A 288358-nucleotide genomic window follows, 5' to 3' on the forward strand; every position below is an offset into this window, starting at 1 on the left:
TTTATTTTAGAGATGGGGTCTTGCCATGTTACCAAGCCTGGAGACCAGTGAGTACACACAGGTATAAAAATGGTGCATTCCAGCCTTGAACTTTTAGGCTCAAGCAATCCTCCTACCTCTACCTCCCAAGTAGCTAGGACTACAGGCATGCATCACCATGCCCAGCATCTACATAGGTTATTAACTTATTTGACACCTACAACTCCACAAAGCAGACGGTATTTTCCACATTTTACAGATGAGGAAACTGAGTTTCAAAGAAGATAAGTGCAAGGGTGTTGCCTGTGGCTCAAAAGGAGTAGGGTGCTGACCCCATATGCTGGAGGTGGCGGGTTCAAACCCAGCCCCGGCCAAAAACTGCAAAAAAAAACAAAAAACAGATGAGTGCATCCCCCAAGGGCACACAGTGAGCACCACCACACCAGGGCATCGCCCTCTCCTCCCTCTGTACTCCAGAACCCAGACCCGGGCCTGGGGAGAACAGCAGAAGTGGCTGCCTAGCCAGAATGAAGAGCTCAGAAGTGAAGATGAGGGAGCTGGGAGCAGCAGAATAAGCCTCCCAGCCCACTGAGACCCCTCCCTTTGGTCTCTGAGGCTGGGGAGAGGCTGAGGTGTGGGGCTAGGCCTCCCTCTCCCACATCCATGGTGGACAAGAATCCTGAGGTTGCGTGGTGTCGTGCATCATTCATAGCCACCATCCTGAGCCTGGGGTTGCTCGGGGTCAGGCAGGAATTGTTCCCAAGGCCCATCTCTCAGGAATTTCCATAGCTGAGCCTGAGCACAAGCAGGCAGTTTTCTTCTCTGCCACTGAGAGTGGGGGCTTCCCAGTGAGAGGAACAGAGAACCCAGCTTGAGCTGCAGGCATGTGGACCGCTGACAGACACAGAACTCTGAGCTCTGCAACCTTGGGAAAGTTGATTTCCTTCTCTGGGCCTCACATTTTTTAATCTGCGAAATGGGAAAAATCGGCCCTACCTTGTTAAAAGTTTTAGAACTAATTCCACAAGAGCGTAAGTAGCCCATAGCTGGGCTTCATTACTGTTATTACCATATACTCTTTCAATGATTATGTCCCAGGCCCTGCTGGGGATATAGAGATGTTGGGACCCCTCAAATTTGCAGTCTTCTGCAGTGATAGAGACCCTTAGTAGTAAAAAAGATTTCTAATAAGTCAACATGTCCCTCTATAAAAACTGAAAGGGGATTATTTGGCTGGGCGTGGTGGTTCGTGCCCCTTAATTTTATCATTTGAAGATCACTTGAAGCCAGGAGTTTGAGACCAGACTGGGAAACATAGTGACAACCCATTTCTACAAAACATAGAAAAATTAGCTGGATGAGGTAGCACACGCTACTCAGGAGGCAGAGGTAGGAGGATCTCCTGAGCCCAGGAGTTTGAGGTTTAGTGAGCTATGAAGCCATAGCACTCTAGCCAGGTGACAGAGTGAAATCCTGTCTCCAAAAAAAACAATGTTCAAATTCGCAGATACCTAGACACCACCCAGATGGCCATTCCTCTGATCTGGTGAAATTTTGAAATTTGGCACAGCAGTTAAAACAAATGAACTACAAAATGGATCAATCTTGGCCGTGTACCACTACATGAAAAATTAAGCCCTAAAAGATTCATAACAGCTTGATACCCTTTTTTATATGGATTCCCTTTGTTGTGGGCTAAATTGTGTCCCCCAAAAAGATGTATTGAAATTGTAATCCCAGTGTCTGTAACTATGACCTTATTTAGAAATAGGGTCTTTGCAGATATAATTAGGTAAGTTTAGATGAGGGTGGATTAGAGTGAGTGCCAAATCCAGTGACTGGTGTCCCTATGGGAGGAGAGGATGGAGAAGGGAGAACACATGGGAAGAGAGAGGCAGAAACTGGAGCCAAGGAACACCGAGGATTGCTGGAATCCCAGAAGCCAGAAGTGCCGCAGACAGATCCTTCCTTGTACTATCCAGGGGGAGCCAGGCCCTGTCAACACTTTAGTTTCAGATTTCTGGCCTCCAGAACCGAGAAAGAATAAATTTTTGTTGTTTTAGCTGCCCAGTATGTATGTAGTAATTTGTTATACAACCCTGGGAAACTGAAATATTCTCATGCTCTTTTAATAAAGTTAATAGGAAGTAATTAAAACTTAAAATATACTTTTTAGAATATAAGTATAATAAAACCACACATAAAGGAAAGCAGGGTATAAAGACAGAATTTAAGATGATGGGGACCCTGGCATGATGGAATTGGGAGGTCCTCAAGGTTGGATGTAGGTCATTGTCAGGGCCCTAGTTTTTGTTTGGAGTGATGGATTATGACATTATTATCACATATGACATTAACATAGCTATGGCAGGCTGGGCATGGTGGCTCACACCTCTAATTCCAGCAGTCTGGGAGGCTGAGGTGGGTGGATTGCTTGAGCTCAAGAGTTCAAGACCAGCCTGAGCAAGAGTGAAACTCTGTCTCTAAAAATACCTGGGCATTGTGGCAGGTGCCTATAGTTCCAGCTACTTGGGAGGCTGAGGTAAGAGGATCACTTGAGTCCAAGAGTTCGAGATGCTGTGAGCTATGATGGCACAGCACTCTACCCAGGGCAACAGAGTGAGACTCTGTCTCAAAACAAACAAACAAATAATACCTATGAGAATTTTAGTGAAAGCAAGCCATGCAAGGACCAAAGAAGAGAATATAGCATGACCTGGGTTATGACCTGCCCATAATTCTGAAGTTCATAAAGAAATCGTGCAAAAAAAGAAAATGTTTCCTCCCTAGTGCCAGCTGCCTGCTTGCACATCCGGGAGCATCTTTGGCTCTAGGACTAGGCTGCACCCTCTCAGAGAGGCCCTCCCTATCTCTGCTTCACTGGTATACCCACACCTTTTACTTTATTCTTTTCCCCTTTTCCCACAGCATGTACACAGCCAGACATGCTGCACTTATTGTCTTCCCACAGGAAAATGAACCCCTCCCCTCCCAGTTTTGCCTACCTGGCTCACGGCTATTTTCCCAGCACTTAGTATGGTGTTTAGCACACAGTAGGTGCTCTATTAAGATAAGCAGAATGCCTACCACTCTGGAAAGCTGAGGCAGGTGGATTGCTTAAGCTCAGGAGTTCAAGATCAGCCTGCGCAAGAGCAAGACCCCATCTCTACTGAAAATAGAAAAACCAGCCGGGTGTTGTGGCAGGTACCTATAGTCCCAACTACTTGGGAGGCTGAGGCAAGAGGGCGTTAAAGCCTAAGACTTTGAGCTTGCTGTGAGCTATCTTGCCAAAACACTCTACCAAAGGTGACAAAGTGAGACTCTATCTAAAAAAAACGATGAGCAAAATGAATGAATAACTGGGCAAGTGAGTAGATGAATGAATGATCTAGGGCAGTGGCCCCCAACATTTTTGGCACCGGGGACTGGTTTCATGGAAAACAATTTTTCCACGGACCAGGGTGAGGGTGATGATTTGGGATGATTCAAATGCATTACATCTCCACCTCAGATCACCAGGCAGCGGGTCCTGGACGCAACCTCACCAGTGCGCTGTATAGCAGGATTCGTGCTCCATAAGAACCTAATGCTGTCACTGATCTGACAGGAGGCAGGGCTCAGGTGGTGATACAGGCAATGGGGAGTGGCTGTAAATACAGATGAAGTTTCATCTAGGTTGTGGGCTGCTCACTTCCAGCTGTGTGGACCAGTTCATAAAGGGTCATGAACTGGTATGGGTTGGGGACCACAGATGCAGGGGGTGAATGATTAATAGACTCCACTGCTCGAGGGGTGTGTGTGTGTTCCCCTCCCTTGGACCACCTCTCATCACAGAGACACCACAGGAAGACCTAGGTATTTGAGGATTTTTAAGAGCCAACCCAGGCCCTACTCAACCATGATGGTGGACTTTTCTAGCAAACATGCGGCCTGAGCAATGGCTGGGTCTCCTGGCTGTGGACTCTGCCCAGCCCAACAGGGAGAGGACTGTGAGGTGCCTGGATTGTGACTGCCCACCTGGCTCATCTCACTTCAGACACCCATCTGCCACCATCCCCATTTCTTCTGTCCCTCCTGTACCACCTCTATAGTTACTTCCTTTATATTTTGTTTTCAATTAACTTACTTTCCTAAAGAAATTGATGTAACAGGGATGAGTATGTCACTATTATAAATGGAAAATCAACACCTGTGCTATAACACACCAACACAACACATTGTTAAATTCTAGCTCAAGAAGAGAGTCCACTGCTGAAGATTTGAGCCTGAGGCCTGCCCCTTCTCCTGGTTATAAGGGGACTGAGAACCAGTAGGGAGACAAAAAGTCACATTAGCAGCAAGAGAGCCTTTCTTCCCTTGAACAAGAACTGCTGTGTGTTTCAGAGCTAGATGATGCCCTCTCTGTGCTCCACCTAACTTCACCCTTCAGGAAACTCCCTTCTGCCCAAACAATTTTCATTTTGTTTATAGGCCTAAACTCTTGCACGGCTTCCCAGGAGCAGGAGCCAGAGCCCACCAAGCCAGGTGGCTGTGGGCTAGGCAGGGAGGCCCAGCTGTAGGGAGTCTCCCCTAGGCTGGTCGAGGCCACTTCACTCCCACAACCTCCCTCCTTGTCCCAGCCCCACCAGCACGTGGGGGACTGGGAGCAGAGCAGGCCAGAGCGCTGGGTGAGCTCACCCCTCACCCTTAATTATCTTCCTGGCTAATGAGCATCTGAGAACCTCCATCCTACTCACAGGGAGGACCCCTGGGACTCTGAGCCAGATGTCACCACAGAGGAGGTATAGGGGCCCAGAGAGAGGAAATGAGCATAGGGGAGGGTAATGATACTTCCTGCTCCTTCTTTGTTGGGGAAAGAAAAGCAGGCTGGGGCAGGCAGTTAGAGTAGCAGTTAAGCCCAGGACTCTACCCAGTTTGGTCCTCATTGCTATTCAAAGTGCAGTCCACCTGAGAGCAGGTGAGAAGTGCAGGATCTTGGCCCAGACCTCCTGGGTCAGAATCTGCATTTCACATGCTCCTCGGGTGATTTCTGTGTACATGCAGCTCCTGGTACCTTGGTGTCCTTGAAGTGGGGATCAGCAGTACTGAGAACATGGCAACGGTTGAATGGGTGTTTGCTACTATTATTGTTATTATTATCATTCATTATTATTGTTACTATGGTGGACACAGTCTGGGCAAGACAATGGCTGGGTCCAGGTGGGCTACTGCCAGCCCCCCAATTCTCAGCACACTTGGAGACAGACTTCATGAGGCCCATTATGAAGACAGAGAGGCACAGTTGTCAAAGACCCAAATGAGGAAGGCTGAGGTCACCCCCTAAACCTGTCCGACGCTGTTTATGATGTTAGTAAGGAACAGGTGGGATTGCTTCCTCTGTACTCACTGCAACCCTGTGAGGTCAGTCTTAACTGACACAGATTGACTTGGGTCAGAAAACTGAAGCACAGAAAAGTCAGGCTGGATTTGAACCTGGCCAGCCTGTCAGCTTCTATCCCACACCATGTTCCCCTCACTATCCCCCCTCCCCAGGGTCTTCTATCAGAGTGTGCCTGCCTCCCTTGTCACCATGTTGCCAGACCTTACTCTGGAGTTCCAAGCTTGCCCCTCCCAGAGCCTCACCACTAATAAAGTCCTTGCCAACTTGAGGTTGGACGCAGAAGCCACTGGAACTGGCTTTGTGAGAGGAACCTGTTTCCTCCCACTCTGGGCTCCAGATGTGGCTGACAGGGCAGGAGCCCTCATAGCTGCTGGCCTGGAGCTGGGTTTCCCTGTCTTCCTATTTCCATTCTTTTTTTTTTTTTTTGAGACAGAATCTCACTTTGTTGCTCTCGGTAAAGTGTTGTGGCATCGTAGCTCATAGCAACCTCTAACTCTTGAGCTTAAGCAATTCTCTTGCTTCAGCCTCCCTGGTAGCGGGGACTACAGGCACCTCCCACAGTGCCCAGTTATTTTTAGAGATGGAGTCTTGCTTTTGCTCAGGCTGGTCTCAAACCTGTGAGCTCAGGCAATCCTCCCACTCTGGGAGGCTGAGATGGGTGGATTGCCTGAGCTCAACAGGCTTACAGGCATGAGCCACTGCTGCCGGCCCCCCATTTCCATTCTTGTTCAACTCTAGCTCACTCCTGGGCCTGGCCTCCTGGCTAGGGTGCCCTGCATAGTCCTGAAGATCTGCAGCTAGATCATCCAATATACATTTACGAAGCACCTATGTGCACCAGGCACTGTTCTACAGACATGGCAGTGAATGGAACAGACCTAGTTCTGAGAGAGACTGACCAAAATTTAGTCACATATTTTCAAAAATGTACAATTATATATATATATATAATTTTATTTTGTTTTGTTTTATTTTATTTCATTTGTTGAGACAGTGTCGCTTTATTGCCCAGGCTAGAATGCCATGACATCAGCCTAGCTCACAGCAACCTCAAACTCCTGGGTTCAAGCAATCCTCCTGCCTCAGTCTCCTAAGTAGCTGGGCTAAAGGCACCTGCCACCGTGCCTGGCTATTTTTCTATTTTTAGTAGAGACAAGGTCTTGCTCTTGCTCAAGATGGTCTTGAACTCCTGAGCTGAAAGGATCCTCCCACCTCCATCTCCTGGAGCATGAGGATTACAGGCATAAACCACTGAGCCCTGCCAAAAATGTACATACAATTTCACATTGAGCAGGAGAGAGAATAACAGGGAACTACTCTTGGGAGAGCCTAATCTAAGAGATGACAGTGATGGGAAACACCTCAGTGCAGCTTGGAAGAAGTAAAGAAAGCCCAGTGGGAGATTGGAGTGGAGAAAGCTAGGCCACCTTGTCCTTGAGTGCTGGCCCTCCGTCTTCTTCCACAAGGTTCTGCTTGAGGCTGGGTAAGCGGTCCCAGCTCAACTTGTCCCTCCATCTTCCCACATCCCCTGGACCACAGAGGCTTTGAAAGACCCATCCTCACCCTCCTCTTGTGGGCCCACGGCAGAGTGTTCTCCGGTCAGAAGGCCTTCTTGGGGTGCACTAACTGGTGGCTCTGGGTTCCCAGGCAGGCAGGCCTGGCCTCTAATCCTGGCTTCATTGCCAACAAGCTGTGGTACTTCAGCTCTCTGGAGCATTGGGTTCCCCATCTGTAAAACGGGATGCTTCTTCCAAGGCTGTTTTTGGAAGTTTTGGGCTGGGGCTGGGTTTGAACCCGCCACCTCCGGTATATGGGGCTGGTGACCTACTCCTTGGGCCGTTTTGATAAAATGTGTTGAGCTGTTGGTACAGGGCATGGTACCTGGTAGGATCCAAACCACAGGTTATTGTGTTAAAAATAGCCATGATTGTAAGTGGCCAAGGGGCTGCTGCAAATTCCGCGACGCCCCTGCCCGCAGCGGAATGAGAGCTGTGGCAGAGTAAGGACCTTATTTGTCTAGCTCTTGGCAGTTCACGCACAGACTAGAGTGGCAGGCACATGGTCGGTGTTCCAACATCATATTGAACGGGCGGATAAATGATAAACGAGAGAATTAGCGAACAAATGAATGACCAGCCCCCTGCCCAAGCAAGGTCTTGCAACTCAGTGGTAATGCTTCCCTCCGGCCCCTGCCCGGGATTACGCCCGCGGCTCTCCCTTTTGTGCAGTGGGCAACACTCTTTTCGTGTTGTGCACCTCAGTTTCCCCCTCTGTAAGCGGGCGGCAGTAGGCCGCCTATCGAGGTTGGCAGGAAGCGGGCGAGTGAGGACTGCAGCTAAAGGGCCCCACACCCACCAGCGCCCAATCAGCGCACGCCCACCCCGAAGCAGCCCCCCGCCCCTGCCCCGCCAGCTGCTCACACCCGCGCCCCGCCAGGGCCGCCCTCCCCGAGCGCACGTGACTCCGCCCCTGCCCGCCCCACCCCGCCGTCCCTGCGCGAGCTCCCATTGGTCACCCCGGGAGGACCCCCTCCCCCAGCTGGGGTGGAGCTGGAGGCGCCCCGCCCGCCGCAGAGCGGGGCTGCTGCGTCCCGACGGTGCGCGGCGGCCGGACCGGGCTGGCGGGCGGGCGGGGCCGGGCCCGCGCGGCTGCTGCGGAGCGACCGGGCCGGGCCGCGGGCCGCGCCATGGTGAGCGGGGCGGCGCGGGCGGGGTGCAGATTGGGCGCCTGGGCCAGGCGGGGGCGGCCCCGGACGCGTGGGGGCGCACGGGGAGCCGCCGTGTTGCGGACCCGGGGTTTCTGCGGCGGACGAGGGGCGGCCGGGGCTGGGGAGCGGCTGCAGGGGGAGGGTCTGTTCGGGGGCCGCGCTCGCGGGCGGGGGCTCTTTGTCTGCCGCGCTGCGGTGAGATCCGGACAAAAGAGACGGCGGGGGGCGGAGGCCGCGTTGCCGGGAGCAGCATCCTCTTCCCCCGCCGGCTCGTGAACCCTCACCCGCACGGCCCGGGGGTCCACGCTGGAGTCGGACTTCGGACACTGAGAGATTTTTCAGAATTCCGAGAGCGGCGGGGGTCATAAGAAAAGATCTGAGGATGGAGATCCGGGCGACCTCTGGTGCTCAGTTCAAAAGTAGAGAAACTGAGGCCCGGCTGGGGCGTTTGGTGCCAGTTTCCGCCTGCAGTGACTGCGCGGCTTTGCATTCCTGGGTCTGGTGGTCCTGCGTCCCACACCGCGCCCCTCTTCAGGCCCGACTTGAGTTGCCCCTCCAGCTGTCGTTCCCCGTCCAGCTGTCGCCCCCTGGGCTGCGCCCCTTCCTCTCTGGAGCCTCACTTTGCTCCTCCTCAGAGTGGGGGAGACAGCTGCGTCGCCTGGCAGGGTGGAGTGAGAGTGCGCGGGGAGCACGCCTGGCACCACGCCCGCACGCCGCCCGCGCTCGGCACGCGGGACCTGCAGGGGCACTTGGCATCCGCGAATCCCCAGAATGAAGCCCTCCTCTAGGTCGCTCAGCCTGCCCCAGCAGAGCCCACACTGGGGCCTACCAGTCCCCAGCCCCGCAGCACCAGGGGTGAGGACGTGAGGGTTTCAGGACTGTGACATTTTAAAGACACGGTTGAGATCCGAAATTAGGGATCCAGGTTGTCTGAGTTTGAATCCCTGCACATCTGCTTTTGAACTGTGTGACCTTGGGTGATTGACTTAACTTCTCTGAGCCACAGATCCTTTATCTGCCTAGTGGGAATAAGGTCGTTCTGAGGTAGAGAGAAGACGTCTGTGTGAGGCGTTGAGCTCAGCGCTGGGTGCATCATAACCACCAACAACTTTTTCGGGTGTCTACAGTTATCACTACCAACTGGGCTGACCCTGGAGCAGCCTGTGAAAATGGCCAGAGGGTAATTCACAGGGTAGGGGCATGAGCCTCAGACCTGGCCAGGGAAGGCCCTGACCGACCTTGGGCAGTCCCCAGTCAGAGCTCTGCAGGCACCAGCTTCCTTTTCTGTCATGGGGGAACCTAGGAGGTTCTGGGACCAGTCTCTTCTGGAGGATGGGGGCATAGGGGGTGGGGGTGGAGGATGAGATGGCACTGGCTGCAGAGCTGGGCACAGCCCCATAAATGCATACCTCCCAATGGTGTCCTGGCTGGCTCTTGGAGAGCGGGGCCTTGTGTGGCATATCCTTGTGTCTCAGTGCCGGCTCTGGGCCCAGCACAGAGCGGACATTCCATTGGGTCCTGGTGGTTCACCCTATAATCCTTTCGTCCAGTCAGAAGCCATGCTAAGAAATGTTTCTGGTTTGTGAACCTAGGGGGCACAGGCTGGTTTGTTGGCACAGTTGGCAGGTGGCTTTGTGGGGGAATACGGGCATGGCTTAAAGACCTGGGGGCAATGTTGCAAGCCCCTGGATGGGTGACTGTCCCCCTTGACCCAGAGCAGCCCACCTGGCCTCCCTTGAAGAGCCCCCAGAGATGGAAGCTGCCAGGCAGGGGTGACAAGCTGGTGCTCAGCTGTGCCCAGTTAAGTGAGAAGGAGGCAGAGTGTCTGAGGGGAAGGGGCCGTTTGTGGCATTGGGGCTGGGCGAGGTTCTGTGCTCTCCTGAGAGTTGGAGTCACTGCCCTTGTGGCACCCAGGAGGGTGTGGTTGATGATATGCAAACCTAGTGACCCTGTGGCTTTTCCATTTTCATGTTTCTTTTTACTTATTCCTCCCACATCCAGTGGGCGAGATCAGGAACTCAGTTCCCACTTTGCACACTGACAAACTGAGGCCACAAGGAGCAGCTTGCTTGGTTGCATGAAAACGGTCCACAACAGTGGTGCAGGGGCAGGAGGGGGCTCTGTTGCTGGCTGCAGCTCCTCTCCCTAGCTGGCGGGGTGGCCAGTGGAATGGGGTAAGGCTTAGTTGGGAGATCTGTGGAGAGGCAGGAGGACCTAGATCAGAAACTGGGGTTCTGGGAGGAAGAGTAGGACAGGAGGAGACCCCTGCCCTCAGCTCGCTGGTTTGGCTCAGGTTTGGACTGTCCTTTTGAACAGCACTGTTGGGGGTGGGGTTGACACCCAGCTCTGCACTTTTCGGGAGTTACTGGTCCCTCTGGGCCTTGGGAAACTGGGAGAAACAATACCAGTAATACCTGCAGCCTGGAGCAGGGGCAGTCTGGCTCACCTGGGCCTGTCCTTACTGTTTTCCAGGGGACTTGTCATAGCCTGTCTCTAGCTGACCTTTGAGCAGTGCTCAGGGTAGGATCCAAGGCCCAGGCTATCCTTGGCAGAGGGAGTTAGGGAGAGCGCATGGAGAACCAGGGAGTATGGGAGTTGCAGGTGGCAATGGACTTCAAATGCCAGGGCCCACAGATCACAGGTCCCAGCTTGTGATCTGGTCCCTAGGCCCACTGCTCTTGGAAGACCCCTCCCTTTGCACTGCTGGGCCCCCCACTCCTGGCTTCCATCTTGCTTCCTAGCTTTTCTATTTAAACTCTATGCCTCAGTTTCCTCACCTATAGGAGATGATCCTGGTGAGCAGAGGCAGCCACAAGTTGTTGGGAGGATTAAATGCTTGTTTGGGGTCAGTGGGAGCTGTTTTGACAAATGCTCTGAGGTGATCCAGGTTTCTGACATTCCAGGTTAGGCACCTGCCTAGCCCAAACTGTGGCCTTTCTATCCAGTCCCTGTCCTGGGCTTTGCTAGATCAGGGCAAGGGCTCGGCTGGCTTGCAGGAGACACCTTCACTCTGAGGGGTCTCTGGAAGGCCCAGGAGAGGTGCACCCAGCGGGTGGGATACAGTCATGTGCAGGGGGCCCACAGGGCATCTGCCTCAACGCTTTGAGTTTCCTCTGAGCTCTGCTTCTTGGCCAACTCCTTGCCTTTCCATTCCCCAGCAGGTGTGGAGACAGCTGTCCTTCCATAAGCTCAGGCCTGCCTGGAAGCCACCAGCCCATTGCTGTTTCTGCCCTGCACTCGGGCGGCTGGCTACCGAGAGTCTGTTGGGACAGGTGTGAGGACTTGTGCACGGGGTCCTGGGAGTGGCCTGGGGGATTGCTAGCTGCTCAGGTGGAGACTGCCACTTTGATTTCCGACTCTTCACTACGTCCCTGGGCTTGGAACGCTCAGCATTTACTGAGTGCCTCCTGTGTGCTGGTGCACGGCCAAGTGCAGGGCAGGCAGCGCCCTCCTCATACAGCCTTGGAGCCCACTGTGGGGTGCCAGATAGCAGCTCGGGTCATAGCCCCTGGCCAGAGAGAATTACAGGTAAAGGGGAAACAAAATGCAGTGGGGACAGGATGCGGGCCATGTAGGAGGGGCATCTGGAGTCATAGTGGTCCGGGAGGGCAGCCTACAAGAGGTGCCTTTCAGGTCCTGAATGGGAAGGAGCCAGTCTTGGGACAGTCAGGGGCAGAGGGTGACTAAGCCCCAGGTAGCAACAAAGGCTTGCAGGAGAGGCTGTGAAGGAGCTGGGGAGGCAGAGAATTTGGAGTCTCCTCCGGGGCTGGGAGGGTTCTGAGCAGGGAATGACATGGTCAGAATTTTTTAAAGTGCTCAGGAAATGCTTGCTGAGTGAATGAAAGAACAAACAAGCACACTCAGGGGAGGGCTGGGGGCCGCGGCTGAGCCTGACTGTGGCTTAGTCACTGGTCTGTATGCCCACAGTGGTGAGAGGCTCACACCTGGCTCTGCCCAGTCCTCCTGGCCTGGGGTGGGGGCAACAGACAAGGTTTTGAGGTCACCACTTCTCTCAGAGGGTCCCTTTGATCTGGGGCTGCCTGCGCCTGTTTCCTCATTAGTCCTGGGACCACTGGTTTCCCCTTGAACTTAAGAGTGTCTCGTGGGCTCCCCAGTTGGCTCTGGCCCTGGCCACATATAGGTCGCAGTGCCATTGTTTGATTCCCCACCTCCACCCCTCAACACACACACTTCCCCTTCCGAGTTGATACTGACCTGCCTTCCTGTCCAGAAGCCCTGGGAGGACAGGCGTCCAGCAGGCCCTGGGGACCAGAGGTCCAAGGTTGAGGGAGGTGGGGACAGGGGGAGGTAGGTGTCCTCCTACAGGAAGAGAACATGGAGGTTGGCACAAGTGGAGACAGGCTTACGCAGGCACAGCAGGCTCTCCAAGGGCCACAGCTAGGGGTCCCCTATCTCATTTGGAGGTCTGGAAGGACAACTGAGCTGGGTTGTGGGAGCTGGTGGTGGCAGGGTGTAGGCCGGGGTAGCTCAGGCACTCAGGCAGAGATGAGCAGGACAGGAGTGCACAGCCTGCTCTGGGTGGCCATGCCCCAGAAGCCAGGACTCACACTGTGACTAGTGCTCTGAAGGAAAGGAGCCTTCCCTGGACTTCCGGGTCAGGAAGCCTAGCCTGCTGGACTGGCCTCAACTGTGTCAGAGTTCCTTCCTCTGCCCCCACACTTGTGACATCTGGGGCTGTCCTGTGCATGATGGGATGTTCAGCAGCATCCCTGGCCCGCCGCCCCCGCTTCCCCCCCCACGGTAGTGCACACACACCCCAGTTATGACAACCAAAAATGGTTCCAGACATGGCCAAATGTCCCCAGAATAAGGGTAAACAGGCAGAACATTCTGGGCAGAGGGAAATGCCTAAGCAAAGGCCTGGTGATAGGAGTGTGCGGAGGTCAGTGTGGCTGGGGACCCATTTTATTGGGTCCTGTAGGTCACTATGAGGGTGAGAAGGGACCCTTGCTGCAGTGACCCACGAAGGTAGACAGCCCCACTGAGAGGGATGGCAGTGGCCTGGACCTTGGAGATGGTAAGAAGGCATCAAGTTCGAGGGGTGTCACCCCCACCTTGCCCAGGACCCCTGCAAGTCTGCAGTTTGCCTAGGGCCAGGTAGGTCCCTGGACAGACTCGGGGGGTTGACTAGCTGCCTTTGACCTACAAGCAAAAAACCCAGCCTCTGAGGAGACCCTCTAGTTCGGTAAGAATCATTTCTCATTAAGGCTGTCAGTGCTAAGAATGTAGCAGGTTCCATCCTGTTTGAAGGGAAACCTCCATTTTGTGCTGTCAACCTGTGCTGGTGTCAGTCTGTCGGTCTTATTAAAAAACAACAAAGGAAATAGCCGGGCATCGTGGCAGGCGCCTGTAGTCCCAGCTACTTGGGAGGCTGAGGCAAGAGAATCGCTTAAGCCCAGGAGTTGGAGGTGGCTGTGAGCTGTGTGAGGCCATGGCACTCTACCGAGGGCCATAAAGTGAGACTCTGTCTCTACAAAAAAAAAAAAAAAAGAAAAAAAAACAACAAAGGCCGGTGACGCCTGTGGCTCAGTGAGTAGGGCGTTGATCCCATATACCAGAAGTAGTGGGTTCAAACCCAGCCCTGGCCAAAAACTGCAAAACAAAACAAAACAAAAACAAAGGAGGCCAGCTGCAGTGGCTCACGCCTGTATTCCTAGCACTCTGGGAGGCTAAGGATTGCCTGCACTTACAGGTTCGAGACCAACCTGAGCAAGAGCAAGACCTCATCTCTAAAAATAGCCGGGCATTGTGGCAGGTGCCTGAGGCAAGAGAATCACTTGAGCCCAAGAGTTTGAGGTTGCTGTGAGCTGTGATGCCATAGCACTCTACTGAGGGCCACAAAGAGACTCAAACAAAGAGTCTCAAAAATAAAATAAAAAACAGGCAGCACCTGTGGCTCAAAGGATTAGGGCGCCGGCCCCATATGCTGGAGGTGGCAGGTTCAAACCCAGCCCCCAGCCAAAAACTGCAAATAAATAAATAAATAAATAAATAATGAAATTAAATAAAAAACAACAAAGGAATTCAGACATCTAGTTCTTACCAGTGCAGTCCTCATCCTTAGCCCCCTGGGTTTGAGTTATTCATTGTTTGCGCCTTTTATGGCGATGGAGAAGTAAAGAAGTGCAGGATCTAGGGATGCCAGGTGAGCCTGCCAGCTTCCGCACCTCGTATGAAACCAGCAGTAAAGTGGGTGGCCACTGGCCTTCGGGGAGTCACCTGGAGTAGGCCCTTGAGGCTTGAGAGGTACCTGGGACTTTCAGACATTGTGTGCACCCTGGCAGCTCTGTCCACAGGTGAGGATCCTCAGGCTTAACCTGGTGGAGGGGGGTGCCTGAGCTTATGGCTGAGAGGTGGTGGTCCTGTCTTCAGAGTTCTGGGCACCCTTAGCAGTGGCCATGCCCTGCCAGGACACTCCCCTTGGTCTTGCCTGCCTGCTCAGTTAGCATCCTGGCACCTGCTTCCTTATGTTCCGGACGTGGTGTGCAGCATTTGGAGTATTGACCTGTTTGCAGACTGGGTCCTGCCTTGGACGCTGTGGTATGCCCACTCTCCCATACTACCCTGAGGGCCTCCACCTTCCCAGATGCTTTTCCTTTTTGCTTGCTTGAGTGGCCTCTGAGCCACACAAGGGACTGTGCCACCCAGCTCCCCAGTGGGTGGTGTGTTGTATGCCAGGGGTCTTCCCAGGCCAGCTTCAGTGCTGTGAGGTAAAGGCTATTGTCTGCTGCACCCTCTCACAGGAGTCCTAGAAGGACTTGGCTGTTCTGTATATGCCACCTCTTCTAGACAGAGGCTGATGTCATTTCCCTGCTTTCAAGTCCCTCGTTATGAAGCCACTGTCTCTTTAAAGTCCCAAGTGGTTACCAAACACTGAGTGGTGCTAGGCTGCCAGAAGGTACACCCTAAACAGAAGAGCCAGAACAGTGTCCACCCCTCTGGTAGCCTCTGCCGCAGCTGTCACCATGTCTCATCTGCAGTGTCTCTCCCAACCCCCTGCCAGCACCTTGGGCTCCATGGCCAAGTGAGGTGACTTGCCAGCCTGGTAGTGAGAATTGGCCTGCTCTTCACCAGGATGAAGGCAGGATGGGCAGACTTAAGCATTATTAAAAACAGGCCCCGTGGAAGTGCCAGCCTGACGTTAGGAGCGTCAGGGTCTCCTACAGAGTCCCTAGTTGACTTCAGCTTGCTTTCTCTTTTAGGACTCTCGTGTTCTGCTTGAATTCCAGCCTCATTGAGCCAGCCATCCCCACGTGCTTCCTGCTGAGGAAGCCCCCTGCTTAGCACTGACCATGTCTATTATGGACCACAGCCCCACCACGGGTGTGGTCACGGTCATTGTCATCCTCATCGCCATTGCCGCCCTGGGGGCCTTGATTCTGGGCTGCTGGTGCTACCTGCGACTGCAGCGCATCAGCCAGTCAGAGGACGAAGAGAGCATCGTGGGGGATGGCGAGACCAAGGAGCCCTTCCTGCTGGTGCAGTACTCGGCCAGGGGACCGTGTGTGGAGAGGAAGGCCAAGCTGATGACTCCCAACGGCCTGGAAGTCCACGGCTGACCTAGGATGCAAGGCTCTGGGTCCTGTTTGCAGGCAGCGGAGAGACGCTGGGAGGCACAAGACCACACAGACCTGCTGCTGTCTGGGAGGAGGGGTTAATACTTGCTGGCATGGCCTCAGTGGGCTTCATCACCGCATGCATGGACTCCCAGGGGCTTACCCATCCAGAACTTCCCCCTGGCCTCTTGGTGGGGCTGCCCATTGCAGGCAATGGGCAAGCCTGCCCTTGCCGGGGCTCATGGCCCCATAGCGCTTTTGTTACTTGAATGTTTAGCTGAGCCTGTTTTTGATGGAGCTACTACTGTAATGCGTGAACTAACAAACCTGTGAACTGTAAATAGACCCCAGAAGCACGTGCTTAAGCCCTTTTGCTGATTTTTAAAACCATCATATAGCGCACACGGGACTGGTTTGATTACAGCTGTACTAATGGCAAGCTGATGGTCAAGGCCATGGAGGGTCCTAGACGTGCAAGGCCCACATTGTGTTCAGCAGGGGTCTCTGATGTGTAGCTATATGTATATCTGAAGGGGTGAGATGTCAGTTTGGAGTCTAGTGGTTTACCGGTAGGGTACTTGGGTGATTTCAGTTGGTTAGTAATGGATGGAAGAATACACCCCTTCCTCCTTTCTCCAGGTTAAGTAGCAGTTCCTGTTGATAAAGTAGAGTTACTGCAAGGACGCTACTGTACCTGCCTGGGAGCCAGTGAAGGACGAGTCTGGACACACATCCTGAGGGCTGCCAGGTGTCCCAGTAGCAGAGTGGTTTCTTGCCCTGTCTTAAGCATGTTGAGCACTCTCCCCCTTGGCGTGGGCTTGGCTGTTCCTTGCTCTGGTCCTCAGAAATGCCAAAGCCCACAGTGGTTTTCAGTCTGAAACCCAGTTGCCCCAAGAAAGAAAATGGGCTTTTTATTTCTGTGTTTAATATTTTCTTCACTGGAAGGGGAGGGGACTGTTGAGTTTTCTGGGTTTTTCCCCCTCTTCCCTTTTCACAAGTCAGCTTCCTTTCCTGATCACTACTCAACTGGATGTGTACTGGATTTCACTTTCCTTCACGGGTCTTGAGATTGTGTTGAGTCTCCAACCCGGCCTAAAGGCACCAAATGCCAGTGGTAGGTCATTTCTTGTATGCACAGTCACACAGGAGCTCCGGGACCACTCACTGCCAGCCTGTGCTTAGTACAGAGGCAGGGGGTGAATTTCCAATTCAGGACTTGATTCTTGAACAGATGATGAGTTGGTGGCTCTCATTCGAGCCAGCGCCTCAGTAGCCTGCATCTCCAAGGTATCATTTCAGTGAACTTACTTGGATTTTTAATCTCACCACTGTAATGACACTCTGAACTATGATTAAAACATGATTTGTGTCAGCATCCTTGGTAATGATGCAGAGGCCAGTCCTGGCTTAGCCAGTCCCAGCTCAACTGTGCAGTGCAGGCCCTTAACAGTTGAGCTCAAAGTTCCTCTGGCCTCACCCACACCTCCTCTAAAAAGCAAGGCATGTTGAACTAATCCACTTTCTAGAATCCCAAGGGGTAGCTGTAGGAAACACCTCTTTTTAACAGTATATACCTAAACTGGGGGTCAAACAGGTAATAGCTCAAAAGGCCATCTGGGCTGAGGGCAGTCATGACATCACAGGTAGGTTCCTGGGAAAGTCTTAGGAAGCAGGGGAGGAAACACTTTTGGCCACTAACAGGGTGGCCAAGTTCAAGAAGTGGCCATGGTCCAGATGGGCTGTCAGCAGAGGCCCTGCAGGCTGAGTGGGCAGGACACATTGCTGCATAGGAAGGGGCGTGGGGGGTGGGGTCCAGCCACTGGAGCCAGGCCCAGGAGAGAGAACAGAAGTCCCAAAGGTGCCAACTGGAAGATGAGGGAGGTTTGCTCTGTTGAGTCAGGAAAGGATGGGCTGTTCGATCCATCCCCCTTGCATTCAGAACCAAGCTTTCTACCTCTATTCTCACCGAAGCCAGCAGCATAAGCCTAGGCCGTTTCTCCTTCAGCTCCACACTTGAGTAACCCCAGAGCAGCTGAGATTTGCATTTTCAGTCTCCCAGCCTGACCCTGGAACTGACCAGCTTGACTGTCACACTCATCTCACCCTATGGTTAACTTGTCAGTGAAATTTTGGTTTTGAAATGATTAAATATCGCTTTCTCGTCAGTTTCACTCTTGGAGGCTTTCTTATCCTACTCCTGGATACCAGGGACATCCCTTGAGTTTGAATCTGGCACAGTGAAGTGTCACGGGCAAGGGTGAGAGGCCAGGTGGGGCAGTGGTGGGGGATGTTTGGGAGGAGAATGAAAATGCCTGTAGAATTAGTGAACAACCACATAATAGCTCTCACTGTTCTTATTTATCGTAGCTACTTTTTAAAATGTAGACACCAGAGCCGCATACTCAAATGGCTTAGTAAGTTATGACCTCTCTTTGAATTCTTTCTGAATAGCCCAACTGTTGCGCTTTCTGACTGATCAGAAATTAAGCTTTCATTCTTCATATCCTCACAGAAGTGACAGTAGGGGGAAGGAAGGGAGCTCTTGACACTGAGCCACTAAAATATGGACTAATTTTTTAGACAAATCCTCAAACAGACTGTGCTACTGTTTTTGTCTCAAAGCTACCAAGTTTGTGCAATAAATGGAAGGGATGTCATCCCTCTTCAATAAATGCTGAATGACATTCAAGTTGATTTTCTAAACCACTGAGAAAATCTTTATTTACAATAAATTTCAATAAAATTTGCATAAATATATTCCCAATGTACAGTTTTCACCTCTGATTTCTTCATGTCATTTTGAGAGTTAGTCTGTCCTGTTCTCGTTGCTCCTTTCGGACGTCAGCGTGGAGCTGATGTTGGAAGGTGAGGGGGAGCTGCTGGGTAACCGGGGGGTGCCTGAAGGCTCGGGATGCTCAGGGTGTGCCTTTCTTGGGGGAGGCAGGTCTTCAGCTCCCTCCTTGCCCTCCAGTTTCCTCTCCATGGTCGCTACCAGGATCTTGAGCCACGTGTTCTCAGCGAGGAGGTTTTCTGAGGCGTCAGCCAGTTCCTGCAGCTTGCGGGCCAGTGCCTCGAGCTCATGGGTCTTATGCTGGTACAGGGCCTGCAGTTGTGTGCTATGCTGCTGGAGCAGGCGGTGCTGCTCCGCGAGGGCCTGCTGCTGCCGCTGCAGCCGATGCTCGTCCCTGCGGGCGCTGGAAAGCTGGAGCTCCACCTGCCCTTGTGCTCGCTGCAGGCTGCTTATTTCTGCTCTCAGCTTCTGGATCTCTCTCTCCAAATGGGAGATGTGCCCCTGCTGTAGGACTGCCTCGCTCTGCAGACATTCTTTGGTAGGAGGGTCAGCCATGTTCCGGGGGGGAATAGGGTTTGAGTGATGCAGAATGAACCTCAGCAGGTTTGGAAGGGTGATGGGGAGGTCTTCGGGGTACTTGACACTAAGATCCTTTCTGGAGAGGAAGGGAAAGGATCAAACATGAGAATCATGCCCCATGCCTAGTCCAAAACCAGATCAGGCCATCTACTTCTTACCAAGGAAAGATACCCCGAAGATGGGTAGTGGCTGTGGCTCAATGAGTAGGGTGCCGGCCCCATATACTGAAGGTGGCGGGTTCAAACCCAGCCCCAGCCAAACTGCAACAAAAAATAGCTGGGTACACGGCGGTGCCTGTGGCTCAGTGAGTAGGGCACCAGCCCCATATGCCGAGGGTGGCGGGTTCAAACCCAGCCCTAGCCAAATTGCAACAAAAAAATAGCTGGGCGTGTGGCGGGCACCTGTAGTCCCAGCTGCTCAGGAGGCTGAGGCAAGAGAATCGCGTAAGCCCAAGAGTTAGAGGTTGCTGTGAGCCGTGTGACGCCACGGCACTCTACCCGAGGGCGGTACAGTGAGACTCTGTCTCTACAGAAAAAAAAAAAAACAGCTGGGTATTGTGGCAGGCGCCTGTGGTCCCAGCTACTTGGGAAACTGAGGCAGGAGGATCGCCTGAGCCCAAGAGCCGGTGGTTGCTGTGAGCTGTGTGACGCTACAGCACTCTACCAAAGGTAACAAAGTGAGACTCTGTCTCTGAAAAAAGAAAAAAAAAAAGATACCCAGAGGATTTTACTTATTCAAAGTCAGTAAGGAAAATGTTCCCTGGGCAAAAAATTTGCTACAAAGCAAGGATGTCCCACATGCTTATTCGTAATCAAAGTGGCTTATCATAAAAGCATGTCTGTCCCTGAGACCAGAGATCAGTCTCTGTATACAGCTCAAAGACAGAAGCTCCTAGCCCCAAGCCTGAAGCCAGTGACATAGGGCACTGAGGCCACTGGTCCACCTCTGGCCTGAAGCAGGGCTGTTACCTGTATTATTACTGTGCCCTTCCACAGTCCCTGGTGAAACAGGAATAACCTGAAACACACACAGCCTGTTTCTCTAGCAATCATTTCTTACTCATTATCCGAGGCAGAGGTTCTCTCAAACAAGGGCAACTGTAGCTCCCAGGGTACATTTGGCTTGGGCCTGGGGGAGGTGCTTCTGGCAAACAGACCAACCAAGGGACTCTGTTGAATTAAGGCTGCCCAACTGTGAGTACAGAATATGGAGGGAACCACAGAAAAGGTTTTCCTCCATAGCTTTGTTCCAGGGTCTGATTTAGAAAATCCCTTTATTTATTTAATTGAACTTGTTATTTAATTGCCTGATAGCCAACGTTTCTGTCATGGATCTATTTACTTGTGCATGCACAATCTGGCTCCAATAATCAAAACTACCAGCTTTATGCATTTATGCATGAGATGGGCCAATAGACCGTGAGTGGAACGGAAGCTGAGAGCCCAGCTGCCACAGCAGAGTCACAGGGCTCTGCTCACTGTCATGTGCTCTTAGATAAGCATAGATAAGCAACTTCTCTGTGCTTCTGAACTGTTTCCTCTATGAAATGGGGACACGGAAAGTGTCACCTAACCCATGGGATTGTTGTATAGGATTAAGTGAGTTAAGAGTGAGCCCAGTGAATGTTAGCTTTGTAAAAAAATTACATTGTTCTTAAGAAGCAAACAGGAAATTACTAATTAAAAGCTCTATACACAAAGACAGTGGCCAAATACCTAAAAATGACAAAAGGTGTTCTTTTAATGGGTAGCCTCTTCCCTATCAAATAAAAACCATAAGGAAGTTAATGTCAGATATGCCCCATTTTACATAGTGTTTATGGAAACCTCCAGGTAATAGCAAACATAAATAAGAACTTGGAACCTTGCAATTATTGAAAATAATTTGGAATTATTCAGCCATCCCCTCCACTTTAAAACATAGTTTTCTTAACACATAAGCTTTCTTTAAGTGGGGCTTCCCAGCCATTCAAGTAATAACAAAAAACACACTGTGGCCCAGTGAAGTGGGCATGTAAAACATCTGCAGAGGCTGATCTGCCACTGTGTTTTCCAGCACAAACCCGGTCTTCTAGGGCAAAGTCAAGGTGAATTATCCTCCCCGAAAGAGCTGCAAAGATACCTCAGCATGTATCTGAGGCATGTCTATAGGACAGACAATGCCATTTGTAAACATGCTATCTTAGAGGTCTTGAGCAATCTCTATGAATCTTCCTAACATGCTAAATTGCTACTATGCTTTTTAAAAATTTTTATTTTTATCTTTTTTGAGGCGGTCTGACTCTGTTGCCCAGGATGGAGTGCAGTGTCATCATCATAGCTCACTGCAATCTCATACTCCTAGGCTAAAGTAATCCTCCTGCCTCAGCTTCTCAAGTAACTGGGGTACAACAGGTATGCTACCACCATCCCAGGCTAAGTTTTTTAGAACCGGGGTCTCCCTCTTGCTCAGGCTGGTCTCAAACTCTTGAGCTCAAGTGACCCTCCTGCCTCTGCCACTCAGAGTGCTAGGATTACAGGCATGAGTCACAGCACCCAGCCACTTCCATGCTTTTTAAAAGTAGCAAGGACATGGAATGTCAACAACCTACTTCCAAAAAAGTAGTTAATTTTAAAGTGTGGTGGTAAAAGGTCCCACTGTTTATTTGCTCCCCTCTAATGCTGAGGGAGGTGTGGGGAATGTCTCTGAAGAAGTGTGGTTCTTCCCCTGGGACACATCAGAGTCTCTATGTAGAACATGGGCCTCCAGACCCCCTCATTCCCTGGCCCAGTAACAGGCCAGAGCACGTCACACACAGCAGATCTGTTCCAAGCACTGACGGGGAGGACTGGCCCTGAGATGTCCTTGCACAGCAAGGTTATGTCTCCCTTCAGGGCCCAGCCCTGCCTCCTGCCTCCAGCCAGAGGACAGGCTCTGTTTTTTCTCCATGATTTTTAGAAATTAGGGTATGTTCTTTGTAAACCATTTATTTACAAGGGACATAAAAAATATACAAGAAGCATCTCCAAAGCACTTGCAGTCCTCGCTCCTGTGAAGTAATCACTGTCAACACCTTGACATTTTCCCTGCCGAACACATTTTCAACTAGCACATGCACAAGTTTCTGTTTTTTCACAGTGCATACACACTAAAATAGCATAAGCAGGTGAACCGTGAAAAAGGTCTTATTACATGTTATCAAAGAACACTCTTTTTCACTTCCTCTTTGCAAGCTGTCAGCTCACATCATTTGCCCATTTACCTTCTGGCTAAACCACTCCCTCACTGTAGACCAGCTAATGATGAGGTTACTTCACTTCTGACTACCATTTATTTTTAGGAAATGAGAAAAATTCCATTCCAAAGCCACCAGGCTTTGGTTTACCAAGCTCTTTCAATTAAGATAGAACTGGACAGGCTCCTCATATTCAATATTTACATTCCTGACCTCTCCTATTCAAGGAAAATAGTAAGGGGCTACAGCAACTGCCCAACACAGGTCTGGAGAATGGACGCATCTCCATGTTACTACACCAGGCAGCTTTGAACGAAAGTGACTCAACCCAGACACAAGCCTCTAAAGACAAGCTCCTACCTGCCACCTTTCTTTGTGGGTCTCTCATTATTCAATTCATGCAAACGCATTTGCTAGGTGCTATAACTTTAATATTTTTCCAAGCTGTGTTTGGATTTCAAAAATTACATTTCATTAAACTACATGCCCAACTTCTGTCCTGCAGAGATGAAATTGCTAGTGTTACTGTCCATGATTCCTTGACTACATGGCAATTTAAACACTTCTTAGAAAGAAAAAGGCTCATCACGACTCAGCAGCAGTAGAATAGGGTGAGTCACATTCTGTTTTTAGTGCAGGACTTGACAAGACCCTACGAGGAGTATTCCAGCAAAAAATTATTTGAGATAAAAAGCAAAAACCAAGGAAACGATTTCACAGATATGAAGGTATTAGTCTCCTAGAGAAACATGACAAGCAGAGCAGTGGCTGTACAAAATCAGCAACAGAAAGGCAAGACATGAAAATAGTCAATGTCACACATCTGAGTCAGGGACCTCCCTAAATAAGCCTGCAAACACTTCCCTGCAGAGAGGATATTGCCAAAACCACATGACTGCATCCTCAGGAGGACTCAACCTTCTACGGACGGTAGGGAATCTGCAAAAAGGGAGCAAACATCCAGTTTATCAGGCTGTTAAGGGCCAAGAGTTAATCTCTTTTTCTACTAAAACAATGGCATCCACATTTGCTAACTGCAAAGTCTGTTCCCCCTTTGCTAACGTCCTTCAAGGTAGCTGAAATAACTGAGCTTGGAATACCAGTTAGGCAAATGTGAAAAGATCAAGTGCCAACCACACGGCACATGGCCAGAAGACACCACAGCAGAGCTCCCTGAATCCAAGCAAGGACAGGGCTGAGCCTGGGAAGGCTTGGGTCAGGCAGGGCTTCACAGACCCGCCGCTGTTTTGCCCCACACAGACATGAGACTCTTCTTGTCAATAGCTGCATATTTCATATGTTCATGCAGGCCATGAAAGCTACCAAATGCTGATGGCCACATTCATGCCTGTGTGAGAAACAGACTCTGAGAAGAGCAGATGTCTTTAAAACAATCCATACCTCCCATGACATTAGGATGTGTTCTTTGTAAACCCATGACCCATGTGTTCTTTGTCACATCCCATGACTAAAGCCCTTCTACCCTATGTCCCTAAGGGCACACTTTATTGAACATTTTTGTTATAACAAATGATTTACATCTTAAACTCATTTCATCTCTAGATCGCAACAAAAGAATCTCAGCTGCCCAAAATTGAAAACAATATAGCATTACCTGTTGCAGGGAAAAAACAAGACAGTAGGAAGACGGTCAACCATAAATTCCCAAGGAAGATCATTCTGAGACACGTCAATCCTGGCAAAAGGAAAGAACAAAATAAAATAAGATGTCAGGCCAAGAAACCCCAGCTTCAAAGAATCTTCTTCTGTCTACAACCCACACTGGGCCAGCCCCTTCTCCGTGAGTATACTGCCAACCAGGTATAAGCTGGACATTGATACTTCCAAGACATTCAGCTTTCCACTGAATGGGTAATATAATGTCTTGAAAGTAAAAAACGAACTTCCAAAAAATGCCTCACTGACACCTCACTAGTCACTCATCTAACAGGATTTCGCCAAGTATCTTAATGCCTGAATTACCTCTGAAAAAAAAACATACCTTCAGCTTCTCTGAAGATTCTAATTTGTACCCTTTTTTATATGTTGTAAATCTGGATGGAGGCCAAAAGAAGTGTATTTTCTTAGCAGATTTCAGGTTAATTTTCAAATACAGAAAATGACATCTGTACTAAAACGCCCAACCAATGCTCAATCTATATGGCACTTGCTAAATGCAACTGCTCCAAGGGACAGGCCCATTAGCAGCTGGCACTGGGCTGGGCACACAGCCAGGCCCCCACAACTTGGCTGAGCAGACTCAGGGCCACAACAGCATCCTCAAAGAAAGGGGCTGCAGTTAGGCACCGTGGCTCACGTCTGTAATCCTAGCACTCTGGGAGGCCAAGGCAGGTGAACCGCTTGAGCTCTCTAGTTCGAGACCAGCCTGAACAAAAGTTAGACTCAGTTTCTACTAAAAATAGAAAAACTGGGCGGTGCCTGTGGCTCAAGGAGTAGGGCGCTGGTCCCATATGCCGGAGGTGGCGGGTTCAAACCTAGCCCCGGCCAAAAACCAAAAATAAAATAAAATAAAATAAAAATCAAAAAACTGAGGCAAGAGGATTGCTTGAGCCCATGAGTTGGAAGTTGCTGTGAGCTATGACAGCATTGCACTCTACCCAGGGTGAGAGCTTCAGACTTTGTCTCAAAAAAAAAAAAGAAAGAAAAAAGAAAAGGGCTGCACTATCCTTATGGAAAGGCTGGTTGGCCAATATTCATGAATAGTGTGTACAAAAGATGGAAATGTTTTGAAACATTAACTTGACAGAAGTCTTCAGAAAGCATAAGGGCGGGGGGCAGGAATGAATGTCATGTATTTATCCAAAAGGACAAAATTCACTTTTTAAAGATGATATAACTGGCCAGGTATAGTGGCTCACGTCTGTAATCCTAACACTCTGGGAGGCCGAGATGGGTGGACAGCCTGAGCTCACAAATTCAAGACCAGCCTGAGCCAGAGCGAGACCCCCATCTCTAAAAATAGTCAGAAGTTGTGGCGAGCGCCTGTAGTTCCAGCTATTTGGGAGGCTGAGGCAAGAGGATAACTTATGCCCAAGAATTTGAGGTTACTATGAGCTGTGATGCCACAGCACTGTGACAAAGTAAGATACTGTCTCAAAAAAAAAAAAAAAAAATGATCTAACCAAATGAAAACTGTTTTACCACAACTTTACTAACAAAATGGCCCGCCTGCCTCTGCCCAGGTCAGCCTACCTAAAACATTAGATTTCTACTTTCTAAACAACTGGTACTGAATACCATATTTTATAATCACACTTTTTTCCTCCCGATTTTTATTTCAAAGGAAGGGCAAACTGTAAAATTAAAAGAAACATAATATAAAAATTCACTTGAAATTCCATTGGGCAACTTGGGGCCTTCTTTCTGCGATTCTCATTCAGGCTTTGTGTATAGGTGTACCCATTTTTGAGAGCAGCTACTATGTATTTCATTCTGTATGCTTTCCAATCAATTATATGTAAAGCCTTGTTTTAATGCGGTAATTAAAAATCCTATCAAATGCCCAGACAGGATTTACTTACTCCTCCCTCTGTAGGTGACCATAGATAATGCTATGATAACTAGCTCATGCTACTCTGGAATTCCTATTTCATTAATTCTCCAAAGTAAAATTAGCTGGGTCAAAATGTACAACCATTTTTGTTGATTTCTTGCAAATGTTGTTGAACTGCCTTCCAAAAGGGTTATGGCAATGAGCTCATTCCATTAGCTACCTCTGACTGTGTCAATTCCACTTTATTTTACCAATAAAATTCTGTCACTTAAAAGCACTTCTTAAATAAGAGTATTGACATTGTATTATTGTTTTAATTTACATTTATTAGGTTATAAGTTCCCCATTTGTTTATTTACTCTCTCTTCTTACATGAAAAACCTGCTCCCATCTCTTGTTCACACTGGAATCTCTCGTCTCTTCAACCATTTTAATTTTGCAGGGTCTGGAGTCTAAATGCCTGATTCTGAATCCTGGTCTCTCATTTATAGGTTGTGTGATTCGGGGCAAGTTACCTAATCTTTCTGTGTTCCAGGTTCCTTTTCAATAAAAAGGGAGTGATAACCATACTGGCTTCAGTGACTGTCCTAAGATTAGATTAAGTCAGATAACATGTACATGGAAAAATCTCTCAGCATTGTAACTCCTCAAATTTGGCTCTAAGTGTTACTTACAGTACATCTAACAGATGAAATAATATAAAATACATCAAGTGTTCCCATTTAAGTCTGTTTTCCTTATTTGCTTTCTTTGTACACACTTCCAGTGGAATCTGTTCATCTTTCTTTCATTATTTTTTCAACTGCTTCTACTTTGGAAAGTTGCCCTCTCTCAAAGCAACCAGCAAATCTAGTATTCTATCTTCTGCTGTTTTTCCTGTGATTTTTTTATCTTTTACATTTAACTCTAATTTATGTGGAGTTTGGGGGGGGGAGAGGGTTAAATCTAAACAATCCCTCTCAAACTACTTACTACTGCATCTAAAAACTGTATATGAGCCTTCTTTTCAAAGAAACATTTTAAAATTATTTTGTTTAATCAGGAGCCTATATATATAGTATCCATGAAATCATAAAACTCAAGCGTGTGGGTATTAACTAAACCTTCCTCTTAACTTCACAAATGAGCAGAAAAACAAGGGCTGGTGAAAGATTTGCTCCAGGTCCCAGAGCCAGTGGGCAACTTCTGGGGCAAACTTCTTGTGGTATTCCAGAGGCTGGCATCTCAGAAGGCCATCCTGGAGACCAGGTTAGTGCTGCTCCCACACACCCGTGCTCACCCACCCATGAATTCAATCAGAGCTAAACATCATCATGGAAGGAACATGCAGAATTCACTAGGGAAAGTTCAGTTTCAGCAAGGCTTTGCTCATGGCTCCATCCCAACTATTAAATCCAACCAAGAAGTTGGAGGAAAATGGGCAGATCCTCATATACCATATGGCTAAGCCACACACACACACACACACGCACACACACAGAGTGAGCATGGGCACACAGCCTAAAGTTCTACAGAACAGGCTTCCTTACCTTGCCACAGTGAATGTATCTGTGGGCAGGAGACGAGCTAGCTGGATGAAGACGTGGTTGAGGGATAGACAGAAGCCACACCACTGTGCATAGTAAAGCAGCAGAACGTCCTGTGGGAAGGCAGAGGGGCCATTACTAGCATCTGGGAAACAGGCTCCTCCTCACTTCTTTACTGTGCTTAAAATCCACCAGGCATTCAATAGAATGCCTATGCTGAAATTAGAACGTTTTCATCTTTAGATCTTTCCAATTTTGTGCTTTCTTAAGGACTTTCTGCAATTAGAAAACCACCATGTAATTCCCTCAAGTTCCACAATCAGACTGCCACATGCTTCACCTTCTATACAGCAAAAACAGCCGTTCACTCCAACAACTGCAGCTTTGGAAAATGATTTTAATAGGGATAGATGGCTTGATTTTTGCCTCTCTTGTGAAGCCATACCTGTTTTTGAAGGACTACTTCCCAAAAGGTATCAGTTGTTACTTCAGTGATTAAATGCTGAGAAGGAAACTGGGCAGACTCACTTCCAATGAGATGTCTTTTCAAGGGACTGTAGAGAATGCTGAAGTTTTGAATAAAAGACTCTAAAAATAAAGAGAAAATGAGATCAACTCTTCTCCAGGTACAAGGAAAGTAGCTAGCCTACTTTTAACTCCACCTTTTAGAAATTGCAATGACTTCCTGGGCTCACTTTTTTTTTTTTTTTTTTTTTTGAGACAGAGCCTCAAGCTGTCGTCCTGGGTAGAATGCCTGGGTGGAGTTGCAGCTCACTGCAACCTCCAACTCCTGGGCTCAAGAGATTCTCCTGCCTCTGCCTCCCAAGTAGCTGGGACTACAGGCACCCACCACAACGCCCGGCTATTTTTTGGTTGCAACCGTCATTGTTGTGGGCCAGGGCTGGATTCGAACCCGCCAGCTCAGGTGTATGTGGCTGGCGCCTTAGCCGCTTGAGCCACAGGCGCCCAGCCAATAGGCTCACATTTTTAACATTTTACCTGTAAGCAAAACCCTGAACAGGGGTGCCTGTAGCTCGGTGGTTAGAGCGCCGGCCACATGCTCTGGGGCTGGTGGGTTCGAACCTAGCCTGGGCCTGCTAAATAACAACAAAAAAAGATAGCTGGGTATTGTGGCAGGCACCTGTAGTCCCAGTTAATAGGGAGGCTGAGGCAAGAGAATCGCTTGAGCCCAAGAGTTTGAGGTTGCAGCGAGCTATGACACCACAGCACTCTACTGAGGGTGATAAAGTAAGATTCTGTCTCAATTGAAAAAAACAAAACAAAACAAAAAACCCCTGAACAAAGCTGCCAGAGTGGCACCAGGTGTAGCTCTGGTAGTATTAACTCAGTGAACAGTGATTAAGATAAGAAAATACCACGCAGGGTGTTAGATGCTCTAATGTTCCCGGACAAAGAATTATATTCTTTTCTGAAAAGACTGATCCACAAATAGATACCAAGTTAGACTACATAAATCATCAACAAGCTACAATCTTTTCAAGAGAACTGGAACTACAATACTAAAGTTGTATTAAGGTACAAAGTTAAGCACAACTACAAATGCAGTGCACAAGTAATAATGTGGAATGTGTTTAAATGCTCATTAATTTGAGGACAAGGAGCTATGGTTTTTTGTTTCCTTTATTAAACTTCTTCAAGTTTCTTTTTTAAAGGTTAAGGAAAATAATCTCAATTCTATGTAGTGAAGAAATACATCAATAAAATCTATAATTACTTAAAAACCTAACTTGAACCAAGAGTTCTACCCTCCCCACAAATGCTGCCATCTTCAGAGTCCTATGCCTCCTCTGCAGTAACTAATTTGAGTTTCGAGTTTCACTTCTTTTTCTAACTCTCTCCATTTTGAGGTCCTAATAGGCAATGAAATGTGCAGAATGGAGAAAGAAGTAAAGAATGTCATGTGAATACTAAAGAGAATTCATGATCAGCATCTAAATAACACTCAGTTGGCCACGTTTCTGAAACACAAAACCAAAATTATTTCCTAATCTGAATGAAGCCTAAATTCTGAAACTGCCCTTAGAGACAGCTGATTTATGTTAACGTTCTAAACCAACAAGGACACACAGTAGATTTTTTTTTTTTTATAAGGACCCCTAAAAATACTATCATCAACTACAGGACAAAGAACATTTGAGTTAGATATTTCTGAGTAGATACAGAAGATGGAAAGAAATCTGAAGGCTTCTTTCAATTGCCCTTAAATTAAAAGTGAATACATTATAAGGTCATCAAACACTTGAGTATTACTGAACAGAACAGAGGAAAATTCAATACACACTTACTTTAAAAATACATGCTAGTTTCGTTTTAAGAAAATCCAATACACCAAAGTAATTTTAGAAAACCTGAATTGGGGAATAGTATCAATAGATTATGCCTTTTATAAAATTACTGGTCACAGGATTCCTTTAAACACTGAGGGGCCCTCATGTTTATAATATATACTTTGATATAGGAAAATCAATATTTACATATGCCTTTCCACAAACATTCTAATGTAAGAAACAAGCTTCACCTGAATTTAAGAGGCTAGCTAAAAGGACCAGTATTCAGGAGCTCTGAGTTTACTTTTGATTTCATACATTGTAAAACTTGAAATAAGGGCAATGTCTGTGGCTCAGTGAGTAGGGCGCTGGCCCTATATACTGAGGGTGTCGGGTTCAAACCCGGCCCCAGCCAACCTGCAGTAAAAAAAAAAAAGCCAGGCATTGGGGCAGGTGCCTGTAGTCCCAGCTACTCGGGAGGCTGAGGCAAGAGAATCACCTAAGCCCAAGGGCTGGAGGTTGCTGTGAGATGTGACACTACAGCACTCTACCGAGGGCAACAAAGTGAGACACTGTCTCTACAAAAAAAAAAAAAAAAAAAAAAACTTGAAATAAAAAGTTTCCTTCCCTACAGAATTCCTCCTTTCACCATGTGGCAAATGCTGACCCTCCCTCCATTTCCGATGAAGCTGAACTAACGCAGCTTTTGAATTCTTACTTCCTTTGTGTGTACATCAGGGGTGTCAGCAAAGTCCTGGAAACAGGCCAGTGTGGGCCAGTTCACTGCTGCTGCTGAGTGCCTGGGGCAAGCTCTGGATGCTTCCTTCCCACCATGAAGCCTTACCCTCCCCTCCCCACGAAAAATGTTTTTGCTGTCTGCAACTCTACCCTTGTTTATTGCACCAGACAGACATTTATTACAATCTAGGCACTGGAAATTGCAGCAGCCTCCTCAATTGTTATAAAACAGCAGCAAAACAAATTAGAACTACTGGCCTCAATACTCACACACTTAACCCTGTGAAATCAAAGTGGAGGCAAGGTGGCCCAACTTTTTAACTGCTTGTTTAACTTCTTTTAGGATAAGGCTCCTGTTCATCAGCCCCTGGGGTGTCCTGTCAGAAAGGCTCCACCTCCTGCCCATCAAAGTAGCCAAGTCCCCACGGACTTCAACTGGCTATAACTTAGAAATGGGACATGATTGGGTACTTTTTCTTCCATTCTTGAGACACTTTACTAAGAAGAATATGTTCCAGCTCCATCCATGTAAACATGAAAGAGCGAAAGAAACCTATGCAATCGTTCACTTATTAAAAGTCTTTTGATTTACTCTGAAATTATCCATTATCATCAAAATGTTCTGTGGGGACTATGTACAAGGCACCATTTTCCCAGCTCCCAATTTCAATCCCATCATGGATGCCCAGATGCTAGGCGGTGCACTCCAAGGCTTTGACTGTGACAAACACGTGCTGATCGGCATTCTAATCCAGCGCTGCAATGCACAAAGGCTGCTGATTGCAGAGGCGTACCAGGGAATGGATGGCCAGAACACAAGGCCTACATTGAGAAGAACCTCTGTTTTGTTCTCTAATGTATCCCAGCACCTATCCCAGTACTCAGGCACACATAGTTGGTGCCATGGACTGAATTGTGTTCCCCTAAAACTTATATGTTTAAAGCCCTAACCCCCAATGTGACTGTATCTGGAGGTGCCCTTTAGGGAGGTAGTTACCATTAAGTGAGGTCACAACCGTAGGGACTGGTCTCCTCAGAAGAGGAAGAAACAGGAGGGATGTGCCACAGAGAGAAGACAACCATCTGCAAGGCAGGGAAAAGGACCTCACTAGAAAAACCTACCAGCACCTTGACTTTGGGCTTCCATCTTCCAGAACTATGAAAAAATAAATTGCCATTGCTTAAAAAAAAAAAAAAAAATAGAAATGGGACATGAATTACCAATCTAAGAAGTTGGATCTTATCCCAGCATGGTCTAAATGACAAACTTATCCAATTTGGAGTTAGGAAGTTTCTGTTCCATTCAAAAGAAAAAATTAGCCTCTTTTAAAAATTGTGACCAGGGCGGCGCCTGTGGCTCAAGGAGTAGGGCGCTGGTCCCATATGCCGGAGGTGGTGGGTTCAAACCTAGCCCTGGCCAAAAAAAAAAAAACTAAAAATTGTGACCAATTATGGTCTAAAGATTTAAAATGACCCCCACAACCAATTTTAATAAGACCTCTCAATAAAAGTCACCAATATCAAGTTAAACAAAACTTTTTATGCCTCAGGAAGTAAACTGCCTACAGTACCTAGGGTGAACTTCACAAGAGCTTGTTTTGGATCCAAGATATAGTGAGACTCTTCTTTCACATCAACAATTGTGGCAAATTCTTTCACCCGAGTGGAGCTCGGAGCACCCAGTCTTTCTGCATATAACCAAAATAAATTTGAATCCAAAAGGTAGATGTTCAGGGTCTTGTTGGTTCTGCAGCTCAAGCCTGTGAAGTCTGTGCTAGTTACATCCACTTCAGGAAAAAGATACCTGTTCTCCTCAATGTGAGGAACAGAGCTCAGGGCATCAACTTCACATTTCTTCTCCAGAGAAGAAAATGCAATGGTTGGGGCTCCAAAGACATCTTGTTCAGAATCGATGAAGCCCACCACACTCCTGTTTATGGTCCTGCAACATGCAGTGTAGTAGCTGAAAGGGCTATAGGAAGTTAAAAAATTGCTGCATTCTATGCTGTCAGATGTCCCATGATAAAAGGTCTGCTCCTTGAGGTAGAAAGAATCCAGAGCTGCTGCCATCTCAAAAAAGCTGCACTGTGGCATGCTGACCGAGCTTGGCTTTATGCCCCCTGCGGTCTGGTTGACACACAGTTCACAAACATTGTGGGTCCTGGAGAAGGAGTGCCACTGGGGCAGCACCACAGTGTTGCAGCAGGGGGACGCTGAGATCAGTGGCCGGTTTGGCAGCTGTGCCAGTGATTTTAGTGCCAGGGACTCCAGTGCTGGCACGTCCACTCGCCGAAGGTGCTGAAGGAGACGCTCCACCACCTGGTCTCCATGACAGTTGTTGTACTCCAAGGCCACTTCGGTGATCTGAAATACACAGCAGAGTTTGTGAGAGGACAGGAGAACATCCTAGTCTAAGTCCCAGACAGGAGTGGGCCAGGAATGTCTCAAAGAGGATGTGGTCACACCAAACCTATCAATAAAAGAGTCCTGGATTATTATTTAGAACATGCCACTCTATTAACAAGTAATGAATCTTTTTCAAAGCTGGAAGGGATCTTAGAGATGTCTTAGCCCACCACAGGAGAGGTGAAGCAGCTCACCCTGGGACACATGTCCAGTATGTCAAAGAACCAGGAAATCTCTCAACTACCAGTTGGATGCATTTTCCTTTCTATCTTTATATTACTCCATACTATCTACTTTCTCTTTGAATTTAAAAACTTGCCCAGCACCTAATGAATGGATCAAAATACTTTACAGCTGTATGTTTCCATATAAATTCACACCTCACAGAAGGCTACCAATTCAACCTGATTCAAACCATGCCCCCACCTGCTGCCCTTACCTCTTCTTCCTGCTGTACCACCCTCCCTCTCTGGCAAAATGGCACCATTAAACTACAAACTCAGTCAACACATCCCCAAAATCCTACCAGCTCTGACTCCAGCATGGCTCAGCAGCCTCTTCTTTCCATCCCCACAGCTGTAGACTCAATTCAGGTCCTCAATTGTCACAAACCTCTATCATTTTTTCTCCCACCTTCATGGAGCCTCCATACTGCCTGCTCTTATGATAGATAGTTCACCCCTTCTCTATGGCTTCACTCTCTGCAGGTTCAGTTAATCATGGTTAACTGCAATCAAAAAATACTATTAAAGGGAAAATTTCAGAAATAAAAATTTCTAAGTTTTAAGTTGCACAGCATTCTGAGTATCATAATGAGATCTCTCACCACCGCCCAGGGTTGAACTGTCCCTTTGTGCAAGTGTTACTCACGTTGGGGGCACTACTTGTTATTAGTCACTTAGTAACGGTCTTAATCGTCAGATCAGCTGTCTCAGCATTATAGTACCTGTGTTAAGTAACTCTTACTTTACAATAAGGACCCCAAAGCACAAGTAGTGACGCTAGCAATTAAGATATGGCAAAGTGCAATCTCTCAACTTTAGGAAAGGGAGCAGGGGGGAGGAATCCTATGCTGAAGTTGCTAAGATCTAAAAACAGGGGTATCCAACCTGAGGAGGACTGTTTTGCTTAGCTGCGGTGCCTAATATTATAAAAAGTATGCTCAGTTTTTTTTCTCATTAGCTGTGGTTAGTGTTTGTGTATTTAATGTGTGGCCCAAGACAACTCTTATTCTTCCAATATGCAGCAGAAAAGAAAAAAAGTTAGACACCTCTGAAATTAAGACAGAATCTTCTATCTGTAAAATTGTGAAGAAAGAAAAAGAAATTTGTGGGCTGGGCGAGTGGCTCACGCCTATAATCCTAGCACTCTAGGAGGCTGATGCAGGTGGATCACCTGAGCTCACGAGTTCGAGACCAGCCTGAGCCAAAGCAAGACCTCGTCTGTAGGAACAGCTGGGTGTTGTGGCGGGAGCCTGTAGTCCCAGCTACTTAGGAGGCTGAGATGAGAGAATCACTTGAGCCCAAGAGTTTGGGGTTGCTGTGAGCTATGATGCCAATTGCACTCTACAGAGGGCAATAAAGTGAGACTCTGTCTCCAAAAAAAAAAGGAAAAAAAAATTGTATGTAGTAAAACACAGCGTTCGGTACTACCCTGTTTTCCCGAAAATAAGACAGTGTCTTATATTAAGGTGTGCTCCCAAAGATGCGCTAGGTCTTATTTTCAGGGACATCTTATCTTTCCTGTGAGTAGGTCTTATTTTTGGAGGATGTCTTATTTTCAGGGAAACAGGGTATCTGTGGTTTCAGGGATTCAGTAGGGGTCTTGGGATGTATCCCCTGGATAAGGGAGGAATTACTGTATTTTTCAAAATACAACCCTAAACATGACACTCTTCAACCACATGATATTTGATGCTGCCCTATTATCAAAAGGATAAAACCTACATACAATCTGGCCCGTTTGCCTTGCTAGCCTCACATTACCCTCCGCAGACCAGACCAGGCCCTCTCAAGGCCACACCTTTACAGAGGCCTGGCCTGGGACACTGCCTCCATCTGTTCCCAAGGCCCAGCCCCAGGTGGCTGCTTCAATAAAGCTAACACCACTTCATCCTGGGAATAGCTAGTTTCTCACCTCCAGTATCTTTGAAGCCCTCCCCTAAGTCTTACAAGCTTCTGCTGAGATGTCCCTTTCCCACAAAACTGTGGATCCTCTTGAGCACCATTTATCCTTCTATCTGAAGCCCAGCATTGAGCCAGGCACATAATGAATGCTCAGTAGACACCTGACAAATGAACAGCGTCTCAGGGCAATGTACACACTCCTCTTTCTTGGTAACATGAACCACTTTACCCTTGGATCAGTATCAGCAATTTAGATTTATATTTTCTTCTAAGACTTATCCATCTCCAAACTGAGTATCTTTCGTTACCCATGTCCTACCCTAGTTTTGTGAGGAAAACAAGTTACAATCCAAATGCATTTATTTTTTAAATAGAATAGAAATGCATGTTTCTATTCTAAAATAGAATAGCACGTTAAGTCAAATTTCACCAAAGTTACTTCCAACGTGTTAAGTCAGTTAGGATTTTATTTTATTAAAGTGTGTGTATGAAAAACCATTACTTTTGTGTATTGCTGGCTTTTCTTTTTTGAGACAGAGTCTCACTATGTTGCCCTTGGTAGAGTGCTGTGGCATCACAGCTCACAGCAACCTCAAACTCTTGGGTTTAAGCAATTCTCTTGCCTCAGCCTCCCAAGTAGCTGGTACTATAGGCAACTATCATAACGCCTGGCTAATTTTTTGTTGCAGTTGTCATTGTTGTTTTAGCTGGCCCAGGCCAGGTTCGAACCTGCCAGCCTCAGGGTATGTGGCCAGCGCCCCGCCCACTGAGCTACGGGCATTGCCCCCATAAAACTATTTAATGAATGCATTTCTAATTTCTTAAAACACAAACTTAAAAAAAACTTTATAATGTATAATAATTATAAAGACTTACTTCAAAACATAGGTATTTGTACAGAAAAATTAAATGAATAGTGCTTGGCATAAGAAAGCCACTTTAGATAATAAGCCAGTGTTTTAAATATTGTTCCCCACACACAGAAACATCTGGGTCCTGTTTGAATGAGGCTCTGACAGCACAGGGCACTAATAAGGCCACGCCTCTATAATCCATGAAGAGCCCAGCTGCCCTCTGGCCCCATCTTGGTACTGCTTTATCTCCAAAGACACCAGAGTATACAACTACTTCTACCCCCACCCCTAAACCTCCATAAAACTTTGAGATTTACTATAGTTTACAAAAAGTCCTAGTAGGAGAGCATCAATTACATTAAGGAGAAAAAAATTCCAAGAAAAATCTTCTTTCCTCATCTCTTATTCTTAGTATCTTTCACTAACAAAGCAGCCATGTAAAGAAAAGTCATCCATTGTGGTGGCTCATGTCTAATCCTACAACTCTGGAAGGCCAAAGCAGGAGGATCCCTTGAGCTCGGGAGTTTAAGACCAGCCTGGGCAAGAGGCTGGTCATCTTCACTAAAAATTAAAAAATTAGCTTTGACCTCATGGTAGACACCTATAGTGTAAGCTACTTAGGAGGCTGAGGCAGGAGGATTGCTTAAGTCCAGGAATTTGAGGTTACTGTGAGCTAGGCTGACACCACTGCATGTAAGCCTAGGGCAACAAAGTAAGACTCTGTCTCCGAAAAAAAAAACAAAACACAAGAAGGGTATTTTTAATTGAAAAAATATTTTGTATATTGAGCAGCACCTGTGGCTCAAAGGGGTAGGGCATCGGCCCCATATGCCAGAGGTGGTGGGTTCAAACCCAGCCCCGGCCAAAAACAGCAAAAAAAAAAAAAAAATATATATATATATATATATATATGGTATATTGCAACGCTCTTGAAGAATGAGGCATAGTTTTCATGTTTCTTTCTTTTTTTTATAATAGGCGGTTTTGAAAATATAATGCAAGTATATCACATTGTGTATCCCTTGATGTCGTATTTAATTCCATGTGAACAGTTATGGAAAACCTGGCAAATAACTTTAAAAGTTTGCCCCTTCTTTTTCTTTAATCAGAAGAATGTTTAAGACTGAACACAATAACCATGCTTTTGCTTACCACATGCATACTCTGTGAATACCTCCAGGAAATGTTTTTTTGTTTTTTTTTTTTTTGAGACAGAGTCTCATGTTGTTGCCCTCGGCAGAGTGTCGTGGCGTCACACAGCTCACAGTAACCTCCAACTCCTGGGCTTAGGTGATTCTCTTGCCTCAGCCTCCGGAGTAGCTGAGACTACAGGCACCCACCACAATGCCTGGCTATTTTTTGATGCAGTTTGGCCAGGGTCGGGTTTGAACCTACCACCCTCGGTATATGGAGCCAGCGCCCTACCCACTGAGCCACAGGCGCTGCCCCCAAGAAATGTTTTTAAATTGGAAGATGAGTCACAAAGACTCTTTGCTGGCTGAGGTAAACATTTCCTTTGATTAACAAGCTATGCAATATACATTGCAATGTCTTATAACCTCTCTAGAACTTTCTAGAGACACCAGGGTGTCAGTGACCTGATACTATTGTCAGGGTCTGTGCTTTTCTTTGTGGGTGTAAGCTGCCCAGTCTGGGCCTATATGGTCACTTCTAAGGGATACCTACATGTATCCCACCACGATTTGCTTGGCATGTCCCCAACTTTATTACTCTCACTCTAAGATGACCTCTTCTCAACAATGTAAGCTTCTTCAACTTTCTGCCCAAAATTAGGCTGACCGTGGTAATGGAAAAATAAAGCTGCCTTTCTTTCATGGTCAATGAGCTAATGAGTTTACCACTGACACTGCAAAAGTGTGGCACTCATCCCTCCCACTTCCCCAAATGGCCAGGTGGCTTCTTCACTTCTGGTTACTGTGCCACTGTTTCTCTGACTGCAGACCCTACCATCTATCCTCACCACTACCCAGGTCTAGGTTCTCACTGTCTCACTTCTGGGGAACCCTGCTGCCAGGAATACTTTCATAAGGCTATCACACATCCCTGGTCACATCTCCTCATTGACAATGAGACACTGAGGACTATGATTAATCTTCAAACCCAGAGAGAAGCACCTGGGCCTTACCCTCCAAATGTTTCTTCAGAATCTTCTCTCACCTGCCCTTCCCGTGCACCATGAAACCTTTCCTAATACCTAAGCCTACTGCAACTCCCCGGCCTTCGTGCCTTTGCTTGGGCTGTTCCTTCCCTAAAGTTTCTCTCAACTCAAAACCCTGGCTACCCTCTGAAAGTCCATCTCAAACATTCTTCCCTCCCAAAGCCTCTTCTAACTCTTCTGCCCAGCACCCAGAGTTCTTCCTTATTCCTTCTCTAAGTTAGGACATGAGTGCGCATTCAGAATACCCCTCAGCGGGAACAATAACTTCAACAAAAAGACTCTGGAATGGTAAAGTGAGCCGCTTGGCTGGGTAAAAAGTCCTCTTGTCTGTCCCTTCAGGCAGATGACCAGGCTAACACTGAGGGCTCAGAGAGAGACAGTGTCTGCTTAGGCTGCCCAGGGGTATACTGGCTAAAATTGGTTTTGGCCAATTAGAGGATCCTTCAGGGAGAGAAAAAAATAAAAGCCTCAGTAAATGCAATTTAGCAGTCCCAGGCTCTTTCTTTTTTTTTTTTTTTTTGGTTTTTGGCCAGGGCTGGGTTTGAACCCACCACCTCCGGCATATGGGACTGGCGCCCTACTCCTTGAGCCACAGGCGCCGCCCAGTCCCAGGCTCTTTCTGCTTATTGTTATTCTCTAAGTGCCTCCAAATGACCCAGGTATAAAATGAACCCACAGCCTGAGAGTGAGCGCGACAAAGGCAGGAGAAGCGGCAGCAGGGAGGGGCAGGCTGCTGACAGCACTGTCCCTGAAAACTGCCCTGGCTTCTGCATGATAGAAAGGTTTAGAAAAACGAAGTGTCCAAACATTGCCACTGCTGTGCCAACAGTGACTAGGGCCAGAAATATGGCCAAAGCCCCTGTGACAGTGGCATCCCCAAGCCACAATAACCTGCCTATGTTCCTGCCGACTCTCTGCCCCACTTCCCAAACAGAAAGCTCACAATTAGTCTCCTCAGAAAGAGGGACGGTTGGTCATTTTGGTTTCCCTGTCTCCTACTCACCCCAGACATGAGCAGCTGTCAGTGCATGTGGCCAAAGACTGCAGCAGCCCCTAGCCACGGCATGGGCTCTCCTCCCTAACCATTTAGAGGAGAAAAGGGTGATGGCACAGAATCCCAGCTGCCACTCCCAGCAGCCGCTCAGCTGCTAGAGCAGGTGACTGACTGTGGAAGAGAGTCCAGGTGAAGGAAGCTCTCCTGCTCCTTATGAGAACCTTCAACATTACAACTCTTACCTCATTTATTAAAGGATGACTTTCAGCTAAGGGATTAAAAGGTATGAACAAAAAAAGTGCTGGTCCCTTCTTCAGTTCATTATTCATCAGGAGACTCTTGCCTCCATGTGGCCGCAGCCATCGAAAAAGCATCTCCCGGTTTTCTAAGGCCCATTTATAGATGTTCTCAGCTGTGTAGTTCATGACCTCCCTAGGAAAGACCTGTGAAGGACAAATGCAGAGAGGATAAAGAAAGCTGAGTGAGGCAGGTCCAGTTCCTGGTGCATCACCACTGTCTTCCAGAGACCCAGTCAGCCCCACTCCTCTCAGGGGACAACAATGAGGCCGAGAGCAGGGACCACCCCGTCCCACACTTCTTCACACAGAGCATTTCCCATAAGTGGCTAAAGAACAAAGAGTGGATTCAGGAGGTAACTTCGATATCACATGATTATCTTTTTGCTTTTATTTATTTATTTAGAGACAGAGTCACACTTTGTCACCCCTAGTAGAGTGCTATGGCATCATAGCTCACAGCAACTTCAAACTCTTGGGCTCAAGTGATTCTCTTGCCTCAGCCTCCCAAGAAGCTGGGACTATAGGTGTCCGCCACAACACCCGGCTATTTTTAGAGATGGAGTTTCACTCTAGCTCTGGCTGGTCTCGAACTTGTGAGCTCAGGTGATCTGCCCATCTCAGCCTCCCAGAGTGCTGGGATTACAGACATGAGCCCCTCTTTTTGCTTAAAGACAGACTCACCTATCAACAGATAATTCTCCCTGCCTGCTTATAGCAGTAACCACCTCTATTGACCCTATCCAAGGAGAGCTATTAAACATTACCGGGCATTTTTAAAAGGGCCAAGGCATATATGTAAAAGGGTCATTTAGATTTCTTGGTCCCTCAAATGCTGCCCCACCAGGATGGAAACAGAGCTCCTGTGAGGCAGAGGCAGTGTCTGCTTTGTTCACTATGTCCCCAGTGACTACACAAACACCTGGCATAGAGTAGGGGTTCAACACATATTAGAGTAACTCAACAAATAACCTACTAAACTTGTCCAAAGCCACAGACCACACTTTCTATATATGGATGAAGGAAAGCTATTGTTTTGTTTTTGTATAACCAATGTATGTAAACATAAAATGATTTTTTTTAAATTCTAATGACTTAAACCACTAGTTTCAAATAGAACTTCCAAAAAAGATGCTTTGGAGGGTTTCACAAAATATTTTATATCCTCCAAAATGGAGATTTAAATCGCCTCATAATGAAGATGTCTACTATTTGTTTTTTTAAATATCAGTAACAATATCAATAATAGTTCATTTCATAAAAGGAATTCTACTGCTAAACCAACCCAACCAAATCAACCAACCTTAGAAACTATCATATCAAAGTAGTAGATCTGAAGTATTTTTCAGTGTCATCTCATTGTCCTACATTTTCTTCTCCATCTACTTTTAACTTCTTCCTCAGTACCCTCTACTATAAATAAGTATGATAGGCTGTATAACATGCTAAAAAGGGATGTAGGAAAATAATAAGATAGCAAGAGAAGATGATATCAAAAGCAGCTGAGAGGCACAAAGAGAATGGGTGGGTGGTAGAGAAACAATCACAATAGTGATTCTCAAAGTGGGACAATGGGAATTTGAAAAATATACTTAAACATCCATAATAAACATTTCTATTTGGAAAACACAAAAATACATTTGATTTTTGAAATATAAATTGCAAGAAGGAACAACATCTGGGCTACCCGAGATATGCAGAAGCTAGGGAGATTGGCAAGTGAGGGGCACGCCTGCAGCGGGCCTCACATCACCTCTGAGGGCACAGAACTTACACCTATACCAAGGGGAACATAGGTTTTAAAAAGCTGGGTACACTGGGTGCAGGGACACTGATCTGTATAGATGGAGCCTGTAAGAGAGACAAGTTTCTCTGTCAAGAGACAGAGAAAACTTAAGAAAAATAAACTTTCAGTGGTGTGACTGAGGAACAGCAATGAATAGAGAGAGCAGAAGCACAGGATTGCACAAGACACAGGTCAGAGCTCAGAAATAGCTGGGATGAGGTCATCATTCCACCAAAAAGCAAATGAAATCAGGGAACAAAAGTGACAATGGAGAACTGAGGCTCTCTGGGGTGAGAAGCCATCAACTTCTCACTGTAACTTGACAAGAACTTCAAAAATCCATTATATCAGTTAAGGAAAAAACCATGTCAAATATTATTCTTCATAAAAGAAACAAATGAATGGACATCACCCAATGGAAGCTTAATCTCTGAGAAAGGCCCAGAAGAACAATTCTCCGACAGAGTAACTCTGCAATTTCACCCAAGAAAGAAACTAAGAAGGCCATACCAAAACCTAAGAATATAAACAAAGAATTTCTAGATGTTAAATTCAAGAGCCCTCTAAGGCATGGGTTCATAATCTGGGACACGGGCTCTAGAGGGGGGTTGTAGGAACTGTCAATTCACATATAAAATCATGTACACTTTCCTAGAGAGAGAGTCCATAGATTTTATCCAATTCTCAAAGGAGTCTGTGACCTAAACAAGGTTAAGAACCACTGCACTAATAGAAATGTGATATCAAAATACTTACAAGTGATGTGTTGAAATGTCTATGTAAATACACACTTCCAGAGTGTACTAAGGATACCAGTTTCGCAAGATGTTTATTTGTGATAACCCCAAATCGTATTGTTCCTAGGTAATCTGAAACAGAAAATTTTCCTTTATTAAAGAATAGGCCTATGCCTTAACACAACCACAAAACCCAATGAGCAAGTCTTGCTGCACAAATCCCCTGGAGGAAAGCCCCTTTTCTAACCTAGGCTAGCTAGGGAAGGAAGATGAGCTGAAGAAACCCTCCTCCTAAAACAGAACTCAGCCAGTTAAATCCAAGCCTACTCCTGCGAGTCACACCTCTGACGTCTCTGATGATCACTTGCACTGAGGAGTTCACTGTGCTCCTATGTGATGACCTGAACTGTTCCCTTTGCTCATAGGCCCACCTCAGAGCAAAGCCACACGCTATTTTCCCTGTCTGTACACTTCCCATGGCCAACTCCTCATATTTCATTTCAGCTCCCACCTTCTCTGAGAAGTCTTCCCTGTTTACCCAACTAACAGCAAAGACAAGGGGACAGAGTCTGCAAGGGGAATTTGGGGCTACCACTCAGGTACTCGCTTCACCATTATCCTATTTTTATTTAATTATAATACTTAATGACATCTAAATACTCTTATTCACTTATTTAATTTTCTTTGATCCAACTTCCTCTCCAGAATGTAATTTATGTGCTATCAGAGGCCTTGTTTATTGCCAGTCCCCAGTACCTGCTGCAGTGCTTGGAGTGTATAGTAAGAGATCAGTAAATATTTGTTAAATGAACAAGCCTAGCACATACAAAGAACTCATACAAATAAACAAGAAAAAGAAAATGGGTAAAAATCAGTAAACCACAGAAAAGGAAATACATATAGCTAATATTTACAAATAAATACACTGAATCTCACTCTTTCAGAGGAAAACAAATTAAAACAAAATACCACCTTTTAATTGCTCAGAATTTAAGACACAGGAAAGATCAAGTATGGACAACCAGCAGAAAATGAACTTTGATTCAACACAGGGAGACAGGTAAGATGGCCAACCACTGGAGAGAGCAGTATGCAGTATGATCCCGGTGAGGAGTGAGCACGGCCAGCAACTGAGGTTCCACGGACGTGCACGGAGAGCCAAGAACTCTGCCCATGTTAAAAACAACAAGGCAGGGCTATCTACACAGCACAAACAGAAACTGAAGAAGATAAAGTACATATTTGATGGGTTTTTTTTTATTTCATAAAAACTTTTCTGGGTGGCGCCTGTGGCTCAGTGAGCAGGGCGCCGGCCCCATATACGGAGGGTGGCGGGTTCAAACCCAGCCCCGGCTGAACTGCAACCAAAAAATAGCGGGGCATTGTGGCAGGTGCCTGTAGTCCCAGCTGCTCGGGAGGCTGAGGCAGGAGAATCACGGAAGCCCAAGAGCTAGAGGTTGCTGTGAGTCCTGTGATGTCATGGCACTCTACTGAAGGTGGTAAAGTGAGACTCTGTCTCTATCAAAAAAAAAACAAAAAACTTTTCTTTCTATAGGTGCATAAATGTTTAGAAATATATAAAGAATCTGAAAGAAAAATAAAAGTAGTTTGGCTTTGAAGTACATAACATAAAGTACATAAGATAGCATAGGAAAAGGCATATTCTTTCCTATCCCCCTTCCACTTCATTAGCAAAAGCTAAATAAAACATCAGTTAAACCTTAAGTTATATACTGCCATGGTCAACAATCTTTACCACAAATCTAATGAGTTTAAAATGGCACAAAACAAATAAACCAAAAAATATAGGCAAATTAGCCAGAAATTAAAGAGATTGGTTGTGTAAGGGGGTGGGTGGGAAAAGGGAGAAGGGAAAAGGGAGGAGGCCTGGCACTCTCAGGATAGACTTTTTTGTATCTGATTTTTATAGCCATAGTAAAGTTGCACACGCCCCTCACATACTCCAAAACTAAACAAATAACTAGAATCAACTAATATGTGGGGAACCCAACGTGGAATACAAACACTAACAAATAAACCTTGGCCAGAGGGCGGCGCCTGTGGCTCAAGGAGTAGGGCGCCGGTCCCATATGCTGGAGGTGGTGGGTTCAAACCCAGCCCCGGCCAAAAAATAAAAAATAAAAAAAAATAAAAAAAAAAAAAAACCTTGGCCAGACACAGTGGCTCACACCTGTATCTCAGCACTTTGGGAAGCCAAGGTGGGAGAATCCCTTGTGGCTATGAGCTCAAAACCGGCCTGGGTAACATATCTCTAAAAAAAAAAAAAAATTAATTAGCCAAGTGTGCACCTGTAAGGGTCTGAGGTTGCAGGGAGCTATGATGCCATTACATCTTGGCCTGAGTGACAGAGTGAGGCTCTGTCTTGAAAAAGTAAAAAAAAAAAATCCTAATTACTATAATGAATAATACCATACTAACAGGGGTGGAAAGAAAGAACTAACCTAAGGCTGAGTGCGGTGGCTCATGCCTGTAATCCCAGCACTCTGGGAGGCCAAGGTGGGTGGACTGCCTGAGCTCACAGGTTCAAGACCAACCTGAACAAGAGCAAGATCTCATCTCTAAAAATAACTGGGCATTGTGGCGGGTGCCTGTGGTCCCAGCTACTTGGGAAGGTGAGGCAAGAGAATCGCTTGAGCCCTAGAGTTTGAGGTTGCTGTGAGCTATGATACCACAGCACTCTACTGGGGGAAACAAAGTGAAACTGTCTTAAAAAAAAAAAAGAAAGAAAGAACTAACCTAAGTAACCAGAAAACAGTATCTTGAGTAGATGTTGTAAAGCTAAAGGCCAAAAGAACTGGATACAGTGAGTAAAGGTGTTTCTCAAAACTGGCAATTCTGGAATTACTAATTTGAGCCAGGATTCTCACTATTAGAGTAAGAAGCTATGTATTAAGAAGGAAAGGCTAAAATAATCTCTGTGGTGTAGACTGGAATATATATAAACTTAGACCTCTCAATACACACATGCGATACTATGCTTATACTTGAGTATAAAGACAGGGTGGCCATAAAGTTCATTGTCTTTGCACTGCCCAACATTTACTAGTTTTATCCGATGAAAAGACCTAGTAGTAATGAGACCTTAATACCAAAGAGCATAGTCAGCACCCAGATCTTGGTTTCTAAATGCCATTTTCTGGTAAAAGTTAGGATTCTCAGACTAAAGGTTGAATCCAGATGTGGGGCAAGAAAAGTACAAGATAAGCCTGAAATATTTTGGTGTGTCAGAAGAAAAGAAGTGCCCATAAAAGGAAGGGAGCCTGTCCAAAGGAAATAGAAGCCAATCCAAGGTGCTCCTAATAGCCAAAGCTGGAACAACGTGAGCTAAATCAACTATCATAGTACACAGAACAAAATAAATACCTGTGACTCCACAGTGGTATTAACAAGTGAGAATAGTCAGCTCTTCTTTATAGAAGAATTCCATTAATAATCAAGAAAAAATGAGGGAAATAAAAAACAACAATTTGAACACCAGAGATAATTGTTGCAGCCAAGATCCACTCCAACAATTGGACACTAAAATTAGTGAGCAAAAGCTTTTTTGTTGTTTTTTGTTTTTGAGACAAACTCTCACTTTATCACCCTTGGTAGAGTACTGAGGCGTCACAGCAACCTTAAACTCTTGGGCTTAAGCGATTCTCTTGCCTCAGCTTCCCAAGTAGCTGGGACTATAGGCGCCCACCATAACACCCAGCTATTTTTTTTTAGAGATAAGGTCTTGCTCTGGCTCAGGCTGGTCTCAAACTCATGAGCTCAGGTAATCTACCCCCTCAGCCTCCCAGAGTGCTAGGATTGGAGGCATGAGCCACTGCATCCAGCCAGTGAACAAAAATTTTGAAGAAATACTTACACAGTCTCAAAGTATCTTCCCCCAAGGTGTTTATTAATTCCAAAGAAAAAGACTGTAACTTCTCCGTGGACAGACCCAGCAGATACTACCTTAATCAAGTGATCAAGATTAACATCACTAATAGGAGACACAGTATATTATATGAATCCCTTGGTAAGAAGCACTAAGAAGGACATATTTCCATAGCATTCTTGCCAAAAATGCATAACCTCACTTCAGTCACAAGGAAACAAATTACCACTTTGGTAGGCAGAGTTAGGAGGATCGCTTGAGGCCAGGAGTTTGAGACTAGCCTCAGCAACATACCCAGACTATAAAAAAAAATTTAAAAATTAAAAAATTAGCCATGCACAGCCTATAGTCCAGCTACTAGGAAAGCTGAGGCAGAAGGACCGCCTGGGTGCCACTGTACTCTAGCCTAGCTTTTCTTTTGTTCTCAAATTACCTGCCTTCACCCAACTTCCTCCATTGTTAACATCTTACATAAAAACACTTGTGGTGGTGGTTTTGTCAAAACTAAGAAATTAACATTGGTGCAGTCCTATTAACTGAACTGCATACCTTACTGGAATCGCACTAGTGTTTCTTTCTTTTCTGAGAGCTGAGCTTGGATCCCACATCTTATTTATGGTAGTTTTTTCTCCTTTGTTTCCTCTAATCTATGACAATCCATTTGTCTGTCTTTGTCCTTCATGACTGTGACACTTTAAAAAATACTGCTTAGAAAAAAACACCACAAGTGTTTTTATGTAAGATGTTAACAATGGAGGAAGTTGGGTGAAGGCAGGTAATTTGAGAACTCTCTGTTCTATTTTTACAACTTTTCTGTAAGTATAAAATTAGTTCAGGATTTTTAAAATTCTGTTTAAACGGCTTAATGTGTATGTTCAGATCCCAAAGCTGTCTAAAGAAAAAGCATGACCTAAGAGAGGATATGAATTGGTAAGACATAAACAACACTCTCCAGAAGGAGAACTGAATCTCGGTGGACAGCCACAGTTAAAAAGAGACTAAGAGAAGGAAAAGCAGCCAGTCAGGAAATTCATTTGACAGTCTGCCAAAGCCTCCATCATGATTTATTAGAGCAGAGGAATAAGAAGTGACAGTCTGACCTAAAAATTAAAAGGGGCCACTCAAAAACCTGTTTAACTACATTAATGAGAATAGACAGTCTGCTTGCACAGAACAGATTCTAACATGCTCAAGCATATTGTAATTTCAAAACTTTTTCCCACATGGAGAAATTTATAAAAATCACACTTCTATTTAAAACCTAGCATATGGTGGAAATCTTGCTAGAAGCAGCAGCTTAAATTTGCAATCTCATTTGAACAAAGAATACTTGGATTAGCAAAGGAAGTTTATAACGTAAGGATAACACAAGAAAACAGCACTTCTCATCTTCACATCCAGAGAATTCTCTGTTAAGCAGGGCTCCAGGGAATTTCTACAGTAAGTCTTTGTCATTTGTAAAATGAATGTAGTTTCAACATTTTAATTAAGAACTCTGAATATGAACCATTAAAAATAAACTGAAACTCACAGTCCTCTCTTTCTCACCAAAAAAGGTTCAACAATAGCAGGATCTCATTCAATTAATTAAAAAAAAAATTATCGGTATACTCCATTAGCCTGGTAATTGGCCACTTTAAGTCTCCATTAACCATCCAGTGACAACTGGTGTCAAAGATCACTGCAAGATGTAATGAGATCTAGAGGGAACATCTGGATAAAAGAATTAGTTACTAAACCATTTCTGCAGCTGCTCATGCAGGTAGGGCCACAACAGCCCATGTCCCGTAGCCAAACACTCCTTGGGGAAGGCGCCTGCTTGTTTGCTGCTTGCTGCAAAAGGTGGTAGCTGTGTATCCCTCAGCTACAGGCAGTGCACAGAGCCTTCACTCACCTAGGCCCATCCGGCACATCCCTCGTTGGACACAGGGCTAGAGAAACCAGCACTACCATGCTGACATCCCCCCATCTGCTGTGCTTTTAGTAAGAACTGGTCTTGCTTTGATCCATTAAATCCATTAAATCTTTTCTGTTTTCAGCACTTAGACAGGTTTACTCCAGACCTTCTCCTGTGAGGGTGGGGTTCTTTGCCCCTAGCAGAATACTCCACCCTTGCTTCCCACACCCTCCTGGGTATAGCTTCAGTTGCCCTTCTTGTGCCTTCTCTGCACCATCACCATTCACCTAATGGCAATCACCACCGGTGCATCAAGAGTAGAAGGACCTGAAGTTTGTTTCCATACGAATTCACCTAGCTCACACCCCTCTCTAGTTTGTATCAAGGTGATCCACCTTCAGATAATGTTTTAATATCAGGCTACAGCTGATCTTGAGCAACACAAGTTTGAACTGTGATGGTCCAGTTATACATGAATTTTCAACCCAAAGCGGATAAAATATAGTAGTCACTGGATGTGAAACTTGCCTATATTGAGGGGAAGGTGTTTGACTTTTTATATTCATGGGTTCTACAGAGCCAACTGCAGGATTTGAGTATGTGCAGATTTTGGTATACGCAGCAACAGCACAAGGTGCTGAAACTAAGCCTCCACATACACATACCAAAGGATGACTGCAGTTTATTTTGCTTAGTATCATTTGCCTTAAATTGAATTTTAAATATTAAAACTTCAGTTTATTATTACAGTAAAGCAAACACGTTTTAAGATACTAACCATGTCAGTGTAGCAACGTTAACATTCTCAAATATTCCAGAAAGAATAAGAATAGTTTATTTTTGTTATGAAACAAAATAGGGCTAGATATGGTGGCTCATGCCTATAATCCTAGCGCTCTAGGAGGCCAAAGCAGGAGGATCCCTTGAGCTTAGGAGTTCCAGACCAGCCTGAGTAAGAGCAAGACCAAGACTGTGTCTTTACTAAAAATAGAAAAAAAAACTAGCCCACAGTCCAGCTACCTGGGATGCTGAGGCAGGAGGACCACTTGAACTCAGGAGTTTGAGGTTGCTGTGAGCTATGATGATGCCAGAGTACTCTAGCCTGAGCAACAGACTGAGACTCTGTCTAAAAAAAAAAAAAAAAAAAAAGAAAAGAAAAAAAATGAATTTAAAGTTTAATTTATGCTTTAAATAAACAATAAAGGATCTTGCCAGAAGGAAAAGGTCCATGGCTCACATTCACCAACACTGAAACAGTAACTCTAGGCCCACCAGGACCACACTCAGAAACATTAATTCTAGGATATGCCTCCAAGAGATTCAGTATCTTACTAAACCAAACCCTTACTCCAGGACACTTAGATCTAAGTTCTACAATGAAGCAACGTGCAGAGCTGTACTGTTCAGGACGACAGCTGTCAGCCACAGTGGCTATTACGCACTTGAAATATAAACAATGATTAAGTGACTTTATTAAATTTTGATTAATTTAAATTTTAAAGTGATAACTCAGTTATTGAAAAAATTTTCAATACATTTAAAACAACTTTGGTATGTAAACCACTCTTTCATCTACCCACTGAATGGAATCTAAATAAAGACTGAGTATTTCCAATGAGAATTTGGCATCTGAATTGAGATGTGCTATTAAGTTTACCGTGTAAAAGTATAAAATGTTTTTCAAAGACTTGGTTAAAAAAAAGGAATCAAAATATCTCAAAAACGTTTATACAGATTAAATGTTGAAATGATAATCTGGATATACCGATTTAAATATTAGCTTAGTTTCACCTGTTTCTTTTTAATTCTTAAAGAAGCCACTAGAAAATTTTAAATTAACTATGTGGTTTGTATTATTTCCAAAGAATTGTGCCAGGGTAGTAATGATGAAAAAGCAAGATTCATTTCTCTCAGGAGAAAATTAAACTGAGACAATAAATCCAGCAGCCAATAAAAATTAATAATGGGCAATTATCTGGCAAGGATACATGAGACAATGATTCTTAAATTTTGTTCATGAAAATCCCTCCAGCAGCAGAAAATGATTATTTTTAAGAACATAGTTCCTCTCTCCTTCAAGAAGAAAAAGACAGGGCTCTACACCTTGTACCTCTATCCAGACTAAGCTTTTTTTTTTTTTCTTTTTGAGACAGTCTCACTATGCTGCCTTTGGTAGAGTGCTGGGGTGTCACAGCTCATGGCGACCTCAAACTCTTGGGCTTAAGCAATTCTCTTGCCTCAGCCTCCCAAATAGCTGGGACTACAGGTGCCTGCCACAGCGCCCAGCCATTTTTTTTGTTATAGTTGTCATTGTTGCTTACATGGCCCGGGCTGGGCTCAAACCTGGCAGCCTTGGTGTATGTGGCTGGCGCCTCAACCACTGTGCTACGAGTGCCGAGCACAGACTAAGCTTTTGAAACTAACTTTCTCTCAGGCCTATAGTAAACAGCACTTGATGTACTACAAAGTAAGGTACCCAAGAATACACTGAAAGAACAGACAGAAACGCCGGATCTGAACAACATGTAATTCTTTACCTCGGGGCTGGCCATCTGCTATCCAGGAGATTTCTATATGATGTAATAATCTCTCAGGGATCATGAAACAAAATGGAATGTCAGGCGAAGAAAAATGTTCATAAAGATAATGCTAACAAATACAAACAATATACTTCAAAATAAAATACCACTGGATTAAATCACATGTTATTTAATCAACATGGCTAAGAAATCATTTACTCCATGGGATAATTTCTGTCATTTCTTTACCATGAAAATATAGACATTCAAAGGCAAACCTGTATCCTGGTATCTTCCATCTGCTCAGAAACGATCCTTATTTTAATCTATACCCTCTGTCATTTGGGGCGGGGGTGGGGATGGGGGGAGAACAGAATCTCACTCTGTTGCCCTGAGTAGAGTGCTGTGGAGTCATAGCTCACAACCACCTCAAACTTTTGGCCTCAAGTGATCCTCTTGTGTCAGCCCCCCAAGTAGCTGGGAGTAGCTGGGACTATGGGCAACTACCACAACGCTCGGCTAGTTTTTCTACTTTTAGTAGAGACAGGGTTTCATTCTTGCTCAGGCTGGTCTTGAACTCCTGAGCTCAAGTGATCCATCTGCCTTGGCCTCCAACAGAGTGCTAGATTACAGGGGCAAGCCACCATGCCCAGTCTATATCCTCCGTCATTTTTATTAACTTCTGCTATCCCACTCTTCTTTCTAAGGTTTTGGATAAGTCAGAAAGAGGAGAACAATAGGATTGCATATTAAAAGATCAAAAACAATCTTTCTAATGCTATATAACACTGACATGGTGACTCACTTTTCAAATGCTTCATAACCAGTTACTGGACGATAACTTCATACATTTCCAATGATAAACACAGCCAGAAAGAAAAAGAAAGAAAGAAAAGAGAGAAAAAAAAGAAATAAAGAAAGAGAAAAGGAAAACAGAGGGTGGTGCCTGTGGCTCAGTGAGTAGGGCGCCGGCCCTATATACGAGGGTGGTGGGTTTGAACCCAGCCCCGGCCAAACTGCAACAAAAAAAATAGCTGGGCGTTGTGGCAGGCGCCTGCAGTCCCAGCTACTCGGGAGGCTAAGGCAAGAGAATCGCCTAAGCCCAAGAGCTGGAGGTTGCTTTGAGCTGTGACACCACGGCACTCTACCAAGGGTGACAAAGTGAGACTCTGACTCAAAAAAAAACAAAACAAACCAAACACACACACACACAAAACCTTCAAAGAAATGTACCAGATTACAGAATGCTACAGAAATTCAATGTATAAACTATTGCTACGACATGCATTTCCCCCCCTAGAAGTATGACTCTGAGATTTATATATTTTCAAAATTCTTAATATAAAGCACAAAGCAATCTTCTGGTGCTTGTCAAGATACTGCCAAACTCTAAACATGTAACTTCTTAACTGTGATTTTTTTTCTTTCTTATGAGCTAAGTAGGAGGGAAAGAGAAACATAGTTCCAAATACATTATTTTAGGAGAAAATAAACTGTAGAGCTAAATATGAACTGTCACATATACTTAACCTGACAGTAAAATAAACACCCTCATACCAGCTGTTCTCATTTAATAAATACCAAAGCACAATATTAAAATGATCAATTTCAAAACTTCTGTATGCATTTCAATTAAATTCCCCTTTTTTTTTTTTTTTTTTGTAGAGACAAAGTCTCACTTTATGGCCCTCAGTTCGGCTGGGGCTGGGTTTGAACCCGCCACCCTTAGGTATCTGGGGCCGGTGCCTTACCAACTGAGCCACAGGCGCCACCCTAAATTCCATTTTTTTTAAAAAACATAAGGGAAGGAAGAACTTTGCAAACATATTTGCTTAGAAATTCTCCTTCACCCCCTCTCAGACCACTATTATGGTCTAGCACAGAGATCTAGATGAGGTCTGTTACACGTTGTTCTTTCTCCATCCCCCCACCTCAAATGACACTTTAAAAATGTAAAAACCATTATTCCAGGCCTACAAAATCAGGCCAAGGGGCACTGCATTTTTAGCAGAAGTGGCGAAACTCCCTTATTTTACAGAAGGGGAACCTGAAAGCTGTGAGAAGAGGTGGCCAAGCCATGGTCACACCAGGATACCAGCCATTAAAATGACTTATCAGGAGTCTTTGGTCCCTGCCTGTGTGGTAACTTCCTGTTAGAAGGATGCCACTAAAGACATCCAAGGGAAAATTAGAAATCAAGCTAAACTGCTAAATGGACACCCACCTATTAGTGCACTAGGAGTTCTAAGGGGAGCCTGTGGTATGAAAACCTCCATGATATCCACAGAGTGCCAGGCACCATGCTAGATACGCAATAGTTATCAACCCACCGCAATTCTGCTAGGCCTTGAAAAATCAGGAAGGCGCCCATTAAATAGAAAAAGGCATTGCATTTAAGGCGGTATCATGGGCAAGGCCAGAAGGAGAGAATCATCACACTGTACCACCTGCCTCAGCCCAATAGAGCACAGGGGCCACGAACAGAGTGGGTAAGAGACAGTGAGCTCTGCCCCAGGATCTGGGTTTCTATCTCAGCTCTTGCATTGATGGGTGTGTGACTGTGTTAGCTTCCTGTTGCTGCTGTTAACAAATTATGGCAGACTCAGTAGCTTAAAACAACACAAACATATTTTAAAGTTCTAGAGGGCAGAATGAGTCTCATTGGGCTAAAATCAATACTGCCCTTAACAACACAGCATGTTCCTTCTGGAGGCTCTAGGGAGAGAATCAATTTTTTGGCCTTTTCCAGCTCCAGATGTCACCCACATTCTTGGTTTATTGGCCCTTCCTCCATCTTCAAAGCCAGCAATGGCCAAACAAGTCCTCCTTACATTGCATCATTCTGTTATTCTACCTCTAATTCCACCTCTAAGAATCCTTCTGATTATATAGGTCCACCTCCATAACCCAGGATAACATCAAGGTCAATTGATTAGCAACATAATTCCTTTTACAAGCTTAATTTCTCTTTGCCATGTACATACACACAGGTTCTAGCAACTAGGAAGTGTATAACATAGTTAAAAATATATATAGGGCAGCGCCTCTGGCTCAAAGGAGCAGGGCACCAACTCCATATGCTGGAGGTGGCGGGTTCAAACCCAGCCCTGGGCAAAAACTGCAAAAACTTAAAAAAAAAAAAAAAAGTATATATATATATATATGTATATGTATATATACACACACACATACATGCAGAAGCCAGGCCCAGTGGCTCACACCTGTAATCCTAGAGGCCTAGGAGAGTGTTTTGCTTGAGCTCCATAATTTGAGACCAGCCTGAGCAAGAGAAAGACCCCATCTTTCCTAAAAATAGAAAAATTAGCTGGGCATTATATTGGCACCTATAGTCCCAGCTACTCAGGAGGCTGAGGCAGGGGATCTCTTGAACACAGGAGTTTAAGGTTATAGTGAGCTATGATGATGCCACTGCACTCCAACTCCTAGGTAATGACAGAGTGGACCCTGTCTCTTAAAAAAATAAAAAAGAAAAAGAAAAAAATCTGGAGAAGGGCACTTTTTAATGTGTCCTCAGTTCCACAAGCAAATCAGCAGTATCACATGCCACCTGGTGGAGTAGAAGGGTCCTACACCAGAATCGGAAGTTCTAATAAATTCCTCTAAAAAATTCTTTTAAAACAGTATTTCTAAAAGGGAGTTCCTCAGAAACAAAAGCCACAAGGTCTCCTCATCAACTACATTTAGGAATTCTCAAAGGTGATATCAGGGAGTGGAAACATTATCTTTATTTAATATTTTAGCTCATTTTCAAGGTGACATTTCAACTGCGTGAATTTCAACTCAATTCATTAGTATTCGAGTGTCATGAGACAGAAGCCAGTGGAGAGAAAAAGCAAGAAATGAACCAGGCAGGGGCGATTCCTACACAGTGGTCTCTAGGGAGGGGCCAGGCACCAGAAGAAGAGGTAGTGGTGGGAAGGGATGCAATATGACCTTTAAAATCCCACAGCTAAAGTCCTTCCCAAGTGTCCCTTATTGGTCATTCATTCACACTTTTAGCTTTCTGCTAGGGCAGGATATTAGAGCTACCAGAGAAAAGAAGACAAAACTCCGGCCTCAAGGCACTCAGTAAATAGTATCTGAACAATCAGCTCCTCGTCCATTCCACACTGAGAAAATCATGTAATACTAATAGAAGCAGGTCCAGGGTGCCACAGAAAAGGGGAGAGAAAGACTGGGCTTGCTGGCCAGTCAAGTGACATAATTTTCTGTGTAAATGCTTTCACTAAAATTGACATAAATACTTATTTGAGGTGCTTTCAGCCAGGTGGCTTAGTTTATAACTAAAGTACTATAGACTTCAGACTATTACTTTACTCACGCACAAAGTATTTCACACATGATTTGGCCTTACAAAATAAACATTTATCTTTATCTCCACCCTCCTCAAATTTACTGATAAACACAGAAAAGTTAAATATTTTGTTTCAAGTTTATGGAACCAGTCAGGAGCAGATAAATGATAAGAACCAGAGGGGTAGGGAACCTGCAAGCCTTGGGGCCACATGTGGCCTTCTGGTCCTTGAGTTGTGCCTTTTGACTAAATCAAAACTTTACAGAACAAATCCTTTTATAATTTTTTTTTTTTTTGAGACTCACTTTATTGCCCTTGGTAGAGGGCCGTGGTGTCATAGCTCACAGCAACCTCCAACTCCTGGGCTTAGGTGATTCTCTCACCTCAGCCTGCTGAGTAGCTGGGACTACAGGCACCCACCATAACGCCTGGCTATTCTTTGTTGCAGTTTGGCCAGGGCCAGGTTCAAACCTGCCACCCTTGGTATATGGGGCCAGCGCCCTACTCACTGAGCCACAGGTGCCACCCAGAACAAATTCTTTTAATAAAGGGATTTGTTCTGTAAAGTTTGGATTCAAGTGAGGGGCCGCACTCAGGGGCCTGGGATTCTTGCTGGCTCCCAGCCTCTGCTTTTCCCCCCAGACTAGACGATATTCCTGTTGTAGGTTGGACGAAAAACAAGATCAAAATTTGCTGCAAATTTTCTCTTTTAAAAGAGTCACTGAATCACAGCAAAAGATAACATTTTATCAGAACACATTTTTAAAGCAAATAATGAAATAATCATAAGATTACAAAAAAGTCAAGTAAGCAACTTCAGAATATGACCCCTTTATCAAATTTTCTTCAGGTAAAAAATATATACCCTGTCTGCCATCATCAAATGTGAAAAGGTTCCAAAAGGAATAGGCTTGGCAGTCTAGAAAGAGGAAGCACAAAAGACCGGGATTCCTCCAGGTTCTTGAAACATACACAAAGACTGCCAGCCCACAGTTAATCATCCAGCACTTTGAAATGATTAAACATTAATGAGAAATATGTAAACCTTACTATAAAAAATTAAAAGTAAGGTTTGAATAAATGAATAACCACACTGTGAATCTAGAAAGGGAAGCTAAATGTTATAAGCATGTCAATTATCTCAAGTCAATTTGCACATTAATATAACTCCAACCAAAATCCAAAGTCGCAGATGAATATAAAATAACATTCTACAAAACATGAGACCTAGAGGAAACAGAGTCCAGACTTCACCAGACAATAACAACTTAGAAAGCAAGACATTAAATTATATTATTCACACAAAAATAGAAAGCTAAATCAAAAGAAAATAGAGTAAACCCAACTTCAAGCTGAAAAGGAAGGAAGCATCATTCTGTGAATAGTGCTAACTGATCAACCAGTGAGATGGGGGAAAATCGATTGTGCTCTGCATTTTAAACCCAGGTAAAGCCAGGTAGCATTACATATCAAATAATGTTTAAATTAAAAAAGAAGAAGAGGCTCAGCACCTGTAGCTCAGCGGCTAGGGCGCCAGCCACATACACCAGAGGAGCTGGCACCTCCAAATCCAACCTGGGCCTGCCAAACAACAATGACAACTACAACCAAATAAAAAAAAAAAAAAAAGTTGTGGCGGGCACCTGTAGTCCCAGCTACTTGGGAGGCTGAGGCAAGAGAATTGCTTAAGCCTAAGAGTTTGAGGTTGCTGTGAGCTGTGATGCTACGGCACTCTACCGAGGGCTACAAAGTGAGACTCTTGTCTCAAAAAAAAAAAAGAGAAAGTAAACTTTTATGATTAGTCATCAGATATTTAGAAAAAAACAATCAATAACAAGAACCAGAGATTTAACTACACAAAAATATAAAATGGTTACACAGAAATATAACAAAGGGTTCTTGCCTGTACCACCTAACAGGTGGGTTTACTTAAAATGACAGATTTTATGGCTGATAGAGCAAGAGGTAAAGAACACAGATAACTGAGATAAAAGGAAACAGTTACAGCAAAAAAAGAAAACAATTAATGGTGAGGTTATAAGTCAATTTCCTCTAATTTTCTTTAATATAATGTGCAAAAATATCAAATGTTACACAAATAGCATTAAGGGAATCATAAAGCACCAAAAAAACAGATCTTAGATCTCAACCTCCTCATGGCAGGAATGAGCTCTGCTTTTAGCACACCCCATGGCACCTAGTCACAATGTTTCATGCATGGCATACTCTCAAAAATTATTTGTAGACTGGCAGCCAGCTAGCTTCAAGAAATAAACGCAAAATTCAGAAAGTATCCTGGCTATTTCTAACACAATTTATTACATTTTCTTTTTTCTTTTTTTTTAATTGCAGTTTTTGGCCGGGGCCGGGTTTGAACCTGCCACCTCCAGTATATGGGGCCAGCACCCTACTCTTTGGACCACAGGCACCACCCTCTAACACAATTTTTAAAAAAAATTCATTAAAGCAGGGCAGCGCCTGTGGTTAAGTGTGTAAGGGTGCTGGTCCATATACCGAAGGTGACGGGTTCGAACTGGGCCCCAGCCAAACTGCAACAAAAAAAATAGCTGGGTGTTGTGGCGGGTGCCTGTAGTCCTGGCTACTCAGGAGGCTGAAGCGAGAGAATCACCTAAGTCCAGGAGTTGGAGGTTGCTGTGAGCTGTGATACCATGGCATTCTACCGAGGGCAATAAAGTGAGACTCTTGTCTCTTAAAAAAAAAAAAAAAATCATTAAAGCAATAGAAAGATGTGCATTTTGTAAATGCTTGCAACTTGTTGAACTAGAGCATCTGCTTTCTTCCACAATAGTCTAAACACTTCTTCAGTTTGGCTCTCCATAACCAAATGTTAAGTGTTTCTCAGGCCTTGATTTGTGGATACAATCTAAACATGACATTGACCTAGAATTTATGTTTGAAACTGAAAAAAAAAAGAAACTGTACATGTGTTTCTCTTACCACACAGCTGTTTTTAATAATAAGGAAAATACCACTTGACTTCAGGGTAACAGAAAAGCAGGGGGAACCCAGATGCTCAAGGCAAGATTTATTTTAGGTAATCCTTCACAGAGTATGCATTATGGAAAATCATTTCCAAATGTGTCTTTTTCTTCTAAAAATGGTTCATTAAGCTTAAGTGGGAACTGAGCCATAAAAAAATGAGGTAAAAAAGGATTAATCAGAAGTAAGCTCAGTTCCTACAAACTTGCATATGCAACAGCATTTTATAAGATCCAACAGAATCGGGTTGTGCCTGTGGCTCAGTCAGTAGGGCGCCAGCCCCATATACCGAGGGTAGTGGGTTCAAACCCGGCCCTGGCCAAGCTGCAACAAAAAAATAGCCGGGCGTTGTGGTGGGTACCTGTAGTCCCAGCTAGTCAGGAGGCTGAGGCAAGAGAATCGCCTAAGCCCAAGAGCTGGAGGTTGCTGTGAGCTGTGATGCCACTGCACTCTACCAAGGGCGACAAAATGAGACTCTGTCTCTTAAAAAAAAAAAAAAAAAAAGATCCAACAGAATCACAGAATATGGATGAAATGTAGAGAAGGTCAATCAGACATTTAATATGAGAAAAACCTCCATATAATCATTTGTCAAAATTAATTATTTGACCAAGAGGCTCATTTTGTACCTTAAAGTAATTTTTAGCCATTTATCCCTTTGACCCTATTTTATCCCTATCTTTGTTTTGTTTTTTTTAAGACAAAGTCTTGTCTTGTCTCCCAGCTAGAGTACAGTGGCACTGCAATCTCAAAACCCCTAGGCTCAAGTGATCCTCCTGCCTCAGCCTCCCAAACAGATGGGACTATAAGCACAGGATACCACACCCAGCTAATTTTTTTATCTTTTGTAGATACGATGTCTCACTCTTGCTCAAGCTGGCCTTGAACTTCTGGCCTCAACCAATCCTCCAGCCTCGACCTCCCAGGATGCTAGGATTACAGGCATAAGCCACTATACCCCATCTCTAGAAGTGATATTTGGGCTGGCCCTTGACAGGTGAATGGGGAGTTTGAAAGGTGGAAAGCTGGGCCCTGCAAGTGGGAGCACAATCCAGGCAGAATGACCAGCATGTGCCCAAGCCACAGTGTCAGGAAGAAGGGATGAGACTGCTTAAGTATCCACTGGTCCAGCCCAGGTGTAGGTCAGGCATAGACCAGAGTGGTAACAAAGAAGATGGAGGCAAATGAACAGATAAAAATGTATCCAACAGAGAACAGACAAGCCTTGGAAGTCATAACTGAATAGAGAGCACAGAACAATACAAAAAATGATAGAATACAATATTTAATTTTAAAAGGACTTAAAATAATAAACGATTTAAATGAGTGAAAAGGTATGGTTTTGAGAAAAATGAATCTGGCAGTAGGCTTATATGTGATACAACTTTTATACTTACAAAAATACTTCTCAAAGGAAATGTACTCTAAAGTACAGTACATCCAGCTGACAAAGTTGAAAGCACAGACAAAAACTTGTAAACTGTACACAGAAAGGATAATATAATAAATTTTAAAGTGAAAAATACATAATTACAGACAATATATGACCGAACCATCTTTTTTTCTCTCCCTGGCACCTTGATCTTTGACAAGATATACATACTATATACATAATATATAGACATACAACGTAGAACCTCTGTAAAATGACCACCCGAGGGACTGTAACAAACTAGTCAACATACAAAGATGGTCATGATAAGAAACTAGGCCGACTGTACTGATACAAACATGTGGTACATGTCCAGTCTATGAAAATTAGATCAACTTAAGGTGGTCATTGTAGGAGGTGGTCAACTATCTAAGTTCCACTGTGTGTGTTTTTTCTTTTTTTCTGAGACAGAGTTTCAATTTGTCACCCTGAATAGAGTGCAGTGGTGTCATCACAGTTCACAGCATCCTCAAACTCCTGGGCTCAAGCAATCCTCCTGCCTCAGCCTCCCAAGTAGGTGGGACAATAGGCATGACCATACCTGGCTAATCTTTTTTTATTTTTGATCAAGATAAGCTGGTCTCAAATTCCTGACCTCAAGCAATCAATCCTCCCACTTTGGCCTCCCAGAGTACTAGAATTACAGGCGCAAGCTACCATGCCCAGCCCAAGCTATATTTTTAAAAAGCTAAACATTTAAGAGAAAATATTTGAAATAGTATATAGTACTTTCTGTACTATAAAGTAAATTAATGTAATTACTTATTAAAAATACATTGAGAAAAGGAATCAAGCAAATCAGAAATTATATACAAAAAGTATCAATCCATTTCTGCTGAAGTACCAATAGCATGACAACATGGATCACTGTTACCTTTCTTTAATGAGTGTAATGCTGAGGTGAAGAAGGTCAAATAACCGGGAGGCTGGGGTGAGCCGCTGAACTCAAAGTACCCAAGTACTCCAGGCTGCAGGAATAAAAGTAGGTAACTGAGGCACTGTTAGCCACAGGGTAGTGGAGGATATTTTGAAATAAGACATGACATTATTATGTGACAATTATTGCATTTTGTTGAATTTCATTTTTTTAAAAGCCTAACCACATGAAAGGTTGCAGGCTGGGGCTGAACTTCCCTCAACTTAGACAACAAACAGGATAAGGAATGGAGCTGCAACAGCTTTGACATATCTGATTGCACAGCAGATATTCAGGAGCATTCAATGCTGTTAACTTCTTCTCTCCCCCTAAGTAGGTCTTTCCTCTATCGACAACACAATATTCCCAGGCCCCTGGCTCAAAATCTCACTATCAAGTTTCCAGGCATTCATTCACTTTTGTTCAACTTCAGGCAAGCTGTGTCAATAATTTCTTTGTAACCTTTCTCAAGTTTCTCCTTCAATAGCTTCCTCTCACTCACTTCAAACATACCTTCATACTTTTCTGAAAGTCAGTTTACATCTGATTGGCTTTACCTGTGGCTTTACCTCCCTCCCACCCCAAACCTGGCACCTGGCTGGTCAGGTCAGTCTCCAGAGGACCCGCAGTCTGCCCTCTGGCTCCTCCATTCCCACAAACTCATTTCCGCCTGCTCGTTTTTCTTTCTATAAGCTTAGCATTGAATGCCTCTTCATTCTGCCACACCATACTGGTTATATTCTGCCTTCCTGCTCACAATTTCTTCCTTTTTTGAAGGCCCTATGGCACCATTCCATCTGGTTTTGTTCTGTAATAATCATATCTGTCTCAAAAGCCAAACTGTAAGACCTGTGAAGAAAGAGGGCTGGGCTCAGAAGACCCAATCTCCAGTCCAGGCTCTAGTGGCTGAATGATGCTGCTGGGTGAAACCTTCAACATGCAGCCTCAGTTTCCTTATGTGGCAAACAGGGATAATTCTTCATAGGTTACTGTGAAGAACCAACCCGATAAACTATAAAGCATTAGGCAAATGGAAGAATCCTTTATTCTGACCCTACAGCGTTTGGTACTATGTTCTTAATGAGTAACTAAAAGCCTATCTGATCACTGGGACGAAACGGGATCCAAATGTTAAGGCTGACATTTCATTTGTTGGTGAAGTTTAAAATCAGTATGTTAGACAAAAGAGGAAACTTGTGATTTGTAGGGGAACATGTTATCTTCCAATCTAGAGATGACTTGCTTATTACCCAACCCACATTCCTAAAGGAGAACTATATACTATTTGAGTTCTTTAAAGTTTCAAACTAGGCCAGGTGCAGTGGCTCAAGCCTATAATCCTAGCACTCTGGGAGGCAGAGGCAAGTAGACTGCCTGAGCTCACAGGTCCGAGATCAGCCTGAGCAAGAGCAAGACCCCATCTCTAAAAACAGCCAGGCGTTGTGGTGGGCACCTGTGCTCCCAGCTACTCGGGAGGATGAGGCAGTTAGCTATGACACCACGGCATTCTACCCAGGGCAATAAAGTGACACTCTGTCTAAAAAAAAAAAAGGTTTCAAACCATGCTGCAATTGTGTAATAAGCTTTCATACTAAGAACAAATTAAGAAAAAATAGGCTAGGCACCTGTAGTTCAGTGGCTAGGGCGTTGGCCACATATACCAGGGCTGGCGGGTTCGAACCTGGCCCAGGGCCTGCCAAATAACAATGACAACCACAACCAAAAAATAGCCAGACATTTTGGCAGACACCTGTAATCCCAGCTACTTAGGAGGCTGAGGCAAGAGAATCGCTTGAGTCCAAGAGTTTGAGGTTGCTGTGAGTTATGATGCCACAGCACTCTACCAAGGGCTACGAAGTGAGACTCTGTCTCAAAAAAAAAAAAAAAAAAAGAATGGTGTAAATGAAAGAAAATAAACTCATTTAAGGTTCTTTAAATTCTGACCAATCTCCCAAACCAAATAGAATAAATTCATTCTGACTACTAATAAATGTTCTATGGCCTAAGATTAAATGAGATGAATTTTAGCCCTCTTCCTATATCACATTCTCTTAAGTAGTTTCATGGAAGAGTATATTTGGCCCATAAACCTGCATGTAATTATGTATGTATATACACATACACATACTTGTACACACTCTAATGGACGTAAAATAAATAGCAATTCTGAATCTCCAAGGGAGATTCAAATTAAACCTTTAAATATGGATAAAAGCTGGACCATTTGCAAGCATCCTTTGTGAATATTTCTACAGTATATACATCTGATCTGGTCACTGACATTGCCATTGCAATTTCTATATAGCTTGGATAAAGGAAACTACCTTCAGAAGAACTGGTACTGAAATTTTCAAATAGTTTTATAAAAAAATTCAGGAATAATATAGTGCAAAACAACATTATAAGCAAAACTGCTTTCACCTGTCATTGCTAAAAAAGGTAAGATTCAACTACATGAGATGATTAAATGTTGTATAAGTTGTTAAATACTAGCTATAAGGATATTTTAAGTGCTATTTGAAAAATACTCATAGTACAGGCGGCGCCTATGGCTCAAAGGAGTAGGGTGCCGGCCCCATATGCCAGAGGTGGTGGGTTCAAACCCAGCCCCGGCCAAAAACTGCAAAAAAACAAAACAAAAAAACAAACAAACAAAATACTCACAATACTGTGACTCTATATTAAATTTGGAAAAATTGGCATATTTGCGATAATATCCTAAAATTAATACTTCAAAATAATAAAAAGGAAATAAAGTGAAGTGACGATTATCTATTTATTTCTACTGCAAATTATCATTTATTTAAATGTCACCAAACCAGCTCTAGTTATGTTTTAAAGTGAAACAAATTTTGCAACGATTTCACCCAAATGTCAATGTCTTCCCAACAGAAGGTATCATTATTTATGAAAATTATTACAAATTAGCTACATGTATTTGAGTTTCCTCCATTGTTCTTGCTTAACATCTGAATGAAGAGGAGTTTAGGGAACAAAACACACACATACACGCATACACAGACTGTTCTAGGTTTAGGTCCCTATTTATTCAGAGGCAAATAAACCCATAAATTGGTTCAAAGCACACAGCTCTAAGCCTGTTTAACTATACTTAGTGCCTTCAGTGGCCTGCTTTAGATGAGCTGGCCCAGCACACAAGCCAGCCTGACACTGTGTACCTAGAGTCAGGTTTCAAGCCCTGTTGGTACACAGGTAGTCCCTCCTCACTCTGTAGCTTGCCAATGTGCAAAGATCATCCGACCCCAGGTTATGGCAGCAGTGTTACCATTAGTTGATTTCCAGATCCTTGAACAACTAACTACCAGGTGAATGGTCACTGGAGCAACTGCCAGTGTTCCTCCTTCCTTCACTTAACCAACCAAAGGTTCCACTAGGACGCAGGATGGTGGCCAGATGGCTATCAAGTCATCTCCTGTCCCTCCCCTCCCTTCCCCTCACTAATCCTGTTCTTCCTTCAAGATATTTATAGTTATTTCCTGCCTCCTGGGACGCTTTTTCCAATCTCCTCCAAGATGGGTCACAGAGCCTTTACCTTCTTTAGGTCTTTGCTCAAATTTCATTTCCTCAGAGAGGTCAGCTCTGTCTTCTACAATAGCTATGGCCTCCCCTCCAACTCTATCCTATCACCCTTCATTATTTTCTTTATAGTACTTACTACCTGAAATTATACTGTATACTTAATAGTTCCCTAGGGTTGTTCTAACAAATTACTATAAATTGAGTGGCTTAAAACAAAAGAAGTAAGTTCTCGGGCGGCGCCTGTGGCTTAGTCGGTAAGGCGCGGGCCCCATATACCAAGGGTGGCAGGTTCAAACCCAGCCCCGGCCAAACTGCAACCAAAAAAATATCCGGGCATTGTGGCGGGTGCCTGTAGTCCCAGCTACTCGGGAGGCTGAGGCAAGAGAATCGCTTAAGCCCAGGAGTTGGAGGTTGCTGTGGCTGTTTGAGGCCATGGCACTCTACCGAGGGCCATAAAGTGAGACTCTGTCTCTACCAAAAAAAAAAAAAAAAAAAGAAATAAGTTCTCTCTCACAGTTCTGGTGGCTAGAAGTCCAAAATAAGATGTCAACAGAGCCCTGGTCTCCCTGAAGGCTACAGGGAAGAATCCTTTCTTGTCTCTTTCTACTTTCTGATGGCTCCAGGCATTCGTTGGTTTCAGGCTGCATCACTTCAACCTTTCCCTCTGTCTTCACATGGCTGTGTCTATGGCCTCTCCTCTTCTGATCAAGACCCCAGCCACTCGTGTTAGGACTCACCCTAAATCCAGGATGATTTTACCTCAAGACCCTTAACTAATTTATATCTACAAAGACCTATTTCCAAATAAGGTCCTGAAGTTCCACTCAGATTGGAGTATACTATTCAATCCACTATACCTCATTTGTTTTCCAGTTTGTTGTCTAACTCCACAAATCAGAGACTCTCTTGCTCATCAATAAGTTCTCCAGTTCAGAGAGTGCCTGGCACAGAGCAGGTACACAGTGAACATTTGTGAAAGAATGAATGGAGATTAAAAAGATGAGTAAGACAAAGCTCCTCAATCAAGTTACAATTTAACAAAAATAAGATACAATGAATGCCAGATTTTACTTTGACCCGTTTATGTATTTTTAATTCCACTTCATCATGCACAGTGTATTTAATGCCTGTTATGAGGAATTAAAACAGGCTATTTATAGAAGGTCAGCAAATCCTTATCATCATAAAATATTTCTTTTCTAAGTGGGCACCATTTTTACGTAGTATAAATTTCAGTAGATGGAGCACACACACCCCTAGTGGCCCTGAGAATAGTTACCTTGGTGTGTTTCTGCTCAATGGCATTTGAAATAATGTTTCTGTATTAATGTTAACTCACACCTTGAAATGTAAAACTATTCACAGTGCTATAGAACTATGAACTGATATAAATGGTACCTACCTGCTCAAAAGAGTAGAATTTTACTTACAAAGTAATAATACCAGACGTCAGGCATTCTAGATTTTTCTCCAAAATGCTGAGGTTTTCTGTCACCTCTGGCAATCTATTTAACCATCCTCTTCTGCTCAAAGAAGATTTCTAAGCCTTTCCCCATCCCCCTTAAAATTAAAACAATTTGGTACCAACCTGCAAACGATGAATGAATATATATATACTAAAAAAATGATCTTAAAAGGATAAATTATAAGGCCGGGCATGGTAGTTCACATCTATAATCCTAACACTGTGGGAGGCCAAGGTAGGAGGATTCCTTGCGCTCAGGAGTTCAAAACTGGCCTGAGCAAGAGCAAGATCCCATCTCTACTAAAAATAGAAAAAAATCAGCTGGTGGCTTGGTGCCTGTAGCACAGTGTTTTCAGCACCAGCCACATACACTGAGGGTGGCAGGTTCGATCCCAACCCAGGGCAGCTAAACAACAATGACAACTACAACAAAAAAATAGCCAGGTATTGTGGCAGGTGCCTGTAGTCCCAGCTACTTGGAAGGCTGAGGCAAGAGAATCACTTAAGCCCAAGTGTTTGAGGTTGCTGTGAGCTGTGACACCACAGCACTCTACGCAGGGTGACACAGTGAGACTGTCTCAAAAAAAAAAAAGAAAAAGAAAAAGAAAAGATTATCTGGTTGTTGTGGAGAGCACCTGTAGTCCCAGCTACTCGGAAGGCTAAGGCAGGAGGATCATTTGAACCTAGGAGTTTGAGGTTGCTGTTAACTAGGCATGATGCCATGGAACTCTGGCTTGGGCAACAGAGTGAGACTCTATCTTAAATAAATAAATAAATAAATAAATTTTTAAAGGATAAATTATAAAAATTCACAAAAAGTTTTGGGAAACAGTTTGGCTGCAGATATAAGAAAAGAGTTCTAAACTATAATACTACTGCATTTGATGAATAAATTATAAGGTACAATCAAATGATGTCAAGACAACAAACTCAAAAGAAATAAGAATTTCTTATTCAACTCAAAATAAAAAAGAATTACTGATGTAGAAGTTACGAATACCTAAGACAAATGATGCTTAAACTAATACTGAAATTAGAAGAGCCATAAAACTAGTGACTGAAAATTAAATCACCTTACTCAATCCTATTCCCTTTCCCATCAACTTGATACTCACCAACATAAAAATGACACTGGCTGCTAGTTGACTATACTGCCCACAGTAATAAACTACATTTTCCTGTCAGTATCTTAAGAAAACAGGAAGAAACCTCAGGAAGTGGGATTTTACAACTGGAGTAATGGTAGAAAGTAGAATTTTTTTTTCCTGAGAGAGAGTCTCAGATTGTTGCCCTCAGTAGAAGTGCCATGGCATCATAGCTCACAGCAACATCAAACTCTTGGGCTCAAGTGATCAATCATCTTGTCTCCGCCTCCCAAGTAGCTGGGACTACAGGCACCAGTCACAATGCTGGCTAGTTTTTAGAGACAAGGTCTCACTCTTGCTAAGCGGGTCTCGAACTCCTGACTTCAAGTAATCTGCCCATCTCAGCCTCCCAGAGTGCTAGGATTATAGGCCTGAGCCACCTCACCCAGCCAGAAAGTAAAATTTTTTTTTTTTTGGTAGAGATAGAGTCTCACTTTATCGCCCTCGGTAGAGTGCTATGGCGTCTCAGCTCATAGCAACCTCCAACTCCAGGGCTTAGGCAATTCTCTTGCCTCAGTCTCCCGAGTAACTGGACTACAGGCACCTGCCACAATGCCCGGCTGTTTTTTTGTTGTGGTTTGGCCGGGGCTGGGTTTGAACCCACCACCCTCGGTATATGGGGCCGGCCCCTTACTCACTGAGCCACAGGAAAGTAGAATTTTTAACATGGTTTGCAATAAAATGACTTAAGAGCTCTCAATCGCCCTTTGTAGGATCCCTGGAAGATTCATTTCATTTAGCTACTTTCATTGTTTATAAGCATTTTAGTGCTTATCTGGGAAGACAATGGTATGTGATTATCATTAACATTCCCACTTCTGCAGAATAAATGGTGGTAATGACCCAATTAATAATATGAAATGGAGATGGGATTTTTTTTTTTTTTGGCAGTTTTTGGCTGGGGCTGGGTTTGAACCCACCACCTCCGGCATATGGGGCCAGCGCCCTACTCCTTTGAGCTACAGGCGCAGCCCGGAGATGGAATTTTTTTAAAATAGGAAATGACAAAACTCTGCTCTCTTAACAGTAATTAAAGAGCCATGGCCCCATCCTTTAATAGTATTTATTCTCACATCCATTCATAAAAGTTACAGCCAAATTAAGAAGCCAACACCTTTAAATTTTTTCTATCATGAAAGAAAAAATTTTTTTAATTACACAAAAGGCTTGTTGCCCGTAGCACAATGGTCTGTAACAAGAAAATACCCAGGCATTGTGGCGGGCACCTGTACTCCCAGCTACTTGGGAGGCTGAGGCAAGAGAATCACTTAAGCCCAAGAGTTGGAAGTTGCTGTGAGCTCTGATGCCACAGCACTCTACCCAGGGCAACATAGTGAGACTGTCTCAAAAATAAAAAATAAAAAAAATTTTTTTTTTTGAGACAGTCTCCTTTGCCACTCTGGGTAGAGTGCCATAGCATCATTGCTCACAGCAACCTCAAACTCTTAGGCTCAAGCAATTCTCTTGTCACAGCCTCCTGAGTAGCTGGGACTACAGGCATCCACCACAACACCCGTCTAATAGAGACGGGGCCTTGCTTTGGGTCAGGCTGGTCTTGAACTCATGAGCTCAGGCAATCCACCAGCCCCATCCTCCCAGAGTGCTGGGATTACAGGTGTGAGCCACTGCAACCAGCCTAAACAATCAAAAATTTAACTTCTAGATATATACTAATGTTTCAACTTGGGGAGCTTAAACATTTCTTTGAGGAAGGATCACAGTAGACAAGAAAAAGGTTTGGGGAGCCAGATGACCTGGGGTAGTCACAGCTCCACTTAGGTAAATCACAACCTCTCTGTACCTTCACTTCTTAATATGTTTGAAGAAGCTACAATTTCCAACATGGCTGTTGAGAACGTGAAATCTGAAGAGCACTTCCCAAATGCAGTTTACTCATTATTTCCTTGCTGATCATAACTAAAGTATTTTAGAATTTATGAAGTTAAATACTTTTAATTTTCACTTTTTAATGTCTTTTAGAGATGTTTCAGTAAGTTAAAGGCAAAACTGTTCTTCTAAAATTATTTCTGGGCTCAATGTCATATTTTTACAAGCACAAAACTTTAGTTAATGATTAGCTATCTGATTATGGTAGATTTGAGATATTTAAGTCAAATAAAGTATTTTCTACTGGTTAAGAACTTCTACTTCTGGGCGGCGCCTGTGGCTCAGTCGGTAAGGCGCCGGCCCCATATACCGAGTGTGGTGGGTTCAAACCCTGCCCCGGCTGAACTGCAACCAAAAAATAGCCGGGCGTTGTGGCAGGCGCCTGTAGTCCCAGCTACTCGGGAGGCTGAGGCAAGAGAATCGCTTAAGCCCAGGAGTTGGAAGTTGCTGTGAGCTGTATGATGCCATGGCACTCTACCAAGGGCCATAAAGTGAAACTGTCTCTACGAAAAAAAAAATAAAAAAATAAAAAAAAAAAGAACTTCTACTTCTAGGGCAGCACCTGTGGCTCAAGGAGTGGGGCACTGGCCCCATATACCAGAGGTGGCGAGTTCAAACCCAGCCCTGGCCAAAAAAAAAAAAAAAACCTTCTACTTTTCCAGGTAATTCAGTATCAAATTACCTGAAATAGGCTTTTGAAAGAATTCAACTGTGGGACTTATAAAAATTCAACCAAGATACAATTACAGCTTTCCTTTTTATAATAATAAAATAAGCGCATGAATAAAGTTTAGTATATATATAATAGAAGTTTATGTCAATAGAGAAATTGCTTATTTCTGGATATTGTCACTTCCCAAGTAATGAATGCAAACTATGGTTTTATGATAATCCAAACTACTTACAAATATCTGGATTAGAGACATATTTATAATCAATATGGTTTAATATTACCAAGCACCCTCCTACCAGATGTCACAAATCCATCTATAGACATAACTCAGGCAAAAAATCCATCTGTCATTAAGACAAACCTCAGAAATGTCACAAAACATTAAGTAATTACTTTGAACTAATTTTGATACAACTTAAATATACCTGAAAATAAAATTCCTTATTTATAAAAAATATAAGGTAGTAGATATGGCTACTGACCAAAACAAGTATCTTTCATATGATTTCTTTAAATTAGCAAGGTCTTTCACACATGTATTTAAAACACTTAGGGGGTTTTTGAGTAAAAGTTGAGTACCAGGGAGAGCTCTACTGATGACAATCTAACCATCCTTCACTCAGTCCTGCACTGATGACATTCCAGAATTCTTTAGTCAAAGCACTGTTCAATTTTCATCCTCTCTCCACCGCCACCATTAAAAGTAGATAAGCTACTGCTATTAGACTGTAGCTTTCTGAGTGCCCCATGAAAGTAGTACATGTGTTTTGGTCAACACATGTACTGTATCATTTTAAGGCCTTAATTGGGGAAACTGAATCATTTAGAGCAAGGGTTCTTAACTGGGGCAATTTTGCCCCCTAAGAGACATTTGGCAATTGTCTAGAGATATTTTTGGTTGTCATAACTAATATGGAAGGGAGGGGTATATTGCGGGTGGAGGGATACTATTATCCTGCAAACTACAGGACACCCACAATACAGAATTATCTGACCCTTCCAAGATAGCAATGGTGCCAAGGTTTAAAAATCTAATTTAGTGGAATATTCAAAAGCAGACTGTGAGGCCAGGTGCAGCGGCTCAACCTGTAATCCTAGCACTCTGGGAGGCCACGGAGGGAAGATCACTTTAGCTCAGGAGTTTAAGACCAGCCTGAGCAAGAGCGAGACCCCATCTCTAAAAATAGCCAGACATTGTGGCTATTCATTTCCTATAGTCCCAGCTACTCGGGAGGCTGAGACAAGAGGATTGCTTGAGCCCAAGACTTTGAGGTTGCTGTGAGCTGTGACAGTACAGCACTCTACAGAGAGTGACAAAAGTAAGACTCTTTCTCAAAAAAAAAGAAAAGAAAACTATGCTTTTAAATGGAATCTCCAAAAATTCCTTTAACTTTTTTAAAAATTATTTTTTATTAAATCATAACTCTACATTGATGCATTTATGGGGTTCAGGGTAATGCTTTGATATACAATGTGAAATGTTTATGTTGAACTAAGTAACACATCCATCAAAATCCTTTAACTTTTCTATTCATTCAACTGTCAAAACCATGACAGTAGTTTCATTCCAATGAAATTTTGGAATTTTGTCTCTGTATTATCTGACAGAGTGCACATGAAACTGACACAGCTTCTAAGCTGTACAATGTGGTATATGTTTCACAAGATAAATGGTTATACAAGTGCTATCTAGCCTTCACGTCCTAATTCTTTCACAATTAAAGTTATTATCTCTTGCCAACTAGACAATTTCATCTCAGTAAGGAGAAGATGACACTAACACAGTAAAAGCCATCCACAGCTTCTGGGAGAAAATCATTTCAAAGGCTGATAGAAGGGACCTAGGGGTCCTATCCTGGTGGCACTCTTGTTTCCCATTTTAAAGACAGTTTAATCACTGTCATACATCACTCTAATTAAGTAGGCTGCCAAAAACCAACTAAGAGTAATATCATTAATATCAGTCTAATGCAGTGGTTCTCAACCTTCCTAATGCTGCAACCCTTTAATACAGTTCCTGATGTCATTGCTACTTCATAACTGTAATTTTTGCTACTGTTACGAATCGTAATGTAAATATCTAATATTAGGCGACCCCTGTGAAACGGTTGTTCGACCCCCTAAGGGATCACAACCCACAGGTTGAGAACCGCTGGTCTAATGGGAACACCATGTCAATACCTGAAGCATAATCTAAAAATACTGCTGAAAAGCAGATAGAATACAAAGGCTAGAGACAAGGAATCACCCTGCTACTCAGTCATAAATGTGCACTTGTCTCTCCTACAAATACAACTAGAAAGAACACTAGAAACATAAAAGAAATAAATAAGAAAAGACAGAAAGATGCTCAAGGGCATTGCTTCAAACAAATAATGTCACAACCAAAAACTTATGAATCTTCTTCTGTAAGCCTCTTTTCAATATATATACTTCACTGAAGCCAAAGGATGAATAGGGATTTTATCTGAGCCAACTCCCTTCAGAGATGAGAAATCTGAGCGAAACTCAGAAATCAGAGATTTGCTAACGTCAGTGCTAAAACTAGGCTTCTAGAATCCTGGTTGTTTCCTCTTCCCTTATCACATGACCTCTGCTAACCACTGAAGCAGAAAAATTGGGTCAGACCTTTCCAGATACAAATCTCTGATAGAGATGAAAATTGTAACAAAAATATCTCTCAGTCCTCTTATTTGACTAAATGGTCTTGATTTTTCCATATTTTTTTGAAACATAAACACATGCAGTACAGTATCTGCTTATGTGCCATAGCTCCTCTCCCATTTCTCTTTCCTTTTTAGAAAAGACTGAGTGAAAATTTAAAGAATTTAAACAAAGGCTGGGCGTGGTGGCTTACACCTATAGTCCCAGCACTGTGGGAGGCAGAGGCGGGTGGATTTCCTGAGCTCAGAGGTTCAAGACCAGTATGAGCAGGAGTGAGCCAAAGTAAAACCCCCATCTCTACCAAAAAAAAAAAACGGGCGTTGTGGCTGGCGCCTGTAATCGCAGCTACTTGGGAGGCAAAGGGCAAGAGAATCGCTAAAGGAAGAACGGGAAAAAAAAGAAAAAAAAAAAAAAAACATTTCGAACTAAGAAGAATGAAAGCCAGCTGAAATTGAAAGCAAAAATTAAAAAAAAAAAAAAGGAAAAACAGTTCAGGTACAATGGCTCATGGCTATAATCCTAGCACTCTGGTAGGCTGAGGCAGGTAGATCACTTGAGCTCAGGAGTTTAAGACCAGCCTAAACAAGAGTGAAACCTTATTTCTACTAAAAATAGAAAAACTAGCCAGGTGTTGTGGCAGGCACTTGTAGTTCCAGCTACTCAGGAGGCTGAGGCCAGGGAAACACATGAGCCCAAGAGTTTGAGGATGCTGTGAGCTAGGGTACTATGGTACTCTACCTAAGGCACAGAAAGAGACTGTTTAAAAAAAAATATATATATATATAAAACACACATATATATAAAGAATAAAAAAAGAATATCAATAAAAACTGGGCACAGTATTTTACAAAAGTCCCAACATAACTGAATGAAGGCCTCTTGGCCCTTAAAGGTCATTTTTATCATCTTAATTAAAAAACATAGTACAGGGCGGTGCCTGTGGCTCAAGGAGTAGGGCGCCGGTCCCATATGCCAGAGGTGGCAGGTTCAAACCTAGCCCTGGCCAAAATAAAAAAAAAAAAAAAAAACATAGTACAGCACATATATTTGCTTTATAACAGTAGAGAATTCCAGCAGGTATTATGCATATTATAAATTCTCTCAATAGTGCTAAATATCCAGGATTTTTTCCATCATGTCATTTTTACTGATTTTACAGGTTTCCATTTATTGGGACTACATCCCAGGCATTTTCAATGCCTTGTCTCCTTTATTCTGTTTTACAGATGAGAAAACACAGCCTTAAAGAAGTTAAGTGGCAGCATCTATGACTCAGTGGGTAGGGTGCCGGCCCCATATACTGAGGGTGGCGGGTTCGAACCCAGCCCCGGGCAGCTAAAATTGCAATGACAACTACAACAACAACAAAAAAAAAAGCTGGACATTGGCATGGCTGAGGCAAGAGAATCGCTTAAGCGCAAGAGTTGGAAGTTGCTGTGAACTGTGACAGCACAGTACTCTACTGAGAACAATAAAGTGAGACTCTGTCTCAAAAAAAAAAAAAAGAAGTTAAGTAACTGGCTCAAGGCCACACAGCTCAGTGACAGAGCTGAGCTTCAACTTATGTCTGACTCCAAATTCTTCACCATCTTGCTGAGCTACCTCTAGTAACTCTGCCTGTCTCTGCTGCAAATCTATGTGAATATTCACTTACCACAACATTACTGTACCTAAAGAGTTAAAGAACTGTGAAGAAAACCCTGGCCTGGTCCCTAATGCCCAGCAGATGAGTAACTCACCCCAAATAACAGACCAAGTTAGTACTGCCAAAGTGACCATGCTCAGGTGCCCTGCCTCTCAGTATAGCTCTCACCCATCAGCCTGCCCAAGCAAAATGAGAGATACATTTTGTTATCCACATAAGATAAAGGAGTTTTTACTCTGGCACATCTAAGATGTTTAAGCTGAATAATTAGATATTAACACTGCTGCTTGAGGAATCTGCTAATAGTTAACACACAAACCGGGTTCTAACGTGATTTTTAAAAGCTTTAACTGGTCAAAAATTTATATCCGATCTATTTAAAATACACAGTGCAAAAGGTATAATTCAACCAGTTACAACTCTAAATTATCAGTTAAATTCAGTTAATGAGGTCAAAGTTTATATGCTTTTTAATCTCATATTTGTGATCTTGATTTTTGCGTACTTAGGTATCAAGTACTTGACACCCAAGTATGGGTATCATACTTCTTGTACCCAAGTATAATTTTACACTTGCCCCAATGAATTTTTTGTGAAACTATTTTTACAACTTTTTGAGATTACATACTTTAATTATCCCAAAAGTGGTCTTTCAATAATAAACTGTCCTGAATATGCATTAAAGATTCTATAAAAAAGGTTATCAAGGATTAAAGCTGGCAATGGGAAAAGAGAAGAGAAGCCATGTTGGGAAAGCTGACAAACTTTCTGTGACTAAGACCTTGAGATAGGCCCTCATTAAAATGGAAAGGAACATATCTGCACTTTTAAAAAAAGCAAAGCTAAAACTACAACTGAGAAGAAAAACCAGGCAGGCCACTCAGTACAATGCTACAAAGTTTCAAATAACATCCTTAGAAATTTGCAGCTGCACATAACTTGCAAATTAATTCTCATGCACACTAAGTTAATTGAGTTAATTGTGAAGCAAGCTAAAAGTTTACTGAAAATTTCCAAACAAAAAATAAGACAAGATTTTGCAAGTATTCTATTCCCTTAAAATTCACTTGGCCAAACTATTCAGTAGCTCACAAAGCATTTAACTGAAGCTTATCTATAATGTGACCTTTTCATTGCTGCAATTCAGGCAGTATTAAAAAAAAAAAACTTGTAATGAAGACAATCTAATATAACCACAGTGAAAGGCCTTGGGTACGGAGGAGATATGAAAGATAGGTACCTCGTAGTTTGAGAGAAAATCTAGTAATTCTGATTGAGATGGGATGTAGAGAAGTGGTTTCATCACCCGGCGGACAAACTTCTCAATGTAAACAGCACTCATGGGGCCTTTGTATTCGATTGGTCCAAAACTAATACCAAAAAAATAAAAATTAAAAAAATAAAAATAATATACCATGCATTAAACCTGTAATGTATAACTAAAACCATCAACACCACAAAATGAAGCTGTCTTGCTTTCGGATCCAACTGGGTCATAGGTAAATAGCCTGCTTTGCTCAGGAGGTGACTGGAGGGCTACTTAAGAATAAGCATTTTAGGTCAGGGGAAGTATAAGCAGCTCTTGACCTTCTACAAGCTTAATTCAACTACAATGTGAATTTCCAAAGAACAGTCATTCTAGTCTTTGAAAAAAATTCCCACAACACTTCTTTTTAAAAAAATGAATAAAGGTAGCCCTAGACTGACTATGTGAAGCATTCTGGGATTTTAACTACACAATTCACTGTAGATGGGCACACTTTCTTTTTACATGTCACTCTGAAATAAAGAACGAGTTGAGTAGTTGGCCCTTGGGGTACCAAAAAGCAGTTATTAAGTATCCCCATAGGCACTTAAACACAAAGGATCACTAAAGGAACCTTAGGCCATTTTAAAGTTTTATTTCAAAAACAAAAAGTATAAAATAGTGAAGATAATGAAGTCAGTGACCCAGTGACCCATATAAATGATCTTCCTTCCTTTCCCTGCCACCTGTATTTGGGGATGCAGAGGATTTGATTGAGTACTGCTAAATAATACCACCACCATTCAATTTTATCCTCCTAAACTAAATCAGAATTCTCACGTGGCTCTCTTCGATCTCACGTGATATATAGTCATTGCCCAAATACAATTCTATGGTAGGTGGCAGAGTAGAGGATATGATGAAAACCAACACCTCCACAACCAATCTTATCTCTAAACAGAAACTGGCATTAAACTTACTGTTAATAGTGACAATAGAGCACGGTAAAAAATTATACTAAATGCTATGATCACAATCCTATAAAACAACAGTTACAGAAACACACACACATGAGATAAACACAATTCTTCAGTGATACCCCAGGGAATGATATCAAAGAAATTTTAGCATGAAAAAATTATGAAATTTATCAATTTAAGACTTACTACAGGCTCGGTCCCTATAGCACAGTGGTTACAGCACCGATCACATGCACCGAGGCTGGCAGGTTCGCACCCTGCCAAGGCCTACTAAACAATGACAACTGCAACAACAAAAAAAAACAGCCGGGCATTGTGGCAGGCACCTGTACTCCCAGCTACTTGGGAAGGCTGAGGCAAGAGAATCACTTAAGGCCAAGAGTTTGAGGTTGCTGTGAGCTATGATGCCAGAGCACTCTACTGAGGGTGACACAGTAAGACTCTGTCTCAAAAAAAAAGACTTACTACAAATCAGTTCAGTTTTAAAATTACCTACCATTACCACTATAAACCCCATCAACCACCAACAACTTTTAATTTAAAGAAAGAAATCAAAGTATTAACTTACTTTGCTCAGTAAAAAGAAATCAGCCAATCTGGAAGCCTCATCTACTCAAGTGAATAGCCTTTGCTATATCCTAGCAATTGTGTAAAAAGCTAAAAGAGCAAAGGTGAGGGGCATTTCAAGGTGAATACCCACCTCAAATTCCTCATCTGTAATTGACAGAGTTGGACCTACTTCATGTGTTTTCAATCTTTCTACTAAAGGTAAGAAAACAAATAAGGTATGACAATGATGTGGACCTACATATCCCAAATGACGTTTATACTCCATTCAAGGGAACTTTTCTGATTTTAATGTCATATCAAGCTAAGTCCATCTCTGAGCAGCTTGCAAGGACTATACCCAGCATTAGGCATCTGTGAACCTTTCCAAAGCCAAAAACAAATTTAGGGACCTCAATAGGGCAAGCTTATCACCCCATTACAGAGAACAGTTTTTAAGTAACTTCAAGTATAACACTTTACTTATACTTACCTTCAAAAAGAAAAAAAAGGCTTGGCGTCCATAGCACAGTGGTTACAGCACCAGCCACATACACTGAGGGCGGCAGGTTCGAACCTGGCCATGGGCCAGCTCAACAACAATGACAACTGCAACAAAAAATAGCCAGGCACAGTGGCAGGCACCTATAGTCCCAGCTACTTGGGAGGATGAAGCAAGAGAATCACTTAAGCCTAAGAGTTTGAGGTTGCTGTAAAGCTGTGATACCCCAGCATTCTACCCAGGACGATAGCTTGAGACTGTCTCAACAACAACAAAATAAATAAATAAATAAGAAAAAAAAAAAAAAACTCTGGGGAAGTTACTCTGAGAACATATTCTTGTATTCTTAAAAATCTGCACTTTCATTTTAAAGTAGGGGATGAACCCCCAAATTACGGCCAAAAATTGAAGGGTAAACTTGTTGCCATAAATATTAAAATTACAAACATGGGCTGGGCGCCCATAGCTCAGTGGTTAGGGTGCTGGCCACATGCTCCGGGGCTGGTGGGTTTGAACCCAGCCGGGGCCTGCTAAATAAATAAACAAATAAATAGCAGGGCATTTGGCAGGCGCCTGTAGTCCCAGCTACTAGGGAGGCTAAGGCAAAAGAACTGTCTGAGTCCAAGAGTTTGAAGTTGCTGTGAGCTATGATACCATAGCACTCTACCAAGGGTGACAAAGTGAGACTCTGTCTCAATAAAAAATAAAAAGTTGCTGTAGTCCCAGCTGCTCGGGAGGCTGAGGCAAGAGAATCACATAAGCCCAAGAGCTGGAGGTTGCTGTGAGCCGTGTGACGCCACGGCACTCTACTGAGGGCAGTAAAGTGAGACTCTGTCTCTACAAAAAAATAAATAAATAAATAAAATAAAATAAAATAAAAAGTTGCAAACATCAAATATCCTGAGAAAAATCTGGGGGTGAAGATGAGGTAGGAAAGTGTCTTTTTGCCCAAATACTACCTAATAGTTCATGGGAAGTAATTCCATGTGCCACAAAAAACAGTTCATGTCAGAGCACAGGAAGTATGATGTAATGTGACAGATAACCCACAAATGACAGTTTGTTATTTGCTGTAAACCCCCATTGAAAAATGCCCAGGAAGTTTAGAGGGGTAAAAAGTAAAGCCTAATAAGTAAAATTCTTACTAATCAAATCTCCTTCACTCATTTTACCTTCAACAAACTTGAGCCAGTCACATACAGGTTCAAAATACTATCTCCTATCTCCAAAACCTTTCAAGTCCCATTTTTAGACATTACTTTTCACTCACAACAGAGTCTGGGAAGTACTCCAAAATCAAATACCAATATTTCCACAGCATAATGAAGAAAGAGGCACCATAAGTAGGATACAGACCATAGGATAAGTAGGATAAAGGCCTATGGTCTGTATCCTACTTATCACTTTAGGCCTTGTTACTTCAGGCCAGATGACTACATCTGGGAAATACGAAATTTTTTTAGTGTTTCAGTCCTCTTTGTGACTTTGGAATTATGGATGTGGGACAGTGGGGCTGTAGTAATTTTCTTCCCTGTGGAAAAGATGGTAAGCTATCCTCTTTACTAAACTATGCTGCCACTTAACACGATAAGAAATTTTGTGTCTTCCTATACCACAAAACAATTCTGGAATATGTGAAATGTATACCCATACAATACAGTAATTGGTACTTTTAAAAATAAAGCTGTAGCCAGGCGTGATGGCTCACAGCTGTTAATTCTAGCACTTGGGAGGCTGAGGCGGGTGGACTGCCAGAGCTCACGGGTTTGAGGTTAGCCTGAGCAAGAGCGAGAGCCCATCTCTAAAAATAGCCGGGTGTTATGGTGGGTGCTGTAGTCCCAGCTACTCAGGAGGCTGAAGCAAGAGAATTGGTGAGCCCAAAAGTTTGAGGTTACTATGAGCTATGACACCATGGCACTATAATGAGGGCGACAAAATTAACACTGTCTCAGAAAAAAATAAAAATAAAGGCCAGGTGCAGTGGCTCACGCCTATAATCCTAGCACTCTGGGGAAGCTGAGGCGGGTGGTTTGCTTGAGCTCACAAGTTCAAGACCAGCTGGAACAAAAAAGTGAGACCCCGTCTCTACTAAAAATAGAAAAACTGAGGCAAGAGGATCACTTGAGCCTGAGTTGGAGGTTGCTGTGAGTTATGATGCCATAGCACTCCACCCAGGACAACAGCTTGAGACTCTGTCTCAAAAGAAATAAAAAATAAAAGATAAAAAATAAAAACAATGCTGTAGAATATGTATTGACATGAAAAAATGCTCACAAAGGTGAGAAAAAGCAGTTTAGAAAATGCTATCATTGCTTGATACCATTTTCAACTTTAAAAAAGGGGGTAGACATGTACATTTATAGGGTATAAATCAAAACAAAGATTATATATGGTTGATAAAACTATCAAGATCCTGTTTTAAAAAATGTTTTTGCTTATCCGTACTTTGTCAATTTTCTATAGTGAATATCTAATACTTTTACATAGGAAAAAAAGACAAAATTCATTTATAAATTGACAAACCCCAACTTGAATTAGAAACACTGCTTAAAAAGTTCTTACCTCCGATGATATAGATATATTACAGGAAAATAAAAGAAGTGTTTCTGTTTTCTGCACTTCCCCTGGTTCCACCAACAGTTAATTGCCACAAACAACACCTGCAGAGTCAAAACAGGTTTCAGATGACTATGAATAACTGAAAATTACAAAGATTTAAAAAATGAAATAATAAAAATGGAACTATTTCTCTCTCACAGAAACAGAAAGTATAAAAAAAACTATTTTCGGCTTTCAAAGAAGGTCATCATTTACCACTAAACCAAAAAAGAAAGATATACTCTCATCTACAATGTCCAGCTAAGACTTGAAGTGTGGCCCAAAAGAAAATTATTCACTCTGTATTTTTAACTAATTGTCAATGAGCTTTTTCAAAGCATGAACAGACACTAAAATTTAGAAGGATATGTCTTGTGGTAGTCAAACTAAGCATCTGAAAAAGAAAATGTTACTCCAAGTAAAACATCACAAATGTCAAAGGACTATTTTCAACTATTTCAAAAACTAAAAAAGATAACTGATAATTATCCTCTACAAGGTGGCACTGAATAGTAGAAATATGGATAAAATGCATACTTACAGACAGGTGCTGAAGTATTTAGAGAGAAATGTCCCTTTGTCTGCAATTTGCTTTGATATGCACCAAAAATTAGATAGATTAGAGCAGAATTTCTCAACTCTGGCACTATTGCCTTTTTGGACTGAACAATCATGAGGGAGTGTGGTTATGTCTGTTTTCGTTATGAGGGGGTATCCTACAAACAAGATGTAGAATAGAGATGGGTGTTTAACAGCTTTCCAAACTTTTATCCACTAGACACGAGTAGCACCCCCCTCTCAAGTACAGACAACCAAAAATGTCTCTACAAGTGGTCAGGTGGGGGGAGAAATTGCCTCCATTTCAGAAGCCCAGGATTAGAGGGATGATTAGATAGATGAACACATAAATTAAGCACAAGAATATATGAATAGAACTTAGGTGGAAGGTAAACATAAAATTCTTTCACCTTTGCTATACATTTGAAGATTTTCATAATAAATTATTGAAAAAATATGAAGGCAAACTACAAATGAAAGTTCACTTTTTGATGCTTTACACCTATATTAAAACTAGTAATACTGCTTAAAACTTAATGGCAATTTCTGTAGAGCTCCTTTTAGAGCAGCGGTTCTGAACCTTCCTAATGCCTCCTAATGCCATGACCCTTTAATACAGTTCCTCATGTTGTGGTGATCTCCAACCATAAAATTATTTTTGTTAGTACCTCATAACTGTAATTTTGCTACTGTTATGAATCGTAATGTAAATATCTGATATGCAGGATGTATTTTCATTGTTACAAAGGGGTCGCGACCCCACAGGTTGAGAGCCACTGTTGTAGTCTATTTATGAGACAAAAAAAGCAACATCGGGTGGTGCCTGTAGCTCAAAGGAGCCGGCCCCGTATGCCGGAGGTGGTGGGTTCAAACCCAGCCCTGGCCAAAGACTGCAAAAAAAAAAAAAGGCAACATCTTCACTTAAGGTTGACATCTCATTTCTTACTCAAAATTAGGGCACAATCTACCATGTTTACTGATTTTACTAAGCATAGGGCTCAAAAGATTTTTGCCTATTTCTAAAAATAAACGTACTCATTTTCTCTACTGAGTACATGGAACAATAAGCTCTTAGTTTGAAATGAGCTAAAAAAATTTTTAGCAATTTTAGAAAAACAGTGGACCACACTATACCCGTATTGCTTGTTACTATATTAATTTTAACAAACTGTTTCATCTCTCTAAGCCTGAGTTCTTGCTTGAGAAAAGCAGGGCTGACAGAATCAACCTGCAGACTTGTGAGAACTAACACAGAACCTGGCATGCCATATTATTATTATTGTTGTTGTTATTGTTATTACAGTGTCATCACTACTTGGGTTGACAGTTAAGATAACTAATTTATACAATCAATTCCCCTCTTGTTCCCCACATGGGAGATGTGCTCTTGTTCTCTAAATTCAGAAAGCTCAGGGAATGACTGAAAAACTGGTAATTTCTTTTATGCTCACAGGCTGCTTGCCTTCAAGTAAAATTCTTGTTTTCTCCCTGCCAGCTTGGTTATTACTATCAACTTTTGGGGTGGGAAGGTATAAAGGGAAGACAGGGAATAGATAAGTTTCATGGATTCACAGCTGAAACAGAAAATGTACTTCCCCCCCAATTCACCTCAAAGAATCAATGTTATAAACTGGAAAGCTACACTATACATTTAAATAGTATTTGGTATCACTTTCAGGGATATAGTAGTTTAAAAGGATTGGCTGGGCAGAAAGCCTAGCTATCATTTATAACATTGTTTCTAAGAAACACTAACCCAGAATTCTAAATGAAGTTCTGAAACACAGCTGCCTGCACAAGTTACCTTAGATCAGTGGTTCTGAGCAGGAGCCTTTTAAGAAATCTGTGGGATGTTTTTTGCTTGTTGCAATGATTGAGGAAGCTACAGGGCATGTACAGGGCAGGGGTCCTGGTAGATGTTTCACAAGGCTCAAACCTGCTTTGCACAGGAAAGGGTCATTCATACCATCCCAGAGTATTCTGAAATGCCTGCCAAACACTGATGGTAGGAGAAAACCGTCTTACTATCCAAGCCCAGAACCAAAGTCCATTTTACATGAAAATCTAGTGGCAGTGTGTTCACTCGATTTCTCAGGAATGTAATTTCTATGTAAACCAAGAGCAAAAAATTCTTTGTATGGTCCAAAATTTTACCAAGAGTTGTTTACCATTTAGAAAATCAATCAATGAGAGCAATGTCCCTGTGATACATGAGTCACCAACACATCATGCCTTTATCAGTCTCCATTTGTAATATCCCATTCATGGTGGTTTTACATAAAGGTACAGGGACCTGTTCTGTACATGCAGTTATGTACTATATACTAAAATATATATCCCTTAACTATAAATTATATGTATAGGAAAGTTTTATCATCTAAGAATTATACTGCAGGACAGAGAAAAGGACATCAAATAATACCTATTTTTTAAAGAGCAATTAGGATCCACTAGGCTGGAGACCACTGCCGTAAGAGATGACTTATTTGCCTATCTATCCCTCTTACCTAGCCCAAAGGTGGCATTCATTAAATATCTGTTGAATATAGTTCTGGTCCATGTATTAAAAAGGTCAGCCTTACTATACTGTAATCATTATCATACATATATTTCTCCTACATAAAATACCTGACTAGCAAATATGAAATGGAGACACAGGAACTAGAATTTTCAGTCCCCTCACCTCCTTCAACATTGAAACCAAATTACATAGTATACAGATACAAACACTGGCCTACATCCCAAGATGCAGAATCTGCTGCCACTCCTGCGTCTGTGACCATCACAAGTGGAAATAATCCTGTTTCTTTATCGAAGGCCATGTAATTTACAAAGTACTCCTAGAGTTTTCCTTGCCAAAATGTACCAATTGAGCAAGGCATCCCTATAGGGACTTCGATAGTCTCTACAGGATTGACAGTCACTTGATTCTCAGGTTGAATATCAGCATTACCTGGTCTGAAAGCCGATTTGCTGCTTGTTCAATTTCTGCTCTGGCAGCGATGGACTGTCCACACCATGGGGCATAGAAGAATAGCAGGACCACCTCTGAATCCTGACGAATGTTCTCTGCATAGTCCAGCTGCCCTTGGAAGAGGTCAAGGACTGGAGACCTCAAGGAGAAAAAGCTGACAGGTGGCTTTGCTGGTATTATCACATCTTTTGCTCGACTAAAATAAGAGCAAACACAAACAAGATTGCTTAGTTTATTCTCTTCTAACAACAGCTTCATGTTGAAGGAGAATGAAGCTTAAAAGAAAAGTCTTCTTTTAAGTAAGAAAATGGAGTCCCCAAATCCTGAAGTAAAAATACTCTGTGCCGAGGCGACATCTGGCTGAGCAAACACAGGACACGAATTATACGCTGGAAATGATTCTCTCCAAAATCCTGTCCACCAGTAGGGTCTGGGAAGGCAGTAAAGAACAGAGGACAATGTCTGAATAGTCCACATTCTTGCCTCTCACACCCCAAAGACTTCATCCTCATCTGCAGCCTGGCTCTTCACAGGAACCACTGATCTCTAGGGCTTTAGAGCCATCAACACATAAACTCAAAATTATAGGGAGGGTATATACATGCCAACATTAGTAAGATACACAATCAACTCAACCTTGAGAAAACATTAAGTTTATTAGCTGCAGTTGGCCTGTACCTACCCAGGGCACTAGGGGGACAGAGTGGGGGAGGGGGGTAACAATTAAACAATAACATACATTTCTCCAGATAGAAATCAGAGTTTTATAGGTAATAAAGAGTAACAAAGCAACAGCCTTTTTAATTAATAAGCCTTCTGGATACTTAAGTTTCCTAGAAAAGAGAGGCCAGAAGGAAGGGGAAAAAAAAACCCTCTGAAGTTCTGAGGTCAGAAGTCACAAAGGTGCCACTACTCTCCCCATCAAGACATAATGGGCCTGGCTGAGGCCACATCCCATCAAGTTAAAAGGACCAAGTAGGCTGGATGTAGTGGCTCATGCCTGTAATCTTAGCATTCTGGGAGTCTAAGACAGGAGATCCCTTGAACTAAGGAATTCGAGAGCAGCCTGAGCAAGAGAAAGATCCCTGTCTACCAAAAATAGAAAAATCAGCCAGGCATTGTGGCAGCACCTCTAGTCTCAGCTGGAGGTTGAGACAGGAGGATTACTTGAACCCAGGAGTTTGAGGTTGCTGTGACCAGGCTGATACCACAGCATTCTGGGCAACAGAGTAAGACTGTGTTTCAATAACAAAAGAAAACAAAGGGACCAAGTAAACATCTTGAGCTGTTCACTAACAAGGCACAAAACTTTTATAGCAGTTTTGCTAAGAAACAAAAAAATACAAAAATGGAAACCTAAAAAACTACTAGATTAACTCAAAAGAAGGCAGGAAAGGACCAAGAGAGGAACAAACCCCAGAAAACAAAATGGAAAACAAGTAGCAAGAAGGCAGACTTAAACCCAAACATATCAATAATTGCATTAAATATAAAAGGACTAGGCCAGGTGTGGTGGCTCATGCCTGTAATCCTAGTACTCTAGGAGGCCAAGGCAAGAGAATCACTTGAAAAAAAAAAAAGAGAGAGAGAGAGAATGGTTTAGGCCCAAGAGTTTGAAGTTGCGGTGAGCTGTGACACCACAGCGCTCTACTGAGGGTGACAAAGTAAGACTCTGTCTCAAAAACAAATAAATAAATATAAAAGGACTAAACAACACAATTAAAAGGAAGAGACTGCCAGACAGGATAAAGCAAGACCCAACTACATGCTATCTAAAAGAGATACACTTCTGTAATCCCAGCACTTGGGAGACTGAGTCAGGTAGATTGCCTGAGCTCTCCTGAGAGAGACTCTGTCTCTAAAAAATAGCCAGGTGCTGTGGCTGGGGCCTGTAGTCCCAGCTACCTAGGAGGCTGAGGCAAGAGAATCACTTAAGCCCAAGAGTTGGAGGTTGCTGTCAGCTGTAACACCATGGCACTCTACCCAGGGCGACAGCTTGAGCCTCTGTCTCAAAAAAAAACAAGGCCAAACAAAAATCAAACATAACCAGGGAATCTGGTCTCTATTTCTATTTTACAAGTTTCTATTCAACTCTGATTTGCTTTATGTAGAAGAAACTGTAACTAGATCAAAGATTTCCTGCACCCTTGAAGTCTAAGCCTGGCATACAAAAAAAGTGGCTACAAGTAAGAAAGAGCTTTTGTTGCTGGGTACCCTGGCAAGCATCTATATATCCCAGCTATCTGGAAGGCAGGGGTAGGTGAACGGCTTGAGACCAAGAGTTCAAAGCTACTGTGTGCTGGGCGGCGCCTGTGGCTCAGTCAGTAAGACGCCGGCCCCATATACCGAGGGTGGCGGGTTCAAACCCGGCCCCGGCTTAACTGCAACCAAAAAATAGCCGGGCGTTGTGGCGGGCGCCTGTAGTCCCGGCTACTCGGGAGGCTGAGGCAAGAGAATCGCTTAAGCCCAGGAGTTGGAGGTTGCTGTGAGCTGTGCGAGGCCACGGCACTCTACCGAGGGCCATAAAGTGAGACTCTGTCTCTACAAACAAACAAACAAAAAAAAAAGCTACTGTGTGCTATAATGATGCTTGTGAATAGCTAGACCCCCATCTTCTTAAAAAATAAATAAATGAAAATTTTAAAAGGCAAGGCCAGGCCAGGCCCAGAGGCTCACCCCTATAATACCCACGGTGGAAGACCAAGGTAGAAGACTTTGGAAGATCAAGGTGGAAGGAATGCTTGAGACCATGAATTCAGACCAGCCTGGGCAACATTTAGAGACTCCATCCCTTCAAAAATTCATCAGGCATGGTACCATGCACCTATAGCTCTAGCTACCTGGGAGGCTGAGACAAAAAGGTCACTTGAGCCCAAGAGTTTGATGTTATAATGAGTTATGATTGCACCACTGCACTCCAGCCTGGGCAAGAGAGCCTATCTCTAAAAAATAAGGGCCTGTTGCAATCTCCATTTTTATATGAAATTCACACCCTACACCACTTCCTTCCAAAGAGGATCTGGAGCAACTTTGAAATATACGTATGTACATATACATATGTATCTGTACACACATAATTTTCTTCCTCCAAATCAGAGTAAAAGAAAAGCAAGCAGGATGAAGTCACGGAGCTATAACGCACAAACATGCAGGTAGGTAGAGATTAAATGCACGATTATTAACTTTGGCTCAATCTCAAAACAATCCTTTCTATACTATCTGTTTTGAATTCAGCTAAGCAACAGATCTGCAGGTATTAATAAAAATTGAATTTTAAAAAATCCCATTCAGGGTGGCGCCTGTGGCTCAGTGAGTAGGGCGCCGGCCCCATATGCTGAGGGTGGCGGGTTCGGACCCAGCCACGGCCAAACTGCAACAAAAAATAGCCGGGGGTTGTGGCGGGCACCTGTAGTCCCAGCTGCTTGGGAGGCTGAGGCAAGAGAATCGCATAAGCCCAAGAGTTAGAGGTTGCTGTGAGCCGTGTGATGCCACGGCACTCTACCCGAGGGTGGTACAGTGAGACTCTGTCTCTACCAAAAAAAAAAAAAAAAAAATCCCATTCACATTAAGCCTTAAGCCTATATTCACATTAAAGCAAAGACCTTAAAGTAAAATAGGAAGAGACAGAAAGGTTAGAGTAAGTTGTACAGTGATAAAATAGTATTATGATGGAGGTACCCGTTGCTCAGTGAGTAGGGCGCCAGCCACATACAACCAGGCTGGCAGGTTCGAACTTGGCTGGGGCCAGCTAAACAAAAATAACAACTGCAACAACAAAAAAATAGCCGGGCATTGTGGTGGGTGCCTGTAGTCCCAGCTACTCGGGAGGCTGAGGCGCTTAAGCCCAAGAGTTTGAGATTGCTGTGAGCTGTGATGCCACAGCACTCTACTGAGGGCGACATAGTGAGACTATCTCAAAAAAAAAAAAATAGTATTATGACACCATTCAATCAAAGATGGCTCTCAGGAAATTAATCTGTGTCTATTAAAGACTGTTAAATTTACCAATGACACAGAAGGGAGGTGAACAAGCAGCCGTTCACCATCCCACTCTCCTTGTCTAAAGCCAGTAAGGATCTTGTTTTGAGGCTCTAGCAAATGGATTTACTTCCTGAAATCTCAAAGGACTTTGATATCTATTAAGTCATGTATTACTTCTACAGACAAACAAACTGACGTAGAAAAAAAAAGCCACAAAAGGGGGAACATCTCTTCATAATCTGAACCCAACCCAAATGCCACCTTGCAACATTCTACCTTGTAAAATATTTTCTGTATTTTCCTTGTGAGAGACAATAATAAAGAGCAAGGTTAAAAGTCTATTTTCTGACAATAAAAGATTCAAATTCCAGCTCAGCCACTTAATAAGTGGGTGGGATTTGAAGAAAGTTTTGTAACTTGACCAAGGCTCAACTCCTTCGTGTGTAAATTGGGAAAGATAACTGTATCTAGACTTCACTGGGGATTGTGAGATTTAAATGAAATCCATACTAGGTTCTCAATTGTGTGTTAAATGAATAAATCCATTCACATAAACAGTAGTTCCTAAGAAGGCAATTTTGTCCCTCAGAGAACACCTGGCAATGCCTAAGATATTTTTGGTTGCTGTATCTGGGAGAATGTGCTGCCAGCATCAAGTGGGTAGAGGCCTGGGACACTGCTTAACACACCACAATGCAAATGACGGCTCCCACAAAAAAAGGTCTGGGCCCCCCCCCCCCAAAAAAAAAAAAAAAAACTTGCCGGCAGTACAGTACCTAACACATGGCAAAAGTGCAATCAGAATTATATTTTTTTCTCCTTCCACTAAAACCCCCAACCCTTTGACACCTCTCTGACAACAGAGACCACATGTTGAGCTGAAAAAAACAAAAAATGTTTTGAGTTGAAGTCTTCTTCTTGGCTATCATGCCAAAGAGAATGTCACAGACACCACAATAGCAATAGCAACATATACTTTCTAAATTGAAGTCCCAAAAGATAATACTCTGGATTTCAGAGTCCAGAAATACACCTGAAATATAAATCAACTTTTCTATCTATGTACATTCCTGAAAAGAAGCACGTTAGTTTTTATTTTTCCTGCTCACTATGCTCCAGCCTACCGGAGTCTTTTTTCCCAATTTCAGGGAAAAGATTCAGCGTGTCTAGCCTCAGGACCTTTGCACTTGCTGTTCCCTCTACCTGGGACACACTTCCCCCAAATAGTCCCAGTGCTGGCCCCTTCTCCTCCTTGCATGAGTTTCGAACGTCACTCTCTTAGGAAGGTCTTTCTGTCCCACCCTCATCTTTCTTTCCCTGCACAGCGCGATTACTCCAGCGCTTCCTGTCTGTCCCACCCACTGGAATATCCACTCAAGGTAGCAAGGACTTTTGTCTTCATCGTTCTTCTGGACCGAGTGCTCAACAACACATAGTAAGTGCGCATATATAACTGTCGGATCAACAAGTGAATTCCCAGACGTCTGGACTCTCCAAAGGTTGTGGATCACTACACGGGAAGTGTAAGGGAAATACAAGAGGTGCGAAGTGAGGGTCTTACAGCCTGGGCAGAAGCGACAGGTACACACACCCCGAAAGAGTCCTACTGCCCACCTTCTCCGGTGCAAAAACGGGACGAAAGGGCGCCTGGCAGCACCCGGAAACATCCTCACACAGTCGCCGAACCGGCCGGCAAGAGGGAGGCCATGACCGCAGGCTCGGAGAGGGTCAGCCGTTCCGGGAAAGGTCAGCCCGGGCTTCCCCCTGAGAAGGCCGCTACAACCCCCGACCCTGAAGGTCCCGAGCCCGCACGCGCCGCCCGCCAGGCGGAGGAAGCGCCGAGTCGGAGAGCGGGGGTCCGGGCCGTCTCACCTGCAGGTGAACTTGAGGGCGAGGAGCAGCGCGCAGCCGAGCGCCACGGCCCCGCAGAGCAGCTCGGGCCGCCGGCGCGCCATGAGGGAGGCGCCGCGCAGCCCACGGCGGAGCCGGCCCGCCGAGGACTCTCCGACCCGGGCCGGGGTGAGGGAGTGTGAACCCGCGGGGCCGCCGCCGCCGCCCCCACCCTCGTCCTCGGCGTCGTCGCTGCTGCTGCTGCCGCCGCCGCGGCCTCCGCATTCCGACATTACATGCTCCCCGTCGCCGGCTTTATACTGCCGCCGCCGCCGCCTCGGGCCCAAGGGCCCGGCCCGGCCCGGCGATCCCCAATCCCGCAGCTCGCCTAGCCCGCTAACCCGGACCCTCCACGTCAGCCGTGCCGCCGCCGCGGCACCCTCCCACGCTCACGCGGCCCCGCCCCTGTCCACAGAGTTTGCGCGAACACTGACAACGCCCCTCCGGCCACGCCCCGCACCCACAGAGTCTGCGCATACGCCTCCTTGCTCGAAGCTCCGCTTTCTTCCTACAGGCCCCGCCCCCATCCACGGAGTCTGCCCTGCATCTCCCGCGGGGACTTGTAGAAGCTTGGAGCTTGGAGCCTGACAGCCCCTGGGTTTTAGCAGCAGTGCCAATAGCAGCAATCCTGTCCAGTACTCTCACTCCAATCCCCGGAGGATGTAGGTGCCATTTTTTAACATCGCTGCTTAATGAAAGGAAAAAAACACGTACAGAGGTGAGAAATGATGGTCAACGACCCAGGAATGGAGGCGGGAGAAGTTGCTAAAGCTCCCTGCGCCGCCTCGGCTTACCCATTTGTAAGATGGGAGCAATAGCAGCACCGGTCTCACAGGGTTGTTTTGATGATTGATGAAGTGATTGATGGCAAGTGCCAAACCCATAGTAAGTGCTCAATAAATCTTAGTTACTGCTGACTCCCACTGTGGACGACTTGCATCAATTGGATGCTGTGCCCAAACTCTGTCTCCCTGCCTTCACCACAGCCCTAGGTGGAAGGACTGTACTCGTGTGCTCACTTTACAGATGGGGAAACCTGAGGCTTGGAAAAGGCACCTGACCGGTTCATAAAGCTAAAACGCTGAAATTTGGGCTTACTGCGCTGTCTAGGTGGCTCTTTTTATGGGTACAAGTCAAAGTTCTAAAACTCACTGTTTAGGAAATAAATAAAGAAGACTAGTCAAGTTTGAGAATCTCAGGCTCCTGGGGGACTATAGGTAAGTTGTTTGTTCTCTCCAGACACAGTTGTTTGAGTGCTGGTCCCACTACACATGCATAGCCTCCTGGAAACTCCACCCCAAGGAGTCTGGTAATGAGTGTTTTTCTCTAACTCTGAATGTCAGGTCTTTTCTAAGTAAATTTTGTTATCAAAAACAAAAAAAGAGGGTGGCAACTGTGGCTCAGTGAGTAGGGCGCCGGCCCTGTATACCGAGGGTAATGGGTTCAAACCCAGCCCCAGCCGAACTGCAACGAAAAAATAGCTGGGTGTTGTGGCGGGCGCCTGTAGTCCCAGCTGCTCGGGAGGCTGAGGCGGGAGAATCACCTAAGCCCAGGAGTTGGAGGTTGCTGTGAGTCCTGTGACATCATGGCACTCTACCGAGGGCGGTAAAGTGAAACTCTGTCTCTACAGAAAAAAGAAAAAGATGAAGTTGGTGAGGAATGAAATGTGATTCGAGAGTGACAGGAGGGAATTGTGTCCATGAGAGAAACGTATGTCAGGACGTGAGTGAATGTACATATGGCACAGCCGCAGAGGCCTCAGCTAAGATTTGGCCTGCAATGTCAGGAACTATGTACTAGTCCAATAGATTTGAGAGAGCTAAGGTAGTATGATGTTATGTAAAACACACACGCACAGCCCAGCTGAGAGCCAGAAGCTAAGGTGAGAAGGCCGCACCTTTGCCACTAGTCAGCTGTGTGACACCAGTGCAAAGCCCAGCACTCCCTGTCTGGTTCTTTTTCCAGATGTCACATGGGATTGTCAATGGCCATGTTACTAGGTGGGCCAGACACCACCCAGGCCCAGCATCAAAGTCTGTATACACCTGCTGTTCCAATATTCTTTTCTATATCTCACATCTTTTTGGTTCTTTCTGCCTTCTATGTTGTAGTAAGTGGACACTCTCTAGTATGCCATTAATTCCTTTAACGACTTTTAACTTTTTAAAAGTTACACCCTTAGTATTGCTCTAAGGATTATAATATACATTTTTTCAGAGTCTGCTTCAGATTTATACTAACTTAATCCCAATAAGATACAGACCCTGCTGCTGCAAAATAGTTTGTCCCTCATTCCTCCTTTGTGTTATTACTCTTTTTTACTATGTTGCAAACCCCACTGTACAGTGTTATTCTTATGCAATCTTTATTTAAAAGCTAAGAAGAGAAAAATATTTATAGAGGTTATTTATTTATTTTTTTGCAGTTCGTGGCCAGGGCCGGGTTTGAACCTGCCACCTCTAGTATATGGGGCCGGCGCTCTACTCCTTTGAGCCACAGGTGCTGCCCTTATAGAGGTTTTTTAAACATTAATTTTCTTTTTCTTTTTTTTTTTTTGTAGAGACAGAGTCTCACTTTATGGCCCTGGGTAGAGTGCCATGGCATCACACAGCTCACAGCAACCTCCAACTCCTGGGCTTAGGTGATTCTCTTGCCTCAGTCTCCCGAGTAGCTGGGACTACAGGCGCCCTCCACAACGCCCAGCTATTTTTTTGGTTGCAATTCAGCCAGGGCCGGGTTTGAACCCGCCACCCTCAGTATATGGGGCTGGCGCCTTACCGACTGAGCCACAGGTGCCGCCCTAAAAATTAATTTTCTAATTTACCAGTTTTTAGTTCTTTTGATTTCTTTGTATAGATTTGGGTTACAGGCTGGGCACAGTGGCTCACACCTGTAATCCTAGCACTCTGGGAGGCCGAGGTGGGTGGATCACTTGAGGTCACAAGTTCAAGACTAGCCTGAGCAACAGCAAGACACTGTCTCTATGGGCGGCGCCTGTGGCTCAGTGAGCAGGGCGCCAGCCCCATATACCGGGGGTGGTGGGTTCAAACCCGGCCCTGGCCAAACTGCAACAAAAAAATAGCCGGGCGTTGTGGCGGGCGCCTGTAGTCCCAGCTACTTGGGAGGCTGAGGCAAGAGAATCGCCTAAGCCCAGGAGTTGGAGGTTGCTGTGAGCTGTGTGAGGCTACAGCACTCTACCAAGGGCCATAAATTGAAACTCTGTCTCTAAAAAAAAAAAAAAAAAAAGACACTGTCTCTACTAAAAAAAAAAAAAATGAAAAAAAATGGGGCGGTGCCTGTAGTTCAGTGGGTAGGGCGCCGGCCACATACACCAAGGCTGGTGTGTTCAAACCCAGCCTGAGCCAGCTAAAACAACAATGTCGACTACAACAACAAAATAGCTGGGTGTTGTGGCAGCCACCTGTAGTCCCAGCTACTTGGGAGGCTGAGGCAAGAGAATCACTTAAGCCCAAGAGTTTGAGGTTGCTGTGAGCTGTGATGCCATGGCATTCTACCAAGGGTGAAAAAGTGAGACTATGTCTCAAAAAAAAAAAAAAAAGTAGGTTTGAATTACCTGGTATATCACTAACAAAAACAAATACAGTCAGTCACCAGTCCTTATTCACTATAGGTTGTTCCATAAGACACATGGTGTTTACACAGGTCTTTATATGGTTCAAAGTACTTTTGCTGTTTGTGGTTCAGTTCATAAGCTCCACAGTTCCTTGTGAGTGAACGCAGAGTGTTATCTTACTGACCAGGAAACCACTGTGGATTAATAATAGGGTGGTACCTCCTTTCCTCTTCTCTTCCTGGGCAACTGGGCTGCTGCTTTGGCACCGGCCCATTCTTCAGAAACAATATACAGGGTTGGGCGGCACCTGTGACTCAAGGAGTAGGGTGCCGGCCCCATATACCGGAGGTGGCGGGTTCAAACCCAGCCCTGGCCAAAAAAAAGAGAAAAAAAAAACCCACACCAATATGCAGGCTGTCCACAAAGTCCGTGTGCAGTTTAAAATACATGCAATTTAAAGTTGCACACAAACTTCGTGGACACCATGTAGTTTCAGAATACACCAGACTACTCTTCATAGGTTAGGTTGCCCTACTTTGGCCACATAAACCAGTATCTTCACTTTCCATGGACCAGGCTGCAAGCAGAAGGTGAATGGCAGGGTGAGTGAGCAAAGCTTAATCTGTCTGTACAGCCACTCTTCATCGCTGGCATCCCATCTGAGATCTACCTCCTGTAAGATCCCCCCCCCCACTGCACCATCCCACCCCAGTCTGTGGAAAAACTGTCTTCCACGAAATTGATCCCTGGTGCCAAAAAGGTTGGGAACCGCTGGGCTATATCATCTAGGTTTATATACAAACACTCCATTGTGTTTGCACACGGACAAAATTCTCTTACAACACATTTCTCAGAACATATCCTCATCATTAAGTGATGCATGACTGTATCTCTCCCCTAGATGTTAATCCTTTCTTAGAACCAGAGAAAAATATGCTCATTAATTTTTAAAGCTTCCAACCCTTCCCTTATAAAACAGGGTATGCCTAACATGCAGGAAGGAAGGCCAGGCCTTCTGCCTGGGTACTCTAGCAGAGCAATGAAGGTGTCTGTGTTTCTTGAGACTTTGTATCATATCCCCAGAGTGGGCTTTCTAAAAATTGCCATTCATCCCCTTGCAACAAATACCCACAAGAAGCCTGTATTCCAGTCTTCTCAGGCCAGCTAAAGACTGTATGGAACTTACTGCTCAGGGAATGTGTTTTCATTTCCTTCAGCTTCCCAACTGATGCAGATCCCTGGAACTAAGTCAGAACATCGAGGACTCTATGCAAGCAATCCTCACGGGGCAGGCAGCACCAGGCGGGGTGAGAGTGATGGAGAGGGCCAGGCACCTGCAGGTAGCGGCCTGCCTGTCCAGGGTACCTCGTTCCTGAGAGCACTACACAGAGAGGGAGGAGTCCCTGTGGGCAAGGGTGCACCTGCACCTCCACACACCGCATCAAGGCAGACACGGCAACTGCCTACAGCCAACGGAACCCTGAGGACACAAAAACTTACACAGCAATGTTAATATTCACAATCACCAAAACATGGAGACCCAAATGTCCATCAACTGATGAATGGATAAACAAAATGTGCTCTATCCATTCAATGCAGTATTATTCAGCCATAAACAACAGATGAATCTTGGAAAATTATGTTAAATAAATCAGTTATAGAAGGCCATGTGTTGCATGATTCCATTTATAAGAAATATCTAGCACAGATGAATCCTTGGTGTCATAAAGCAGAGTAATGAATGGCTGCCTACAGCTTGAGAGACAGGGGGAATGGATAGATTTGGGGAGTAATGTGGGGTTTTTTAGGTAATGAAAATATTCTAAAATTGTGGTGATTGTAGCACAACATTGTGAATATAGCAAAAATGACTGAATTGTACGCTTAAAAAATCATTAAGTTTATATAATACTTTCATAAATGTTAAAAGCCATGTGGAGACAATGTATTTAAGCAGACACATCAATTATTACTGTTTCCTCTACTAATAATATGGGATTGGAGTTTTGCTCTTTTACATTTTTTTCCTTCTCCCCCCCATACCACCTGCCTCTCCTCCAAAACTGCCAGGGTGAACCATGCCTTATAGGAATGGGGTGCACTCTCACCATAGAAAAATTAACATTGATTTCCTAATGCTGAGACCAAGGTTGTAGCAGAGTCTTAGCTGCAAACCAGACCCTGAAACTGGCAGATTTAGCAGAAATGGAAATTACCATAAGGATGGCTCTGAGCATGGAGAATTGCTGAGAATGTGGAAAGCTAAGTCACAGAACATGCAGGGGGAGTTTCCAGAGAAAAAATCTTAACCGTCCATATGATCTTAAGGGGTAAGTTATATAGCCTAAATTCCAAAGGTTAAAACAACTAACTTTAAAATCTTTAACCAGAAATGACTTTTTAACATCTACTATTCTCCCTGGAAAAAAAATAAAAGGAGTTTGGGAGAAATCCAGAGAAGAAAAAATGTTACCAGACTAGGGAGACTCAGAAAAATATTAAGTTTTCCATCCCATCTTACAGAAAACATTAACTAAACATAACCCCTAACACATTATTTGGTAGTGAAAATGCTCTCCTGATATACCTGTTCAGTCAGTAACAAGTTCCACTGCCTTCCTACACATGGAAGGAACCAGCAGCTGGCTTCCCAATATCTTCAGGGAGTCACAGCAGATCCCTTGTCACTGCAGCCTCTGGTTGTGCTCAATGCTCTGCTTCCCTCATACTTGCAGCTGTGCCCTCTTCATACGCAGGACAAAGACTCACACACAGAGCAAAGACCCTTTTCTGTTTCCCAGTGTCCCCACATTCGTGGTTGTCACAAGGAAGTAACTTTGCTTTGTAGTGTACAGGGTTGATACAGCCCCAGTAGTCCCTACCAGGGATCCTCAAACTTTTTAAACAGGGGGCCAGTTCACTGTCCCTCAGACCATTAGAGGGCCGGACTACAGTTAAAAAAAAACAAAACTATGAACAAATTCCTATGCACACTGCACATATCTTATTCTGAAGTAAAAAAACAGAACGGGAACAAATGCAATCGCACCGCCTCATGTGGCCCGTGGGCCGCAGTTTGAGGACCCCTGCAAGCCTTCCCTTACCCCAACAAGGACTCAACACCAGCCATACTGATGAAGTGGCTGCCACCACCTGGACTACAATTCTTTAGCCCTTCTCCCTAGCTCACTGACTGGTTGGTTGCAGCCTCTGAAGGCTGGTGAGGGTTGCAGAGGATAGCTTACCCACTTCATCTCTGCTAGCCCACCCTGACCATGCCTTCAGTGGTCTCCTTCAGCAACCTGAATGTCTCTATCAAGGGTGTGTGCTCAACATTTGTTGGAATCTGGAAGTCTAACCAGATGACCACCTTTCTCCCTGATGATCTAACGCCTTTGACTGAAACATAGATGAACCCCTAGAAGAGTTACCATGTCAAATGATAAGAGAAGCCTCTTACTCAGCTTAAGTTCAGAGGAGAGGCGGATAAAGTTAAAGTTGCTTTTGTAAGAAAAAAAAAACAAGGGTGGCGCCTGTGGCTCAGTGAGTAGGGCGCCGGCCCCATATACCGAGGGTGGCGGGTTCAAACCCAGCCCGGCCAAACTGCAACCAAAAATAGCCGGACATTGTGGTGGGCGCCTGTAGTCCCAGCTACTCGGGAGGCTGAGGCAAGAGAATCGCTTAAGCCCAGGAGTTGGAGGTTGCTGTGAGCTGTGTGAGGCCACGGCACTCTACCGAGGGCCATAAAGTGAGACTCTGTCTCTACAAAAAAAAAAAAAAAACAAGGGTGGCGCCTGTGGCTCAGTGAGTAGAGCGCCGGCCCCATATACCAAGGGTGGCAGGTTCAAACCCAGCCCCGGCTGAACTGTAACCAAAAAAATAGCTGGGCGTTGTGGTGGGTGCCTGTAGTCCCAGCTACTCAGGAGGCTGAGGCAGGAGAATCGCTGAAGCCCAAGAGCTAGAGGTTGCTGTGAGTCCTGTGACGTCATGGCACTCTACTGAAGGTGGTAAAGTGAGACTCTGTCTCTACAAAAAAAAAAAAAAGAAAAGTTGCTTTTGTGTCCTTTCAATTTGTATTCTGTCATTCATTACTTAAACAGCTTAAAAAAAAAAACAACTTGTGGAGTGGCGCCTGTGGTTCAGTGGGTAGGCACCAGCCCCATATACTGAGGGTGGCACGTTCAAACCCGGCACTGGCCAAACTGCAACAAAAAATGGTCGGGCATTGTGGCAGGTGCCTGTAGTCCCAGCTACTCGGGAGGCTGAGGCAAGCGGATTGCCTAAGCCCAAGAGCTGGAGGTTGCTGTGAGCTGTGACACCACAGCACTCTACCAAGGGTAACAAAGTGAGACTCTGTCGCAAAATAAAAAAAAAATTTTTTAAAGAAAAAGAAAAAAAAACTTGTGTTGGCACCCGTAGCACAGTGGTTATGGCACCAGCCACATACACTGAAGCTGGCAGGTTCGAACCCAGCCTAAGCCAGCTAAAAAACAACAATGACAACTGCAATAACAAAAAAAATAGCCGGGTGTTGTGGCAGGTGCCTATAGTCCCAGCTACTTGGGAGACTGAGGCAAGAGAATCGCTTAGCCCAAGAGTTTGAGGTTGCTGTGAGCTGTGATGCCATGGCATTTTACCAAGGGCAATATAGTGAGAATCTGTCTCAAAAAAACAAACAAAAAACAAAAACTCTCAACTTTTGATTTTTGTACCCAGTTTCATTCTTTGTCGGGAAAGGATCACACTAAAAAGGGGAAGACATCTATATATAAACTCTTTATTACAGGCAATATTGGTCCATACACTACACAATACCGACAATACAAGTTTAATCTTTCAAAATCATCATTTAAACAGCAAAAGACCAAGAAATAAAATTTGAGTCAATTGATCATTTTTCAAAATATTCTCAATACACATTAATCTCAGTTCCCTTATTATAGTGAAACATACAAATACAGAAAAATATCCCATTTAACATATACTAGCGTTAAATGGTTATTTGGCTTAAAATCTGGGTTAAGAAAATCCTTTTAGCAACCTACATACAGATAAGTGGCAAACTTTATTATATTAAACAAATTCATTCCACTAAAACATGTAAAGAATTTCATCCGTCGTGTATTCTGATCCTAGTGCAAGTGTTTATATTCTTTTACCGTCATGGTTCTTATATGAAGGACCCACTCAAAGAGCTGTCCTAGATATAATCTTATCCTCTTCCCAACACACTTCATCCAAAAGTCTGTTCAACAGATGGCAACCGGGTAGCAGTCACTTCGCCATTTGATTGCCAATGGTTCCGTGAGCGCACGGCCAGCCCTGTGAAACAGCCCATTTTCCTACCTACTGTGGGTTGCTGCTCAGGAAGAACAATATACGCCAATACAAGCAGAAAGTCTGCAGCTCCTCTGCTATGTGCCTTAGAACACTTTCAATTTCTCTGGTCAATGCTTTGATTAGGTAACATACATAAAAGCCAGCATATTAGTTTAAATCTTTAAACAAAAAACTATATTTTCCAAAGTCATTATCATTTGGGGCGATTAAGTGGTCTTTTCGGGCTTTGTTGAGCTTCATCTTTAGGGCATCTCTTCTTTCTTCCCATTCATGAAGTTCAGCGTTTCCATGTGCGAATTTGCAGCTGTTTCCTTCTGTGCAGGTACCACTCATATACCTGTAAGGACAAGCCATCTGGTGAGTGTTCACAGGTTGTTTATAAAAAAAAAAAAAATCATGTCATCATTTTGAAAATGCATACTTCACTAGCTTTATGAATTGCATACAATTTTCAGTGAGGCATCTCAATGTTTTATAGCTGTGGCATCCACAATAGAGAAATCAGTACTTTAAACCACTTAAATGTATTCAATGAAAAGTACTAACAGGAGACTTAAAAAGAGTACAGTCATTCCTGATGCAGAAAAATCTCAGAGGTAGCTTTAAGTAGAAAAATGTCTTCAAACTATAAACTCAGACTTTACCTTACAAACACAATGTAACCTAATCATATGCAACTTCATAATTAACCTAAAATTAAAAACAAAAAAACTTGTAACAGTTTTAAGGATCACCTGGATCTAAACTTGGCAATTAAATATAAACACCAATTTAACAAAACGAGCAATTCAAAATTATCTAGTTTTTTCACTTAAAAGCTTTCTAAGAAAACTTAAACAAAGGAGTGATCCTATTATGTTAACATTTTCCTTTGACCTAAGTTCTAGATTTACCCTTTATTTTTTTTAAAGCAACAGCATTTTTATTTATTTATTTATTTATTTATTTATTTATTTTTTTTGTGGAGACAGAGTCTCACTGTACCGCCCTTGGGTAGAGTGCCGTGGCGTCACACGGCTCACAGCAACCTCCAGCTCTTGGGCTTACGCGATTCTCTTGCCTCAGCCTCCCAAGCAGCTGGGACTACAGGCGCCCGCCACAACACCCGGCTATTTTTTGGTTGCAGTTTGGCCGGAACCAGGTTTGAACCCGCCACCCTCGGCATATGGGGCCGGCGCCCTACTCACTGAGCCACAGGCGCCGCCCTATTTATTTATTTATTTTTGCAGTTTTTGGCTGGGGCTGGGTTTGAACCCGCCACCTCTGGCATATGGGATCAGCACCCTACTCCTTTGAGCCATAGGCGCCGCCCCTCTAGATTTACTCTTAAAACATAAAAGATACTTTATAGCGGGTGGATGTCTACTTTGAGCCAAGGCTGTGGCCAAGGGCCAGCAGTGAACTCAGAAACCAGGGGGCAAATTTGAATGAAAATACTTCTCTATTTAATTATCTTAAGACGCTTCTCACTAGTCTTGGCAGACTATTAAATCTCTTCATATAACCACAGAAGAGTGAAGAAATGTTCAATGAGTAGTTGAATACTTTGAAACAAAACCCAAGTATCCTTTCAGGGTCTGTCAGGGCACAGCAGCTTTAGAACTTGACCACCAGATACTCTCCATCCACTGACATCATGTTCAGGAAAGTCGAGACTAGCAATCCACAGGTGGAGAATTTTTAAAAAGCTACATACCTATCACAAATACTGAAACACCCTGTAGGGAAGCGGTGCTGCCAGCAGTACTGGTCGTCCTCAGTGTGGAAAACCTTCTCTTTGTGCTTCTCTGAGGAGATGTGACCCTGCCACTGCTTCTCACTGTTGCAGTTCTTCCCACACATCCAGCAGTGAAAGTCCACCTAATGTGCAGCAAGGACACATATCTCATCAGTCACCTGGTGTGAGACCCAGACTCTATTCTCAAGGAGCCCAGGCCGGTCGGGGAGGCCGGTCACGTGGGAAGGCAAGGCAGCGCACAGCGCACCAGAAGCGGAGGAGAGGGGTGACACATTTTGACAAGTGTCCCAGAAGTATCTGGCATGGAGGTAACAAAGGCTCCTTGCAAACAAGTTTGTCGAGAGGACAAGAGGCAGGTTCCAACAAGGATTCTGGGAATAATTAACATCATAAGGAAAAGCAGAAAGGATATGAAAGACCAGGGTGCACCAACTCCAAAGGAATTAGCTGCACGTCCATTCAAATGCACGGGAACCGATCGCTACTATAGGCCAGGCTTGTGGCAGGCAACAGGGAAGTAAAAAAGCTGCCCCTACAAGGGACAGACCTACACAAAAGGAACTCTTACAGTGGAATTTAAGTGCCTTGATAGATACTTTATGTGTTTAGATAGTATTTCCCAAATGTCCTAGACAACAATTGTCTGCACCACTTAATAAAAATGGATTCTTTCCAGCACTTTGGGAGGCCCAGGTGAGAGCATCATTTGAGGCCAGGAGGTTGAGACCAGCCTGGGAAATATAGCAAGACCTCATGAAAGGAAAGGAAAGGGGAAGGAGAAAGAAAAGGAAATGGAAAAGGAAAGGAAGATTAGGCAGACATGGGCTCGTTCCCTGTAGCACACACGCCGAGGCTGGCGGGTTTGAGTCAGGCCAGGGCCAGCTAAACAACAATGACAACTGCAACAAGAAAATAGCCGGCTGTTGTGGTGTGATGCCATGGCACCTACCGAGGGCTACATAGTGAGACTCTGTCTCAGGAAAAAAGATTAGCCAGACATGGTAGAAGGTGCTAGTAGTCCCAGCCACTTGGAAGGCTGAGGGAGGAGGATCACTTGAGCCCAAGAATTTGAGACTGCAGTAAGCAATGACTGTGCCACCGCACACTCCAGCCTGGGCAGGAGAATGAGATCCTGTCTCTTAAAAAAAAAGATTCTGACTCATTTCATCTGAGATATAAACAAAGAATCTTTATCATTAAACACCCCAGATGAATCTCATGATCCAGTATGTCAGAGTGACCCTGCCCTGGGAACACCAAGGAGCACTTAAGTAAATGTAGCAATGGGATCAGAGCTGAGCCTTGACAAAGGTGGGCATTTACAGGCAGAGACACAAGGTGAGACCAGGTTATGCACGGGCCCGTCAATGGGCGATGGATCCAGATCCAACTGAACCAACGTGGAGAGTTGCCAAAAACAGAACAAGAAACAAGTAGCAGAATAACACATTCACTTATGTAAATCTTGAAAAGCATACCAGGCACACACACTGGTTCTGGTCCCTCTGGGAAGGGGAACAAATGGGCTTCCAACTTTATCTGTAACAGTTTATTTTACACAAGCAAATATAGTAAATTGTTAACATCAGTTAATGTGGAAAGTAGGTAGCTCAGGATATTCATGTTACCCTCTTTACTTTTTTGAAAACAAAAAAAATATATATTTTTTTTTTTATTTTTTTTTTGAGACAGAGTCTCAAGCTCTCACCCTCGGTAGAGTGCTGTAGCATCACAGTTCACAGCAACCTCCAACTCCTGGGCTTAAGAGGTTCTCTTGCCTCAGCCTCCCAAGTAGCTGGGACTTACAGGCACCTGCCACAAGGCCAGCTATTCTTTGGTTGTAGTTGTCATTGTTGTTTGACAGGCCCAGGCTGGATTTGAACCCACCAGCTCTAGTGTATGTGGCCGGTGCCTTAGCTGCTTGAGCTATAGGCATCAAGCCTACTTTTTTGAAAATTTTAAAAGAAAACTGAAACAGCCTGGCATGGTGGCTCACGCCTGTAATCCTAGCACTCTGGGAGGCTGAGGCAAGCAGATTGCTTGAGCTGAGGAGTTTAAGACAAATCTAAGCAAAAGCAAGACCCCCATCTCTAAAAATAGCTGGGCACTATAGCAGGTGCCTGTAGTCTCAGCTACTTGGGAGGCTGAGGAAAGAGAATTCCTTGAGCTAAAGAGTTTGAAATTGCTGTGAGCTTTAATGCCATGGCACTCTACCTAAGACTCTTGTCTCCAAAAGAAAAAAAAAAAAAGGGCCAGGTGCAGTGACTCATGCCTATTATCCTAGAACTCTGGAAGGCCGAGGCAGGTAGATTGCCTGAGCTCACGGATTTTAGGAGCTTATTGTTTGTTGAAAGAATGAGTAGGATAAAAGTTACTAAGAGTTTTTCTCCTGGCCCGGTGCTATGGCTTAACACCTATGATCCTAGCACTCTGGTAGGCCGAGGCAGGTGGATTGCCTAAGCTCATGGGGTTGAGACCAGCCTGAGTAAGAGTGAGACCTCATCTCTAAAAAATCACTGGGCATTGTGGCTGGTGCCGGTAGTTCCAGGTCCTTGGGAGGTTGAGGCAAGAGAATCGCTTGAGTCCCGGTGTCTGAGGTTGCTGTGAGCTATGACACCACAGTGCTGTACTTAGGGTAACAAAGTGAGACTCTGTCTCAAAACAACAATAACAACAACAAAACCTGAAACAGTTAACTGACCCTTGACATTTAATGTATTCTAGAACCACTAGGGTTAAGTGGGAGGCCACAGAAGATGCTCAGGAAACATGAGCTGTCCACTTTCCTGGTCTTTAGTACCTGCTATCTGGCCTTTCCCTCTGTGGTTCTGGAATACATTAGCATGAAGAAGCTTAAGCAAATGGTAGGAGAGTAGGGGAGGGAAGATGAAGACACCAGAGAACAGAGAAGGGCAGAGGGAGTGATGGAGCTGGGTTCTGGAGTAGGAGGGAAAGAAAAGAAGCTCCATCACTAGCTCAGAAAGGTGAGAGACAGTGACCAACGGTACTTACAGTAACTTCAGCATAATCTGTTGGCATGTGAATTTGTTTTCCATTTTCCTTGTTTGATTGACTGGCTACATCATCACTTTTTTCATTTTTTTGACTCTTTAACCAGAGTTCATAAAATTGCTCCATATCTTGTACTAAAGAAAAATAAATTACTTTCAACAATAGCAACTAAATGCCATTTAAATATATATAACATCATGCACATTTTTTGTATCAGTCAGCGTATGCTTTCAAAAGACTGAAGGAGACTGATTATATTAGACACAGAGATATCTAGTCCAAGCAGCAGATAAATTCATGCTTTTAAGAACCAATTTCAGGACTGTTAGATCACAAACATTAGTTTTCAAGATCATCTCCTCCCTCATCTGCAAGACATTTTGGGGGTGTTTAAAACTCAGAAAACATAAAGATATTGCCAAAAAAGCCTCATCACTGCTGCATCGCACCCTGCGTTCCACACCCGCTGTCAGAGTCAGAACCACAAAGGCTACTTACGTGGCTGGGGGGTTTGGAGCTGATATGCTCCTCACTGCCACTGACAAGAGATGAGAACACACTACTACTGGACCAAGATTCTGACCTGATGGGAGTCCATCAGTCAAGCCACAGCCCAGAGGACTGATATGCTGGGGCACAACTGACAACAACACAACTGCAACCAGGTCCTGGGCAGTGGCTGCCAGTTGCTTCCTATGGTAAGAACAGGTGTATTCTGCATTACTGACAGGTGCTGAAGCCAGGGCTTCTCAACTTCAACACGGCTGACGTTCCAACTGGATAATTCTTTGCTGTTGGGGGCTGTCCTGTGCATTGTAAAATGTCTTTTTTTTCACCCTGGTAGAGTGCCATGGCATCATAGCTCACAGAAACCTCAAACTCTCGGGCTTAAGAGATCTTCAGCCTCCTGAGTAGCTGGGATCACAGGCACCTGCCACAATGCTCACTAGTTTTTCTATTTTTAGTAGAGATGGAGTCTCGGTCTTACTCTTGCTCAGGCTGGTCCAGAACTCCTGAGCTTAAGCAATCCACCCACCTCAGCCTCCCAGAGTGCTAGGATTACAGGTATGAGCCACCACATCTGGCCTGCATTATAGAATGTTAAGCAACATCCCTAGCCTCTATAACACTAGATGCCATGCCCTCTAAGTCTCAAGTTATTAAAAACAAAAACAAAACAAAATAAACAAAACACCACTAGATGCCAGTAGCACATTTCCCAGTTATGACAATGAAAATTTTCTAGACATTGCCAACTCACCCTGGGGGTGTGAGGGTACATGGCAAAATTTGTACCCAATCAAGAATCACTATCCTAAAAACTCTGATAATGAGAATCTGGTCAAAAGTTGGCTTTAGTAAGACCTGACTGTATGCCTTACTTCAAGCAAGAGAGCTATAGGGAGTCCCACACAAGTCACTGACTTTCGATGTGGTTGAGACATGGCAGGTTGACAGCCTGAAATGCGGTTGGTTCTTATAATCCAAAGATCATAGAGACCTATTTACTTAAGATGAAAGAACAATGATCCTTGTAGTAAAATATTCTATGGTCAAAGACTCCCACAATAAACTTGAAATTTGACCAAGATAAACATTCTCTCCTTGAGCCTCTGAATTGGGGCCTGTTCTATTAGTGAGGGCTCCTTGACAAAACCCCCAATTCTAACCTAGTTAATTCAGAAAACAATTATTTACAATAAGAGCAGACGATCTGACTTAAACAATCATGAAGAGCATTTTTCAAGAACACATTTATTACATTTAAGGGTGCAGACCTATATATTCTTATCCAAACCTGATTTAACCAGAAGATGAGATGTCAGATTCTACTCCGCTGAGGCTGCAGTCACATTTTTCAGCCATCATTACCAATAGAAACACTAATGAAACGGGCACAACTGTCTAGAATGCAAACTGCTTTCTGTGCTCTCAGGAGGCGGCATATTATACAGAGAAAAGGAACTTTCAGGAAACTAGCATTCATAGATGTTAAGGACACAGCTGACAGATCAACTTACTCCCATTTTCCTTCATGTAAGTCCACACTTCTCGTTCCTCCGGACTATGAGCAAACGAACAGTTCCCAACATATTGACATTTTTTCCCAGAAGCAATATGGTTGCACAGCTATATACAAATTAAAAAAATAATTTAAGACAGAGTACATAGAGTAAAACTGCCTAATTTTTATACTTATGTAAAATAAGCACTATTATCCATGCTAATGCTTAATAAATAAATTTTAAAATAAGATTATGGAGATTCTATTCAAATTAACTATATGCCCAAAATATACAAGATAACATTGATAGTAAGATAATTTCCAAAAGAAAGGGAAGCATGGAGCATTTTCGTACGAGAAGATCTCTGCAAACTTACTCATTCAGAACACTTCATTTCCACAATGCAAATCTCTAGCCCTCTTGGTCTGACAGCTTACTCTCCCCTCCATAATACTCATGCTGGCTCCATGTCAGCACTTGAGGAGCAGCAGAGAAACTGCAGGCTACTTTAAAGGTCACTTAACAGTGCCAGAAACATTTCAGAAATTTAATGTAATTATACTGGAAGCCCTAATTCTCAGCCCTAATTCACTACATATGCATTTTCTGAAGACAATTACTGCACTAACCAGGCCATGAAGTTACACAGTGTTCAAATAACACCTATTCTGATTCTTTGTATTTTATTTAATAAAGTAAACACAGTGGTGTTGGTAAGAGGATAAAGTGACAGTCATCAGCAGATGCAGAATTCCCTGAGAGTCACGATCAGTGAGAAGCGAGGAAACCTCTACCCTGAGAGCTCACTCTTGAACGCCACCATCTAGTGGTTTCACAGAACATAAATCCTACTATAACTAATTATTAGCTTATTATCGTTTGTATTTCAACAGGTGCTGGTCCTATATTACCTGGCTTATGTAACATTAAATGCTTTAGCAACTATTTTTGCTAGAACTCTAAAAACAGCTCTTAAAACAGCATATTTCCTCCCTCGTACCAATGTTAGCCACCTCACCCTTAAGATCTGCATAAAGTCAATAGCTAATAAACAGTCTTGTGACTGACTTATCAAATTTTCTCCAGTCAAACCCAGTAAGTACTTAGTCACATCACTAGGGAAACATTTACCATAGTCTTTCAAAGGTCAATGATAAGAAGCAGGGAGAAGAAAAAGGAGGAGGCTGGGCCCTGTGGGTTTTACATAACACCCTCACGTGCCAGTATTCCCAGTTATAGATGAGCAAACTGAGGCTGAGTAACTTGACAAGGACCCTTCTGGCAGACTTTGAAACCCACTGTCTTTGATTCACACACAAACTGTCTACACACATACACAGAGTATAATTTCTTCTTTTAGAAAAAGAGCTCCTGGTGGCGCCTGTGGCTCAGTGAGTAGGGCGCCGGCCCCATATGCCGAGGGTGGCGGGTTCAAACCCGGCCCCAGCCAAACTGCAACAAAAAAATAGCCAGGCGTTGTGGCGGGCGCCTGTGGTCCCAGCTACTCAGGAGGCTGAGGCAAGAGAATCGCGTAGGCCCAAGAGTTAGAGGTTGCTGTGAGCTGTGTGATGCCATGGCACTCTACCGAGGGCCATAAAGTGAGACTCTGTCTCTACAAAAAAAAAAAAAGAAAAAGAGCTCCTTAGGAATACCTAGTATGGCAGGAAAAAAAAAGAGAAAATAAGCTACTGTAACATTGCACAGTAGTATACCATGGTCAAGATTAAAGAATAATCAATAGTCCTGGGCACTGCCACAGCTGTCCTGATTTTAACAAGTATTTGAGATATAACTGTATCTATCTAAATCTCTATTATCTTTTAAACCACAAGATAACATGGTTCCAATCTTTGTCCTCTCCTACACAACCCAGGTATCCCTGTCTAATACCACTTTGGATAAAACACAAATATCCCACAACCTTGCAAAGATTGACCTTGTTGCTTGTTTGACTTTTATAATAAAACTATAAGGTATTCTGGGTGATAAAAATGCACCTATCTCTTCTTCAACTCTTCTTGGCAATTCAGAGAGGGAGGCTTCATTTACCAGGGAACTCTACAATCCATCTGCCCTGTTTCTGTGAGAAAAAGGTTCTCTTCATGTTTCCTCCATGAGGTAGAATGTTTACTACTTGTCAATGCCCCAAGTGTCCTTAGCTATTAATTCATATAATGGAATACCTCTAGACTCTCCAGACACTCTCTCTTGTGAAGAGGAAAAGTCCAGAGACAACCCAAATGGTTTGTTCAATCATCTCTGAGATCACATAAGGCACCACAGCGTTCTAATAGCATGAATGAAATACTACCCTAACTTTAAGTTGGTCTGGTATTTTCATTCTAATGGTTCTTTGAGAAACATGTTCCTCTAACATTGAACATTCCTTTGGGTTACTTTCACAAAGTCCTATAAACTTGGGTATCTTTGGCTAGTGCCCCTTGCAAGGTAAGATAAGAACAAACTCATCATCAGCATTAATAATAATACAGAGGCCTTGGGTTTGACATTAAACCTGAGGAGTCAAAATTAAATCAAGTTCTTTTTCACTTCCTCCCCAAGATAATTCATCTAAAAAATAAGTTAAATGATGCCACAACTTTATCTCAATTATGTTATCTATTTTCTGTTTCCAAGTAACTCATAAAATTCCATCAATATGAAAACTGCTAAAGAACTACACACATGCTAAAGGAGAAAGAAAACAAAAGAGGAACCATTTAAACCATATTATTACTGATGAGCATTATCTAAAGAGTTTGAGTTTCAATGTGAATTACTACTATTTTCTAATGACTTGAAATGCCTAATTTTAAAAAATGGCTTAAAAATTACGTATGTACATCAAACTGTAAAGGCATTTGTTTCTTTGTGGGGAGAGGACGGATGTTCATCCACTTCTTACGTTCAATAGACATCACTCTCATCGCACGACGATCTTTGGTCCACCTAAGAAAAATGGAGTTCAGAAAAAACAAAGACACACTCGCAAAAGACATAAGGGACAGGCACAAAGTTTCTACCTGAAAGACCACAGAACTTTTTTTTCAACCTATCTAAAAGAAATGTGTTATGATTCTATAATTGCACCTCCTGTTGATATGTACAAACATTCTCTATGAAGCCTAAACAAAGAACTGGTAAAATACAGGAAAAACCCTACTTTTGAATTCTTAGCTTCTAAATCCTAAAAATCTTTTCTCTTTGGTTGTGTAATTTACTCCTTAATTATCTATTTCTTTCTGCTCTCTTTAAAGCCTTAATCTTTTTTCTCATATGAAAGACTTTACACCTATGAAACAGAAAATTACAAAATAGGCACTGTTTTTATACACACAATACTTACGAATGCCTTGCCTTTGCACTACAATATTTTCTATTTTTATCTGGTTCAATGACTTGACCATTTCTCAGACACTGGGCACACACAAATTTTATCTTCAGATTAAGAGATCCAGGCATTATTTGATTGCCAAGTACCTTAAATGATTAAAAGATCAATTTCAATTTTAAGAGAAATTCAGTTTTCTGAAAACAGAATACTAAATCACCATGGATTTTTTTTTTTTTTTTTACAACAGTATATAACTTTCATTTTTGTCTGGCTTGACCATCACATACATAATAAATCTCCAATTCTCCCCGCAAATGCAAGAGAATATGATAAGAACAGATGCCAGATTTTCATTTAAGAAAGTAAAGCTTTGGAACCAATGACTGGAATTGTTTGATTTTTTATGGGGGGATTAGAGGGAGAGTGGTGACTAAACAAAACATGCTATATGGGAAACAAAACTACAAATATCATCTACTTCCCTTACTCTAAAAATCCCCAAAGCCCAAATAAATATGCCCAAAGCTAACTAAAAAACAGTGTCCTACACTCTTGGCAGGTATTGTGGGATCTCTAATTTTTTTTATGATGATCAACTAAAATGCTATTTTTTTCAAAAGTACTCAACTGAATGACAATTCTCTAACAGATTGTGACTGTAAATTGCATCTGCCAACTATCAACATCTATTAGGTAATTCCAGAAAGTATACCAAGCATGGAAAGTGAAAATACACAAAAGAAATACCTGTGCTCCAGGTACATTTGCTTCCAAATTTTGCCAATATCGTTTTGATTCTTGAGCAATAGCATCATGTGAGATACCTGGGAAATGTACAAACCTTTCTGTAAATTCTATATATAATAACAACAGTCAGGGAGGGGAAGGGAGAGGGGAGGATTGGTGGAGGGAAGGTGATGGGTGGGATCACACCTACGGTGCATCTTACAAGAGTACACATGAAACTTAGTAAATGTAGAATATAAATGTCTTAACACAATAACTAAGAAAATGCCAGGAGGGCTATGTTAATCAGTGTGATGAAAGTACGTCAAATGGTCTATAAAACCAGTGTATGGTGCCCCATGATTGCATTAATGATTTAATAAAAATAAATAAATAACAACAGTCCACCAATCTGGTCACAGGCAGAGTAGGAGAACTCTTAGTCCCCAACTACTCTCACATAGCCTAACCCATTGCCAAGGATGAGTATCCCATCACTCTTCAAAGAGCACCTCACAGGCCGGATGTGGTGGCTCACGCATGTAATCCAACCACTCTGGGAGGCTGAGACCAGCCTGAGCAAGAGTGAGACTGTCTCTACTAAAAATGAAAAACTGGCTCAGCGCCCATAGCATAGTGGTTGTGGCACCTGCCACATACACTGAGGCTGGTGGGTTCAAGCCCGGCCCGGCCCGGGCCAGCTAAGCAACAGTGACAACTGCAACAAAAAAACAGCTGGGCGTTGTGGACTGCAACAAAAAAACAGCTGGGTGTTGTGGCGGGCGCCTGAGTCCCAGCTACTTAGGAGGCTAAGGCAAGGGAATTGCTTAAGCCTGAGAGTTTGAGGTTGTTGTGAGCTGTGATGCTACAGCACTCTACTGAGGGCGACATACAGAGACTCTGTCCCAAAAAAAAAAAAAAAAAAAAAAAACTGAGGCAAGAGGATCACTTGAGCCCAAGAGTTTGAGGTTGCTGTGAACTATGATGCCAAGGCACTCTGCCCAGGACAACAAAGTGAGACTGTCTGAAAAAACAAAAACAAAAACAAAGAGCACCTCACAAAGGTATATCAATTCTCCACGATGAAGGTTGAACATAGTATGGTTAATCTTTCCATTGCCGCCAAAAAAACCCTCTTAAGGCAGCGCCTGTGGCTCAAGAAGTAGGGTGCCAGCCCCATATACTGGAGGTGGTGGGTTCAAACCTGGCCCTGGTCAAAAACTGCAGGAAAAAAAAATCTCTTGATTAAAACCCCCTTTTCGGTCCAGCATCTGGACATCTATCTCCTCCTGGCAACAAGCAAATGTGCAGTGGCATACGTTCTACAAATACAGCTCCTTCTGCCTTCTGGGGAATCTTTCTTCCCTACAAATCCATACATGTATGAACTTGTGTCAACAATTAATTACATAAGACCACACTCAAAATAAGTACCTCTAAAATCAAAGGTGACTACACAATTTAAAGTTCAGGACAAAAATCAAGTTTCCATAATACACTTTCATCCAACCAACTGGTCTTGAGGAGACACACTTCTCGATCACACATAATCCCACCTGTTTCATTTTGCATTATCCAGACTTTCAGTTCCACAAGACTATGGGCATAGAAGCACTCATCTTCCCTTAAACAGCCGTACCGAACCTCGTGTCGACATAAATCCAGCTGACACTGACCATGAAAAGAACGTATTTTGGAGTATTTTACTGTTGTCTCTCGCAAAATGTGGACAAGGCACCTAAGATGAAAACAGTGACATCTTAATATTATTCTGTCATAAGAGTTTTAAAAACAAAACAAAACACATATGTATGTATACATAAGCTCACATATTAATGCCAACTTCTGGACTGAGATTACATTTTAGATCTTTATCAGAAAAAACAAATCACTGTATGCAACTGTTGAATTAAAGAAGGCAGTATAATAATATTTTAAGCCATAAAATACCTAAACTCATGAGAGGCTATAAATCAGTTAATGCTTTTCTGTTTTAAATAATCAATCTATTTTTACTTTTACTGTAAAAAAGAGAGATTTTATTTAGGAAGAACAAGCAAGTTTAGAGCACTTCTAGAGTCGGAAGTATAAGGAAAAGATGAGAGACCTTAAATAATCAATTTAAAAATTCATTATTTAATTCCCAGCAAAATCTACCAAAATACATTTTTAAATAGTCATTGTTCTTCAAAATGACAAAAAAGGAAGAGGGGGGAATGCCTGGGCAGATACTGTTACTGGTTATTTGAATCTTAGAAAAGAATCTATTTTGTCACTACAAAAATTAGAAACTACCGACATACTTATTGTCTTCAAATTCATGCTTTGTAACCGGATGAGAACAAGCAGTAGAATTATCTTTATTTCTTTTACTTATCATTCTAGGCTTATGATCAAAACATTTCTGGAACAGAGAGAGAAGGATTATCAAAAAAAACCTACAAAATTTAAAATTTTGTACCCAGAATATTGCCTTAGTTTCAATATTATAAACTTATACATTACATAATCTTTTTTTTTTTTTGAAGAGACAGAGTCTCACTTTGTTGCCCCGGGGTTGAGTGCCATGGCATTAGCCTAACTCATAGCACCCACAAACTCCAGGGCTTTAAGCGATCTTCCTGCCTCAGCCTCCCAAGTAGCTGGGACTACAAGCATTGACAACAATGTCTGGCTAATTTTTCTATTTTTAGTATAGACCGTTCACGCTCTTGTTCAGGCTAGTCTCAAACTCCTGAGCTCAAGGGATTCATTCACCTCAGCCTCCCAGAGTGGTAGGATTACAGGTATGAGCCACTGCACCCAGCCTACATTACAAACTTATACCAATTAATGGTATTAAATTAATTCAACTTAATAAGAAATCTTTTGGAAGGAGTATTTGGTGTTTTTGTTTTTCCTGAGATAGGGTCTCACTCTGTCACCTAGGCTGGAGTGCAGTGGTACAATCACAGCTCACTGCAACCTCCAACTCCGAAGTTCGAGTGATCCTCCTGGCTCAGCCTCCTGAGAAGCTGAGACTACAGGCACATGTCACCAAACCTGGCCAATTTAATTTTTTTTTTTTTTTGAGACAGAGTCTCACTATGTCACTCTAGGTAGAGTGCCGTGGCATCACAGCTCACAGCAACCTCAAACTCTTGGGCTTAAGTGACTCTCTTGCCTCAACCTCCCAAGTAGCTGGGCCTACAAGCACCCACCACAATGCCCAGCTATTTTTTGATTGTAGTTGTCGTTGTTTGACAGGTCCGGGCTGGGTTCAAAACTGCCAGCTCTGGTGTATGTGGCTGGTACCCTATCCACTGAGCTACAGGTGCCGAGCCTGGCCAATTTAATTTCTAATTTTTTTTGTAGAGATGGGTTCTCATTGTGTTCCTTGGGCTGGTCTCGAACTCCTAGCTTCAAGTGATCCTTTCTGGCCTCCCTAAGTGCCGGGATTACAGGTATGAGACATGGTACCCAGCCTATTACACGAAGTCCTTTTTTATTTTTTTTGAGACAGTCTCACTCTGTCACCCTGGATAGAGTGACATGGCATTAAAGCTCACAGCAACCTCAAACTACTCTTGGGCTCAAGAGATCTTGCTTCAGTTTTTCTGCGTTTAGTAGAGATGGGGTCTCGCTCTTGTGCAGGCTGGTCTTGAACTCCTGAGCTCAGGCGATCCACCCGCCTCAGCCTCCCAGAGTGCTGGGATTACAGGCGTGAACCACCTCACCTGGCATAAAGTCTTTTTTTTTTGAGACAGAGTCTCATTTTGTCACCTTCAGTAGAGTGCTATGGTGTCGTAGCTCACAGCAACCTCAAACTCTTTGGCTTAAGCGATAGTCTTGCCTCAGCCTCCCAAGTAGCTGGGACCATAGGAGCCTACCACAACGCCTGGCTACTTTTAGAGAGATGGGGTCTTGCTCAGGTTGGTCTCAAACCTGTGAGCTCAGGCAATCTGCCCACCTTGAATGAAGCCTTACTCTTTCTGATAACGAGAAGGAGTAGCTTCCATATACTGAATGAAAGCTTTATCACATGGCAGGATGTGTACTAATACTCTATGCTACTAGATTTGCAAATCAGAAACTATCACCAATTTTACAGTACAATGTAAGTTTTGGAGAAAGCACCTCACAAAGGAATATAAATTCTCCAAGATGCTCCTGGAGAAGTTTGAACACGGTAAGGTTGATCTTTCCATTGCCACCAAAAAAAGCCTCACGACTGAAGGCTCCTTTCCGCTCCAACGTCCAGACATCTATCTCCTCTTGGCAATAAGCAAACGTGCAGTGGCCTGAATATCTACATTCCTCCTCGGCAGCAACATCTAAAAAGATAAGAAATGAAAAGACATTTTTAAAACATGGCAATTGCTTTTTAAAGCTAATGAAAATGAATCACATCAAGGGTATCATTTGAATTCTTAAAACAGTTCATGAACAGTTTCAAACAATGATACACATATTACTACCCACAGATGATATCAACTCTACCAAAAAACAGCACCAGAACCCTAATTATTTTTATTCCAGATTTCGAAAAAAGCCTTAAATAATCTCATATATTTCAGCTAAGTTTAGATTTTTTTTTTTTTTTTTTGAGACAGAGTCTCATTTACTAACCCTCGGTAGAGTGCCATGGTGTCACAGCTCACCACAGCTCACAGCAATCTCCAAATCCTTAGGCTTAGGTGATTCTCTTGCCTCAGCCTCCCGAGGAGCTGGCATTACAGGTGCCTGCCACAACGCCTGGCTATTTTTTTTTTTTGCAGTTTTTGGCCGGGGCTGGGTTTGAACCCGCCACCTCCGGCATATGGGGCATACAGTTTTCTAAAACTAGGACAGTTTTATTTTTTTTTTGAGACAGACTCTCACTTTGTCGCTATCAGTAGAGTGCCATGGTGTCGTAGCTCACAGCAACCTCAAACTTAAGTGATTTTCTTGCCTCAGCCTCCCAAGTAGCTGGGACTACAGGTGCCTGCCACAATGCCCGGCTATTTTTAGAGATGAGTTCTCGCTCTGGTTCAGGCTAGTCTCGAATCCGTGAGCTCAGGCAATCCACTTGCCTCAGCCTCCCAGAGGGCTAGTATTACATATGTGAGCCACCGTGCCCAGCTGGGACCGTTTTTAAAAACTTGGCTAAAGCTCTGCCTCCACAGAAAACTTTTTTTTTTGAGACAGAGTGCTAGGGCTCCTGAAGTCCCAGCTACTTGGGAGGCTGAGCCAAGAGAATCGCTTAAGCCCAAGAGTTTGAGCTCACAGCAACCTCAAACTCTTAGGCTTAAGCGATTCTCTTGGCTCAGCCTCCCAAGTAGCTGAGACCACAGGTGCCTCCCACCAACACCTGGCTATTTTTTGGTTGTAGTTGTCATTGTTGTTTAGCAGGCCCAGGCTGGGGTCAAACCCCCCAGCCTTGGTGTGTGTGGCTGGTGCCCTAACCACTGAGCTACAGGCGCTGAGCCTCCACAGACAACTTTAAAGTATACACAAGAAGTTAAAAACAATAAAGATAATATTAAAAATATTAAGATCTTAATCCAAGGAACTTGCTATTAGTTCCATCTAAACCAGTGATTTTCAGTAGGTGTGCCATGGCACATTGGAGTGATGTGAAAAGATCTTAGGTGTACTGCAAAAATTTTTGAAGCTCATTAATTATTTTCAAAAGAAATTCAAAGCACAGTATGTACATTCTTTTTTTCACTTGTTTTTTTTCCCCCTCAGATAGAGTCTGACTCTTCACCCAGGTGTGCCATGGCGTCATGATAGCTCACAGCAACCTGAAACTCTTGGGCTCAAGTGATCCTCTTGCCTCAGTTTTTCTATTTCTAGTAGAGACAATGTCTCATCCTTGCTCAGGCTGGTCTCCATCTCCTGGACTCAAGCAATCCGCTGTCCTTGGCTTCCCAAAGTGCTAAGATTACAGGCAGGAGCCACCGTGCCTGACCTACTCTCTCTTTTTTTGGTCAACATAATTAAGTGTGCCACAAAAGTTTATCTACAGGCTCAAGTGTACCATGGGATAAAAAAGTTTGAACAACATTTTTCATAACAGTCCATACTATAAACATTATATAAGTATAGCAAATACAGACATGCACCACATAATGACACTTTGGTCAACTCTAGATCACATATACAACACTGGTCCTATAAAATTATACCACTTACTATACCTATTCCATGTTTTTTTTTTTTAGACAGAGTCTCACTTTGTCATCCCTTGGTAGTGTACTGTGATGTCATAGCTCACAGGAACTTCAAATTCTTGGGCTCAAGCAATACTCTTGCCTCAGCCTCCTGAGCAACTGGAACTACAGGCGCCCACCACAATGCCTGGCTATTTTTTAGAGACAGGGTCTTGCTCTTGCTCAGGCTGGTCTTGAACTTGTGGGCTAAAGCAATCAGCCCACCTCGGCCTTCCAGTGTGCTAGGAGTACAGGCGTGAGCCAACATGCCTGGCCCCCTTTTCCACATTTAAATATGCTAAGACACACAAATACTGACTACTGTGTTACAGTTACCCAGTGTATATTCAGTGTAGTAATATACCGTATGGAGGTTTGTAGCCTAGGACCAAAAGGCTGTAGAGATAGGTGTGTGGTAGGCTATGCCACTCAGGTTTGCGTAAGTATTCTAAGACGTCTGCACAATGAAATCCCCTAATGACACATTTCTCGGAATGTTATCCTTGTGAAGTGATGCATGACTATAGTTTATCACTTACATAATTACACCAATTAAGTAATTAGAGTATATACCTTTACATATATAATATGGTCCTTCATAATTTGTTTTTGTTGGTCTAGGGCGTATTTTTTTCCATGATTTATCTTCAATATTCTTTATCCTACCAATTAAAATATCTTTCTTACACTTATGATCCATATTAACATGGTAAGTAAAATCCATTAACTTAGGTCCTAAAAAAGATGTAAAGAAAATTGCTCAAATGTACCAAAAATACCACTTCATTTTATAGGCAAATTTACAAGCAGACATGAGAAGATGAACACTGATTATTAAATTCCCACAAAAATCCCATATTCACAACCTGAAAATATAAACAGGCTGATTAAATAAATTTTTGTCTTTTTTGCTGTTTGTCAGACAACACAAAGTTCTAGTCCACATTACTCCTGCCAAAACATATCCTATGTAACTAGGGAAACAATTTGGATAGAAATTCTGATGGCTTATAAAAGTAAAACAACATTGTTAAACATAAAACTAAGAAAAAAAAATTGAGTCCAGATCAGAATAAATTATGTTTAAATCACTTGATTTAGGAGTAAAGATATGAAAAAAAAAACTTAAAAAAAAGTAATTGTTAAATACATTATCTCATACATGTATACTGGTCTCATAATGCTTTCCTCTAGTTCTTTATCTATTTGAAAATTATCAAGTTCTTAAACATACATTTAGAACGTAAACAGTTTCATAAAAATTTCAATAACCTGCCAAAATCAAGTAAACATTGTATTCCACATGATTCTATTATTAAAATTGTATCAAATAAGAGCAAAGACTTATCATTAAATTCCAAAGGCTCCACACCAGTAACAGTCAACTGTTCAGGAAGCATTCAAAATAGAGATTAAAGAATTGCAACAGCTTGTGTTGTTTACACGTATTCACAAATATCTGAGAACTCTCAGGTTATAAATTAGTTTAATACTCTTTGCCTATGCTTTTGGTTCTGACCTGCTTTTACTTTCTTTTTAAGTTTTTGATTACACCGTATGGTAAGACTGACCTGATTTTACAAAACAGATCTGGCAAGCTTGTCTCAATTCATGAGTTCCCTCGAGGGGATGTCTTGGAGTCACTGATGAAGACGGTTTGGTAATTGCACTTCCAAAAAAATTTCCCAAGTCATTTCTAGGCTGACTTGAAATTCCCAGGAAATTCTCAGAAGCAAACAAACTACCTGGTCCATTCATCTGCAAGAAGAATAAGAAAAAAGAAAAAAAAACCAGCCGACAAATATTGCACTATCACTAAAGAAGGGAACTGAATTCATCTGAAAAATAAGATAATCTTTATAGAATGGGACAAGTACTATTCCATCTTAATGCTCTTCTATATTAAAAACTATATCTACAGTTTCCTTTTTATGGGTCTCTAGGCCCCCCTCCACTGTTTCTGATCCTCAATGAGTTGTGATAAGTAATAAGTTCTGCTTCAATATGTACACATATTTTACATAACCTGATCTTACATAGCCTTGATTTGTTTACGCTATACTAAATAAAGCCTCTTACACTGTCTGCAGTAGTGATTAATTTGCTTTGACAGATCCAGTCTTAAACACAGAGCATTTATTACTGGATGTTCTAGAAAAGTCTTACTACAACACGAGTTCTCACAGCACACACAAAATTTAAGGGAGACTGTCATGTTCATTCAAATAACTCAGTCACTTAAGTAAAAAGATCTATTTTCAATTTAAGAGATGTATTTACAAAAGAGGAAATGGCACTTACAAGTAAAAGGGAAGAATTACTGTTGTTAAGCGCTGTTCCCTCTCTAGAAGTTGAGGTGGACAGATCTAAAATAATAAAAAAACTTCAACAGACCTTTTCATTCTAATCATGTAATAAGAACATTAGGGCTTAGTAGTTGCCTAGCTATGGCTTCCCACACTATTTTCCCAACCCAATTCCTAAGAAGCTTTTTTGCTCATTAATGACACTCAAAAGGGCTCCGGAGTTTTTTCTTTCCTTTAAATAAGGGTATACCCTCAATGAAACCAATATAAATAAAAAGCTAGTTTCAGAGAAATAGGCTAAGGCAGGGCCTGTCAGATGGGACTGCTAGAAAGACAAAGTTTGAGGTTGCACTGAGCTATGATGACGCCACTGCACTCTAGCCTGGCAACGGAGTGAGAATCTGTCTCAAAAAAAAAAAAAAAAAAGGAAAACCAAAAAAAGCCCCAAAAACTTAAGAAAATATTCGTATTCAAAATAAGAGCCTTTCCTTTTGAAAATACGAAGCAGAGACTAACCATAACTTTAAAAATTACTTTCTTTTTCTTAGCCTACCACTCAATTATTTCCTCTCTGGCTTTCTGTCTCAATCATACTTTAATTTCTTCAGTTGTAAATCTTTAAATTATTATCAATTATTTAAGATTTTGGTCCTTCTAACAAAGTAACAACACTGACAAAAATATGAAGATTTCTCTCATTATATTTAAAGTATTTACTAACCTAAGATTACAGAAACAAGAATCAAACCAAAAACTCAGCAATCCCCTGTAACATTAAGTCATCAGCCACAGTTTGCTGAGCTCTAAAGATGAAAACTAAAACAGATTTAACTGCTATCATTTTGAACATACATCTTAAATTATTGTTTGTTTAGTTCAGATTCTAAAGACTGGCCTTTCTTTAAGATGGGATACACCTTTATTGGAGAACACATTAAAGAGTCATCTCACCCCTGAAACAATAAATACCCAGGTTAACATGCTACCCTATATAAAAACCAATGCCACATACATTTCCATTCTTATGCCTTTGCTTCTTGATCTCCAGAAAGACATACTTAAAGAAAGACATACTTAAGTCAAAGTGAATTCAAAACTGAAGGCTCTGTCTTTTTATTTTCAGCTATAATGAAAATAATTCAAGTATCTACCACCTAGAGTCAGTTAAAACTATCAAATAAAATTCATTTCTTATAAAATTGATTGCAATTATTTACAATTTAGGCTCAATTCTTACCTTGTTTGGATTCACTGATTGAAAACGAATTTAAGGAAGAACAAAAATCTTCTAAGGATGAAGTCAAAGGTGGATAAAATTCTGAAAAGGAGGGTGGAGGAGCATACCTCGCACCAATGTGCAAGGTTCCTAACAGAGACGCCGAGAAGGGTATGCTGGGAGAGACACTGGCCGTCTGAAGGGGTCCTCTGACTAACGCTGATGGCTGGAGAAGAAAAAAGATGTGATTAAAATTCACGTAACTCTGTCATGAGTTTGGCTGAACTACTTCCCATGTCAGCGTACAACAATTATTACACTGGGTGATAATGTAACATACAAATGTTTAAATCAAAATCAAGATCCTTAGAAGAATTTTAGCTATGGAGCTTACTTCTTTTCAAGCCCCATATTTAGAAAGGATGAAGGTAAGATGTCTAACACTGTTTTAATCCAAAATGTTACATTTATGGTCCAACTGAAAAATTTCGTATGCTTCCCTACCCTTACCTATGAAGCTCATAAGAATTCACATCATTACAGAGGAATTGTGGGGCTGTGTAGGAGGAAATGTTATCCAGAGATGGGAGCTGGAGAAGCCCATGAGGACTGAGACCATCTCTCTGGACGGGTAAACCCTCACACAGGAACAAGCGAAACGCTCCCCTCCGCCACGCCCATGAAAGCTACAGCTCGCTGAGAGCTTCCATGTGGCATACACTGCAAGTAACATTTACTATCTATCTGATTCTTACAAGTTTCTCAGATACATCCTACTCGTCACACAGGTGAGGAGATAGTGTACCAGGAAGTGAAGTCATCTGCCCAAGACCACAGAGCTGGTAAGAATCAAACCCAGCTCTGTCATCCTTTTGCATATAAAGGGGAACCTCTGTAAGTCGATTACCTAAAGGACTGTAACAAAGTGGCCAACATTAGGAACTAGGCCTATGGTACCGATACATAACCGCCGTGCCTGTCTGGCCTCCGTAAATCAGACTAAGGAGGTGGTCAGCCATGGACATTCTACTGTACTTCCTGCTCATTCAACTCCACACTGACATCACCTGTTTCACTGGACCTGGAAACCAGTTCTGAACTTCTGCCTCTCGTCATTATCCTGCTATGGCTGCTACCGTTTTATGATAGGGGTCAGTAAACATTTTCTATAAAGGGCTAGATATTAAGTATTTTAGACTTTGCAGGCTACATGGTCCCTGCTGCAACTACTCAACTCCGCCATTGCAGTGTAAAACCACAGACAACATATAAAATGTTGTCCAATAAGACTTTATTTATGAATCTTTTTTTTTTTTTTGGAGACAGAGTCTCACTATCATGGCTTTGGTAGAGTGTCGTAGTGTCATTGCTCACAGCAACCTCCAACTCTTGGGCTTAAGTGATTCTCTTGCCTCAGCCTCCCGAGTAGCTGGGACTACAGGTGCCTGCCATAACGCCCGGCTATTTCTTTGTTGTAGTTGCCACTGTTGTTTGGCGGGCCCAAGCTGGGTTGGAACCTGCCAGCCCCAGTATATGTGGCTGGCATCCTAGCCGCTGAGCTATAGGTGCTGAGCCTATTTATGAATCCTTTATGAATTCATATAATTTTCATATGTCATAAAATGTTATTCTCCTTTTTGTTCTTTTTCCAACCATTTAAAAATGTAAAAAAAAAAAAAACAGGCTGGGTGTGGTGGCTCACGCCCATAATCAAGCACTCTGGGAAACCAAGGCCAGTAGATTTCTTGAGCTCAGGAGTTCAAGTCCAGCCTGAGCAAGAATGAGACCCTGTCGCCACTAAAAATAGAAAAACTAGCCGGGCATAGTGGCGCATGCCTGTAGTCCCAGCTACTAGGGCGGCTGAGGCAAGAGGATTGCTCAAGCCCAAGAGTTTGAGGTTACTATGAGCTATGATACCACATCAGTTTAGCCTGGATGACAAAGTGAGACTCTGTGCCAAAAAAGAAAAAACAACTCTTAGTTTGCCGGCCATACAAAAACAGGTGGAGGGCCAGATATGGCCTGTAGGCTATAGAGTTTGCTGACCTCTGCTTAATGGTTACTATATGGTTACTAGAGAATTATCCTTAAGCAATGAGAAATCCTTGACCCATAAAATGCACTCTTTTTTTACATATCAAATACTTACTCTTTATCTGAATATTTACCCTTTCTATAATTTGTGATTCTAATAAATTGAAAAAAATTACTAAATAGCTTTTTTTTCCTTTTTTTAATTTCAAAAATGATCAAATCAACCAGTTACTACCAAAAAAGGACAAAAGTAATTCTCAAGGTAAGAAACCCAAAACTCGGCCTATAGAAATACTGAAAGTATTTATCAGGTTATATGACAATTAAAAAAAAAATTACCTCTGCCTTCAAGAGAAAAGAATAATATTGAAACTCACCATAACAGTTTCATTAGTTTCGGGGGCAGAATCAAGGAGGTCATCTATTTCATCTCCAAGGACCATATCACCATCATCTAAAAAAGCTTCTGGCATAGTAAAAGGGCTCTTTCTTCCATTCGCCAACACTGCAGACGGCAGAGCACTTTCTTCCACTTGCAGTGGCAAAATAGAAGTTAGGGGCATAATAGGAACTGAGGCCAGCTCACTTCCAATTTCATGAGAAAAACTTGATGCAGGTAAAGAGACAACAGGAACTGCTTCTCGCCTTGGAGTTAATAAATCTGCAACAGGGATGGAACTGTACTCACTCTCTCATTGTACTCATATAATACTAACATTAACAGCCAAGAATAGAGAAAATAAAGATGTCAGTGTTAATATGGAAGCAATTCTAAAACTAAATGAATAAGTAGACAGATACCATAGTAAAACAACTACAAATAAAAGATTAAAAGCAATTCTAAAAATAATCTATTTTACCCAGGAATAGATCTATTCACTTGTGAAAATTTATCCTTCTATCACAAAATGCCTGCACCCCTTCTAGGCACAGGTATTAGACAGCAATAAGACTGTGGTAGGTGCTCATGATTGCTTCCTGACATCTAAATATTATTAATCACTTACTGGCACATCCAAAAGTAGAAAAGTGATTTGCAAACTCATTCTCTCACTTTAATATAAATATAACCACACAACAATTTTAGTTGACAACACTTTATTACATATAAAGTCTAAAGCTGGCATTTCTCAAATTAGGATGATATGGGAAAACATACCTGGCTCAATATCTTCCACAGAATAATTCAAAGCCTAGAAATTAAACCAAAGAATGAATCATAATATTTTCAGGATTCTAAACCATAAAGCAATCTGTAAGCAATGCAGGTTTTCAGAGAAATGTGACTTCCTTCCTATTAAGATTCAAGAATTGAGTGGGATACACAAACCTTTATAAAATGTGGAGTTAGATGAGGGGCTGGTCTAGCAGTGCCACCACTTATCTCGTATGGACCAGCATTTTTCAAAGGACATTCAGCAGAACATCTAGCCACCACTCATTACCCAACTCACAATGGCTATTAGTATCCAAATAGCCCCAAGATTTGCCTTAAAAAAATTTTTTTAGGCCAGGTGCCGTGTCTTACGCATGTAATCCTAGCACTCTGGGAGGTCTAGGTGGGTGGATTGCGCGAGCTCAGGAGTTAGAGACCAGCCTGAGCTAAAGCAAGACCCATCTCTAAAAATAGCTGGGCGCTGACTTGCCACCAGTAGTTCAGCAGTTAGGGCCCCACCACATACACTGGGGCTGAAGGGTTTAAACCCGGCCCAGGCCTGCTAAACAATGACAACTACAACCAAAAAATAGGCAGGGGTTGGGATGGGTGCCTATAGACCCAGCTACTTGGGAGGCGGAGGCAAAAGCAGCACTTAAGTCAAGAGTTTGAGGTTGCTGTGAGCTGTGACGCCACAGCACTCTACCCAGGGCGACGTAATGAGACTCTGTCTAAACAACAACAAAAAAAAGCCAGGCGTTGTGGTGGGCACTTTTAGTCCCAGCTACTTGGGAGCCTGAGTAGAGTGGATGGCTGGAGGCCCAGAGTTTGAGGTGGTTGTGAGCTATGACGCCATGGCACTCTTAGAGCACTCGCTCAAAGTGAGACTCTTTGAGACAGAGTCCCAGCTATTTTTAGAGATGGGTCTTGCTCTAGCTCAGGCTGGTCTTGAACTCCTGAGCTCAGGCAATCCACCCACCTCGGCCTCTCAGAGTGCTAGAATTATAGGTATGAGCAGCCTCACCCAGCCTCCCTTATAACTTTTTGTTAATTTTTTTTATATTTTGTTTATCCCAAATGACTCTCCAAACTAACATTTGGCCCGAAACCACTCTTTTTTTTTTTTTTTTCTCCATTTAATTGGTTTATTTGCTATTAATAAACTGGCAACACAAGGAGGAGCAAGGGCAAGCCCCCAGCCAGGCTCCTGGGCGAAACCACTCTTTTTAAAATGAAACCTAACATCTGTTAATATCTTCTAAAATGCTCTACTGGACTTTAGGAAAAGCTAGTTAAGATTAAAATATACTACTTAGGTTGCTGGTTTTCTTTTTTAAAGTGACAAGAAGCTATGGCCAATTATGTATTTTAGTTTCAAAAATAGACATACATTAAAATTATTAAAAGCAGATTGCTAACATCTCTATCCTTTCTTTTAATTATAATGTTTACAAAAAAAAAACTTACCTTGGTAGCTCCATCCCCAGGAACTGATTTTAATGAGAGCTGAAATAAAATAAAGACATTTAAAAGCAGAACTGAATGCCACCCTGTCCCTGACAGTGGGTATGGCGAGCCAGCCACCTCTCTGTATAAACAAAAATATTTTTAAAAGTAAATAAATGAAGTAAGAATAAAAACAGAACTGATTCCAAGTTACAAAACAAAATGAAAATACCTTATGGAGAGAACACCAGCTTACCTCGGCTCTAACATATGCTTTTCTTATTTTAAATCCTAATTTCTGAGCTAGTTCTTGAGTTAGTTTTATTACATGTTCATCCTGAAAAAACAAGTAGGTATGATTAATGGAGGACTACTAACTGTGAAGAATAGGTGTTTCTTCTACAGTAATGTTTACTGTCAAAGACTTGTTTTATTAGCATTTATACCTCACTTGTTAGGTTGGCCAAACTAACTCCATCTTGAAAAGCTATTCTGCGAGACTCTGTTACAGGTGGACATAACTCAGATAACAGAGGCATGCTGCAGGCTCATTCTTACACTGGCCCAATTACAGACCCACCCGAGAGAAATATGCTGACACTCTGATAAGAAGAACTTGCCAGGAGAGTCCCAATAATAAGATACCATCTTTGATGTCCTGATGAGAAGCTATATAAGATCAGCTTTCCTCCCTAAACCTCCTTGACCCCCTAACATCCTTTAGACCTTAGCTGACTTATACCCAAGTATCAAAATAAACAATCCCGCCTTTGTTACACTTCGGTCTTGAGTGTTCTGATCTGCTCATTTTTCAGTTTTCACCTATCACCACTGAAGTAGGTTGAAGGGTGGATGAAAAATTTAACTCTTTAAATGCCATTTCCCTACATGGGAACAATAAATGATTACGAAGTAAACAAACAAATTAAAATATAAATTCCATACCTGTGGTACTGCTAAGGAGCACTTTGCTACAGCATCATAAGCCTCTTTATATCTTCCTAAATTACTTAAAGCCCTAGATTTCCGATACAGAGCTTTGCAGTTACTGGCATTTAAGCTGAGGACTGTATTGCAGTCTTCTAAAACTTTATCGTGGAAACCCTGGTGTGTAAGATCAAAGAATAAAATTAGCAATCAAATAACTCACTTTTTCCACTGATGACTTCTTCTAAATGAAAACAAACTAAACTAAGATCTGATCCTATTACCCTCCTTTTAAACTCTAAGTTATGATATTTAGGCCAGGCGTGGTGGCTTACACCTGTAATCCTAGCCCTCTGGGAGGCCAAGACAGGTGGACTGCCTGAGCTCAGGAGTTTGAGACTAGCCTGAGCAGGAATGAGCCCCTCTCTCTACTAAAAAAAAAAGAAAAAAAATAGAAAAACTATCCAGATATTGTGGTAGGCACCTGTAGCCCCAGCTATTGGGAGCCTGAGGTAAGAGGATCACATGAACCCAGGAGTTTGAGGTTGCTATGACAACACGGCACTCTACCTAGGGGCAACAGAGTGAGACTCTGTCTCAAAAAATAAACAAACAAACATACTCATTTCAAGTTAGCAGTATTATCTTCCTTTTTAGAATCATTTTCATTATGAAATTTCAAATACACAAAAATAGAATATCATGAATACCCATGTGCCCACCACCCAGATCAGACAAATGTTAATATTTGGCCATAAAGACCCCAGATTGTCAAGAAATAAAACTTCCCAGACATAACTAATATCCCCAGGTATCATTCTCCTATTCTTTTCCCCTCCATAATTACCCTTTTTCAGTGTACATTAAAATGTCAAATTGAAAATGTAATTCCTAAACAGCTAACTGACAAGGAATACGTTATCAAAAACAAAGTAAGTCAGGTTTGGTTCCTGTAGCTCAGCGGTTAGGGCGCCAGCCACATGCACCGGGGCTAGTGGGTTCCAACCCAGCCCGGCCTGATCCTAAAAACAAATAAACATACAAAAAAATAGCCAGGCGTTGTGGTGGGCGCCTGTAGTGTCCCAGCTACAAGGGAGGCTGAGGCAAGAGAATCGCTTGAGCCCAAGAGTTTGAGGTTGCTGTGAGCTGTGACACCACAGCACCCTACTGAGGATACATAGTGAGATTCTGTCTCAAAAAAAAAAAAAAAACTGTCAGCAATAAATGCCCATTAACAAAGAACTAGGAGGGGCAGGGTCTGTGGCTCAAAGGAGTAGGGCACCAGCCCCATATGCTGGAGGTGGTGGGTTCAAACCCAGCCCTGGCCAAAAACTGCAAAAAAATAAAAATAAAAAATAAATACTGAAATGGTTAATTTAAAAAAAAAAAAATGAACTAGGAGACAATAGAGATATATTTCTTAAATTCATTGTCAAGTAGGTTTGGAGGGGAAAAAAACTCCTAGTTACATTTTACTGAATGTCCATAGTCAAAATCATAAGCACTTCAAAATATTATTTAAGTTTAAAAATATGAAAAGTATGCTAATTCCTTTGAAAGTAATTAACTGTTTTATGCTAAAAAAAAAAAAAAACTCCCAATGAATCTTGTCTAAGCAGTGAACTACTCCACATGGACACCTGACAGATACACTGATCTTTGAAAACCTACATTTTCCAAGGCTGACTTTTATAAGCATACATACCTTCAAAACCATACTCAAATAGGAATCTTCAAGGACCAGTAACTAAGAAATAAATTATTTTTAAAATCCCTAAACATGACCAGGCACAGTGGCTCACTTCTGTAATCCTAACACTCTGAGAAGCCAAGGTAGGAGGATCCCTTGAACTCATAAGTTCGAGACCAGGCTGAGCAACAGTGAGATCCTGTCTCTACTAAAAATAAAAAACCTAGCTGGGCATGGTGGCAGGCACCTGTAGTCCCAGCTACTCAAGAGGCTGAGACAGGAGAACTGCTTGAGGCCAGGAGTGTGAGATTGCTATGAGCTAGGCTGATACCATGGCACTCTAGCTTGGGCAATAGAATGAGCCATAGTTTCCAGAAAAATCTAAGTAAATAAAATCCCTAAACATTTGTCCAAAGCTAATATTTCAAAGCCTTGGGCCACTCTAAAAGGAGTTAATTATGCCTTTATTTATTTATTTATTGCAGTTTTTGGCCAGGGCCAGGTTTGAACCCACTACCTCCGGTATATGGGGCTGGTGCCCTACTCCTTTAAGCCACAGGTGCTGCCCAATTATGCCTTTATTAAAAACTGAAATGAGGGCTCAGTGCCCATAGCACAGTGGTTACGGCGCCAGCCACATAACACTGAGGTTGGTGGGTTCGAACCTGGCCCAGGCCAGCTAAAACAACTATGACAACCGCAATAAAAAATAGCTGGGCACTGTGGCAGGCACCTGTAGTCCCAACTACTTGGGAGGCTGAGGCAAGAGAATTGCTTAAGCCCAAGAGTTAGAGGTTGCTGTGACCTGTGATGCCACAGCACTCTACTGAGGGCAACACAGTGAGACTTTGTCTTGAAAAACAATAAATAAATAAATAAAATAAAACAAAAAATAAACAAAACAGCTGGGAGTTGTGGCAGGCATCTGTAGTCCCAGCTACTCAGGAGGCTAAGGCAAGAGAATCGTTTGAGCCTTAGAGTTTGAGGTTGCTGTGAGCTATGATGCTAAGGCACTCTACCGAGGGCAACAAAGTAAGACTCTGTCTCAAATAAATAAATAAATAAATAAAATTAGGAAATTGACTTTTCATGTATCAAGTCACTGAAAAAAATATTTTTGCTCTAGAACATTAATTTAAAGATCACAACTCACCATATTGGAATAGCAGGCAATACGATTTATATGTAGTTTTTCAATTATTTCTTTAGGAATTAAAATTTCTTCAGACTTTGCATAATCAGCTATATTCAAAGCTTCTGTGTACTGGCTTATTGAGCTATTCCAATCACATTCCCGATAAACATCATTTCCTTCATTAAAAAGATTTCTCACAAGAGCACGCAAATATACCTAAAAAACAAAGTTACTATTTGAAGCCCCTTATAGAATAAGGTATGGTAAAAGTAAATTTTAATTTTTATACCTAAAACTTGACAGAGAACAATCTGACGGAACAGCAGCACTACTGTAAGAAATTGTGAAATGCAGTCCAAGTCACTGCTATCTCAAGGCATTTTACCTTCTTGCTTTTTCAAGAGAAAATTCAATTTCTCATTATTAAGAAAAATGTAGCAAAATATCTAGTATTTGTTCACATCTCCAATTCTGCACCTAAAATAAAAGCCAGTGGAAGCTCTAAATCAAAGAGAATGAACAATTATGGCTTTTATCCAATCTTTCCAAATTGCCTCCCAAAAAAGATAATAATGATAAATACTTCTCATGGTTTGTATCACAGAACCCTCACACAGGGGTAGTGTGGGTGTGTGCACATGCGTATGTGCCTATATGTAAAATTTCTAACAATTTCTAGGTGAAAAACTGTATCCTTTTTTACTTCCACATCTTTACCAGTGAAACTGAACTTTTCTACCTTTTTACAGGCTATTTGTATTTCTTTTATAAACTGTTTGCTTGGCTCCTTTACTGATTTGGGGGCAGGAGGAATGAAACCTTTTTCTTACCAAGTAAGTATATGTATTTTTTTTTTTTTTTTTTACAGTTTTTGGCTGGGGCCAGGTTTGAACCTGCTACCTCCTATATACGGGGCTGGCGCCCTACTCCTTTGAGCCCCGGGCGCCACCCAAGTATATGTATTCTTTAGCATGTACAAAAGTTCTTAATTTTCCATCATGATTTCTACCATATTTTCCCATCACAAGATCAGATAAATAACTCATCTCACTTTGTCTCATTTTATGAACTCATCTCTACTCTAAATTATTAAAGAAAACTAGATAGATCAATTAATGAATGATGTGACTTGTGACATGTCACTTAACATCTTTGGACCCCAGTTCCATAAGCACAAAATGAAACAATTGTTCCAGTTGACTTCCAGCTCTAATACTTCATGATTCTACAACTATTTGGAGAGGAGCAGGGAGAGAACAACAGAGAGACTGAAAGAAAGGGGAGGAGGGAGAGAGGCAGAAATAAAATGACATTTGGGAGCATTGAAACCCTCAGAGTAAAACAATAGGCCACAGGTGAACCAACCGTCAGCAAAGAAGAGTCTGTAGTGCAAGACCCAAAGAACAGGGCCTAACTTCTGTTCCTAACCAGCAGATTCATCACTAGTTCTTCCTGCTTGTTATCCATTCCCCACTTTACTGCTATCAGAACTTTTCTTTTAAATAAAAACAGAAGAATCCTTCTAAATAAATTCTGTCTCACTTATTTTCAAAGACATGAGGTAGGCTAAAAGAAATTTTCAAGGGGTTCAAACGAAAGATAAATTAATTCAAAACCACACTAACAGAGAAAAGAAAATACAAGACAGTTATGCAAGTATGCAAAAACTTACATATTAGGGCTGGCAAACTTTCTACAAAGGCCCAGATACTAAATATTTTAGGCTTTGCAGGTCATATGGTCTCTGTCAAAACTACCATATGTAGCAAAAGCAGCCACAGATAATACATAAACAAATGAACATGGCTGTGTTCCAATAAAGCTTTATTTGTTAAAAAAAAAAAAAAAAAAAGCAGCAGGCCAGATCTGGCCCACAAAGCCACAGTTCACCAGCCCCAGCTACAGGTTATAATTCACAGGCCACTTGTAGAGCTTTCAAGCAGACCTTCCCAGAGTCATTACCGCATATTGTTCCTGTGTCCCTGGATATGACAGCGGTGACCTGAGAAGAAGAAACACATGAATTGTAATTATCAAGCTCCCATCAGGACTCGTTCAGCCAGAAGTCATCTTAAATCTGTGGTTCCATTAGCTTGCCACTAGTTCAAAGCACATTTCAAAGACTTCCTTCTCTTTTACTACCATTATTTACAGACGACTGTAGTCGTAAAAAAAGCTAAACTATTCCTTGTATTTCCTTAAGTACACTCTTTCTTTTCAAATCTACTCCTATTAAAAGAACGCCTAATTCTTTAAATGCCAAAGAAGGTTAAAAATAGTACAGAACCACTAACACTATTTGATCCAATTTACTGCAGCATAGAAGAGAATGTCTCCTTCTCAGGAAGGAGCAAAGAGGCCCTTCTGCCCGGACATGTCCACCCAAACCACGGCTGTCTTGTTACTGACATGCTTCAGGAAGTCTAATTAGACAGAGCTTCTTAACAGAAACGTCTGATTGCAAAAGCCCTCTGTGCCAGCAGATGTTCACTTTCAGCCACTTTTCATTCATCAGAACTGTTCTTATAAGATCAAATTCAAATCCCTCAGTCTAACATTTGGGGGATAGTAAACACCTTAGCCCTTAAAGTTAGCAACAGTAAGATCCATTTCGGAACATAAGAATGCTCAAATACAGCCAAGCATTGTGGCAGGTGCCTGTAGTCCCAGCGACTCAGGAGACTGAGGCAAGAGGATCACTTGAGCCCATAGCTGTGAGCTATGATGCCAGAGAACTTAAACACAGGGTGATTGAGTGAGACTGTCTCAAAAAAAAAGCTCAAAATGGACAAGAAAATAAAACATTGCTAGAAAAAAAAAAAAACATTGCTAGAATAGAAATACATAATTTCTAACCCAAATTAACATCTATCAAACAAGAAAAGAATTCTTAATATCTGCAAAACATATAGCCACATGAAAAAAAAATTACGATGGGGCAAGAGCACAAGGTAAGAATTCTTAAGCTCGGGCGGCTCCTGTGGCTTAGTCGGTAAGGCGCTGGCCCCATATACCGAGGGTGGCGGGTTCAAACCCAGCCCCGGCCAAACTGCAACCAAAAAAAAAAAAAAAAAAAATAGCCGGGCCTTGTGGCGGGCACCTGTAGTCCCAGCTGCTCGGAGGCTGAGGCAAGAGAATTGCTTAAGCCCAGGAGTTGGAGGTTGCTGTGAGCTGTGTGAGGTCACGGCACTCTACCGAGGGCCATAAAGTGAGACTCTGTCTCTACAAAAAAAAAAAAAGAATTCTTAAGCTCTTACTGGATAAACTGCAGTCCTTCCTTAATGTTCTGCTGCCTTTTTCTTCTCTCCTCAGACACACTGGACATGTTATCCTGCACATCCACTTTCTAAATGAGCAATCTGGAAAGAAAGAAGACACACAAAATTACATAAGGCACCAGAGCTCTGGGGGTCCAATGAAAACATCCATAAATCAAGGCTTTGTTGGGCAGCTCCTGTGGCTCAGTGGGTAGGGTGCCGGCCCCATATACCGAGGGTGGCGGGCTCAAACCCAGCCCCAGCCAAACTGTAACAAAAAAATAGCCAGGGCTCAGTGCCTGTGGCTCAAGCAGCTAAGGCGCCAGCCACATACACCTGAGCTGGTGGGTTCGAATCCAGCCTGGGCCTGCTAAACAATGACGGCTGCAACCAAAAAAATAGCCGGGCATTGTGGCGGGTGCCTGTAGTCCCAGCTATTCGGGAAGCAGAGGCAGGAGAATCGCCGGAGCCCAGTTGGAGGTTGCTGTGAGCTGCATGATGTCACAGCACTCTACAGAGGGTGATAAAATAAGACTCTGTGTCTACAAAAAAAAAAAAAAAATCAAGGCTTTGTTGCACAGTTATTGACATGTCAATCTTCGACCTGACTCTGGAGTCCTGGACAAGGAGCCTGTGTGAACCATCTCTGTGGTCCCCGGTGTCACGTGCATCATAAGCATGCAGTTTCCACACTCTGAGACTGAACAATCACGCATATTTTTTATGTCCTTCCTACAGAGTCTCCATGAGGAAGTCATTTCTCTCTTCCTCTCCGTTCCTCCCTCCTTCAGCACAGGTTTTGTCTCTTCCCTGTCTGTACACACACATAAGCTGCCACGGGAATGGTCTCAGTCTTGTTTTGCCTCTGGGAGCTCTCCAGAAAAAAACGGGTTTCACACCTGCTTGCCTCTGAAGGAAGTTGACTTCCTTATAAGCTGAGTCTAAACCCTACATATATTTTGTTAAACTTCTGAAATAATCCTTGTTGATACAGCCGATAATGATCTAAATAAAGTTCTTTCAATTGAAATTTTCTGGATATTAAGGTTTTAACTTCAGTATAACACTTGCAAATGTCAACACATGACAGCCTGCTGGCACCCACCCCCACTGATCAATGTTCCCTGAGCAGTTTCCCAAGTTCAAGGAGAACCACAAAGAAGAGACCTGTAATACAATGTCATCTCCTAAACTAGGGTTTCCCAGCCTCAGCATTTCGGCTAGAGAATCCTGTTATGGGGCTGTCCGATGCACTGCAGGACACTAGATGCATCTCTGGCCTCTACCAGCTATACCCAAGCACCACACCCTGCTCAAACCCCAAGCTGTGACAACCAAAAAACATCTCCAGACACTGCTAGATGTCTGGGAGGGGAGTCACCATCACCCCCAGCTGAGAACAACTGAGACCTAAAACGAAGACATAAAGCGTGCATTTGGGCCTAGATGACAGGGAAATTCTACCCATGTTTCAAGTACATAGCTGAAATTTTTTACTTTCATTGTTGCTTACCATTTCTTGTTTTATTTCTAAATCCACCTTTTTCACCGTATAGGGGTGGGTTGGAATACCCCAAAGATCACCAACTTGTGCTAATCCCTTTCATCTCGTAAATACTGCAGTTCTAAATGTTTTTATCTTACTCTTAGAAGTTGTTCCTTCACTGAAGTGTTTACATGGGAAAGGATATGATGTCTGGAATTTGCTTTAAAATAGTCCAGCAAATAAAAAAGGGAATGGCAGGGTGGGAAGTGGGGATGAAATAGCAGAATGTTAACTCGAAGTGGGTAGGAAGTACAGGGGATCCTTCATACTGTTCTCTCCACTTTGTACGTCTTTGAAACTTTCCAAAATAAAAAGTTTAAGAAGTCAATGACACTAAAACAAAACTTCTGGAATTTGCTTTTAAAATAGTTTTAAAATAGTTTAGACAGGCTTGGCGCCTGTAGCTCAAGTAGCTAAGGTGCCAGCCACATACACCAGAGCTGGCAGGTTCGAATCCAGCCCAGGCCCGCCAAACAACAATGACAATTACAACCAAAAAATAGCCGGGCATTGTGGTGGGTGCCTATAGACGCAGCTACTTGGGAGGTTGAGGCAAGAGAATCGCTTAAGCCCAGGAGTTGGAGGTTGCTGTGAGCTGTGATGCCACAGCACTCAACCCAGGGAAACAGCTTGAGGCTCTGTCTCAAAAAATAAATAAATAAATAAATAAAATAAAATAAAATAGTTTAGACAAAAGGGATGTGGATGGGTGATAATGAAATCAGAGTGCCTAAAACATGGCTAATAATGCCAGCAGGATGAAGGGGGTGTGGGCTCATTCTCCTCTCCTACCTACTTATACATATTAGACCATTTCCTTATTATGTTTTTTTTTAATTTATACTTCAATGTACAAAATTATTTAAAGGAGGCACTGTTTTTAAAAGAAAAAGATTTTTAAAAACCTCAATGTCTATCAGAAAGTTAATGGCTAAATATATTGTGTTGGGAATAAAAAGAGGAAAGGTGGGTGGCGCCTGTGGCTCAAGGGGTAGAGTGCCGGTCCCATATGCCGGAGGTGGCGGGTTCAAACCCAGCCCCGGCCAAAAACCAAAAAAAAAAAAAAGAGGAAAGGTATAAAAGAGTTCATATTATGACTCTGTTCTGTTTTTTTAAATTGTGTGGGAGGGTAGTCATATATGCTTATCATATACCTGAAATAGCACCAGATGGAATCATGGGAAACATAGCAGTAGAAAGCTGAGGGCTTCAATGAACAATATACCTTTTTCTCAGACTCTGCTTAGCCAAGCTGGGGAATTAGTTTGAGGGTGACTCAAAAAATAAATCTGCTGGCTAAGAAAGGACTCGTGGGTAATGATAATCCACCAAGTTAATAGCCTTAGAGCTATTTTCCCAGAAAGTGCTAGAAAACCTTGAACCTCAACCTCTCACTGACAGAGGGCATGTGGCAAAAAGCTGACAACTCAAGTAAGTGATTAGGAAGAAATAAGATGCAGATTTTGGGTCGGGCGCAGTGGCTCAGGCCTGTTATCCTAGCACTCTGGGAGGTCAAGGCTGGAGGATGGCCTGAGCTCGCAAGTTTGAGTTTGAGACCAGCCTGAACTAGAGCAAGACTCTGGCCTCTAAAAATAGCTGGGTGTTGTGGCAGGTGGCTGTAATCCCAGCTACTCGGGAGGCTGAAGCAAGAGAATTGCTTGAGTCCAGGAGTCTGAAGTTGCTGTGAGTTATGTGCTATGGTACTCTACATGAGGTGACAAAGTGAGACTCTTGTCTCAAAACCCCCCCCCCCAAAACGCAGATTGTTTGTTTCTGAGACAGAGTCTCACTTTGTCACCCTCTGTAGTGTGCTATAACATCATAGCTCACAGCAACTGTACATCTTAGGCTCAAGAGATTCTCTTGCCTTAGCCTCCTGAGTAGCTGGGGTTACAGGTGGTGCCACAACGCCCAGCTCTTTTTTAGAGACAGGTCTTGCTTTGGCTCAGGCTGGTTTCAAACCCATGAGCTCAGGCAATCCATCCTCCTCAGCCTCCCAGAGTACTAGGATTACTGGTGTGAGTAAATGTGCCCAGTCAAATGCAGTTGTTATTATTTTATTTTATTATTTTTTTTTTTTTTGAGACAGAGTCTCACTATGTTACCATTGGTAAAATGCCATGGTGTCACAGGTCACAGCAAACTCAAACTCTTGACCTTAAGAGATTCTCTTGCCTCAGCCTCCCGAATAGCTGGCACTACAGGCACCTGCCACAACGCCTGGCTATTTTTTTGTTGCAGTTGTCATTGTTGTTTAGCTGGCCCTGGCTGGGTTCGAACCTGCCAGCCTCGTTGTATGTGGCTGGCACCCTAACCACTGAGCTAAGGGCATCGCCCAGGTGAAGTTGTTTTTAATGCATATAATATACAAAATTTATACACCTTTATATATGTAAAGATTTGGCAACATAGTATGAGGCAGCATTCAAATATAACAGCATTTTACGTTCAGCATGGGGTTTTTTTTGTTGTTGTTGTTTTGGAGAGAGGGTCTCACTTTTTCACCTGGGCTGCAGTACATTGAGTCATCATAACTCAATGAAACCTCAAACTCCTGGGCTCAAGGATCCTTCTGCCTCAGCCTCCCAAGTAGCTAGGACTACAGATGTGTGCCACTAGGCCTCCCTAATTTTTCTTGGTTTTGTTGTTGTTGTTGTTGTTTTGTAGAGAAAGGGTCTCACTGTATTCCTTAGGCTGGTCTCAAGGTCCTGGACTCACAAGACCCTCCTGCCTCAGCTGCCCAAAATGCTTAGCCAGAATGACCGGCATGAGCCACAGCACTCAGCCACATTCAGTATTTTTTTTAAATATTCTTCCCGGGCAGCACCTGTGGCTCAGGGAGTAGGGTGCCGGCCCCATATACCGAGTGTGGTGGGTTCAAACCCAGCCCCAGCCAAACTGCAACAACAGCAACAAAAAAATAGCTGGGCATTGTGGTGGGCGCCTGTGGTCCCAGCTACTCAGGAGGCTGAGGCAAGAGAATCACCTAAGCCCAAGAGCTGGAGGTTGCTGTGAGCTGTGACACCATTGCACTCTACCAAGGGTGACAAAGTGAGACTCTGTCTCTTAAAAAAAAAAAATTCTTCCCCAAATTTTATTTTGAAAAATTTCAAACGCACGATAAAGTTAAAAAACTTTAACTGCCCTAGCACTCTGGAAGGTCAAGGCAGGGAGATCCCTTGGCTCAAGAGCTCCAGACCAGCCTGAGCAATAGAAAAATTTTCTATTTTCTACTAAAAATTTTAAAATCAGACAGGTGCTGTGGGGAGCGCCTGTAGCCTCAACTACTCGGGAGGCTGAGGCAGGAAGATCACTTGAACCCAGGAGTTTGAGGTTGTAAGAGCTGAGCTGACACCACAGTACTCTAGCCTGGGCAACAGAGTGAGACTCTGTATCAAAAACAAAAATTAAAAAACTTTAACTGCCCCATATGATTAATATTTTGTGATACTTATCGCATCTGCCCATCCTTTTCCACCTGCCGCCTTTCCTTCAGTCCATCAATCTACCTTATTACTATTTTGATAAATTTCAAGGTGAGTTACATACCAATTATAATTCACTCCTAAACACTTCAGTATACACTACCCAATATTTGTGTAGAGGTTTTTTGTTTTATTGCCCTTTTTTTAAGGTAAAATGCACAGATCTTACTGTTGAGTTTCAACAAACTTGTGTAACCTGTGTCTTATCAAGATACAGGCCAATGGGTGGCACCTGTGGCTCAGGGAGTAGGGCGCCAGCCCCATATACCAAGGGTGGCAGGTTCAAAACCAGCCCTGGCCGAACTGCAACAAAAAAATAGCCGGGTGTTGTGGTGGGCGCCTGTAGTCCCAGCTACTTGGGAGGCTGAGGCAAAAGGATCATCTAAGCTTAGGAGATAGAGGTTGCTGTGAGCTATTATGCCACAGCACTCTACTGAGGGCAATAAAGTGAGTCTCAAAAAAAAAAAAAAATTCTTTCCTAGGTGGCGCTTTGTAGCTCAAGCAGCTAAGGCACCAGGTTCGAATCCAGCCCAGGCCTGCCAAACAACAAAATTAATAAAATTAATAAAAATTAAAAAATTAATAAAATAAATAATAAACTTTGTTGTTGTTGTTGTTGTTGAGACAGAGTCCAAAGCTGTTGCCCTGGGTAGAGGACTGTGGCATCACAGCTCACAGCAACCTCAAACTCCTGGGCTTAAGTGTTTCTCTTGCCTCAGCCTCCCGAGTAGCTAGGACTATAGGCGCCAGCCATAACACCCAGCTATTTTTAGAAATGGGATCTCATTCTGTCTAAGGCTGGTGTTAACCTGTGAGCTCAGGCAATCCACCTACCTCGCCTTCCAAGTGCTGGGATTACAGGCCTGAGCCACTGTGCCCAGCCAATAAAATAAATAAACTTTGAAAAAATACACTATGTTGTTTTTTCATCCTTTCAAAATCTAGACTCAATTTTCAAGTGAGGAAGAATTTTACAAAGTTAATTCAAGGGCACTTCTTTCGTTCAAACTCAGCAGCAACTGACTGGTCCACTCACTCCTTGAAGCCTTCTGCTTTCAACTTCCACTTCATAGCCCTGGCTAGGTCAGTCCCTGCCTCAGAGGCCACTCTGTCCCCTCACAAGCTAAGGCTACAGCCAGTCCTGACCTCCCACTGTGAGACCCCTGCAGCTTCAATGAGACCCCTTTCAAGATTTCCCCTAGACATCCTCCTGCAATGACCAAATGTTAAATACCCACATCTAGAGCCCCCTGACCGCTCCCACACCCACCCCCAGCAGAGCTCTGAGGGAGATACAGACTTACCTCCTGACTATTTGACAGTTCCACTTGGATGTCTCACAGACATTCCAAACTATTAAAAAAGTATTTTAATATGTCAGTGAAAAGGAATGTCTCCTTCCCAATCCTGTCACTTGGCCACCCATGTGCCCTCCCTGAGAGCAATCAACATAGTGACCAGTCTCTCCTTTTTTAAACTTCAGATTAATGAGGGTACAAACGAATAGGTTACGTTCTTTGTGTTTTTTAGGTAAAGTCCAAGTTGTAGTTGAGCCCTTTACCCAGGAGGGTGTGTCATATACCCCTACATTGTTCCTGTTAGGTGAGAGCACACCAGTCCCCCTGCTGCCCCCAGTTAAGCACATTCTGTACAACAATTCTCTATCTTGATTACGGTAATGGTCAAGTGAATCTGTGTGTGGGATAAAATTGCATAGAACTACACACACACAAACGAACGTGCACCTGCTGAAACCCAGTAAGGCCTGTAGTTTGGTTAATGGTATTATACTAATGTCGATGTCCTGGCTGTGCTACTGAACTACAGTTATATGGCACTGTTGGAGCAATGGGGAGTGAAGGGGTCATGGGACTCTATGCACTACTTTTGCAACTTCCTGTGAGTCTAAATTATTTCAAAATGAAAAGTTAAAAGTAGTCTGTGCAAATGTGCTTTTTTTAATATACAAACCAGGACTACCAGCATGTTCTGTACCTCACTGTTTTCACACAGTCCCTAATCTTGGAGGTCAATACACATGACCTCACATAGTGTTCTGTGATAGATTGTACCATAATTGAGCCAGGGCTCTGCTGACCAACATGCTGGTTGTTTCCAAATTTTTTTTTGAGACTCACTCTGTTGTCCAGGCTAGAGTGCCATGGTGTCAGCCCAGCTCACAGCAACCTCAATCTTTAAAGCTCACCATGTACACAGGGGGTAAGTATCTCTAAGAAATTTCTGTAGGATAAAAGACATATGCATTTATTTATTTTACCAGTTATTGCCACAGTTTACAGTGTGATACTACCCACTAACAATGCATGAGGGTTCCTGTTTTGCCATTCACCACGGAATTACCGAATATGTTAATCTCTGTTAACTAGGGAGGTAAGAAACAACATGACAGTGTGCTGAGGTCTGGTTTGTTTTAGTCTTTCTAAGGCTGAGCATCTTTCAGAGTTAAGACTCAGTTGTACTTGTTTTTCTGTGGTTTGTTCATATCCTTTGCTCATTTTTCTTTCAGGTTGAGCTTTTCTTATTTATGAAAACTTTTCATACGTTGAGGAAAGAAGTCTTTTGTGATGTTATTAGTTTTTTCCCAACTTGATGTCAATCTTTTGACTTTTGTTATTTTGACAGCAAAAGTTTTATTTTTAAGTTGTAAAGACAATGCTTCATATAAAGTTCATTGGTCTAAGCATCTGAACCTGGTAACACTGGTCACAAAAAGCAGCAGAACATTGCTGGACAGAGTGGGTCCCACCTTTCAACAAGCTGGGGAGTAAATCAATACAGTGGGAATCGGCTGGAGAAAGCAACAGAGACAAAAACTGGAAACCATAAGGGACTCCTCAAGTAATACAATGATGAGTTTCATTCATCGCCTCTTCTTACATAAAAGGGAACTCTGGGGGAAAGTTGGAGCACTTTGAACAGTAGTACATTTTAAAACACGAAACTTAAATAGGAGTCTCATTAAATTAACTAAATTCTTGCATGCTCAAATATCATCTTTCTAGGGTCAGCTGATTTTAAATTTGTTACTCACCAGGAAGTAACGTAAGGCCAAAAGGTACTTTGGATCTTCGTAAGCATTGACTTAGGGCCTGTTAGGTGGAACTCACTAGCCTAAAGTAAGCTAGCAACCAGATAAACATATTCGAATCCATAAGCTTTTGACCTTACACAATAACTGTAAAAACTAGCTCCCATTAGCAGAAGACACTAAGGTAAGTGAAATGTGATCACAAGATACTAAGATACAAACAGTAGCCTACAAACTCTAACTGAATGCCAGCCCTGTTCTAAGTGCTTTACATCTATTAAGTCATTGAGTCCCCGGGATAACTTTAAGAGCAGGTTCTACAGGCAGGCATGATGGCTCATGCCACTAATCCTAGCACTCTGGGAGGCCGGTGAATAGCTTGAGCTCACGAGTTCGAGACTAGCCTGAGCAAAAGTGAGACACCGTCTCTACTAAAAATAGAAAAACTAAAGCAAGAGGATCACTTGAGCCCAAGAGTTGGAGGTTGCTGTGAGCTATGATGTCATAGCACTCTATCCAGGGTGACAGCTTGAGACTCTGTCTCGGACAAAAAAAAAAAAAAAAAGAATAAGTAATATAAAGAAACTGAAACTGAAACAAAGTAAGTGACATAACCAGCCCAGGATCATATAGCTAGGAAGTGGCAGAGCTAGATTTCAAAGCCAGGCAGCCCAGCTCCAAGCCTGAGTTGTACCCACCTCATTATTCTGCACCTTAAGTGCCAATGACCCCTGGAGGGAAAGCAAGCATCTGTCTAGGGTGGCTCTGGGCTAGGCTCTGAAAGACAAGTACAGTTCTGATAAACAGGTGTGTACTTTAAAGCCACTCAGGAGGTACAGAAAAGCATGTATGTGTGTGTGCACAGGTGTACATGCAACGACATGCTCAAGGAATGTCATTTAAAACACTAGACAAAGCAGAGGGCTTTCACAGGAATGTACTGGACATAAGGAGAGTTGGGATGCCATTCCAGGGAAAGTCTCATAAGATACTAACACAGGACCAGAGAAAGTGTCCCAGTGAATGGAATACAGGGGTCACCCAGGACAACATTTCTACTTCTGCCTAAAACGGTATTCCTATGTTTCAAATGGAAAATTATAATTACAACCCTATGTTTGAGTCTATCCTCAAGCCTCCCTGTGTAAGGGCTTTAAAACAATAATTAAAAAGTAGTTAAAGTATCTTCTTTGTCAACCTTGTCTTGCAACAGTATACGAGCTGACTGTTCTTGCAACACTTACCAATGTGCCTGGAGGCACAGTGCAACTCACAGAAGGCTGCAAACTGGGCTAGTAAAAATGTTATTAAAGACATTCTGCTACTTTGTGACATTGAAGCTCCCTTTGGATGCTTTATGAAACAGTTTCTCTTTTGAAAACGAAAACACCAAAATAGAGGCTATGCCAAAAACATCAGGAAGGATAATTTCATATTTTGGCCAGGGTTTTCCCTCCACAGGAAGTATTCACTTGGAAACTGCTGTTAGATTTCAGATTCTGTAAATTAGGTACGCTGAGTGCTCTGCCCTGCTGGATGGTTAACAGGGAATCTTGTTTCTTCCACAAACTCTGTACTGGAGGAGTCAACAGAAAATGTTCCACGTGAAATCTCCATAGTACACAATTTGCCAAGGGACATCCACACCACCATGATGCACCCAAGACCACCAATGAAGTTTTCCTGACCACGTCAAGTGCTAATGCCTGACCCTAACATGTTCACCTTCTTACCAAACATGGCAGATTAAGGTCCTGCTCCAAATTCAAGACTTTTCATAAAATACAAAGCTTTTACCTTTCTATTTGTGAAACAGAAATTTTCTGTCTTTTATTGGTTCTATTACACGGTTCCTGAAGCTTCACAATATATGTGGTATTAAACAATACATTACTAACTCATAACAAAATAAAAAGCAAATTTCTTGCTAGAACAAAACTTGGTAAGGATAAACACATTTCATGAAAATCACCTCATTTAATAACCCTTATGTATCTGTATGAATTAAAACAGATTATCATGTATTAATTTTAACACTTCTGGATTAATGTTCCACTTCTCCCCTCCTTAAGACAATTTTCTAAAAGTTTTTCTTGATTTATAAACAACTCCCACTAAAGAAAACAAATTCCACTTCTGATTCTAGGATTCTAAAGAACAAGTATTTTCACTAAAAAAAAAAAAAGAAGCAAAACCAAACACTTCAAGATATGATCTAGAGGACAAAAGTTTGCTCACACTGATCTCTGCGGTCTCTAGAAAGCCCATTCTAGAGTATCCATGGCAACAACATACAGACATCTTTTGTTTCTTTCTTCCTTTATTGAAAAGCTCAAAACTTCGCAACAGTTATTCTCTCCCTTCTTAGAGTTGAGAGATTCTATCATAATTGACTCTTTCACTTATAAGGGTGATTTAACCCATCCAAATTGGCAGGCTTTACAAATTAGCCAAACGAATTGTGGGGAAACGTGGTTGACAAACCACCATTCTTATTAGCAAGAAATTGAGAGTGTCTGAGGACTGGAAAGAGTCAGAATATAACCGCCAACAATAACGTGGAGGAAGGCAGGAACTCTCCAGTTCATCTGGATAGCAGAAAAATCAACGGACTTTCTGGAGAACACACACACAAATAGTGATTAAGATTCAGCCTCAATAACTCATGATCTGATTCTGAGCTAAACCTCATACATCCACTCCTAGCCTCCGCATATAGCAGAGAGAGAGGGAAAAATTCTGTCCATTAAATTGAATTAATTTGGGAAGTAAAACACCCCCCTCCCATCGTGCAATTCAGTTCAACAGTTCGCTCAGGGTGAGAAGAAGCAGTGGGCTTTTTTCCAGCCTTAAGGCCATCAGAGAAGAAAAGATAAGCAGATGGCACAGGACTCCCAGCACCCCTCCCTTGCAGAAGTTCTAGTTAAGTGCTATCCAATAGAAATATAATGCGAGCCACATATGCCTTTTAAAATTTCCAAGTAGCCACACTTAAAAAAAAATAAAAAGTAAAAAGATACTGGCGAGGTTAATTTTAACAATATATCTTAGTTAACTCAGTATGTCCAAAACATTACCATCTCAACATGTATTCGAAGTGTAAAAGACTAGAAATGAGATCCTTCACGTTCTTCTTTTCTCGTCCTAAGTCTTTAAAATCAGGGGGGTATTTTACAAACCGGGAGCCCGGCTGAGACCGCTCCAGGCACGTTTCGAGGGCCCCGTCGTCCCCTGTGGCCAGCGGCCAGCGCACTGAGCAGCGCAGAGCCTGGGGGCCACCTCTCCGGACCGAAAGACCCCAACTCCTGACCAACTCACCCAACCCAGACCGCCAGCTGACCACACCCCTGCGGTGACCAGGCCTGAGCCGGAAATCACGCTAATGGAAACTGACAGGTCTTCATTCTTCACGGGCGTGGAGGAGAAAGAAACCCGACACCGCAGGCCCGGCGCCGCCGCCAACGCCGGAAACCCTCGCCGCGCACCCTGCAGGACGCCCCGCGCACGATTAAAGAAAAAATTATTTTTAAGAATCAAAAAGGGAGGGATTGGCCCAAAATTAACGCGCCAGGCACTCCGCGGGCATCCTTCCTGGTCCCCAATCTCAAGACCCTTAATCAGGCTCCCGCGATCGCCAGGACAGACAGCAATAATGTGGGTGGGGGTTGCTTTCAGGGAAACAGCCCAAGAGGAGACGCTTGGCCAAAGGCATCGCACGCAGAAGGGGGTCAGGCCAGGGGCGGTCCGGGAGCGGAGGGCGCCCCGGCCGGACTCCGGGCCCCGCGCCGCCCCTCCCCCGCCCGCCGCCCTTAACGACCGCGCGCGAGCACGAGGCGGCGGCGGCGGCGCGCGCGGGGCGAGGGAGGGGCTGCGCGGGCGCGCGGACACCCCCGGCGGCGCCCACCCAGCCCTACCTGCGGGACGGCGCGCCGGCCGGCGGCGGGACGTGAAGGCGGCGACGGCGGCGGCGGTGAGGCCCGGGCGCTCGCTCGCAGCGCTCCCTCGGCGAGCGGCGGCGGCGGCCAGGCTCGGCGGCGCCCGTGGCGGCGCCCTCTGCCGGCCGGAGGCCGCACGCGCGGTGCCCGGGAGACGCCGCCATTGGCTGCGCCGGACGTAGGGCCGGGGGCGGCGGCGTCACGTCGGGCCAGGGGCGGTGACCGGGAGCCGTCGGATCCGCAGCCCCGGAGCGGGCGCGCGGCCTCCGCGGCAGCCAATGGGGACACCGGGGCGGGCCGGGGCGCGCGCGGGCTGCGGGTCACCGCGTCGGGGTTTGTCCCCGAACGGGAGCGCGGGGCACAGAGCACAGCGGTTGGGTGTGGGAGCGAGGCCAGGGGCTGTGCGCCCTGCTCTGCGAAGAGTACGGCATCTCCAGGACAGCCATGCTTGTCCCCGCCTCCGCAGATGTGGACACGAACGCGCGAGGGCCTCGGTCCGCCTCCGCCCGCCCACCCTTGCAGGTCCCAGGCCGAGTGCCGCCTTGTCCTCTGGGATTTTCCACGTCCAGATGCCCTCCCGAGGGCCAGGCCCTGCTCAGCAGAGGGCGAGCAGGATTCTCGCCCCAGGACATAGGGACAGGGGTGTGGGCCCACAAACTCGCAGAGTAAACCATTTTGGACAGCCAAGACCAAAGAAACTCAAGCAGGGGCTTGTGGCAGTGGTGAAAAGGCTTCCAAGGAGGCGACAGCTGTGCTCACGTGGAGGAAGTGGGCCCCAGGCAGAGGAAGGGCAACTGCGAAGGCCCTGACCCTGGAGCGCGGTGTCCTGGGAAGTGGAGGGCATCTAGGCTGGTGTGTGCTAGAAGGTGGAACGATCTGAGAGGCAGAGGTGTGGAGGGGAGTCCCTCACTGGGGGCACTGAATTGGGGTCTCATTTACATTTTGGAAAGTACAGAGAATGGGCTATAGGAGTCACGGGGGTGGTGGGGTAGGGAATCTTCCAGGAGGTCCAGGTGATGTAGATTTACAAAGGAGGTGTCAGGTTGGGCTTCCGGGCTTCTGTGACAAAATACCACAGATCAGGATGTCTAAACAACGGGAAATTATCTTCTCACAGCTCTGGAGGTTGGAAGTGTAAGATGAAGCTGCCCACAGAGCTGGTTTCTGGTGAGGCCTCTCTCCTTGGCTTGCAGACAGCTGCCTTCTCCCTGTGTCCTCAGGGGCCCCTTCTCTGGGTGCATGACTGCCTAGAGTGACAACTCCTTAGTGTGACTTCCTTTTCCTATAGGGACGCCAGTCCTATCAGGTCAGAGTCCCAATCTTAGGACCTCATCTAACCATAATTACCATCTTAAAAGGCCCTAACTCTAAATATAAGTCACATTAAGGGGTAGAGCTTCAACATATGGATGGGGGGAGGAGCACACATTTCAGTCCCTAACACCAGGTTAGTGCTGTGACAAAAATTCAAGCAAGGTCCGTAGAGGTGCTGGCTTTACTGAAGCTCCTGTGAGTAATGTGTTCTTTTAGCCTGAAGCTGCTCTTTACTCAATTCTCAGCTCACATGGCTTTTCCAGGAGAGGCCTTCTCTCACAGCCCATCTAACATATGCTCTTGAGGTGCCTCTGCCTGTAATCCCAGCACTCTGGAGGCAAGACAGGAGGATCACTTGAGGTCAGGAGTTCTAGACCAGCCTGAGCAAGAGCAAGACCCCACGTCTACTCAAGATAGAAAAAGTTAACTGGGGTGGCGCCTGTGGCTCAGTGAGCAGGGCGCTGGCCCCATATGCCGAGGGTGGTGGGTTCAAACCCAGCCCCAGCCAAACTGCAACAAAAAAATAGCCGGGCGTTGTGGCGGGCGCCTGTAGTCCCACCTACTCGGGAGGCTGAGGCAGGAGAATCGCCTAAGCCCAGGAGTTGGAGGTTGCTGTGAGCTGTGTGATGCCACGGCACTCTACTGAGGGCCATAAAGTGAGACTCTGTCTCTACAAAAAAAAAAGAAAAAGTTAACTGGGTGCCTGGTGTCTGTAGTCCCAAATATTTGGGAGCCAGAGGCAGGAGGATCACTTGAGCCCAGATATTTGAGGTGCTAGGGAGCTAGGATAGCACCACTGCACTCTAGCCTGGGTGACAGAGCAAGATACTGTCTCAAAAAAAAAAAAAAAAAAAGTTGGATTGTCCAGCTGCAAGAAGGTAATTTCCTATTGTTTAGACATCAATGTAGTCACAAGGGCTCTGATGAGGGAAAGTGGGAGGCAGAAAAGTCAAGTGACCCCTACACACACCAATGCACTCTCCTGAGGACCATATAATGAGACTCTGTCTCAAAAACAAAAACAAAAAAAGGCTGGGCACGTAAGGCTCAGTGGTTAGGGCGCCAGCCACGTACACCAGGGCTTGTGGGTTTGAACCTGTCCTGGGACCTGCCAAACAACAATAACAACAACAAAAGAGCCGGGCACTGTGGCTGGTGCCTGTAGTCCCAGCTACTTAGGAGGCTGAGGCAAGAAAATCGCGTAAACCCAAGAGTTTGAGGTTGCTGTGAGCTGTGATTTCATGGCACTCTACCTAGGGTAACAAAGTGAAACTCTGTCTCAAAAACAAACAAACAAAAAACAAAAACTGCTGGGCCAACGTTGCTCAGTGGTTAGGGCACCAGCCACATGCTCCATTGCTGGTGGGTTCAATTCCCGCCTGGGCCTGCTAAGCAAAAAAAAAAAAATTAGCCAGCGTTGTGGCAGGTGCCTGTAGCCCCAGCTACTAGGGAGGCCTAGGCAAATTGCTTGAGCCAAAGAGTTTGAGTTTGCTGTGAGCTATGATGCCATGGCACTCTAGCCTAGGCAACAGAGTAGGGCTCTGTCTCCATTAAAAAAAAAACATTTTAGACTTTATCTCTTTCATGTTTACATCGATGGAGCTGGAACATATTCTTCTTAGCAAAATATCTCAGGAATGGAAGAAAAAGTATCCAATGTACTCAGCCCTACTATGAAGCTAAATTATAGCTTTCACATGAAGACTATAACCCAACTATAGCGCAAGACTATGGGGAAAGGGCCAAGGAAGGGGAAGGGAGGGGGGAGGTTTTGGTAGAGGGAGGGTAATAGGTGGGGCCACATCTTCGGTGCATCTTAGAATTGGTACAGGCGATTGCACTAATGTACACAGCTATGATTTAACAATAAAAAAAATTTTTTTTTAAAGGGAAGGAGAAAGGGAGATTAAGAATAATGAGGGATGGGCGGCACCTGTGGCTCAGTGAGTAGGGCGCTGGCCCCATATGCCGAGTGTGGTGGGTTCAAACCCAGCCCTGGCCAAACTGCAACAAAAATATAGCCGGGCGTTGTGGCGGGCACCTGTAGTCCCAGCTACTCGGGAGGCTGAGGCAAGAGAATCATGTAAGCCCAAGAGCTGGAGGTTGCTGTGAGCCATGTGATGCCACGGCACTCTACTGAGGGCAATAAAGTGAGACTTTGTCTCTACAAAAAAAAAAAAAAAAAGAATAATGAGGGAAGCATTGAAAGTGACAGAGATACTAGATTGAAAGATGGAAGGGGTGGTTATTAATGAACACCATCATAAGAAAAGACATCATAAAAGAGGTGGTATGGGAGCCAGATCACACACAAGGTTGCAAACTCACGGTCCTCTAGGGTCCAGCAGCTGATGTAATGAGGGGACCCTGCCCAGGGTCTGCTGGCACTGGGCGCGCCTGCCTGAGGTAGGTAGCAGCTGCTTCTCAGTCCTCTCTGATTGTTGCCAGGTGGTTTACAAATCCAGCTTTGCCAGAAATTCCAGGTTTATTTCAAAATTCATGTTTATTTCAAGATTAGCTAGAAATTGGGATTTCATTACAACAAATTTCCCTATTTTGAAGTTAATTAATTAAAAAAAATTATGTAGTGCAAATAAACCATGTCCATAGTCAGCATCTAGCCCATGGCCCACCCATTTGCCACTTTTGTCTGAAAAGCTATACAGGATTTGGGTATGTCTTAGGACAGACCTCTGATCATTAAGGGAAGTTACCGTGTAGTGGCTGCCATAAAAAATACAGATGAAAGGCAAACTTCCTCTGACTAGAATATTTGTACCCTAAAAATGAGAAAGCAAACAAGAGCTATTCTTTTACCTGAATTGCATTTTTTCCAAAGGCAGTGTTTTTCAACCTTTTTTATCTCATGGCACACTTGAACCTATAGTTAAACTTCTATGGCACAAATTAAGTTGCTCAAAAAAAAAAAGTATATGCTTACTGGGCTTTGAACTTCTTTCAAAAATACTGTAATTAATGATCTTTAAACATTTTCACAGCCACCTGAAAAATACGAAAAATAAATTTTTTGTGGCACATCTAAGATCCTCACAGCACACCAGTGTGCCACGGAATCCTGGTTGAAAATCAGTGTCTGAGGTCTGTTACAGCAGTCTTCTTGCTCACCTGGACTCCTCTGTCGCTCTGCGTGTTGCTCCCAACATGTAGTAGGAGTTAGTAACTAGGTCTATTTCAGGTGGCCTTGATTTTACACGGTACTGTATTAGGTCTCTCAGTGAAGAACCCTATCTCCTAGCACCCACCTGAAAAATTGAGAGTGATTTCTCCTTGGTCCAGTGGCATCTCTGGACAGCAGCTTCTACCCCTGGGCAACAACAGCACTGGGAGTTCTGTTTGCTGTGTAAAGTTCTCTAAGATTCTCAGTAGAAGCTGGCCAAGTGCATGTAGCTAAAGTGTCAGGTTTTTAAAAAAATATATTTACACTTTGCAATCCTTCAAAGGAAAAAGATGCTTTGTATTGCAATAAATACTATCCTCTCTCACTCAAGCAGCTCCAGGTAAATACAAGGTGAACATTTAAGATATAAGTAGGTAGGGGAGCGGAGGCAAGATGGCTGACTGGAGCCAGCTTTCCACAGAGGGTCCTGTCCAGAAGGAGAGTTAAAGGACAGAAGCTTATCAAGTAAGCCGATGGTTTGGAGCTGAGCCAAGAGAGAAGGTTGAAGAACACACATCAACCCTGCTGAGGCAAGCTGTGACCCCAAGGAAACAAACGATGGGTACAAAATCCATGGCCAAGTGGACCGGAATCCCCTCCCCCACGAGAACAGCTTGCAGTATACTTTGTACAAACAAGTGAGCAGATTTCAGACCTCCTCCTATTTTATCCCACGTGAGAGATCCTCTAAAAACTGGACCTCCTGCCCCTACTAGGATGCCATAGCACTCTCCTGCCAGGCATAAAACTATATAAAACTGTATATATTCTCTGTCTGCAATTCTGAACTCCCAGCACTCCCCTCCACTCTCACCCTAAGGTCTGGAAGCCTGTCCTCCATGGAGTCCAGATTCTTGTGCATTTTCTTGAGAGGTGTGGACAAGGCGTGGGCTGTTGCAGGTCTATGCTGATTCTGTGGCACAGTGTGAAAAGAGGACTGTGGACCGAGGGAGCCATGGAGGAGAGGGAGAAGCAGTACTCCATGGCACAGAGCAGCAGTGGCAGCAGCAGCAGTGGAAACAATAGGACCCACGCCTCTGGGGATATTTTGGAGAGATACTCCTTGCCTCCCTTGGCAACCAGAGACAGCCGGGCTTCTACTCCGGTGGTAGCCACTGGTGGATCAGATCCGAGATGGAAACACAGGCCCTATGAGTAAAGGGTATGCCTGAGGTGGTACCTGCCCTGGTAGGGCGCTGCAAGACAGAGACTAGAATACGTGCGCGCAGAAACGGCATACTCCCAGGGTGGGGTTGAGTCAGAAGTGCTGCTTTAGTGAGCCTAAGGAGCACCAGCCCACAGGGGAACATAGCTGAACATAGCAAGGCAACAGCACCAGCCCAGGGAGAGGCAGGAGCTAAGAGCTGAGTATGAGCTCTAATCATGCCCACCCCAACACGGAGTGCAGCGGAGACAGAGACACCAGCTCCGTGAGAATTGGTGCAATGGCAGCAGCACAGGGTGGGGCTGAGTCGCAGTTTCTATGAACTCAAACAGCACCTGGCCTGCAGGGGAATATAGCCAGGACAGAAACGCAAATTCTGCCAGAATCTAAGTGACAGCAACATCAATCTGGGGCAGGGCTGGAACTGAGTGAACTGCCCAGCTTCAATTAAGCACCCAAGATTGTCAGGCTTCAGCTCCCCCTGCCAGCTGGTGGCAGGGTGCAGCAGTCTGGCTGAGGAGACCTAGATCTCCCTGTGACTCAGGCAGGTGCAAACCCCTGAAGCATCTGCTTATTGGAGGCAAAAGGGTCACAGCCCTGTGACTGGGTGTGACAGAGGTGCAAGGTGGGGAAGGAGGCATCAACCTTCCCAGACTAAATAATTTGCTGGGTGGTTCCTTCTGACTCCATGGAGCACCAGAGCGTGTCATACTCAAGCTGCCAGTAGACCCCTGCTATCTAGTTGCTGGAGACCTTTTGAACTCTCCTACTTGAGACTGGGTACTGACTAGGACAATTGATTTGGAACTCTTAACCTGAGCCAATCACCTGAGGACTAACTAAAGTGATACTGTGGGTGTGTGGTTGTGGGAAGGTTTGATTTTCCTTTTCCAGTTATTACTGGACTTATTTGGGGTGGGGGCAGGGTGACTTATTTGCTGGTATTTTGCCACAGCTGAAACTTTAACCCAGAGTTACTGATTCACTAGGATTGGACAGAGACCAGCTGAAAACAAGACAGCCACTGAGCCCCACCACATCAAGCAGGTCCCCAGTGTCCCAGGCCATAGCACTGTACGGGTCCTTTGCAAAGCTCTAGAGGAAAAGGTACAGACACCAGTCTCAGCTCTTCCTACTCTAGGAGCCCCCAACCCAAATTCATCTTATCTGCTCATCTTGCCAAATGGTGTAAAATAATCATGGGGCAGAATCAGTGGGAAAACTCTGATAATGTGAATAATCAGAGTAGCTCAACTCCCCCAAGGAATGACAGGGTGGACACACCAAAAGATCCCATTCATAAACAAATGGCTGAGATGTCAGAAATTGAATTCAGAATTTGGATTGCAAATACAATTAATAGAATGGAGGTAAAGTTGGAATTAGAAATTCAAGGAGCATTTCAAAAGTTGTCTCAAGAATTCAATGAATTCAAAGAGAAAATCACCAAAGATTTAGACACATTGAGACAAGAACTAGCAGCCCTGAAAGAGCTGAGAAATATAGTAGAATCCCTCAGTAACAGAATGGAGAGGCAGAAGAAAGGATTTCTGACATTGAAGACAAAGCTTTTAAACATTCCCAAATGCTCAAAGAGGAAGAGAAGTAGAGAGCAAAAATGGATCATTCTCTCAGAGAGCTCTGGGGCAATTCGAAGAAAACTAATATTCACCTTATAGGAATTCCTGAAGGCCAGGAGGTTGCTTCGAAAGGCCCAGCTGCTCTACTCCATGAGCTAATCAAGGAGAACTTCCCAGACATGCCAAGAGATTCCAAAATTCAGATAGCAGACAGTTTCAGAACCCCAGCATGACTCAATGCAAATAAGGCATCTCCCAGACATATTATAATTAACTTCGCCAAAGCGAGCTCAGGGATTGGCGGCTGCAGTGAGCTCTGATCCTACCACTGCACTGCAGCCTTGTCTAGCCCAGGTGATGGGAGGGATTCTATCTTTAAAAAACAAAAAAAGGAAAAGAAAGAAAAGGCCTGGTTTTATGAAAAATATGAGAGAGGGAAAAAAATAAACACATCAAAATAAAAACACAAGAGAGGTCCTAGTACAGTTGTGACTGAATGGAACTTATATCAAAACCATGATTTTAGTAAGAGGAAATAACAAATGGACATAGGTCCTCTCCTGCTCCAAGTCTCTGCTTTTCTAAACAGTCTTATTCCTGTGTCTGCCTTGAACTGTCATCTATCTTCACTGATGAGTCTTGCATTTATCTTTCTGGCCCTGATCTGCCCTCTGAGCCCCAGCCCTGCAAGTTGAACTGCCTGATATTCTTGGATATTGCAGAAGCATTTCCAACACAGCATGTTAAATTGAACTCAGGTGACACTTTCCTAGGGAAACCTTCCCTACCTTTCTTGACTAGGTCAAAACTGCCCAGTAGAGGCACCCCAGGCATCAGGTATGTCCCTCTGAGGGAGGGTACAAAGTTGCATTTGCTTATATGATTATTGGATTCATGTTAAGCCTCCCTTACTAGACTGTAAGCTCCATGAAGGCAGGAACTGTAGCGTGTTTTTTTTTTTAATTATTATTTAAACAAGACAATGTTTTAATTGTAAAACTAACTTTAGGAGTGGGTGGCGCTGCCCTTGTAGCTTTTTTTATTGAGATAGAGTCTCACTCTGTCACCTAGGCTAGAGTGCCATGTCATCAGCCTAGCTCACAGCAACCTCAAATGCACGGGTTCAAGCAATCCTTCTGCCTTAGCCTTCTGAGTAGCTGGGACTACAGGTGTGCACCACCACACCCAACTAACAGTTCTAATTTTAGTAGAGATGGGGGGTATCACTCTTGCTCAGGCTGGTCTCAAACTCCTGAGCTCAAGCAATCCTCCCCCCTTGGCCTCCCAGAGTGTTGGGATTACAGGTGTGAGCCACTGTGCATGGCCATGGTGTAGCTTTTGTTCTTCACATTGCACCCCACAGTGTCTGGAGCATAGATGTTCCATAAAGATTTTGCTGCCTTGTGCTGTGGCTCATGCCTGCAATCCTAGCATTTGGGGAGGCCAAAGTCGGAGGCTCCCTTGAGTCCAGGTGTTAAAGGCTGCAATGAGCTATGATAACCCTGCACACTCCAGCCCCAGCAACATATACAGGGCAAGCTATATACAGCTTATACAGCAGCTGAGCCATGGACCACTCTTTAAGTAGTAAGAATCTAGAAGACATCAAAGAAAGTGCATGGAGGCATAGAAAATATCAGCGACAACATACATCATTGGCTGCATTAGTATTTATTTATGCACATATTTACTGAGAACCTTTTTTTTTTTTTTTTGTAGAGATAGAGTCTCACTCTATAGCCCTCAGTAGAGTGCTGTGGCGTCACACAGCTCACAGAAACCTCCAACTCCTGGGTTTAGGTGATTCTCTTGCCTCAGCCTCTCGAGTAGCTGGGACTACAGGTGCCCACTACAACACCCGGCTATTTTTTTATTGCAGTTTGGCCAGGGCTGGGTTTGAACCTGCCACCCTCGGTATATGGGGCCGGCACCCTACCCACTGAGCCACAGGTGCCACCCAAGAACCATTTTTTATTACTACATAAATGTTCTCTAAAAATGGGAGTTTACTAATGAGAATTAATCCAAAATAAGCTGAGCACACTGGCTCACACTTGTAATCCTAGCACTCTGGGAGGCTGAGGCAGGTGAATTGCTTGAATTCAGGAGTTTAAGACCAACCTGAGCAAGAGTGAGACTCCTTCTCTACTAAAAATAGAAAAACTAACTGGGCCTGGTGGCACATGCCTGTAGTCCCAGCTACTTGGGAGGCTGAGGTAAGAGGGTCTCTTGAACCCCTGAGTTTGGGGTTGCTGCGAGCTAGGCTGATGTCATGGCACCCTAGCCTAGGTGACTAAGTGAGACTCTGTCCCCCCCAAAACAAACAAACAAACCAAAAAAAAAAAAATCAGAGACAGAAAATAATATAAAATATAGCAGGCCAGATGGTTGATGTAAGGTAGGAAGAAGCTTGTTATGAATATTGCTCCTTGCTGACAACTGGTTTACAGTGTAGAGATTTTAAGGAGAATGGAAAAGGTGATCCCCCAAAATTTCCATGTGGCATGAAGCCTCTTGGGAGTTATGTAGGTCACAAAGAATGCATTGACATTTTGCATTTAGTTGTGAAAACCAAGCAATTATTAAATAATGTCGTATCTGCCAAGATGAAGACATCCGTTCAAGAGAAGAGATCAGAAATAGCCGGGCACTGTGGCAGGCGCCTGTAGTCCCAGCTACTCGGGAGGCTAAGGCAAGAGAATCGCTTAAGCCCAGGAGTTGGAGGTTGCTGTGAGCTGTGTGAGGCCACGGCACTCTACCAAGGGCCATAAAGTGAGACTCTGTCTCTACTAAATAAAAAAAAAAGAGAAGAGATCAGCACAGGAGGAAGTAAAGCTGGGACTGATAAGATCAGAAAAAAGATTCAGAGGCAAATAAGGAAAAATACACAAAAAGATGAAATCAGCCAAGGAGCAAACTGTCCCTCAAGGAAGCCAAAGCTAAACAAAGTTAAATGTGTTTACAAACAAAAGTAGCAGGTCTGGTGGTAAATTTAATATGTGTGTGTGTTTGTGGGTGGGGGAGCAGATAGCCACAGTTACAGCATCTCTGGACATTATTTGCCTCATGAAGGCAATTAAATAAATTCTTAAAAGCCAGTGAAGGAATAAGCAAAACAGCAAAAGATCAATGACGTGGGTTTTTGTTTGTTTGTTTCTTTGTTTAGGGTATTTATTTATTTATTTATTTATTCATTTATTTTTTTGAGACAGGCTTTCACTCTGTCACCCAGGCTAGCATGCAGTGGTGTCATCATGGCTCACTGCAACCTCAAACTCCTGGGCATAAGCAATCCTCTTGCCTCAGCCTTCCTGCCAAGGGACTACAGGTGCCTGCCACCATGCACAGCTAATTTTAACTTTTATAGTGGCAGGGTCTTGCTATGTTGTTCGGGCTGTAAGGATCTGTTAATTTTGTGAATAAAAAGCCATTCAAACTAAGAATGTATTTTAGAAGGTAGAAGTCCTAAGAAGAATATTAGAATATTATAGATAAAATACAAAAGAACAAACTCATGGAAAAAATGAACTGTGTTCATGAACCACAAGAAGAAAATTAAGATCTAAACAATCTCAATATCAAAAGATTAAGAGAAAAAAAATAAAATGTTTTCCCATTAAACTCTGAAAGCTTTACTGCAGAATATTGTGAGAGTACCCTTATAACTTTTGAAATCCTCTGCTATTAAGCATTTTAACCTTGGTCTAAAGAAAGGTCATAAAACATCTGACATATATTTTGAATTTGGTTGATACTAAGTAATCATTGAATATATCATTTAATTTTAAAAACAACAGGTCAGTGTAAATGATTAAAGATATTTGATCTAAGTTTCTTTTTCTTTTCTTTTCTTTTCTTTTTTTTTTTGAGATAGTCTCACTCTGTCTCCCATACTGGAGTGAAGTGATCTCATTACAGCTCCCTGCAACCTTAAGCTCCTAAGCTCAAGAGATCCTACGGCCTCAGCCTTCTGAGTAGCTGTAGTTTTGCACTGCTCACATATTCTCTGGTCAGGCCATTGCTGCTGGTCAGCGGAGCACCCTTTGAGAAGCGAGATTCTTCTAGAGAAAATCTGATTGGCCACCTTTAAAATCTATTCCTTTTCTTAGGGTTTTTGTGAGTTTTCAGTTAAGAAAGAGTGGGATATTGAGATTTCACAGTGCTCCTAATCAGAAGAAAGAGTATATTTAAATATGACAATTTTGGCTCGGTGCCCGTAGCACAGTGGTTATGGCACCAGCCACCGAAGCTGGCGAGTTTGAGCCCGGCCCAGGCCTGCTAAACAACAATGTCAACTGCAACAGAAAATAGCCAGGCCTTGTGGCAGGCACCTGCAGTCCCAGCTACTCAGGAGGCTGAGGCAAGAGAATCGCCTAAGCCCAAGAGCTGGAGGTTGCTGTGAGCTGTGACGCCATAGCACTCTACCAAGGCAAAGTGAGACTCTGTCTCTAAAAAGAAATGATAATAAATAAATAAATATGGCAAATTTGTATTTTTTATTCTTAAAGATAGCTTAGTTTTTTCAGCATCAAAGAACTTTTATTCTGGAGGAGAAAAAAACAAAAAAGTTTTCAGAGGGTTCTGACAGACTACTGGGGACACCCTGTGGCTAGTTCCTACAATTCCAATCACAGTTTGTGGTCCCTTTCAAGTGCAAAATTAGAAAAACTAACAACAGGAGGTTTTGTTCATTTACATGGTCTATTTTTTTATTTTTTTTTAGATAAAGTCTCACGATATCACCCTTGGTAGAGTGCTATGATGTCACAGCTCACAGCAACCTCCAACTCTCTTGGGCTTCAGCGATTCTCTTGCCTCAGCCTTCCAAGCAGCTGGAACCACAGGCACCTACCACAATGCCTGGCCATTTTCTTGTTGCAGTTGTCATTGCAATTGTTTAGCTGGCCCAGGCCAGGCTCTAACCTGCCACCCTCCGTGCATGTAGCCAGCTCTGTAACCACTATGCTACAGGCGCCAAGTCTAAATCGTCTATTTTCATACTATTTAAAATTATTTTAGATTTTAATTTTGAAAAATTAATGATTACATATTCTTAGAGGCTGACAAGAGATGTATAAGGAAGTTCTTTGTGCCTTTCTCCCAGCCTCCCCCAATGGTAACATATCAAAATCCAGACATTAACATTGGAACAACACACAGAGTTGATGCAGATTTCACAGTTAAGCATGTGACATGTCAAGGAAACCACATCAGACCAACAAGAATATTTTTCTTTTGTGGTTAAATAATATCAAATTCAATGACCAACTGGAAATTCTACCTTGGTGTTGTAACAAAGTAAAATGAATCTCAGTATTCTAAAACTTACAGTGTTATTGAACCAAATATTTGCAAAATGTGTAACATAGTAAAATGAGCACTGACCTGAGAAGCGGAAAGAAAGCCCAGGTTCTAGTTGCTGGTTTGACTCAGGATGGCACTGGGCAGAGTGTGTAAACTCCCTGTGTTGCCACCCAACCAAGTTCATTGCCCGCTGCCCCAGAGGAACCCAATACGCTGAGAAGCAGAGAAGGAGTGTGATTCTGCATAGCATTCAGTGGGGGAGATGGGAGGAACCTCTCAAATTCACCTCCCTCAGAATTTAGGTTTTTAAGGATAGTTTGGCAGGCTACAGATTAGGCAATTAGGTTTGCTAATTGGCTGGGCTTGGGGCAAAATTATAGGGGGGGAGGGTAGAAATCACACTTCAATTCCCAGAATCACAGTTCCACTTGAGTCAGTTTCCTGGTCTGGACCACTGGTCTGCGTGAGTCCACTGGAATCCAGGACCTGGAAAGTATCTCAGAAACTAGTTTCAGGTTTTGGAAGGGTAATATTATCTATGGAGAGAGTTAAGAATCCTTATGGGGGGCGGCGCCTGTGGCTCAGTGAGCAGGGCGCCAGCCCCATATGCCGAGGGTGGCGGGTTCAAACCCAGCCCCGGCCAAACTGCAACCAAAAAATAGCCGGGCATTGTGGTGGGCGCCTGTAGTCCCAGCTGCTCGGGAGGCTGACGCAAGAGAATCGCGTAAGCCCAAGAGTTAGAGGTTGCTGTGAGCCGTGTGACGCCACGGCACTCTACCCGAGGGCGGTACAGTGAGACTCTGTCTCTACAAAAAAAAAAAAAATCCTTATGGCTGGTTTGGCACCTGTAGCGCAGTGGTTACTGCACCGGCCACATACACCTAGGGTGGCAGGTTCTAGCCTAGCCAAAAAACAATGACAACTGCAACCAAAAAATAGTCAGGCATTCTGGCAGGTGCCTGTAGTCACCAGCTACTTGGGAGGCTGAGGCAAGAGAATGTCTTTTTTTTTTTTTTTTTTTGAGCCAGAGCCTCAAGCTGTCACCCTGGGTAGAGTGCTGTGGCATCACAGCTCACAGCAACCTTCAACTCCTGGGCTTAAGTGATTCTCCTGCCTCTGCCTTCCAAGTAGCTGGGACCACAGGTGCCCGCTACAATGCCCAGCCATTTTTTGGGTGCAGCCATCATTGTTGTTTGGCAGGCCCGGGCTGGATTCCAACCCACCAGCTCAGGTATATGTGGCTGGCGCCTTAGCAGTTTGAGCCACAGACGCCAAGCCACAAGAGAATCTCTTAAGCCCAAGAGTTTGAGGTTGCTATGAGCTATGACGCCACAGCACTCTACCCAGGATGACATAGTGAGACTCTGTCTCAAAAAAAAAGAAAGAATCCTTATGACTACCTGATAAGTGACTCTAGAGTAGCAATTATGGACAGTGACTAATTATTAGCATTATTTTTAGTAGGCTTTTTCCTTCATAGAGTTTTGGAGCCCTCACCCTAGTTCTTGTCTTATGTCTCTTTGTTAATGTGTAAGAGTGGTTTCGGCTGGGTTTTATTGTCTTCACCAATAAGATGGAGATGGATTAGTTGATTCCGAGAATTTCTTCAAACCCAACTATTAAAAATATATTACTGGGTGGTGCCTATGGCTCAGAGGAGTAGGGTATAGGCCCCTTATGCTGGAGGTGGTGGGTTCAAACCCATTCCGGGCCAAAAACTGCCAAAAAAAAAATTTATATATATATAAAAAACTGGCTGAGAGCAGCAGCTCAGATCTGTAATCCCAGAACTCTAGGAAACTGAGATTGTGGAATTGCTTGCGGTCAGAAGTTTGAGACCAGCCTGGGCAACACAGTAAGACCCTATATCTTTAAAAGATAAAGATAGTGGTGGTGGTGGTAGCTGCCTGTAGTTCCAGCTACTCAGAAGGCTGAGGCAGGGGGATTACATGAGCCCAGGAATTTGAGGTTTCTGTGAACTATTATGACGCCAGTGCACACCAGCCTGGGGGAGAGAGCAAGACCCTATCTCAGAAAAAAGAATACATATGGAACTGCAAACTAATACAACCTCTTTGGAAAGAAGTATGGAGAATCCTCAAAGAACTCAAATGAGGCCTTGAATTTGATCCTGCAATTCCATTACTAGGCATCTACCCAGAAGGAAAAAAAATCATTTTATCATAAGGACATTTGCACTAGATTGTTTATCGCACCTCAATTTACAATTGCCAAGATGTGGAAACAACCTAAATGACCATCAACCCAGGAATGGATTAACAAACTGTGGTGTATGTACACCATGGAATACTATTCAGCCATAAAAAGATGGAGACTTCACATCTTTTGTATTAACCTGGATGGAGTTGAAACACATTCTTCTTAGTAAAGCATCACAAGAATGGAAAAGCAAGTATTTCATGTACTCAATTCTAATATGATCCCAGTAGATGATCTAATACACACCCACACAAAAGAAACATTCAATTCAAGTTGGGGGGAGCATGGGGATTGGGTTGCCCCACTTAATGGGCACAATGTAAGAGTGTATGGCACTCCTCTTGGGTGCAGGACACAACTACAAGAGGGACTCTACCTAAGAAATGCAAATATCGGGTGGCGCCTGTGGCTCAGCAGGTAGGGCGCCAGCCCCATATACTGAGGGTGGTGAGTTCAAACCCAGCCCTCGCCAAACTGCAACAAAAAAAAAAGAAATGCAAATATTGTAACCTAGTTGTTTTATCCTCACATTACCTGAAATGGAAAAAAATAAAAAATTTTAAACTAAAAAAAAGAACATATATATATATCATTCAGTCATTCAACAAGTGTTTGATTTATCTATAAACTTGGTGCCAAAAATACAATGATACAAAGTATTTTTCTTTCCTAGTAAAGTAGTATATGTGCTCCAATGAGAGTCTGTTCCTATGCTGTCTAATACAGAAACCATTAGCCACATGTGACTATTGAAATACAAATTGGCTCGGCACCTGTGGCTCAAGCGGCTAAGGTGCCAGCCATATACACCTGAGTTGGTGGGTTCGAATCTAGCCCGGGCCTGCCAAACAACAACGATGGCTGCAACCAAAAAATAGCCAGGCCATGTGGCGGGAGCCTGTAGTCCCAGCTACTTGGGAGGCAGAGGCAGGAGAATCGCTTGAGCCCAGGAGTTGGAGAGTTGGAGGTTGCTGTGAGCTGTGATGCCATAGCACTCTACCCAGAGCGACAGCTTGAGGCTCTGTCTCAAAAAAAAAAAAAAAGAAAGACAAATTAATTACAATTAAATAAAATCAAGAAGGGCCAGGCGAGTGGCTCACACCTGTAATCCCAGCACTTGAGAGGCCAAGGCAGATGGATGGCCTGAGCTCATGAGTTACAGACCAGCCTGAGCAGGAGCGACACCCCATCTCTAAAAATAGCCGGGTTTTGTGGCGGGCACCTGTAGTCCCAGCTACTTGGGAAGCTGAGGCAGGAGGATTGCTCTAACCCAAGAGTTGGAGGTTGCTGTGAGCTGTGACATGGCACTCTACTGAGGGCTACAGAGTGAGACTCTGTCTCAAAAAAAAAAAAAAAAAAGAGATACTGGATAGGATACATCAGCCAGCTATAACGCAATTGTCAGAAACACACTGAAGCAAGTCTCAAGGCCAGAGGCAGAGATTATAAAAGCCAAACCATAAAACCCAGCCATGTTTGCTTTAGGCCACCAGATGGCCTGTTTTTTAAGGCTTAGTCATGGGCCGTTTTACAAATCTTGTACCATATAGATCTAACAAGAAGTGTCTGCCATAGTATAAATTCCCACTCAGGGAATTTATTAAATTAAATTGTTAAAAGGAAATTGAGGCTATGTGATTGCCCATAACTAGCGTAGCAAATGAATGTAGACTGTTAGCCTTTCAGAGCAGAAGTTGTGACTTATGAGTTTTGAACCATCTGTGTCAGCTGTGGGAATTGCTGTTTACATAGTATATATAGGAAGAGGGAGTTGGTTACTCTTTTTTTTTTTTGGAGACAGAATCTCACTCTGTTGCCCAGGGTAGAATGTCATGGCCTCAGGGTGGTGCCTGTGGCTCAAAGAAATAGGGCGCTGGCCCCATATATGGGATGTGGTGGGTTCAAACCCTGCCCTGGCCAAAAAAACTGAAAAAAAAAAAAAAAAAAAAAAGAATATTGTCACAGCCTACTCCTCCTGAGTAGCTGGGACTACAGGCATATGCTACCACACCCCAACTAATTTTTCTATTTTTAGTAGAGGCAGGGTCTCACTTTGGTCTGACTGATCTGGACCTCCTGGGTTCAAGCCATCCTCCCACCTCAGCCTCCTCATAGTGCTAGGATTATTGGCTTGAGCCACTGTGCCTGGCCAATTACTCCTTTTTAAAAGTAGTTTCTGCTCTCCAGTGGGAGTTATCACAAAAAGAAGGAGAACAAAGAGAGAGAGAAGTAGTTTCTGCATGTCTCCTTTAGAAGATTTCTGATAGTTTTAAATATTTGAAAGTGTTTAGTAATTAGCCTGAATTCGTAGGCTGATTATGTAAGGTAGGCAGGTAAGAGTCTGATGTCTGTCTATGTATCCCGTGGGCTGACTGGATTATCTCTTATAACTTTTTTTTTTTTCGCAGTTTTTGGCCAGGGCAGGGCCTGAACCCGCCACCTCTGGCATATGGGGCCAGCGCCCTACCCCTTTGAGCCACAGGCGCTGCCCCTCTTATAACTTATCTTGACTAAAAGTCTATTTTTTCTGGCTTGGCGCCCATAGCTCAGTGAGTAGGGCTCCAACTACATACACTGAGGCTGGCGGGTTCGAGCCCGGCCGGACCAGCTAAATAATAATGACAACTGTAACCAAAAAATAGCTGGGCATTGTGGTGGGTGCCTGTCGTCTCAGCTACTCAGGAGACTGAGGCAAGAGAATCGCTTAAGCCCAAGAGTTTGAGGTTGCTGTGAGCTGTGACATAGTGAAAGTCTGTCTCAAGAAAAAAAAGTCTATTTTTTCTAACAATAATATAGCCACCCCAGCTCTTATTTTGGTTGTTACTATCTACATGGACTACCATTCCCAATCTTTTACTTCCATATGTTTGTCTTTGTATCTTAAGAGAATCTTTTGTACAGATGCATGGATCAGGCAGATAAATGGGTCTGCTAAACTCTGCCTTTTAATAGGAGAGTTTAATATACTTACTTAGTGACAAGTAAGTGGTAGCTGAAGATTTACTTCTTTTTTTTGAGACAGAGCCTCAAGCTGTCGCCCTGGGTAGAGTGCTATGGCATCACAGCTCACAGCAACCTCCAGCTCTTAGGCTTAAGCGATTCTCCTGCCTCCGCCTCCCAAGTAGCTGAGACTACAGGCACCTGCCACAATGCCTGGCCATTTTAAAGATTTACTTCTGCTGTTAGGTGTTTGTTTTTTTATATCTTATATATTTCTTGTTTCTCATTTCTTTCATTACTGATTTTTAAAAATCGAGTCGATGTTTTGTGGTATACATTTTGATTCCCTTCCTTCTTTCCTTTTCTCCATATTGTTTAGTTTCTTACAATCTTTGGGATTATAATTAAAATCTTTAACCTGTAAGAACATATTTTGAATAATACCAATTTCAGTACTATACAAATATCCTGTTCCTATACATCTCTGTCCCTCTTGTGTTATACCGTTACTGTTACAGATCATTATAAACCATGTGCTCATTAATTTAGATTTATAATCAATGTTTTATACATTTGCCTCCTAAATCACATGGGGAAACAAGGAAGAGTCACAAACCAACAGTACAATAATAATGCCTCTATATTTTCCTGCGTAGTTACCTTTACCAGTATTCTTCATTTCCTCCTATGCTTTTAGTTACTGAGTAGTGTCCTTTCATTTCAGCCTGAAGGACTCCCTTTTAGCACTTCTCAGAGGGCAAGTTTAATAGTAATGAACTTCCTCCGCTTTTGTTTATCTGGGAATGTTGTAATGTCTTCATTTTCAAAGGATAGTTTTGCTGGGTAAAGAATTCTTGGTTGACTTTTCTCCTCCCACCTGGAGTATTCTAGGCATGAGCCACTATACCTGGCCACCATCAGGATATTTGATAACATGCAGTGAATGAGATTCAAAATGTCATCGGAAAACAATGTCACCTCAAATGAGAGTATAGGTTCCTGTCAACTTTTTGGTTTACCTGACCTTAACTTTTTTCTTCTAAGCCCTATAGCTGAGACTCAGCATGATTCCAGCTTTTTTAGCTTATCCTTAGAGGAGTTGGTTGCTGAGAACCTGGCAGAAAGAGTTTCCACAGAATTTTTATGCCTATATCCATTTGTGTGCATGTGTGTGTATGTGTGTGTGTTTTCCCAGAGATGGAGTTTCACTCTGTCAGCCAGGCTAGAGTGCAATGGCATCATCATAGCTCACTGCAGCATTGAACTCCTGGGCTCAGACCATCCTCCCACCTCAGCCTTTGCAGCAACTATGACTACAGGTCATAGGCACCACACCTGCCTAAGTTTTTTTTTTTTGGCTGGGGCTGGGTTTGAACCCGCCACCTCCAGCATATGGGACCGGCGCCCTACTCCTTGAGCCACAGGCGCCGCCCAAGTTTTTTTTTTTTTTTGAGATGAGGTCTCCCTGTGTTGCCTAGCCTGGTCTCGAGCTCCTGGCCTAAAGTGACCCTCCCATCTCGGCCTCCCAAAGTACTACTATTATAGTCATGGGCCACTGTACCTGGCCATCATTCTGCTTCTGGAACTTTCTGTGGTAGCTTTCTTCTCTGAGCATACACCTTTTTCCCTTGCAATGATAATAGTTTTTTTCTAGTATTTTGTTGCTGTTCATAACTGGAATTTTTGCCTCATATGGAGCACATTAACAGTCATTGAAATCTACCTTTTACCCTAGAATTATTGAAGGTTAAAAATGCCCAGAAGCTGGGCGGCGCCTGTGGCTCAAGGAGTAGGGCGCCGGTCCCATATGCCAGAGGTGGCGGGTTCAAACCCAGCCCCGGCCAAAAAAAAAAAAAAAAAAAAAAATGCCCAGAAGCTTAGACAGAAATATTCTCAATTCTGGGCGGCGCCTGTGGCTCAGCGGGTAGGGCGCCGGCCCCATATGCCGAGGGTGGCAGGTTCAAACCTAGCCCTGGCCAAACTGCAACAAAAAAATAGCCAGGCATTGTGGCGGGCGCCTGTAGTCCCAGCTACTTGGGAGGCTGAGTCAAGAGAATCGCCTAAGCCCAAGGATTTGGAGGTTGCTGTGAGCTGTGTGACGCCACCGCACTCTACTGAGGGCGATAAGGTGAGACTCTGTCTGTACAAAAAAGAAAAAAAGAAATATTCTCAATTCTGTGAATGGGAGGCAGCAACAGAGAGCAACTGACTATAGTTTTATATTAAACCCAGATGTCTTTGGGTCGTTGGTCCTTTAAAAGTCCCTTTGAGTATTGTTTTAAATACAAATAAACTCTAAAGGGCAAGTATGGTGGCTCATGCCTATAATCCCAGCCCTTTGGGAGGCCGAGGTGAATGGCTTTCCTGAGCTCAGGCATTCAAGACCAGCCTGAGCAAGAGTGAGACCCCATCTGTAAAACCATCCGGTCATTGTGACAGGTGCCTGTAGTCCTAGCTATTTGGGAGGCTAAGGCAGGAGGATCACATGAGTCCAAGAGTCTGAGGTTGCTATGAGCTGTGACAACACAGCACTCTACCAAGGGTGACAAAGTGCGATTGTGTCTCAAAAACAAAACAAAACAAATATTCTGACATTATAGCACAAAGAGCTGGTAGTCAAGACAACTTTAGAAGGGTTAAGACTTCCAAGGAAGGTTGCCAGAAACCAGGGAAGGTTAGTGTGTATTTTGAATAACCTTTGTATCTCTTTGAATAACCTGCACGAAGCTATTACAAATTCTGGGTCATTTCCAAAGAGACTATGACTGAATTGGAACATAATCTATACTCACCTGTAAAAACTCAGGCTACACATTGCATTTTACAGGGTGTCAATATTACTTCATAGTGTATTTAGGGTTGCCCCCATACTAGTTTACATGCAGATGACACTGAACACAAAAGTCCTGTTAATTAATTAATTTAAATTAAATTTAGATTGAAAGGAATATAGGCTGAAAGAAAACATGTACGTTACACAAAGCATAACAAGGGAACATCGAACTCTAACACAGTATCATAGATGATAATGAAGAAGGAAAAAGAAAAACATGTGGAAAAAACACTGCCAGAAAATACACCTTCTGTGTTCGGAAGGAAGAGTTTGGCATATTATATTCCTATAGATTTTCTGTTAGGTAATTGCCCCAGAAAATCCCCTTCCCTAGAAAGCCCCTTCCTGCTTTCAATAGACCAAGACTAGCTGTCTCACTCTTAAAGTTACAGCTCCTTTCTAAGCACAGGGAGTTGCCTACTAGACATCTCCTTATCTCCCAGTCGCAAAACTTACCTCATCTCCCTGACCCAATTACCCACTGAAAATTTCAAACTTATGGCCTGCCCCTAATGGCTCTTCCTGCCAGAGCAGTAACTCCTTGGCTATTCTACCATCCCGTCACCATTCTGAGACTTCCCCTAACTGAACCTATATAAAGGGGCGCTTTTCTTTTGGTCTCTCTCTCTCTTTTCTCTCCTCCGTGGTGCTGCTCTGCAGCATCCCTCGCCAATAAAGACCTTTTGTACAAGGCTTGGTGGTCTGTGAGATCTCTGCCAGTCGAGTGCCACCCTTTCACTGGTGTCAGAAGTGGCATCTAATTAGGGAATGCTCCCAGGGGTAGCTTCCTCCCCTTCCACAGGGTTTTAGCTCCTGGGGGCTCCCTGTCCTCTTCTCACACTCCCTGCACTCACCACCACATTGGCTTGTGTCCATCCGCCAAGGTGCTCTAACCAGCACTCAACACTGGCCTCATCCAGACTTGGTGAGTACCCTTATGGGAGCGAGTTTTCCCTAATCATGGGCTGGGTTGCTTACATTCCTGGCAATTCACCCATTTCTTGAGGCTTGAGTTCCCTATTCCCATTGACCTTGCGTGGCCTAGCCCAGGGCTTCCACGTCTTGCATGAAAATTCCTGGTGCCAGGTCTCAAGCTCTTCTCAGCCCCAAGGGTCTGACACTGATCTGGGGTACAGTGATGACTGTCCTAGGCTGTGTTCTCATCTTCATGGCCAGCAACAAAGCAACGGAGATGTCCGCCCTTTATCATGGTCCTTGTGTGATTCTGCTCATGCTTTATTCCTGCAACGAATCGCCATGGGTGCAGGCCCTTCTGTCCCACCTGACTCCCCATGGGGTGCTTATTTCACCACATGGTAGAATTAGGATTAGACTTAAAGCCAAAAAAAATTAAACTCTCTACCCAGGTTTGGCCACTTTACAAACTAGACAACCAAAGTATCTGGCCAAGCTATGGTTCATTAGATTTTTCTTTAATTCGAGACTTATATAACTATTGTGAGTGCCTTGGCAAATGGAGCGAGGTCCCCTATGTTCAGGGCTTCTTATATCTTAGAACCAAGCCTAATTTATGTTTGGGTGATTCAAAAATTCTTGTAACAAAGGGCTCTTCTGCTCTCTACCCGCCTGAACCAGACCTATTCGACCCAGCAGATGAACTTCCTCCATGCAGGCAAATGGCCACCGGTTCTGGAACAGGAGTAGTTCCTGTTCCTCTTTACCCCTTTCTTCCTCCAGCTCCTTCATACGATGGTCCTACAGTGCCACCGTGTAGCAATGTAGACAAATTGCAAACTAATTCTACTACATCTACTACTCATCCTTCACTTCCCTCCAGTCCCCTCACCTGATCCCATTCCCATCGGTCTCCAGAATTAGAGGGACCTTCAGCGCCCTCTCACTTCCTGGCCCCGCTCTGCAAGGTAGCTGGAGTGGATGGTGTAGTTTCTGTTTATGTTCCTTTCCCCATGACTGAACTCACACACCTTAAGGTTAGACGAGGTTCCTTTACTCTAATCCTTCTCATTTTATTCAAGAGTTTCAATTTATTACTATGTCCTATCAACTTACCTGGCATGATGTTTTTGTTCTTTCAGCTAATACCCTCACCTCTAATGAGCACAAACAAGTGTGAGAGAGGGGGAAAGAGGCAGCAGATCAATTTCATATATCAAACAACGAGCATCCTATAGGTGAAATCTCGGTCCCTAACTCCTAGCCAGATTGGAATTATAATAATAATGCTGGGGGAAAAAGTACAGATTTTTTTTTTTAATTAATTTATCTCTTGCCTTAGCCTCCCGAGTGGCTGGGACTATAGGCACCCACCACAACACCTGGCTATTTTTGTTTTTGTTGTTGTTGTTGCTGCAATTTGGCCTGGGCTGGGTTTGAACCCATGACCCTTGGTATATGGGGCCGGCGCCCTACCCACTGAGCCACAGGTGCTGCCCCTAGAGACATTTTTATTACCTGCATTCTTTTTTTTTTTTTAATTGTTGGGGATTCATTGAGGGTACAATAAGCTGGGTTATACTGATATTACCTGCATTCTTTGCAAACTTAGAGCTTCCACCAAAAAGGCTATCAATTATGATAAATTACAGGAAGTCATACAAGATAAGTCTAAGAATCCTTCAGCTTTCCTCCAATGCCTTACCGAAGCTTTTGTTAAGTATACTAACTTAGATCCTGAAACAATGGGAAAAACGTTCTCATGATCTATTTCTTTAACCAAAGTTACCCCGACATCAAACTTAAGCTAAAGTGCTTGGAGCACAGACCCCTGACAGGACCCCAGGCCGTGATCTTAGACACAGCCTTTAAGGTTTACATGGGGCAAGATGATGTTTTCCGAAGAGAAAATAAAAAATCTCAAACCCAAGATTATCAAATGCTAGCTCAAAACATTACAAACAGTGTCACTGAGGCCATCATTCCTAACCTGCCTAAGTCATCAGGGGCCAAAGGCCGCTTCATAACTCAACCACCTGCACCATGCTACAAATGCGGCAGAGAAGACCACTGGGTACGATGTTACCCCAATCGTAACCCCCACCGGGGCCATGCCCTCTCTGCAAAAGAAAGGGCCATTGGAAGGCTGACTGCCCCTTGGCCCAGAGAGGACATGGGGCCAGCTAACCTGCGGCACCTATAGCAGACTTGCTAGGGCTTGCTTCTTCTGAAGACTGACGAGACCCTGGCTTCTGTCACTCGATGAAGATCACCTCTGGGGAGCCAAGGGTAACCCTGATGGTGGCAGGTAGAATGATGGCGTTCCTATTAGACAGAGGAGCTAGCTTCTCAGTTATTAAAGAGTTCTCTTGTCGGCGTAGAGGGTTTTTCCCACCATCCATGTCAAACTCCTTTTTTTATAGTAGTCCCTAATCCATACACGCTCCTATCAACCATCCCACCTCAAACCACTTATTTCTCTGTGCTAGACTCAAAGATGCCTTCTTCTCCATTCCCTTACACCCTAATTGCCAAAACCTATTTGCCTTCACTGGACTGACCCTACTTCTCAGACTTCTTCCCAACTTACTTGGACTGTACTCCCCCAGGGATTTCGTGACAGCTCCCACTTACTTGGCCAGACATTATCACGAGACCTCCAGTCTTATGATCCCTCTCCTGCAACCTTGGTTCAGTATGTCTATACCTCCTGCTCTGCAGTCCCACCTTACATGACTCTAAGTGAGACACCAGATTCCTCCTTAATTTCCTTGCAGATAGGGGATATTGGGTCTCTCCCTCAAAGGTTCAATTATTCCAACAGGAAGTCACTTACCTTGGTGTCCTTTTGTCCCCAGGCTTCAAAGCTATTACCACAGACAGAAAAAGCCTTCTTCACGATTTTCCTCTACCCACCACAAAACAAGAACTCCTCTCCTTTTTAGGATTAACTAAATACCTCAGAGCACAAATTCCCAACTCTTCTCTCCTAGCTGCTCCTTTATATGATGCTACTCAAGGTGACCCTCATGAGCCTCTCCTAACCTCCATTTCCACTTCCTTTAAATCTCTACAGCATGCTTTATTAGAAGCTCCAGCCCTCCACCTTCCTGATCTTTCTCGCTGCTTCCTCCTATATGTCACAGAAAACCGTGGGTTTGCTCTCGGCTTGCTTGGACATCAGCTAGGCCCCACCTTTGCTCCAGTTGCTTATCTCTCAAAACAGTGAGATCACATGAGGTTGGGCCCCTTGTCTCAATGCACTGGCAGCCGCAGTCACAGAGCCTCAAGCTGTTGCCCTGGGTAGAGTGCTGTGACATCACAGGTCACAGCAACCTCCAAATCCTGGGGTTAATTGATTCTCTTTCCTCAGCCTCCCAAGTAGCTGAGACTATAGGCACCCACCACAATGCACAGCTATTTTATTTTATTTTTTTGCTGTTTTTGGCTGGGGCTGGGATTGAACCTGCCACCTCCGGCGCCCGGCGGCGCCCTACTCCTTTGAGCCACAGGCACCACCTAATGCCTGGCTATTTTTTTGTTGTAGTTGTCATTGTTTTTTTTTTTTTTTTTTTGTAGAGACAGAGTCTCACTTTATGGCCCTCAGTAGAGTGCCATGGCATCACACAGCTCACAGCAACCTCCAACCCCTGGGCTTAAGCGATTCTCTTGCCTCAGCCTCCCAAGTAGCTGGGACTACAGGCGCCCGCCACAACGCCCAGCTATTTTTTGGTTGCAGTTCAGCTGGGGCCAGGTTTGAACCTGCCACCCTCGGTATATGGGGCCGGCGCCTTACCTACTGAGCCACAGGCACCGCCCTGTAGTTGTCATTGTTGTTTGGCAGGCCCAAGCTGGATTCGAACCCACCAGCTCTGGTGTATGCGGCTGGTGCCTTAACGGCCTGAGATACAGGCACCGAGCCTGAAAAGCCAAATTTTATTTGAATACTAAAACAACGCTCATAGCTGTAATCCCAACACTTTGGGAGGCAGAGGCAGGAGAATCACTTGTGTTCAGGAATTCAAGGGTATAGCTCTGCCACTGTATTCTAGCCTGTTTTTCTCTAAAAAAAAACAAAAAACGAAGAAAATTTTGTAGACAAGAGACCTGCATAATAAATAGAAATGGGGTATCATAAATTATTTGTAAGGAAAAAGGAGCTCGTGGAGAGCTGGGTGTGCTGGGCTCACACCTGTAATCCTAGCACTTTGGGAGGCTGAGGCAGATGGATTGATGGAGCTCAGGAGTTCGAGACCAGCCTGAGCAAAGCAAATTCCGGTCTCTAAAAATAGCTGGGTGTCCTGGCGGGCGCCTGCAGTCCCAGCTACTTGGGAGGCTGAAGCAAGGGGATTGCTTAAGCCCAAGAGTTTGAGATTGCTGTGAGGTAGGAGCCACAGCACTCTACCCGGGGAAGCAGAGTAAGACTGTCTCAAAAAATATATATATTTTTTCGGGCGGCGCCTGTGGCTCAGTGAGTAGGGCGCTGACCCCATATGCCGAGGGTGGCGGGTTCAAACCCAGCCCCAGCCAAACTGTAACAAAAAATAGCCGGGTGTTGTGGCGGGTGCCTGTAGTCCCAGCTACTGGGGAGGCTGAGGCAAGAGAATCGCCTAAGCCCAGGAGCTGGAGGTTGCTGTGAGCTGTGATGCCACGACACTCTACCGAGGGCGATAAAGTGAGACTCTGTCTCTACAGAAAAAAAAAAAAAAAAAAAAATGGCCAGGCATAGTGGTGTCCACCTGTAACCCCAACTACTTGGGCGGATGAAGCAGGAGGATTTCTTTCTTTTTTTTTTTTTTTAAAGGAAGGAAGGGAGGGAGGGATCAGCAGGAGGATTTCTTAAGGTCAGGAGTTTGAGATAATGTGAGATACGATTGCACCTCTGCACTCCAGCCTGGGCGAGAGTGAGAACAGGTCTCAAGAGAAAAAAATAAGGAAGGAAGTCCTGAGACTGCCACTAACTAGACTAGTGCACTCCTGAAGGATGGAGGCCCTATTTTATGTATTCATTTCCGAAGTGTAGTACTATAACTGGTAGAACTTAATACTCAAATATAGTATCTGAATGGCTAAGTAAATGAAAGGAAAAATGATGTAACTTGGTGGTTGAATGGCTGAGCTCAATGATGTTTTCAGACTGTCACTGCAAGGTAAATACGCTACAGAAATAGAAGGAAATCTATAATAAAAATTGGGTGTCTCGCAACGCATGGTACCCCATGATTGCATTAATGTACACAGCTATGATTTAATAAAAAGAAAAAAATTGAGTGTCTCATTCACGTGATTTTTTTTTTTTGAGACAGAGTCTCACTATGTCACCCTTGGCAGAGTGCTGTGATATCACAGCTCACAGCAACCTCAAACTCCTGGCCTTAAGCGATTCTCTTGCCTCAGCCTCACAAGTAGCTGGGATTATAGGTGCGCACCACAACACCTGGCTAATTTTTTTTTGGTTGTAATTGTCATTGTTGTTTGGCAGGCCCGGGCTGGAGTTGAACCCGTCAGCTCCAGGGTATGTGTCTGGCACCCTTGACATTGAGCTACAGGTGCTGAGCCTCACATGTTTTTTTTTTTTTTTTTTTTGAGACAGAGCCTCAAGCTGTCACCCTGGGTAGAGTGCTGTGGCATCACATCTCACAGCAACCTCCAACTCCTGGGCCCAAGCGATTCTCCACCTCCATCTCCCAAGTAGCTGGGACCACAGGTGCCTGCCACAATGCCTGGCTATTTTTTGGTTGCAGCCGTCATTGTTGTTTGGCGGGCCCGGGCTGAATTCGAACCTGCCAGCTCAAGTGTATGTGGCTGGCGCCTTAGCTGCTTGAGCCACAGGTGCCAAGCCATAATTTTTTTTTTTTAATGGCTTAAAAATCTTTAAACATTTATTATCTTGCAGTTTCTATGGGTTAGGAGGGGTTTATACAAAGATATGAATACCAGCAGTCAGGGATTGTTGCCAGCCATGTTAGAAGGCTGACTACTGGCAGTTGCAGTGAGGATGGGCCTGGCCACAGCAGGCCAGGGCTGCAGGATGGAGCTATTATTGCAGATAATTTTACATGTTTGGCTCATCCTACAACAGTGGGAGCCATAAAAGGTTCTGATCAACTGATCTCTTTTGGTAAGCTAACATTTTTTTCAGGTGTTAAATTTGTGTCCTGACATACTTGTAACTTTCATGTATTGAAAATACTCCAAGTGAGTTATAGAAACAGGAGATATTAATCACCTTAATAGTGTTGAACTGAGATGTTTCAATCTGGGGTTAAATGTCATCACCTAAATAATATGCCATTTTCCCTCCCTAGGACCACTATACTAAAATGGTTACAACTTTTTTTTTTTAGAGTCTCACTATGACATCCTTGGTAGAATGCCATGGCATCACAGCTCACAGCAACCTCAAACTCTTGGGCTTAAGCAATTCTCTTGCCTCAGCCTCCCAAGTAGCTGGGACTACAGCACCCACCACAACACCCAGCTATTTTTTTGGTTGTAGTCGTCATTGTTTAGCAGACCCCGGCCAGGTTCGAACACGCCAGCCTCCGTGTATGTGGCTGGTGCCATAACCACCCTTGTACTATGGGCGCCAAGCCTGATTCCAACTTTTTTAATGGTCTTTTATTGTATTAGGGTTCAAGGATTGATGAGGGACTCTTATGGCTCATAAAGTCCTAATTAGAAATTTTGATGTCTGAATTATTTTTTTGTTGCACAGGCTAGAGTGCTATGGTGTCAGCCTAGCTCACAGGAATCTCAAACTCTCGGGGTTAAGCGGTCTTCCTGCCACAGCCTCCCAAGTAGCTGGGACTATAGGTGTCCACCACTTTACCTGGCTAATTTTTCTATCTTTAGTAGAGATGGTTCTTGCTCTTGCTCAGGCTGATCTTGAATCCTGAGCTGAAGGGATCCTCCTATCTTGGCCTCCCAGAGTGGTAGGATTACAGGCGTGAGCCACTGTGCCTGGCCTGATATCTGAATGTTTAATACTAATTGTAGGTAGGGAAAAAGGTAGCAATTTAAGAAAATATAACATAAGGAATGTAGCACCTTTAAAAATTAAATGGCAAGACTTCCTTGCCCTTAAACACCTGTGTACTAAAGGGTTTTTGGCCGGTCCTAAGATAGTGTAACACTTAACATCTTTTTTATACTCTCATACTAGTATTTATCAAGAAGAATGAAATAAGTGATCTTTATTAAAGATTGACTTAAATACACTCAAGGCATTTAATATTGAACTTGATGCTTATTACTGTTCCTAAAAAACAAATTAACCGAAATTAAAATACTTTATTTAAAACAAAAATGTTGCACTTTTCTTCCATCACATCTGGTTTTGTGTTAAATCTCCCTGGTATGAAGGATGAGTTCTAGAAACCCAGTCATGATTTCCAATGAAACACCCGCCTCATACTCAGCCCACAAAAGAACGTGTAATTTACTGCAGCATAATTTTCCAATCATCCTCTTGGTCCCTGGGCCATTATCAGCTGGCTATGTCCCCTTGGAAACCCAGTACAGATTATTGTCTCATGTGACTTAGGATTTTTTGACTTCATGATAGTGCTAAAGTGATACACATTCAGTGCAAACTGTATTTGAAATGTCCATACAACCATTGTTTTTCACTTTTAGCAGTCAACAAATTAGTCAACACATTATAAAATAGGCTTTGTGTTAGATATACTGGCATCTTGCTCAACAAATCAACATCTGGCTCAGTGTGGTGGTTCATACCTGTATCCTAGCACTCAGGGAGGCCAAGGAGGGTGGATTGGCTGAGCTCAGGACTTTTAGACTAGTCTGAGCAAAGCAAGAACCTGTCTCTACCAAAAATAGAAAAATTAGCTGTTATGGCAGGTGCCTGTAATTCCTGCTACTAGGGAGGCTGAGCAAGAGGATCGATTGCTTGAGTCCAGGAGTTTGAGGTTGCTGTGGCCAATGATGGCATGGCACTCTACCCAGGGTGACAGAGACTATTTAAGAAAAAAAAAAAGAAAGCAAGAAATTGAAATCTGTTTTCAACACGAGAATGTTGAGAATGTCATTTAGAGTTAAAAAGGAAGTTGTGTCATATTCAACAAGACTAAAAATAAGCAAAGAATCGCTTGGTGTTAACAAAACCTTCAATTGCTTGAGGATACAATCAAAGAAAACAAACAGCAATCCCTGGGAAACTGTCACGAAGAAAACATGTGATTACATATGTGAGTTTGTCCTGCATAAAGCAGTGCACTTGTGAGGGAGCCAAACAAGTCTACCTGATCGTCTTCCCATGGACCCTAGTTTCTATAGAAAACAAATTGAGCCAAATTCTTAACAAATTAAATCTATGTTCACTTTTGGAAGTCTGAAAGAAGAAAATAACATACAATTTTTGTTCTTGAGGCTTTCCTAATTTAAAAAGTTAACATTACAGGCCGGGCGTGGTGGCTCACGCCTGTAGTCCCAGCACTGTGGGAGGCCGAGGCGGGTGGATTGCCTGAGCTCAGAGGTTCAAAACCCATATGAGCAGCAGTCAGCCAGAGTAAGACCCCATCTCTACTAACAACATCAAAAACAGCCAGCACCGCAGGAGAAAGAAGAAAATTAACAAAAAAGGAGTACTTCAAACAAAGAAGAATGAACAAGCACACTGAAATTAAAAATAAAAAAAAAAAAAAGTTAACATTACAGGCTGGGCGCAGTGGCTCATGCATGTATTCCCAGCATTTTGGGAGGCCGAGGTGGGCCGATTGCCTGAGCTCACGGAGTTCAAGATCTGAGCTAGAGCAAGTCCCGTACTCTTAAAATTAGTGGTCCTTGCGGAGGGTACCTGTAGGTACCTGTAGTCCCAGCTACTTGGGAGGCTGAGGCATGAGTATCACTTGAACCCAAGAGCTAAAAAGCTAGAGGTTGCTGTGAGTTATGACACCAGGGCAGTCTACCACGGGTGACAAAATGAGACTGTCTCAAAAAAAAAAAGTCAACATCACAATTTGCAGAACTAAATAGTAAAAGCAGCCTGGACTCCAACTAGCAGAACTATAAGGCTTTTTTTTCTTGTAGAGACAGAGTCTCACTTTATGGCCCTTGGTAGAGTGCAAGGGCATCACACAGCTCACAGCAACCTCCAACTCCTGGGCTTAAGCGATTCTCTTGCCTCAGCCTCCCGAGTAGCTGGGACTACAGGTGCCCGTCACAGCACCTGGAACTATAAGGCTTTTATTCTGTTATTACTTATTTCTGAACTACAGAATCTTTGAAAGCACACATTTCAACCTTTTGTGTGGAAGCTCCTTCCTGTCCTGAGTGCACCTGTCCCTTATTACTAGGGATGCACACCCCAATTCAAATCCTTTATTGGCTCAGTATGCATTAGATGTTTGTGTGAACTTTTTTAGGTCTACTCCACCAAGTTGCCACATACAAGTAAATCTCCGTAAGGTGGAGTATTGTGGAAGTTGGCAAGGCTTATGGAGATAAATTGTGGTCTTGCCCCTAGCACACAAGATCCAATTCAGAGCCTGTATATATACTCCATGCGAATTCCCTTCATCATATGCATGGTAATCCAGAGATGAAGAACCTGACAGACTACCACCAACACCCACCAAGATACCCATGTTCCACAGTGGAATTTCATGCAGCAAGCTCCTCACTGGCCCACTTTGGAATGTGTTCACAAACTAGCCCACGTGAATAAATGATTACGAGAAGAGAAAAAGGGTCCCATCACAGGCCTTCAAGTTAAACTGACAAGATTCAGAATGTCAACATGCATACTCAGAAGCAAATGTTATACTTTAATAATAAACACAATGACAGAAGCATTCTATTATCCCTCTATTAGCAAATACACAGAACAATAATTACAAAACAGATTTTACTTCAAACCACTGGTTCTTATACCCAGAACATTTATCGGAATTACATGTGGTGGTTAAAAAAATATATTTAAATCCAGGCCTCATACTTGGAGGTTACAATGGGGATCATGACACGAGTATTTTTCATTTATTTATTTTTTTGTAGAGACAGAGTTTCACTTTATCGCCCTAGGTAGAGTGCTGTAGCGTCACAGCTCACAGCAACCTCCAACTCCTGGGCTTAGGCGATTCTCTTGCCTCAGCCTCTGGAGTAGCTGGGATTACAGGCGCCTGCCACAAAGCCCAGCTAGACACCAGTATTTCTAAAAAGCTCTTCAGGTAGCTTGGATGTTACCTCTGGTTCAATCACTGACTTTAGGTAGAATGAGGGACTTTGGGGGATCGTTTAGGGGTGCGGGGAGCTTTTCTTGCAGATTTAGTAGAAGTAGCAAAGACCTTGGCCTCTGGCTTTTTTGGAGTCTGTCTTGGGTCTTTTTTTGTCAGTAAAGGATTTCTTTCCTTCTCTGCCTCTTCTCTCATTTTTGGCTTCTTTCCTGGCGCTTCACACGGGGTCTCAGGCTCTGCAGCTTTCATGGCGTCTGAAGCTGGTAAGGCCTTTCTCTTTTTTAAAGACTTATTTCCTGTGGCATGTTTTTGAGTCTAAGAAAAAGAAGAAAACTTAGAATGGAGGAAAAAAACTCACAAAATTTCAATCTTAATTCAGGGACTTACAGTGAACCCTAAAAGGTAAGCCTAAGCATGATGAAGAAGTGGTTTTACTTTTTTTTTTTTTGTTCTGTTTTTTTTTTTGCCTCACAGATGGTCTAATCTTTCCCTAAGTTGGAGGGTAGGTACTTTTACAAACAATTGTGCACTAGGGGCATAGCTGGGACCCTCTGACCAAATCCTGACTCTTCACCTTCTGCTTCCCTTGCAGGTGACTCAGGGAAGAGGCTCCCCAAACAATGTGTAAAACCAACTGGGGTGCCTCTCAGAAAAACCCATTTCTCCAAGTTAGATTCAGAGGCTTTCTGAAGGGAGTGTTTCACATGCAAGAAATCCTAGGTTTTCCAAGCAACCCAGGTGTCTACTGATGTCAATCAAAGGACAAAAAGCAATGTATGCCTTCCCATAGAGATGTAGGTTTAATTTAAAGACAAATATAGGCTGGGTTTATGCCTGTAATCCTAGCACTTTGGGAGAATAGCTTGAGCTCAGGAGTTCAAGACCAGCCTGAGCAAGAGAGACCCTGTCTCTACTAAAAATAGGAAAACTAGCCAGGTATAGTAGTGCATGCCTGTAGTTCCAGCTACTTGGGATGCTGAAGCAAGAGGATCTTTTAAGCCCAAGAGTTTGAGGTTGCTGTGAGCGATGATGCTAACATACTCTACCCAGGGCCACAGAGTAAGATTATCTCAAAAAACAAACAAAAAATAACCAAACTTTGTGTCTAAGTAAATATAAAGCTATAGGTTTTATTATCATGGAAGATACAAACACCAAAAATAACTCCTTAATAACCCTATCACAGTGTTAATGATCTCTATTATTAACTTTCCCCCATTATTTATGTATTTAAAAGATCTCAGCTAAGCTTTTTCTCTTTAATTTCTAACACATCACTCACCAATCCCACAATAACATATGTAGCTTACTTTTTCTAAAAACAACTATACAGCTTATGTTAATTTCAATTACATAAAAAATTTCAGTAGCACTTTGGGGTTGATTTATTTATTTATTTATAGACAAGAGTCTTACTCTGTCGCCCTTGGCAGAGTGCTGTGGCATCACAGCTAACAGCAACCTCAAACTCTTGGGCTTAAGCAATTTCTTGTCTCAGCCTCCCAAGTAGATGGACCAATGCCCAGCTACTTTTATTTTATTTATTTATTTTTGCAGTTTTTGGCTGGGGCTGGGTTTGAACCCTCCACCTCCGGCATATGGGGCTGGCACCTTATTCCTTTGAGCCACAGGCACCACCCGCCCAGCTACTTTTAGAGAGGAGGTCTTGCTCTGGTTCAGGCTGGTCTTGAACCTGTGAGCTCAGGGAATCCACCCACCTTGGCCTCCCAGAGTGCTAGGATTACAGGCATGAGCCACCTTGCCTGGCCCTACTCTGGGGTCATTTTAGATGATGATTTTAAGAGTCACTATTACCATGAAATATAACATAGTTGTAGTGCCACAACAGCCCAGGGACCAGGCCTCCCACAAATCAAATGCCAAGAGCTTGAAGTTGCTCTGAGCTCCACACCCAGATAAGGTCTGCCCAAAAGGGCAAGCAAGTTTTCTCTGACCACCTGGTGAGAACAACCTCTAGTTTCACAGGGGCTTATTACCTACTTTGTTCAGAGATCCTTCTCCAAGAATTAGAGATATAAGCATGAGTAGAAATGCTATCTAAAAAACAAAAAATAAACTCTGTTCCTTTAAACTATCTCCAAAATGCATTAAGTCAGATTTCTATTAAGGATCATTGGAGGTAGGGTGCTGGAGAAGTTTTGGAGGCAGGATCCAATACCTAAATTTGTTCTGAAAAATAATTAAATTTTTCAAGTTTAATTATGTGCCTATCTAGGGCTCACCTTCAGAAATTAAATTGTATGCCCAAACTTCTACACTGGTCTATTTTTATTTTTCTTTTCCTTTTGGAGATAGGGTTTCATTTTCTAGCCTGGACATGAGGGCAGTGGCATTGTCATAACTCAGTACAACCTCAAACTCCTGGGCTTAAACAATACTCCTACCTCAGCTTCCTGAGTAGTTAGGACTACAATGCTCAGTACCACACCTGTTTTTTTTTTTTTTTTTTTTTTTTTGAGACAGAGCATCATTTATTGCCCTCAGTACAGTGCGGTGGCATCATAGCTGACACCAGCCTCAAACTCTTGGGCTCAAGCAATTCTTTTTTTTTTTTTTTTTTTTGAGACAAAGCCTCAAGCTGTCACCCTGGATAGAGTACTGTAGCATCACAGCTCACAGCAACCTCCAACTCCTGGGCTCAAGCGATTCTCCTGCCTCCGCCTCCCAAGTAGCTGGGACTATAGGCACCCACCACAATGCCTGGCTATTTTTTGGTTGCAGCCATCATTGTTTGGTGGGCCTGCGCTGGATTCAAACCCGCCAGTTCAGGTGTATGTGGCTGGCGCCAAGCGACAAGCAGTTCTCTTGCTTCAGCCTCCTAAGTAGCTGGGACTACAGACTCCCAACATAATGCCCAGCTATTTTGAGAAACGAGGTCTTGTTCTTGCTCAGGCTGGTGTTGAACTTGTGAGCTCAAGCAATTCACCTGCCTTGGCCTCCTACAGTGCTAGGATTATAGGCTGAGCCACCACACGCCTGATTCATTTTTCCATTTTCTTTTTGTTTTTTGTAGAGATGGGATCTCATTATGTTGTTCAGGCTGGTCTTGAACTCCTGGCCTTAAGCACTCCTCCTGCCTTGGCCTCCGAAAACACTAGAATTACAGGTGTAAGCCACTGCACCTGGCCCTGGTCTGCTTTTCAAATCCATAAACAATGTTCTTAAAATTACAAATGTGGCCCAAAACTCCATTAACTACAAGCTACACAAAAGTTTCTGTTTATTACCCATCACTCCAACAATTAAAAGGGGAAAAGTAGGGCGGCGCCTGTGGCTCAGTCGGTAGGACGCCGGCCCCATAAACCGAGGGTGGCGGGTTCAAACCTGGCCCCGGCTGAACTGCAACCAAAAAATAGCTGGGCGTTGTGGCGGGCGCCTGTAGTCCCAGCTACTCAGGAGGCTGAGGCAAGAGAATCGCTTAAACCCAGGAGTTGGAGGTTGCTGTGAGCTGTGTGATGCCATGGCACTCTACCGAGGGCCATAAAGTGAGACTCTGTCTCTACAAAAATAAAATAAAATAAAATAAAATAAAATAAAATAAAATAAAATAAAAAAAGGGGAAAAGTAAAACAGCAACTATTTACATCATTCTTGGGGTTCACCCTAGTATTTTCGATCACGCAGCATTATACCCCCCTGATGCACAGTGGCCAATGAACCAGTCCTTTAGGAATATTAAATATTAGCAAAAACTACCTCTACATTTTCTTTAGCTGGAGCTGTTCCTATTGGTACCAGCTGTGGAATTTCATCTTCAGAGTCGTTTGTCAATTTAAGTTGGGCTTTTACTCCGCCACGTTTTTTCTTCCCATGTTCTGGGGTCTTCTTTTGGGTTCCAGGTTTCTTCACTGGAGCACCACTTTTAGGTGCTATGTTACCTTTTGTTAAGACTGATGAAGGCTGTTGCTGTATCTTTCTGTTTTTCTTCTTCCATTTTTGTTTTTCAAGACGTCTTCGTTGTGGACTTTTCTTTGTCACCTACCAAAAATGACCATACATAATTTTAGCAGGAAATACTTCTGGGATAAACAAATGGCATAGATTCAGCATTTACAATTCCGATTATTCATAAGATCCCTGAAAGGGCCCTGACCTATACCAAGAACAAACTCCCTCATCAGTCCTTGAACCCAAACCCCACTTTGTTTTCTACTTAGTGCCAAATATGCATTCTATGCTGTTAATTATATATTAGTATTTCAGGATCTGGTTACTGAAGTATGTAGTTAGAAATTTAGTGAAAATCAGTAACATTTATAGATAAGGAATAACCCTGGGCTGGGTGCTGTGGCTCATGTCTGTAATCCCAGCACTTTGGGGTGCCAAGTATGAGGATGGCTTGAGGCCAGGAGTTTGAGACCAGCCTAGGAACTTAGGAAGATCTCTTGTCTACAAAAAATAAAAAATCCAGGTGTGTCAGTACACATTTGTGGTCTCAGCTATTCAGGAAAAGGCAGGAGGATCACTTGAACCAGAAGCTGGAAGCTACAGTGAGCTACCATGGCACCACTATACTACTCCAGCCTGGACAACAAAATGAGACCCTGTCTCTAAAAAAACAAAAAATTCCTGAATTATATGGTATGGCATATGCATTGTATTTCAATAAAGCTGTCACCAGAAAGGGAATCCTAACCATTTGTTTCCTACCTCAGATAGTGGCTAGAAAGTAAAAAACTTATATAGCTAAAGATCTATTTTTGCTATGACAGAGTCCTATCAAATGAAATGTTAACTATTAAATGAAATCATTTAGTGTCCATATTCCATTTTAACCAACAATTCCAACATCTTTAAAATGCCCTTAACTGAATCTGCAGACAAATGACCAGAAAAGTCAGACTTCCTGCTTCCAGTGATATTAATTTATTTTACATACATCTTTTTTGAGATGGGATCCTGCTATGCAGCTCAGGTTGGCCTCAAAGTCTTGGGCTCAAGCGATCCCACCACCTCAGCCTCCTGAGTAGCTAGGCTTATAGGCACAAACCACTGTGCACAGTTAAGTCGATGCTATTTTGGATCACCTTCTTTTCCTTGAAACAGAGTCTCACTTTGTTGCCCTTGATAGAGTGCCGTGGTGTCAGCCCACAGCAACCTCAAGTACTTAGGCTCAAGCGATTTTCTCACCTGAGCCTCCCAAGCAGCTGGCACTACAGGCACCTGCCACAACACCCGGCTATTTTTAGAGAAGGCATCTTACTCTTGCTCAGGCTGGTCTTGAACCCACGAGCTCAGGCAATCCACCTGCCTTGGCCTCCCACAGTGCTAGGATTATAGGCGTGAGCCACCTTGCTCAGCGTATTCACACTAATATTATGTCATATGTAAAGTGGAAACAGTGAACAAAAAAAAGCAAAACTACTGGAAAACTAGTAAAAGATACTTGAAAAGTCAGGCACTGGGGAGGAGGGAAAGAGATGCGGAGTTATGGCGTACAGCATGCCTCTTGGGGGTGGGAACACAATTACAAGAGGGACTTCACCTAATAACTGCAATCAGTGTAACCTAATTCTTTATACCCTCAATGAATCCCAAACAATAAAAAAAAGCCACACATGTCAGTTCTCTTTCTGGGCTGAGTTTACACTCTGGATTATGTGTCTTATCCAGTATTCAATGTTCCTCTTATCATTACATATCACATGTAAAGTCCTAATAGGCACAGCGCGAGGGCATGCGGTACACCTCCTGGGGGGGCACAACTACAGCTCAGACTTTACCTAAGAAACACAATGTAGGGCGGCGCCTGTGGCTCAGTGAGTAGGGCGCCGGCCCCATATGCCGAGGGTGGCGGGTTCAAACCCAGCCCCGGCCAAACTGCAAAATAAAAAAAATAGCCGGGCGTTGTGGCGGGCGCCTGTAGTCCCAGCTGCTTGGGAGGCTGAGGCAAGAGAATGGCTTGGGCCCAGGAGTTGGAGGTTGCTGTGAGCTGTGTGACGCCACGGCACTCTACCAGAGGGCGCTACAGTGAGACTCTGTCTCCACAAAAAAAAAAAAAAAAAAAAGGAAACACAATGTAACCTAATCGTCTGTACCCTCATATTAACCTGAAATAAAAACAAATAAAATTCTACTTACCCTTTTCTTCTTAGGAAGATAATGTTTGGTAGTTTCATCCCAACTGGTGACAAATGAAGAAAAGATGGGGAGGGCAACCGATCTCTCAGTTTTCACAAACATGAGTTTCACACTCTTCCATTTCTGAAACCAAGGAAAAGAGTATCAGATACATATACTTTTCTTTTAAATCAACAATCAATTTGTATACCTACAATACTATACCTCTGGCAATTTCTCTGAAAGCCCTTTGGTGACAGCAATGATGTTTTCAGTGATATGTTCAGTCTGCATTGCAGTGTGACCGATGCGTATAGTGCTGAAATTTAATACAGTATTACATTAAAAGATTTTTTAAAATAAAATTTTCAAAAAAAAAAGCACAGGTGCAAAATCCTAAAGTTTTTTTTTTTTTTTTTTTTTAAGAGTTTTACTTTGTCACCCTTGGTAGAGTGCCATGGCATCACAGCTCACAGCAACCTCAAACTCCTAGGCTTAGGCGATTCTCTTGCCTCAGCTTCCCAAGTAGCTGGGAACACAGGCGCCTGCCACAATGCCGGGCTATTTTTTGTTACAGTTTGGCCAGGGCCAGGTTTGAACCCGCCACCCTCGGTATATGGGGCTGGCTACTGTGGCTCACTGAGCCACAGGTGCTGCCCAATCCTAAAGTTTTTTAAAAGGAACATTAAAATCTTTAGGTTCTAGGGCGGCGCCTGTGGCTCAAGGAGTAGGGCACCGGTCCCATATGCTGGAGGTCGCGGGTTCAAACCTAGCCCCGGCCAAAGAAAAACCACAAAAAAAAAAAAAAAATCTTTAGGTTCTAAATTAATTTGAAAGATGATTATCATCTTTCGTTTTCTAGCAATTTCTTCCATCTGAAATAAAGTGCCCAACTATTGATGGCTAGCACCTGATCATGTGACTCCAGGAGGACTGATGGGTGGGGCCAGAGGAGGTTCAAAGTTCTTCCTAGAAAACACCCAGGTTAGTGAGTGGTCCCCATTCTCAAGCTTTCTATGAGGAATGACCTCCAGGAGAGTCATCTGCGCGCGAGTGCTCTCTCTCTCTAGATCCATTGCCCACCCCCCTCCCACCACCTTTAAAAATCAAAGACTGAGATCTGCCTACTCTGTGCCTGTTACCACTGCCTGCAACCACACGTGTGACTTCCAGATGGAAGGATAGAAAAGACAGAGGAAGGCAGCAGGGAAGAGGGTTGGGGAGGGGGAGAGGGAGAGAGTAAGGGAGAATGGGAATGGGAGGAGGAAGTGGTAGAAGAAAATACTGTAATAGTAGAGGAAAGAATGATTTCGAAGTTTTTTTTCCTTAGTTGTCTGCAACTTTGGCTTTGGAAAAACTTCACGGTATTGTATTTTCTCCTAAGTACTCACTGATTACATGTACCAGGCCTTGGATTCTCTAACCACTTTCATGAGGCACTGCTTTGATGTCAGCCTGAAATAAAGGAGCAGGGGCTCATACAACCACCACCTCTTCTCAGCTATTCATCACACCCAATTAAGGGGCTTCCCACCTACAGGCAGACAACAACATCACAACACACACTCCAGAGTCCACCTGCTTTGCTCAACCATAACCCACTCTGCCCTCCCTAGCGACACTCTGCTGGGGTCTCGCCTTCCTGGTAGCCAGAGCTATGAAATCTGTGGTCCTGTGTTCTGCTGTGTGTGACCACTTGGGTATACATGAGCTTCAGGGGTATAGACTATCTATCTCTAAGTGAAAGGACTGTTCTCTGCAGATTTGCTCACTGGCAACTACCCATCCCCAGAAGGACACCATAGTCAGTTATTTTATAAAACGTATTTCAGGTATGTTTAAAACTTGCTCTAGCTCCCCAAGCAGGCACATTGCCAAGCATTCAAACTTAACCCATTCTGTTGTCCTAATAAAATAGCCTGAGCAGCATTCTCTTAGAAGCCATCAAGTACTACTAAAAGGTCTGTTATCTACCACTAGGTGTGGGGACTCCACCTAACTCAATATCCTGGGTAAGATTTTATCAATGTGACAACACAAAAGCACCAGTCAGTCTGATGAACACTGATAACATTTAATAAGAATTAAACCAAGACTGAGGCAGATCTTCACTTTAAAGAATATGTGCAGACAACAACCAAAGCAAATAGACAACCTACACGATGGGAAAGGATATTTGCTTATTTTGAATCAGACAAAAGCTTGATAACTAGCATCTACAGAGAACTCAAATTAATTTACATGAAAAAAGCCAGCAATCCCATATATCAATGGGCAAGAGACATGAATAGAACCTTCTCTAAAGAACACAAATGGCTAACAAAAAGGAAAAAATGTTCATCATCCCTATCTATTAGAGAAATGCAAAGCAAAAGCACCCTGAGATATCATCTAACCCTAGAGAGAATGGAGAATGGCCCACATCACAAAATCTCAAAACTGCAGATGCTGGCGTGGATGTAGAGAGAAGGGAACACTTTTACACTGCTGGTGGGACTGCAAACTAGTACAACCTTTCTGGAAGGAAGTATGGAGAAACCTCAAAGAACTCAAGCTAGACCTCCCATTTGATCCTGCAATCCCATTATTAGGCATCTACCCAGAAGGAAAAAAATCCTATCATAAAGACACTTGCACTAGACTATTTATTGCAGCTCAATTTACAATGGCCAAAATGTGGAAACAGCCTAAATGCCCACCAACCCAGGAATGGATTGACAAGCTGTGGTATATGTACACCATGGAATACTATTCAGCCATTAAAAAAAAATGGAGACCTTACAACCTTTGTATTAACTTGGATGGAAGCGGAAGACATTATTCTTAGCAAAGCATCACAAGAATGGGGAAGCATGAATCCTATGTACCCAATTTTGATATGAGGACAATTAATGACAATTAAGGTCGTGGTGGGGGTGGGGGAAGGGGAGAGCAGAGAGAAAGGAAAAGGGAGGGGTGGGGAAAGGAAGAGCAGAGAGGGAAGGAAGGGGGTTGGGTGGGGCCTTGGTGTGTACCACAACTTTTGGGGGCAAGACACGATTCCAAGAGGGACTTTGCCTAACAAATGCAATCAGTATAATCTGGTTTATTGTATCCTCAATGAATCCCCAACAATGTAAAAAAAAAAAGAATGATATGGTGTCAGCTTGATGCCTGTAGCTCAAGTGGCTAGGGCACCAGCCACATACACTATAGAGCTGGCAGGTTTGAGGCCCAGGCTAGCCTGGGCCCGCCGAACAACAATGACAATTACAACCAATCAAAAAAAAAAGCCAGGGCGGTGCCTGTGGCTCAAAGGGATAGGGCGCCAGTCCCATATGCTGGAGGTAGTGGGTTCAAACCCAGCCTCAGCCAAAAACCACAAAAAAAAAAGCCAGGTGTTGTGGCGGGCGCCTGTAGTCCCAGCTACTTGGGAGGCTGAGGCAAGAAAATCACTTAAGCCCAACAGTTTGAGGCTGCTGTGAGCTGTGATGCCACAGTACTCTACCTAGGTTGACATAGTGAGACTGGGTCTCAAAAACAACAAACGAACACACAAAAGAATGGTTTGGCGCCTTTAAAGGATGATCTAAAAATCCAGAACCACAAATACTAATGTTCCCTAAACATTAATCTTACTCTATTTGCTTTCCTTACCATCTGGAACTACCCGGTCTAATATAGTAACCAGCCACCAATGCCTAGTTAAACTAATTGATATAAAAAGTTCAGTTCCAGCTCATCCCCCCACCCCCGCCAGCACAGTGATTATGGTACCAGTCACACTCAGCAAGGCTGGCAGGTTCAAACCCAGCCCAGGCCAGCTAAACAACGATGACAACTGCAACAAAAAAACAGCCGGGCGTGGTGGCAGACACCTGTAGTCCCAGCTACTTGGGAAGCTGAGGCAAGAGAATCGTTTAAGCCTAAGAGTTTGAAGGTTGCTGTGATGTGAACTCTGTCTCAAAAAAAAAAAAAAAAAAAAAAAAAAAAAAATCCAGTTCCTCAGACACAGTAGCCACATTTCAAGTGCTTAATAGCCACAGATCACTAGTGCCTACTGAACGAGACAGCACAAATAGACCACTTCATCATAGAAAGTCCTATTGGATTAACAAATTGTGGTATATGTACACCATGGAATATTATGTAGCCTTAAAGAAAGATGGAGACTTTACCTCTTTCATGTCTACATGGATGGAACTGGAACATATTCTTCTTAGCAAAGTATCTCAAGAATGGAAGAAAAAGTATCCAATGTACTCAGCCCTACTATGAAAAACCAATTTATAGCTTTCGTATGAAAGCTATAACTCAATTATAGCCCAAGAATATGGGAAAAGGGAAGAGGGAGGGGAGGGGATGAGGGAGGATGGGTGTAGGGAGGGTAATTGATGGGACCACACCTACCGTGCATCTTGTAAGGGTACAAGTGAAATTTACTAAATGTAGAATATAAATGTCTTAACACAATAAGAAAATGCTGTAAAGGCTATGTTAACCAGTTTGATGAAAATATTTCAACTTGTATATACATTGTACCCCATGATTGCACTGATGTACACAGCTATGATTTAAAAAAAAAAAAAAAAGGAAGTCCCTACTGGATAGCACTGTGCTGGAGAATGGAAGACTTCTATGCATTGGATTTTAGTTTTAACCGAAGGATCTGGTTTCATTACCATTAACTTTTAAAAACGTTTATAAAGTCATTAAATACACAGTAAGAGAGGCACACACGAGTTCTTTTTACCTACTTGCAAGAACCACTTTTAGAGATGTTTAAGACTGTTCCACCTATAGATTCATTGATCTCTGTTGATAAATTCTTGGTTAGAAGATTCACAGATACTGGAACTCTATAAAAAAGATACAGGTATTCAGAGCACAATGCCAATACACATATAAATTTCATGCCGCTGAAGCCCAATCATTGCTAAGAAACTTACTTCTTTCTTTGATAGAAATGTCTCCCAATGTGTGTGGGTAAAAGCCTCCGAATTCTAGCATCAGTAAGGAAAAAGTCAAAACTACTCATAAGGCGGAGCTTGGCTTCATAGGGTTTATATTCCTTTTTTAAAGTTTGGAGTGGTATAATCTAGAAAACACAAAGGAGAAGTAAAAATAAAAAGCTGAGAAGAACAAGGAAAAGAAATACTTAGGCAACAATTTGTATTTGGATTCAAAAATGTCCTAAATCCGTGCCCCTCATAGTTTGGTGAACGTGTGAATACCTAAAACATGCCAGGCACTCTGGTACGTGCTAGGGACACTAACACAAATGAGAAAGCACCCCAGCTATTGGATCCGGGGATAATAAAGACAAGTGTATCAACTACAAAACAGGGTGGGTCAGAGGCAAACAAAAGATGCTCTGCAAGCACAGAGGAATGACTTGAGTAACTTTTTCCTGTGAGACCTAAGTAATTGGTGTACACATTTATTTATTTATTTTGACACAGTCTTACTCTGTTGTTCTGGTAGAGTGCCGTGGTGTCAGACTAGCTCACAGCAATCTTCAACCTTAAACTCCCAGGTTCAAACAATCCTGTGCCTCAGTCTCCTGCACAGCTGGGACTACAGTGCTGGCCCCAATACCTGACTAGTTTTTTTCTATTGAGTTCAAATAATCTTTTTGCTTCAGCCTCTTGGAGTGTTAGGATTACAGGTATGAGCCATGGGTGCCTGGTCATGTTAGGTCAAGAAACCATAACAGCTCCTTTATCATAGGCAAGATAAAATACACTCTGCCTAAAGCTACCAAGAATTAAATTAAAGAGAAGAAAGTACTAGGAAATTTAGCAATGTATTTATTACTTATTTCAACCGAATTAAATCTTCTAAGTAACCTGAAAGTATCAACCAGCCTACCCGAGATATGGTTTTAATGCCATGCTTGTTCAAAAGCTTTCTATAGAAACGTTCTGTCTGTTCAGGAGTTTTATTGGGCTCATCCTTGGTAAATAAACAGATTTCTTCTAAATCTGATCGAATACCATGAGGCAAGGGCCTGTAAAATAAATGAGAAGGAACCAAGGAGGAAAACATTATTTCTGATGGTATGTATGTTTACATTACAAAGAATACAATAAATTTACTGTTACTTTAATAATCTTCATTTGTGCTATTTAAGCAAACACTGTACGAAGAACATTTATTACGAGTCTTCCATAATACAGACATGAAATTTAAGATTCAAGTACATCACAAATACCAGAGACCCAAATAACAATTAACACTTGGGATATAACGAGAATTAAAATATAAACAAAGACACTTGAACTTTTTTTTTCTTTTTGAGACAGAGTTTCAGTATGTCACCCTCGGTAGAGAGCCGTGGCATCACAGTTCACAGCAACCTCAAACTCTTGGGCTTATGTGATTCTCTTGCCTCAGCCTCTCAGTAGCTGGGACTACAGGCGCCCACATTAACAGCTGGCTATTTTTTGTTGTTGTCATTGTTGTTTAGCTGGCCCGGGCCCAGTTCGAACTGCCAGCCTTGGTATATGTAACTGGCGCTGTAACTATTGTGCTATGGGCGCTGAGCCGAATTCTTTTTTTTTTTTTTTTCTTTTTGAGACAGAGTTTTAGTTTGTCACTGTTGATAAAGTACCATGGCAGCATAGCAACCTGAAACTCTTGGGCTCAAGAGATCCTTTTGCCTCAGCCTCCCTAGTAACTGGGCCTAGAAGTGCCTGCCCCAATGCTCTGCTATTTTTAGAGACTGGGTCCCACTCTAGCTCAGGCTGGGGCTATTTTTAGAGATGGGGTCTCACTCTAGGTCAAGTGGGTCTCCAACACTTGAGCTCAGGCCATCCATCCACTTCAGCCTCCCAGAGCGCTAGGAGTATAGGTGTGAGCCACTTGCATATGTAATTTATTATTATATGTTACTCTACACATATACTCTAATGTGCTAGAATAATCTAGCTTCATCAGAACATTCTTAGTTCAGAACTTTACCTTCTGGAAAACTCTTAGCTCCACAAACAATGTAACCCTCAAGAGTTGAAAGAGAAAACATGGAGTAAATCAACAGGAATTAGCAAGGATATATTATTATGCCAAGTATTAAAAAAAAAAAAGTTTAACTCATTTCTTAGGCCCACATTCATCTCTAAAGAATTTCCTTAGTTTACGAAAAGCATCACACAGTAACATAACTGGCCAAATGAGACAGTAAGTACTGCAAAGCTGGTAAGTAACAGAAATCATAAAGAGGTGAGCAAACAGGAGAATACTGAAGAGAAGAAGGCTTTCTAGAAAGAGTAAGTGGTGTGGAATAAAGAATGCAAGTAGAAAATGCAAAGCAATGAATAAAGCAATGTGGATGGAGCAAGTCTGCAAAGATCAGTTAAGAGAATCTGACAGCTCGGCGCCTATAGCACAGTGGTTACAGCACCAGCCATAAACACAGAAGTTGGTGGGTTCAAATGCAGCCCGGGCCAGCTAACCAACAATGACAACAAAAAACAGCTGGGAGTTGTGGTGGGTGCCTATACTCCCAGCTACTTGGGAGGCTGAGGCAAGAGAATCGCTTAAGCCCAAGAGTTTGAGGTTGCTGTGAGCTGTGACACCACCTTACTCTACAGAGGGCAACATAATGAGAGTCTGTCTCAAAAAAAAAAAAAAGAAAAGAAAAAGAGAGAATCTGAGAATCAAAGTGTCTTTCCAAACTCTAACCATTCCATCTTCCTTCTTTTATGTCGAAAAGAAACCCAAATAAGGTATCCATCCTACACACCTTAAGTAGACTGGCTTTTTGACAGGAAATCAGTAGACAGGCAGAGTTGCCAGATACTAAATTTGAGTTGCAGATCAGCCACGAATCCTTTTTTTAGTGTAAGTAGGTCCCAAATATTACATAGGACCTAATTATATGAAAAAATTATTTTTCTATTTGCCAAACCTGGCAATTCCAGAGAGGATATCTCTGACCTAAGACTTCTAACACTAGGAAATCATAATTATCTTGAGTTTCTTTTCCATAGAAAGTAGTTCACTGCCAAGTTTTTGTCTGTGTATAAGAAAGTCTGGGCCCTCAGGAACTTTGGGTTGACACAAAAATATATCCTACTAAAAAAAAATGCTATTTAATTTGTTTTACCTTTGTTCCCTCAAACTCTAGGTTTTTGATTCAACAGACGTGATTATAGGTTAACTGTCCACCAAGCCTTCAGAAAACCGGTGAAATTTCTAGAAAAATTGTAGTATCTTTGAATTCCTATTGATTCTTTTAAGCGCAGTTTTACTTCATTTCAGGCTTTTGAGTTTACAAAGTTTCCACTAGAAAGTAAGGTCCAATTGTGAAAGTTATATGGAATGAATAAGCAGATAAAAATAGCGAAGGTAGAAAATCACTACTTACAATCTGACCCTCAGTTCTTTACTTGGAATTTTCCATAATATCACCATTAAAAATAAATTTTCATTCTCATTCAAAAGGAATCCATTATTGTTTTTCCTGGACTTGCAATGTGCCAAGAGAGCTTCCACTGCCTTTCTAATCTGCAAAGTGGAGATATACAAGTAAGTTAAATGTTCTCAATCTAATTTAGCATCAGTTCTTCCCGTATCTTTTTTTGTTTTGCTCCAACTTCTATTTTAAGAGGCTACCTCCATGACTGTTATCTATTAGGATCCTGAAGTATATATTCAGAAAAACGTAAAAAATTCATCAAAAACGCGCTTACGTACCCGCTTCTAAGACTGTCTACAAAAAGGGGCCTCTTCCACAGGAAAGAATTAGTCAGATGGAAACATGCTCCTCTTGCTGATAATAAGGGAGGCAGTAATCCCAGGAAACGTACGCAACTAACTGCAACCAGCATTTACTGCGTATTTGCCGTGTTCCAGGCCCCTGGGCAAAACGCTTTACAAGCATTCCACCTTCCGATCCTGGCGAGCGGAAGAGCCCGTTTCAAATAAGAGGGAACAGCCCAGCAAAATCAAGTGACTTGGCCACAGTAGGGATGCAAAGTCAGGTCGACCTCACCCCAGAGCCCCGAGTTACAGCCAGGCCCTACGACTGAGGGAAGCAGGCGCCTACCCGCTGTGGCGCGCGGCCAGCGGGCGACTTTCTCGGAGCCTCGGCGGAGTCTACAGAGGCGCCAAGTCTGTCCTCCCGTTCTCAGCCGCTTATCCGGCACCCCGGCGCGTCACAAGGTCACGGTCACCCTGCTCCCAAAGCAAACCTTCCCCAGGCGCCACTCACTTGATTTTTGTCTAGCTGTTCCTCTGCGCTCGGAGCCTCTGGAATTGAGGTGAAAGCTGCAGTCGCTTCTGTGCTTGGCGGCGGCGTGGAGGGTGAGTCCTCCATTTCGCTTTCACCTCGTGCAGGATTCGGACACAGGACCCCGTAGTTGGACCTTTGTGCGCATGCGCGAGCAAGGCCCGGAGCAGGAAGCTAGGAGGCGGGGACCGGTTCTTCATGCGTCATTTCCGGGAGAAGGCGGAGTTCGCGCGCCGGACATCGTGCAGTAGTAGTTGCGCGGGAGCAAGCAAACTGACTTACTCTTCCGGGTTCCTCTCGGAGTGTGTTGTTCTTCGAAGCATTCCATCTCTTTCTGCTCTGCTCCAGCTTTCCAAGAGCCTCAGGGAGTAAACAGGGTACACGTCTCACTCCTACACAAAAGAGGTCGAGAAAGCGCCTTGAGACGGGAGGAGAGCGCTGTCTGGCGGTTCGGTGGGGTCCGCTGCACTCCATGGCCTCCGCCTCGGGGCTGGCCGCGCGGGGCCGTGGGAGGAGCGCGGAATCCCGGGCCCGCCTCCCACCTGCTGGTGATTTCGGACTGGTGGGGATTGACCAGGCACGAGGAACACCAGGCGCGTTGTTAAAAGATGGAACGGACCCGGTCTCGTCAGTTGCTTCTGGTCTCCCAGGGAGGCAGGAGGTAAGATCCTATACACATAAGCGTGGAGGCTGGATAACCGACAGATGGAAGAATAGGGTAGAATGTCTCCCACCCCTTTCACCACCTCCCACGGTGAACTGCGGTTACCACTATGTCTTGGAACCTTTTGGAAATGTTCTAGGCGTGTTTAGGATGGGTGGGTTTTTAATTTTCTTTCTTTTTTTTCTTTTTTAAGACACAAATGGTAGCCCAGTATACCCACTCTTCTGCACCTTTCCTGTTCTGTGTCTTGGCAATTGTTCCAAGTCAGTACATGAAGCTTCTGCCTCATCTTTGCAAATGGCTGTGTGGCATTTCATCATGTAATTACACGACAGTTATTTGACAGCACTCAGGATTGTTGAGGTCTTTTTGCAATTAGCTATGTAAATTTTTCTGAGATGAAAGAATGGGAGTAGGAGTCTTTACATGTCACTTGTTTTCAAAAAGTGCCCCTTCCATGAAAGGATGCTGCTGATGTTTGATAATGGCCTCGTCTTCAATTAACTTGCAGAAGTGTTCTTAAATCCTTGGCACCTACTTCCACTGGTCTGTTCTAGGATCTACTATAAGATGGAATTTGTTTTAGCACAATGTCATGAATTGTTACATTGGGCTTCATGTATCAGTGTTTTCTAGTATTCTTAAAAAGGGTATGGGGGCTCTCAGATACTTTGTCACCTGAATTCAAGTTTGAGAACCAGATTTCTAGGCCACAGAGACAATACATTCAGGTGAAAGAGCACCAGTGGTTGGTGTTTTGAAGCAGTAAGTGGCTGGAGCAGGGATGAATGGAGGGAGGAATGGAGATGACACTAGCAAAATGGATAAAGAATTAATTCATTATCAAGCTGAGGGTTTGTACTTTGGAGAAAGCATGAAGCTGTAAAGTTTTTGAACTGGTGGTGTGAAAGAAGAGAAGGTAGTGATGGATTATGCTCTACAGAAGTTCATTTTGTTTCAGCATTGTAGTTTTATAGATGTGCCCAATGACTTCTTTGATGTTTCTTTGATGCTTCTCTTAGTTGATGTAGTTTCTTCATTTTCCCTTGCCTTGAGTTTGAACTGGACTTAGGTGTCTTGCTTTTATCACATAGAATATAGCAGAAGTGATAAGATGTCATTCTTAAAGTAGGTTATAAAAAGACTGGTTTCCACCTTCAATGTTTTTTTTCTTACTCAGTTTACTTCTCTCCTCATCACTTGTGAGGCAGCCCTGGAGAAAGGGAAGCCAGCTGCCATGTTGTGAGGACACTTCAGGCAGCCACATGAGTGAGATTAGAAGTGGATCCTTCCCCAGTGGAACTTTGAGATGACTGTAAACTCCTCAGAGACCGTGAGCCAGAACCATCTAGCTATGCTGCTCCCAGGACTCCTGATACAAAAACTGTGAGATAGTAAATGTTATTTTAAGCCACAACATTGAAGTAATCTGTTTGTCTATAACCAGTAGATAATAGAGATTTGTACATCTTCTACCTTCATATGTATTCATCTGTTTTTACTTAAAGACTTAACCCTCAACAAGTCCCACTGTGATAAACTCACCACCTCTCCTTCAGACCTGCTCCTCCTCTTGTGTTTCCTGCTTCCATCATTGGTACCTAGCCAAATATGGGAGTTATCTGGAACTTGTTCCTCTCAATCCCCAAATACTGTCATTAATGAAGTCTTGTTTATTCCTTTTAAATATGTATTTTATTTAAGTCTTTTTATACCCACCACATTGTACAGGCCATTATCATGTTTTGGTTTTCTTGCCTAGATTACTTCAACAGCCTCCTAATTTGTCTTCCCATCTCCAGTTTTACATCTTATTATAATCCACTCGCTACCCTTCAGTTCCAGTGATCTTTGTAAAATGTAAATCTGATCATATCAGGCTGGATGAGGGTGGCTGTAATCCTGATATGGAATACACACCTATAATCCTAGCACTCTAGAAGGCCAAGGCTGGTGGATTACTTGAGCTAGGGAGTTTGAGACCATCCTGAGCAAGAGCAAGACTTCATCTCTAAAAACGGTGAGGCCTCAGCCTCCCAGGTGTTGTGCTTGTGAGGCTGAGGCAAGAGGATCACTTGAGCCTAGGAGTTTGAGGTTGCCCTGAGCTATGATGACATGGTACTCTACCAAGGGTGACAAAATGAGACTCTGTCTCAAAAAGCAAAAAAAAAAACTGATTATATCATACTGATCATGTTTAACCACCTATTGTCATTAGGATGAAGTATATATTTCTATTTTATTTTATTTTTAAATCATAACTGTGTACATTAGTGTGATCATGGGTCACCATACACTGGTTTTATAGACCATTTGACATATTTTCATCACACTGGTTAACATAGCCTTCCTGACATTTTCTTAGTTACTGTGTTAAGACATTTATATTCTACATTTACTAAGTTTCACATGTACCCTTGTAAGATGCACCGTAGGTGTAATCCCACCAATCACCTTCCCTCCGCCCATCCTCCCCCCTTCCTCTCGTCCCTCTCCCCCTTCCCCATATTCTTAGGTTATAACTGGGTTATAGCTTTCATATGAAAGCCATAAATTAGTTTCATAGTAGGGCTAAGTACATTGGATACTTTTTCTTCCATTCTTGAGATACTTTATTAAGAAGACTATGTTCCATGTAAACATGGAAAAGTGGTAAAGTCTCCATAGGATGAAGTATATATTTCTTTTCTTTTTTATTTTTTTTAAGTATATATTTCTTAATTTGCCATATATATATAATTCCACTTTGCATCTCTTGTCAGGTGTCCTGTTTAGTTTAACATTTGTTCTGGAATAAAGTATTCCAGTTTTGGGTGGCGTCTGTGGCTCGGTGGGTAGGGTGTTGGCCCCATATACCGAGGGTGGCGGGTTCAAACCTAGCCCTGGCCAAACTACAACAAAAAAATAGCCAGGTGTTGTGGGCACCTGTAGTTCCAGCTACTCGAGAGGCTGAGGCAAGAGAATCGCCTAAGCCCAGGAGTTGGAGGTTGCTGTGAGCTGTGACGTCATGCACTCTACCAAGGGTGACAAAGTGAGACTCTGTCTCTAAAAAAAGGGGGGGGATAAAGTATTCCAGTTTGAAAGACAGATCATATGGTCACCCTCAACAGGCTACAAACTCTTCATGTGGTCCTTCCCTTAATACCTCCCTATCTTCTACCCCTTCAGTCTTCAGGTACTAGGTTCAACTCTGTAGTTTCTCCTTAACTTCCAATAGGCTGGTACTTCTTCCTGGAGCCCTACACTTTCCTTCACTGCCCACACCCCCATCCCCACATACATTAACTCATCCTTGTGATTTTTGCTTCAGGTTACTTCTGGAACATTATATGTTAGGCTGTCCTGCCCTCCTGCCTTAAAACATTTATATTTTTCCTACCATAATCGACTCTCCCATGTGATAGGGTGATAGCAATGCGGACAGGCCAGTCATAGTGGCTCACACCTGTAATCCTAGCACTCTGGGAGGCCGCAGCAGGTGGATTGCTTGAGGTCAGCAGTTCTTGATTAGCCTGAGAGTGAGACTTCTATCTCTACTAAAAATAGAAAAAACTAGCAGGGCATTGGGATGGGTGCCTGTGGACCCTACTACTTGGGAGGCTGAGGCAGGAAGATCTCTTAAGCCCAGGAGTCTGAGGTTGCTGTGAGCTAGGCTGACACTAGGCAGTCTAGCCTGAGCAACAGAGTGACAGTTTATCTCACAAAAAAAAAAAAAAAAAAAAGACTTAAACTGAGATGTCAGATTACTCCCAAATTCCGAGAACTTAGAAAACTGGGCAGATAGGTAGTACACATACTACTAGAACTTGGGAAGAAAGGAGGAGCAGCAGAGGGAAACAGTGAAATTCCTTTTTTTCTTTGCCGGAGCAATAGATAACGAGCAGAGATTCCTTTTCAGTAAAATCATGCACTACATAATTATTGGTCTTTTGGAACAAACTAACTTGGAAATCTAATTCATATTATTTTGTTAAATTTTACCCCAATAGTCTGAGGGAAATGTTTCATTCATGAATAACTTTTTTTGTTTTGTTTTGAGACAGAGTCTCAAGCTGTTTCCCTGGATAGAGTGCTATAGCATTACAGCTCACAGCAACCTCCAACTCTTGGGCTTAAGCAATTCTCTTGCCTCAGCCTCCCAAGTAGCTGGGACTAGAGGTGCCCACCACAACGCCTTAATATCTATAAATTTTAGACAGACTCTTCTTATTAAATTGCATTATTTATGCCTATCTCCTTTATTCTCTAAAAATAACAAACTTTTAAAATCACTATAGTGGCTTGGTGCTTGTAGCTCAGCGGCTAGGGTGCCAGCCACATACACTGGAGCTGGTGGGTTTCAATCCAGCCTTGGCCAGCCAAACAACAATGACAACAACGACGACGACAACAAAAATAGCCAGGTGTTGTGGTAGGCGCCTGTAGTCCCAGCCACTAGGGAGCCTGAGGCAAGAGAATCCCTTCAGCCAAAGGGCTGGAGGTTGCTGTGAGCTGTGACACCAAGGTACTCTACGGAGGGCAACGTGGTGACACTCTGTCTAAAATAAATAAATAAATAAAATAATAATAATAAAATCACTATAGTAATTGCCAAAATAAATGCAGTGTTTGTAAAGGAATAATATATAAGTAGTCATAGAAGATTGAGCTAAGTATTAGCTCATCCTAAACCAAGTATATGAGTTACTTTTTAAAAATTAATGCATTAGGCTTGGCGCCTGTGGCTCAGGCGGCTGAGATGCCAGCCACATACACCTGAGCTGGTGCGTTGGAATCCAGCCTGGGCCTGCCAAACAACAATGACGGCTGCAACCAAAAAAATAGCCGGGCATTGAGGTGGGCGCCTGTAGTCCCAGCTACCTGGGAGGCAGAGGCAGGAGAATTGCTTGAGCCCAGGAGTTGGAGGTTGCTGTGAGCTGTGATGTCACAGCACTCTAGCTAGGGTGACAGCTTGAGGCTCTTGTCTCAATAATAATAATAATAATAATTAATACATTAAATAACATCTTGGGAAGAAATCAGAGTAATTCCTGTGGACATTTCTAGAGGAATAATCATTAATTTTTGTGGTGTAATTTCTTTATAGTAAACCTACTTTAAGTAACAGATTTAAATTCATTTCAACATTTGAGTACCCATGTCTCACTAAATACCATAAATACTACCCTGTTTCCCCGAAAATAAGACATCCTCTGAAAATAAGACCTACTTACAGGAAAGATAAGACGTCCCCTGAAAATAAGACCTAGTGCATCTTTGGGAGCACACCTTTAAATAAGACACTGTCTTATTTTCAGGGAAACAGGGTATAAAGTTGTTTCTCTGAGGGTGCTGAAATGTATCTCTTCAAACTTTTTTTTGAGACAGAGTCTCACTTTGTCACCCTCAGAGTGCTGTGGCAGGTTCAAGTATCCTCTTGCCTCAGCCTCCTGAGTACCTGGGATTAGAGGTGCCTGCCACAATGCCCAGCTATTTTAATTTTTTTATATTTATTTATGTTTGAGACAGAGTCTCACTTTGTTGCCCTCAGTAGAGTGCCACTGTGTCATAGCCCACAGCAACCTGAAACTCTTGGGCTCAAGTGATCCTCTTGCCTCAGCCTCCCAAGTTGAGACTACAGGTGCCTGCCACAACACCCGGCTAATTTTTAGAGTTGGGGGTCTCACTCTTGCTCAGGCTGGTTGAACTCTTGAACTCAAGCAATCCTTTAAAAAATGGCGTTAACCATATACAAAGTTATATATAATTTTATTAAGGATTTGACAAATAGTGAACTACCTGCAAAGAATGCTTGAATATGTGGCTGTGGGGAAAAAGTTTAAGAAACTGTATGGTTAATAATGAGACTCAGATCTAGTTACTTCAAAATAAGTATTTGCTAGAATCAACTAATAGCCCAAGAAAACTATTAGAAATCCTTTTTAGATAATCCCACCAAGTAAGAGCAGTTAAATGGGAAAATAAAAGAAATGCCATAGGGCGGTGCCTGTGGCTCAAAGGAGTAGGGCGCTGGCCCCATATGCCGGAGATGGTGGCTTCAAACCCAGCCCCTGCCAAAACTGCAGAAGAAAAAAAAAAAAAAGAAATGCCATATAGTCAGTTACCTTGTATGGATTATTGAAACACTATTTAAAAATTTATGTTCTGTCCTCAGGATACTCAGCATATTCCTGGTAATGAAATCTGCTGGGTAATATTAACTTCCTAGACATAATGGAATCAAGAGGTAAAACAATACTGCTCAAATATAAAATGTGACATTTTAAGGAAGATACGAAGAACATGGTCTTTGGGGATAGAAAGATCTGAGTCTGAATCCCAGCTCCATGATTTACTAGTTGTATAGCTGTGAACAAATTAGCTAATCTCCCAAAGCTCAATATTCTGTTCTGTAAAATGAAGCTACTTAAGAGAATTTTCACAGTGCCTGGCACGTATATAAATAATAATTGCACAAGGTTAATTCTTTCTCCCTTTGCTGAAAGTAATATAATCATCATTAAATGGATAGGAAAACGAAATTGTGTATGTTAGGGGTAAAAGTGGGCAGGAAGTAACGTATCCAATTCAAGCAGGGAAGAAATGACTGATAGTAAAGAAACTGACATTAGATTCTGATTTGGGGGGTATGGAGAAGAGAAACATGAACAATGAGATTATCAGAGAAGAAAATGTAAAAGAGCTTTTACTTATTTTTTCCCCCCACAGTTTTAGCCTGAGGCGAGTTTGAACCCGCCACCCCTGGGTATATGGGGCCGGTGCCCTAGTCCTTGAGCCACAGGCGCCACCCCTTTTCTTTTTCTTTATTCTTTTCAAAACAGAGTCTCACTTTTTTACCCTTAGTAGAGTGCGGTGGCATCATAGTTCATAGCAATCTCAAGTGATAGACTTGCCTCCGCCTTCTGAGTAGCTGGGACTACAGGCTCTCACCACAACACCTGGCTACTTTTAGAAACAGGGGTCTTGGGCGGCGCCTGTGGCTCAAGGAGTAGGGCGCCGGTCCCATATGCCGGAGGTGGCGGGTTCAAACCTAGCCCCGGCCAAAAGAAAAAAAAAAAAAAAGAAACAGGAGTGTTCCTCTAGCTCAGACTGGTCTCCAACTCTGAGCTCAGGTGATCCACCTGCCTCAGCAACCCAGAGTGCTGGGAGAATCACAGGTGTGACCACTGAGCCAGAAGTAAAAGAGGTTTTCAATAATAAACCTAACTTGATCAATCTAAATTTGCTATTTCTTTTTAACTTTGTCCTAATATGACCTGTGTGGGTATTATAAGTATACCATGTTGCCGCTTAGTATATCTACCTTCCTTTACCTAGTACACAATAGTGAAGACAATTTTTTAATACAGACAACCTCAGTTTAAAGGAATTATATTCCTTAGAAATGTAATATCAAGGCCATTCTGAAAAGTGGCTTCTACATTTTTTAAAATTTTTAATTAATTAATTTGACAGAGTCTCATTGTGTCACCCTCCATAGAGTGCTGTGGCATCACAGCTCACAGCAACCTCAAACTCTTGGGGTTAAGTGATTCTCTTGCCTCAGCCTCCCAAGTAGCTGGGACTACAGGTGCCCACCACAGTGACCAGCTATTTTTTTTTTTTTTTTTTTTTTTTTTGTAGAGACAGAATCTCACTTTATAGCCCTCGGTAGAGTGCCGTGGCGTCACACGGCTCACAGCAACCTCCAACTTCTGGGCTTAAGCGATTCTCTTGCCTCAGCCTCCCGAGTAGCTGGGACTACAGGTGCCCGCCACAACGCCCAGCTATTTTTTGGTTGCAGTTCGGCCGGGGCTGGGTTTGAACCCGTCACCCTTGGTATATGGGGCCAGCGCCTTACCGACTGAGCCACAGGCGCCGCCCGACCAGCTATTTTTTTGTTGCAGTTTTCATTGTCATGTAGCAGGGCTGGGCTGGGTTCAAACCTGCCAGCCTTGGTGTATGTGGCTGGCGCTGAGCCAGGCTTCTACATTTCTTTTAAAAACAATACCTCTGATCTCTTTTTATCGTTGAAGATAAAGCAGCTGACAACCTGAAGGACTGTGTTCTTTTAACCAGGACTGGTATGTAACTGGTGAGTATTATGATAGTTCAAGGTGCATGTTTATTCAAATTAGAAAGTTTTTAGTAACCACAGTAAAGTATTATGCTAGGTCATAATAAGGGATCAATAAAAAGACTTCTAAAAAAAAGAAGTTATACATGAAGGTTGGGCTTAGTGGCTCATGTGTAATCCTAGCATTCTGGGAGTGGATCAAGCAATCCACTTGGATTGCTCCTGAGTCAAGCAATCCAATGCGGGTGGATTGCTTGACACTGGAGTTGAGACTAGCCTGAACAAGAGCGAGATCCCAGCTCTAAAAAAACTAGCCGGGGGTGGTGCCTGTGGCTCAGTGATTAGGGCCCTGGCCGCATATACGGGTTCAAACCCGGCCCTGGCCAAACTGCAATAAAAATAGTCGGGCGTTGTGGCGGGGGCCTGTGGCCCCAGCTACTCGGGAGGCTGAGGCAAGAGAATCGCCTAAGACCAGGAGTTGGAGGTTGCTGTGAGCTGTGATGCCACAGCACTCTACCAAGGGTGACAGAGTGAGACTGTCTCTTAAGAAAGAAAAAAAATAGCTGGGCATTGTGGCAGGCACCTGCAGTCTCAGCTACTCAGGAGGCTGAGGCAAGCCCATCACTTGAACCCAAGAGTTTGTGGTAGTTGTGAGCTATGATGACACAGCACTTTACTAAGTGCAACAAAGTGAGACTGTGTCTCAAGGAAAAGAAAAAAAGGTATACATGCACATAATTTAATAAATCCACCAAAGAAGAGAAAAGGGGCTGGGTACCATGGCTCATGCCTGTAATCCCAGCACTTAGGGAGGCTGAGATGGGAGGTTAGCTTGAGCTCAGGAGTTTGAGACTAGCCTGAACAAGAGTAAGAGACCCCCATCTCTACTAAAAAAACAGAAAAATTAGTAAGGCATCACAGTGGGTGCCTATAGTCCCAGCTACTTGGGAGGCTGAGACAGGAGAATCTCTTCAACCCAAGAGTTCAAGGTTGCTGTGAGGCAGGCTGATGCCAGGGCATTGTAGCCTGGGCAACAGAGTAAGACTCTGTCTTAGGAAAAAAAAGGGCTTAGCTGTGACGTTTTAAAAAAAGTTAATTTGTAGAGGTACTGGTCTGGTTAGTTTCTACAAATTTGCCCTAGCAATATTAAAGTGTGGGAAAGATAGGCCAGGTGAGGTGACTCATGCCTGTAATCCTAGCACTCTAGGAGGCCAAGGCGGCTGGGTAGCCTGAGCTCAGAGTTCGAGACCAGCCTGAGCTAGAGGGACACCTGTCTCTAAAAAAATAGCTGGGGGTTGTGGCGGGTGCCAGTAGTCCCAGCTACTTGGGACGCTGAAGCAAGAAAATTGCTGAAGAAGAAGAGTTTGAGGTTGCTGTGAGCTGTGATGCCACAGTACTCTACCAAGGGCAACAAAATGAGACTCTAAAAAAAAAAAAGTGTAGGAAAGACAATCCTTAGAATCCGCACACATATAGAAATGGTACATCAAAGGGAATATAAAGAAGGCATGCCTTCAAGATTACAGGGAGGTAAGAAGGGAGCTCGTCTTGTTTCTCTTCCTTTGAGATAACTAATTCATCTCTTTTTGTTTGGCACATTTTATAAAAGTAGGTAAAGGGAGAAGAGGTGGAGCTTTCTAATTTTACTTCCTTGCAGTTTTAGTCATAATTTGAAAGAAAGTTGTTTGCATTTACAACCAACATGACAATCCTAATTGGAAAACAAAATTAAATCTCCTTTCAAGTGCCAACTTAAAAAATTACATAATATTCATAAACCAGAATATTACTCAGCAATAAAAAAAAACTGATATGGCATGATTAATCTCTAAAATGTAATGTTGCATCAAAGAAGACAGACAAAATTGAAGTGGAATTGAAGAGGTGGTTGGCTTGGTGCCCAAAGCACAGTGGTTATGGCAGCAGCCACATACACTGAGGCTGGCGGTTTGGGGTCTGGTCCAGGTCAGCTGAACAACAATGACAACTACAACAAAAAAAAGCGCTAGGCGTTGTGGTGGGTGCCTATAGTCCCAGATGCCTGGGAGGCTGAGGCAAGAGAATCACATGAACCCAGCAGTTTGTGGTTGCTGTGAGCTGTGATGCCACGGCATTCTACTGAGGGTGACATAGTGAGACTCTGTCTCAACAACAACAAAAAAGAGGTTGTTGCTCTGATAAAGCTACTGCACTCTAGCTTGGACAACAGAGTGAGACCTCCCTTCCCCCAAAAGAAAAGAAAGAAAGGAAAATCAAATATTGGCAATAGGGTGAGTTAAGAAAATGTGCAGCTAGTCTCGGTGCCTATAGCTCACCGGCTAGGGCACCAGCCACATACACTGGAGCTAGCAGGTTCAAACCCAGCCCAGGCCTGCCAAACAATAACAACTACAACAACAACAAAAACAAATGGGCATGTGGCGGGCACCTGTAGTCCCAGCTACTTTGGAGGCTGAGTCAAGAGAATCGCTTGAGCCCAAGAGTTGGGAGTTTGCTGTGATCTGTGATGCCACAATACTCTACCAAGGGTGACAGAGACTCTGTCTCAAAAAAAAAAAAAAGTGCAGCTGCCATTAAATGTAATCCAATGAACATGTCATGTGATTTCATTTATGTAGAATTCAAAAGCAGGCAAAACTATTAATGGCAAAACATTACCTTGGCAGGAGGGGATGGACTGGAATGGTGCAGAAGGGAACTTTTAGGGGTGGTGGAAATGTTCTTTATGTTGATGGGAATATTGACACTCATTGTTGTATACATTTGACAAACTCATTGTAAACTTGAGATCTATACATTTCACTGTATTCAAACTTTAATAAAAAATTCCTTTCTTATACAGTTTACGTCTGCTGGAATTTTTTTTTTGGAGACAAGAGTCTTACTTTGTCGTCCTTGGTAAGTGCATTGGCGTCATAGATCATAGCAACCTGAAACTCAGGCTTAAGCAATTCTCTTGTCTCAGCCTCTCAAGTAGTTGGGACTACAGGTGTCCACCACAGTACCTGACTATTTTTTTTTAGAGACAGGTCTTGGGATCTGACTCTTGCTGAGGCTGATCTTTTTTTTTTTGAGACAGCATCTCACTGTGTCACTCCTGATATGAGTGCTGTGGCCTCGTAGCTCACAGCAACCTCAGACTCCTGAGCTCAAGTGATTGTCTTGCCTCAGCCCCCCAAGTAGCTGGGACTACAGGCGCCTGTCATGATGCCCTACTATATTTAGAGGTGGGGTCTCGCTCTGGCTGGTCTTCAACTCATGAGCTCAGGCAGTCCTCCTGCCTCGGCCTACCAGAATGCTGGGATTACAGACGTGAGCCACCTCGCCAGGCCAATTTTCTTTATAAATTGTAATTACACCTAAGATTCTAATTCTTTCAAGATTTCTTTCTTATCCTAAAATGTAGTGTGTTTGCCAGGGAAATAATAAAGGTAGTGATACAGATTGCTTTTAAGCATCTTGTATACAAAAGAGGATGGATACATTTTCCAGGACCTGTTTTTTCACATGGCCAATGAGGCTAAACTTACTTAAGATCCTTTTAAATTTGGGAAGTTTTAAAATTCTATTATTATTTGGTCCTTATTGTAGACTGAGATAACCCTTCACTTTAATCTATAGTTTCCAAAGCATTGATGCAGTTTTTCTGCTTTAGGGTGCATCAGTAGCTTTGGTTGAATATGACATTCATACAAAAAATAAAAACATCTAATGTCAAAAAAAAGATGCATTGAGAGAAAGCCTCTGAAATTGGTTCCATTTGTCAGAAGGTATAAAATCCTCTAGTGATAGTCTAATATCTACTGCAGTACAGTGTCTATATGTGGTGCCCAAAGACCTTTAAAACAATTGTTCTTTGAACAGAGGACATAAAGTACACGTTTGATGTAGTGTTGAGGACCTAGTTCATAAGAGTAGAAAGTGTGGTTAATTCTTGGGAAGTGTCCCCAAAGCCACTTACTTAGAACATGTGTAGCAGGAACCCTTTAACAGCAAGCTTGCTCCCAAGTTTTGTGTAAGCTAATACCTATTTTAGAGACTGACTAGAGATTCTTTTCACATCGGCAGTTTAAGCACTCAATTCTAGATCACTAAATGAGTAGGATGTATGGCTGCCATTGAATTTACCACTGTGTATACCATTTGTTTATCTTTAATTTCTTCTTGCCCTTACACATTAAATCCCTTATGTGACAGAGCTTGTTAGATTCACCTAACATATCTAGTGGCAGATAGATAACCCAATACAAGAATAAAGGATCATACAAAAAAAAGAGTATGGCTTCTTACAACACAAAAATTACAGACAAATCCATCAAAAGAGAAGATGACAACATTTATTGTTATTACAAAAGCAAATTTAACTTTAGTCATTTGAATGATTAACTGCAAGAGCAGACTAAGGGCTTAATCCTCACACAGGCACCAAGTCAGGCACAGTAGGTAGCTACAAATCATAAGGGAAGGTTTTTTTTTTTTTTTTTTAACCTAGAACACTTTTCCATGCTTTAGGCTAAAACACCCAGCAAACCTAATCAGTTCCCTTTAGTCCTTTTTTTTAATGAGATCTAGGTATTAACCTGCTGTTTAGTGAAAACTAGTCACTAAATCCTAGTCTGAGAGAGATCCACATTTCCTTTAGAACATAAATAGGTAACTAGGAGGTGTATACATTTCTGAGCGCCCAATGAGTCCTTAGAAGGGAGACATTGCAGACTCAGACCTGTTTTCACCTCCTGCACGTGGAGGAAATGGAGGTGAGGACAGTCACCCAAGGAGTGGAGGGCTCAGGCTCCTGCACACTCTTCCCAGGGCAGCAGGAAAAGGAGGTAGCAAGGACTTGGGCTGACATCTGAAGCATTAAGCTAATGTGCCCAGCAGAGGGGAGCCTTGGGAAGCACAAAATGTCACTCCATCTGTGCGTCCACAAACCTGAGGTTTCCACATTGTTTTAATGGGAACAGAGGCAAATGTGACAAGGCAGAAAAGACAATTATCATTCCAAGAAATCCCGGTATTTTCTGCCTAATCAGACGTAGTGCCAACCTGCTTTTCCCTTATACTGGAGAACATAAAGGTTTTCATCTCCACTCCTCCACCTCCAGGTCCTTATAATAATCCTTATTAAACAACTTAGCTAGCATTTTACCATTTCAAGGAAGCATAGGATTAGAGGTATGTGAAAAGTCTATTTATTGAAGGGAAGACTCAGTAAGTTCTAGGATATTGGTAATCAAAAATATCCTAGAGCTCAAATAAGCAAAAGTTGAACCAAATCTACCCTATCTGAATTCTGGCAGTAAATTGGTTCACTTACTACTGGGAAATAAAACCACTTCCTGTTCCATTTACTGTGAAATTTAATGTAACCAACTTGTTATATTTAAATCTAGTGTGTCTTTTGAGTTATGCATTCAAAATTACACTTGTTTAACAAGTTACTGCCGTGGCAAGATTTCTAAAGAAACAAGATCATGAATGTATTAGATGGGTATCATAATGATTAGATCTGCTAGAATCAATGAAAACGTTAGCTGGAAGAAATAAAAGCCGTATTATTTGGAGACAGATAATTGTCTCCCAAATCCAGTTGATTGCTATCCATCTTACATGTCTGTGAGAGGATTAATGGCACAGTTTGTTCTGATAAGGTAGGCCAACATTGAATATAACATTTAATTGTCCTATAATCAGCGCTATAGTGCTAAAACCAGAATTTTCACAAAGGGTTTAAAGGTTGGAAGTTGCCTGATGTTAAGAGCTGTAATAAAAACTGCGTATTTGTCCCTTGATTACCTTAAATCCCTACTCCAAGCATTGACGCTATCATCCCGTGAAGTAGCAGCCCATGAAGAAGTCCGTGCCGGTAAGGAGAGCTGCTGAGGGTACTGTCCCATATAATAGTCATATTGTAACTAGTGTTCTTGAAGATCACCGGGGGAGTTCAGCTGATTTTTTTTCCAAAGTTCATCTTGGGAGCAGTTTTTCACCATAGATTCAAATTTTCCTTAGGTTTCAAAAATGCATCTGATTGCAAGTCTGACCCAAAATACTTGCAGCTGCAAAGATGCCAGTAATTGTTCAGCTACATCACAGTTCAGAGTCTCAGACTCTGTAAAAGCAGTTCTTACAGTGGTGTAACCAGCAGACAAGTAGGAGTTAACTCTTGTTACAGTGAACAACCTGTACTTTTACAGTAGAAGTTTTTACATTCAATTACCATAGTCCAAGATTTCTAATTTGAAACAAAATAAACATGGGCTTAATTACTCAAGAACACTTTACTATTTGTCCTTAATTTAATGACAATACACACTCAGTCCAATCCTTTTAGTTTGATTTTACATAGATTTTTCACTGGATAAATTCATTTTGTAAATTAAAAACAAATAAACGCTATATTTTCCCTTCTCCTACAGTAAGAAATAAGGGATTAAAATGGCAATTACATTAATTTCAGTGACATTTCTTAAATTCACTTTATTAATTGAAAAAACTAATTAAATAACCTAGCATGAAAGCTTTACAAAGAACATCATTGTGAAAGATGCAAAGAAAATCATGATTATAACATATTTATATATAGAAAAACATTTAGGTCTGAAATATGCTAAATACGTAGTCAACTAGTCTATTTCTGCATTGTCGAGAATATAAACACATTTTTGCACTTGAAGACAGAATGACAGCATAGGAACTTCTATTGCTCTTTAAAGGTCAAACATCTCCCATGCTGCCAGTTCACTTTAGACATTTTTTTCCTTATCCAAATGACTAACCAGTGTAACTGGGAGTTTAAAATATATCACATTTAAGTGGGAACACTTCTCAAAGAATTTTAAAGCCCATAAAATGTATGATGTTGGCTAACTCTAACATTGGAATTTTCTCTGAATCATCTTATTTTGCAAATGTGCAAGAATCCAATGTGATCTTTATGATTTTGTATTTTCATTATTTGTTATTTTTTAAGAGGTAGGCCCTTCACAGTTGATAACTAAGTTGTTTTACTTAAGAGTCTTGGCAACATGCACATAATATTCTATTAGGTAAATATTTTAATAGCAAACATAACTGCTTTTAACAATGTGCTCAATTTAAAAGGGGGAAATCTATCTTTGGAAATACTTTCAGTGACTCTTGAACTTTTAAATATTCATGGAAATCCAAGCAGTTGCTAGTATTTATTCTTATTAACATGGAAGCACAAAAGAAAATATGTTCTGATTAATGCTCCCATGTTTCCCAGAAAAATAAAAGCCCAGATATTTGCAGACATAATAGAATTTATTTAAATTCCATGCAATCTATTAGCCATGAGTATAGTTATAAGAAGCCACAGGACAAAGCTTTGCTCTGTCCATAAGATGTAGCCTCATTCATGAAGTGAGTGGGAATTTCATAGTTAAGAAAACACTATTAGATCAAGTTTTATGTTTTGGGACTGGAAATATAGTCTGACTAGGCTTTTTTTTTCCTGAGGAGCAAGATTACAGGGAAGATATCTGTCATTAAATATACAACTACAAAATATCTTATGGAAAGATAAATCACAATCTAAAAGAAACCAAGTCTTTTGATAAATGGCAACACTGAACATCAAAGGGGTTTCTGATAAACCCAGAAATTGTTCCTTCCAGTTCTTTTATTCTCATGAAAAATTTCAAAGTCATGATTGTTATAGCAGAAAGTCATCCTTCAATCTAAAAATCACCACAGTGCTATGCTGCTGTGGTTCAACCAAATCATGGTTAGCAAATTTGAGCTTTATGCTTAAGAAAAATGAAATTTATTTAACTGAGATAAAATGTATACTGTGTGCTTGATTCTATTTATCACTGGTGATTTTAGTCTGTGCAGATTCTGATGATCCTAAATATGTGTTCCTTTAATTGCTGGATGGACATTTAGCTTTAGCCAGCAAGGATCATCCAACCTTTAAAAAGTTACTGATAGAAGAGTAAACTGAGGAAGTTGTAGAACTGGTGCTTGCAATGAATACGGTTTTCATAGGAGATACATGCAGCTCTTATAAATACTAAAAGAGGCATTTTCACCTGGTCTCAACATGCTTTCTTTATTGTAAATTCCACTAATTGAATGAATTAATATAATTTTCCATAGGGGTACAATTTCATTAAGCTTTACTTATAAAAGCTACGGTATGCTGTGTGTTTTTATTTTACAACTTACTGCGTTTAAGAAATTATGTTAAAATATAAATTAGCAGAAAATAACTAATAGACCTAGTAAAGCAGTGTCACGGTTGCGTAAAGAGATTTAACTATGTATGTATTAACCATCAAAAGAAGGGTCAAACTAATCCTTTTCCTTTAATACAAACTTGAACATTGTTTGTAAATGCCTCATTTAAAGTAGTGGATAGGGAAAGAGTTTAGAAAAGTCCAAGTAATAAAATGTAGTCAATTACTTGGGAAAGTTAAAAAGCTAATGCAACAATGTTACATCCAGATAAAAAACATTATTCAAAAGCAATTCAAATACCGAAAAGGATTTCAAATTGAATATTTTATTAATATGGTAGTTGTCTTTGTAACATGTGCACACACACTCGCACACTCAGAATGATCTGCCTGGGGAAGTATTACTAAATATGCCTAAAGGGAAAATGAAAAATAAAAAAATTCCTGTAGGTTTTCATCATTGTACACAATTATGTCCACATCACTTATAAAGCTATTGCCAAATCTGTCCAAGGAAGCAGAGTTTGAAGAGGGGGAAAATCTCAGGAAAAATTCAACAGTGGCATAGCAGAGCTCTCAATATGAGAAAGCTGACATAATGTGGACTTTTGCTGTGAATTTTCTCTTTGCAAACTATGGGGAGTTTATCAATGGGCAGAAAATAAGAGAAGGCGGTGTGAAGTAGGCTTTTGCAGTCAATTTTCCTCACAGTATTGTGCAGGGTCATCAAGAAAATGCTTAGTCTTTCTCTGGAACCAGTTTCAGAACTTTTCCAATTGCAATGGTCTTACCTAGAAATGAAATTTCAAAAACAAACAAAACAAAACAAAAAAACCTTTCAGTAGTTAACAGCAAGTCTATATGAGGTACTAAAGCTTATTGGTCTAAAACATAAATATTTTTTTGCAATGAAAATTACTAGTTATCTGGCTTTACCACCAAAGCCATAATTTCTGATTAGGTATTCTTTTTTTTTTTTTTTTTTTTGTAGAGACAGGGTCTCACTGTACCACCCTCGGGTAGAGTGCTGTGGCGTCACACGGCTCACAGCAACCTCTAACTCTTGGGCTTACGTGATTCTCCTGCCTCAGCCTCCCAAGCAGCTGGGACTACAGGCGCGCGCCACAACGCCCGGCTATTTTTCTGTTGCAGTTTGGCCGGGGCTGGGTCCGAACCTGCCACCCTCGGCATATGGGGCCCGGCGCCCTACTCACTGAGCCACAGGCGCTGCCCTGATTAGGTATTCTTAATAAGTGGGTCTTATTTGTGGGAGCTGGAAAAGAAGTATGATTTCCCATGTAAAAAAAACTGTCCTTGGACAAACAAAATGGAATATCCGTATACTGGAATACTATTCAGCAATAAAAAGGAATTACATGCTACATGATTGAACCTCAAAATGCAACTGAAATAACTAGACATATTATAGGATTCTATTTATGGGTGTCCAAAAAAGGCAAAGTAAAAAAGTAGATATGAGGTTGCCTAGGGCTGGAGGTGGGAATAAGTGGTGATTATAAACAGGTAGAAGGTGATTGTAAATGTTCTTTACATTTCTTTTTTTAGGTGATTGTAAATGTTCTAAAGTTAGAATGTGGTGATGGAAGTACATACTCTGAACCATACTAAAATTCACTGAATTGTATACTTAAAACAGGTCAATTTCATATTATGTAAATTATACCTCAATAAAACTGGGGAAAAAAGATCTATCCTGAAGCAACCAAAAAGCAACTACAATCCAGTGAGCATATCCTTCTAGTAGTATTCTTTGGATTGAAAGGGATAAAACCCTGCTGGGTCTTGTGAAAAAGCTAGAAGTCAAGTTATCTTTTAAGAAAAAATAATTCTGGGGTTAAAAATTCTGGCTACCTTAATTAGTTTTTTTCTGTCTGCCTGATTTTTATCAGGTTCTGATTGGTAACCAAAATTATCCTTTTGTTATACTACTAGGACAAACCTTAACAATAAGAGTTTTAAGCTAAGAACTTTATTTTTTAAGAGGGGGTTTTTGCTATCTTGCCCAGGCTGGTCTCTAACTTGTGGGCTCACTGGATCCTCTTGCCTCAGCCTTCTGAGTAGGTGGGATTACAGGTATTAGCCTCTGCACTCAGCTTTAAAGTAAAAAAAAAAACAACTGTCTTTATAGTTTTCTCTTTAGTAAGATACAGGGCCTGTATTTATTACCAGAGCTTATAGTACAGTTCCTGACACTCAGTGGATATATAGTAAACTCTTGGTAAATGGAATTGGAACTAACATGTAAACTGATATTCTGTATCTCAACTGAACTATAAAGTATTTTTCTTCCTCCATTAAAACAAGCGGCTATGAACCATAAAGTTACATGGAAAGTTTTCCAATCTTATTTATATTAGAAATAGTAACAATTCATAAGGGTATGTTTCAAACAATCATTTTGCTTTCATACCAAAAAATTTCATGACCCCAAGAAAAGAAAATTACAGTTGTTTTGCATTACCAAGATGGAGGCAGAAATGGATGTAAACCAAAGAACATGAATACTAGACCTCTGAAAAATTAGTTATAAAAATTATCAACCTGTATTTCCCCTTTATTCTCTACACATATTACAAAAGGATTTTATGATAGAAATGTCTTACTTAGTAAATAAAATTGCTTTCTTTGCAATCCCATTAGTCACAAAATAACAAAATTAAGACGCTTCATGTAGAACATTATTAAATTTATTATTACTGCTAAAAGGTAATTTTCTTTTTCAAGACAGCTAACTGTTAAAGTACAGTAGAACCTCCATAGTTGACCACCTCCCTACAACAACCACCTTAAGTTGACCTAATTTTCAGACTGGACATGCACTGTAGTAGGCCTAGTTCCTAATGCTGACCACCTTTATATGTTGACTAGCTTGTTGTATCTCTTGGGTGGTCAACTTACAGGAGGTTCTACTGTACTTATATGAATATTTCTTTGAACCTGTTGTAATATGTGCTGCACTCAGATGATGACGGTTACCAAAGCAGACATCCTATTAGACTCAGTTTAAAATTCTTACCCTCATCTCTTAAGGTAAAACGACCCATCTGAGGGAAGTCTTTAAAGGTCTCAAGGCAAATGGTTCCTGCTGTCCGTAAACGAGCAATGCATACTTGATCTTGCTTCACAAAACGGGGTCGAGTCTTACTTTTTTCTCCTGATTTTTTGTCTACCAAGCAGATTAAGGCCTACCCAAGAAAACAAGGATGAGATCAGAATAATTCTAAATACAAGAATCTTTAAGAACTGGAGTATAAATTAAAGTGCATCACTATTGCTAATCAGAAATTAGCAAGGTAAAACAGACATAAAACCGCGGCTAAGGCGCCAGCCACATACACCTGAGCTGGTGGGTTCGAATCCAGCCCGGGCCTGCCAAATAACAATGATGGCTGCAACCAAAAAATAGCTGGGCATTGTGGCGGGCGCCTGTAGTCCCAGCTACTTGGGAGGTGGAGACAGGAGACTCGCTTGAGCCCAGGAGTTGGAGGTTGCCGTGAGCTATGATGGCGACGGCACTCTACCCAGGGTGACAGCTTGAGGCTCTGTCTCAAAAAAAAAAAACAAAAAAACAGACATAAAACCAAAACAAACAAACCAATCATCTTAAAACAAACTCACTGTTATTTCCACTTCCTCAATACAGGTGTGAATATGCAGCACCGCATTATACCCTGGGCAGATGATGGATTTGTGCTCTATAATCACTATCTGTCAAACAAACAAACAAAAATTCTTATCTTTATTCCTAGAGTAAAAAAGAATTGAATATTGTCAAGTGCCATATAATATCACAAGAATTAGTATAACTCAGCACCTCAGTAAGACACCAACATAAGTTATTTTTGTGTTAGAAGTGAGAGTCTTATTTCAATTATCCTATGCCCTACTTACCTTCTTGGCAAGTACCTGATCAACTTCAAAAACACAACAGGCAAGCCAGGCCCCCTGGGTCATGCTACTTAGAGGCTAAGGAGGGAGGATTGCTTGAGCCCCAGGAGTTCAAGTCCAGCCTGGGCAACATAGCAGGACCCCCATCTCAAAAACAAAACCCACCACACACAGCAGGCAGACTTTCTTTGGGAAGCCTTTCTTTATATATTCTTTTATATAATATAATCCCCAAGGAATTAAGCTAATCATTACTGTTCACAGGTTACCTAGATATGAACTTATAGCTTTATCCATTTCTCAATATCCAAAGTCCAGTAATAGTAAACAATCTTACATTTGGTGTCAACCTTTTAACAGAACTCAAGAATTCTGTTAAGCATACTAATCTTACTCTGTCATTTTCCCAAGGAGAGCAGATTGCTAATAATGGGGAGAAAATGTGTGTGTGATTTCCTTTCTGGAACAACCACACAAACCATGACTGTAAAGCTGCACTCGAGCCAAAGTATTAGATACTCTAAAATTTGTCAACAGGAGATCAAAAATAAAAAGGAACTTACAAAGAGTACTACTTCCTATCCCGAAAGCACTTGTACCATGTTGAAGACCTCATGTATGTGAGATACATGTGTCTTGGCTGTAATATATAAATGGTTTACTCTGCAAACAGTTGGTCATAGAGAATATTTTATAAATATTTTGAGTAATTTTCTAACGAATATCTTGTGAATAAGGTACATTTAGCTACAGTTTCCCATTTTCCCTAAGTATGGTGACTCTGAGGGTGGCCTTTGGGACATTCTGTACTCAGTCCCCTCTACACACTATGAAGAGTGAAGTGCACACCATCAGTAGTCAGGACAAACCCACTGCAGTTCTGGCTTCATTTAGACACAAAATCACTGAGACCACTATAATAACTGGTTTACCTGGGCATCAAATGTGCGTCCAGAATGACAAAGGTTATTAGGATCACAAAGTATGAATCCTGGAAGAATTTCCTCTTCTTCAATTCCTTTCAGTCTGATTTTGAGGTTTTCACCTGGGGCTACAGTGTCAGTCTCTACGTCATCGGAAAGTATTCCCAGAACTTCAACGTTGTGCTTTAAAAGAAACCAAGATTGGAGGTTTTCTGACACTTTCACTGCATACAGACTATAAAATCTGAATACTGATTCAATAAAGGGTTACAAATCACTCCCATAATCCTGGGAGGGCAAGGCAGGAGGATTGCTTGAGCTCAGGTATTCAAGACCAGTGTGAAGTAAGAGTGAGATCTCACTTCTACCAAAAATAGAAAATATTAGCCAGGTATGGTGAGGGATGCCTGTAGTCCCAACTACTCAGGAGGTTAAGGCAGGAATGCTTGCGCCCAGAAGTTGAAGGTTGCTGTGAGCTATGACTGTGCACACCCATTGTACTCTACCCAGGATGACAGAGTGAGACTGTCTCAAAACAAAATGAAAACCAAGAAAACTCTGTAGGCTTCTGTGGACTATTTTATTTTTAAAGTTTTATTTATTTATTTATTTATTCATTTATTTATCTATCTAGATACAGTCTCCCTTTGCTGCCTCTGGTAAAGTGCTGTGGCGCCATAGCTCGTAGCAACCTCAAACTCTTGGGCTCAAGTGATCCTCTTGCCTCAGCCTCCCAAGTAGCGGGACTACAGGTATGCCTCACCATTCCTGGCTAATATTTTCTATTTTTGGTAGAAGCAGGATCTCAATTTCACATACCACAATACTGCGCTATGTTTTAGAGATGGTTCTTGCTCTTGCGTAGGCCGGTCTCAAACTTGTGAGCTCAGGAAATCCACCCACCTCGGCCTCCCAGAGTGCTGGGATATTATAGGCGTGAGCCACTGCACCCGGCCATATTTTTTCATTAGTTAGAGATGAGGTCTATGTTGCCTAGGCTGGATTGCAGTGGCTATTCATACAAGTGATCACAGCACACTTTGGCCTTGAACTCCTGTCTTCCTGCCTCTGCCTCCTGAGGTGCTGGGACTATAAGTACGTGTCATCATGCCTGCTGATTTTTCTTAATTTTTTGTAGAGTCAGGTCTTGTTATGTTGTCCAGACTCCTGGCCTCCAATGATCTTCCTGCATCAGCCTCTGACAGTGCTGAGATTACAGGAATGAACCACCATGACCAGCCTATTTTTAATAAACATTATGGTCAAAATACACATAACAAAATTTGCCCCCTTGCCTTTAATCCCAGCACTTGGGAGGCTGAGGCCGGTGGATTGCCTGAGCCCTTGAGTTCGAGACCAGCTTGAGCCAGAGCGAGACCCTGTCTCTAAAAAAATAGCCAGGCATTGTGGTGAGCACCTGTAGTCCTAGCTACTTGGGAGGCTGAGGCAAGAGAATTGCTTAAGCCCAAGAGTTTGACGTTGCTGTGAGCTATGACGCCATTAACACTCTATCAACTGTGACAAAATGAGACTCTGTCTCAAAAAAATGAAAAATAAAAAATTACCACCTTAACCATTAAGTGTACATTCCAGTAATATTAAGTATATTCACAATATTGTACAACGAGTATTCAATACTATGATCTCTTTTCATCTTGCAAAATGGAAACTATACACATTAAGCAATAATTCCCTCCACCTATAGACCCGAGCAGCCACCACTCTACTTTATGTCTATGAATTTGAGTACTCTAGGTGCTACATAGAAGTAGAATTGTATATTTATCTTATATGATTGGTTCATTTCACATAGCATAATGTCCTTGATGTTCATTTTATTCCAGCATGTTGTCAGAATTTCCTTCCCTTTTAAGCTGTGTAATATTCCACCATATATATGTGTCCCATTTTGTTCATTCTTCCTTGGATGGACACTTTGTTTCCACTATTTGGCTACTGTGGATAATGCTTATAAGAACATGGTTATACAAATATCAGAGACTGCTTTCAGTTCTTTGCATATACTCAGAAATGCTATTGCTGGGTCATGAGGGAATTCAACTTTTAATTTTTTGAGGAAACTGCTATACTGTTTTCCACAGGAGCTGTACCATTTCACATTAACATCAATAGTGCACAAGGATTCTAATGTCTCCACATCCTCTCTATCCTGATGGGTATGAACTGTCATCTTACTGTGTTTTGACTTCTATTCCCCTTTAAGTGCTTCCTGGACTTTTGTACATCTTTGGTGGAGAAATATCTATCATTATCTAATACTTCTAAAACACCTTTATCATCCCAAAAGCAAATTCTGTACCCGTTAGGCAGTGTTCCTTATTATTCTGCAACCAGCCCCTTGCCACCACCAATTTGCTTTCTATCTCCGTGACTTTTGTGACCAATGTGTAAACAAAATTAAGTAATGACTCAAACTGACCATTATTTTCATTCAGTTCTTAGCCTTTAAGTTGTAAAGATAGGCTTTGGCTCAGCGCCTGTGGCTCAAGCGGCTAAGGCGCGAGCCACATATACACCTGAGCCAGAGGGTTCAAATCCAGCTCGGGCCCACCAAACGACGACAGCTGCAACCAAAAAAATAGCCAGGTGTTGTGGCAGGTGCCTATAGTCCAAGCTACTTGGGAGGCAGAGGCAGGAGAATCGTTTGAACCCAGGAGTTAGATGTTGCTGTGAGCTGTAATGCCACGGCACTCTACCCAGGGTGACAGCTTGAGGCTCTGTCTCAAAAAAAAAAGTAGGCTTTAAATTGGAAACATTGGGGGTGGTGCCTATGGCTCAAGGAGTAGGGCATCAGCCCCCTATACCGGAGGTGGCGGGTTCGAACCTGGCCCCGGCCCAAAACTGCAAAAATAAATAAATAAATATAAAATAAAATAAATTGGAAACATTTTGGAAGGAACATGTATATGGTGGAATACTGTAATCTCCCATGCATAAGGTATCAAAAAACCCCAATGTCCAATAGGTAAGGTACCAGTTATACCTAAACATTACACTGATGATGGGTACCTTTTCTAATTCACTGGGCTGAGAATGAGCACGGTAAATAAATTCTCAAATCCAACAAAATCTATCTGAAAATATAGATTATCTGCAAATATCAGCAATTGAGCTGTCAGAAATAATACAGAAGAATAATTGATGGTGATTTTCTGCATGTTGTAATGAAACACTAATGATGAAAAAATTGTAGTAAGAGGTTGAGTGCAATGGCTAACGCTTGTAATCCTAGCACTCTGGGGGAGGGAGACCTCATCTCTAAAAGAATCCGGGCATTGTGGAGGGCACCTGTAGTCCCAGCTACTTGGGAGACTGAGGCAAGAGGATTGCTTGAGCCCAAGAGTTTGAGGTTGCTGTGAGTTATGATACTTTGGCACTCTACCAAGGGCAACAGGGAGATACTGTCTCAAAAAAAGTTGTAACAAGAAAGTTAAGATTCATTTAGGATAAAGGCAAATGCTCTCCTTTCAAAAACAAATTAGAGCACAGCTTAAATTCATTATCTTACAGTATCCTACCTAACTACACACACAGTAAAGCTCAGGATAAAAAGAGTTGTCATCCTGGCTTATTTTCTTAACTGAAGCAAGTCACTTCACTCTAGAGCTGTTTACTTGCCTATAAAATAATGGGGTTGGTGTCTCTTCATGATGCATTTTTTAGCTCTAACATTGTGTTAACATTGACACCTTTATCTATGATCGAAAAACAGAAATACTACCGGGTGCGGTGGCTCACACCTATAGTCCCAGCACTTGGGAGTCTGAGGCAGGTAGATTGCCTGAGTTCACAGGTTCAAGACCAGCCTGAGCCAGAGTGAGACCCTGTCTCTAAAAAATAGCTGGGGGTTGTGGCGGGCACCTGCCAGGTACTTGGGAGGCTGAGGCAAGAGGATCACTTGAGCCCAAGAGTTTGAGGTTGCTGTGAGCTAAGACACCACGGCACTCTACCAAGGGTGACTAAGTAAAACTTAGTCTCAAACAAAAACAAAACAGTAACACCATATGTTCTTTTTCATATTTTGTGCTTGGCATTAATAAAACATAATCCTGACTTTAAAATGTTAAGTTTCTTTTAATGCTTTTGAAAAATTCTGGCTCTTGGCTAATATTTTTGAAAGAAAATCTAAATGGGAAAGAGCACTAACTATATCTTACCTTGTTTGGCATCATCACAAGTTGCTGACCTTTACAAATAGATCCTGATTCCAGCTTTCCCAGGACCACTGTGCCCATGTCCTATTGAAATTTAAAATAGAAACATCACGTTTCAGACATTCATTGTGGTTCTCTAGTAGCTCAATATCCCAGAGTCAAATTCTGCAGACTTATTCATAAAGGAAAATCATTAGCTCCAGTGGGATTATCTTAAACATAGCAGAATTAACAAATAACTCTGTAATAATGTGTCATAAGCATATGTATATAGTATTAATAACTAAGTTTAAGATTTTATTTATTTATTTATTGTGAGACAGAGTCTTACTATATTGCTTTAGTGAGCCATCCTGATGATGCCAAACAAGACTATATTGCTCACAGCAACCTCGAACACCTGGTATTAAGTGATTCTTTTGCCTCAGCCTACCAAGTAACTGGGACTACAGGTGCCTGCCACAATGCCCGGCTATTAAGTTTTCTTTTTTGATACAGAGTCTCACTTTGTTACCCTCAGCAGGGTCCCGTGACATCATAGCTCACAGCAACCTCAAACTCTTGGGCTCAGTCTCAGCGCCCATAGCTTAGCGCTACAGCCACATACACCAGGGCTGGTGGGTTGAAACCCCACCCAGGCCTGGTAAACAACAACAACAACAAAAATAGCTGGGCACTGTGGCAGGCGCCTGTAGTCCCAGTTACTTGGGAGGCTGAGGCAAGAGAATTGCTTAAGCCCAAGAGTTTGAGGTTGCTGTGAGCTGTGACGCCATAGCACTCTACCAAGAGTGACATAGTGAGACTTTATCTCAAAAAAACAAAGAGATCCACCTGCCTTGGCCTCACAGACATGGGTGAGCTACAGCATCCAGGCCAAGCCTTAGATTCTAAAAAGTCTGGTGTAGAAAAAAGCACAGAATTTTATATTGGAAGATCTGAATTGTTTGTACAAATTCAGGTTCTCCAGGATCTTTGAACCTCTCTCCTCAGATATAAAATCTGAAAAATAATACTTGTTAAGGGATTTTATTTTAACAGAGCTAAGGAAGGAATAAATATTTGACAATGGCAACACATTAATTACATAAATTGATACTGTAAAACTTAAAAAAAAAATTTATTTACCTATTTTTTAAATTTTTTAAAGACCAACATCCAGGGCCTGTAATCCTAGCACTCTGAAAGGCCGAGGTGGGTTGATTGTGAGCTCAGGAGTTTGAGATCAGCCTGAGCAAGAGCGAGATGCCCACCTCTAAAATTAGCCGGGTGTTGTGGTGGGCACCTGTAGTCCCTGCTACTTGGGAGGCTGAGGCAAGAGGATCACTTGAGCCCAGGAGTTTGAGATGGGTGAGCTATGACGCCAGGGCATTCTACCGAGGGTGACAAAGTGAGAACCCCGTCTCAAAAAAATTTTAAAAACCCAACATCCACTGTTAGTGAAGCTATGGTAAAATTAACATCCATATGCTACTGATGGAAATGTAAATTAGCATAGCATTTCTGGAAGGCTATTTACCAATATCCATCAACTTTTATATGAAAATCCTTTAAGCATTGCATTTTCATTTGTTCTTACTTGTTCATTGGGATATAGCAGCTGATACTTATAAACTAAACTTGCTGAATTACGGTTTATACCACTAATATGCAGTTGTTAAAAAAGCTCAGGAGTTCGAGACCAGCCTGAGCAACAGTGAGACCCTGTCTCTAAAAAATAGCTGGGCATTGGCTCAGCACCTGGAGCTCAAGCAGCTAAGGCACCAGCCACATACACCAAAGCTGGCGTGTTCAAATCCAGCCCGGGCCTGCCAAACAATGACAACTACAACCAAAAAATAGCCAGGCACTGTGGCGGGCACCTGTAGTCCCAGCTACTTGTGAGGCTGAGGCAAAAGAATCGCTTAAGCCCAAGAGTTTGAGGTTGCTGTGAGCTGTGATGCCATGGCACTCTATGCAGGGCAACAGCTTGAGGCTCTGTCTCAATAAAAATAAAAATAAATAAATAAATAGTTGGGCATTGTGGTGGGTGTCTATAGTCCTAGCTATTTGGGAGGGTACAGCAAGAGGATCACTTGAACCTAAGAGTTTGAAGTTGCTTTGAGCTGTGACACTACAGTACTCTACTGAAGGCAAAGTAAGACTCAAAAAAAAAAAAGTTAAAATTATTTCATAATTAGAAACAAAACACAAAAGAATAATTTCACCCACATAAAACCCAATTTCTTAAACATTTTGAGTACCTTGTACTTATCCACAATTGGCAGCCTGATTGGTCCATCAACTGATCTATTGAAGTTTGGCAAATTATCCAGATATGGAATAAATGGTAATCCACTGAGAATATAACAATATCCATTAAAAAAAGTCAGCATAAATATAAAAAATTTTAAGTCACATAACTAACTTTAAACAAAAGACACAACAATATTTTCATTCTACCCATGCACTTGCTCTTCTCATCCAACCAATTTATTACCCATTTCATCTCATTTATTCTTCAGAAAACTAAAAATGTAACAAAACAGTTCAGTACAAGCAAGGCTTCCCCACAAAGGTACTAACATTTAGAAAAATACAACAAATAGCCCACATGTTGTAATAAATTGACTATAGTTTTTGTGGACTTTTCCAGCTCTGAAACCAAGATTCCATAAAGTAATTTCCCCTTTAAAACTACAGTGTTTGGGGGCGGCACCCGTAGCTCAGTGGGTAGGGCACTGACCACATACACCAAGGCTGGCAGGTTCAAACTCAGCTCGGGCCAGCTAAAACAACGACAACGATAACAAAAAAATAGCTGGGGGTTGTGGTGGGTACCTTTAGTCCCAGCTACTTAGGAGGCTGAGGCGAGAGAATCACTTAAGCCCAAGAGTTTGAAGTTGCTGTGAGCTATGACGCCACAGCCCTCTACCCAAGGCAACAGCCTGAGACCATTTGTCTCAAATAAAACAAAACAACAACAACAAAACTGCAGGGTTTGGATAAGGAGACTTAATATTTTTTTTTTAAATGGCTAGGCTCTCCAAATTGATCTACAGATTCCTTAAAGAACAAAACTGAAGAGCACCCTTCCCAATTTCTAAACTTCAAGGCTTTAGTAATCAAGGCTGTGTGGTGGGCGGCGCCTGTGGCTCAGTCGGTAAGGCGCCGGCCCCATATACCGAGGGTGGCGGGTTCAAACCCGGCCCCGGCTGAACTGCAACCAAAAAATAGCTGGGTGTTGTGGCGGGCGCCTGTAGTCCCAGCAACTGGGGAGGCTGAGGCAAGAGAATCGCTTAAGCCCAGGAGTTGGAGGTTGCTGTGAGCTGTGTGATGCCACGGCACCCTACCGAGGGCCATAAAGTGAGACTCTGTCTCTACAAAAAAAAAAAAAAAAAAAAAAAAGGCTGTGTGGTAGTGGCCTAGGACAGACACACAGAACTATACGGAAGCCAACTGAGAGTCCAGATAAACCCCTACATTTGTGATCATTTGATTTTCAGTAAGGGTGCCTATCCAATTCAAGGGAAAAAGAATAGTCTTTTAACAAATTGTGCCTAATAATGGTACATCCATTATGCAAAAACAAAATAACCTATACCTTACAAAAAAATTTACTCAAAATCAAACATATACCTTAACATAAAAGTTAAACCTCTAACATACTTAGAAGAAAACACGGGGTCAAATCTTCATGACCTTTATAGGTTACTGTCAATGTTTTCTTAAATTACTTAAAAAGGGAAGATATACATTTTTTACTAAGGAAAAAAAGGTTACTTACATGTACCAAGGACAGAAATCTGATTGCTCTTTAAGATTTGCTCCAGTCAGTCCTGAGCAGGGCATAAAATGAATGTCCTTTTTGGGATTGAAGCCAACTTTTTTCAAAAATGGCACTAGTTTCTCTTTACATTCTTCGTACCTATAAATATTTTATAAATAATTATAAATGAAAAATCAGTAAACAAATTAAGGTTTAAAAAAGCCTTAGAGCAGTGGTTCTCAACCTTCCTAATGCTGTGGCCCTTTAATACAGTTCCTGTGGGTCGTGACCCACAGGCTGAGAACCGCTGCCTTAGAAAGGCATACAATAACAAGATCATCCTTAATTCCACACAACAGTAAAATATCTAAGCTTACCTCTCATTGCTCCAATTTACTGTGGGATCATCCATCTTATTAATAAGCACGATTAAGTGTTTTACACCTGCTGTCTTTGCCAACATCGCATGTTCTCTTGTCTGTCCTCCTTTTTCAAATCCAGTTTCAAACTCTCCTTTCCTGGCTGAGATTACCTAATTCAAAGCAATGATATTGGTTACTCTTCCACATCAGGCAGCAGTACAACATCTTTCCGAAATCAGATATAACACAAGATTTTTGCAAGAAAACAAAAAAACAACTTACAACGTACTATAATAGCCCAATGCCTATACATGCTTTTTAATGCACAAATCAAACAATGACTAGATGGTTTAAGATTCTGGAATGTTTCTTCCAACACCCCCGCCTCATCCCAAAATGTAGTATGCTTGTATAATTTATAATTCAAGTGTTTCCTAAGCATTTTAACTACAAAGAAAGAAGTTTATGTGATCTAGGGCCAGTAAATCGTCAAAATCTCAAAATGACTAAAGTCCTTAAGAAACAGATGTGTTGTTTTTTTTTTATTGCATTATTTATTCAAAAAATTCCACTTCCCCTTCCTAAGTACCTTTCCCTGGTGTCTCTTCTTCTTCTTCTGTTTTTTTAGAGACAGAGTCTCACTTTGTCGCCCTCAGTAGAGTGCCATGGCATCACAGCTCACAGCAACCTCCCACTCCTGGGCTTGGGCGATTCTGTTGCCTCAGCCTCCCGAGAAGCTGGGACTACAGGGGCCCACCACAACACCGGGCTATTTTTTTGTTGCAGTTTGGCCGGGGCCGGGTTTGAACCCTCCACCCTTTGTATATGGGGCCGGCACCCTACTCACTGAGCCACAGGAGCCGCCCTTGGTGCCTCTCCTCATGAACAGAATATCATTCTTGTCCCCACAGACATCAGGATTAACAATATGATGTACTTTGACTAATAAAATAAAAACAAAATGTGAAGAAGGAACTTGTGAAACTCCCAGCAGAAACTCTGAGAGCTATCATGTGCCTTCAACAATTTTTTGTTCCCTCCATTCCAAGACAGGCATGTTCTACACAGGAGCTCCTTCTTTAGCCTGCAGTGGCTCTCAGCCGGGCAGCCATCAGCCCAGCCCCTACTGGAGGGTGCAGGAAAGCCAAATGTCCTGGGTTTCACACCAGGATCTTCATCTACCAGAAACAGATAGTTTCTTATCATTTCTTACCTACAGTGCCTATCAGTGGGCTTGGCATTTAATAGACACTAAATTCTGACACAGTTATAGATACTATAACAGCAATGAGACGGAAAGTATTTTCACAAGTAAATCTATAAAATTATGAAGACTTTGTGAGCAGGTTGTGACAAAAATGCAAATTGTGGCTATGTACATCAATACAGTTCACGTCAACCTAAATTCTATCTTTTAGAAGGCGAATTCAGATACTAAAGATACAACTTAGACTACTAACAAGTACACAGATGGATTGTAAATGTCCTTCTTACCAGCACAGCCAAATCAGCTTGAGAGGCACCACCAATCATATTTGGGACAAAACTCTTGTGGCCAGGGGCATCTAAAATTGTGAAGTGCTTCTTCTCAGTCTCAAAATAGGCACGACCCACTTCCACTGTTTTCCCCTTGTCTCGTTCTTCCTGATTTGTGTCTAAGGCCCAAGACAAGTACCTGAAATAATTTTCAGAATAAAAGTAAAAACATAAGAGTTTTTAAGATATTCTTCTACCATTAAAGGTGTAACTGATAACATTTAGCATTATATCCATCATACGACATCTAAATCATGAACAGAATTGGTGAAATGGAAATTAAAATAAAACTGATTCATTTTTACATATAGCTATAGTCAATTATATATTCTATAAGCGAACATTATGACAAGCTGATAAAATACATAGAAAGACTACGCAGTACTAATCCCAATATTAGGGAGCTCATCATTAATTAATGAGCTACCTTATATTTTATTTTTTATAATCATCTGGCATAAAATTTAATATCATAATAGCTGTCTCTGGATATTTTTTGAAAGTGAAGGCTGCTAACCCCCCATGTGGGAGAACTAGTTACTAGCTAAAAATTATTTCAATATTACTTTGACAAGTAAGAATTATGTAAGTTCAAGCCATCAATTAATAGTAGACATTAATTTCATTCATATTTCACACAGTGTACTCCATTTCTTACTACAACAATGACTGGGATCTTCTCGCCTTAACACAGGATAGTACAATTTTATTTTAGAAAATGACAATCGATTTTCCATTGAGATAAAGCTTGCTAACTTTAAAAAAATAAATAAAGCAGAAAAAAGTTGACCCTTTCTCTCACCATCAAAGGGCAACCACTGTTAGTAATTCCTTCCATTCTTTTTTCTTTCTAGCATTTATTTACATAATGATCATACCCTAAGTATAATTATGTTTCTTGCTTTCTCCCCAAATGCTACTGTAACCATGAAAACATAAGTTCTATTGCTGGTTATTATAAATTCCATTAAATGTAATTTTTTAGTGGTTATATGATGACATAATTAAATGGACTGTGTCTAATTTCTTCAAGTCTATTACCAGATATTTCGATCATTTCCAAATTTCCTCTGCTTATTAGGAACTGTTCTGCTGGGGGGAGGGGACTTTTCCTTTGTTATGACATCACTTTTAGACCTCAAGAATTTATATTTTAGTAGACTCCAAAAACCATCATTTCTTTAAAGGTAATTTATAGTGTCATAAAAGTTACTATACCAAGTTTCTCTGTTTTTTTCTTTAGCTTCTCTTTCATACTTTTCAAGCGTCCTTTTGTCAACCATACCAGTCAGATACCTGAAAACATTTCAAGAAAAAAAAAAATGAACACTGTGAAGACAGGAAACCTTTTAAGCCCTTGCGTCAAATTTCACCTCCAGAAAACAACTATTTTTTAAAGCAAAGGTACAAATGGTGAATGCTAAAATTATGGAAAATTTAAGGGGAAAAAATGGTATTTGCATAGTCTCAAATTATCAGAAAAAGGGAAGAACCTGATAGTGGAGAATCCTGACAAAACCTAACCAAGTAGTCATAACTAACATTACCAACAGTAAGTAAAACACATTAGACTGACTACAGCAGGATTCACACCAAGGTCCCCTAAAAGGATGTGCTGAAAATAATACAACACATCTTTGTTGAAGCTCTTGTCCAATATGCAGAATTTCATCCAATTGTGAGAAAACATTCGTCAAACTGAAACTGAAGAATAAGCACTCTTAGTTTCTAAGGTCATGAAAGACCAGGAAGGAGTTAGGAAATGTCACAGGTTGGAGAAGACTAAGGAGATATGACTAAATGCAACATGGAATTCTAGAACATAAAAAGGACATTAGTAGAAAAACTGGTGAAACTCAAATAAGATCTGTGGCTTAGATGATAGTGTTATGCCAGTGCTAATTTCCTAGTTTTTATAATTACACTACTGTTATGTAAGATGTTAACATCAAGGTAGGATAAATTAAGGATATATGGGATCTCTTGGTACTGTTTTTCCAACCTTCCTGTAAATCTGAAATTATTACAGAATATAAATGCTTTCTTAAAAAGAAAAAAACGGGTGGCGCCTGTGGCTCAGAGGAACAGGGCCCAGCTCCATATGCCGGAGGTGGTGGGTTCGAACCCAGCCCCGGCCAAACACTGCTAAAAGTAAATAAAAGAAAAAAACAAAAACAGTGGCATATGCCTGTAGGCCCAGCTACTCAGGAAGCTGAGACAGAAGGATCACTTGAGCCTAGGAGTGTAAGACTGTAGTGTGCTATGACTATGCCTATAAATTACCACTGCATTCCAGGCTGGACAACATGAATGAGAACCCAAGTATCAAAAAAACTTAAAATTAGGCTCGGCACTGGTAGCATAGTGGTTACAGCACCAGCCACATACACCAAGGCTGGCGGGTTGGAACCAGGCTCGGGCCAGCTACAACAACAAATAAATAACCAGGCGTTGTGGTGGGCGCCTGTAGTCCCAGGTACTTGGGAGGCTGAGGCAAGAGAATTGCTTAAGCCCAAGAGTTTCAGGTTGCTGTGAGCTGTGAAGCCACAGCACTCTACTGAGGGCAACATAGTGAGACTCTGTCTCAAAAAAAAAAAAAAAAATTAAAATTAAAAAGTAATTGAACTAAAAAGTAAATGTAAATACAGGTATTATAAAGAAAAATCCTACAAGTGTTGTCAAAGCAATGAATTCTTACAACTGTACTTGACAAAGTGAGATTATTAATTTTATTTTTAAAAATACTATTGAGACATTCAATACACTTTAATTTTTTTTTTGCCTGGGATGCGAGGAGGGACAGTCTCTGTGGCCAGGGCTAGAGTGCCATGTCATCAGCTGAGCTCACAACAAACTCAAACTCTTGAGCTCAAGCAATCCCCCAGCCTCAGTCTCTCAAGTACCTGAGACTATAGGAGATCATAAGACACCTGGCTGATTTTTCTCTTTTTTTTGTAGCGAGATGAAGTCTCACTCTTGCTTAGGCTGGTCTCAAACTCTTGAGCTTAAGCTGTCCTCCTACCTGTTTCCCAGAGTGCTAGGATTACTGGCATAAGCCACCTCACTTGGCCAAGAGTCTTTAATTTTAAAATAGTTCTGTAGTAACTAACACCCAACTGCTTCCCTTGACTCAGTCCAAACCAAAACCTTCCTGTTCCTAGCTTTTATCTCGTGTGTTCTCTGTGCAGTCATCTATAGTGCAGTGATCCTAAGAACTTGAGTGTAGAACCCCAGTGAAATGCCACCAAAAATTACAGCTCATCAGCAAAAAATATGCATTGTCCTGAAATACATCAAATAAGCATGACATTTCCATCTATAGAGCCTTGGTTAAGGATCCCTGCTTAACTGCCTGTCTTTGGGTGGCTCTCTAAAATTTTCATGAGGGAGTAACTGGCAAGATTATCATTTAAGATTACTTAACTAGGCAGGACAACAATATGCCCTCAAGGTCCTCTGATGATATAATTTGAAGAAATGGATCTAATTTAGAGAAGGGATTAAAAATTCAGGATCTTTTAATTATAAAGACTCGTTAACACTAGAATGTATTACTAAAGGCCATTCATGATGATTTCATACCTATATAGCTTATTTTAGCACGTCAGCAAAATCCTGCCTTTTATGAAACTCACATAAGGAACAGATGAAGGGGGAAGAACAATTTCCCATTCATCAGATTCAAGAGCTGGTTTTCATTATTCCCAAATAAATTATATTCAAAGCAGACTAAGATTTCCCATAACGTAGGGTCTGTATTTATTTTTATTAAAAAAAAAAAAAAAAAAAGCTTTCAGAAACACATTTAACTAACAATCCTCAACAATCTGACAGTGATTAAAATCCATGGGAAGATACTAACAATGATCACACTGCACAAATTACTCCTAACACTAGCCTTTCCTACTGGTAATTTTTCTAGCTCAGCATGGTGGCTCATGCCTGAAATCCCAGTACTTTGGGAGGCTGAGGTGAGAGGATTACTTGAGGCCAGGAATTGAAGACCAACCTATGCAACATAGGAAGACCCCTGCCTCTAAAAAATAATAAATAACTAAATATATTTTTAACCTGGGGGAGACAGGCTGTTTATCTCCTTTGTGTGGCTCTATGAATGTTTAAATGCCTAAAATTTATTCAATCAAATTAACTCTATTACTTAACAAAAGATACAGACTTACATTATTTGTCCTCCAATGGTTGACTTGCCAGCATCTAAAAGTAACATCAACATGCAAGCCACAGGTTAAAAACAAAAACCAACAACTATATATGCAAACACAACTATAAGTGTCCTTTAGCATATATAATTAAACCTTGCAAAATCAACTGAACTGTAGGAATTTGTAGCATAAATCGTAATTAGTGCTGTCTCCCTTGGAAAATGAGGCAGCTAAGACTCCCTACACCTCAATAATGACTTAGAAATACTTTACTGACAAAGAAGAAAAAAAGAATTTCTGAACAGTTTGCTCCCTGACCTTCAACTAATAAACACAGCAGCAACCAAATTTAAATTCCCTACGGGAGTTTTGGAGGGAAGCAAAAGTAGCTAAAGAGCTGTGAACTACATTTAGGTAGTCATCTTTTCACTGTTACCAAATAAGCCCCATGTCCTTTTATAAATTTCAAAGGAGTTCTTGCTACTAAAAAAAGAAATATGGTTTTTCATATTCAGGCAAAGGCAGAAATAGAAGAAATAAAAGGCACATAATTCTGTATTTTCTTCTCACAAGTTTGGGTAAAGATCAGATAAATAGGTTTGGTGATTTGCTTTTTTGCTAAACCAGCAACCTAGCAAGCATCCAGAGGTTACTCCAGGTTATTAATTTCTTACTTCACACAAAATTAAACTACTGAGTTAATTAAAAAAACTTAATTGAAGTTCACATAAAAAAGACACAATTTCCAAGATATTGATGCATTACACTGAACCATCATCAATGGTCTATCAACATTATATACGTATACAGACATAGATTCATGTATACATATTTCATACAAATATACTGAAGCTTATTTTCTTCCAGCTTGCATGCCATTACAAAATTGTTCGCCCAAACTTCAAGAACAAAAACGTAGGGCGGCACCTGTGGCTCAGTGAGTAGAGCACCAGCCCCATATACTGAGGGTGCCAGGTTCAAACCTGGCCCCAGCCAAACTGCAACAAAAAACAACCAGCCGAACTGCAACAAAAAACAACCAGGAGAGGGTGGCGCCTGTGGCTCAGTGAGTAGGGTGCCTGCCCCATATACTGAGGGTGGTGGGTTCAAACCCAGCTCCGGCCAAACTGCTGCCACCTGTAGTCCCAGCTACTTGGGAGGCTGAGGCAAGAGAATCTCCTAAGCCCAGGAACTGGAGGTTGCTGTGAGTTCTGTGACGCCACGGCACTCTACCAAGGGTGATAAAGTGAAACTCTGACTCTACAAAACAAAACAAAATGGGCGTTGTAGGGAGCACCTGTGGTCACAGCTACTTGGGAGGCTGAGGCAAGAGAATTGCCTAAGCCCAAGAGCTGGAGGTCGCTGTGAGCTGTGATGCTATGGCACTCTACTGAGGGCAACAAAGTGAGACTGTGTCTCTAAAAAAAAAAAACGAACAAAAAAGTACTTGCAACTTTTTGCCAGCTAAAAAAATAAAATCTAGGTAAAAATCAAGGTATTTTAAATTAATTAAGTTCAGTTTTACTAAAAGTCTCCAAGTAGCTAAAGAAGTAAGTTCTGTTTCATGTATCCAGTTTTAACTCTGGTCATTTCTTATAACTGCTGAATGAAACTTACCTACATGCCCAATGAATACCACATTTACATGTTCTTTTTTGGGAGCACCTGGCGGTGCAACCACAGATTTAGGTTTTGGTATTTCCTCTTCCTCCTCCATCATTTCCTGGGCACTTTCCTCAGGTGGCCTTCCATCTCCCATGGAACCAACCTCTATCTCCGCTTCACTTATTTCTTCTTTGTGCTCCCATGATTCTTCTGGAGACATTTCTGTCTCTCCATTTTCTACTGAAATAAGAAATTTTAACTTGATATTCTGTAAAAGACTTATAATTAGTACTTTAAAATACACAAGTTTTAAAACAACAAATGGAACTGTGCATATACAGTTCCAATTCTCAATGTCCAGTGACAAACAGGAAAACCTCTTTCACAACAGAAATGGGTAATAGTCATCTGGCTGGTCCCACTGCTAATAACAGATCAGAGAGCTCTTGAGTCTGCAAAATTGCTGTTTTAGCAAAGCTTCATATGTATAAGGACAAACAAAATGTAACCAAGAGATTTAATACTCCCAACAGTTCAGTTATTCCAAATGTCAGGATATTCTGACAGTGAGGGTGGGTGAGTGGGTAAAGTCTAAAATCAGAACACACAAGAGGTGTAAAAGGACTTAGGAGATTATTTTCTTTTTCAAGTAATAAAACTTATTACTTAAATATAATCACCTTGTGATCATGAACCCTAAAACAAAGGAAATTTTTCCCAAGTAAATGGGAACAAGAATTTAAACTGACTTTAGCATTTCTTCACTTCATCCTATTAGCAGTCACTAAATTTATCAAGGCAGTGACCATGTCCAATTAGTTCTGCTTTTTAAATACTAATAGCAAAGACCCAATTCAATGTGTCTTAAATGTAGACATTATAATATTCATAACACTTACATTTGCACCTTAAATCTTGAGAGTGAAAGGGTTGCATATTACTGTATTAATATGTTCAGAAATTTTCTTACCAACAGGTTCTGAAAGTTCCATACTAACAGCTGAATTTGAACCTAAACAAGAGATTGAGATATAATATATATATTTTACAAAACAATGTCTAGCTCTACACACCACAGACAACTTTCTCAATTAGACTTTCAAAGAGGATATCATAAAAAATTACCTTCACACAATGACTGTTCCTCTTGAGAGGACTCCACAGGTGCTGTTTAATAGAAATAAGTTCTATTAAAAATTGAGACTCACATGTCCATTTCATTTATCTTTTAATATACAACAAAACCAGTATTTCAGTAACAATGCAAACCTCAATAATTCAGATCGACAGCAACTAACTCAGATCTTCAAATTAGAGGTCTTTGTTTAACCAACTTTTGCAAAGTTACAGCCAACTTAAAACATTTTCAGTAACTGAAATGTATTCATATTAATAAAACCCTAATTAGGGCGGCGCCTGTAGGTCAGTGGGTAGGACGCCAGGTTCCAACCCGGCCCCAGCCAAACTGCAATTAACAACAACAGCCAGGTGTCCTGGCAGGCGCCTGTAGTCCCAGCTACTCGGGAGGCTGAGGCAAGAGAATTGCCTAAGCCTAGGAGTTGGAGGTTGCTGTGAGCTGTGAGGCCAAAGCTCTCTACTGAAGGTGATAAAGTAAGACTCTGTCTGTTAAAAAAAAAAAAAGCCTAATTATTCTCTTGATTTACAGGATAAACCTTTTCTTCATAGATACTGTAAAAGTAATCTGTAGCCCAAATCAAATTAGAGAGATTTTGCTCAAGGAATATTCATCAACTTTTTAAATTCCCTCTTGGTAATAACCTTTTAGCTCCAAAAAGCTGTGATTAGCGCTTTTTAAAATTCCCTAGTCATATGTTATCAAGATCCCTGGATAAATTAGATACCAACAAGATAAACAGCATTTGTATAAAGTCCTGAAACCCATTAAAACATCGGCAGAATCGGTGATTCCAATAATGCCAGTTTTGTCCTATACTACAACTCTAAGATAAAGCAAAAATCTAGCTTCCACAGTTGTCATACTGCCAATTCACTAACGACCGACTGGAAGAGATGTAGGAGAAGTACATAAAACATTCAAATATATCTGATAAACCTAAACGATACTCCAATATGAAAGTGCCCCTGCTTCTTGTATGTCCAAGATACAAAAAGATATCAAAAAGTTTAAAGTTGGCCGGGCATGGTGGCTCACACCCCAGCCTGAGCAAAATTGATACCCCATCTCTACTAAAAATAGAAAAAAAGAGGCAAGAGGATCGTTTGAGCCCAAGAGCTGAAGGTTGCTGTGAGCTATGACGCCATGTACTCTATCCAGGGCAACAGCTTGAGACTCTGACTCAAAAAAAGAAAAAAAAGTTTAAAGTCATGTGAATCATGCAAGTAAGTAATAAGAAGAATGAATTCATAACCTACAAAACTAATTTAAAATCACTGCCCAGAAAGTATTAATAACTGTAAGAGTCAAAAAAGGGTGTTTTAGGCCCAATCTTCAACAGCATCAAGGGTTAAGGAAAATAATTTCCTGTCCCTGATAGGTGAAGGGCAAGGAAGGGTTTTTTCCTGAAAGGGACATGCTCAGGGAGTCACTTAGGAATATCATTTTTATGGTTGTGTATAGATCAACGAGCGTGAGAAAAACACACAGGCAGGAAGACCAGCATCACTACTGCAAGAAAGCATGCCCTTAGAACAACCTCACAGTACAACTGAGGTGGGGGGAGTGAGTGCAAAGATATAAACAACATGTGACAGGAGGAGGAGAAAGGCACAGCGACGATCCGATAACCCCAACCAGAGTGATGAGTTGGACATGAACAAAAACTGGGTGGGAGGGGATCATTTGAACTGAGTTTCAAAAGTGACAGAAACACTTTCTCCAGTGTGTTCTCTGGACACAGTATAAATTAACCTTTTGTTGCTTTTCTATTTTGTAAAGTTTAAGGGTAAGATAAGGAAAAATTACTCAATTTTCAGAAAAAGCCCAGACAGTGCTAAGTGAATCAATTCATAAAACAACTTAAGAAGGAGGAGGCAGCACGGTCGTGGTGAGAGCCTAGAATTGAGCCTATCACAAGTTGTGAAATGTAGTTATTCTATTAGAATCATGGGATTGGTATACATCTACGTGATGGGATTGCTGAGAGGATTAAGTGTTTAACAAATTAAACATCTGGCTCAGTGCCTGTAGCTCAGTGGGTAGGGCACCAGCCACATAGACCAGAGCTGGCGGGTTCAAACCCAGCCCAGGCCTGCCAAACAACAATAACTACAACCAAAAAAAAAAAAAACAAAAAACCTGAATGTGGGGGAGAGGCGGAGCAAGATGGCAGCCAAGTAACAGCTTCCTTGCATCTGGGCACCGTGAGTCTGGAGAGATAGGACTCCAGGCATCTCTGGCTGGTGGGATCTGCCTATCATCACCCCTGAGAGGATACAGGGAGTCAGCGAGAGACTTCTGGACCCCAAGAGGAGGACTAAAACACTGGAAATACGGCAAGTGGTCGCGTGTGTTCAATCCGTCTAAACCTGCCCGCAACTGTAAGTTCAGTAGCAACAAGACTGCAAACCAGAAAGGCCTTACCTGTGAACTGTTTTGGTGTCTTTGGACTTGGCACTCAGCTGAACTGCCTTGGGGAGAGCCTGAGCGGGAGTACAGAGAACTTTGGCCTTTTTCTAGGGCCCCAGTCTGAGCCGCTGAGCCAGACGGAGCTAAAAGTGTCTGGCTCTGGGTCACAGGCAGCCATTGTGAGCGATCTGCCCCGGCAAGCTCCGCCCTCAGGGTCGCAGAGCTAGAATTGGGTGGGAACTGGTAACCCAGCGACCAAGTAGCCTAAGGGCGGGGTCTGAGCCGCCTTGCAGCCCTAACCCTTGGGGGCAGAGGGAGACTAGTTTTGGTACACAGGGTAAGTGGATAGCCACTTCAGCAGTGATTCCAGCGACAAGCACTTCCCTGGGAAAGCTTCTGCTAAGCAAGTGAACAAGTTCAAAGAGCCTTTTAAGTGGGCTGAAGAGAGATTTAGGGTGTCTACCTGCTGGGGTTTGAGAAACTAGCAGCCTCCAGTCGTATCAGAACTGTGATTAACATCTCATACCCCAGAAGACCACGTGTTGCCCAGACAATATTCAATAACATACATATACTGCTTTGTTTTTGTTTGGGGTTTTTTTTGTTTTTTTTTTTTTTGGTTTGTTTTTCTTGTTTATTTTGATGTTGTAGATTGTTGTTTTGTTTTTTCCATACAGATCCTTTTTCTTTCTCAATTTTGCTAGTTTAATTATAATTTCCCATTGCCGCCTATTTCAATAATTAGAACTTCATTTTTATTAGTGTTTCTACCGCTATTATTTGGTTTTACACCCAATTTTATCCCGTAAAGTTTTCTGTTTCCTTGTTTTGGTTTGATTTACAGCATTTTTGTCTTTCCTCTCTACTTGGTGGAGGTGGGGTACTGTATCTGATAAGGTTAGCAAAGAGCTGCTGACCTCAAGGGAACCACCCAACTGGGCACCCCCAGAAGGTGGTTTTTATTTTAAAGGTTGTATCAAAGTACCCTACTGTACACCTATATTGCTCTGTCTCCCTCGTTCTGTGCCTCTCTTCTTTTTGTCAATATTCCTTTTACCCACCCCCTCTTCTTTCTCTATTTTTCTTATCACTCGGTCCTCCTTTCTTTCATCCCTTTTTTGCTCTTCAACCTTCTCACTCTTCTGGTCCTGTAACCCTTAGTCCACAGGCACGAGAACTTAAAGAGCAAGAGGAAGTGAAAGGAAAATTAGGGCAAGGAAACAGATAAAAGAAATCACTCATGAGGAAGAATCAGCAGAAAACTCCAGGCAACATGAAGAACCAGTCCAGAACAACCCCACCAAGGGACCATGAGGTAGCTACTGCAGAGGATGCCACCTATACAGAAATGTTAGGAATGACAGAAAGGGAATTTAGAATACACATGTTGAAAACAATGAAAGAAATGATGGAAACAATGAAGGAAACTGCTAATAAAGTGGAAAATAACCAAAAGGAAATCCAAAAACAGAATCAAATAAGAGATGAACGATATGAAGAATATAAAAAGGATATAGCAGAGCTGAAGGAACTGAAACAGTCAATTAGGGAACTTAAAGATGCAATGGAAAGTATCAGCAACAGGTTAGACCATGCAGAAGAAAGAATTTCAGAGGTAGAAGACAAAGTTTTTGAGATAACTCAGATAGTAAAAGAGGCAGAAAAGAAGAGAGAGAAAGCAGAACGTTCCCTGTCAGAATTATGGGACTTTATGAAGCGTTCCAACATACGAGTTATAGGAATTCCAGAAGGGGAAGAAGAATGCCCCAGAGGAATGGAAGCCATACTAGAGAATATTATAAAAGAAAATTTCCCAAATATCACCAAAGATTCTGACACACTGCTTTCAGAGGGCTATCGGACCCCAGGTCGCCTCAACTCTAACCGAGCTTCTCCAAGACACATTGTGATGAACCTGTCCAAAGTCAAGACAAAAGAAAAGATTCTGCAAGCTGCCAGGAGTAAGCGCCAGTTGACCTACAGGGGCAAATCCATCAGAGTGACCGCAGACTTCTCTAATGAAACTTTCCAAGCAAGAAGACAATGGTCATCTACCTTTAATCTACTTAAACAGAACAATTTCCAGGCCAGAATTCTGTACCCTGCTAAGCTAAGCTTCAAAATTGACGGAGAAATCAAATCATTTACGGATATACAAACATCGAGGAAATTCGCCCCAACAAGACCAGCTCTACAGGAAATACTTCAACCTGTTCTGCACACTGACCACCACAATGGATCAGCAGCAAAGTAAGAACTCAGAAATTAAAGGACAGAACCTAACCTCCACACTGATGCAAAAGATAAAACTAAGCAATGGACTCTCACAAAATAAGACGAATAGAATACTACCACACTTATCAATTATCTCAATAAATGTTAATGGCTTGAATTCCCCACTGAAGAGACATAGATTGGTTGACTGGATTAAAAAACACAAGCCATCCATTTGTTGTCTGCAAGAAACACACCTGGCGTCAAAAGACAAATTAAAGCTCCGACTCAAGGGTTGGAAGACAATTTTTCAGGCAAATGGAATTCAGAAGAAAAGAGGAGTTGCAATCTTATTTTCAGATACATGTGGATTTAAAGCAACTAAAGTCAAAAAAGACAAAGACGGTCACTTTATATTGGTCAAGGGAAAAATACAACAAGAAGACATTTCAATTCTAAATATTTATGCACCCAATTTAAATGCTCCCAGATTCTTGAAACAGACCTTACTCAGTCTGAGCAATATGATATCTGATAATACCATAATAACAGGGGACCTTAACACTCCTCTTACAGAGCTCGACAGATCCTCTAAACAGAAATTAAACAAGGATATAAGAGATTTAAATGAGACCCTAGAACAACTGTGCTTGATAGACGCATATAGAACACTCCATCCCAAAGATAAAGAATATACATTCTTCTCATCACCCCATGGAACATTCTCCAAAATTGATCATATCCTGGGACACAAAACAAATATCAACAGAATCAAAAGAATTGAAATTTTACCTTGTATCTTCTCAGACCATAAGGCACTAAAGGTGGAACTCAACTCTAACAAAAATGCTCGACCCCACCCAAAGGCATGGAAATTAAACAATCTTCTGTTGAATAACAGATCGGTGCAGGAAGAAATAAAACAGGAAATCATTAACTTCCTTGAGCATAACAACAATGAAGACACAAGCTACCAAAACCTGTGGGATACTGCAAAAGCAGTTTTGAGAGGAACATTCATCGCTTTAGATGCCTACATTCGAAAAACAGAAAGAGAGCACATCAACAATCTCACAAGAGATCTTATGGAATTGGAAAAAGAAGAACAATCTAAGCCTAAACTCAGTAGAAGAAAAGAAATATCCAAAATCAAATCAGAGATCAATGAAATTGAAAACAAAAGAATCATTCAGAAAATTAATGAAACAAGGAGTTGGTTTTTTGAAAAAATTAATAAAATAGATAAACCATTGGCCAGACTAACGAGGAATAGAAAAGTAAAATCTCTAGTAACCTCAATCAGAAATGATAAAGGGGAAATAACAACTGATCCCACAGAGATACAAGAGATCATCTCTGAATACTACCAGAAACTCTATGCCCAGAAATTTGACAATGTGAAAGAAATGGATCAATATTTGGAATCACACCCTCTCCCTAGACTCAGCCAGGAAGAAATAGAGCTCCTGAACAGACCAATTTCAAGCACTGAGATCAAAGAAACAATAAAAAATCTTCCAACCAAAAAATGCCCTGGTCCAGATGGCTTCACACCAGAATTCTATCAAACCTTCAAGGAAGAGCTTATTCCTTGCAGAAGTTATTCCAAAAAATTGAGGAAGAAGGAATCTTCCCCAACACATTCTATGAAGCAAACATCACCCTGATACCAAAACCAGGAAAAGACCCAAACAAAAAGGAGAATTTCAGACCAATCTCACTCATGAATATAGACGCAAAAATTCTCAACAAAATCCTAGCCATAGATTACAGCTTATCATCAAAAAAGTCATTCATCACGATCAAGTAGGCTTCATCCCAGGGATGCAAGGCTGGTTTAATATATGCAATTCCATAAACGTTATCCACCATATTAACAGAGGCAAAAATAAAGATCACATGATCCTTTCAATAGATGCAGAAAAAGCATTTGATAAAATCCAGCATCCTTTTCTAATTAGAACACTGAAGAGTATAGGCATAGGTGGCACATTTCTTAAACTGATTGAAGCTATCTATGACAAACCCACAGCCAATATTTTACTGAATGGAGTAAAACTGAAAGCTTTTCCCCTTAGAACTGGAACCAGACAAGGTTGTCCTCTGTCACCTTTACTATTCAACGTAGTGCTGGAAGTTCTAGCCAATACAATTAGGCAAGACAAGGAAATAAAGGGAATCCAAATGGGAGCAGAGGAGGTCAAACTCTCCCTCTTTGCTGACGACATGATCTTATACTTAGAGAACCCCAAAGACTCAACCACAAGACTCCTACAAGTCATCAAAAAATACAGTAATGTTTCAGGATATAAAATCAATGTCCACAAGTCAGTAGCCTTTGTATACACCAATAACAGCCAAGATGAGAAGCTAATTAAGGACACAACTCCCTTCACCATAGTTTCAAAGAAAATGAAATACCTAGGAATATACCTAACGAAGGAGGTGAAGGACCTTTATAAAGAAAACTATGAAATCCTCAGAAAGGAAATAGCAGAGGAAACTAACAAATGGAAGAACATACCATGCTCATGGATGGGAAGAATCAACATTGTTAAAATGTCTATACTTCCCAAAGCAATCTACCTATTCAATGCCATTCCTATCAAAATACCAACATCGTACTTTCAAGATTTGGAAAAAATGATTCTGCGTTTTGTATGGAACCGGAAAAAAACCCGTATAGCTAAGGCAGTTCTCTGTAACAAAAATAAAGCTGGGGGCATCAGCATACCAGATTTTAGTCTGTACTACAAAGCCATAGTGCTCAAGACAGCATGGTACTGGCACAAAAACAGAGACATAGACACTTGGAATCGAATTGAAAACCAAGAAATGAAACTAACATTTTACAACCACCTAATCTTTGATAAACCAAACAAGAACATACCTTGGGGAAAGACTCCCTATTCAATAAATGGTGTTGGGAGAACTGGATGTCTACATGTAAAAGACTGAAACTGGACCCACACCTTTCCCCACTCACAAAAATTGATTCAAGATGGATAAAGGACTTAAATTTAAGGCATGAAACAATAAAAATCCTCAAGGAAAGCATAGGAAAAACACTGGAAGATATTGGCCTGGGGAAAGACTTCATGAAGAAGACTGCCATGGCAATTGCAACAACAACAAAAATAAACAAATGGGACTTCATTAAACTGAAAAGCTTCTGTACAGCTAAGGAGACAATAACCAAAGCAAAGAGACAACCTATACAATGGGAAAGGATATTTGCATATTTTCAATCAGACAAAAGCTTGATAACTAGGATCTATAGAGAACTCAAATTAATCCACATGAAAAAAGCCAACAATCCCATATATCAATGGGCAAGAGACATGAATAGAACTTTCTCTAATGGATTAGGTGTGTACGTGACTGGAAGAGTATAAAACTTAAACTTGGAATAAAGAACTTTGCTATATGCCATCAAAAAAAAAAAAAAAAAAGAACTTTGTCTAAAGACGACAGACGAATGGCTAACAAACACATGAAAAAATGTTCATCATCTCTATATATTAGAGAAATGCAAATCAAAACAACCCTGAGATATCATCTAACCCCAGTGAGAATGGCCCACATCACAAAATCTCAAAACTGCAGATGCTGGCGTGGATGTGGAGAGAAGGGAACACTTTTACACTGCTAGTGGGACTGCAAACTAGTACAACCTTTCTGGAAGGAAGTATGGAGAAACCTCAAAGCACTCAAGCTAGACCTCCCATTTGATCCTGCAATCCCATTACTGGGCATCTACCCAGAAGGAAAGAAATCCTTTTATCATAAGGACACTTGTACTAGACTGTTTATTGCAGCTCAATTTACAATTGCCAAAATGTGGAAACAGCCTAAATGCCCACCAACCCAGGAATAGATTAACAAGCTGTGGTATATGTATACCATGGAATACTACTCAGCTATTAAAAAAAATGGAGACTTTACATCCTTCGTATTAACCTGGATGGACGTGGAAGACATTATTCTTAGTAAAGCATCACAAGAATGGAGAAGCATGAATCCTATGTACTCAATTTTGATATGAGGACAATTAATGACAATTATGGTTATGGGGGGGGAAACAGAAAGAGGGAAGGAGGGAGGGGGGTGGGGCCTTTGTGTGTGTCACACTTTATGGGGGCAAGACATGATTGCAAGAGAGACTTTACCTAACAATTGCAATCAGTGTAACCTGGCTTATTGTACCCTCAATGAATCCCCAACAATAAAAAAAAAAAAAACAAACCTGAATGTATATCCCAAGCATGGTTTTCTGTTTGGCTCAGCGCCCGTAGCACAATGGTTACTGTGCCAGGAACATACAGGGAGGTGACGGGTTCAAACCTGGCCCAGGCCAGCTAAACAACAATAACGACTGCAACAAAAAATAGCCAGGCTTTGTGGCGGGTACCTCTAGTCCCAGATACTACTTGGGAGGCTGAGGCAAGAGAATCACTTAAGCCCAGGAGTTTGAGGTTGCTGTAAGTGATGATGCAACAAAACAAAAACAAATTAAACATCTGTTTAGTGTCAGTTAAAGAACACCTGGCCTCTAGGTGACATTCAACAAATGTCAGTCTCCATCTTCCCCCCAAACTATTCTAACTCATTCCTATCAACATACATTTGAATATCTACTATGGGCGAGACAGGGATAAAAAACACAAGTGTTGGTAGGAGTAGGAGTGATACAATTCACCCTAACTAATATTTATTGAGTCTATGTGCTGATTTCTATCTCATTTAATCCCTAAAAGCCCTATGAAATAGAAACTGTAATCACTACTGTCCAACAGTCGTGATCATCAACTTTGGGCTTTTCTAAGTTATACAAGTGCCATCTTGCAATTCCTCAAATAGCCCGGCTTAAAAAAAAATATCACAGTAAAAGTAAACTAAGCTATGCTGTACAGTTATGACGTACTAAGTATTTTAGGGCAGGAAAAAGACTGAGGGTACTAATATAGCGAACTTTTCTCTACCACTTGAGACATTTTGAACTGTAACTGACTGAACTTTTCAAAACCAAATTTGATCACCTAGTTCCTAGCACCCACTGTCAAATTTATAATACAGATGCTCCTCAACTTACAATGACATTACACCCCAGTAAATCCCATTGTAAGCTGCAAAGTCAAAAATGCATTTAAGCCTTTCACAAGATGGCAACGAAGGCAAAGAAGGAAGCTCCTGCCCCTCCCAAAGCTTAAGGTAAAGCAAAGGCCAACAGGCAACTCTAAAAGTTATCCACAGCCACAAAAAGAAAACCCATACATCACCCACCTTCTGATGGCTGAAGACACCATGGCTCTAGAGGCAGCCCAAATAGCCTCGAAGAAGCATCCCCAAGAGAAATAAGCTTGACCACTATGCCTTCATCAAGTTCCCCTGACCACTGAGTCTGCCATGAAGAAGACAGAAGACAAATGCACACTGTGTTCACTGTGGACACCAAAGCCAACAACACACACCAGATGTAACAGGCTGTGAAGAAGTTCTATGACACTGATGTGGCCAAGGTCAACACCCTGATCAGATCTGATGGAGACAAGAAGGCATATGTTCCACTGGTTTCCAATTACGATGATTTGGACGTTGCTAACAAAATTTGGATCATCTAAACCAAGTCTAATTCTAAATATCTATCTTTACATCATAATAAAAAATGCACTTAATACACATAACCTACTGAACATCACAGTATAGCCTAGTCTACCTTAAATGTGCCCAGAATACTTACATTAGCCTATAGTTGGGCAAAATCCTCTGGCAACACAATACACAGTGAAGTATCAGTAGCTTACCCTAATGACTGTGTGGCTGACCTGGAGCTGCAGCTCTCTGCAGCTGCCCAGCACCACAAGAGAGTATCATGTCACTATCACTAGCCCAGTGGAAGATCAAAATTCAATGTACAGTTTCTATTAAATGCATATTGCTCTTAAAGTACCATGGTTGAACCAACCTAAGTTGAGGACTGTATACAATATATGCATAAGGGACTTCTCAAGCCAGGTACATCTGTCATGAGACCACTTCGTTGGCTGCATAATGCAGCATAATGAAAATCTGTTCTCAGTTGTTTTTTTTTGTTGTTTGTTTTTTAGAGACAGAGTCTCACTTTATGGCCCTCGGTAGAATGCCGTGGCATCACAGCTCACAGCAACCTCCAACTCTTGGGCTTAGGCGATTCTCTTGCCTCAGCCTTCAGAGTAGCTGGGACTACAGGCACCCGCCACAATACCCGGCTATTCTTCTGCTGCAGTTTGGCCAGGGCCAGTTCAAACCCGCCACTCTCGGTATATGCGACCAGTGCTTTACCCACTGAGCCACAGGTGCCACCCACTGTTCTCAGTTTTATTTTTCAAAATATTCTACAATTAATAATGTTTGTCTTAAGATTGTTAAGGTTAAAGAGGCAAAGATAGTGTCAAAGACAAAAAACAATGAAGTGCTTAATATGAACTGGTAAATTAAAGGACCCAAAAATAGGTTTGCCATAGTTTCCTATGGTGGAAAAAAGCTTTCTTTTTTTTTTTTTTTTTAAGAGACCGAGTCTCACTTTATGGCCCTCGGTAGAGTGCCATGGCCTCACACAGCTCACAGCAACCTCCAGCTCTCGGGCTTAAGCAATTCTCTTGCCTTAGCTTCCTGAGTAGCTGGGACTACAGGCACCCGCCACAACGCCCGGCTATTTTTTGGTTGCAGTTTGGCTGGGGCCGGGTTTGAACCCGCCACCCTCGGTATATGGGGCCGGCGCCTTACCGACTGAGCCACAGGCACGGCCCGGAAAAAAGCTTTCTATGAAAACATCCAGACCATGCTAAAGCTAAAGACAATGCTGGTCACATCTGTGACTGATGTTTTCAAAGTGAACCAGAAAAATTACAGTATATATAGCAAGATGTTCTTTAAATTTGAACTTAATGTAATTGTGCTCAGCCTTCACACATGCACAAATAACCCTTATTCATTCCACTCTTGTCTTGTTCATAATGCATATGAAATCTAAATTTTATTGGCAACTAAGAAACTTGGGCTTAGAATTCTCTTAGGCTGGGGTGGTGCCTGTGGCTTAAAGGAGTAGGGCACCAGCCCCATATACCAGAGGTGGCAGGTTCAAACCCAGCTCCAGCAAAAAAAAAAAACCTGCAAAAAAAAAAAAGAATTCTCTTAGACCTAAAGTTACGGTTCATGGTCAAAAGATAACTTGATTTCTCACATCCTGTATGGTTCCTATCTGCTGGTCTGAAAGGCATTAGAAACTCTCCTGAGGAACAAAATTATGGTTTCAAAGTTACAAATGTTATTTCCATGTTCAGAAACATACCTTTATCAAGTATTTAAAAATGGAACCTAATTTATGGCTTTCGTATGAAAGCTATAACCCAATTATAACCTAAGAATATGGGGAAGGGGGAGGGGGAGGGAATGGGTGAGGATGGGTGGAGGGAGGGTGATTGGTGGGATCACACCTACAGTGCATCTTATAAGGGTATATGTGAAACTTACTAAATGTAGACTATAAATGTCTTAACACAATAAGTAAGAAAATGCCAGGAAGGCTATGTTAACCAGTGTGATGAAAATATGTCAAATGGTACATAAAACCAGTGTATGGTGCCCCATGATTGCATTAATGTATACAGCTATGATTTAATAATAAATAAATAAAGAAAAGAAAAAAATAAAAATGGAACAATTCTACTAAGTGGCAAAGGTAACAAAGTACACCAGTGAATGCAACTGCTGCATCCCAAATTAAAAGTGAAAATACTACAGTTTATGACAAAAGAGTATTAATAAACTAGCTATGGGGTGGTGCCTGTGGCTCAGTCGGCAAGGCGCCAGCCCCATATACCGAGGGTGGTGGGTTCAAACCCGGCCCCAGCCAAACTGCAACCAAAAAATAGCCGGGTGTTGTGGCGGGCGCCTGTAGTCCCAGCTACTTGGGAGGCTGAGGCAAGAGAATCGCGTAAGCCCAGGAGTTGGAGGTTGCTGTGAGCTGTGTGAGGCCACGGCACTCTACCGAGGGCCATAAAGTGAGACTCTGTCTCTACAAAAAAAAAAAAATAAAAGATAAATAAAATAAATAAACTAGCTATGACACTAGGTCCTTTACTATAAATTTCAAAATATGAAGTGCAAAGATTTTACACGACAGCCAACCAACAGTACTGCCTGTGACTTAGCACAGATAATTCAGATCTTAAAATTGTTAGTTAAAATTGGATTGTGGAGAAATAACAAACACAAAAGGTCACATATTATACGATTCTACTATATGAAATATTCAAAATAGGTAAATCCACAGTCAGAAAGCAGACTGATGGCTGCCAGAAGCAGGGAAAAAAACAGAATGAGAAGTAATTGCGTAATGAATACAAATTTCCTTTTGGGGTAATAAAAATGTTTTGGACAGACAGAAGTACTGGTTATATATATAACACTCTATGAATGTATTAAATGTCAATGAATTGTTCATATTAAAGTGGTTAATTTTATGTTATGCAGATTTAACCTCAATTTATTATTTTATATATTTATTTTGAGATGGAGTGTCATTATGTCGCCCTCAGTAGAGTGCTGTGACATCACAGCTCACAGCAACCTTAAATAAGCAATTCTCTTGCCTCAGCCTTCCAAGTAGCTGGGACTACAGGTGCCCGCCACAATGCCCGGCTATTTTTTTGTTGCAATTGTTTAGCTGGCCCAGGCCGGGTTCAAACCTGCCACATTCGGTGTCTGTGGCTGACACTATAACCACTGTGCTACGGGCGTCCAGCCTTAACCTCAATTTTTAAAAAAGGTATAAAAATTTAAAAAATATTTGATACATGAAAGGACTTAAACATGGAAAATCCTACTCAGCCAGCTAATCAACATAACCCAAGTTAATTTAGTCAAGGCCATATGTATGTCAGGTAAGAAAAGCTGTATTTTGATTCAAGTTACATGTTTTAAACACAAATGTTTGGTTAATTCTTAAAAAGCGCTTAATCCATATATTTCATAAATCACCAAATTACTTTTACAGCTTTAGATACAAAACTAATTTTTATCTTGCTTTACACACTAAACATAGCTGTCCAACCAAAGCTATCTTAACAAAAATTTCAGTCTTGTTAGCTAAATGGTGTGTTCATTTAAGATAAAAACAACTTTGGCACCATCATAGAAGTCACAACTGTCCCACAGTACAATGGAAGTGAGAAATATGTATGAAAAATTCTGTCCAGTTTCTGTAATGATGGAAATGTTCCTTATCTGTGCTGGGATAGGACAGTCATATGTGGCTATTAAGCACTTGGAATGTGGCTATTATGCCTAAGGAAGTGAATTTTAAATTTTATTCAATTTTAGTAAACTTTAGCCACATCTGGCAGCCATATACTAGACCCACAGTTTTATCGCCTCTTAAGGATTCTCCATAACTGCAGTACACACTCACCTACCTGATTCCCACTTCTGTCCTATTCCCCATCCAGCCCAAATCCCAGAAAGGCAATGATCTCTCCTCTAGGATATGATTCCTCTTTCAATTCCATGTACCCACTATCTTAGTTCTTGTTCCCTAGGAGATTACAGACTTCCAGAATGAACTGTGGAAGTAGTCTCCACAGTTGGCACAGTGTACTATATAGAACAAATATACAATCAATTTTTACTGAATTTACTTCAGCAGTTTTTCTTTGATCATACTAGTTCCTTCTAATCTTACCACTTCACTTTTCTCACCATCTCTAGCCTCTATTTATGTATTTGCTCTATTTCCATCAGGGTTCAATGGAGTAAAAATAATTTTAACTATGCCAACTTTCTGAAGAGTGGTTAGAGAAACACTATTTCAAGAGATGTTAAAATACAGCTTAAGGAAGGAACTAAAACTTCTCTACCACTCAGACCACAGAGTCTCACCAAAACTGCACCCTAAGGTTTTTCTTCTATAGATCACACCAGAAAACAGTAAAAGCAGGTATCAGAAGGAAAAGTCTGTAGAACACATAGAAATGTGAATGGTTTTGCCTTAATTACAAAACACCTTAAAAATAAAAAGGCACAATGGTACAGGCAGTGGTGAACAGAACTGTTTAAGCTATTTTATAATCAACATTTTCCAAAATGTAAAAAGCAATTTAAAAATATTCCTTTAGAGCAGTGGTTCTCAACCTTCCTAATGCTGCAACCCTTTAATACAGTTGCTGTGGGTTGCGACCCACAGGTTGAGAACCCCTGCTTTAGGCAAGCGTCCTCAAACTGCCGCCCGCAGGCTACATGAGGCGGTGTGATTGTATTTGTTTCTGTTTTGTTTTTTTTACTTCAAAATAAGATACGTGCAGTGTGCATAGGAATTTGTTTATAGTTTTTTTTTAAACTATAGTCTGGCCCTCCAACAATCTGAGGGACAGTGAACTGGCCCCTGGTTTAAAAAGTTTGAGGATGCCTGCTTTAGAGCATTGCCTACCTATGACAAATACCATTCTGCTACTGAGAGAGAATATGGAGACAATGCCACAGTCCAGATTCATGGGACCAGTCTCTCAAAGTGTCTCAGCCAGTGTTGCTTAAGATCATTAAAATCAAATCATAAGGAAGGGACTGGCAGAGTCACTCCTACTACTATAGTAAGCTTTGAAATGATATAAATTCTAATCCTTGCTCTTCCTTTTCATTCATGGACATGATTTTTTTTTTTTTTTTTTGGGCCAGGGCTGGGTTTGAACCCACCACCTCCAGTATAATAGGGCCAGCACCCTACTCCTTTGAGCCACAGACACCACCTGGCTTTAATTTCTTTATCTAAAAATGAGAAGCTTGGCAGCGCCTGTGGCTCAGGGGGTAGGGTGCCAGCCCATATATCGAGGGTGGTGGGTTCAAACCTGGCCCTGGCCAAATTGCAATGAAAAATTGCCAGGTGTTGTGGTGGGCGCCTGTAGTCCCAGCTACTCAGGAGGCTGAGGCAAGAGAATTGCCTAAGCCCAGGACTTGGAAGTTGCTGTGAGCTGTGACGCCACGGCACTGTACCGAGGGCAATAAAGAGAGACTCTGTCTTAAAAAAATAAATGAAAATAAAAATAATAATAAAATGAGGAGCTTGTACAGTAGCTAGGGTCATTTCCACCTGTAAGGTTCTGTTCTAAGACCCTATTTATTTAGTCACTAAAGCAATACCACATATCAACCTAATTAGACTTTCTGTAGTATAACTAAAATTCCATTATATTTTTCAGACAACCCTAAAAGATAAGTCTTATTTATAGTCCATATTCCATCTATTTCAAAAAAAAAAAATTTTTTTTTTGAGACAGAGCCTATGTCACCCTCCATAGAGTGCAGTAGCGTCACTGCTCACAGCAACCTCAAACTCTCCAAGAGATTCTCTTGCCTCAGCCTCCGAAGTGGCTGGTACTACAGGTGCCCGCCACAACCCCCAGCTATTTTTTGTTGCAGTTGTCATTGTTGTTTACCTGGCCTGGGCAGCCTCAGTGTTATGTGGCTGGCACCGTAACCACTGTGGCACAGGCACCGAGCCATATTTCAAAAATAATTTGAGGTGTGTTTAAAATTCATCAACCATAACAGAAAAATATCCTTCTGCTATCAAAAATAATCACCCAAAGTAGGTAGACACAGATGGCTTAGTACGGTAACACAAGAGACAGAAGTTTTATAGAAATAGTCAAGCAGGAAATTACCCAATGGCATCCTAAAGTATGCACTTTTTTTTTTCAAGTGAAATGATATACAATTACCAATTTGGAATGTGATTTGGTACTGAGCGTCACCACTTTTTTTTTTTTTTTGGAGACAGAGTCTCAAGCTATTGCCCTGGGTAGAGTGTCATGCCGTCACAGCTCACAGCAACCTCACACTCTCGGGTTTAAGCAATTCTCTTGCCTCAGCTGCCACAATACCTGGCTATTTTTTTTTTAAGTTGCAGTTGTCATTGTTGTTTGGCAGGCCCAGGCTGGATTCGAACCTGCCAGCTCCGGTGTATGTGGCTGGCGCCCTAGCCGCTTGAGCTACAGGTGCCGAGCCAGCATCACCACTCTTTAGGACAGTGATTTTCAATCAGTATGCCTTGAGAGGATCTTAGGTGCACCTTGAAAATCTTAAATTATTTTCAAAGGAAGTTCAAAGCACAGTACATATATTCTTTTTTATTACTTTTTTTTTTTTTTTTTTTTTTTGAGACAGAGCCTTAAGCTGTCGCCCTGGGTAGAGTGCCATGGCATTACAGCTCACAGCAACCTCCAACTCCTGGGCTCAGGCAATTCTGCCTCTACCTCCCAAGTAGCTGGGACTACAGGCGCCTGCCACAACACCCCTCTATTTTTTGGTTGCAGCCGTCATTGCTGTTTGGCAGGCCTGGGATGGATTTGAACCCGCCAGCTCAGGTGTATGTGGCTGGTGCCTTACGCACTTGAGCCACAGGCGCCGCCGAGTCTTTACTCTCTTTTTTAATCAATGTAAGTGTGACAAGGAAGTTCAACTATAGGTTCAAGCGTGCCGTGAGATAAAAAAGGGTTGAAAAACACTGCTTTTGGCTAATAATATAAGATGCCAAGGAAATCCTTGGTAAAATTGTTTCTCTCCCCTCTAAGTAGAATTATGATGGGTAACTGGTTCAACTTGCAGTACTGTCATAACCAAATATATCCAGCCAGGCTTTGTTAAAATCTATTGAAACCAAGGAGCGAACTTTTAAGGTTTGATACAAATCAACAATTGACAGTTAAAAACATCTGAGGTGGTTCAGCTCCTGTGGCTCAAGAGGCTAAGGCGCCAGCCACATACACCTGAGGTGGGAGGTTCGAATCCAGCCCAGGCCCACCAAACAACAATGATGACTGCAACAACAACAACAAAAAATAGCTGGGCGTGTGGCAGGTGCCTGTAGTCCCAGCTACTTGTGAGGCAGAGGCAGAGAATGGCCTGAGCCCAGAAGTTGGAGGTTGCTGTGAGCTGTGATGCCGAGGCACTCTATCCAGGGCAACAGTGCAACAGCTTGAGGCTCTGTCTCAAAAAAATTGGTGTAACTACACTCAATGTTTGATCTGAAAGAGTGAACAAGTAGTGTAAAAAGATAACCTGTGATCTCCTTCAACCATGTCTTGGTAAACTTAAATAACAATATAGAAATACAAAAATATGTATGTATATAGAAATACAAGGAGGGGGATTTTATATGTTAATTTCTTAAACAAAAACAAAGTATTCATGAAGAACACTTAGCAAATAGTAGATAAGTCTTTAGTTTTATGATTATGGTAATAAACCTGAAAAATTTTTTTCTATTGATGAGCATCAGAGTGTTTTAAGACAACACTGAAATTATTTACATAATACCTGTTCTCATCTTTGAAAGCTATCTACACCCTTTCTACAGCCCCCTTAACACATTGGGTCTTCCAGTGGAGTAAACTGGGCATGTGACCCCTTTTTAGATTCTTCAAAGACTACAACTTATTCATCTTGGTGTCACTTCAAGTGCCTAGCACAGCATCCTACATTCATGGGCAGGCAAAGGTTTGTTAATTGTCACTAGTACACATTTCTGAGAATAACCAGAGATTCACATCTCTGGAAAAAATTCCATTCTAATACTGCTAATTCATCCCAAAAAGTTATCAGATATTTTTTCATTCCTTTCTCTTCAACCAGAAGGATAATACTATTTTAACACTTTAAAGACATTTCCTCCCCAGAAAATCAAAGCAAGCAAGTCATGGCTTAAAATTTGTCTTCTATAAACTGCTCTAACTTGTCCTGAGAAGTTTTAATTGCTGTCTTTTCATGCAGTACAATTTCAGAAAAAGGAAAAAAACAAGGAACAAAGAATGCAATAAGCTATGTACTAACAGCACTAAATAAAACCTGCTCCAGAGAGGGTTTATTCCCAGTAAAATGTCTCGGTTTAGCACAGCACTGGCCTTCACTCGCTCCCTAAATCCTCACACTCAAGCCATTCATATGTGTACTACATAAAAGGACAAAACAAGAGCCCAAATTTAGGCTCAGTGCCCGTAGCACAGTGGTTATGGCGCTAGCCATATGCATCAAGGCTGGCAGGTTCAAACCCAGCTGGGGTCAGCTAAACAACAAGACTCCTACAACAAGAAAATAGCCATGTGTTATGGCAGGCACCTGTAGTCCCAGCTACTTGGGAGGCTGAGGCAAGATAACTGCTTAAGCCCAAGACTTGCTGTGAGCTGTGACGCCATAGCACTCTTATCGAGGGTGGCACAGAGAGACTCTGTCTCAAAAATAAATAAATAAATAAAATAAGAGCCCAAATCTAACAATCAATAAGTCAAAGCAGGAGAAGTAATTAAAGGCACTGAAATACATTATTACTGTGATACTCCAGGAACAACAGCCGCATTTTCGACTTATTTCCTCTTCCTATGTCATTTACTATTCCATGGAAGCCTAAAATCACCTTTACATTGAAATTGTTGTTGTAGGCAGTTACAGAAAAACAAACCCCCAATCTTATCTATCACTAGTCTTCAACAGCATTCATTTAACAAATACCTAGATACCTAGCAATACATGACACACAATAATAAAGTGTAAAAGCCTTTCTGGACAAAGCCACCATTACTTTGATTCAGTATCCTTCCTACTCTGGTGGCCCTGAGAAGGTCACTTTTAAGAATATTGAGTAAGGCAGGCTGGGTTGTAATCCTAGCACTTCTGGAGGCTAAGGCAGGGAGGATCTCTTGAGCTCAGGAGTTTGAGACCAGCCTGAGTAAGAACGAGAGACCCTGTCTCCACTAAAAATAGAAAAAAATTAGCCAGGCATTGTGGCAGGTACCTGCAGCCCCAGCTCCACAGCAGGCTAAGGCAGGAAGATCACTTACACCCTAGAGTTTGAGGCTATTATGAGCTAGGCTGAGGCTATGGCACTCTACTGGGGTAACCGAGTGAGACTGTCTCAAAAAAAATAAATAAATAAATAAATATTCAGTGATTAAAAAGCACCCACAAAGTGGTAAGGGTTGCATAATCCTGTAATATACTAAAAACTACTGAACTATACAGTGTAAAAGGGTGAATTTTATACTATGTAAATTATATCTCAATGATTAAAAAAACTCCCTCCCCCACAAAAAGGCATTCAACAAAAACCAAACACTAAAAAAGACACTTGTCTTTAAAATTCACGTTTTACAATAAAATTTCCTATGTTCTGGAGACAATTCTTCCTCTGAGGAAGTATTAAGGACCACTGGTTTTATTTCATACTTATTTTTAAATTGCACAGTTGAGTGGCATTAAAGATGGATGGCATGGCACAAAGAACAGTACAAACCGTGACTATTTAACATTGCTAAACCTGTTTCTCATTTAATAATAAATAAGACTGCTAGCCTGGGTGCAGTGGCTCACACTATAATCCTAGCACCAAGGCAGGAAGACTCCTTGAAGCAACCAGTTGGAGATCAGCTTGGGCAATGTAGCAAGACCCTGTAAAAAAAAAAATCAGCCAAGTATAACCCTGCAGTCTTAGATATTTGGGAGGCTGAGGCAGGAAGACTGCTTGAGCCCAGGAGTTCAAGGCTACAATTAAGCCACTGCACTCCAGCTTGAGTGACAAAGTGAGACTGTGTCTCACCAGTGAAACAAAGACAAATGAAAAAAAAGACAGCTAGGTGGGCGGCGCCTGTGGCTCAGTCGGTAAGGCGCCGGCCCCATATACCGAGGGTGGCGGGTTCAAACCCGGCCCTGGCTGAACTGCAACCAAAAAATAGCCAGGCGTTGTGGCGGGCACCTGTAGTCCCAGCTACTCGGGAGGCTGAGGCAAGAGAATCGCTTAAGCCCAGGAGTTGGAGGTTGCTGTGAGCTGTGTGAGGCCACGGCACTCTACCGAGGGCCATAAAGTGAGACTCTGTCTCTACAAAAAAAAAAAAAAAAAAAGACAGCTAGGTGCAAGTTGAAACTTAAAATAAGTATATTCTATCAGAGAAAACGTTTATTCTAATACACATTTAGCTTTTTCTTCTTCTATACTTTCATTCATTTCAGACCCTCTATTTTAAGGAGAATCACTTGGCCAATTTACTTAGCTCTATAGAGAATTACACTTAAAGGAATTACACTTAATTATACCCAAATGGGTTCTACTTAATCATTTCTCTGGAAACCTATGTTCTTAAATTTTCAGAGACAGGCATCACCAGCAGCCTTCCAGTGAAGATGAATGACACTGTGCAAAAAGCATCTTCCTCCACTGGTTGCTCAAGGCAGCACTGTAGGTATTTAAAAAGAAAAAAAAAAAAAAAAAAACAGACAAACCAGCCTGTTTGGGGGAGAAATGATAGATGTTCATCCTAGACAGGCACATTATAAAAGTTATTCTAGAAGTCTGATCTCTAGGCTCCTTCAACAGCTCTCCTGGCATCAATTTTATTTTTTTATTTTTTCTTTGAGACAGTCTCACTATGTCATCCTTGGTTGAGTGCTGTGGCGTCACAGCTCATAACAACCTCAAACTCTTGGGCTTAAGGGATTATCTTGCCTCAGCCTCCCCAGTAGCTGGGACTACAGGCACTGGCCCAATGCCCAGCTATTTTCTGGTTGTAGTTGTCATTATTGTTTAGCAGACCTGGACTGGGCTCGAACCTGCCAGCTTTTGGTATATGTGGCTGGCGCCCTTACTCACTGAGTTACAGACGCTGACACTTGGCATCTATTTTAAAATGATCCACCACAAATTTCAGCTATGGCTTAACAACAAAAGAAAACATGCTAGCCCTATTATTATCCATTTCCTCACTATCAAAAAAAAACTCACAAACTTCTTGGTTCTCCCTTTGTTAGTTTCAATCTAGATGCTATTTCCAATTTTTTCCAAGCATCATTATCTGACTGTGATTTTTTATGGACCAGAATGATTATGCAATCCTACATAATTTTGGACCACAATTTAGAAAAGCCATTCTTTTCCAGACATGATACACAGGACAGTTTTTTAAACATTAATTGGTACTTTGGTAGAAGTAGTCAGTAATATCAGTAACACCAAAAACAGGTTTCCGGGCGGTGCCTGTATCAGTGAGTAGGGTGCCGGCCCCATATACTGAGGGTGGCGGGTTCAAACCTGGCCCTGGCCAAACTGCAACAAAAAAATAGCCGGGAGTTGTGGTGGGCACCTGTAGTCCCAGCTACTCTGGAGGCTGAGGCAAGAGAATCGCCTAAGCCCAGAAGTTGGAGGTTGCTGTAAGCTGTGATGCCACAGCACTCTACTGAGACTCTGTCTCTTAAAACAACAACAACAATACCAAAACAGGTTTCCAATTGAAGGGGGTAAAAAGCTCACCATAATGCAGGGACTTTTCTTACCAACAACAACTTCCTTATAGATTTTTTTTATCTCTAATGTCTAACACTTTCCAAGAGACAAGGATTAAAAATAAGACTACAAATTAGCAAATACCAAGGAGAGAAAAACCTATGTAAGAGGTACTGTCTAGTCACTCAATAGTGACCATTGCTAGACCACTGCTGTATGGATGGTTCCCCCTTGATGACTGGCTTAGCTGCAGAGTCCTAATTCTAGCCAGAGTGGTGATAGTGGCTCCAGAGCAAGGAGTGAGGGTAAGAAAGAAAATCCATTTATAGGGAATCAGGCAATTTGAGGAGCTGGTAAGTGAACTAGTTTAAGTAGTCATCAAAATAGTTTGAGGTCAAGGATTAAAAACTAAACTTCCTTGTTCAAAATCAAAAGGAAAACATTAACCACCCACACAAGTAAAATAACCAGTCAATGAAACAACCAAATCCAAACTGTGTGTTCACATACCTGTGTCACAAACTCTTATCCTTTCACCTCTAGAGAGCAAACTGGCAAGTTTCTGAAGAAATGAAACTTGTAGAGCACTTTTACAATGTTCACTTATCTAGGAAATACTACAATACAGAACTTTAATGAGAGAAAACGATACTATGTACGCTGTCACTTAAAATGACGTGGAAAAAGTCTGCGATCTAGCCCACTAATATATTGGCTAAATAATGAAAAAAGACATTCAGCCTTTTCCTTTTTCATTTTCTCTTTAATGTGAATGTAATGCTGAGTGTCTCTAAAACACCATTGTGAGAAAACTTAAGTTCACTCATTTGACATTCCTACAAAATTAGTACCTGAAAGCCTGCTACCTTACCATTAAGCAGTCCCTAAATTCAGGAAGCCTTTTACAGACGGAACTTAACTTGAAACCGTAGAAAGTATGATTTAGCTACTGTCAGAAAGGCACGTGACAACTATTAAGTTATACAAATGCTCAAGTGTCTGAAGAAATAGATTAGATTACTGACACAACACAAAGAGTTATACCAAGTAATAGGAATAAGGTCAACGATTTTATAACAAGAAAATTCTAAACGTGTTACTGACAAAGAAGTCTAAGACCCACTTAAGAAAAAAGGCACAATACAGTTTCCTACCACACATTAAGAATCCTAACTTTTGAACTTTCTAAGCGTAAAAAAGATCCCTGTATAGATAGCCAACAGTTTCTGCCGATCACAAGACTGCAATGCATCTTGGGATTCCTTCGGGACGGTTCCGTGCCGTAGATATTTAAAATGTAATTACAGTTTTAATAGTAGAAATTGTACCAAAGGACGCTCTCTCGACCCGGCCCAAGGTGAATGGAAAACCGAGCATTTGTCCTCCCCAGTTCCTCGGACCTCTCAACGCCCACCCGACTAACTCCTGGCTCCATCTGTCCTCTCTTATGGGTCTCGTGGCACTCATCAGCCGCTGCCCTTGCTGGGTCCCACACGGTTCCGAATTCCGGGGGCAACCGCAGCCCTCCACCCGGGGCAGGGAGAGGCGGGGCTCAGGCCCGCGGGGTCTTCCGACGCGCCGCCCCTCCCTGCCCGGCCCACCGCCGCCCCACCCAAGCCCGGCGCCACTGTCAGCGCCCCACGTGCCGACCAGGGCCCACAGCCGCGCGTCCCCAGGCCGCACCCCCACTCCATGTGGGCTACAGCCCCCACGCCAGCTGCCCGACGTCCCCTCCCGCCTCCCCGGGGCTGCCCAGCGTCTCGGCCCTTTACCCGAAGGGCCTCCCGCGCCGCTGCCGGCTCCGTGATTGTTGGTGGCGGCGCCAGCTGGGGATGGCGACGGCTGAGCCGGACCCCGTAGGAAGGACGGCACGAACTCGGCGGCATGGACGTTGGGCACGAAGGGTTTGGCGTTGACGTTGAGCTGCCGGCTGAAGGCCGCGCTGAGGTGCTCACGCTGGGCCTCGGTCCCCGCCGCCGCCAAAGGGCCGCCGCCGCCACCGCACGGGCCCGGCCCAGGGGCCTCCATGTCCGCCTGGTCCCAGCAGTCGGGCGCCGACTCGCTGCTGCTGCTGCCGCCGCTGCTGCTCCCGCCGCCGCCGCCGCCGCCGCCGCCGCCACTGCCGGGATCCATGATCGGGGGGGCCGTGTGTGGTAAAGAGAGGGCGGGAAATGGAGGCGGGGGCTACCGGCCGGGGAGGAGCAGGCCGCGATGACCCAGTGAAGGCAGCGAGGCAGAAGGGCCCGGGGCTAGCGACGCTATCCTTGGTGTCGCCGCGGCAGCAGCTCCAGTCCCGACTCCGCACTCGCGGCGGCGGCAGTTCCACCCTCCTCGTGTGTGAGAGAGGTTCTCCCACCCAACCCCAGAACCTACGACTGCCTCACCACTAACCCCACGCGGGTTGACCCCTCACCGCTATCCGTACCTTCGCCACGGTAGTTCTTCGGCCTGCCCGCCCCCGTTTCCGGCTATTGAGCGCAGCGAGGGCGGAACTACAAGTTCCGGCAGCGCCCGCGCGACCCCGCTGCGGTTTTCCCGGAGGCCGACGGGAGTCGGAGTTCAGGGCCTGGGCGCAACCGGAAGCGGCCCTGGCTCCCGGCAGGCAGCGCGAGGAGGCGGAGGTTTGGTGGCGTCTGGGCTGCTCCACCTGTCAGAGGATGGGTGCCGGAGTGGGCCCTGGCGAGAGTCCAGGTTGGGTGAGGACAGAGAATAAAGCTTTTAGCCCACAGGAGGGGTCCACTCCGGCCCGTTAGGATCAGGATGCAGGAGAACGGAAAGCATATATAACGTGGGAAAAACTGAAAATTCCTTCTCTGTTCACCACCATTCTGAGTTCTCTGTGCGGTCCTGCTACCTTGTTCTCTTTCTCTCGTTTTCCTTCTCCGCATCCCCAGATTTTGCCCTACATTCAAAGCCAATGTAGATTTCAAAGTCAGTTACATTTTTGTATTCATTTGGTGAAAGAGAAAACTGTGAGATGTTACAACTTAAACTGCAGTTGTGTCTTACAGAGCGCTGAGGCCCAAGTTCTGCCAGTTAACTGGAAAATTTCAATGACTCACTGTTTGACTAGTCAGTTAAATCTTTCACCCAAACTTTTCCATCCTTTCCTTCTCTCTGCAAAGGAGTTTGTAAATTAAACCGAGGATTGCCATATTCCGTGATGTATCCGGCTGTACTTAACAGGGTTATTTTGGTGTCCGGCTTCCTTTCACTTTGGGTAAAGTGGTTTCCTTTTGAACTGTCTGATTTGCTCAAACATTCCCATAGCACTTTATTGACTTCACGTTACACTTACAGGTTATGATTAGCTAACCATGAGAAAAGAAAAAAATCAAAAAAGAAATATTTTAAGTTCATATACAGACGTGACTGCATGAAGTAGTAAAACATGTTGCTCTGAGTACCTGTTAATTTTTTCTGTAATTCACCCATATGGAGCCCAAGACAGATAAAAACATATTGTTGATATTTTTCTGAAAGCTGTCTAGACAGGGTGCAATAAGCTGCCTAGAAATTACAGAGTAAGGGAGTGGACACACAGATAATAGATGTTTATTAACAATCTTAGGTTGAAAGAGAAGGAAGGAAGATAGAAGGCAGGAAGGTAAAACCCTCAAAAGATCTAGATTTTTTTAAAAAGAGTTAATAGCAAAGATTTATTAAAAGCATCTGCAAGCAAATGGGCAAATGGAACACGGGGAACTTCTAGACCTTAATTTTAAACATCTATATTGTAAAGATAAAAGGGAACTCAGCCTAATGAATCAAAAATTAAAAGTCAGCAGGTACCTTTTTCTTTTTTTAAACTTGCACCTTATCTCACTGTAGCCTTTTCTTTTTTCTTTTCTTTCTTTCTTTCTTTTTTTTCTTTGCAGTTTTGGCCGGGGCCAGGCTTGAACCCTCCACCCTATTCCTTGAGCCACAGGCACTGCCCCTGGCAGGTACCTTTAAAAGCAAGTACTGTGCTATAGTGGTTTTGAATTTATGTTTAATAATTAAGCTAGTAAGCTTTAGGAATTTTTTTTAAACCATATAACACTTGGGCAGATGAGCACCATAAATGTAAAGAAACCAGAGATCTCCATTATAACTGGCTGCTTTGAAGTTCCTTATCAAGTTTGTGGTCCCTGCTCCCTGAAATCTTATGGAAATCAGGCTTTTTTTTTTTTAATACATTACATATGCCTCCGCTTAATACAAAGTTCTGGTTACAGCCTATTAATACAGTTCTTTGAAGAACTTTGAATCCTTAAGAATGTCCAATTTGGTTGGGAGCAGTGGCTCACAACTGTAATCCCAGTGCTGTGGGATTACTGCAGGACAGGGGTTTGAGACCAGCCTTGGCAACATACCAAGACCTCGTCTCTACAAAAAAAAAAATTAAAAATTATTCAGGCATGGGCGGCGCCTGTGGCTCAGTCGGTAAGGTGCCAGCCCCATATACCGAGGGTGACGGGTTCAAACCCGGCCCCGGCCAAACTGCAACCAAAAAATAGCCGGGCGTTGTGGCCGGCACCTGTAGTCCCAGCTACTCGGGAGGCTGAGGCAAGAGAATCGCTTAAGCCCAGGAGTTGGAGGTTGCTGTGAGCTGTGTGAGGCCACGGCACTCTACCCGAGGGCGGTACAGTGAGACTCTGTCTCTACAAAAAAAAAAAAAAAATTATTCAGGCATGACAGCATGTGTCTATAGGTCCAGCTATAAGGGGCACTCACCGAGGTAGGAGGAGTTTGAGGCTGCAGTGAGCTATCATCATGCCACTGTGCTCCAGCCTGGGCAGCTGAGCAAGCCCTTGTTGCTAAAAAGGAAAAAAAAAGGTTTGTATTAAGTGATTGCTGCATTGCTACCTGCAATTGCTGTTGAATGAGATAAGCATTTTCATCTTATATTCACTAGGAGAAAATACAAGGTATTCAAAATAAAGTGCCTTCCCAGTCAAGATTTTCACTTCCAGCCCAGTTCTGAGAAAATGTCAACACAAGCAGCTGACTCACTCCTTCCGCAACCATTTTGTGTTTGGACCACACTCTTCTCTGTATTACCTCTCGAGCATGTGATGACCACACTTTAATACTTTAATAGGTTAGTTCTTCATATCTAATAGAATAAGTGGAGTTTCTTTGTGCCTAGTGCATTTTCTTTTCTGTTTTTTTGAGACATAGTCTCACTGTCTCGCCCTTGGTAGAGTGCCATGGTGTCACAGCTCACAGCAACCTCCAGCTCTTGGGCTTAGGCAATTCTCTTGCCTCAGCTTCCTGAGTAGCTGGGATTACAGGCGCCTGCCACAACGCCCGGCTATTTTTTCGTTGCAGTTTGGCTAGGGCCAGGTTTGAACCCGCCACCCTCGGTATATGGGGTTGGTGCCCTACTCAATGAGCCACAGGTGCTGCTGGTGCCTGGTGCATTTTCAAGGGATGAAGGCATAAACTTCTAAGATTGCTGCTTAGAAAAGCAGTTATCATTAACTCCCTTGTCTCAGAGTAGGATATGGATAATTAGGGAAGAATCCACTCTATTGGTTTTCAAGGAAAGTGAAATATCTTTCTTGTTAGTGTTAAGATGAGCAACTTGGGGAGAGGGTCTTTTTTTAATCTTCTTTATGTTCCCACTGCCCTACTATAATGCCAGGCATATAAAAGGTGTTTAATAAATGTTAAATAGAATGATTCTACCCTTTTATACTCATTGAGAGCTATACTCATATTAGACACAGGACTAAAATAACTTAGAACAACTTAGGAAAAAACTTTTTTCTGTCCTCACACACCAATCACCATTCAACCCAGAGTATAATCCTTCCTCAGTATATTCAAGGATTGGTTCAAGGACCTCCTCAGATACCAAAATCAAAGCATACTCAAGTTCTACAATCTGCTGTATGAAACCCACATACACAAAAGTCAGCCCTCCTTGCACTTGGGTTTCTGCACCCAGAGCACACTGTATTTTCAATCCTTGTTTGGTTGAAAACAATCGACGCAATTCAGACCCATGTTGTTCAAGGATCAATTGTACTTTACATCTAATCACCAAATGCATGGGAGGTTCTCGCCACCAAAGACTAATTTTCTAGCATACATCAAGAGGATATCCTATAATGTAACTAAATTCTAACACTAGCCAGAGTTAGTGCAGACCCCACAAGTTAAAGGCTAAGTCCCATAAGACTGCCCCCCCCTTCAGATGCCAATTGCAGGCCTCAATTGTGACTTGTACTTTTAATTAGCTATCAATTGGGGGTTCCCATGACGCCCTCCTCAGGTTCAAATAATTTGTTAGAGTGGCTCACAGAGCTCAGGGAAACTCTTTACATTTATTTACCCTTTTGTGATAAAGGACATTACAAAGCTTGCAGATGAACAGCCATGTGGAGGATGTGCATAGGATGTGGTACAGGGGAAGGGACAGGCACACCACCCGCTAGGCACCTTCAGTGTGTTCAACAGCCCAGAACTTCTCTGAACCTTGTTCTTCTGGGTTTTCATGGAGGACCCACGTGTGTAGGCATGATTGATCAAATCATTGGCCATTGATGATTAACTTTACCTTCAGCCCTGCTCCTCTCCCTAGAGGTTGGAGAGTGGATTGAAAGGTTAAAGCTGCTTCTTTATTTTGTTTTGTTTGTTTTCTTTGAGACAGAGTCTCACTCTGTTGCCCTGGGATTGAGTGCAGTTGGTATCATAGCTCACAGCAACCTCAAACTCTTGGGCTCAAGTGATCCTCATCCCTCAGCTTCTCAAGTAGCTGGGACTACAGGTACCTGCCATGATGCCTAACTAGTTTTTCTTTTTTAGTAGATATGGGGTCTCACTCTTGCTCAGGCTGGTCTCAAACTCCTGAGTGCAAGCATTCTGCCAGTCTTGGCCTCCCATAGTGCTAGGATTACAGACATGAGCCACTGCACCTGGCCTAAATTCCAACCTTCTAATCCTGGGTTGGTCTTTCTGGTGATCAGTCTCCATCTGGGAACCCATCAGCTATCACCCAGGAAATTCCAAGGGATTAGGACCAGGGTCAAAGACCAAATATTAGAACGAAAGATACACACAGCACCTCTATGGCTCAAGAAGTTACAAAGATTTTTGAAGCTCTGTGCCATAAGCTGAGGGCAGAGACCAAACATGTATCTTTTATTGCATCATAATGCCACAATGACCTTTTATGTCAGGCTTCTTTCACTTAGCATAATGTTTTCAAAGTCAATCCATGTTGTAACAGGGATCAGGACTTCATTTTTTTTTAACGGCTTAATAATACTTGATTGCACTGATTATACCACAACTTGTTTATCCATTTATCTACTGATGGGAAAATTGCTTTCTTAACTTAAAAAAGTAAAAAATAAAAGAATGGATGAACAGATTAAACCTCAGTAAGGTGTGTAGTCTATCTAATTGAATTGTCCATGTCAACTTCCTGAATTCTGATAGTTTACAATAGTCATGGTAGATGTTACTGCTTGGTGCATAAGAACTCTCAACTATTTTTGCAACTTTTTGTGGGTCCATAATTATTTCACAATAGAGAGTTAAAAGGATAAAAACTCTAACAAAAAGTCATATTTTCTGAACTCTTAGAGTCCATGTGAAATTATATAGACTTCAGCCTAGATTCCCAAGTCTTTATCAAAAGGTTTTTTTCTGCCTTCCTTAAAGTTGTATGAGGCAGGAGTAGAGTTGGGAAAAGGGGAATTTTTTTTTTAACTTTGAAAATTTTATAAATATGAAACTGTATGCAGCAGTTCACAACCTGTGGGTTGCGCCCCCTTTTTAACAATGAGAATACATTGCAGCATTAGGAAGGTTGAGAACCACTGGTATAAAGAATCGCAAATGCCCAGATGCCTACCTAGAATCACAAGATGGCCAATTATTATTTTTTTTTTTTTGTAGAGACAGAGTCTTACTTTATGGCCCTTGGTAGAGTGCTGTGGCCTCACACAGCTCACAGCAACCTCCAACTCCTGGGCTTAAGCGATTCTCTTGCCTCAGCCTCCCGAGCAGCTGGGACTATAGGCGCCCGCCACAACGCCCGGCTATTTTTTGGTTGCAGTTTGGCCGGGGCCGGGTTTGAACCCGCCACCCTCGGTATATGGGGCCGGCGCCTTACCGACTGAGCCACAGGTGCCACCCACAAGATGGCCAATTGTTAACATCTCCACACTTAGTTTCATGTTTTAAAGAAGAAATAAAATAGGCTCGGCACCTGTAGCACAGTGGTTATGGTGCTGGCCACATGCACTGAGGCTGGCGGGTTCAAATCCACACTGGGTCAGCTAAATAATAACGATAACTGCAACAACAACAACAAAATAGCCGGGCGTTGTGGCAGGCCCCTGTAGTCCTTGGGAGGCTGAGGCAAGAGAATCACTTACACCCAAGAATTTGGGGCTGCAGTGAGCTGTGATGCTATGGCACTGTACTGAGAGCAACATAGTGAGACTCTGTCTCAAAAAACAAAAAAAGAAAAAGAAAACAATTTCAGTAGGTATCATCTCTTTGATTTCAAAGCTAGTCCTATTCTACTCCTGCATAAAAGGCAACCACTATCATATATTTGATGAATGTCATCCATCTAACGCATTTTAAAACACGTTTATGTACATAACATACAAATCAAAGACACCGTATTGTTTTCAAATTTATCCATAATAGTATATAAAACCTACCGTCCCTTCACTTCCGTGTTTTTTTGTTTTTTTTGACAAATCTTCTCACTCTGTTGCCCCAGGCTAGAGTGCTAGGGTGGCAGCTTGGATCACAGCAACCTCAAACTCCTGGCCTCCAGCGATCTTCCTGCCTCAGCCTCCCAAGTACCTGGGACTATAGGCAGCTGGCACAACCCCAGCTAATTTTTCTGTTTAAAATAGAGACTTTCTGGGCAGCACCTGTGGCTTGTGAGTAGGGCGCCAGCCCCATATACCAAGGGTGGTGGGTTTGATCCCGGCCCCAGCCAAACTGCAACAGAGGAATACCCGGGCATTGTGGTGGACACCTATAGGCCCAGTACTCGGGAGGCTGAGGCAAGAGAATCGCCTAAGCCCAAGAGCTAGAGGTTGCTGTGAGCTGTAATGCCAGGCACTCTACCAAGGGAGACAAAGTGAGAGTCTGTCTCTACAAAAAAAAATAATAAATAAAATAAAATAGAGACTTTCTATTTGTAGTAGAAACAGGGTCTTGCTCTTGTTCAGGCTGGTCTCAAAACTCCTGAGCTCAAGCAATCCTCCTACCTCATCCTCCCAGAGTGCTAGGATTACTTGTGGGAGCCACTGCACCTGGCCAAGTGTTTATTTGTTGACTGCTATAGAGTATACTCAGAGTTAAACATCTATGTTTATACTTCTTTTAAAAATTGCCTATTTTTGGCTGAGGGCAGTGGCTCACGTCTGTAATTCTAGCATTCTGGAAGGCCGAGGTAGGTGGATCACCTGAGCTCAGGAATTTGAGAACAGTCTGAGCAAGAGTAAGACCCTTATTCTCTACTAAAAATAGAAAAACTAGCTGGGTATTGTGGTGGGTGCCTGTAGTACCAGCTACTAGGAAAACAATCACTTGAGCCCAAAAGTTTGAGGTTGCTGTGAGCTACAATGCCAGCGCACTCTATCCAGGGTAACAGAGTGAGATTCTGTCTCAAAATAAATAAATAAATATTAATTAAAATTACCTATTTTCCTATATTAAATGTTTGGGTTATTTCCAATTTTTTGTTATACCATCAACACTTGTAAAAGTGTCAGAATCCTTTCTGAAGCAAGTTACAGAAATTTTAATTCAAACTGGATCCAACCAAAAGAAATGTATTATCTTCAATCAGGTGCAGTGGCATGTACTTGTAGTCCCAGCTGCTTTTGAGCCTGGGGTAGGAGAGTTGCTTGAGCCCCGAAGTTCCAGGCTTTTAGTATGCTATGATTACACCTGTGAATAGCCACTGCACTCCAGCCTGAGCAACAGAATGAGACCCTGTCTCCAGTGAAAAGGAAGAAAGGAGCGAAAGAAGAAAGAAAGGGAGGGAGGAAAAAAAGGAGGAAGGGAGGGAATGAATGAATGATCTTACATAACTAAATTCCAATGTAGGACTGATTCCACAGTCCATTGGTTCACTACTTAATGACATTGTCAAGGACTTATATCCTTTTTTCTTTCTTTTTTTTTTTTTTTTTGAGACAGAGTCTCACTTTGTCACCCTTGGCAGAGTGCCGTGGTGTCACAGCTCACAGCAACCTCAAACTCTTGGGCTTAAGCGAATCTTTTGTCTCAGCTCCCATATAGCTGGGACTACAGGTGCCCGCCACAATACCTGGCTATTTTTGTTGTTGTTGTTGTTGTTGCACTGGTCATTGTTGTTTAGCTGGCCCCGGCTGGGTTCAAACCCGCCTGCCTTGGTGCATGTGGCCAGTGCAGTAACCACTGTGTTATGGGTGCCCAGCCAAGACTTACATCTTTCTGTCTGTCTCTGTCCTGGATTTTGGCTTCATCTCAGCCTCATCCAAAGATGGCTGCAGAGTTTCGAATGTCAAGTGCCAAAACCAGAAATAAGTGAAAGTCTCTCATTCTGCAGTTCTCTTCTAAAAATGAAGAAATTTTTTCAGAAGCTCCCCAAAAGTTTCTCCTCTTCTGTCACTGGCCTGAATTTGGTCACCGACCCAGTCTTGAAAAGGGAAATCTCTCCCTCTTTTTTTTTTATTGTGATAAAACATATGTAATAGCCAGGTGTGGTGGCTCACACTTACAATCCTAGCATTCTGGGAGGCCGAGGCAGGTGAATCATTTGAGCTTAGGAGTGTGAGCCCTGGCTGAAGAAGAAGGAGACCCCAACTCTACTAAAAAAATATATATAGAAAAAACGAGCTGGGTGTTGTGGTGTGCATCTATAGTCCCAGGCTGAGGCAAAGAGGATCACTTGAGCCCAGGAATTTGAGGTTGCTGTGAACTATGATGCCACAGCACTCCACCCAGGGGGACAGAGTGAGACTCTGTCTAAAAAAAAAAAAAAAGTAACATAAAATTTGCCATTTTAGACTTGGCACCTGTAGCTTAGCGGCTAGGGCGCCAGCCATATACATTGGAGCTGGTAGGTTCAAACCCAGCCCAGGCCTGCCAAACAACAATGACAACTACAACCAAAAAATAGCCAGGCGTTGTGGCAAGCAAATGTAGTCCCAGCTACTTGGGAGGCTGAGGCAAGAGAATCTCTTAAGCCTAAGAGTTTGAGGTTGCTGTGAACTGTGATGCCACCGTACTCTACCGAGGGCGATATTGCCATTTTAACCATTTTTAAGTGCAGAATTCAGTGACATTAAGTACATTCACATTGTTCTGCCACCATCACCAACATCCATCTTTTCCAACTGAAAACTTTTTCATCTTCTCCAACTGAAATTCTGTCCCCATTACATAGTGACTACCCTCTCTCCCCTGACCCTCCTGGCAACCACCGCTCTACTTTCTCTCTCTGTGAATTTGAGTCCCCTAGGTACCTCACATAAGTAGAAGTGTACGAGAGTTTTCCTTTTGTGACTGGCTTCCTTCACTAGCATAAGGGCCTCAAGTTCATCCGTATAGTAGTCTGTTTCAGAATTTCCTTCTTTTTTAAGGCTGAATAATACTCCTTGGTCTGTATACATTACATGTTGTTTATCCATTCATCTGTGATAGAAACTTCAACATTGGGGTGGTTCCACCTATTGGTGGGAGCAGTAATGCTGCTATGAACCCAAGTGTACAAATATCTGTCTGGGTCCCTGCTTTCAATTCTTTAAGTGTATATCTAGAAGTGGAATTGCTGGCCGGGTCCAGTGGCTCAAACCTGTAATCCTAGCAGTCTGGGAGGCCAAGGAGTTGGATCGCTTGTGCTCATGAATTTGAGACCAGTCTTGAGAGCAAGACTCCATCTCTACTAAACATAAAAAAAAGAAAACTAGCTGAGCATGGTGGCAGGCGCCTGTAGTCCCAGCTACTTGGGAGGCTGAGGCAAGAGAATGGCTTGAGCCCAGGAGTTTGAGGTTGCTGTGAGCTATCATGCCACAGCACTCTAGCCTGGTGAGACTCTGTTTTAAAAAAAAAAACAAAAAAGAGTGGCGGCGCCTGTGGCTCAGTCGGTAGGGCGCCGGTCCCATATACCGAGGGTGGCGGGTTCAAACCCAGCCCCGGCCAAACTGCAACCAAAAAATAGCCGGGCATTGTGGCGGGCGCCTGTAGTCCCAGCTACTTGGGAGGCTGAGGCAAGAGAATTGCTTAAGCCCAGGAGTTGGAGGTTGCTGTGAGCTGTGTGAGGCCACGGCACTCTACTGAGAGCCATAAAGTGAGACTCTGTCTCTACAAAAAAAAAAAAAAAAAAAGAGGCTCAGCACCTGTAGCTCAACAGCTGGGGCACCAGCCACATACACTGGAGCTGGCCAGTTCGAATCCAGCCTGGGCCTGCCAAACAACAATGACAACTACAACAAAAAAATAGCCAGGCTATTTTGAATTGGAATTGAAGTGGAATTTCTGGGTTATATGGTAATTCTACATTTATTTTTTTAAGGGGGCCACTATACTGTTTTCCTTTCTTCTTTTTTTTTTTTTTTTGAGGTAGTCTCACTATGTCACCCTTGGTAGAGTGCTATGGCGTCACAGCTCATAGCAACCTCAAACTCTTGGGCTTAAGAGATCCTCTTGCCTCAGCCTTCCAAGTAGCTGGGACTACAGGTGCTCACCACAACACCGGGCTATTTTTAGAGATGAGGTCTTGCTCTTGTGCAGGCTGGTCTCGAACTCCTGAGCTCAAGTAATCCACCTGCCTCAGCCTCCCAGAGTGCTAGGATTACAGGCATGAGCCACCGTGCCCAGCCCCTCACTATACTGTTTTCCATAGTGGCTGTTCCACTTTACACTTTATTGATAGTGGGCTAGCAATAGTTTCAAATTTTTCCACATCCTTACTAGCACTTGTTATTTGCTGCTTTTCATTTTTATCTTTTTTTTTTTTTTTTTTTATGATAGCTAGCCTGGAAAGAGGTTTGCTTTGGTGGCTGCACATTAAAATCACCTAGGGGGAACTTTAAATACAACCAGTCCTTAGAGAATATGTTTCAATTTGTCTTGTGTGGGACCTGGGCATTAGGATATTTTAAATATATCTCACATGATTTTATGTGAGGCCAAATTCAAGAACCACTGGCCTCGAGACAAATTATCTATCCAAAGCCAACAATGGATATTGAAAAATCAATTCCAGTGTTCAATAGTACTACTGAGACTACTGAGTCCTCAGTTGGGTTTTTGTTCTTGTTATATATAGCCACCTTTTAATTATTCACAGAAATTTGGAGCTAGAGTCACATGTAGATAACCAAAATGGACAGAGAATTCTACGTTCAAGAGAAGAAAAAAAAAAAAAGAGTAGTGTGATACTCGGTGCTTAATTTCCTAATCCAGAAAATATTTTGTCAGAATTGGCAACAAATGCTGTGTTCAATTGACTGGTCTTGCACTTTGCCTTGACTTTCTCATTTTGTGTGGTTGGTTTGTTTTTAACAGTTTCACGGAGATAGATGGGCTTGTAAATCACATGTCAAACAATTGACCCATCTTAGGTGTCCAATTCAATGGTTGTGAATATCTTCACAGTTGTGTAACCATTACTGAATTTCATCATGTTTGTTTGTTTTAAGTCTGGATCAATAGAGATGCAGTTTGGAATGAAAAAGCCCAGATGGAGGAAAAGGAGGAGAAGAAGAGGCCTTGATGACTCACAAATTACATAAACAGGCCGGGCATGGCGGCTCACACCTATAATCTTAGCACTGTGGGAGGCAAAGGACCAAAAATAAGAAATTATTCCGAGATGTGAATGAAAGGAAATCAGAGTCCAGGTTCTATGTGGGCGATGCGGACTTTATTCTACTTGGGTGCAAGTGAGCTGAGTTCGAAAAGGAAGTCAGCACGTGGGTTAAGGTGGATGGGAATATATAAGTTGGGAGGGGTAGGGATTGGTGCATTACCTTCTTCCTGGGTGGGACATTCAGACACTCATTCCTTCCTAGGTGGATGGTTCTTTTTGGGTGGGTTCCTATATTGGCCTTATCACACTTGAAGGCAGGAGTTTTAGACCTGAGCAAGAGTGAGACCCAGTCTCAGTCTCTAGAAAATAAATAGAAAAATTAGCCATGTGTGGGTGGTATGCCTGTAGTCCCAGCTACTCGGGAGGCTGAGGCCAGGGGATCACTTAGTCCAGGAGCTTGAGGTTATTGTGAGCTATGATGACACAACTGCATTCTATCCAAGCAACAGGGGGAGATCCTGTCTTCAAAAAAAAAAAAGGCAACATAAATCATTCTTCACTAAGAAGACAACACTGTGTGTTAAAGAAAAAATTATTCAATGGGTTTGTCCCCTGGAAATAGAATGAAGCTACCAAGACCATGCTAAGAGCTGCCAATTTCATGGGCCAGCATGGCCCAGCTCTGCTCCTTGTGTTAGCAGTGCTCAGTTTTTAAAACGTATCTAAATAGGTGTCTAAAAATTACTCAAATTAACAGTAAGGAAGACTTGTTCAGGACCATTGCAATAGGTATAGGGACCCCTACAACGAGGCCCATGGTAGGAGAGAAATTGGGCTCACCTCCAAACACAGCATGAGAGCGGGGAGGAGGCCAGTGAATGGGAATTACTGGGAAGAAATATTCGGGGTGAGGGGAATTCTATCTAAACCCACCTAACAGGATTCATGCTGAAGACGGGCCAGAGTGAGCAGATATCACCTGGGAGACGGTGGAGGATGAAGAATCCTAATCATATATGGAGGATGACCAGATATCCAGGACTGGTGGGTGGGGGTGTTCTTGCTAAACTGACTTAGCAGGGTTCTTTGCTGGATGAAGAGCACTTTTCAAGGAAGTGCACAGATGGGCCTACAAGAAGATTTAGAAGCCTGACTAAAGTTTGGCTAAGAATGTGCAATTAATAAAAATAAAGGTAAGGAAAGACTGAATTGATAACAGAGGATGCTGGTGCTGCTGCTGCTGTTAAAACTTGGTAATGCCACCGTGACCAAAATGACGCTGAGCCCGAGAGCTCTGTCTTGAGGAGAGTCAGTCATCAACACACCAGTTCATGGGCTACAGTTGGCTCCACTGGCTTCCCTGCCAGCTTCTGTTGGTTATCCTCTTTTAAAAGAACTGCTTTTCAAGGAACCAGTTGTTCTGGTTTCCCCAGGAATCAGAGATGCTTTGTGAGTCAACTTTTTACATCACTTTGCATGCCTTGTGTTTTTTCCAAGTCCATCTATCTAGAGAAAGAAAACTTAGCCAGTGATATGATGGTGCCTTCTGTGATTAGAATCCAGGAGGTGTCAACAGTTTCTCATCACAGGGTGTCTCTGTGAATGGTTTTGTCACTGTGAATAGAACGAAGCTACCAAGACCACTCTAAAAACTACCAATTTCCTAGACCAATTTCCTAGACCAGCTGGCCCAGTTGTGCTCCGTGTATTAGCAGCACTGAGCCCTTAAGAGGTGTCTCCATAGCAGCAGTCCCCAGGTTAAAATGGCTTATTGGTTTACACTGGAAATAGCTGTCCCACTGCTAATCCTTTCTCATTATGTCCACTTTGTGCCTGTCAAAGACCCATAACCAGTGAGTGCGGATAAAGCCTGATAATAATCATTTGACTCAGAGGAAAAGTTGATTCACACTGCAGAAATCAGGGCTCACTATTCCTGAGGTATTAACATACTGCTTATTATGTTCTACACCTAAGAGCACTTTTCATTCCAGGGTCCCTGCACACTTTTACAGACCCATTGTTGGAGAGTTGTACTATAGGCGAGCAGAGGAAACCCCAACAGGCTTCAGCAGTTTTAAGATACACAGCTAGCATATTATGATGTATATGGTATACAAATATGTAATAATAGCAGTTATAATTTATTTATTATTTATTTATTTGAGACAGAGCCTCAAGCTGTCACCCTGGGTAGAGTGCTGTGGCATCACAGCTCACAGCAACCTCCAACTCCTGGGCTCAAGTGAGTCTCCTGTTTCTGCCTCCCAAGTAGCTGGAACCCCAGGCACCCACCACAATGCCCAGCTATTTTTTGGTTGCAGCCGTCATTGTTGGGCAGCCCGGGCTGGATTCGAACCCACCAGCTCAGGTGTTTGTGGCTGGCGCCTTAGCCGCTTGAGGCAGATGTTGTGGCAGCACCTGTAGTCCAGCTACTTGGGAGACTGAGGCAAGAGGATTGCTTGAGCTCAAGAGTTTGAGGTTGCTGTGAGTTGGGACACCATGGCATTCTACCCAGGCACAAAAGTGAGACTCTGTCTGGAAAAAAGAAAAGAAAGAAAATGAAAAAGAAAAGAAAAGAAGAGGGCAGCGCCTGTGGCTCAGTGAGCAGGGCGCTGGCCCCATATACCGAGGGTGGCGGGTTCAAACCCAGCCCCGGCCAAACTGCAACAACAAAATAGCCGGGCGTTGTGGCAGGCGCCTGTAGTCCCAGCTACTCGGGAGGCTGAGGCAGGAGAATCGCCTAAGCCCAGGAGTTGGAGGTTGCTGTGAGCTGTGTGACGCCACAGCACTCTACCGAGGGCAATAAAGTGAAACTCTGTCTCTACAAAAAAAAAAAAAGAGAAGAAAAGAAAAGAAGAAAGAACCTCATTCCTTCATAAAGCTGAATTATATTCCATGTATATATACCCCATGTTGTTTATCCATTCATCTGTTGATGGACACTTGGGTTATTTCTCCTTTTTAGCCATCTTAAATAATGCTGCCATGATGAATGTTACAATTATCTATTTGAGTCTATGCTTTCTGTTCTTTTGGGTGTACATTTAGAAGTGAAATAGCCAAATCATGTGGTTATCTTTAATGTTACTTTATTTTTTTACTCTATCACCCTCGGCAGAGTGCTGTGGCATCACAGCTCAAGTCAACCTTCAACTCCTGGGCTTAGGCGATTCTCTTGCCTCAGCCTCCCCAGTGGCTGGGACTACAGGCGCCTGCCACAACGCCCAGTTATTTTTTTGGTTGCAGTTTGGCCGCAGCCGGGTTCGAGCCCTCCACCCTCGGTATATAGGGCTGGCGCCCTACTTACTGAGCCACAGGCACCACCCTACTTATTTATTTTTTTTGACAGAGTCTCACTCTGTTGTCCCAGTCTAGAGTGCCATGGCATTAGCCTAGCTTACAGCAACCTGAAACTCCTGGGCTCAAGTGAGCCTCCTGCCTCAGCCTCCCAAGCAGTTGGGACTGTGGGTGCCTGCCACACCACCTAGCTACTTTTTCTATTTTTAGCAGAGACAAGATCTCACTCTTGCTCGGGCTGGTCTCCAACTCCTGACCTCAAGCAATCCACCCTCCTCAGCCTCCCAAAGTGCTAGGATTACAGGTGTGAGCCACCTCGCCCACTTTAATGTTATTTTACAATGTGTTTATCGTTAACATTGCAAGAACCCTGAAGGTCTGCCTATGTACTGTCCATCCTCAAAAGGAGAAAGCAGAACAGTTCAGGGAGGCTGGGTGACTTGAACTCAGGTCTGCTGGACAGCAAGGCACAGTTATAACTTCCCTGGGGGTTCTTGCATAGGTTCTCAATCAGCGCACGCCAGCTCCTATAGAGTGTCTTCTAAAGCTTCACTTTAATCGTTAAGACCTTTTTTCTGAGCAGCTGGATTAAAAGAAATCTCCATGGCAGGCTTCCTGATCCCTTAGCCCCAGCTGGTCAGGCCTGGCTCCGGCACATGCACACTCAGTCCCAGCCTTGGTGACCCTGCGCAGGTTATGCCGCGTGTCCCCTAGGACCTGAGCTCTCAGGCCTGGATGGAGGCTCACTACTGGGAGGCTGTGGCTTTGGCTGAGTTCCCCCGTCTTTCCCATCCCAGCCCCCACTCACCCCCTACCCCTGTACCCCAGCCCTAGACCAGAGGCCACAGGACTCGCCTACCCTCCTACCCTACCCCTCTGCCTTCTTAAATGACGCAGTGAGTTCCTGGGGTCTGAAGTCCTTTGCAGGGGAGAGCTGGAGGGCATGGCTGCAGGACCTGGGATATGACCACTCTGTTACTCATCTGTTGGCCTTTGGGCCTGCCCCATCTACCTCGGACTTAATCCCCCTGGACAATCAGGATTGTTCTGTATTCGTATTTCTGGACCATGAGTCTCAGGAAAAAGAAAAATCCTGTTTCAGTCCTTATGTGTAATTGAGAGAAATCTTACAGTTTACTACCAAAAAAAAAAAAAGCAACTCTGACTTTAAATTGTCACTGATTCACATTCCCATCAACTTCAAAAAAGATCTGAGGCATGTTACAATAAATAAAACTTCAGGGATTATAAAACAAGACGAAAGTCAGAAATTAAGATATAAAAAGAGAAGCGGAGAAGGATATGAAGATATCTTTCTTTCTTCTTTTTTTTTTTTTTGAGACAGAGTCTCACTTTGTCATCCTTGGTAGAGTGCTGTGGCATCACAGCTTATAGCAACCTCAAACTCTTGGGCTCAAGTGATCCTCTTGCCTCAATTTTTCATTTTCAGTAGAGACAGGGGTCTCACTCTTGCTCAGGCTGGTCTTGAACTTGAACTTGGATCAAGTGATCCACCCACCTCCGCTGCCTCCCAGAGTGCTAGGATTACAGGTGTGAGCCACTACACCAAGCCTTTTCTTTGTTTTTGAGACAGGGTCTCTGTCACCAGGGCTGGAGTGCAGTGCTCAATGCTGCCTCAAAGTCCTGAGCTCAAGCGATCTGCCTCAGTCTCCCCAGTAGCTGGGACTACAAGCACAAGGCACTATTCCCAGCTAATTTTTCCTTTTTTTCTAGAGACAGGTTTTGCTTTCATCTTGCTGGTCTCAAACCCCTGGCCTCAAGGGATTCTTCGGCCTCGGCCTCCCAGAGTGCTAGGATTACAGGTGTGAACCACCACACCCGGCCAAGATTTCTTGATTGAAGATAGCTACATCAACAGATCACAATGTTTAGCTCCCAAGTTCCTCAGCACACAGGGAAAAGAGACATGTTGGACTATGTACCTCTTTTTGGTAGCAGAGTACACACCAGTTCATCCATTCCCTTTACTTTAATTCATGGTGAGTCTATTGTAGGCTGACAAATTCTTTTGTGATCCTGAAGTAATTTCCCGGAAATTGATGTTAGCACAGCCAACATAACACCATACATGGCGGTGGGGCTCTGCTTTCCCTTCCTGACCTTCCCAAATATTCTTGAGGTCATGACAAGTATTAGAATGTGCTCAGGAAAGCGAATTAGATGTTTATGGTGTGTGATTTTACATAAGCATAACACGCAGTTTTCAGGCCATATTAAAGACTGTCCCTGTCTTCAGTTCATTTCACTGTCCTTAATTATTCTTGCCTCATTCATCCACCAATAGCATATTCTCTTCACCTTCTGTAATGGGGCTTCCTTCTCCAGATTGCAACCTTAGTATTCAGAGAACTCGCAAAACAGGAGGGAAGAGGAGCTTGCACCAAGAATTGTTGATTGCTTTTCTGAGCTTGATTCCCACCCTGTCCTTATCTTTATTTGAAAAAGGGAAGGAAAAGAAATGGAATGAGGGCATGGTTTTAGCTGTATAGGCCATATTTTATTATTATTTTTTAAGACAGAGTCTCACTTTGTCACCCTCCGTAGAGTGCCCGTGGCGTCCCAGCTCACAGCAACCTCCAGCCCTGGGGCTTAGGCGATTCTGTTGCTTCAATCTCCCAAGTAGCTGGGACCACAGGTGCACCCCCACAACGTCCGGCTATTTTTTTGTTGCAGTTTGGTCGGGGTCAGGTTCGAACCTGCCACCCTCAGTATATGGGGCTAGCACCCTACCCTCTGAGCCACAGGTGCTGTCCCAAAATTAATTTATTTTAAAAAGAAGTCTAGGCTAGGTGCCTGTGGCTCAAGCGGCTAAGGCGCCAGCCAAATACACCAGAGCTGGCGGGTTTGAATCCAGCCCAGGGCCCACCAAACAACAATGACAACTACAACCAAAAAAAAAAAAGTAGTCAGGCGTTGTGGTGGGCACCTATAGTCCCTCTGCTTGAGAGACTGAGGCAAGAGAATTGCTTAAGCCCAGAAGTTGGAGGTTGCTGTGAGGTGTGAGGCCATGGCACTCTACCCAGGGCGACAGCTTGAGGCTCTGTCTCAAAAAAAAAAAAAAAAAAGTAAAAAAGGAAGTCTACTAGCTCAGCGCATGTAGCTCCACAGCTAGGGCGCCAGCCACATACACCAGGGCTGGTGGACTCAAATCCAGCCTGGGACTGCCAAAAGACAATGACAACTACCACACACACACACAAAAAAAAAACAGTGGGGCATTGTGGCAGGTGCCTGTAGTCCCAGCTACTTGGGAGGCTGAGGCAAGAGAATCACTTAAGCCCAAGAGTTTGAGGTTGCAGTGAGCTGTGACACCACAGCACTCTGCCGAGGGTGACATAGTGAGACTCTGTTTCAGAAAAAAAAAAAAGTCTACTGCAAATATTGCAAAATATTTAATTTGTTAAATCTAAGTGGTGAGCATGCGGTGTCTATTTCTCTGTATCTTTTTCTGTTTGAAACATATGCCTCATTCTAAAGTTTTTGATTTTTGTTTTGTTTTCTTTATAGAAATAAACATGGGAGGTGGGGGAAGTTTGGAAAAGTGGAGGAACAAAAAAGAGTTCAATTTTTTTTTTTTTTGTAGAGACAGAGTCTCACTTTACCGCCTTTGGTAGAGTGCCATGATGTCACAGGACTCACAGCAACCTGTAGCTCTTGGGCTTCCGCGATTCTCCTGCCTCAGCCTCCAGAGCAGCTGGGACTACAGGCGCCTGCCACAACACCCGGCTATTTTTTGGTTGCAGTTCAGCTGGGGCTGGGTTTGAACCCACTATTCTTGGTATATGGGGCTGGCGCCCTTTTCACTGAGCCACAGGTGCCACCCAAGAGTTCACTTTTAAAATTTATTCCTTTGTACTAGGGTTCCATTCATTTCAACAAACATTTACTGAATACTGTACTTATTATGTGCCAACATCAAGAAGACAGGATTAATCAGACATGGTTGATGCCCTCATGTTGCTCACAGTCTAATTAATAGAGAAGGCAAGGAAAAAGATAAATTAAATCAAATCAGAAATAGATGACTTTTGCATGGTTCCTGTAGCTCAGCGACTGGGGCGCCAGCCACATCCATCAGAGCTGGCAGGTTCAAACCCAGCCTGGGCCTGCCAGACAATAATGACAACTACAACCAAAAAAATAGCTGGGCATTGTGGCAGGTGCCTGTAGTCCCAGCTACTGGGGAGACTGAGGGAAGAGAATCACTTAAGCCCAAGAGTTCGAGGTTGCTGGGAGCTGTGACTCCATGGCACTCTATCGAGGGCAACGTAGTGACACTGTCTCAAAAAAAAAAAAAGAAAAGAAAAGAAAAGAAAGAAATAGACGACTTTACATTTTATTTTATTTCATTTCATTTCATTTTTATTTTATTTTACTTTTTAAGACTCTGTTGCCCAGGCTAGAGTGCAGAGGCATTATCTTTTGGACTTATTTATTTATTTTAAGACAGAATCTCACTTTGTCACCCTTGGTAGAGTGCTGTGGCCTCACAACTCACAGCAACCTCAAATTCTTGGTTTAAGCAATTCTCTTGTCTCAGCCTCCCAAGTAGCTGGGACTATAGGCGCCCGCCATAACGCCTAGCTATTTTTTGTTGTTGCAACTGTTATTGTCTAGCTGGCCCAGGCTGGGTTTGAACCTGCCAGCCTCAGTGTACGTGGCCAGCGCCCTACCCATTGAGCTGCGGGCACTGCCATCTTTTTGACTTTTTTGCAGTTTTTGGCCAGGGCTGGGTTTGAACCCACCACCTCCGGCATATGGGGCCTGCACCCTACTCCTTTGAGCCACAGGCACCACCCATCTTTTTGACTTTTTAATAATAGCCAGTCTGACTGGCATAAAATAGTATTTCACTGTGGTTTTAATTTTCATAAAATGGATGATTTTGCATATATTAGAATAAAAACCTTGTTTATAAAAATAAACTGAAACATAGAAAGTCATAGACAGGGAAAGATATTTTCTTCTTTTTTTTTTTTTATTGTAGAGACAGAGTCTCACTTTATCGCTCTCAGTGGAGTGCCGTGCTGTCACAGCTCACAGCAACCTCCAACTCCTGGGCCTAGGAGATTCTCTTGCCCCCTGGATAGCTGGGACTATAGGCGCCCACCACAACGCCCGGCTATTTTTTTGTTGCAGTTTGGCCAGGGCTGGGTTTGAGCCTGCCACCCTCAGTATATGGGGCTGGCACCCCACCCACTGCAGGGAAAGATATTTTCAATGAAGACTATGGCTAAGGTGAACTTGAATATATAACAAGTTACTGCAAATCGGGCGGCGCCTGTGGCTCAGTGAGTAGGGTGCTGGCCCCATATACCGGAGGTGGCGGGTTCAAACCCAGGCCCGGCCAAAAAAGAAAACCCTGCAAAAAAACAAGTTACTGCAAATCAATAGGAAAATGAGAAAGAAAGAAAAAATGGCACAGAGTATAATATAATAGGGAATTCACAGAAAAAACCCTGAATTCCCAACATGTGCTGAGATACGTATGAGGGAACAGTAAACTAAACAAACAAAAAAAGATTGGCAGAAATTTTAACGTTGGGTTAACACCAACTAGTGTTGGTCTCAAACTCTTGGGTTCTAGCAGTCCTCCTCTTTGGCCTTCCCAAGTGCTGGGATTACAGGCACCAGCCATAGCACCCAGCCAATACCAAGTCTTGGTAAAGTTGTGAGGCAATAGGTATGTTCACATACTGCTGATAGGTGTGCAAATTGCTACAACCTCTTTGGAGAGCATTTTGCAGCCTATATTATTGACCCAGAGACATGCTGCCCTATAGTCCAGCAACACACATTTCTAAATTTTCCCTTGACTTGAACTCCCTAATCTATGGGTAGCTGATTGAATGAGCCACAGGGCCTAGCTAGTTCTCTAGCCATGAACAGCCTCTTCTATACAAATATTCTATTACTGTTATTTCTGTGAGCTTTACAGAAAAAGAACCAAGAGCCGGGTGTAGTGGCTCACACCTTAGCACTCTAGGATTGGGAGGCCGAGGTGAGTAGATTGCCTGAGCTCACAAGTTCAAGACCAGCCTGAGCCAGAGGGAGACCTCGTCTCTAAAAATAACCAGGTGTTGTGATAGGCACCTGTGGTCCCAGCTAGTCAGGAGGCTGAGGCAAGAGAATCACTTGAGCCTAAGAGTTTGAGGTTGCTGTGAGCTATGATGCCACGACACTCTCCTGAGGACAACAAAGTGAGACTCTGTCACACACACACACAAAAAAAGAATCAGGAAATAGTGAGAAACTCCCCAGTGACACCGAGAGATGGGTATAAAGTTATGCATTATAGCACAGTTTGAATTAGCAAAACCCAAATGTCTAACAGTAGAAGAAATAACTAAACAGGATAGAATATTATACAGCAATTATCAGGAATGAACCAGATCTAAACGTGTCAGCAGGGACAGCTCTCCAAAACTTGATGTTGGTAGTGGGAGGGAGGAAGTAAGTTGTAGACTTTGTACATGATAACATTTGTGAACAACTTTTAAAGGCTCAGGTTCAAAAACCTGGATATTATTATGGGAACATAGTATATAGGCAGAAAAAGTATTACAACACATATAGAAAGGCTGTAGGCTGACTTGAGGAAAGTATTTCCTTTAGAGGAGGAAAAGAAAGAAACAGAATGGGGACATAGTTTTAGCTGTGTGTGTGGCATGCTTTTTTCTGCAAGAAGATGCAACTTCTAACATAAAATGGGTAACACTTTAAAAAGGAGGTCTGATGCAAATATTGTAAACTGTTTTCATTCATTAACTCTAAATGATAAATAAGTGTCTGTTCAGTTATTTCTCTATAGCTTTTTATTTTTTGTAGAGGAGTCTTGCTATGTTGCCAAGGCTGGTCTCAAACTCCTGGGCTCAAGTGATCCTCCTGCTGTGGCCTCCCACAGAGGCATGAGCCACCATGCCGTGCCACTGTAGCTTTGTGTTTGAAATGTTTCATAATTTTATAAAATTTAGAATTAACAATTTTAAAAATTGTTGTACTAAAAAAATTCAGCAATAGAAATCTGTGCAGGATTTCAGGGTGGGTCAGAGCAGGGAACAATTACCTTTTTAGGTAATTGTTATTACCTGAGGAAGCCTTCTGAAAAATGGATAGGAGTTCAGCAGGGGGACACAGAGGAATATCCCAACAGAATGAAGAATAGTCAGTCTGAAGTCTGTGTAATTGAACTGTGCATTATTCACTTACTGGACTTCAGGGAAGTGAAATGGCCATCATTCTTGGAGCAGAATTGGATTTTAGTTAATTAAGATGACTTAATCATCCCGCAGAAGCCAATGCTGACCTAGCACAGGGTCTGGGAGGGTGGTGGTGGGTGAAGTCTGGAAGAAAATGAGACCTGAACCCCATGAATTATGTAAAAAGGTTAATTCTCTTACATATGGAATCATTCCAGGAACAGAGCCTGCTCTCTCTGAAGCTGGAAGACTTTGTTCTCCACACACCTGAGGGCAGTAGTTCTTAGGTTTTAATACTATCAGATTTACTGGCCCCCTTGTTAGAAACACAGGCTCACATCCCACAGAAGACGCTGGTGCAGGCTTATTCTAGGAACAGAAAGAATGTCAAGAAGGGAGGGGTGCCAGGAGAAGGGACAGTTGTGAAATAAAATGTGACAAATCCTGCAGCACCTCCATGTGGCAGTGTGGCTAAGCTCCCTGCCCTGTGCCTCGGCACCTGTCAACTGGTCTCTACACAGCAGTACAGTCACCTTGGTCCTCTCTCTGCTCTAAATGCTGTAGGGGATGACTTCTCACCTCTCACAGACAGAGGCCAACATCTTCATCATGGCCAATAAGGCCCTGTGGACCTTCTTACTGTTCCTTAAACACCTACCTCAGGGCCTTTGTAGTTGCTATTTCCTCTGCTCCAAGAAATAAAAATTGCACACTGTTAAATAAAAATTATAGGAGGCCATGGTTTTGGATGAAGCCCTTCCCAAGGCCCCAACATACCAGATTAAAATCCAAATGGAGTTACCACACTAAAGTTCCATGTCACCAAACCCAGACTAAGTTGTCAACTGACCTTCCAAGACATCAGGAAAGAGGGAGAAATGACAACTTCCCTTATAGGCCAGTTTCTATCTTCAATTGGCCTAATAATGAAGTTCTCAGTGTTTTAATCCTTACAAGGAGTAACCTGGTATTAATCAATCAGTTATTTTCTTTTATTCTGTCTCTCTGTCTCTGCATTTCAAGGAAAGTTACTGTGGGCTGGGTGTGGTGGCTCATGCCAGTAGTCCCAGCACTCTAGGAGGCCAAAGCTGATGGATCCCTCCATTTCAGGAGTTCCAGACTAGCTTGAGCAAGAGCAAGATCCCTTATCTACTAAAAATAGAAAAATTAGTCAGGCATTGTGGCAGGTGCCTATAGTCCCAGCTACTTGGAAAGCCAAGGCAGGGGGATTGCTTGTGCCCAGAAGTTTGCGTTTTTGTGAGCTATGATGCCAGGGCACTCACTCTACCCAGGGCGACAGTGAGACTGTGTCTGGAAAAAAAAAGCTTTTTGTTCTTTATTTCCTCAGCCCTGTTTCTGTCTATAAAGCCAATCTTCTCTGCTTGACTCATCGGAACACTCATTCTGTTTTATAGAATTGCATTAAAGCCAACTGAGATGTTTAAAGTAAATGTGATATAATTTTGTCTTTTAAGAACACTCACTTTCAGGTCTCACCTCAATGGTGACTTAGCAAAGAGGCTTTCTCCACAGCAGGTATTTATCAACACCTGACATATTTAGTAAAGACTTAAACAATGACATCAGAATGACTTGTTCATCTTCTCTGTGAAGACAAAGACGTTGCAGCACGTCTCAGCAGCGTGATATAATAGGGCATGTCCTTGAAAAAGCAGATTAAAGCAAGGAATTGCTTCTGAAATTGACACCTGCCTACCTAAAATGTATAAATGTGCATTTGTTTGCCCATTTCTTGCAGGACACAGGGTCAGACCTTTTCTTCCAGAACTAGTCAATGTGTCAGGGAAATTGGCCTGGGATCAGAGCAGCAGTGGTCACCTCTGCCTGACTCAGGCACAAAGGTATGGATGGAAGGCTCTGTGATGGAGGGGAAACTGGAGACCCTGCTGGGAATGGGAACGCTGAGGGCCAAGACCCAGGCAATGTCATGTACGGCCACCAGCCACCAGCTCAGGCTGGTCAGCATGCCAGTGTCCACTGCCCTCCAAAAGTCTGGAGAGGCCTGCCCAGTGGCCAAGCTTTCATCACATTCTTCTTCCTTGCTGAACTGGTCTGCTTCCCAGCAAGAGAGGGATCGCCCGCATAGGTATTTCCCCAATCAGAAATCAATAAGCTATTAGAAAGACAGAATGGGCACAGGACAGACAAAAATGTCAAATGCTGGGATGGGACGCTATACAACAAACGTCCAGGACATGGATACCCATGAGGATAGATGCTCATGATGTGGTCTCAGCATGATGAAGATCCAGGATATCCACGTCACAGGACAAATGTCAGGGCATGGCCCACTCAGTCACACTAGCAAAACACAATCCTTTCTGCACATCCATTCGTTTAACGAATGTTTTTTTCACATCTACCCTATTCAAGACTTGAATAGAATTAATATGTTTTTGGTCATAACACTGAGTCCACTCATGCTGACTTCAAACCCTGCAAAGGATAATAAGACATAGAGACTGACCCTTGACTTACCCTGTATAGGGTGAGGTGTAAGGAACAAGATAAATCACTTAGTCATTTTTACACAAATGACAGATTATTGTGACCATCTATCCATAAAGAGAGGTATTGGGAGTCCATAATTTTGAGAAGAACTGAAGGAAAGAAGGAGATGGTGTCAGATAGAGCTGGGTCTGAATCCTGCAGCATTAGCTGTGTGACTTTTGACAAATTACTTAACCACTCTGAGACTGTTTTCTTAAAGCTTTCATTGTGCTCAGGAAGTAGTAATTACTACTGCAGAGTTAATTGTAGTAATATAATAAGGGTCATGATTGTGATGGCAATTCCCCTACACTTCTTCTTTCCTTCCTTCCTTCCTTTCCTTTCCTTTTTTTTTGAGTCAGAGTATCACTCTTTTGCTCCAAGCTAGAGTGTCATGACATCATAGTTCACAGCAACCTCAAACTCCTAGGCTCAAGTGATCCTCTTGCCTCAGCCTCCCAGGTAGCTAGCTGGGACTATAGGCATGTGCCACAACTCCCAGCTAATTTTTCTATTTTTAGTAGAGACGGGGTCTCACTCTTGCTTAGGCTGGTCTCAAATTCCTGAGCTCAACCAATCCACCTGTTTCAGTCTCCCAGAGTGGTGGAATTACAGGCGTGAGCCACCGCGCCCAGCCTTCTTTCCTTCTTTTTTGTTCTTTTTACTCCCTGCCTTATGGAAGAACTTGCCTTATTTCTTTTTTTGAGACAAGCTCCTACTCTGTCTCCTGGGCTGGAGAGCAGTGGCACAGTTATAGCTCATAGCAACTTCCAACTCCTGAGCACAAATGGTTCTCCTGCCTCAGCCTCCCAAGTAGCTGGGACTACAGATACACAGTACCAGTCTGGCTAATTTTTGTATTTTTTGCCATGAATGGGTCTTACTGTGTTGTCCAGGCTGGTCTCAAACTCCTTTGCCTCCCAGAAGGCTGGGATTACAGGTGTGTGCCACCTTGCCCAGCCCCCTACGTTATTTCTTAAGTCAAGGAGACAAAAAATCAGATTTGAATTATTGCAAAATTGGTTTAGGTTACACATAAGAGAGAACTTCCTAGTTGAATGTGTGGGAGTTCAGCCCTGGACTACAAGTTAGAGAGAGCAGCCCCTGAGCTTCGAGGCTGAACCCAGCCAGGGCTACTTGCTGATCACAGGCAGGGGCTAAAGGCAGGACCATAGCGGTGGTGCCTTCAGGAGCAAGCCATCACCCTCCTCTCCAGCTTTACCTCCTGCCTCTCTCCCTTTCACTCCACTTCTGCTGCTCCAACGTCCTCTCTGAGCCCTACCACGCTTATTTCTGCCTCAGTCCTCTCCCTTGAGGTTCTCTTTGCCAGGCACACTGTGCTCCCAACCCCACGTGGCTGGCTGCTTCTGCTCATCCAAATTTGACTGAGTCGTTACTTCCTCCTAGAAGTTCCCAGTTGAAAATAATACCCCATCACATCACACCAATTTACAGTTGATCCTCATTATTCACAGAGTCTGTATTTGTGATTTCAAATACTCACTAAAATGAATTTAGGCTCACGCAGAGCAGGTGTGGGGGGCTGAGTGGCCTCCTATGCACATCCCTGCTGAGGCTAAGCGAGGCCACCCTCTGCTTCTTCTGCTCCTGTGCTGTCAATGAGTACCCTTCTTTTCACGGTCTATTTAGTCCTGTGTTTTTTACATGTTTGTGTTTTTCACTGGGGATACTGCTGTTTAAATTGGTCCCCAGGCTGGGTGCAGTGGCTCACACCCATAACCCTGGCATCTGGGAGGCCGAGGCAGGTGGGTCGCCTGAGCTCAGGTGTTCTAGATCCTCTTGCCGCAGCCTCCCGAATAGCTGGGACACAGGTGCCCACCATAGGCTATGTTTAGAGATGGGGTCTCGCTCTCCGTCAGGCTGGTCTCCAGCTTCTGAGCCAGAGCGCAGGCGTCCCCAACGCTCACTCCCTCTTCATGTTTTTGCCATCTGTATTGTTATTTGCTCAATGCTTTTTCTTCAAACTGATACCGTTTTATCACCAAGTAAATCTACTTTAAAAGGAAACTTTATTGGTGGTGCCTGTGGCTCAAGGAGTAGGGCGCCGGTCCCATATGCTGGAGGTGGTGAGTTTAAACCCAGCCCTGGCCAAAAACCAAAAAAAAAAAAAAAAAAAAAGGAAACTTTATTACTACAGTGAGTAGAAAACAAATGTCTCTTACCATGAGAAGATAGTTTTTAAAACACATACAGGCGGGCTGCGCCTGTGGCTCAGTCGGTAGGGCGCCGGCCCCATATACCGAGGGTGGTGGGTTCAAACCTGACCCTGGCTGAACTGCAACCAAAAAAAAAAAAAAATAGCTGGGCGTTGTGGCAGGCGCCTATAGTCCCAGCTACTCGGGAGGCTGAGGCAAGAGAATCACTTAAGCCCAGGAGCTGGAGGTTGCTGTGAGCTGTGTGAGACCATGGCACTCTACAGAGGGCCATAAAGTGAGACTCTGTCTCTAAAACAAATAAACAAAAAAAAAAAACAAAATACATACAGGCTGGACACAGTGATTCACACCTATAATCCTGACACCCTTGAAATCTGGGCAGGTGGTTTGCTTGAGCTGAAGAGTTTGAGACCAGCCTTAGCAAGAGCAAGACCAGTCCCCATCTCTACTAAAAATAGAAAAACCAGCTGGGGCTCGGTGCCCGTAGCTCAGTGGTTAGGGCACCAGCCACATGCATGGAGGCTGGTGGGTTCAAGCCTCACCTGGGCCTGCTAAACAATGACAAAAATAACAACAACAACAAAAAATAGCTGGGCATTGTAGTGGGCACCTGTAGTCCCAGCTACTTGGGAGGCTGAGGAAAGAGAATTGTTTAAGCCCAAGAGTTTGAGGTTGCTGTGAGCTGTGACGCCACGGCACTCTACCAAGGGCAACATAATGAGACTGTCTCAAAGAAAAACTAGCTGGGTGTGTGGCAGGCGCCTGTAATCCCAGCTACTTGGGAGACTGAGGCAAGAGAATCACTTGAGCTCAAAAGTTTAAGGTTGCCGCAAGCTGTGATGCCACAGCACTCTACTGAGGGCATCAGAGTTAGACTCTGTCTCAAAAATAAAATAAAATAAAATAAATGCAAAGGAAACAAAATATTATTACATTTGGCCACATACTATTACTTCCTGAGGCTCTCTCTCACTTTGTTCAAGATGGAGATTAGCAAGCCTTGGAGGTGAGTTACAGATACAATTGCAAACACCTGTAGTTCTTAGCTACTCAGGAGGCTAAGGCAGCAGGATCCCTTGAGCCAGGAATTTGAGTCTAGCCTGGGCATCATAGCAAGACCCTGTATCAGGAAAAATAAAAATAAAAAAGAATTTATATGTGGCTTTTAGAACTACTTAGGAAGCTTGAAACATAATAGAAAAGAGAAAAATGATCTCACAATTTGATTCAATGCTCTTTAACATCTTGCCTCTTTTCCATGCACAGCCTTTTCATATTCCTCCTAGAATCAATTCATATCCCACTGGTGGAACCATCTCAGGCTTCAGAAAATACCAGCAGGCTTTTGTGGCCTTATCCCCAATGCACTTCACTTCTGAACAGCATGAGGAGGAAAAGCTCATGTTAGGGAAAGTTGCAGAGGGAATTTAAGAAGCCAGAAATGCAACTCCTTGGTTTGACATTTGATCCAACCCTGAAGAATAGGCTGAGGGATTGGCAACCTCAGACAATAGGAACTGTGCTGTGTTCTCTTTCCTGGGATGCACCCAAGTCGTGCTGTAGGGCCTTGGGAATGCTAATAGGGGTCATTGGAGGAAATGCAAATTCATACTAGGCCGAAGTTGAGGCTCTGGTCATTGTGCCGCTCTGTCATAGCTGGTCTGGAAGGATCAATGTGGTATTCTCTGTCTCCCACCTTGAGCCTTCCTTCTGGGCTACAAGTCAAGGTGTTAGATCTACAAAGAGTGAGTAAAGACACACCTCAAACCTGGCTTATTGTACCCTCAATGAATCCCCAACAATAAAAAAAAAAAAAAAGAAATACCTCAAAAAAAAAAATAGACCTCCTAACTTCAAAAAGAAATAAATCCTAACTTAAAAAAAAAAAAAGGACACACCTCAAGGTACAAAAGCAGAGAGGTGAAGATGCCAAGCTGGGGGAGATACCAGAGTCCTCGTGGGGCCTTAGGTGACAGGGCCTGATCGTGGAAAGTGATACTGGAGGATAGGATGCATTTGTTTTAATACGCGTGAGATGGCTGGGCTTTTAATCCAGTGAGATCTCATGGCATCTCAGAACTGGCCAGCAGCTTGGCTGGTCGGGGGGGAGGTCAATACAGTGGCTTTGGGGAGGGACAGAGGTGGGTGGTGGGTTGTGAAGGCAGACGTCCTACCTTTCTGCTTCTCTCTCTCTCTCCCTTACTCTTCACCTTCATTTTAGAATGTGTTTCCAGTTAAAAGGCAGGAGAAGGAGATCCCAGGAGTCCCTGTGTTCAATTAACATTCAATTATTATTATTATTATTTTAATTTTTTTACAGATGAGAGTTCTCACTGTGTTGCCCAGGCTGGAGTGCAGTAGTGTGATCATACCTCACTGCAGCCTTGAACTCCTGGGCTCAAGCAATCCTACCACCTCCGCTCCGGCTCATAGGTGTGTGGGTGCGGAGCGCTCCCGACAGGGGACACAGCATGCACACAAGGGCACACTCCCTCCTTAGAAGCCAGTGTTACCATTTGTAGGAGGCCAGTGATCTGGACTGAGCTCCTAAATTAGGCCCCAAAAGATGAAAGCAAAATTGAGTCACTCGTGTCAAAATTCCAGGTCACCATAACAAAACTAAGTTGTTTATCTGACCTCCTCAGACAGAAATCAGGAGAGAGAGAATCTCCTCAAATGGGTCAGTTTTAACCAGTGTTAACTATTACAAGGAGAGTAGCCTGAAGGCACTGGGTGCTAGCCAATGTGCTTTTGCATCATTACATTATTTCCTTTGCTCCTGCTCAAGCCACCTTATAAAAACTGATTTTCTGCCATGTCCAATGTAGCCCCCCTTTCTCTCTCTCTCGATAGAGACTAGGTCTTACTATGTTGCCCAGGCTGGATTAAAACTCCTAGGCTCAAATGATCCCCCCACCTCAGCCTCCAGAGTCCCTGGGGCTACAGGTGTCTAGCACCACACCCAGGCTGCTGTGGCCTCAGCCCAGCTACAGCAGCCTCAAATCCCTGGGCTCAAGTGATCCTCCTGTCTCAGCCTCCCAGGTAGCTGGGACTACAGGCACCCACCACAATTCTGGCTAGTTTTTCTATTTTTAGTAGAAACAGGGTCTTGCTCCTATTCATGCTGGTCTCAAACTCCTGAGTTGAAGGGATATTCCCGCCTTGGCCTGCCAGAGTGCAAGATTACAGGTGTGAGCCACTGAGTGTCCCTCCTGGATTACAGGTGTGAGTCACTGAGTGTCCCAGCAGGATTACAGGTGTGAGGCACTGAGCTTCTCTGCAGGATTACAGGTGTGAGCCACTGAGTGCCCCTGCAGGATTACAGGTGTGAGCTACTGAGCATCCCAGTTATGGTGACTGTGCTGTCACCATAACCACTGAGCAACGGGCACTGAACCCTGACATCATATTTTAACTTCAGTGTCTGTGACTTGGTTGCCAGCATAAGCTTTTTTTTTTTTTTTTACTTTACCTTTGTAGCCCTAGGTAGAGTGCTGTGGCTTCACAGCTTACAGCAACCTCCAGCTCTTGGGCTTAGGCAATTCTCATGCCTCAGCCTCCTGAGTAACTGGGACTATAACACCTACCACAACGCCCGGCTATTTTTTGTTGCTGTTGTTGCAGCTTGGCTAGGGCTGGGTTTGAACCTGCCACCCTCAGCGTATGGGGCCAACACCTACTCACTGAGCCACAGGTGCCGCCCAGAAAAAGCTTTTTAAAAAAATACAAATTTCCTGGCCCGAGGCACCACACCTCAGAGATTTGGATTCTGTTGTTCTAGGTGGGACCTGACATTGGTTTGGGTTTGAAGCAGATGATTCTGAAATGGAGCAGCGGTCAGAGCCACTCTCCCGGGGTGCCCACCTGCCCTCCTCTGAGCCTGGAATCTTCTTATCCTGACTTCTCTGGATGCCGCTTCTCCTTTGAGCCTCAGTTCCAGTATCACCTCCTCAGGGAGGACTGCAAGGACACAGCATCTAAAGAGGCCCGCCTCCGATGCAGATACTCTGTATCTACTCACTCCTTTATTTTTTTATAGCACTTTTCGTGATCTGAAATTATCACTGTTTTATTTCCTGGGATATTTCTCCTAGTCCATGCCTGAGAACTGTATGTGTTTCTGTCATATTCATGATCTTTTTAATTTCTGAATTGTGCCTAGCACATGGCAGATATTCCATAAGTACTGGCTAAATAATTAGGTTTCTTTATTCTCAGGTGGATGATAAACCCTAATAACCTTGACTGAATTTTTTTTGTTTTTTTTTTTGAGACAGAGTCTCACTTTGTTGCCCTGGGTAGAGTGCTGTGGCGTCATAGCTCACAGTAACCTCAAATTCTTGGGCTTAAGTGATTCTCTTGCCTCAGCCTCCCAAGTAGCTGGAACTGTAGGCTCCTGCCACAACACCCGGCTATTTTTTGGTTGTAGTTGTCATTGTTGTTTGGCAGGCCCAGGCTAGATTCAAACCCACCAGCTCCAGTGTATGTGGCTGCTGCCCTAGCTTCTGAGCTACAGGTGCAGAGCCATAAACTAATTTCTTTTCTTTGCGGTTTTTGGCTGGGGCTGGGTTTGAACCCGCCACCTCCAGCATATGGGACCGGAGCCCTACTCCTTGAGCCACAGACACCACCCAACTAATTTATTTTCTTTTTCATAAACCAATTTCTTACGGTAGGACATATTTTACTGCTTCAAATAGCATGGTGATGGATATTCTTATAACCAAATATTTGAATATGTCCTTAATTCTGTGAAATAAATACCTGAATGTGAATTTCTGAGTCAAAGAGATCTATTTTCCAGAGCCTTTTGATCCACATTGCCAAATGCCTCCTGGAGCAGGAATGCTTCTTATATTGTCGCTTAAGTTGTGAGAGAGGGAAGGCTAGCGTTGTGCTCAAAAACACACTTTATGCTTTACCCCCTATACATTATAATTACATCCTGTTTCTTTGGAGTTTAAATTGCCTTTTGTCAGATTAGCCTGGCTATTGGGTACTAATCCTCATGCTTGTTACTAAACACTGCTAATATCACTAAGCTAATAACAGCAACAACATTAGACTGAGGGCAGGACGGCTCTTTATTTCCAGCCAGGCAATTAGAGTCTGTTGGCAATTGCCTGGCAGAAAGACTGGCTAATTTCCAATTAGCAAACCAGACCAATTTATTCATTTGAAAGTTTTGTTTATGTACAATAAACAGTTTCTAATGAACCATAAATTTGGAGAATGATAATTTGTTAGTTGGTTTTTTTTTTTGTTTTGTTTTGTTTTTTGAGACAGTCTCACTTTGTTACCCTTGGTAGAATCCTCTGGCGTTATAGCTCACAGCAACCTCAACCTCTTGGACTCAAGCGATCCTCTTGCCTCAGCTTCCAAGTATCTGGGACTGCAGGTGCCTGAACACCCGGCTAGTTTTTAGAGATAGGGGTCTTGCTCTTGCTCAGGCTGGTCTTGAATTCCTGAGCTCAAGCAGTCCATCTGCCTCAACCTCCTAAAGTGTGAGGATTACAGGTGTGAGCCACCACGCCTGGCTTCCTTTCATTTTTTTGGGGGTGGTGGTGGTGGTTTGTTGTTATTGTTAATCAAGCCCCCGAGAGGTCTGAATTCACTGCCCCTAGTGTGCAGGGCAAGTGCTAACCACTGAGATAAGGTGGCAGGTGCCCGGGAGTTTCTGATGCTTCCTGGATAAATATTTGCACTGTTGTTATTTACTGTCGTTTCTGAAGCTGCATTTGGTTTTTGTCTCCACTTGCTTATTATCTTTCAGCCTTGAGATGTTCAATGTACAGCAGCACAGAAGACTTGTCTAGATCTAGGCAATGATGTTTAAATGGAAACAACTTTGTCACAGTGCACTGGTTCTTGATTTTCTTATGTCTGTATGACATTTTCATTATTCTTTGGCATCACCTGTCAAGGATGCAGGGACCAGTTCTGGGAAGACAGCAGAACACAGTGGCCTGAAGCCTTAGACTCGATAGACTTTGGCTCTCCTATGTCCCAGCTATATGACTTTGGGCGAGCAATTGGACTCCTCTGTGTGTCAGATTCCTCTTTTATAGACCTAGTAATAGCTTCCCTTTAGAGGTGAGGATTAGCTGAGAAACTGAATGTAAAAGTGTTTCGCATGCACCTGGCATATGAGGCTGCCATTACTGTTGCCACTGCCGTCATCATTACAGTCAGCGCATTCAGGGTCTGCCTGTGGAAATTTGCAGCAGAACATTTGAGGGGGCAGAGCTAAACCAGAAACTATATTCACGGTGATAAAACTTGTTTCAGTTCTGTTTGTTCTATTCTGGGTTCCAGCTTCTCTAGGCCAGGGGGAATTGAACTTGTTTTGAACATAATCAGTTAGGGTCTTTATGTGGATCACACAGAAAATGAGCCCGACAGCTGGCACTGAATGTGCCTTCTGCTGCATTCACCTGTCGATATTGCCCAGGGATTTAGCCATGAGGGGTTTGGGTCACACCATTAGCCTTTTGCCTGTGCCTATTCTGAGCGACTTCTCTCTCCTTTGGAAATACCTCTATTACTTTTTCTGACGTGATGGTCCTAGGTGGTCATGCTCATACTGGTTTATTCTACATCTTTTCCATGCATGATAGGACTGAGTTGGGCTTCTGGCTCAGACACTGCCAGCAGATGGTTCTGGAGCCATTCTCAGAGGGAAGAACCCTTCCTTGTCTCTGCTAGCTTCTGGTGGAGGCAGCCAACTTTTAGCATTCCTTGGCTTACAGAACCCTCATTCCAATCTCTGATTTTATCTTCATGTGATCATTTCCCTTGTGTCTGTGTATGTCCAAATTTTCCTCTTCTTAAGAGGGCATCAGTCATTGGATTAGGCCCACCCTAATGACCTCATGGTAACCCAATCACATCTGCAAAGACCCCATTTCCAAATAAGGTCATATTCACAGGCACTTAGGGTTAGGGCTTTAATATATCTTTTGGGGGAGCATAATCCAGGCCATAACAGGGGGTGGTGATGTGTGTGCTGCTGTTTTGTGTTGGGTGCTCTGTGGGATGATGACTGATGGAGACTGAGGAAGGAAGGTGCCCATCCTGAGCTGATCTTGAATGGACCTGTGTGCGCACACACACACGCACATACGTACATGCACACACATGCACAGAACTGACAACTCTGTCCCCAACATCCACTCCCTGAATGACATTTAGGTTCAACTATGGTGACTGGACACGTCCAACAGTGTCTGGTGGCAGGTGCCCTCGGGATTTGTTTCTAGATGCTTCTCTTGTTTTCTCAGAGAACTGGCAGTGGCCTGGGCAGGCTTTGCCCTGTGATCTGAGGATGAGTAAGCAATAGGTCTTGAGTGGGATGAGGATGGAATCACCAAAGGGACTCCCAGTTACTTCTATTGTTCTGCCTGAGTAACTCCTGGACTGTGACCGTGTGTGTGTACACGTGAGCATCTTCTGTCACTGAGTGGGGTTCTGGGGTGACGCAGCAGGAATGGGGAACCCCACCCACAGAAGTGAGTAGAAGCTAGGCTGAATGTTTTCTGGCCATCGAGTACACTTGGCCTTGAAGACTTTATCTCTGTGATGGTTAATTTTATGTGTCAACTTCATGATTCCATGAAAGCTGCCACTTCTAGCTGAACTTCTGCTTTGCCCTTAGATGGGACATAGTAACAGCAACAACAACCACCACAACTGCCAGCATGCAATTCACATGTTATGGGCGCAGGGTATGCAAGGCTCTGTGCTAAGCCATTTGTTTATATTAGCTTATTTATTCCTCATAACAATAGAGAGGGTACCTACTTTATTTGGTTCCATTTTACAGATGAATAAATGAGATCCTTTTCTAAGGGACTCAATACCTTACTGGGATTCACACAACTGGTAATAGACAGAGCTGGGACATGAACCCAAGTTTTCACAGTACACTGCTATAGCCTGAAAGCTAGAAAGCAACGGCGGTCTTGCAGTGGGAGCGAGGAGGCTGCACAGAGCTCCTCTGGAGAGAACAAACCCCAGGAATAGGCATCTCTGAGAGTGGGACCCAGAGTTTCCTGGCAGCCAGTCCCAACCTATGGATGGCTGTGCTGGCTTTCAGAGCAGCTAGCGTCACCAGTTTCAGTTCTTCCTGAAAGCTCACCGGGGCTTGGTCAGCTTTTCAGCCTCTGGCCGAGTCATCTGCCTGATGAATACGTGAACAGACCTCCCTGTCCAGCTGGGGAAAGGAGAGCTATAAATAAAAAGGTCGGGGTTCCTCCTGGAACTAGAATCCTCTTGAGAGAGGGGACACTGATGACAGCCAGAGCCTGTCCGTCTTCCTCTTTGTGGTCTTCCAGCCTGGTCTCTGCTGACTCCGGGACACCGCACAGTGAATGGCAGGACTGCCTCCCGCACAGTGGATGGCAGGACGCCCTCCCGTGGCCTCTGACCGTGATCAGCAAGGTCATTGTGCCTGTGGCAGAGCTGAGGCTCTTGTTTTTCAGGAAGGGGATAGCATATGCATCTAAAAACAGGGATGATGGAACATGTTGCATAAGGCTAGAGAGGGCATTAAAGGGCACCAGATAAGAAGAGCATTCCGCACAGTGCTCACTAAGAGTGGCCCCTCAGGGTCCTCAGTAAGTGTCTATGGACTGCAAATGCCTCACGGCAGGATTCTGGGAGGGGAACTACTTTGTTGTTTTGCCCATTTGGTATGACATTCTTTTGTGTGTGTGTGTGTGTGTGTGACGGTCTCATTCTGTTACCCTGGTTGGGGGGCCATGGCATGAGCACAGTCGACTACAGCTTTGAACTCCTGGGTTCAAACATTCTCTTGCCTCAGGCTCTCAAGTAGCTGGGACTACAGGCATGAGCCACCATACCCAGCCAAGTTTTTTAATTTTTTGTAGAGATGAGGTCTCACTATGTTGTCCAGGCTGATCTCAATCTCCTGGCTTCAAGTTATCTTCCTACCCCAGCCTCCCAAACTCTAGATTTATAGGTGTGAGCCACCAAGCCCCGTCTAACTTTCTTATTTTAAAACTTTTATCAGTTTTTGAGATGGGGTCTTGCTCTGTGGCCTGGGCTAGAGTACAATGGCTTATAGCTTATTCCAAGCTCAAACTCCTCACCTCAAGTGATCCTCCTGCTTCAACTTTCCAAGTAGCTGATACCACAGGTACATGCCACCATGCCCAGTTACTTAAATTTATTTTTTATTTTTTAGAGATGGGTTTTGCTATGTTGCCTAGGCTGGTCTCAATCTCCTGGCTTAAGTGATCCTCCTGCCTCAGCCTCCCAAGTATCTGAGACTACAGGCACATACCACCATGCCTGGTTGATTTTTTCTCTTTCTTATAAAAATGAGGTCTCACTATGCTGCCTAGGCTAGTGTTGAACTTGCCTCAAGCAACCTTTCTGCCTCAACCTCCCAAGGGTGTTGGGATTACAGACGTGAACCACTACACCTGGGCACTCTTCCTTTTTTGGTGACAATTTCCAGGTGTTCACCTATTTCCCAAGCCATCCATTGTATGGTTGCTATAGATCAGGATGAAATAAAAAATTGCCTAAGAAACACCTTTTTGTCCTGCACCTCAGGGACTGTGGAAATCCTTGGTCCTCCCTTTGACCTCTGCCCCTTGCTGGCCTCCCCGTCTCGTGGGTGCGGGTTTGTTGTGTTCTGTCTCTTTCCCATAGCAGGTCACACCCAAGGTGAATTCAAGCTTTTACTTGGTTTCTACAACAGCTAACCAAGTGGAGATCTTAGGGGAGATTGTGAAGTCACACAGGAGAGTGGCATAGCTTTCTATTACCTTACTGGGCTTCTTATTTGATGTTCTATTTCCCTCTTGCCCCTCATTCCATCCCTCTAGGATTCCCTCAGTAGGCCCACTTCTATTTTTCTGGTTCTCCTTCCCTTGAAACCTTGGTCCCATAGGCCTCTAAGATCTGAGAATAAGAGGGGGCTCACTTTCTAGCCCATGAATTCATCTTGTCATCTTTACCAACAAAGACAATTCCTTCCCTAGAGGCAATTCTTAGACACTTTTTTTTTTGTGATTTTTTTTTGGCCGGGGCTGGGTTTGAACCCGCCACCTCTGGCATATGGGACCGGTGCCCTACTCCTTGAGCCACAGGCGCCGCCCCCTAGAGGCAATTCTTACTTTGCTGTTAAAGTCATATAACTTGGGCCAGGCACGGTGGGTCATGCCTGTAATCCCAGAACTTGGGAGGCCAAGGTGAATGGATTGCCTGAGCTCACAGGCTCAAGACTGGCCTGAGCCAGAGTGAGACCTCATCTCTAAAAATAGCCAGGTGTTGTCGCAGGTGCCTGTAGTCCCAGCTACTTGGGAGGCTGAGGCAAGAGGATTGCTTAAGCCCAAGAGTTTGAGGTTGCTGTGAGTTGTGACGCCACGGCCCTCTACCCAGGGCAACAGAGTGAGACCCTGTCTCAATAATAATAATAATAATAAAATAAAATAAGATTATTTAAAAACATAAAGTCATATGACTTACTTTACCTCTCCACCCATATTTGGGCTATTGGGACTTTATGAAGATGAGAAAAGGATAAGTGGAGAAGGACTGACCCCTACTCTGGAATGAAAACTCCATAACTTTAATAAAAGGGCACACAAGAGATTACGTATTACACACAATGGGATTCATTCTGATATCACTTTCCTTTTTTCCCCCTCCAATTTCATGTTCTTTCTCATAAAGGAACTTTTTTTTTTTTTTTTGAGACAGCGTCTCAAGCTGTTGCCCTGGGTAAGTGCTGTGGCATCACAGCTCACAGCTATCTCCAACTCTTGGGCTTAAGCGATCCTCTTGATTGAGTTTTTCTATTTTTAGTAGAGATGGAGTCTTGTTTTTGCTGGGCTGGTCTTGAACTCGTGAGCTCAAGCAATCCACCCACCTCGGCCCCCCAGAGTGCTAGAATTGCAGTCGTGAGCCACCACGCCCAGCCTCACAAAGGAACTACTAAAAATATCTTAGTTCTGGGTAAAATAATATTCTGTGTTGTGGTTCAGTGTGGCGTCCTCTTCT

General features: G+C 42.9%; 5 protein-coding genes and 1 long non-coding RNA gene across 22 annotated transcripts; 2 read left to right on the forward strand and 4 right to left on the reverse strand.

Moving 5' to 3' along the window:
• The first annotated feature begins 7919 nt into the window (after positions 1-7919).
• Positions 7920-18411, forward strand: SNN (stannin). Of its 5 annotated transcripts, none has more exons than XM_053557190.1 (3): positions 7920-8048; positions 11228-11594; positions 15290-18411. In XM_053557190.1, the coding sequence occupies exon 3, from the start codon at positions 15380-15382 to the stop codon at positions 15644-15646; it is 267 nt and encodes an 88-aa protein (XP_053413165.1). In that variant the 5' UTR covers positions 7920-8048; positions 11228-11594; positions 15290-15379; the 3' UTR covers positions 15647-18411. The 5 variants fall into 5 exon arrangements, with proteins under 5 accessions (XP_053413165.1, XP_053413164.1, XP_053413168.1 ...); XM_053557189.1 differs by having other exon boundaries at positions 11228-11338; XM_053557191.1 differs by having other exon boundaries at positions 7964-8048; positions 11225-11594.
• TXNDC11 (thioredoxin domain containing 11) lies at positions 18334-88319 on the reverse strand. Of its 6 annotated transcripts, XM_053557182.1 has the most exons (12): positions 87913-88319; positions 82039-82255; positions 78492-78589; positions 73896-74025; positions 59595-59688; positions 41691-41803; positions 39095-39295; positions 31865-32657; positions 27713-27855; positions 27271-27380; positions 23843-23923; positions 18334-19089 (listed from the first exon to the last, which is right to left on the reverse strand). In XM_053557182.1, the coding sequence occupies exons 1-12, from the start codon at positions 88161-88163 to the stop codon at positions 18450-18452; spliced, it is 2871 nt and encodes a 956-aa protein (XP_053413157.1). In that variant the 5' UTR covers positions 88164-88319; the 3' UTR covers positions 18334-18449. The 6 variants fall into 6 exon arrangements, with proteins under 6 accessions (XP_053413157.1, XP_053413158.1, XP_053413159.1 ...); XM_053557183.1 differs by lacking the exons at positions 41691-41803; positions 59595-59688; XM_053557184.1 differs by lacking the exons at positions 39095-39295; positions 41691-41803; positions 59595-59688.
• A 7940-nt stretch (positions 88320-96259) lies between these two features.
• Positions 96260-141131, reverse strand: ZC3H7A (zinc finger CCCH-type containing 7A). 5 transcript variants are annotated; one of them, XM_053557175.1, is made up of 23 exons: positions 140995-141131; positions 129001-129102; positions 127706-127745; positions 125762-125959; positions 122937-123095; positions 122248-122328; positions 122013-122051; positions 120549-120582; positions 119767-120050; positions 117377-117581; positions 116135-116199; positions 115405-115591; positions 114407-114568; positions 111777-111973; positions 109964-110064; positions 109217-109398; positions 107682-107758; positions 106947-107080; positions 106444-106549; positions 103616-103724; positions 101595-101728; positions 98541-98704; positions 96260-97181 (listed from the first exon to the last, which is right to left on the reverse strand). In XM_053557175.1, the coding sequence occupies exons 2-23, from the start codon at positions 129066-129068 to the stop codon at positions 96992-96994; spliced, it is 2916 nt and encodes a 971-aa protein (XP_053413150.1). In that variant the 5' UTR covers positions 129069-129102; positions 140995-141131; the 3' UTR covers positions 96260-96991. The 5 variants fall into 5 exon arrangements, with proteins under 5 accessions (XP_053413150.1, XP_053413151.1, XP_053413153.1 ...); XM_053557176.1 differs by lacking the exon at positions 140995-141131 and adding an exon at positions 140399-140855; XM_053557178.1 differs by lacking the exon at positions 140995-141131 and adding an exon at positions 140158-140378.
• A 31325-nt stretch (positions 141132-172456) lies between these two features.
• On the reverse strand, positions 172457-188111 carry RSL1D1 (ribosomal L1 domain containing 1). Its single transcript, XM_053557188.1, has 9 exons — positions 187935-188111; positions 187089-187228; positions 184592-184730; positions 183670-183818; positions 183478-183579; positions 178967-179060; positions 178763-178885; positions 176378-176659; positions 172457-172975 (listed from the first exon to the last, which is right to left on the reverse strand). The coding sequence occupies exons 1-9, from the start codon at positions 188037-188039 to the stop codon at positions 172691-172693; spliced, it is 1419 nt and encodes a 472-aa protein (XP_053413163.1). The 5' UTR covers positions 188040-188111; the 3' UTR covers positions 172457-172690.
• An 86-nt stretch (positions 188112-188197) lies between these two features.
• Positions 188198-192998, forward strand: LOC128562332 (uncharacterized). Its single transcript, XR_008373407.1, has 2 exons — positions 188198-188613; positions 189797-192998. It is a non-coding gene; the product is annotated as an uncharacterized LOC128562332 (long non-coding RNA).
• Positions 192999-205186: 12188 nt separating this feature from the next.
• GSPT1 (G1 to S phase transition 1) lies at positions 205187-250731 on the reverse strand. 4 transcript variants are annotated; one of them, XM_053555550.1, is made up of 15 exons: positions 250127-250730; positions 226420-226461; positions 226265-226306; positions 225307-225531; positions 223708-223741; positions 220745-220822; positions 219485-219665; positions 218006-218160; positions 217647-217787; positions 216124-216217; positions 213887-213967; positions 209718-209891; positions 208516-208605; positions 207914-208082; positions 205187-205667 (listed from the first exon to the last, which is right to left on the reverse strand). In XM_053555550.1, the coding sequence occupies exons 1-15, from the start codon at positions 250485-250487 to the stop codon at positions 205615-205617; spliced, it is 1920 nt and encodes a 639-aa protein (XP_053411525.1). In that variant the 5' UTR covers positions 250488-250730; the 3' UTR covers positions 205187-205614. The 4 variants fall into 4 exon arrangements, with proteins under 4 accessions (XP_053411525.1, XP_053411524.1, XP_053411527.1 ...); XM_053555549.1 differs by having other exon boundaries at positions 225307-225534; positions 250127-250728; XM_053555552.1 differs by lacking the exon at positions 250127-250730 and adding an exon at positions 249755-249774 and having other exon boundaries at positions 225307-225534.
• Between the last annotated feature and the right edge of the window lie 37627 nt (positions 250732-288358).

The sequence above is a fragment of the Nycticebus coucang genome, chromosome 12 (genome assembly GCF_027406575.1).
Source record: "Nycticebus coucang isolate mNycCou1 chromosome 12, mNycCou1.pri, whole genome shotgun sequence".
Classification (NCBI taxonomy): Eukaryota; Metazoa; Chordata; class Mammalia; order Primates; family Lorisidae; genus Nycticebus; species Nycticebus coucang.

Coding starts and splice junctions, on each gene's coding strand:
- SNN (XM_053557190.1), top strand. CDS start 15,380: ATGTCTATTATGGACCACAGCCCCACCACGGGTGTGGTCACGGTCATT.
- TXNDC11 (XM_053557182.1), bottom strand. CDS start 88,163: ATGTCGGAATGCGGAGGCCGCGGCGGCGGCAGCAGCAGCAGCGACGAC. Junction 27,856..31,864: donor TCTTGTGAAGTTCACCCTAG/GTACTGTAGGCA, acceptor CTTTATTTTTAG/AGTCTTTTATTCAAAACTTC. Junction 23,924..27,270: donor GATACATTCACTGTGGCAAG/GTAAGGAAGCCT, acceptor TCCTTTTGCCAG/GATTGACGTGTCTCAGAATG.
- ZC3H7A (XM_053557175.1), bottom strand. CDS start 129,068: ATGTCCAGTGTGTCTGAGGAGAGAAGAAAAAGGCAGCAGAACATTAAG. Junction 122,052..122,247: donor AAGCATATGTTAGAGCCGAG/GTAAGCTGGTGT, acceptor ATTTTATTTCAG/CTCTCATTAAAATCAGTTCC. Junction 117,582..119,766: donor AAACTAATGAAACTGTTATG/GTGAGTTTCAAT, acceptor TTTCTTCTCCAG/CCATCAGCGTTAGTCAGAGG.
- RSL1D1 (XM_053557188.1), bottom strand. CDS start 188,039: ATGGAGGACTCACCCTCCACGCCGCCGCCAAGCACAGAAGCGACTGCA. Junction 183,819..184,591: donor GCATTAAAACCATATCTCGG/GTAGGCTGGTTG, acceptor TGTGTTTTCTAG/ATTATACCACTCCAAACTTT. Junction 178,886..178,966: donor TTTCAGAGAAATTGCCAGAG/GTATAGTATTGT, acceptor CCTTGGTTTCAG/AAATGGAAGAGTGTGAAACT.
- GSPT1 (XM_053555549.1), bottom strand. CDS start 250,487: ATGGATCCCGGCAGTGGCGGCGGCGGCGGCGGCGGCGGCGGCGGGAGC. Junction 217,788..218,005: donor GTAAATTGGAGCAATGAGAG/GTAAGCTTAGAT, acceptor AAATATTTATAG/GTACGAAGAATGTAAAGAGA. Junction 213,968..216,123: donor CAATTGTGGATAAGTACAAG/GTACTCAAAATG, acceptor AAATTTCAATAG/GACATGGGCACAGTGGTCCT.